The sequence below is a fragment of the Nipponia nippon genome, unplaced genomic scaffold (genome assembly GCF_047370975.1).
Source record: "Nipponia nippon isolate SJK-2023a ecotype South Korea unplaced genomic scaffold, ASM4737097v1 scaffold_10, whole genome shotgun sequence".
Classification (NCBI taxonomy): domain Eukaryota; kingdom Metazoa; phylum Chordata; class Aves; order Pelecaniformes; family Threskiornithidae; genus Nipponia; species Nipponia nippon.
The window spans coordinates 38465601-38753958 of NW_028262291.1; the positions used below are offsets into that span (position 1 = coordinate 38465601).

A 288358-nucleotide genomic window follows, 5' to 3' on the forward strand; every position below is an offset into this window, starting at 1 on the left:
TAAAAATTCAAATGTGGCCTTATGGTCAAATGATTTATTCATCACAAGTATATAATTTAGATCATTGAGAAATGTGTTACTTTAATTATTGAGAAATGGAAGGACTTTGTGAGGACAGTGAATGGGGAGCATTTTTTAAAAGTCCTTAATGTACAGGCTGATGGGGATTGCTTCCTAGGTAGAAATATTAGCTTTCATTCACGAAAGTAAATGCTGTCACTGCAGTATCTCAGGTGAAAATCTTTCTAGAATGCTTCAGTTCTGGGGAAAAGCCAGGAGTTTCTTGGCTTTTTGCTTTGAATGAAGAAAAGCTTTCACAGTTCTGTTACCCTGCAAGACACTTCACTTACTTAGACAAGATAACATAAAATGTTAACTTACAAAACAAACTGTCACAGCTGCAGTTGTTTTTTAAAAATATGTCAGCGATGAACAACTTGATCTAATTCAGAAAGAGTCAAAGACTGCAGAAACATTTGGCTGCTACTAGTTTAAAATAGAACCACCATAAAATGTCATGTACATATTAGTCTTCTAAGCAAGTATTTCTTCTTATTGACTTAATTGCACTGAAAATCAGCTTCAGTTCTTTCTATCGGTATCATAATAGATGACATATCTCTTTTAACTATACGCTTGTAAATCTTACATAGATATATTAGATACAGGTAATGGCTATTTCAACTGTTTTGCTGTCTTTAGTGTACTTCATAGACTATTCCTAACTACACAGAAGCTAGCTATATTGACTCCTGTGATACAGAATAGGCAAAAAGAAGCTAGGAGGTGCTTAAGGATCTATCCATGTATATCTAATTGCTTACTTATCTGGCTAGTTTTCCTTGAGTGTCTCTCTTAAACATGGTAAAATGTTGAAAACTGTTTATTTGCACCTATATGATACAGATTGCTACTTCTGCATGAAATTTCCATAAGAAACTCATAGTCCCCACACTTGGTGCTGCTGTTCTGAGCCTCATGAAAATAAGAACTGAGTTTAGAAAGAAGAATGTAGCTGAAGGTAGAAAGGATCAGAAATGTGGTGCTTGCAAATGATTTGATGGTAAACTGCACAGTCTTGCTTTGAGAACTAGGCTATTCTGAACACCCCAAGAAAAAATAATGGAATCATGAAAAGCTGGAAAATCAAATAAAGCAAAGTAAAGTGAAAAATTTTCATGTATATTCTACTTTACCCCCAACCCACGTAATAACCCCTGTCATGCTGAGAGAAACAGGAACAAAGACATCCATGCCAAATAAACAATCCCAGGTGTCAGCACCGATGATCTTCTCTAGTTACTTCAAGGCATTCCAGTTATTCACAGTAACAGAGGCAAGGGGAGAGTTCCAAAGCATCTCTGAGTACTGCCGTGTCACAACTCTCCTGAGAATTTCAGTTCCCTCATTAAGGCAATGTCATTACCATGACCTGCTCACAAGCTTGATTGAAATTTCTTTAACAATGCGTAGTGCTGCAGATAGGATCATGTTATCCAAGCCCACCTCAGCTTTTTCCAGGGCATTAGCTGAGAAAGGTAGATTTGAAGGCAAACAGAGATCTAAGAGAATGCCTAAAAAAAATGAAAGCTTACTAACTATACAGTAATTATTGTTATACAAAGTTAACTTTATGAGCTAATGTAAAAAAGAGCAACAACAGAGGCTGCTAAAGGTGCAGTGCACCTTGTACTTAAGTATCATCAGAACTAGCGCTGCAGTTTGTATGCTGGGCTTTCTCATGCATGTAGATAGCCTCTGGAACCAATATGAGGCCATCCATGTTTTTTCCCTTATTATTAAAGGGCATGAATTCTTCTGTAGGGCAAAGCTAGTACATTTACTCAGACTACTACGTAAATTGTCCCAGGATCCTAATTTGATGTACTCCAGTGGAAAGTGATTAGGGTCAGAGGACTTAAGCTGTATTTTAACACATATTAGATTTAAATAATCCTGTCTCATCTCTTCTGGCTCCTATCCAGTTTATTTTAACATGTTTTGCTGAGTGAGTTGGTTTGTAAGGTTTAACCAAGTTTTAACAGCATCTAGTGACGTTTTACTAGCAAGTAGACAAACCCCACCAATCCAGGCTCCGAAGTGCATCAGTGTTCAATTTTTTTTTAAGACTTCACAGGAGACTGAATTTGCTAGAGGAAACTAAGGAAACATGGTTTGCCAGAGTAGGTATCTCAGGCTTTCAAACTATACATATGCCTGGGCCATTATAGCTCCATGTGAAAGGCAGAGATATAGCTTGCATTTCCTGTGCACCAGCTACCAATGGCAACTAGTGCTAAGTGAGAAATTTGCAGAAAGCTTATAAAAAAAAACACCACATGAGTACTGCAGTCTGTGTTTTTCTTTGAATTTTTAACAGCGATCTGACAGCATGTGTCAGGGCTCCATGTCTAGTCCTTGCAACCTCTCCAGAAAATATAAGGGGAAAACTTTGCTTCTCTTTCCATCCCTCTCCTTTCTCTATCCATACATTGTCCAGCTATTTGAAAACAATGCATAAATCTAGTCTGAGGGAAACATCTCTATATGTTAATTAGATTAGAAGAAAATAAACTAGAAGAAGGTATGAACAGACAGACCACATGGACATAATCTGTTTTAAATTATCATCAGCTTAATGAAATAAACTTCAAACAAGCATGAAAATACCATTACAATACATTTAAATTGGAACTCTGGAAATACTTGATTCTATTTTTCCCCTTTATTTTTCACTACTCTTCATTCTTGTGACAGTAGTTAGTTATAATGCAAATTTTTTTTTCCTTGAAACTCATCCTAGGCCGTTTCACTGGAACGAGCCTGCAAATCACTGAATACCCTTGCTCAGAACTTAGGACAATGAAACAGAAGCTTGAGCAACATTTGATAGGATTGGTCCTTGATATAGAAGATGGCCTCTGGGTGGACACTGTATATTCTTATCACCTCCAGGTACTACAGGTAGTTTTACTGAACATTGTTCCAGAGTCCATGGGGAGCGCCTGCGCCCATTCATTTCTTCATAAGGTACTATATAGAAATAACTACCTTGGAAGAAGTTGAAATGTTCTTTATTCCAATGGAAAATGGAATGCAAATGTACACAATGCAACTGAATTTTGTATCAGCAGAGAAGCTCCAGACCAGATAACAGCTTGAAGAAGTGATTGGGCAAAGACTGGTGAAAGGCAAACCAGACCGGGGTAATGCATTTTCTAGGAGATGTGCTGGCTGCTAAGGTGTGTTGGCATAACTCAGCATCATAAAAAGAGACCAGAGGAAGGCATATTTTTTGTTGACTGAAATACTTAAATACCTCTTCTACTAGTCATGGCATTAGGCAGGAAACTAGCACAATGCAAGCTCTGTTACTGTAAGCATTGAAAACTTAAACAAAGGAGTTCTCGACTCAGACATTCTGAATAACTCTTTATTTGTTCCACAAAGCATGTGATAAATCAAGTTTAAAGATGTTCAGATCCATGTACATGTTAACCCAAATAACTAGAATTCAACACCCTTCTTAAACTAGTAATTTGTCAGAAACATCTAACTTTACCACTGTTTTCAATACATAAGCTGTTATCTTGACAGATCAGGATAAGAAATGCAAGGCTGTTTTCTTGTAATACTAACAAGGCCATTTATGTAGAGGAAAAAGGGAGATAACATATTAAGAAGGGAAAACACTGAGTACAGACTTCTCAAGCAATGAGTCGATCCTTTAGTCTTGGATATAATATCAAACTGCACTGGGACAACAGGGAATTCATGAGGTTATGCTTCTTTGCATCTGTAAATAAATAGGTATTTAAAAAATATGTTTAATGCTTTTAAAATATGATTCAGCAAAGAAAAAGAGCAGTGCAGTGAGATAAAAAGATGATTTATCCCATGGCCAGTGTGCTTCAAATTGACCAAAGAAAGTAATCTAATCAGACTTTATTAAACTGATTCTGCAGTACATCCCCGATGCCTGGAAGCATTGTCTGAGCTGGTCTGCAGTCTAATCCTGCTTTAGGAGGCTTGCCAACTATTTAGTCTTTTTGAAGTAGAAACACAACCACATGCAATTTAATTATTGCAAACTGTTTTAAATAGAAAAAAATGGGAACTTTTGATGATGCCTGACTTCTGAGAGAAGCTACATTCCTGACAGCAGTATTTAAATAACTCTGAACAAGCACATCCATTTTATTCAGAGCCAGCTATAGCAGATATTGTAGGCTCACAAACCAGCCCAAAGAGCTGCTGCCAGGTTATATAATCTTTGAGCACTCATCCAAGGCAGCCCTGAAGGCAAGCACAGAGGGGAGAACTGCTAAGGGGTTGGTTTTGCTTCAGCCATTTCCCCCATTGCATGACAGTCACTGCCCCATACGCTGGTAGTATTGACGGTGGCAGTTTCAGACCCATGTCGAAAAGGAAGCTCCATTTGTGCGACAGAGAGTTCCCCACAGATCGCCAAAAAAACACATTGAAAAAATAAGGGCAGACTGTTGTCAGTCCTTGCTTGCACATGCAGATGCTTAAGTTTACTCTCCTCATCCTTTGTTTGCCTGGTTAAATGTCAATAAGTTCCAATTTCTTATGGTAAAAAGATTACATGGAGAAACTCTTTTTTTTCTACAGAGCTGAGGCAGTGCAAAGAAAAGAGTTTATCATGTTAAATGAAGACATGAAGCCACTACATTTCATGCACATTACTACATTCCAGGAGGTACTGCATTTCCTTGGTGTATTGATTTTGGCTTGGATAGAGTTAATTTTCTTTGCAGCAGCTAGTATTTTACTGTGTTTTGGATTTGTGAACAAAACAGTGTTGATAATACACCAGTGTTTTAGCTGTTGCTGAACAGTGCTTGCACACCATCAACGCCTTCTCTGCTTCTCACACTGCCCTGCCAGTGAGTAGGCTGTGGGTGCACAAGAAGCTGGGAGGGGACACAGCTGGGACAGCTGAACCCAACTGACCAAAGGGATATCCCATACCATATGATGTGCTCAGCAATAAAAAGCTGGGGAAAGAAGTAGGAAGGGAGGGATATTTGGGGTTATGGCATTTGTCTTCCCAAGTAACTATTATGTGTGATGAAGTCCTGCTTTCTTGGAAATGGCTAAACACCTGCCTGCCAGTGGGAAGTAGTGAATTAATTCCTTACTCTGCTTTGCTTGTGTGCACAGCTTTTGCTTTCCCTATTAAACTGTCTTTATCTCAACCCACAAGTTTTCTCCCTTTTACCCTTCCAATTCTCTCCCCCATTCCTCTGTGGGGAGTGAGTGAGCTGCTGTGTGGGGCTGAGCTGCCTACCGGGGTTAACCCACAGTGCTGAGGCACAGTATCTTTCACTGTTTTACTGAGGGTGGTGCAACTGTGCTCCATGCTGTCTTCCCTGACACAAGAATAATATAACAGTTTTTATGTCAAAAGTCTGAGAAAATCCAAACTTGCTGATCACACCCTTCAAGAAATTGCTCTCTCTTTTGTATTTTGCCAGCAGTAATGCCATTGTGCAATATTACAAGTCCCACTTAATTAATCAGTTCTGTATTCTTCAATCTACCAACACACGTTATTCCTCCTATGGTCTCCCTCAGTTGTGTGTTCTCTCACCCTGCACTCTGCAAGACCATCCGCTCCCTCCTTTTGTGTGTCCAGCCTGATGAATGTTTCTGCAGAAAGTCTTGGATCTACCTATGTTTATTCCTTTCTCTCCTGGTGAAGCGATATTACTTGTGTAATTCCACTGATGTGTGTCCATGTCTTAAACTGCTGACTCTGTCTTCTATCCTTCTTCTACATCCATCTTCTGTTTGTTCATGACCTTCTGCCCTTCAAGAAAAAAGTCAGTCGTACTTTTAGAACTGCCAAAATCTATCAGGACTCTAATATTGGATTCTCATTGCCTTCCTTTCTTGCCTCAATCAGGCAGGTAAGATATGTTTATGTGGTAACATGCAAGTCCTGAGTTTTCAGAGTACATATGATGTAGAGTTCTATGGAAGGAAGAACAAGTCTCTATCATCAAATCAATAATACTTCACACATGAGATACTACCAGCTCTTCTGCATGTTGCTTATGAGTTTACTATGAGGTTTCTGACAAGACTATATAACAGCGCACAAAGACAGTGCATAAATACAAAAATTGACAATATTCAGTATAACTGGAGGGATTGGGACCAGCAGCAAAATGTGTGTTCATTGTTTCCCAGTGCCACATTGAAGTATTGAGTACCAGGAAGGCTCTACCTGATGAGAGATGAAAAGCAAAGAAAGATGCAAAGTAGGATTAACTCTATAGCATTACCATCTGCAACTCAAGTACCTTGAACAATAATAAAGGCTTTCTAGAAATATTTAGCTTTCCTGGCTTTTCCTTCCCAATTACACTTCTCATTTTTTCCTTGTGATTTCTCTTCATATCTGTCATAAAGGGTTTCCAGAATTTTCCAGTTCTTTTTGTGATCATGTCTTAAATGCTGGCATTCCCCTTACTCTGGCCTTCCTAAAACACACATAATTCTCTTCACTTCTTGTCATATATACGCAAATCATCCACTTTTCTAGTACAATTACCATTTCACTTCCCTTTCTAGCTTACTCCACTAGATTATTGTTGTCCGCTGCTCACCTATCTCTTCATGTTGGAGATTCCTTCTATATTCCCATTGTCTTTACAAAGATACTCTTTTATCTGACTGATTCTTTCTATTGCTCCAGGAAAAAAAAAAACACCTTAGTGTTGCCTTATATTAGTGAAAATCCTGTCTTTAGTCACAGCAGTATAGCGTAAAGATAAATGGGGTTGGGGTACTGTCCCTCACATGAACGTTTTGAGCCATGCAAAAAGAGCACGTGCCTGTGTTCAGAGATGTGATGTGAGTGGAAATCCTACACTGAATCAGCTGGCTTTAATAATTCCATTCTATCCTAGTTCTAGTGCTGGCAATACTTGTGGTGTTCACAGAACAGTGCAGCACTACGGTTCCTCTCAGTCCTCTCACTCAGGCAAGAAACAGGTTGGAAACATTTTTCACTGGCATTCCAGCAATTGCAGTGCTCTAGAAGAAGAGTCATGGGTAGAAGCTGAGGGCAAAAACACAAATGCATACTTCCCAGTAAATATATGCTTGAAGAAATGCTGGTTTTGGACTCTAAAATTCTTCCTTGGATCTAATTCTGTTAAAAATAATCTGGCCAATGCCAATGGGCTTCCACCATCATCAATGATATCTATCATTTAATTCATATCCATTTTGTTTTGGAGAACTTTGTCAAACTGTTTCACTCCATATGCCTGCAAAACATATGGATTAGAAGAGCTTGATCCTGAATGAAGCGTCACCAAAGAAAAAAAGAAAATAAGCAAAGAATTTCAAGTTCCCAAAATTTATAGTAATTATTGACTATTTTATATACCTTTAAAAAAATAAAGCATTAAAAGGCAGGTTTAGAACACTCTCAGTGATCACTGGAGATTATCTGTCAGGTTTTATCTGCTCTCTGACCTTTCAAACTGCAAGCCATGCAAACCCCATATTTCTAACCTGTTCCTTTAAAATTCCTGGGTTTTGTATATGCAATGCTAATCTAATTATTTTATTTATTTATTTTGCTTGTATGATGGCCTTGCATTTGGAAGGCTGCCTGAGGAAAGATGCCTAAAGGAAAAGAGGGAACCCAGAGAGCTAAAAAAATATCTTGCATTCTTTTCACAGCATAAAATGTATGGGCATGATGGCAACCCTCCCCCTTTTTAACGCTGGAGCTGTATATAGTAGAGGAGACCACATCACTGTTGCCCTGGTATGATCTTTTGTAAGATGCAGATAGTGCCATGCTGTGATATTTACAGCATTGTGCGCTGTGTTCAGTGGCAGATCTGCCAACAACAGCAAATCTATTCCGGGCCTTAGAGAGTGGAATTCTGCCTACTCACTCTTTCCTCTCTCTGCATTGCCTTCCTCTTGTCATGTACGTTACATTTAGACCTTTGATGTTAAGTAGAGCCCAGGCAAAAAAGAACTTTGAATCTGAGTGCTTTCAGATTTCTGAGTATGGGGTGGATTTGAATTCCCAGGTTAGAAGTAACCCTTCTGATTTTAGTATTGGGTCGTGTCCAGAACCATATGGGACCTAATTTCTATCTGTATTCACATGCAGCCAAGAACTCACAGCCAATCTGAAGAAACCTGGGACAAGCTGACAGAAATAATATTACAGATAGAATAATAATGAAAGATTTGCACCAAAGAGGATAGAAACCTCACAAACTTGGATAATTTTGATCTTACAAGTTTTTATACGATTGCAGAAAAACTGAACACTAATTCTACTTTTTTCTATAGTAACCAATTTCATCTGTTAAAATTTAAGTGTACTTTCTAAACTAGTCATTCATACTCCCTCTGATGAAGAGAAATGGGAGGACAATTAATTCTGCAAGTCTTAAACAACTAACTTTTTAAAGTGGAATGAATGGCTCACTGGAGGCTCCTTTCTCTTTCCATGAACTGCAGACAATTACTTTAGCCTTGACATATGACATTTGTATGTCTCAATGTTTTTATACAACCCAATGTTCTCAGACTTTGTGTAACTTTCATATGCAAAAGACATGGAGCAGGGTACAGTTATGAACCCCACTTTACAACAATCCCAAGTGCCACGGTTTTTGCATTATTTTTCTCTACCTGGAGATGTTAAGGCAAAGATCAAGCTTAGATTGTTTTTTTCACTGTTCCCTTAAAAAGTAGAGAAAAAAAGTCTGCAAAATCTGTGAATAAATGGGGATTGGCTTAACAGTACTAATTCATAATGAAAATAACTTGTTAAACTATTTTCATAACACTGTTTATACAAAGACCAAAATACCCTCTTTTAAAAAAAACAGTGCTTTAGCTCTTGGGACATATGTAAGTTAAAACTACCACTTTCTTTGTACAAATGGAAGAGAGAAATTTAAACTAACAGGAAGAGATAAAAATAGAATTCATTCTTCTCACTCCTATAGCTGGCCTTTTACCATATTATCATTCTTCTCCCTCCTCAAATCAGTAAATTAACTGACACTAATCATCCCCAAAGCAGCAATGTCTTTACTACACATGTAGCACTCACTAAAGGTGCATTTGGGCGTCCCCATCAAGATGAAAGATTGATCCAACACAGCAATGTTGGGAAGAGTTGGGCGCCTTCTTTCCCAGCAGCTTTCCCAAAACACCAGCATAAAAAGCGTCACTAAAATGCCTGTAGTAGTAATCAGTATCCTCATTAGGACTTCAGCAGATCTGAAGAAACTGAAGTACATAACAGTAGTTTGCATGGCAGTCAGCTTTTAGCTATGAAGAGCTTCAGTTACCACATTCCCCCTTCCACAAGGCATGAGGATACAACACATTTGTGGCAGAGTAACGTGAGCACTGTCTCCCTCTGCATCTCATGAATGGCTGAGCCCATCATCACTCACACAGGAGTGTATACAGCTGGGGAAAACTGAGCCTGAATATGTCAGTCCTTGGAGGCATCATGGAATGAGAAATTCTTAACATATACAGTTCTTTTGAGAACTGGGAAAATTTTTTACTTGAGACATGTAAAGCCTAGGATGTGCAGTCTATGAACTGTTGTCAGGAGGCTTGCTGTCAATGTTTGTGTCCTGTTTCTGATGTAGAAATGGGAAAGCAAACATATGTGTTTGTCAAAATCTTAAAAAAGTCTATAGCATCCATGTAATATTAAACATTTGTATAAGTGTTTATGCAGTTGGGCCCAGGATAAGATGCAGTTTGTCTTTGAGTATCTATTGAATACATCAAAACCCCAAATCCTCTGGACTAACACGACAGCTTAGAAATCATTGCTTTCTTCGTTGCTCTCACTGACCACAGACTGAACTTCTGGTGATCTCCCTGCCGCACCAATAGGCTTCATTGTCTAGCCTGCACTCGGCACGGTCAGCCTCACTATGCCAGTCTTCAGAGAGCTGTTATTCTTCATCTAACAAATATGCCCCAAAAACTAGAGATCCCTCCCCCTTGACACACCCTTCTTTCAGGATGATACAATTTTTGAATGTTCTGATGTCCAAAATGTTTATACCATACATCTTACAGCATCTGACCTCGAAGTTCAGCAGGCTTGGTGTGGTACCCTTCTAGAAACTACACAAGAACAGAGCATTTCATGAAACACTTTGAATAATCTGCAAGTTATATTGTCCAGGAGCTAATAATTGCACCCACATGGAGTTCTGATGGTTCTGAAGATGCTGGATGTAGAAGTCACACTGTATGCTTTCAAATGCAAGACTGAATCTTGGCTAACTGGAGAATCTTGACAAATCAGAGAAAGCACAGTGAAAACTGTGTGTTATGTACTCGCACCTCGAGTACTATGTTCAGTTTTGGGCCCCTCACTACAACAAGGACACTGAGGTGCTGGAGCGTGTCCAGAGGAGGGCAACGAAGTTGGTGAAGGGTCTAGAGAACAAGTCTTATGAGGAGCGGCTGAGGGAGCTGGGGTTGTTTAGTCTGGAGAAGAGGAGGCTGAGGGGAGACCTTATTGCTCTCTACAACTACTTGAAAGGAGGTTGTAGCGAGGTGGGGGTCAGTCTCTTCTCCCTAGTAACGAGTGATAGGACAAGAGGAAATGGCCTCAAGCTGCGCCAGGGGAGGTTTAGGTTAGATATTAGGAAAAACTTCTTCACCGAAAGGGTGTCAAGCATTGGAACAGGCTACCCAGGGAAATGGTTGAGTCTCCATCCCTAGAGGTATTTAAAGAACGGGTAGATGTGGTACTTGAGGACATGGTATAGATGGACTTGGCAGTGACAGGTTAACGGTTGGACTCGATGATCTTAAGGGTCTTTTCCAACCTTGACGATTCTATGATTCTATGATTCTATAAGTGTCCGTCAGCTTTTATGATTATTAAGGAGCATTTATCAGTCATGAACTGCAAACAGTGAAGTACATTATAGTCTACTCAGTCTGTTTGCCACTTCATACTTTTTTTCAAAACAGCTGAAATAGATTCCACCTAGACAGAACTTTCTGCCCTGCATATTTTGTATATGTGCATGTATTGGATATCATCCTGCTTCCTGGTATCAGCAGCTGCTATTATACTTTTTATGAGCTGTCAGAATAAATAATTTTTTAAAAGTAATGATAATTTAAATATCAGTAGCTGAAGGTGTTAATTCTTCTGTTCTCATACCTGCTACTTATGTGATTGTCAAATTTTTTATGAAGTTATTTCAAAATTTCTATTAAAAATTGTGCTGGGATAAATCTAGCAAGGTTAAACAAGCAAGGCACAAAACTTAAAAAATTGTAATATTTCTTATGTAAAAACTAACAGCCATTTGACTAAAGAAGTGCAGATGATAGGTGCATGTATACAACCTGGGTACAAAATTGCCTATCTTGTGAACACCATGATATGCCAGAAGGTGCTTATAATTCAAATCAATAACATACCCTCTTCTCTGAATAATCATGTCACATAAGATTACACACCATTATGTACACAGTGTAGACAACAATTCAGTGCACTGAGATTCCTGTGTCACTGTTTGGCTGTACTTACACGGCAGGGTGACTGGCTACTTCTGCAGCTCCAGCCCCCAGTCATCCAGACTGTGGAAAACATTGGACTACACTGCAGCTCTTTTCCTCCCTGAACATTCAAATTTCATTTTAAGGAAAGGAGGATGCATGAGGGCATGGTATGCATACAGGTACCATCCTGTTATAGAGCCGTTTGGCATATAGCTGAGATTCAGGCAGTGATTTGACTGTGAACACATTGAAGAAGACAACTTACCTTAAGAATGAACTCAGGTCAGACTTTTCTGAACACTCTTGAGCAACTGTCAGGCATCTCAATAGTGTATGATGGTCTTGTCTTCCTGTGCAGACTTGACTGAGTAATGAACGATCCCTTAGATAACAAGAATTTACCTACAGGCTCCATAGGATTCCTATATTTAGCCATCAACAACAGCAGTAAAGGAACATACTGTATTTTCCTTCTGCTCCAGTTAGTGTTAAGTGTTATAAAAATTACCAGATATAGACTGTTATATTCCTTGCACCAGAATCTTTGTGGAATGTGAGATCACCAGGTACCTTGTAACTGGTGAGACATTTTTTTTCCCCATGTACTTTGTTTCTAAATAAAGCAACAATTTTGCCTTCCTCCCTTTTGTCTCTGGTTTCTAATGCTGTGATATTAATAAGAAGTGACATGTTTGAAGCCTTTTTTTATACTGGTGGAGAATATTTTTGCAGGATATATAATGTAGTGCTCCAAGATGAGGACATTTTTATGGTGATTTTATGGTGTAAGGCAAGAGAAGATTTTTCTCACAAAAAATCATTACTCAAACCAGTAGATCATTATAGTAAATTAAGAGAGATAAATTCTTTTTGTGGACATTTCAAGCAATGTAATGCACACAACTGCCCTCTACTAAAAGTGCTGTGATGAAATCTGCCTGATCTGTGCACTATTTACTTTGGCCAGCCCATAGGATTAGGTTCAGCCTCAAAGTGGGAATAAGAGAACGGAAATGCTTTCGGTCTGATAGCAACAGCTGTTATAGCATAATGAAGAGTTGCAATGCTGCTGACCCACCTTCTTCATCTTGCCCTCCCTCAGGATTCTCTTCAATCTGAAGGTCAGTAAATTCCTTAAGTATTCAGTGAAGATTTCCTGAGGCCTCCCACACACATTAGGGGATGTTGCTTGTTACTGGGGGTGGCTCAAGACCATCATGAGTTTTAGACTCTTCTTTCATAGTGCTGTGACAGATTCTTCCCTTTTACTTTCCCCTGTAAGACAGGTTACTTTTGAGCACCTCCCTCACTAGCTTTGACACCAAGTGATTTCTAGCAGCAGATTCCCAGTGTTTCTTTCCTCCAGTCTCATGAAGTGAGAAGAGGCACAGCCAGTCCAGTGCAGAAAAAGGAACAGTCAAATCAAGTTACTGGACAGCAAATCCAGTAACTATCCACACAGCTGATGAGTCTGGTTAGATTTTGGGTCCTCTGTGCTAGAATAAGCAAAACAAAGACTTTTTGGAGTGAAAAGAGGAGATAAAGCTATATCTCTTTGTAAAATCTGCTTTAATCTAATCCTAAAACTTGGCCTGTGTACCTAGTAATAAACAAATATTGTTGCCCAAATGAATGGTGAAAGCAAAACAGGCCCTGCACATAGGAGATCTTCTACTTTGCACTTCCCACAGGCATTCCTCAAGGACACAACTGCACCCTGAGTAACCACCCTTTTGATTTAAAAATGAAGGTACACTAAAGGCCATAATCTCCATCTCATTAGTAATCATAAGCTTTTAGGTCATGTGGAAAAGAACATCATCATTCTCCACTGCAGAATGGAGACCAGCATTACAAATACTGACATAAGTGGTTCCCTTTCCATATTTAGTTTTCTTGTATTCCTCTCAGATTTCCAAAACTGTTTTTGTAAACTGAATTTATGCTCATTTTTCCAAATTAGCTGGTTAAGAAGATACGTCACTAATGGCACAATAGCTTCATGCATTTACTTCTAGGATCTATACTTATTAATAATCAGAAAGTTCTTTACTACATCTACTTTGGAAAATCTGCATAGAAATGTTTGATATTAGAGCACATGAATTATTGGGGCTTTTGTTGTTATTGTTGTTTTTCCCCAAAAGCACTTTTCCTGCCTACTAAATATCTGAACTATAATGTTTAAGAGTACACAGAGCATTTTTTTTTTCACATTACACAGAAGGATCCTTTAGCATGTCTGTTAGATTAGCTTGGAAGAAGCAAGTGACAAGTGATTCCATGTCTGCTTGTGCTGAAGTTGCCACATTTTCCAAAATACTCGGTGCAAATATTTTATGGAATGCGTAGCACAACACAACACTGTTCCTGAAAAAAATTTTCAGTTTTTCACAGAATCACAGAAAATTTGTTTTTCATTTTTTTTCAGAGTGGAAATTGGATGTACAGTTATGACTGAGCAGTCCTGAGCTGATTTTTTCATCTCTTCACTTACTTCAGCTGTTCAGTCTTTTCCTACAGTATCATACTGACACAGAAGGAAAGGAAATACTTTTTCAAACCTCTTTACTCAAAATAACTGAAACAATCATGCCTCTTTCCACAAGCTGAATTCATAAAGCTGGCTGTGTGGAGTCCTTTCCAAGATATGAAACCCCACAATGTATTTTCAATTAATTTTGTGGCACAAGTATAATATCTGATTGGGGAACGTGGCAAACATTCCTCACAGTTCTGTAGGGCAAAGGCAATATAAACAAAAGACAACACTCACCTGCTTTATCATTGTCTAACAGCTCACTCCTTGTCCTAAATGATGTCAAGATTTTCCAAAGATGTTAAGTGTGTTACTTCAGACACATTTAGATATTGTTTTTTAAGATATGCCTCTACCCACTGGCTGACACATGAAGAGGTTTCATTTCGGCAACAGAATCATTAGTCACTTCTGAAAATCCTGGCCATCCCCATGGTTAGACAGCTGCACAAGATGCCAGGATGCCATTTCCAGCAAAGGGAGTTGGCATCTTTTGATGCTGCAGCAAGAAGGTTTATCTGGGATTTTTAAGGCATCAGGACTGAATCCAGATCTAGGTTTACCATCATGTAGGATAAAACAAGAAACAATGGGGAAGAAAATAAGCATAAATGTTTACTGTGTTTCCTGTTCATAAAAAAAGTTTTCTGAAGACAAAAAAACAGGAGTCATGGGAGGTTGTTTTTGTATATCATCAAGGTATACAAAGAAACTTGGATATTTTTTTTTTTTCCCCAAAGGATTTTGTCGTTAGAAACTTTAGGAATGTAGAGTCTTTTACTCCCCTTTCCTACAGAGAGAGTTGAATGATATAACATTGTGTACAGGGAAAATTCTGAACATTAAGTGAAGCAGTCAGTTATTAACAAATATATAATAGGCATTTTAGAATAGCTCTCAGGAACAACAAAACCAACACTTGAAGCAGCCTTAATAAATATCACTTTTCTAAGCTTTGTCTCTCTCTTATTGTTTTGTTACTGCTTCTCCTATTACCCCTAAACTTTTCTGGCATTGGGAGGACCTGAATTTGTAACATACATTTCTGTATGTTATGCACTGAAAGCATGCATTATTTTCAAATTTGAAAATACAAGAGTGTAATGACAGTTTTCTCTCCTTATGGTAAATAATATTAAAAGTCTTTGTTTAGGCCCATTATTCTATATGAAAAGGTCTAGAGAATATTAGTGATAAGAAATAAAATTAAATTTCAGTGCAGCAAGAGGAACTCAAAAATATTTTTTTTTTCTCAAAATAGCACTTAACATCTTTGCGTATGTGGTCATCCAAAACTCAGGCAGATCAATCTTTGCTAGGAAACAATTAATTGGATGCATTTTTTTGTATCTAATTCCTATTTCATAGTGCAAACAACTCTTTAATTTACCTGATTGATTATCTTCTAATTTAATTTTTTTCATCCATCAGTTTATGTGATAAAAGAAAAAACACCCATTACAGATCTTAGCATTTAAATGAATTGATACCATTAAATGGACAGCTAAAACTTTGGCATAGGGTTTTTATGTGATTTTTACCATAGCTAATCCTACATCCTCTTAAACAATAGAGTCTGAAATTTCACCAAAGAAAAATATATCTGCCAGGTATTATTGCAATCCTTTTTTTTCTATTGATTTTCCAGTTAGTATCAAGCTTCTTTAAGCCCTTCTCTGGGTCTGTGCAGTTTTGAACTAGCTTGTGCAGTGATTGCTCTTCAGTTACTTTTCTGCATTTGAACAACGGCCACATGAGGTGCTAAGGAGACCACCATCAGAGAGGCTGTCTCTTGCCATGCTTTTATGCAGTTTTCTAAATAATTGGAAAACTCTTTTGTAATTCAGTTGTGTCTTATACACAGTTAAAGTCACTGAAGGCTCAGGGCAATGGGGACTCTGGCTGATGGTGTTCTTTCATCCAATGCACCAGGAGCAATTTGAATTATTGGAAATATTTTGGATGCTTATAGAACACATTGCTGGTCTGTTTGGCAAAAAAAAAATCTCAATGCTAATGATATTTTTAATGAAAATCAGAGAATCTACAAGAATACCCCAAAATCTCTAGCCCTCTAAATAATTACCATACGATATCTACTCTGTAGTTTTTTTTCTCCTGTGCTTGTTCATCAGAAAAGAATGACAGGAAAATGAAGTGGTATTCGGTATTCTTCAGGTTATTTCCCAAAATATCTGATAATACTTGTGGAACATCCACATTTTTTCCAGCTTCTCTATAATCAGCACCACCTGTCAATGTTCTAGACAGAAGTCTGTTTCTTCTAATGTTTTGTAAGCTCTCTTCTTTTAATTGAAACTATATTATTACAATTCTATTTTAGATATACCATATAAAATGTAGAGACAGTTTAAAGCCTTTTCAGCTATATGCAGAAATAATTTGATGAATAACCATAACAAATACATTTGTTTTTATAAATAAAATCCCAGCTGTTTGAAAATATCATTCCTATAATATACGCTTAAGAGGTCTACATGTTGTTTGCAATCAAATTTTTAATTAGTGCCTATGTGAAGAAATGTGATTGTTTCAAAGATATTGCTCTTTTTTCCCCCTTTCCTTTCCTTTTCATGACATTAAATGAATCAGTGGTAAATAGCAGACATATTTAGGTTAGAGGAACATGAACAGCAAGAAGTGACAGTGGAAGAAGACAGTATTTATGCTTTATCTGTAATGCTGCCAAATCATCTGCTAGTTGCCCTTTTAATAACCTCTTTTTATTTCACTTCTGCTAAAAATATCTCAAAAGCCCTTGGTGAAGCCATAATTTAACAAAATTCAATATCCTGTAAGGAACAACAGGTTTAGAAGTCCTCAGCCATGCCCTAGAAAAGCCAAAAGAACATGTACAATCTACAGTATTTCTGGGAAAAGTCTGTGTTGTAATCCTTTGCCAGCCAGAATCAGCAGAGATTTTAAATCTTCTCCTGCAAATGTTAACCCCACAACTGACAAATCTCAGGGGACAATCTTTCATGCTTTTCACTGACTTTAAGAACAGCTCAAACATTTTTCTCTACAAGCTACTGGTACGTTAAAAATAAAGTGGCACATTGGAGATTAATTTTATTTGAACTTACACAGTTTTATGTGTAATGTTCAGTTAACTGAAAGCTGATGGAAGAATCCTTTAATGGCAGACTGAAACAGAATAATGAGTAGAATGTGGCAAGTCGGGACTCTATCTTCATTCAAACCTCTTGGCCTTACTGCAGAGCTGGAAAACAGTCCAGAATACAGACCTTGAATTTCAATTACTGGTGCTATGTCAGGGCAGCAAAAGAATGCACTTATACTTTCTTGGGATTTAGATCAGAAAAATGCTGTTCAGCCCTTTATACATTTGATAGCATTTCTGTTTAATCAACTTCAGCATTTTCCCACAAGTTACCTACAGAGGGATTTTTGCAGCACAATGAGAAAGTAAAATATATTTTTTAAAGTTGCTATGGACTCCAATAGCTGATTTTTTTGATCAATTTTGACTTAAGATTACAGTGTTTCTATATGCAATTATCCTTTCCCATAAAGCAAAGACATCATTTGTCACATGAGATATAAAACTTACCGTAACTTTAGGTTTTGACAGCAATGTCTGAGTGATCTTCAAGGTAGCTTTTCCCAGGCAAATATTAAAAGAATGGAATCATCAGAAGTAAGATATCTGTTTCATTCATTTAATCTCTCAAAACAAATGCTCAACACCCAAGTATTTAATCTGTGCCTTGATTTATGTATTGACATTTTAACACAACAGGCAACTCTTCGATATACACAGATTTGTGTATTAACTTAGTCAACTAGACTGTTCAGTTAGCCTGCAATTCACATTGCAGGTGCACAGACTTCTAGATAGCTCAGCGCGGCCTGCTTTGGTCTGGCAAGCTTGTTGACAAGAAACATAGTGCAAATGCAGTGATTTTGTTTCAATATCTATAGAAGTAGCCACATTCTTATCACACAGATCTTGAGCTGCTAGGCATGACTGAACACAAGCTGACTTTACACAGAGGCAGCTGAGACATGCACCACGGCACTTTCAGGTTCTGGTTGAATATACTATGTGAGATGCAGCACAGTAAGGAGATGGCCATATCGCTACTAGACTCTTGCCTCCATGATCTCCTATCCTGCTGTGCCCAAAACAATAAACCTTCTTGGAATGGTGTTTAATGCAGCGTTGAACATAGACACTGAGATGATGCTGTGTACACCAGGCTGCGGTAGCTGGGATCCTTTCTTTTAACCCATGTGTTTCATTTTCCTCTTATTCTATCCTGCCAAATAGGGAACTGACTGCAAGGCTGTCCTGATGTGATGGGGATGCTGAAGATTTACTACATCAGTCTGGCTGGCAACATGTGGAAGATCCATTCCTTCTCCTTCCCTTCTTCTGTGGTACTGCTAGCAAGCGCTCTGCCCTTTCCTGGGGTACAGGCAAGCAGAGCAGGGACTGGTTCATTAACTCCAAGGGAGATAAATCAGCATTGTGGAGACATGCAACTGCCTTTTCAGAGCCACTCTCATCTTCTACTACACTTGCTTTGATGCTGGTCAACCATTTAGCAGCTTAGTCTGCCAAGTTCTTTCCTTGCTAAACCCAGTTTCACCCCATTTTCCATGCATGCAGTCTTTCCTTCAAAAATCTGCCTACAACAGAAGCCTTGCACATGATGGAGGCTGGGCCTGTAGCTGCCTAAATTGCTTTATGCTTGGCAGCATTTGCCAGTCATTCCCCTCATCTCCTCCCAACCTTTATATTTTTTATTATTTTGTGATAATATTCAGAATGTCAGTACAGACACTTTGTATTTTCAAGTTTCCACATCATACCTGGCCCTGTGGCTGGTATTCACTAATCTGCAAATGCTCTAGTTCCAAAACACATGCCAGATCTTAGGCTCTGGGCTACTGAAGCCTAAACCTGTCATGAACATGACGTATATAGCTACCAGAGGCAGCAGGTTCTGAATATTCAGTAACGCTAGAGCAGTATGTTGCATGGGCTATGTGCTGCGAACATTATTTATAGTTCACTTGTGAGTCAATTGTTTGCAGCATTTGCTGGAGGTAAGTAGGGTTTTCACCCTTTAAAAATAGATGTTAACAATAGGCATGAATGCTATCTTACATGCACATATATGTGAGTGCCTGCTACAGAGCTGCAGCTAGCCATCTGAACAGAAGCAAAGAGCTGCATCAGCACGGTACTGATGAGCTGATTAGGCCCGTTTCAAACATAGGGTTGTACACGAAGTTGTACTGCTTTTCAAAGTTGTGCCATTTCATCACATAGCACTGAATGCAGATCTGCCAGGCTACGGGGGACTGGCTCGTGGTTACTTACTGTTATGCACCACTTTCCAGCCATCCAGCCATATACTGACAACAGCTTTGAAGTCAGATATATCACAGTCATTAAAATGTGGTGGAAGGAGCAAGCTCATTTTTGTCTGTACAGCCTTCTTCACCTGTGTTTGAGAAGCCATGCTAGAGGGTGGAAGCAAGGAGATGTTCTGCCTCCTTGCCTCATCTGGGCTTCTGAAACATTGACAAAGTGACAGAGAAAGGGTTTCAAACTGGATTCATAAAGAATAATGCAAAAATATATATATAATTCTTGAAATTGTCATTGTTTTCAGTATTCTATTAAGCACCTTAAAGTGATTTTCTTGAAATACTTCTGTGCTTTGTAGAGATGTGTAACTTCAAGGCCTCAGAGTAGTTACCAGGATTTCATTTACAGCAAGGCCTGAAACAAGTGGGACACGTTGCCACTTTGTTGTTGTTTTTCAGCTCTGGCCAGGTAATGAACAATCTCCTTTCATATTTTGATTTCACATAAGGCTTAAAAATATATATTTTAATAATGTATGAGACTTACATTACAAAAAGGTTATCACAAAGGAATACTAAGGGGGTCTAAATTAGCCCTGACCTCTAGAAATACTTGCAAGCCACCTAACACATCCTAACATGCTTATCAGTTTCTGTGGGACATTTCACGTTACTAAGACATTTTTAAGGCTTATTTCTATATGAGGACACATTTTTGGATGAAGATAGAAATGTCTAAACTGGTTCTTTTTGTCACACTAAGTTATCATCACAAAAGCACTTTAGGGAGAATAGATTCTAAATAACACAGTCTAGGTCTGGGCTAAAATCAGCATGCTCCTAATTAAAATCTCCAAACTGAGACTAATTAGACATGAATGGGATCATCCTTGCTTTTTGCAGAGCCAAAATGTGACCCAGATTATGAAAAAACAATACCAGTTGTAGTTTTACTCAATTGGACATTAGATGGATTAAATGACTGAAAATATTCTCAGACGATTCACTGAGGAAGTGCTTGTACCTGGGAGGTATCTTAATCTTTGCCTTCTAATTGTTGCAACAGAAACTGAAATGATTTGTTTCAGCACCCATTCTCTCCCCAAGTCCTCTTACTTCAGGGGAACACTGGAATGCTGTAATTCTCAGTATGGATAACACCTTCACATATATGCTGCTCGCTGACCTCAAACTACATGAATAAAAGGCCAAGAGAAAACATGGTGGAATAAGATGCAGTGTTTTAGTAAGGAATACATGTTTTATATTTTTTGGCACTGTGCCACTCTGTTCAGAATTAAGGGATGGATTATTGTGGATTTGTTTTCTTTCAGGAATTAGGGCTGGCCCTGGCTTAGCTTCAGTACTGCAGAGGTATTAACTGCAATGCATTTCTGTCTTACAGCTTCATCCCATTTAGCCATTGTGACTTTGGAGTGACTTCCAAAGCAATCCAATCAGAATGAGTTGGCAGATTAATGTTAACTTTCATGTCAGGACTGAAGGCAATGCAAAATGAAAATGCTAAAAGAAGAGGCATTGTACCAGCCATACTGTAGCTAAAAATAAAACCAAACTGTCTCATGTGAGCTAATGAGCCTTTGTTTAATCTACAAATAGGTAAAGCATTAGTAAACTGCCTTTCTGTGTATTAATTACTCTCAAAATTTAAATAAAATTGATGCTATAGCCTCTGGCCAGTATACTAGATCATATCCAAGGGCTGCCCCTTATTAATCTAAAATTTTGGATTACCACAAGAGTTTCCATCTTCCTTAGCCTTGGCAGCCACTGAGTTTGTGATAAATTTTATGCTGCAGTTCCTCAGGAACAGTACTGGCAAGATTAGAAGAAGATTCACTGTTTCACCTTTTGTTCGGGCAATGATTCAAATTGTGCTTTCCTCCTTGCAACAAATCAGTATGGAGTAGGCTGATACATTTTAGGGATCAGAGGCCAAGGGAGTAGTTTGGAACAGTATAAATTAAACTCCCCATACAATTTGAATATTTATTCTAATCAAATCATCAAAGATCAATGATCAGAAGTGAAGCTCTTTTGCAGGACTGTATTACAACTAAGAAGAGCCTGTATTGTCATGTGTGACTCAAGCTTCTAGTCTAACACATTCACCTCAATCTGATGACTTAATTTCCCTCTCAGTCTAAAAATAATTGCTTCTTCTCACCTGCATGGTACAGTTATGGAGACAGCTACTTTTTGCTCTCACAACATTTGAATGCTGTATATGATTAAGCCTACTTTTGGATTTCCAGTTTAGTAATTTCTGTTCTCCAGGAATGCAAACAATGCAAAAACATGCAGTACTCTTGGATTTCTGGTTGAACACCTTCTACTGACTGTCATTTATCACTGGCTTAAGTGATATATGACAAAAACCAAGCCTGAAACATGCATTTTTCAGCCTTAATCTATGGCTTTGGAGAGCCATTCGTTCAGTAGATCTTGTAAATCTTAGACAAAAACAAATAGATAAATCTCAGTGATGTAGTTGTACCCACAAAATACTATCTATTCACATTAACTTAGGCAAGATGCTTTTAACATCAACACAATTTGCTAAAATTACAGTATTAATCAGCCCTATCCCAATTTTCAGCTTCTCAGATCTGTAATCAAAGCTGGTGAGTTCCTGGTCATAACCAAATAAAACTGAATTTGCTGCTCTTCTTTCAACATTAAAGACATTTTCTCTTCACTAGGTCATTTTTTCTGTTTTATTGTTACCCGTTTTCCTATATGTTAGAACACAATTAAAAAAAATCAGTCTTCCTGTCTTTGTCTGTACAGTATTAATAACCCCTTGCTTTAATATGTAAATACACTTCTCTCAGTACTGTATTTGTTCCAAGATTCAACTATCTTCTGTTGTTCACAATAGAATGGAAGTCTTGATATATAATTTTGTATGCCCACTCATTTTGCTTCTTATAAGTTGGGAAGCACATGACAGAAAAAAAACTAACAATAAAAATAGCAGGCAATGGGACTCTGGAAAAATTATTGTGCTGGTAATTTCTCGTACTCACATAAGATGACACAGATGCTTTCTTTAAAATATACTGATATATGAAACAGTAAATAAATTAATATTAACATTTCTCTAGGATCTAACAGCTGCATTAAATATAGAGCAACCCTATAATAGGGACACTAGAAAATAGAAAGTGAGACCTCTCCATACTTACCATATGAAATTATTCTAATGAAAACATTCTAGGCTAATAATATTGTCAACAAAATATCATCTGCAAAGTTACTGACATTTTCTAGAAGGTCAAAAACTGAGAAAAATTAAATACAGAAATGATGGAACTCAGGCCAGCTAAATTTTAAGGAAAAAAAGTCACTACATGCAGTTTCTCAAATATAAACTATCAGTCAAATGCATTTGCTCCACTTCCACTCTCGGTTGCTTTGATTCTTTCTTTTTTTGCAGAGTGGACCTGTTTACTCTGGAGGTGGCTGCTGTTAGCCATGGATTCACATGGGATGTCAAGGTGGAGGATAGCTCCTCCTGTAGCATTTCAGCTGATGCCAGGAGAACTCAGACAGGCACAGCGATACAGTTCTTATATAACACCCCAGGGTTAAAAGTTGTGTTCCCTCCCATTTCCAGCAGCATGCAGCTTGCATTTCTTGTTCTGCAGTGTCATAGAGTACTAGATATCAAACTTGATACTGAATAATAGCCACTTATGATTGAGGAACTTCAAACCTACTTAATCTTTAGGTATTATAGACTGGACAAAGCAATTCCATCTTTGGAACATTTCTCTGGAATTTTTTTAAATTGCTTTTTCTTAGGAGGAGTAGCAAATTCCCTACAGAAATTGCCTGCAAGGTTTTTATCAGAGCATCTCTGCTTATACTAGTCTCTTTCTCATCCTTTTGAATTTAATAATATCTTGTTATTAAACTGAACTAGAACAGGAATAAACCCCGGACGAAATAGTAAACACATTCATAACTCACAGTATATTCTTTCTGTGAACATCACGTTCTGTCCAGATCAAATAAAATCACCTTCTGCTTAAAATGATCCTATTGTTTGGCAGATCAGTTTATGTTGTAAAGAAAGGGCTTGTAGCATGTTGCTAAAATTATATAAGGAAAATAAAGAAAAGAAAAGCATCAGTTTATCAAATTATAGATTGATTAAAACATTAAAGGTATAATGAAACAAGTTTAGCTATTCTCTTTGTTACGTGGATGTTTTAGAATTTAAATAAAATAAGATTCTAACATTCTTTAAATATTGCAAACTGCTAAATCCAGGAGTTATTCTAAAATGTTTTCCTTTTTTTTGTTAAACCAAATTGGCTTGTAATAATTACACTTGAAAATACATTCATCATTTGCTGTTATGGGCCAATGCTACGCAAATATCTTATTTGGCTTAGTTCGTGCCTATTTCATGTTCACTCACTTTATGTGCACAACTTGAGAATCTGCAACAGGAATGATTATTTTTCTTAACTGTGTGTTTTCCCTTGCAGCTACAGAAATAAAGCATGTATGTTTTTCTCCAAAATTCATTTTAAAATAGAAAATCTGCAGATTCCTATAACACCTCTAAGGTTAATAAATAGAGTTGTCTTAATTTCTTTCTTTTCTGTTTTCAGAAGCTATTGAGTATAAAATTCTTCTGTGAAGAAACCTTTTTAGATCACTAGCAAATTGAAATCTCAGATAAGGCTAATCCTTGATTTGGTATTTTTACAGAGGTTATATAGTGGACTCCACTTTAAGTGGATGCCAATTGTCCAGACAATCCTGACGAAAGCTGATTTTCCAGGCTAAATCCATTTTCTCTATGGCATAGTAAGCCCAGCGGAATATTTTTTTAATTCACTATTTATGGTCACTCTTAACAAACCCCTTTCATCCTCTAATAGTTTTCTCCATCCTTTTATGACTATTATTTTCCAAGTGCTGCAGGTGTGCATGGCATGTTGAAAGCAAATGAAAGACAGTACTTGTCTGAAGGAGCTTACATCTGAGGCTACGGGCTTGCAAACAGTTCTGCACCTGCCCAGTTTCTCTTTGAGACAAGTCCTAATGAACTGGGATCTTGAACCACATCTGATTCTGTATCATTTAAATCAGCAAAAATTTTGTATTGAATTCAAATTGCAGAGGAATAAACCTCGTATCTGTTGCAGGGTCTGGATTATTGCAGTGAGACAGCAATATAAAACTGAGAGTAGGAACTACTGAACTGAGAGTTCAGACACATGGGACATGAAGCAGCAAGAACTTAAATTTCCAAGTGGGATTAGCTTTAGTAACACTGATTCGTAGGTAGTTGTTGTCTGGTGAACTTGTCAGTCCAGATTTAGGAATTTCTTGCATACGGAAAGCATCAGGGTCCTAAGAATAGGGCCCACAGCAGGCACTAGGAGAGTGAGAAGTCACCCAAGCCAGTCTGTAAGAAAGACCAATGAAGAAAAAGAAAAGGCTGCTGAACAGCAATGTTGCTAAGGTAGTCAAAAGGAAATTACTTTCTGCGGTATGGGGGAACTTGGATTATTAATCCTAACTTCTAATGGTCTTTCTCTGAGAAAACAGGTAGAAATGATGTTTCTCTTTTATACCACATCCCAGTGAAATATTCAGGTTCTTACCTCCCTTGTGTGCCTGATTTGGAAGAGGAATTTGAAAGCGGATCTCCCACCTCCCCCAAAAATTAACTAAAAGTGAATTATTCAGAGATAAACTAACATCCCTTCCTTTGGCAACAGGATGTCTGAAATCTGATTTGATTGTTGGCATATGACGATGTCTATGAGATTAGTCCCAACAGACAAGCCAAGCAGCAGAATGCCTAGTTTGAGAATCTGCCATGCTCACACTCGCAGCTGCTCGGCTTCTTCAGGATATGCACAGGATGTTGCTATCCAGCATCAGAAATTTAGGCACCTAGAAGAATTTATTGGTGGAGTATTTCGGAGCTGAGATAATTTCAGTGCCTTTCAGGTTAAGTAGCAGCTAAGCAGGGCTTTCTGAGGGTCTCACAGCTGGATTTAGAGAACTGAAGTGGCAGTCTAAATTTAGAGAGCTACAGTGTTATCTAAATTCCTTTGCGAAGCTCTGTGGGAGAGGTAGGGAGCTAATCTCCTATTGGGGGAGGATAGCTATTTCTAAAGGCTTGGACACAAGGAAAGCATGTGCCAATGCAACTACTGAGACGCTGAGATTTCGGTACTTGCTTGTGTTCCTTGCTTGGTTAGGACTATGCTGAGCTAATCATGTGAAACAATTATGTTTCTTGTAGAGAAATACAGGGAATTTCTTGTACAGAAATACAGGGAAGTATACATGGCCAGTCCAAGATCTCTGCTTAGCTGCTCTGAATCTCCTCCATACTTAATGGGGTGCTCAGAACTAAGGTATTTGAACTTAGATACCTTAAGTAGGTTCTGTCTATGTATCCTGAAATAGATCGCAAATGGGAGATCTGCTAACAGTCAGTTTAGTTTCTGAATTTCTGTACATCAGTTTCTGCTTCCCAGTCTCTCCTTCCTATCCTTTAAAGGGGTGTAGTAAACTAGTATGTAATCTGCTACCTATATAAAATATAGTACCTTTCTTTTTGTGCGTTCTCTTATGTATTGCCTGCAAAGAAGAATTGACTTTAACTCCATACTTATTTGCTAAAATCTGCTTCAGAATTATTCTGCAAAGAAAACAAGAATGACAATATTATCCAAAAGTATCCCATTTTTTTTTCTGTGACTAAAATGCTTTCCTTTTGAGAATCTGTGTACTCAATTTTAATCCTGAGAGAACAGCCATCAATAAATTACAGTTAGCTAATAATTATACAAATTAATTCTAATGGAAATATTCCCAGAAGTTTAGCTACAATGTAATCCATAAAAAAATCTAATATTACAAGATAGATAGTAATATATTACTAATAAATAGTAATATATTTTTGATGAAGAGATAAATAAGATACAATAGCTACTAATTTTGGCAATATATACTGATTTGTAGAAACTCATACAGCTTTCTAGGAATTTCATAATTAATGGTACTATTTTGCTGAATTTTCTACTAATCTTTCTCTTAATGTGGTGGTGCAGATTTTGTCAACTCTTTGAATACATTCTTTCGTAAGAGGGGGGACTTTTCTTCTTGTAAAAGGAAGGAAATGACAATCCTTTACACAGCAGACATGGATAACTAGTAGTTGACTGTTGGTATATGTATGGCACGTAAAACTCACCTCAAAGGCCTGTTCAGACAAGAGACATCTGTGGATTTTTTGCATACAGACAGAATCACTCAGAAGAGGTGGAGGCTGCCATACAGCTTGCTGGTTTCTATTTTTTGTTTCCAGATACAGTATAAATGTAATTGCCTTTTAACAACTTCTCATGTGTGCTTATGATATGTAACTGAAAAGGAGCTTTGCAGTAAAGGACCTGGGGGTCCTGGTGGACACCAAATTGAACATGAGCCAGCAGTGTGCCCTTGCAGCAAAGAAGGCAAATGGTATCTGGGGCTGCCTTAGGAGGGGTGTTGCCAGCAGGTAAAGAGAGCTGATCCCCTCTACTCAGCACTGGTGAGTACTGTGTCCCGTGCTGGGCTCCCCAGTACAAGAGAGAGATGGACATACTCGAGAGAGTCCAATGAAAGGCCACTAAGATGACTGAGGCACTGGAGCACCTCTCCTACGAGAAGAGGCTGAGTGAGCTGGGACTGTTCAGCCTGGAGAAGAGAAGGCACCGGGGGATCTTATCAATGTCCATAAATACCTGAAGGGAGGGCGTAAAGAAGATGGAGCCAGGCTCTTTTCAGTGGTGCCCAGTGACAAGACAAGAGGCAATGGGCACAAAGTGAAACACAGGAGGGTCTATCTGAACATCAGGAAACACCAAGCACTGGCAGAGGTTGCCCAGAGAAGTTGTGGAGTCTCCAACCTTGGAGACCTTCAAAACCTGTCTGGACATGGTCCTGGGCAACCAGCTCTACGTGGCCCTGCTTGAGCCATTCTGTAATTTTGTGATTCTGTGATTTTGTGAACTCACAGTAGACCTGGAAATTTAATTTTCATGAAGTATAATGTATGTTGCACTGGGCTTACTCTGCACAGATAGTTTTTGTATGTACTTGAGTTTAATACATGAACTTCTTTATTACAGGATTCTGTATGAATATCTGAAAAACAGTACACAGGGACATTTTTATTCAGACTAAAAAGAAATGTGGTTTTAATGCTTTATCAAGAATTTAAAAAATTCTTGAAAAATTAATTGAATGTTTAATTCCTATTTTTGTTGCAGTTACACTATAATTTAGCCTTCTAAAAACTGTTTTGACCTTTCTATACTTGATATAAGCATAACCTAACCCTTTTTCTTTTGAGATACATACCAGGGCTACTGCTAAATCTGACAAGAAAAGAAGAGTCATTAGTGAGAACTGTGATAATCTTTGTGATGGGAACATCCATCCTTTAGGTCTGGCCCAAATCTATTTACAAAATCATATGTAGATTAGAATGAGGTTTGTTTTTTTTTTTAATTCTGTGTAAATGGCATAAAAATACATTACACTGTACTTCATCATGTAAATATTAGAAAAGTATTGTTATTCTATGTACTACTGGATCAAATGATCAGTATTTTAAGATGAAAGGTTAAGAATGGATTTGGACTATTGTCTTGAAAGTTCCTGTCATTGCTAGCCACATGAAGAATCATTCTTAACAGTAGGATATTTTTTTTTTCTCTAAATGGTAATTGTTTTCTCCCTTTGTTTTTTTGGGTTTTTTTTGTTTTTTTGTTTTGGTTTTGGTTTTTGGTTTTTTGTTTTTTTTTGAGATAGCTCTCAGCTATATATGGGCTACAAGTCCCTTGTGGAAAAAAGTACAGAAATGTCAGAAACAGTATTTCTCCCCTTCACACATGCTTGCAGTATCTAATGGTACTGTAGTAGTAATTTCCTCAATAGTGGTTCATTACCAGCAGTTAACAACCCCTTCTGGCAATTAACTAATTACCTTGCTTTTGACTATGGTGAAAGGAAATGGCTATGAAGGGTATTGTTTGCTCAATTAACCAAAAGCAATAGACACATGCTTAGTAATAATTGTAGAAAGAAATCCCTTCAAAATGCACTCATCTTACTCAATTGTTCACAGGAGCTGTGAAGTCTGAAATGACAAATTAAAGAAATTCAGAAGAATTAACATGCATTTTTTTTTTCCAAACAAGTATCAGGACAAGAACATTCTTCTGTAAAATGCAAGTTCCTGGGCTCATCCAAGGTTCATGGTATTCTCGGAGCTCAAATTAATGCAGCCATTAGCAGCTCTGGCCAGAACAGTCTCTAGTATCCTGTGAGCTGGATGTAGCCCAGGGGATGATTCTGTTTGGCCAGCTGCCTTTTCCTCAGAAGAGCTGCCACAGCTTCCTCCACGTGGGCGGAGAGATGGATGGATGGGGTTGTATGCCTCCTACAGAGGGCCCAGCAACACCTCCATATGGCCCATCCAGAAAAGACAAGACAAAGCTGGTATCTCTCCTCAGTAAAAAGATTGGGCTCTGTCTCTGTCACAATCCCTTTAGGCTTCAGCTACTCTAATCTGTGTAAGACTTGTAACAAAAAAAGCATCAAACCACAAATTTATAAACAGTTGCTTGCTAAAAGTTCCTCAGTGAAAGATGGCATATTATGAAATAATTTTTGAAATAAAAGAGATTACTTTTATTCAAAAAACAGCTGACACAATTTATCATTTTCCATTTTCTTCAGAGGAAAAAATTATACTTCTTATGCCTCATAATACTAAATCAGTTATCTAATAGGAACCATGAGTGACACAAACTTAATGGCAGTCCTTACCTTTTTGCCCATGTTCTTGATGCTTCTCGGTTCTTTCTGTTGTACCACCAGGACCCAAGCTGACTCCACATTTTGTCGTATGACTAAAATGCCACTGCAAGGTGGGGTGCTCTTTTTTCCCATTTCATTTCCCTACAGATAATAATAATTGGTTCACTTGTAGATGACTGACAACTCTCCAAAAACATCTGAACATTATCACTGGCTTTTCTTTCTTCCCTGTTAGTGGGAATGGAAAAAAGCAACAGCTCCCTCTTGCCTGACCCCTCCCACCTCCAGCCATGAACTACCGCTATTTTCTGGCTGGGAACAAAAGCAGATTTTAGAAACCTGGAGATATGATGACTGCCAATATTGCTCTTCACTTTAGAAATACTAAAAACATAAATACGTTAGAAATTCAGAATTCAGGAACCTTGTATTGTAATGACAATTTCAAAGCATCTAAGAAAAAAAGCCAGATTTATTTTCTTCCTCAGAAAGTAACATTTGTGGCCTTTCCATGTAAAACACCTTCTCCTGAGTGATCTCTGTCCAAACTCAGTTACACCACTTATCTTCCTTACCATTCATGTAAATAAACCAACCCAACAGTCCCTTACCTGCAGTTTGTAAATTCTTTGTGTTTCCCATTATTTTCTCTGACATCTCTTAGCCCTGCACGAATAGGGTTTACTTTACATTTTGCAGTGGGTAAGGCTCTTTGGAGAGGAAATGCAAGGTGTAAAATACATGCAGGTGGCGATATCTTACATTTAATTTATTTCATTAAAACCTTTTGACTAAAGAGTAAGATCTTTGTCTATGTCTAATGATCCAATGTCACTCTGATTTCATAGAAAGCCTAATGAGTGATCAAGTCTTAAAGAAGGCTTGTAGAAAAATTATCTCCTACACATAACTGCATAATCTAATGTGCTTAAACCTGTAGTCAATGCTTATGCTGAGTGACTCAATTATTAATATTAAGCATGTGCAGCTGAGATTAATTTGTAAAAATGTATCATGTGAACCTGAATAACATTTCTACTACCTACATAAGGACAGGCAAATACAGCCCACTACTAAGATAACCATAAAGACTGTTCAATATCCCTGTTCTCTCATTCCTTTCTTTGGATATTCTGATTTAACATCGAACTGTAGTCAATACCCATAGTGTAGCAACTGATACATTAGAGGCTATTTGTCTACTAGCAGCAAAACTATAAATCTGTCACTGTAATAATGAATATTACATAGCTTCCAATCTAACAGGAAGTTTAGTATTTTTTATAACCAATCTTCATTAATTGCTAACCTATTAAACATGTTAATGTTGACCCAAAGAGCTACTATAAATAACACAGTAAAGAATCAACTGACAATAAAAATTAATCTGTACAATATTTCAGAATCAAATCCCATGCCTGAAAGATCACTCCTGCTCTTTAGTTTAATTCTAGATGATTAAAAGCAGATGGAAATGAATGTCCATATGTCTTAACATCCTGTGGGCTCACCATCCTGTGGCTTTTCTTTTTTCTTTTCTTTTCTTTTCTTTTCTTTTCTTTTCTTTTCTTTTCTTTTCTTTTCTTTTCTTTTCTTTTCTTTTCTTTTCTTTTCTTTTCTTTTCTTTTCTTTTCTTTTCTCTTCTCTTCTCTTCTCTTCTCTTCTCTTCTCTTCTCTTCTCTTCTCTTCTCTTCTCTTCTCTTCTCTTCTCTTCTTTATTCTTTGACAACATCTATCACTTCTTGAAACTTTGGAGTATTAGAACAAGTTTAAGTGACCAAAAAGTGTCTCGATCCCATGCTTTTGTCCATCAGAAACCATGAATCATGAATGACAGTTTGGAAAATACAGTCTTCTGTCCTGTTGCTAGAGTGCCTAAGACTTCTGCAGGCAAAGTAAAATGTTAATGTGTTATCCAAAGGAAAGGACAACTACCCAGATGATTAGCAATGCAACACTGAAGATCTGTTTTTAAGAATTAGATTACATTTGTGGATAAAACAGAAAACATTTATTTGTAGTAAAATTTACCATCTAGATGCTGTTTCCTGTGTTATCTTAAAGCCTTTTTTAAAAATTCCTTTCAAATGAACGGATGATGAAATCACGATAAAATAAAGAAGTGTACAGTGCTGTACAGTGTCTATGGTATAACATGAATGAAGACTTCACAAGACAAATTCATACATTCTCTTGCAAACCTCTCAAACTACATATGCAGTTATTAAACTTAGAAATTTCTACTGAAAAATTGTATGCATAGAAACACCAAAGTTCAAAATAATGAAATAACTGTCACAACAATGAAAATACTTTTAAAGAAATGATTTAGCTAAATGAATATAGTTATAGATTTAGCTGAGGGCAAAGATGTATACTATATGCGTAAAATAAGCCCTACTCAGAGAATCCAAACAGCTGCTTATTGACTGAATAATCAGCAACAACAAAGAAAAAAATTCTCTGTCTGTACCCTTCTCTGTAATGCTGTGTTGTCAGGAAAGACATTTTATCTGTGCTCTCCCCATACTCTGAATGGAGGATCATGTTCCAGCTTAGCATAAAGACAGATGCAGTAACACATCATGCCTAAAGTAATATGCCACTTACACAGCAGATGGAGCCCAGTAACTCTGACTAGTTTGGGAAAAAGACCACAAAAGAAGTATTTTAGCATGAAAGGAGAAAAACACAACACAACAGCAGGCATTTTTATTCTTCCCAGTATATTCTCAGCAAGCTTAGCCCTTATTGAAGAAAAAAGCCCATTGTGATAATTGTTTCTCTCTGGCCTGCTACAGTAGAGCAGACACATGCCACTTAAACATGTTCAGTAATATCACTGCAACAACCCTTAGAAATGGAACATTGGTGATTAGTGTTTTAGGAATACCTTTTTCCATTCCAAGGCAAGTAATTCACCTGCTCATTCATCTGCAGAGTGCTGTTCTTTTTACCTTCCTTGTAGATTTTCTTGAAACAATGTGATGGAGATTTTCAAAAGCATTTTGTTGGTGGACTACCTTCCTTTCTGCTGCAGTCAAGGGTAAAAGTCCCCTTGATTTTCAGTAGGAGCAAAGAACTGTAAATTCTAGTTATAGTTTCTTCTTACCATAGGCTTCTGTCTTTCTGGCAACATCATAAATTTTTTAATATTTCTAAAAGAACTACTTTTTTACCAGTCATTCAACAAATACTCAAACAAAATAGTCTGCATATCAATCTTATTGCTATTTCCAAGTACAGAAGCTATAACCTCAAACATAACAGAACAAATTATTAATTGTAATTAGTTTTAAAAAAATCAGCAGTATTAACTAGGATAACCCCTTCTTTTTGAATTTCTATGAAACTGGATTTGTAAACTTATTAAAATGAACAGAGAAAACGTCTATGCCATTTTGTAGGACACTTCAGAATGGTAACATCCAGGCTGCACAGAAAATGGCTGATTTCCACTATAAACAAAAAAGGCATTAGCATTGCATAATAGCTCCAGGGCTGGTTTCAACTGCATTATGTCACATAAGGATGAATGTGAGAATTGCAAGGTGATCTGGGGTGAAAAGCACAGTATGTTTCCTAAACTAGAAACAGACAAAACCTATTGATGCATCCTGATAACACTTACTTTCAAAAACATTTGGAAAATCAACATATCTCCTTAAAAGCCTTCATAAATCTTTAACACCTTGGCACAAGAATACCTATGTCCTGAGCACAGAAGATTTTGTCTGGATCGCAAATTACTACTCGAGATATATATTTTTCAGCTTAAATCTTCAGCATCCTTGGTGCTCGCCTCTGTGTGTAGACAAAAGGCGTCCTTTGACACTCAGCGCTCGCAATGTTTGTCAGTTCTGTGGCTCTGGCTTGAGGCTCTCAGATAGTCATGAGACAATCTGAGGGAGTAGCCAGAGGTTTGAAGTTAACAAAAAGTGACTGAGTTTATATCTAGGACTATGTTAAATAAGGTTAGGTCAGCTGGTTTAAGTAAGCATACTATTTATAGAGTATGCTGTTTTTAAAGTAAGTATTTTTCATAGAAAAACTTAGGTTAATGCCTCATTGTGTCACTCAGTTTGTCTCTTAAAGAGAAGTGTTTGTGAGAGGTCATTCAGAGTTACCATTTGACATCTTTTTTTTACCTATTTGTCTTGTCTTAGAAGGGTTATTTTGTAGATGGAGGAGGAAACTAAATGTGTACACTGGCACTGAAAACTATACAATGTTATTTAACCATCAAGAAAAACAATATATAAACACAAAATATTTGGCAAATGTTTTGAACAATTACTTTTGAGAAACTATAGTCCATGTACAGAGGCCTACAGACAGAGAGCTAAAATTAGTTAAATAATTTTTTTTGAGCAAATTGTACCCGTGAACATTAGATTAGGAAAAAGGCAGGGCCTCCACTGCAGGAATATTATATTACTTTTAAGTGGCCTAGCAATAGAGTTTTCAAGAAAATGTCATATTCTTTTATTGTCAAGCAACTAGCAAAGATCTGTCTTCTTAGAGGCAGATAATATCAACTGTGTGACAGACTGGGAGATCATCTGTGAAAGAGAACTTTGAATGATAGCTGCTTGATACTGAATGGAAGGATGGAAAAGGAAGAACAAGGGGTGTTGTCTCAAGATCAGTGTAGCTGGATTCCAGCTACAAGTACCAAAGTACCAATTCTGTGTGTTTGGTGCTTGAGCTTCTTTTGATGAATATCTGGAAAGTATTTAGTGTGAATGTTTTTGTATGCAGTATTTCAGTGTGAATGTTTTGCATGCAGCATCGCATACCATGCTCCTCCTCAGTAACTATCAGCTGTAAGTAAACTTTTCTGGAGCAGCTAATTCTGACAAGAATCACCAGATCCTCAGGCTCCTGCAACAGACAGTCACACAGACAGGACAAAACCTAGGTGCAAGCTCTCAGACAAGTGTAATAGGCTGCTATACCATGTAGTCAGTCATGCAATGAACGGGAGACTCAAGAACAACACTTCTCACTGTGCCATTTATAGTTTTATGAATGCATAGGATGGATGTTCATCTTATGCTAGTTTATCAGCAGGATCTCTTAATTTTACCACACAGTTAACATAGCGAATGTGCCTGCATAGGATCCTTTTGATATTTTTTATTTTGTCTCTTTTTTTTTTTTTTCCTTTATGCTTGAAATCTTTTCTACCTTGATCATTTGCACATTCATTGCATGAATAAGTCAGTGTAGGAATGTGGTGGTGTGCCCTAACCACTCATTTGTGACAAGGAAGAAAGAATTTTTCTACATTGTCTAATTTTTTCTTAGAATAATTTATTTTTAACTTTTCTATACTGAAATATTTCTGTAGTTTTTCTGTACTAAAGTACATTCTAGCACCTAAAGTTTCCTCTGCTTCATTTTCTTCCACTTCTTGGGGTTTTTTTCCTCAAATGGTGCAGTGTAAATCATGTGCAGATAATTTCTGACATAATCAGAATTCTAAATGAGCATCATCTACTAAACATTTTGCTATAGCACAATATATGAGTAAATATGTCACTGTCTGATACTGAAAAAACACAGCCCACATATAGCTGTAAGTTAATGGGAATTAAAAAATGAGGGAAGAAATAAAATTGAGCCTTCCAGTTTAATGCAAAAAAATATTTCTTGTTTTTTTAGGTAGACTGGTGTAATTCATTATGAGACATTTCTGAGCTAAGAGAATGCCTAATGCTTAATGTTAAAATATTAGAGAAATAAAACTGACATTGGATGAAACTGTCTTTGAGATTTCTTCCCATGAACTTCCCATTAAAGTACTAAATATCATATGCTACAATTTATTCTCTTGTATATGATTGCAGTTGTTAATCGACAATGTGTAGATTAACTAAAAAGCTAAGATGTTCTGGTCTCACCATTACGTTCACCTTCTAGTTCCCTGTAGTGGTACTGGGAACTAATTTTTTCCCAGCATGGCACCACTCTTTCATGCTGACTCCCTGATGTCCAACATGGGAGGCAGAGAACAAGATACACAGCCCAAGAGAAGGTAAGCTTACCCATGTGGTCTAACTCTGTGTTTTCTCTAACACAAGGACTGCAGCTACCGTTGTTGAAATTATTGTAAAGGAGGGTAAAGTACTGGATTAGCTGTAAAATATGTCATATTTTACACTACAGATTAGCAATAAAAGTCTAATTCTACAACAGTCTAAGTGTATCTTAGATGAAGTATTTTGTGGGCAGTATGTATAACTAAGATTTTTTTGTTCCTGAATAATCTGAGTTTGTTCTTCATTTTCAGTACTGTGATGAAGGCCATATGCAAATTTATTACTACTTACAGATTACTTGTAAACTACTGCTTTGAATGAGGGCTATTCATAGCTTACTCTTTATGCCACCAACTTACTACCTGTCTCACCTCCAGATGGGTCCCAAATTCATCAATGCTTCCCAGCATAATTTTATGAAGACTTACAGTGAAGATATTTTCAGGGAAACATGTTTGTGTAAGCATATGCAACTCTCTCTAATTCTGCCAACACCCTTCTGACCAGAAATGCATTTTTGTATATTTGTCTGCTCAACACAGACATGACTGGTAAAAAATGCTTGCCAAGCCTTGAACATGGTACGTATGATTCACTAATCTTATCTTTTATTTTTACACATTAGTTATTCAACAATAGCAGCTGGTGGCACTAAAAAGAATTGACATTCGGTAATACCAGGTACTGTGACTGTTAGCAGCTGTCCAGATATCTTATCTTCAAAATAGGTGATCGATTAGTGCAACACATTTAACACAATCTATGTTCAGGAGAATACTCTGAAGATGTATGTACATGGACAATTTCTAGCATGAAATGAGAGAAGCATGAATGAAAATCCTTGTGGAAATCCTAAATGCTTCTGCTGAAAAAAAGTACATGCACTGACAAGTGAAACAGCATACAGGTCTTTGAGTAGATACTACTTTACCTACCATTCTTCATCAATGAGCTGTAAATGATTGTCATCTTTGATGACATAACTGGTAAAGTAAAAAGGGTGGGAAATGACAAAAGACACAGCATCTCATTCATGAAGGAAAATCACATACAAGAAGTAGTAGTCTGGCACGGAGACTAATTGCTTGTTTATTGCTTTTGAAATGTTACTTGTTCTACACACATTGATTAAACAGTATAAAAAACAACCTCAACAAAATCCATGAACTCACTTATACTGAAGGTAAACTATTTTATGGTCATCAATTTTCAATTAAATATTCTGCATTGAGCCTGCAACAAGGAATGTGTAATGTAACTCTCATTTGTAATGAGAAATCAATATTTGATCAAGCGTTTCTAGAAAATATTATGTGAAATGCTACTATAAAATTCGTAATATTGCAACCAGACTGTGGAGCATGTTACAGAGAATCCAATGCAATGATCAAATGGAACAACAAAACAAACTGACAGGGATTGCCAAAATGAAAAAAAAAAAATCAAGCTTTTTTTGACTACTTTCCTAAAGAAACAGATGCAACAAGGCCAACCTGAGTCTAAAAGTGGGTTTATGGTATTTAAACCATACAGTTATGAGCAATTAAGCATCTGACAATTGGAGCCCTATTAAAAAATATATAGAATCTCAGAAATTGTATGGTACAGTTACCTAAGAGGAAAGGTTAAGAAGAAGTACAAAGTATGAGCTAGAACCATGGAATGGTGAAACATCACCTTTCTCAATGATACACACTATTATCAGAAAACAAGACCAGAAGGAATATTTTTCAGAAGAGCTGATATCCAGGTTAGACTGAGAGGGTAGAGAAAGGAACATATGTGTGGGAAAGCCAGGGTTGAGATACTGAACAACAGGCAGAAGAGAAAAGAATAAAACAGATATTAAGCAGTAACATTCCTTACCATGGACCTATTTCTGCATCATCTGTGAAATTGTTACCAGATGCCCTGTGGAAATAAGCAATTTGTCTTGGCCAAAGGCTTATGGTGCCTGTGAGACTGTCAGGACACCGGGGATTACAACATCAAGTATGGAATACATTAAACCTAGCCATAGCTTTTTGAAAGTAGTTAGTCTGAACTAATCAGTGGGAAACCCATTGTGTCATAAGTATCTAAGGTAGGTAAAAAGTAGTGGAAATCTTCCACTGACTATAAAGCAAGCTAGACAATGGTCTACTGTATCCTGTTGAAGGTGGATGCAGTTCATTTGTCCCCAGATAACTTATCCTCCACATGGGAATAACAGCATTTATGGGAATCAGTCATGAAAATTATTAAATCCTTATCCACGACTACTTTATGGCCAATCTGAACATACAAGAGGAGCTGAGACAGCAACAAGAACACTCAATGGCAAATCACAATTGGAAGGACTTGCTCTTCAGATGGATAAAAGGACTCCAGAAGAGAAAGCACTGCCAGCTGTGACTAGGTACAACAAATGAGGTCCATCAATACCTTCTGTGCACTTTTAGAGCAATATCTCAGTACAGAGAATCCTGCTAAAATATATGCTACGCCTATGGCTGGGACAAACCAGTAAGCCAACCTTTGTTAAAGAAAAATATCCAATTTGCCAATCAGAAGGGTGAATTACTTCTTTAATGAAACAATGGGAAGTAAAGCATTGAGAAATGTCCCAGAGAATGGGAATGACCCAGTGAAGCAGAGCAGTTTTAAAATTTAAATCACATTCTTATAAGTATCCTTCCTTGGTGAGAAGAGGAGGCTTTGCTTCCTGTAATTATTTCCTACTGATGCACAACAAATGGCGTAAAGACGGAGTTCTGCACAGGGTGGGTCCCCTCTAGAACCTCTTGAGTGTTCTCTGCAGGCTGAGGGAAATGCTTAGGGGATGATGCTGGGAAGCTAGAGATAAGTTTTCAACCCACATATGTTGTTAGTCTATCTAAATGTAGCAAAGGAATCAAGCCTGTCTCTCTTAATTTCAAGAGTTAGATGATATAGTAACACTTCATGGAAACATGGAAAAGAAGTGCTGGGAAGAACTCAGATCAGCCAGTCTCTGCCTCTACCATGGGCCAAGTTAACCATGATTAATTTACCTTTCTGACTGCCAGAGCCTTTTAAAAGGCAATCTTCTCAGTATACCAAGAGAAAAAGCTGTAAGTCTCCCAAGTCACCTGGAAATGCTAGTTTATATCTGCTGTAGTTGCCGGGCAACCATCACAATCTTCCAGTTACTAAAAATTGTCTGACTGGAGTTGACCTTACTTTTATGCTGTGGTTACCCCTGCAGCCTTTCCCAAAATAACAAAACTCTGTCAATCTGCCAGAAAAAAAATTCTGTCATTACACTGAAATTTTGCAGCCCATTAGTCCATAATATGAACTACTGCCTTTAGGTGTCCCAAAGGGATGAGCTGCTAAAGCAAGTGATTTATTTCTGTTAGAAGCGAGGCTTTTGTTTTTCAGCACATGTGCATTCTTTCTTTCATTTTTTTTTAAACAAATATTCATATTGATTCTAAGCATGAAGACCTGGGGACCTATTCTGCGCTGCAGTCTTGGCCAAAATCTCAATTAGACTGGATAGGAACGCAGCCTATTTTTAAGAATGCAGTATGTGGCCTTTGTGGCCTTACAGCAACAAAACACATGTCAGTAATTACCATGTGTCAGTGTCAATATACAGATCAATATCAGTGCAGAATTGATAGTTAAGAAATTCCATGTCAATTAAATCACATTAACTTTTAATTTATTTAACATTTATTGCTTATATTGCAAAAGAGGCATGAAAAAGAAACTGTTTTACAAAAGTAGATGGATAACATTCCTACTTCGCAACCAGGAGAGAGAAAAAAGAGAGTGTTAAAGGTTCTTAAAGACAAAGTACTCAGCCTAAATTCCAGTGTTACTTCATGCTCCTAATTCATTGACATCCAAAATTCTTAAAGGAACCATCCAGAAAGAAACTGAATATTAACCAGGGAGCTACTAGGGTAATCTTTAGCTCACCTAACTTTATCTAGCTTAAATGGATGTTTCTGGTTCAAGCTACATTCTACTGACAGCGGAGAGAGCTCCCAAGGAAGGTTCATCCCATTTGAATGGTGTATTTCTGTCTATATTGACAAGAGTTAGACACAATCTAGATGAGTAACTTAAAACAGATACCTAACTTTTAGACAGCTGATGTGCAGTGAGATGAATTACTCAGTTATACGTAATCAATGGAAAGTACTATGCAGATGGACTTTAAGGTCACATTGCAATTATGTGCAACAAACTCTGGTCTCAGATTAGCTCTGTGATTTATGCACTGAACACTACCCTTTCCGTAGATACTTTTAATGTATTGGAGAGATATTTTTTCTAGCACTTTAAAAAAGATATTTATTAGATTAAGTGACTCACTGTTTCTTTCCAGCTAGATTTCATTTATGTTCTGCAAGCTCAACATCTTAGCCTGGAAAGTGATACAATTGTGTTACAATAATATGACTCATACTTAACCTACTTAAAAAAAAATATAGCACAAGGATTGCCAAGTAAAATTATAATATAACAGTGTTAAGTATAAGAAAGTTATAAGGACCTCCAACAAAGAACACAGTGATTCAGGATCCCCCTTGGCAAAATTTCAATTTGCCTCCTATATCACTCAAAAAGAAACAAGCCTTAAAGGAGATGTAAGCATAATTTTCTTGCACTTTACAGCCTATTTGGGCTTTATACAAGTATATATTTTATATTGAATGTAATGTAACTTTGCATTTCTTTTTCTAAGATGTTGATGTTCACACTACTGCTGGTGAAGTCCATAATGAAATTAATTCAGTGATGTATAATCCTAACTTTATTTGCTCGCCCACTGTTAAAAAATTAATGTGAAATAGTATCTTGAAAGTGATTTGTATATGCTTCATAAAAACATTCTGCTGCGTATGTTCTTTTTCTATATCAAATGGAAGTACTTCCTGTTGAAGTTTCCAGGGAATCATTATAATAATCCAGGAATTATTGTAATAGTCTTACAGTCTGCATGTATAAAATGCTGATTGATGTGGTACCTTGGTAAGAAGATATCTAATAATTCACCTGTATTATTCCTAAACCTTAAGCTGAGGCCACACTGGGCAATGATGTCTAAGGTAGTGCAAAACAAGGAGCTTCACAAGTGCTTTGAGCATGAGCAGTTGCACAAAAGAGACGCTTACTGCTCTTCATATTTGTTTTCATCCCTATGCTGTTTTATTCCTTAATACCAGACTAATTGTGGAGCTACATAGTGAATGTAGGGAGCAACTACATACTGCAATAACCATTCAATTATCTGTGTCTTGTGCTGAATTAGTTTTAACCCAGGTCAGTTCCCCCACCCCAATTTTAGAGTCATAGTCTTGTAAATGTGGCATAGGGCATAAGGGTGGGGAAGGGAGATAAGATGGGATGGAAAGGCAAAGAAACAGGAATGAACAGCTGGGACCACTCACCTATTTGACTATGCTGATTTATGTGGGTTTAATGTTTGTGAGAAGATCACCTCAGGCACCTGAGCAGCAGAACTGTAAAATGGTTAATATAGGCATGTTTAGTGCCATTGGTTAATTTTCCTTCAAGCTAACTAATTTTTAAATAGTTTTACAATAATCTGGTAAAAGCAATATGAACAGTCAGTGAGTAAGTAATCTTATGCATATGTTTAAGATTAGCAGGTTTAGAACAGACCTGCAGGATTTTCACATATCAAATCACATGGATATTTTGCTTAAATGGCACCTGCTGTTTTTAATATCTGAGTGCTTTCAATGAAGATATCAGCAGAGCAAGCAACGATGCATCTAGTGAGATTGTGCGCTCAAAGATGAATGGTATCTGGAAGTAGGACAACAGCAGAATGTAAGCAGATATGCTAGAGGATATAATGTCAGTGGCTGGAAGCTATTTGAGTAGCAAATGCTGCAAGTTTTATGAATGGCTGTCAGGAGCCAATTGTATAAAAGAAACCTTACATAAGCCACATAGAAGCTTGGGAATAGACTTGTAAAATATTTTGTGCTCCATCCTTTAGGATCATATGGCAAATCTAGGTCTAGATCTGAATCTAGATGGGATTGATCTTGGTAGAGCAGTACAGAATCTCCCTGAATTAATTTCTAACCTTAGAAGACCATATCTTTCAGAGATAAATAAATACATTCATTAATATAATGATGGAGAAGCCTTCTTGACATGTCATTCCAGTAGCTAGTTATTCACAATTCTAAAAATGCAAACAAAACTACTGTGAAATTATCTGTCTTCAACTTCCAGCCTCTGGAGCCTTTCACACTTTTTTAGGCTAGTCTGAGAACTCATTCTGTACCATCTAGCTGTTCAGATACTATGATCAAATCATCCCTGAACTTTCTTGGAATTAGTGTGAACAGATGTTTCCTAGAACTCTTTCCTACTGGGAATATTTTTCTACTCTTTTTATCATTGTTATGGCAAAGGCCAGCTTTAGGCATCAGGAAAGTAGGTATGGCAGACATCTGATGCCAACAAAATGCCTCCAGGATGGACACTTGTGGCTTTGGCTGCTTACTTTGTCTGCGGGAAGAAACAGGAGACAAATTACTTGAATAGTGAAACATCCCAAAGAATCCAAATCTCTATTTTCCATCCAAAGCCTTTATCCTAAACACAACATATATTAGCCTAACAGCAAAAATTTCAATGACCGTAGATGCCAAAATATTTTCCTAAAAATATTAACACTAATAAAAGGCATTCCATCCAAGAATTATAAATCATTTTACTAGCAATCACACCCAATTTACAACCATACAGGAACTAAATAGTCACTTGCCTAAAGTCAAAGTACTATTCAGAAACAGATCTGGAAATAAAACCAAACCTTCTCTTTGAATGTTCATCAGAGAATGTATCAAGCGTGTTCTATGGTTTAGTATATCTATTTAAAGCACAAGTGAAGTTTTTAAAAGTTGATCTGTCATTTAGATATTAAAATCATTATTTGGTATGAGTTCACACAAATGATGGCATCTAAAACTTAAGATGCCCCAGAGAAAAATGCACAAAGATTTAAAATGAACTGTTTAACCATCATTTAAATGACAAGGTTTTTTTCCCCTCTGCCATGTTCTTTTTAATAAGTCTGAAACACACAAGAACTTTTAACTACTTGATTACTTGAATCTTATTTTATTTCTATTTGCTTTATATCTAAGGTTATTTGGTCAGGTGGGGTTGCATCACCGGGCCCTTAGCATCAATAGAACAAATAGGTCTGACACTAGTGAATGAATACATACATACTTGCGGACATCTGCTGTCCTAATTTCATGCAGCTGAAATTGTAGGTTTGCTCAACAGCTGTTCATATGCACCATTAGTGCCCTCTGCAGTATTATAACGTAGTTGTGGTATGCAGTATGATAATAAAGGTTCAGAAGAAAAGAGTGGCAGAGCTCTGAACATTAAGGAGCCAAAGTGTGAGAAGAATATGCAATATAGTAACCAGAAGTGTTCATTTGATTTCCATCAATAGTGTGGTACAATATGATTGCAGTTTGATTTTGAATGAGGATCTTCACTCATGCAAGCTGCTGCACTGACATCAGCTATCAAAATAACTCCAAATTAGAAGGCTGACACTGCGTTGTGATGGTTGTATGACATTGCTAGGAATGTGTGCATGTGTCTAAAGTGATTCAGCACCCAGTAATGGCCTTCCAAGGCCCATTGAAACTATAAATGTTCTTGACTTTGTGGCAGTGCTACTCTTACTCTCCGTTTTGTGCAGCCTGTCATCATCTCAGCTATTGATTTAATTTACTCTACTGGCTTTATCCTGCTTAACCATGGTAATCCCAAACCTGCTTACTCCCACATGTCTTTCTCCCATTCCTAATAAAGTTTTGCTGAGTGCATGTTCTGAATATTTGTGCCACTGCTTGTTTTTCATCAAAGTCCTAAAACTGCTACTCACACCTTTATAATATCAGCAGTAGAGAAGCATTCAGTGAAAGACCCCATAAATTCTAGACTTATCCCCAAGATACCAATGATAAGAGGCAGCATATCTGCTCTTGCACCAATTTACACTGCTCGGCTGTGATCTTCCTGTGTCATGTCCTCTCCAGCAACTTGTCCCAGCCAAGGCTGGGAACGGGGGGATGCATAGAACTATGATGTCTGTCCCATATAACTAGACTGGAGTTTGTATGCTTTTATGTTTTAAAGTTTTCTTCAAGAACCTATGGCAAATGTGTTGCATGTGCTTCTCATTGGTAATAACTGAGGAGAAATCTCTGATACAGAACTGTTTTGTTTGGATAATAAAGTTACAAAATAAATGAAATTTTCAGATTAGAGAAGGCTGTGCTGTATTTAAGAGATCATGCATGAGTGACGTTGGGAAGAAATAACTAAGGTGGTGTTCTTCATTGGAAAGGGTAAATAAGGGGAGTTCAAAATGAGGTAGCTTGCCTATCAAGACCATTTGCATACTGTTACATAATTAGTGTTATTATGAGGTCTTGAACATCAAAACAATCTGTTTACTTTTATTGCAATTTTAGCTAAACCATAATATCAAAATGCAGAAAGAACTTTGCACCATTCCCTCTGTTTAAGTACAGAGTTAATAGGTGGTAATCTGGGAAGTAGTAATTTTAAAGTGGTTTCAATTCCTGAGATCATTTAGAAATAAAAAAAGAGAAATTATTTTTGATCTAGCTGACTGTGTGATAAAGATCAGGAATAAAATGCACATACGGGCAGATATTTGACATATTGTCTGGAATAATCTAGGAGTTGAATAGCTTTATACGATAGTAAAAAACCTCTTGTTTTTGTTGTCAGCTGATGGAAAACTCCTAAGACTGGATATAGAACAGACAGCTCAGAGAGAGGGAGTAATAAGTGTGAAGATGGCAGCCTGAGACGTACTTTCCCGACTCTTTAAATTTTCTAATGCAGCTCAGTAAGATGCCATAACGCAAGGGCTTTGAAGGGGCCAAAGGCTGCTCAGGCATTTTTAACACTTGAGATAAACAAGACTACATTACGCCTCAGGAGAAAGCAACATTTCTAGAATGGTATCACGCTAATCAAAATAACGTATTTGTCCTAAAAAGAGCTGGCACATTATTGCCAGCAGGATGAAAATTTGTGAAACATGTTTGGATTCTCTGAAAAAAAAAAAGAGAAAAAGAATCACAGACATGACTGGCAGTAAATGTAGGAGGGTGAGTTGGATGTTTTGTTTGGGTAAGAGGTTTTGTTTGCGCAGACCTTTTTTAGTATGTCACACATGGCTGAGTCTTGATAGCCTTACCCAGGCTTAAAATTTTAACCGTCACTCAGAGGTCACCTCCCACAGGACAGTATCTTACAGCTACCAGCCAGTTCATAATGAGAATAGCTTGTAGCAAATCCAAGTATCTGGAACATTTCAGTGGACTGGGAGTTTAAAGTGGACCTTCAATTTCTGGATTCGTAGCTTTTGAATTTAATAGCTATTTTTATCTTTGTTATAACCTCTGGTCAAGTGAAAATCTGTTCAGCTTAATTTTCTGTCTCTCCTTAGGGTTGACTTCTTAAAAGGCAGTGATTTGCAAAAAAAACCCACTTTGTGATACCACAAATAGAAGGCCCTGAGAAAATGGGGAACTTTATGGTTTCTAGACAAGAGAGCTGCCTCAAGCCTTGGCCATAGGATGCTCCTCTTGGACTTTGGCCTACTACTAAGATATCAGTGTATATATTAACCCATAGTATATTCTAAGGCTAGTGAGAAAATAAACTTTCTGCCCCTACATGCAAGAAAACCAGGAAATCTCCAGACCACCCTAAAATCACTTTAAAAAAGTTTGACTCCTAAAAATATTTTTGGTTTGCCAAAAATAAAGCATGTTTGCCCCAGGGGCTCTCTCCCACACACTACTCATCAGGCTTGATTTACAGCTCCTGTTTTGTGCATAGAGTCTAAATAGTCACTGGCACACAAACAGGTAGCCAATACCCATTTTGATGCACAGCAGCATCAGAAGCTGCAGTAAGGGAAGATCTGGCCAAAATACAAAAATTTCTCTGGAAACTTTTCTGTTTATCTGAAGTTATACCTCTGATCAAACCGAGGGGATCTCAACGGATCATTTCTCTGATTTTTGTTGAACGCGAGTCAGCAGTGCGCTCTTGTGGTGATGGGGCTAACTGTGTACCAGGCACGGAGATGGACCACAGTTAACAGGCCCAGGGAAGTGGCTGCTCCCTGATGCTTGCTTGGTACCCAGGAGGCCACTTCTGGTGTACCCAGTCCAGGCTGAGACCTCAAAACGAAATGATACAGGCAAAGTAAAGAAAGTCTTCTGGAGGGCCACTGAGATGATGAGAGGCTGCAACACATGCTCTTTGACAAGGAGCTGAAGGAACTGGATTTCTTGAGCTTCAAGGAAAAGGCTGAAGGGAGCAGCTGCAGTCTTCCTAAGTCTGTCTGAAGAAGGGTTGTAGAGATTCTGCCACCAAAATCAAATCTGGGTTTTGTGTTATTAGTAAAAGTACTGGAACTTCCTTTCTGCGTTTCCCCAAATTTTGGAAGTATAAACAAATACAAACCTTTTGCATATATATAATAGAAGATTGTCTTCTTCATACTCTTAAGACTTACTAAGTAGCACTGCTAATGAATCAACAGCAGTCAGGCACGAAAGGGTGAAGGTCCTTTCTAACTGACTGACACTTGCCCATTTATCTCACTTTCCTGATCAGGTATGACATAATGGGACAGATGGTTAAACTGAAAGACTGTTTTGGTAAGGAGAATTTGCAAAATGTTTGGACAAACGTATTTGCACCAGCAGTCACCTCAAGATTTGGGGAGTATGACAAATGCTGCACAGCCATTAGTGACAGAGCAGGAGTTAAGGAAGAGGAATAACTCTGTCTGATGCCTTAAATATATATAAATTAATTTTATGTCTGCTCATATAGTTTTAATGCTCTGGTTCTCTAGTTTCTGTATGTAGGACCATTTCAGTTTTGCCTCTGTTACTAACAGTCTCTGAATTACTGTTGATACAATTCTTCACAGCTTTCAGCTGACAACTTTTTCTCTGCTTCAGCAAATACATCTTCTTTGTCTATACTTTTAAGCTCCACCTTACTGCCACCTGTATTTAATGAAAATGCCCAATCACATATTTATAAAGCAAAGAATGGAAACTCTGGGCTCCTGGTGTGACTTATATATCTACAAAATTATAATTCACTTGCAAAGCTGCAGCTTCCTTGTATTCCATCTAGATGAGGGATATGAGTACATTTATCTCCTGCAAAGATCCTCTTACTTCATTTTTTACTATCCTGTCTCATCCCTAAGGCTCAATAGCTAAATTTACACCTAGCTATATCTGCTAGGAAAATATCGTCTGGTGGTGTGGCCCATTTTCCATGGTAAAACTCTACTGTTCCTGATGGAAGGAAAGAGTTGACTGTCTTAAGTTAGATAGTAAGGCCTTCCAACCAAGGACTGCCTTGTGCTACCTATTTGTACATCACTAAGTGAAATAGAATTCTATTCCATGACTTCAATATGCCTAACTAAATTAATATATATATTATACGTAACTGCTTAAGGTGGGGATTGTTGAGATATTGGGAGGAAATGTATCTGCCTTTAATCCTCAGTCAAAATAATCCAAAAAAAGGAATTCTTATGGCAATATCATGCAAGCATGTATTGGGATGGGGCTAGAAATAATGGTACTAGATGAATCACTTCCTTCATTACTTTCTTATAGCACAGAGAAGGTCTTCCATTAAATGTCAGCCTTGATCGAGTCTGATGGAGAGCAGCAAGTGAACAGCCTGATTTCATTAAGTCTTTTAGAACACAGTAAATTTATAATACTTTATTATCTTCTGTACTGTATTTGTCATGAAAAAATAATCAAGTTCTGGTTGATTTTTGTCTCCAATAAATCTTGATCAAAAGCTGAACATGCACAACTTTTAATGCCTCACATACTCTATAAATTGCTGTACTTTATTACTTTGGCTTTTTCAATATTCAGCAATTTACCTGACTGATCACTTTTGCTTTCCTCTATTTATAGCTTCATGGACTTCCCTGGTCATTAACCAAAGTAAGCATATAAAAATAGAATTTGCATAGGAAAAAAATAAACAAAACTTCCAAAATGAAAAGAAGATCAGAAGTGAAAGCATACAACTTCTTCTGAAGTAGTCTCAAGCCAATGCTGGATGTCATGGGTCAGAAGGTCTCACAGACACTAACTATAAACAATGAAATGTCAATTCAAAAGTGAACTAAAGAGCTAGAAATTTATCTTCACTGCAGAATTAACTCTAAATATACCTTGAGTATTGCCACCATGTGCAAATCGCATCTCCATCTTAGATGATGACAATGAGGTGTGGGCCATCTTAAGTGCCATGCACAAGTGTAATCCCTTTTTTAAAATGTAATCATGATCTGAGTTCAAACTAATGGATCCTAAAGGAACATGTATGGCAATTTAATACAACGCACTACCTTGTAGTATGATGCTGCATAATATGAGCACATATTGTATCACATATTGTGTGACATTGTGTCACATATTGAATTACACATATTGAATGACACATATTGTGTCATTCAAATGCCATAGATCTTCTGTACTTTCCCACAATTGCCTATGAGGCCAGGGAAAATACCCACCAGGCTTATTTTGCTTCTTTGCTTAAAAGAACTGACTACACAACTCATAGAATAGTTCAGCTTACTCTGGTGCAAAACCCAAGAGGATGTGACCCCCAGGAGACTTGCTGCCTTACACAGTTGAGTGCTGTGCAGGAACCAATGCTGGCTGACTTGATCAGGAAAACTTTACTGTAGATAAGCCATACTAACTATGCAGTAACAATATACATTAAGCAAATTTACAAACTTGTTTCCTTCTCAAAATATCTGAAGGTATTAGAGAAATTAGCTCTGAGAAATTTACAATGAGAAATAGAAGGTTATTGATCTCATAAGCTAAACTGAACTGGCATTGTTGTGATGATCCCTCTGAAGTGTGTATTCTTACCCAATGCACAGAAGAAAGAACAGTACAATTTGAGGTAGTAGAGAGAAATGGCATGGATGGAGAACATGGAAAATAATATCTAAAAACATCCTTGCTATTTCATGAAGCAGTATTATGTCTTGTTTGTTTTGCTTGTTTGTTCATTCGTTTTTCCCCAGAACTTTGTTTTCTGAGGCATCTAACCATACATGTGGCACCATCTAGTGGCCTCATAAAAAATTACTACAATTTTGAGACCATCTTTAACTGCATGTAATTACTTTGGTTTGGGGATGTCTAATGAGTTACTTAGGTATAGAATTCCTGATTAGTGAAACCTTGATTTTTTTAGTCATAACTGGCACGAAGGTATCATCACTGATTAAAAGTCAGAGCAATGTGTTAGAAGCTTCTAAATAAGACTATAATATAAGAATCTATCACCGTTTCAAATTCTGATACTCTAGTCTCGGATATTTGAATAACGGTGTATGCAACCAAGACGCAGCATTCTTCTTTGAAGTGAAATCCTAAGTCGAAATAAATAGCAAAACCAAAGGACAAGTCTGTTCCTCAGATTCTCATTTGATGCTGAGTTCTTTGATTCAGTTCTGCAGTGTACATGCCTGTTAGTCTAACACAATGTATTAGAGATAATGTTTTATGTGCTATTGGTTTCCGGGTCATAGCTCTTCCCTTACGTCTCAGATCTCCCACCTTTGGAAACTAGACTAATGATTTAGAGTGGGAAGGTACTGGCTTTCTTTAAAAAATGAAGTGGTATTTTCAGATCTTCCCCAAACTCAGCTAATTTGCAGATCTGTAGATCTGTCCTTAGTCATTGAGTTGTTTGCATACTTCTAAAAACCATGCAGTGATATTGCTGCCTTTCCTATGTCAGCCTTTTTTCAGTCTCACCTCTCTTGTCAGGTAGGAAGTGCAGATCTATTAGATGATTCTGTGTTTTACTATCTTCATATATATATATACATATAACACAAGCTAGACTACCGTTTTTCTTACAAAACACTGCTCTTGTTTAGGTGACAAAGTAACCTTGTACAGTAGGTGAGGTGACAAGAAAATCTTCAAGCTATACAATGAAGATCTGCAATAGATCATTTTCACTGCAAAATCCCCCTTTTTAACTGTCTTCATGAATGAAAATTGCTTTCTACTGTAGGTTGCATTAAGTCTGTGAGCCTTCTCAAAATCTTTAGAAAGCAAATGTGTTATTCCTCACTATTTTATCACTTTTCTGGTCCATTTGTGGGATTTAAGAGAAGACGCTTAAAATAATGAGGTTATCTCTAATCCTAAGCAATTAGCAAGTCCCCAAAAGCCTTCAAATCAATGAAAAGTCTATAAGCAGAATTTTTTAAAAACTGTATAATGATTATATAACTGCTAGAAACTCTACTAGAATGGTAAAAAGCAACCTGTATAAAAAAAAGCTTATAAATTCCTGTCTTTGGAAGAGCAGTTCATGCTGACTGACACGGTGATAGATTAAGATTAAAATTCCCTTCAGTAACAAAAAGATAGATTACCTATACCTGTGAGGAGTTAAGCAAAGTTCCCTCAATGTTTCTGCTGCCTGTGTACATGGGCTTGTGTAGACAGCCCCAGTCTCACTCTGCCTATACTTTGGAGCAAGTTACCTTCAGGTTAGAAATGGTTAACTAGTCAAAAAAACCAATCAGTTTATGCGATGTGCCACATTCACACTGCTGTACTCCTTCTGTCTAGCTTGGAGGTTGCTGATTTGGAGCTATTTTTATTTTGTCCCATGCTATGGAGCTTATATATCCCAAATCTCCTTATCTGAGTGAAGTACAGTGCATGGATTCAGCAGTCACACTTGAAATAGCAGGTTTGTACAATCTTAGTTTTTTGACAAAAAAAAAAGTAATTTCTCTCTGCCTTTTCTCAGGTTTACAGTCTGTCCTAATTTGCAATTGCCTCCAAATGTAAATACTGTACAATTATTTTTCTCTAGAATTCCTATGTTATGAAGATATTACAAAACAGCACTTTGGCCAGATAGATCCTTTCTAACTGATCTATAAATCTTTCTAAATTTGATCTTCCATTAAGTTAATTTTCTCATCACTAAATAGCAATACATTGTTTCCACAGCACAATAATCAATAAAAAGAAAAATAATTGTATGCAAAATCTTTCTAAAAAATTAGCCACCTAGTAGTAAGTCAATCCCAGGTGTATGTATCCTCCCCTTATTTAAAGGTTCTTGAGCCTAAAACAGCTGCTGCTGGTTTTGCTGCTACATCAGATTCAACTTAGGAAAGGACATGGTCATGAGAACTGACAAACAGCAATTCTCTGATTCAGAAACATCTAGAAATACCCTGGATAGGAGAAGATAAATTCCAGTGATCTGCGAACATCACAGATGGCCATGTAGTTGGATTGGAAACTGAGACTTTTTTCTGCCAGCAACAAATATTCATGACTTTGCCAAAAGATCCAATTGCAAAGACGGCTGAAACAAATCTAGAGGTGGCAAAACGTATGAAGTACAGGTCTCAGAAGTCTTTATGAAAACTTAATTTTAGAAGGGTATGAATATAGAATCTCCCCATGTGAAACAATGGAGGTGAAAATCAGATGGCAGACTAATAAGAGTTAAGCATTTGAACTTTCAAAATTAAATACTGGTATGATTCTTGCACATATCCAGTCCTGTTAAAATTCTCTTTACTCTTCTGGAGAAAATTTCAAGGAATCCATTACTAGAAATTTTTTGCTAAGCGACTCGAGATGATACTTTCAAATCCTGATAACAATTCCTGATGGTTCCCTACATCAACTCTGCTGAAGCTTTTAGAAATCAGATGTGAAAGCCTCACGTAAAGTTGGTGGTCAAAGAATTTACAAAAACATATAGTTTCCTCAGTTGTTAGATTGTGAGTCTGGGGGGCTAGATGCACTAGGCTCATATAAGTATTGGGATGCCAGCCACTGCAGTACTTGGTTTCTGTCTGTCCTGGTGCCTAATGCAATTCACAATGCTCTCATAATGATTGAGAGAGAGAAAGAGAGAGAGAGGGAGACTAACAGAGACTGGCCAGTGTGAAATGCCAAAAAGAGAAAAGTAGGCCAAGTTCTCTAAAGAGTTAGTTATTTCCCCAATTCAATATTCACAACCATGAACCCCCTTTGTGGATGTCATTGCCAAAGCGACTTATCCTTTCATCCTCACCAAAAATGGATGAAAAGGAAAGAAAAGAAGGAAATTGTTCTTCTGCCTTTTTTTCCTGAAGAGTCAGTAGTTAAAATAGTTAGGCATATTCATCAGCATGAAAATATCGCTCGAAGCAGCCAGTGCAATCTGGGCATTCAGACCAGGTAGCTATTAACAACTCCTTTCAGCCATCAATTATACTGATTCTGCAGGCAGGGTGAGTAGGAGAAAGTCAAATTAGCAGCTGACTAGGTCCTTAGTGAATGCAAACTGCAACTCAATACTGAACTTTGACAACTAAGGGTCATGCAGACGTCTAATGCCACCACCTCTTAATGCTAAACAACAGAGACTTCTCTTACCAAGAAGAAAGAGTGGAATTTACCAGCATGAGTTGGATCAAATCCAAGGAGAATGACTTTTTGAGCCAAAACCTCAGTAAGACTAGAAAAAGTTATTTTGTCACCATAGCTGTCATCCTCTAGTTGCTCACCTTTACAAATACAATATTCATTGAATTCTCTGTGATATCAAGACTTTCTATGGCAGATAAATTTTTACTTTTCCTATCACTTTTCCTTTACAAAGCGACATTTTAGATTGTGCTTTCTGTGAAAAAAGTCCATTGTCACCAATAAAAAGATTTACATTTATTAACTCATAAAATATTACATTTTCCCATCTACTGAAAACAGGAAGTAACTCTACTGTTAACAGAAGAGTTAGCTGTCTTTATACAGGTATAAACTAGTGTATAAATGAAAGCTCCTACATTTACAATGCTATCTTGCATGTGCCAGTGTGATACTTCTTAGGCTAACACTAATATTCTAACTTCAGACATTTAGCCTGGTGGGAGCATTGATTCCAGTCCTAGCTCACCTTCCATTCATTCAGTTGAAGTCTTAATAGTCAGATACTTCCCCCTACCCAGAATTCAGGTTGCATCTGTATGTCCCTGGACTCAAAATAAAAGATGGTTACTCTATGGTAAGTAGGAGCTTTGGCATCTGGAAAGTGAGAACTTGTTGTAAGAGACAGCGTACTGTCAGCTTCCCTATACATGAGCAGTATCAGCTTTATGAACTACCAATAGACGCAGTAGTGAGCTCTAGAACAGACTATCAGAAAGTTAGACAGGTATAGGTCGCACATGGCTCATATAAACTGGGAAAGAGGAGAAACTGACTTCTCACAGCTGACACCATGTTCAGTGAGGAGGTAACACCAGACAGCCTGGCCTCCTTGGAGAGGCTGCACCCTGCCTTTGTATGTATTTATTCTTCACTCTGCTTTACCAAGGGGTAGAAGCTTACTTTCTACAAGAGAAGTCAAACAGAGAAAAGATGCCTGCAGAGGCAGATGCACATCCCAGCGGAGAGAGAGCAATTTTTCCTTTGTTCTGATGTATGCCAAGCAGATGGCTTAAGCTGACCTCTTTGACTTTGAAAGGGAAGGGAACATGAGAACTTCATGCTTGTGTAGTTAGCATCAGTCTCACTCAGGAAGCTGTAATTATCTAATGAGAGACAAGTCTGTCTCCCAGCTGTAAGCTGTGCTGCCTGTATCCAGACATGAATTCTTCCAGGCCAGATTCTGAAAGGAAGACCCAAATAATGTACAGTCGACAGTGTAGTTTTTTAGCAAAGAAGAAAAAGAACAATAAATGTCATTGATATTATGTTTTTAAGGTATGTCTAACAAAGCTTTGAGAATGCCCAAGGTATATTAATTATTCAGAGGCAGTTCTAACATCGTTTCTAGATTTAAAAAAAAAGGGAAAAGAAAAAATTAAAAATCTGTATTTAAGAGTTAGTTTCTGTTTTTATCAGCAAGGGACAGTATTTATAACCTAGTTATACAACACATGTTTTCAGAAATCATCTTCTGTTTAATTAATATTTAGAACTACGTTCAATCATTTTAATTTTCATATGTAGGCTACATAGGCAGCTGGATTAAGCTTACAAAAAGGTAACTTCCCTCCTGAAAACTTGAACATAAAAGTTCAAAATTGTTCACTACAAAACTAGGACTTTGAAAGTCATTCTTTCCTTTCTCACAAATACCAATTTTATAGGTATTATTATTATTATTATTATTAATAATTATTATTTACCTCTAAGTACATCATACTTTCTTCTTTTGTGATGTGGTATACTAAATTCTTCATTACTTCAATACTTACCAGAAATACCAGGAGAGCGGGTATAATGAAAATCCAACCAGTAAGAAGTAGCTAAACATGACAAGAGCAGGAAACAGAAATTAGTTCTCAGCTCACATTAAATGTTTTAATTAACAAAGGGCAAAATATAATATGAATAAGTTAACTGATGCCTTGAGATAACGCTTCTGAGAAAGAATAGTCTTACAAAACATTTCTCATCTTCTCCAAATGTATTTTAATCTAAAGCAGAAATATAAGAGCCTTTCACCAACTAATAGGAAAAAAGCCCAGTTTCTTTGCAGCAGACATATATTAATGGATCTTTACCTCCATTATCTGATAACTGGTCATTTAAATTGCAAGGATTGTGGCAGAAACTAAGATATAAATGCCACTACAAAACCTGTCACAAAACTGCAAAAGAAAATTTCTAATTGCACTAATGATGAGAAATAAGCATTTTCTCAATACAAGGTTTTATTTCACTAGATTTTTTCTTTTTCTTGCTGAAGTGAAATATAAGTCCCTACTTACATTTTTTAAAAAAGTTATTTTGTCATTAGCAAATTCTTTCTGAGTCTACCATTCCCATACATGTTTACAGCATAGGCTGAGTATCGATCTTTAAGTTTGCAACTGCCCATCTGTCCATCCTGAAAAGGAAGTGGAAGTTGCTACCAGTAAGTGCCAGTTCAGTCCAGTTTTAACTAGTATGGCCAATGCTTTCTTGCTTTCTGGGATTGTCCCTAAGTCAGCAAAGTTTAGTTGTTGTTATTCTTATCCAAAATAGCTCTCACTTTCTTCTCATCTGTTCATCTGCATTGTACAAGTCACATTTGAGTCAATATAAGGTTAACCAATTATTCTCTTAAATTCCTGTCTATTCAAACACTCCGTTTTCTCCTGTCTTAGTAATTAGATCTTAAATTCCTTCAAAGAGATTCAGTTTTAACCTAGCTTTCAAAAAACAGCCAGGTACTCTCTGTCGTTTCATTACGATTTTAATGCCTTGCCCAGTTTCAACCGAATTTGATGTATCATAGAATCACAGAATGGTTTGTGTTGGAAGAGACCTTTAAAGATCATCTAGTCCAACTCCCCTGCCATGGGAAGGGACATCTTTCACTAGATCAGGTTGCTCAAAGCAACCACAAGTGACACACAAGTAAGTGATTTAAAAATCTAGTGATTGTTGGGTTTTTTAGTAAGGATTTTAATGGATTGCCATCTCCTTCTGTCTGTACACTTTGCATCTTAAAAAGAGTCTTCACATCATCTGGAAAAAAACCCCAAAACAACCACCTCTTGCAGCAGAACGTGATAGAGTGTATCTACTATGTCCATTCAGCATTAAGCATAAAAGCCTCAACCAGGTAGCTAGCTCCCATCAAACACTAATGAAATGTAAACATTACGTAAACAGATTATGAATTGATGGATTGTATCAGGAAACCCTGTCAATGGTGTTGAGAATATCTATTAACAACTAGGAACTTGGTTCAGTTTTTTTGGCGTGGCACATGCGCTGCAATTTAGGCACAATTCTAGTTTCGGTGCTTAAGCAGTCAGCTGAACTTTCACACATATGTAATGCTATTTCTGGGATTGTCAACTTTACAATAAAATTGAAAAATGGCTCTCTCGGAGAGGGAATTATTGTGAGTAAAGATCCCTTTGCACATGCATGTAGCGCTGATACTTGAGACACTGGAATAAAACCTGCCAGGCTGATTTGAAGCCTTGTTTGTATCAGTAAAAATGGGAAGCTACGAGGATCACTAATGATAACCAAATGAATGACTAGAATGACCAAACCCACTGCTGTTCAGGAATTACGGTCCTAAATGCTGTGTGGTTACTGTGGGTTAATCACAGTAGGCAGCTCAGCCCCACACAGCTGCTCGCTCACTCTTTCCCAGTGGGATGGGGGAGAGAATCAGAAGGGTAAAAGTGAGAAAACTTGTGCACTGAGATAAAGACAGTTTAATAGGGAAAGCAAAAGCTGGGCATGCAAGCAAAGTAAAATAAGAATTTATTCACTGCTTCCCATTGGCAGGCAGGTGCTTAGCCATTTCCAGGAAAGCAGGACTTCATCACATATAACCACTACTTGGGAAGACAAATGCCATAACTCGAAATGTCCCTCCCTTCCTCCTTCTTTCCCCCAGGTTTTATTGTTGAGCACGATGTTGTATGACATGGAATATCTGTTTGGTCAGTTGCAGTGAGCTGTCCCAGCTGTGTCCCCTCCCGACTTCTTGTGCACCCCCAGCCTCCTTGCTGGTGGGGCAGCAGGAGAAACAGAGAAGATCTTGATGCTGTGCAAGCACTGCTCAGCAATAGCTAAAACATCCCTGTGTTATCAACACTGTTTTCCATCACAAACCAGAAACACAGTTCCATACTGTGAAGAAAAGTAACTCTATCCCAGCCAAAACCAATTCAGTGGTACAGAAATCAATATAATGATTTTGTCACGGGCAGACTCAAGGTTTCACAGCACTGAAACAAAATTAATGAGGATAAAATAACAAACACCTGCTTTGACTTTCTGACCCAATGTAGCATGACTGCCTGAGAGAAGGGAGATGAGGGGAAGAATGGTCCTTCTCCAGCTCCATGCTAGGATGTTTCCAGATCTCCTTTGTCTACCAGCAGGAGGATGAGGTAAAACCAAGGCCAGGGACTGGGATAAGTTTTCTTATTATTGAGACTGAGAAGATAGTATAATGTCAGCACACCAGGTGGTGCCTGGGGGAGCTGCTCTGCTACCACTGTGATTTTCGTATCTCTGCTGCTGCTTTAGGCAACTGCCTACTTGGTCTGGACCTACAACTGCCCCCTGCCTTAGCAGATATGCTCTATACAAGTCATATGCCAGGTTTAGAAATTTAATTTGGGAGCTGTCTCATTGTTAATAATATTTTTGAGTTATAATACAAGTTTGAAAAACTGAATTATTTTGAATGATTATCAAACTAAAAAATTTAGTCTGTTTATAGAATATAGAATATATCACTAACACAGTGGATACCGCAAAAAGAAACAACGAGTACTCGTAGGAGGTGACTCTCTGTTAAGGGGCACTGAGGCGCCCATCTGCCAGCCTGACAGGGAGTCACAAGAGGTATGCTGCCTTCCAGGACCTGTGGTCTGAGACGCAGCCAAGAGGGTGCCACAAATTGTCAAGAGCACAGACTACTATCCATTGCTACTCTTTCATGTAGGCACAAATGACACCGCAAGCCAGAACCTGGGCAGAATCAAGGAAGACTACAAAGCCCTGGGGGTGCAAGAGAAAAGTATTGGTGCCCAAGTTATCTTTTCTTCCATTTTACCTGTTAGAGGAAAGGGTGCATCGAGAAATAGATGTATAATGCAAAACAACTTCTGGCTTCATGGTTGGTGCTGTCGTGAGGGTTTTGGGTTTTATGACAATGGGACATTCTTTGATGACTATAGCCTGTTAGGGAGGGATTGGATCCACCTCTCCAGAAGAGGCAAGGGAATCTTTGGCAGCAGGCTGGCCAACTTGGTGAGGAGGGCTTTAAACTGAAGGACTTGGAGGGTGGGGTCCAAAGTGGCATTGCAACCAACTGGAGAATATGCCAAGCGAACCAGAGCAGCAACAAATTATATTAGCTGCCTCCCAAGATGAGAACCAGAAGACCAACCACCTCAAGTGTATGTATACCAATGCACACAGCCTGAGGAACAAACAGGAGGAACTGGAGCTCCACACCCAGTCAGAAAGTTATGATATTATAGGAATAACTGAAATGTGGTGGGACAACTCGCATGACTGGAGGATCACGATGCATGGCTATGGGCCATTTTGTAAAGATAGGCAGGGAAGAAGAAGAGGAGGAGTCAGGCTCTATGTTAATGAGAACCTTGAATGTACAGAAGTCAACTACAGCAATTGTGGAAGCCCTATCCAATGCCTCTGGGTCAAGATCAGAGGTGTCATCTCCAAGGAGGATCTTACAGTAGGCATCGGCTACTGACCTCCAAACCAAGATGATAAGGCCAACAAAGCAATATCTGGGTCAGTTAAGCAAGCTTCGGGTCGACAGAACCTGGTTCTTATGGGTGACTTCAACTACCCAGACCTTTCTTGGAAGAACAACGCAGCAGCTCACATGTCATCCATCAAGTTCCTGGAATGTGTAGAGGACTGCTTCCTCATACAAATGTTAGATGTGCCAACCAGGAATGAGGCACTGCTGGAACTGCTGCTCACAAACCAAGAAAACTTGCTTTGTAATATCTTGGTTAGTGATAGCCTTGGCTGCAGTGATCACAATATTGTGGAGTTTGGGATCCTGCTGAGCACCCTGAAAGTTAGTACTAAGACAAAGGTTTTAGATTTTAGAAAAGCAAACTTCAGCTCACTCAGAGCTCAGTTGGGAGGGATTCTGTGGGAAGCTTCTATGGAAGATAAAGGAGCTAGCAAGTGCTGGGAGTTTTTCAGTAATGCTCTCCTGGAAACAGAAAAACAGTTCATCCCCTTTAAAGATAAGGGAAGAAGGTGGAACAAGAGACCCCCTTGGCTTAACTGCGAGCTTCTCAGTCTGCTCAAAACCAAAAGAGAAGCACACCAGAGATGGAAAAGTGATGAATACCCATTGAGAACTACAAGGGCATTGCCAGGGCATGCAGGGATGCAGTTAGAAAAGCAAAAGCTTAGCTTGAATTGAAATTGGCCAGAGATGTCAAAAACTATAAAAAAGGGTTCTTCAGGTACTTAAACAACAAGCAGAAACAGAAAGAAAATATTGGCCCACTGTTAAACAGGAAAAATGAATTAGTCACGAACAATACTGAAAAGGCAGAGGTTCCTAACAGTTTCTTCACCTCTGTCTTTACCAGCATTGATGGGCCCCAGGCCTTGGGAACAAAAATCCAGGTTGATGCAAACACAGACCCACCATCAGTGAAGAAAGAGTTGGTATGAAAACTATTACAGGAGCTTGACTCCCACAAATCAATGGGCCCTGATAATATCCACCCAAGGGTGTTAAGAGAGCTGGCTGACATTGTTGTGAGGCCACTCTCCATAATCTTTGAGAAGTCATGGAGATTGGGATACATCCCAGAAGACTGGAAGAAGGCTAATGTCACCCCCATCTACAAAAAGGGCTTAAAGGAGGATCCAGGAAATTATAGGTCCATCAGTCTTACTTCAGTCTCTGGGAAAGTTACAGAATGAATCCTCCTGGGGGCTATCACAAGTCAAATGAAGCACGTGATTGCGAAAATCCAGCATGGATTCACCAAGAGCAAATCGTGCTTGACAAACCTGATCACTTTCTATGATAAAGTAACCTGCTCAGTTATGTGGGGAGAGCAGTGCACATTGTCTACCTGGCTTTCTCCAAGGCTTTCAATACAGTTTTTCACAGCCTCCTCCTAGAGAAACTGATGCATTACAGTCTAGACAAGTGGTCTGTGTGGTGGGTGGGGAGCTGACTGACAGGCCGCACCCACAGGGTGGTGGTAAATAGCTCCTTTTCAACTGGCAACCTGTCACAAATGGGGTCCCCCAGGGATCAATATTGGGCCCAACGCTGTTTAATATCTTTATAAGTGATCTGGAGGAAGGGATCAAGCATATCCTGATGAAGTTTGCTAATGATACCAAACTGAGTGGGGAAGTGGACGCTTTGGAAGGGAGAGTCATCCTGCAGGAAGACCTGGATAGGCTGGAAGAGTGGGCTAACAAGAGCCTTATGAAGTTCAACAAAGACAAATGTAGGGTCTCGCACCTGGGAAAATATAATCCAGGAGTGCAGCACAGGCTAGGATCTACCCAGCTGGGGAGCAGCTCTGTGGAAAGGGACCTGGGGGTCCTGGTGGACAAGAAGCTCAATATGAGTGAACAGTGTGCTGCTGTGGCAAAGAAGCTGACAGGATGCTGGGTTGCATCAAAAAGGGCATCACCAGCAGAGATAAAGAAGCTATTATCCCACTCTACTTGGCACTTGTCAGGCCACACCAGGAATACTGTGCTCAGTTTTGGTCCCTGCTACGCAAAAAAGATGAGGACAGGCTGGAGAGGGTCCAGGGAAGGGCCACAAAGATGATCAAAGCTGTATGAGGAAAGGCTGAGAGAAGTGGGTTTGTTCAGCCTTGAGAAAAGTAAGCTTAGAAGAGACCTCATCTCCATGTTCCAGTATTTAAAGAGTGGCTACAAAGAAGATGAAGACTACCTTTTTACAAGGAGTCACATGGAAAAGACGAGGGTTAACCGGTACAAGTTACTCCTGGGGAGATTCTGATTGGAGACAAGAGGAAAATTTTTCACAGTGAGAACAATCAGCCACTGGAATAATCTCTCCAGGGAAGTGTTGGATTCCCCAACCTTGGACACTTTTAAGATTCAGCTGGACAGGGTGCTGGGCCATCTTGTCTAGATTGTGCTTTTGCCAAGAAAGGGTGGACCAGGTGACCCTTGAGGTCCCTTCCAACTGGTATTCTGTGATTCTATGATTCCATGATTCATTTTAATTCAGCCATCAATGAAACAGTAATAAAAATATGATAAACTATAGATAAGTCCATAAAGTGTCTGTGTTAGAAGGTATTTGTTTGCTGATTCTCATGTTGAATTTAGACTGGGAAATCAGCTACACTGAAGTTCTCTTTGTGAGTTTTTAATGGAAAACCAGCATAAAATCTACACGGAAAAGAAGAAAAATAACAGCTATACTGAATAAAGTTCTAGTGCCTAAATGCCAAGTCTCGTATAGACCAAGTGTGAGGACATGCCAACCACCTACAAATATTGCAAGGGTTTTAAACCCTTGTGAGTATATGAGTGCACAAGTATGAGACAGAAGAAAGAAATATTATTTACTCACACACATCAAATAGAAATAACGTTAGAGAATGACACTTTAAAAAGAAAAATTATGCTGATGACCAATGAAAGAAATAAATTCCTGACAATGCTGGCTAACAGATTGTGAATATATGCTCCAAGGGAAGTGATGGCACCAGTCTTGACTGACAGTAGACTTGACTTGATAACCTATTTTTAGAGGACCAAAGGCTCAGACAAAATCCTCAGGGCATATAAATTAGGACCATGATAATTTACTAAGTCTTGCAATAACTGAGTTTCTGATCAGAGGGTTTAATGTGCTTGGAGAAATGGGAAGTACTCCACTTCTGCTTCCACTTCCCCTTCTGAAACTCGTTGAAATGAGCACTTGACAAAAAGCTTTTCATTCCTTTAACTGGCAGCTATCGCTGTTCCACAAGTTCAGTACATTGACATCACCTTTCTCTTGTTTGTGTCTCAGGACCATCAAATGTAGGAAAAATAGCAGCAAACAAACTACAGATAGCATCTTGTTCTAGCTCAGAAACTGACATAAGCAAACTGAAACTTCAGAGGAACAAAACCATGGAAGAAGCAGACCTATCTGAGCAGTCTGCAGCATTTTTCATGTTTATAATCAGTCATAATGTCAGTATGCATAATACTGCACTTAAATTTTTTTCATATTTAAGAAGTACATGTAATTCTTTGTCAAAATATTCTTTTTTTAAATCTGTCCAGAATCAACCAAACATATCCTTTGTCCAGGAGCTGGTTTGCCTCAATCCACAACAGTTTTAAAACTATTTTGAGAGTAAGTAGGACAATACTTTTGGAGTATATCCATTGTGATTAGAAAAGAGGCAACTTTTATTTTAAACTCATCTGATCCCTCAGTCTCTACTGCATTTTGTTATAAGGCTGTGAATTTGGCTGAGGTTATTTCAAGAAGAGATTGAGTGGTAAAGCAGCAATAGAAACCTACACATTTGGTCTCTATTTCATTACCAGAGCACCAAAGAAAGAAGATCGCAGCTAACAGTTAAGATGGAAAGTCCAGAAATGGGTAGGGAAACAAAGGTACTGGAAGTGACCAAAGGTCACTGATATCAGGTACTCAGTGGCATCAGAACTGACTTACACTCTTGATGTTGATGCTGTGAAAACCAGAAAAGACAGAGTTTACTATTTTCTCTTTTTACTTTTTTTCTTTGTTTTTATTCTTTTCTTTTTTCTTTTTTTTATTACTGTATTTTATTACTATGAGATCTCCTGACTACATGCTTTGATTTTCCTAGAAAAGATGTGCATAATTAACATGTGAATGTGTTCAAGTGATAAGATGTATATTATCCTTCCATTTAGCAGACAAAACCATGAATCAGCTTATGTTTTCATCAGCCCTAGAAGTGTGTTCACCTAAAGGTATCCTACCATACAAAAGTAATTGGGAATTATAAGCCATTCTATATCAAACCAGAGGATTTAAAGAGAATATGGACTCCTTATAAGTCACTGAATAAACAGGAATTCAGATGGCCTTGCTGTCCAAGTTAAAAAAGATGAAGAACCTTACTTTGTTGGTGCTTAGATGTTAAAAATCAGAAAAATATAGTGTAATTTCCTGTTTTGAGCTTCCCTGATGAGTCAGTTTGCCTTCATTCTTCACCTGTATTACTGATGGATTTAATTTGATTGCAATTGTAACTTTGATTTGATAAGGGCATTGTTCAATTTTGTTCAGCATAATTTAAGTAACAGAGGCTAAATTAGGATACTCATAGATTTTAAATCTGATTATTTATCAGCTTGCAATCAAAGTCATAGAAGCATATAGGTCTGATTTTTCTATGAAAAATTTCAGTGAGAGTATCCAGCCTCACAAGGTTCAAATGTTGTCCCAGATGATAAATCTGTAAGCTACTAAAATGGCGTCTAAACCTTTGTGTATTTTCTTCAAAGAACATATCATCATCATCATTCTTTGTCATAAGAAGGTAAATTGCACTTAAAAACTTTCTAGGGGAGATTTAGGTTGTATTCACATCAGCAAAGTTCTCTCTGCTATACATCTCTATCTTACAAATAAAGAAATATTCTGTTTCTCTAAACTGTGATTGCATTACATTTGCTCATGCTACATGAAATGAAACACAAAGGTCTCGCTCATGTTTCACCATGTTTCATGGTATAAGTTGAGATATTTTACTTCATAATACTAAATATAAATACTGTCATGGTGGGTTGTAGACCTCTTATCCCCAGGAGTTCTTCATGTATATTAGCTCTCCAAGCTTGACTGCTGCTTCTTAAATGTGATTTTAACAATTACTTCAGTCTTATTGAATAGATTTCACTCCACAGGCCAGATAATATCTTTGCAGAGCAAGTGCAGTAGTAGATCAGTGACAGTAGAAGATGCTGCCAAACTGTACCTAGAAAAGTTTCAGGACGGAGCCAAATTCTGCTGTGTGCAATGGCTCTGATTCTCAAGAATAGTCAGTATGATTATACACACAAGGTAAGGTTAAACATTGACGCAGTTTTTTGCAGAGCTGGGCCAAATATTATGCATAAAATAAAGACAATATTTGCATAATAATGTAATTTACTAAAAATAACTACAATAGTGTCAGCTTTGCTTTCACTATTTTATAGCAGTGTAACTGAGCTGCTGTTTAATTCAAGGAAATAGACAATTTTGGGGGTTGGGTGTTTTTTATTTAATGAAGATACTAGAGAGCATCTTTTATCATTTGGTTTTGTTCAATATTTCATCCCCAGTGATTTCCACCTCTACTACAGATATATCAACTTACATGTCAGAATTTGACACTAACTTCAGAGATTCATTTTATTACTCCTGGGCTTACAGTCTTTATTTTGTTTCACATTGGCTCTCCCCCAAGCACAGCTTGAAATGGATTAAGATTGAATAGCATTACTTGTGACAAATCCCCTGCTAAACATGCAAAAGAGCAATACACTGGAGATGTCTGAGTTTATTTCTAATAACAAAATTATGTTATGTAACACTGGTTTAAACTTTTGGGCAGAATTATAATAATGGACTTAACTTACCACCAATCCCTCTTGATGAATGCTAATGATATCATATTGGAATAAACCAGGGGCTGGGGGTTGTTGCATGAACTTTCAGAGTTCATTTTGCAAAGACACTGATAAAGTTCAACTCGTAAAATTTTAGGTACCTAACAAAGATCTTTAAATTAGAAAGCTGTTGTCTCTAGGATTCTTTTAAAGACAGTAAAAAGCAAGACTTCTGCTCTGAATTAGCTTCTAGAGGACTCAGAGTCTTCTCGCTACAGCTGCATGAGTCCGGTCCCTTCGCTATCAAAACCAGGGAGATAGATAGCTGGAATGCAAGACTTCTAGCTTTTATGTTCCCTCTCCACGGGTTCCAGACATGGCCCTATCACACACACTTTAACCTGAGCTAGACAGCCCTCCTGCTGGTTTCACATAACCTCTGTTTCCTGTTCAGGGACAGTAACCTCACAAGCACCTTGACTTAAACATTGGTTTTCCACCTTTTATTACATACTTTTTTGCACTTGGCAGATTCATGAAATGGATACAGGCCTTTGCAGCCAAAAAAGCTTCCCCATCAGTTGAAATTGCTCCAGAGTGTGACAGCATTGGATAGCAAATATTGTGAATGTTTGGAAGACCACTGTTGTTGTCCCACATCACCACAGTATGCATTGTTGCCCTAATGACCTTTTTTCCAAAAGAACGAAAGGAAGTAATGATTTTTATGTTAATTTTGCAGGACTTGTGCTGCTATAGATGTAAGATACTAAAGTAACAATTAATTCATCCAGAGCTATTAAATCACTTATAAGGCTGTAAAAACATAGTCCCTAGTAAATTGTCATTGCTAAGTTTCTTATCGCCATTTATAGTATATACTACACAATATGTAATGTGTAAGAGAAAGTTTTCCTCTCTGTATTTTGAACAATTATTGTTTACACAGAAAATCTTTTCTTTCCTCTCCAGATCATCATTTATTCAGTTGGCAAGGAAGGTTTTCTTTAGAGTAGAATTATTATTATATAAGAAATCTATACTGTTGTGTTTCTGAAAGCTCCAGTAAATTACCTAGCACTTTCACAGAGATGCAATACATGACTGATGGAAGAATAGCTGTATTATCTTTTTTTCCTTTCTTATAGAGGTAAAAGGGCCAAACATTGCCATAAGTAAGGGAAGTATGATTTATTTTTAAATTACCACATAGTTTTCTAATTTAAATCCAAAGAAAGTGTAACATTTTTCAAGAGCACTAAAGCCCCAGTGTCCTTCCCAGAAGTTACTATTACAGTGGGGGCTATATCAACAAAAAGATGTAGGTATCTAATGTGGCTGCTTAAATGCTTACTGCCAAACTTGACATACTAAATTGAGATGCAGGAATTTTCATGTCCTCTTATTTCTGCCACAGAGCTTGCCTCAGTTAAATTATTGCTTGCCAAACATAAGTAACTGCAGCTATAACTCTCATCTAACCTATTATGACATTCATTGGTGAGATGTATAGTTCATTTCATTTGTGGTACTTGAAGTAGTTAGCATTCCTGAGAATCATCTGTCCAATAAACGTGAAAGAGAAGGACACCCTTTCACCCAGAGCTTAATGGTCAACATGTTGCCCTGGTTTCAGCTGGAATAGAGTTAATTTATTTTCTTCCTAGTAGCTGGTATAGTGCTGTGGTTTGGATTTAGGATGAGAATAATGTTGATAACACACTGACGTTTTAGTTGTTGCTAAGTAGTGCTTACACTAAGTCAAGGACTTTTCAACTTTCAGAGCATGGGCTCTGCCAGGTGCACGAGAAGCTGGGAGGACAGCTGACCCAGACTGGCCAAAGGGCTATTCCATACCATACGATGTTATGCTCAGTATATAAGCTGAGGGGAGTTGGCCGGGGCGGGGACTGCTGCTTGGGGATGGGCTGGCATCAGTTGGCAGGTGGTGAGCAATTGCATTGTGCATCACTTGCTTTGTATATTATTATTAGTATTATTATTATTACTACTACTACTACTTCTATTTTACTTTATTTCAATTATTAAACTGTTCATATCTCAACCCACGAGGTTTTCTCACTTTTACTCTTCCGATTCTCTTCCCCATCCCACTGGGGAGAGGGTGTGAGCGAGCAGCTGTGTGGTGCTTAGTTGCTGACTGAGATTAAACCACAACACGTATGTACTGGGATGTGAAAATTCCAGCTTCATAATTTTTTTTCTCTTGGTTGGGGAGGCTTCATTCCATGTTAACCTACAAGCAGAAAAGTGACTTTTCTGCCAGGCTAGAAAAATCTAAAAGAACACAGTCTCTCTTTGTTGAAGACTTTCCATTTTGTACAAAACAAATATCACTGACACAGGAACCAAAACCCAGGTATGAAAGTGCTACCACTCTGCTGGAGCTCTAAGGTGACAAGAGCCTCCTTGTAGTGCTTTCTCCACAGATAACCAAAAGGGATTTTAAATGCAAAATTTTCATACTATCATAGAATATAAATTAGAGATTTTAACATTTTAAAGAGAGAAAAATGCAATATGACTAGGTCAAACAGGAATGCAATTTAAAAAAGATCCAAGTCTGATTCCAGACAACTCACTGACTTCCCAGGTTGCAGCAAACTCTGTATAGTCCTTGCTGGTCTCTAAGGGAGTTCCTTCTCACTCAACGCTGCCCAGTCTACTCTCTGCTCCTCGCAGTAGCAGTAGGATCTCCTCTTGGTCTTCACTTCTCTAGATTGGACAAGCCCAGTTCCTGTCACGTCTCCATCATGTGCTCCAGACCCCACCACCTTGGTACCATCTGCTGCACTCGCTCCAGCATATCAGTATGTGTACTTGTCCTGAGGAGCCCCGAACTGGACACAGCACTTCTGGTGCAATCTTGTTAAGTGTCAAACAGAAGTGGAGGAACATTTCCCCAGACCTGCTGGCTATACTCATATCTGATAGGCAGGGTTTTTTTGCTACATTAGTACATCTTTGACTAGTGTTCACCTTGTCATCGCTCAAGAACCCTAGGTTCTTTTCTGCAAAGCTGCATACTAGCTGGTTGGTCTTCACCCTGCACTGTTGCATGGGCTTATTCTTTCCCCGCAGGATTTTGCGCTTCTCTTTGCTGAACTTCATGAGGTTTCTGCCAGCTCATTTCTCCATTCTCTTGACAGCCCTCTGAATGACCCTACCTGTCATATTTCACAGCTGTCCATTGGTTTAGTATTATCTGCAAAGAAGACAGCATTTATTTATTTATTTATCTAAGAAGACATTGCATTCATTCTGGATAAAAATAGAAAATGTCAAAGGATATCAAGAGACAGTCTGAGAACTTCCGTTTATTACATATTCCTTCTGTCTGTCGTGCTCTGGAGAATGTTTTGCAAGTTGTTATATATTCGTATCAATATCAGACCTGCATTTTGGGAGACTGTAAATGGGCTTCTCACTCTTAAATTATCTCTAATAACAAAGCTACTGATGCACAAGAGGGCAGTATGCCACAGGAAAATCTAGCATTGGAGTTACAAAGTACACTGCTGCTGTTTCTGGCATAAAAATGATTTGGGGCTGATATATCAGCTCAGTTATTTTAAATCCAGTCATTGAGCCAATTTAATGAGCCCAGGGAACTGAGCAAATTAAACATGTTTTCCTACATTTTTCCAGCCTTTACATCTTTATTGACTATACAGGCTTTGTATATACTATTTCATACTAATGCATATAGGGTGTTCTGCCAAGAGTGACAATACTACAACATTCCTGCAAGCTGCAGCCAAAGCGTGATAACGGCAACAATTGACTCGGCAGCAAGTGCTGGCTCTGATACTTCAAGGTCACCTTTCAGTAGCAGCAGATGAACTTCCAAAAGCTGGTGTTTAGCCACCCTGAGGAACTTGGAATTGAGTTTTACCTCCTGTGTAATTTCAGGGGGTGTAAGAAAGATTTGTGATGAATATTCAGATAGAGTATTTTAACTTACCTGACCATGAAGTAAATTTGCTTTGTGCCTGGGATTCAATAAGACAAATTAATTTAGGCCTTTCTGCATTTTTAAGCCTCCGAAGACACCAAACCATGCAATTATCACCATGTAGTCTACGCAGTGTTCTGTTTTACATATTGTGAACACCTCTGTAGTATGGTAATGAGGTTCTTAATATGTCTACTTTTATGGTATAAAAGAGCTAGCACTCACAATGAATGTGTTTGTGCTGCAGGTCTGGAGAGCAGTATTTGAACACTGTCACAGTTCATTATTTTAAAGCCCCTTGTAAACTCTTCTGCCACAGCATAAACCAGCAAAGTACTCATGTCTGGAAGTGTCTTCTACTGAGGCCAGTGACTGGGCTATTACAGGTCAACATACAGGTGCATTAAAACAGCAGTGAGGAAAAGCCTATATAGTATCTTCCCAAAATGTCTGGCTCACACCAATATTGATATTCAATGTACACTAAGCTTACACCTGATAATATGAAGGAAATAAAGGAATAAAGGAATAAAGAAAATAAAGGAATATGTGTGCAAAGTGAACAAGCAGCCAGTGCTTTATATTAGAAAACCTTTAAAGGAACCAATATTACAGAAGTGTAGAGCATTGACACACTGGGGAAAAAAAAAAAGACAAAAAATATCCTATGAAATGTCACTAATTTACTTTTACAGTCCCCATGCTTCTCCCTTCTTTGTGTGTGCCATCCTGAGAAAAAATAATGCTCTTACTGTTGTGCAAGACATTCATTATTTTGTACTCTTCAGTTCAAATTTTCCCTTAGCAAGAGAATATTGCCCCCAGACTTTCAGCAGAGAGAAGGGCAAGGAGGAGGAGGGAGGAAAAGCGAAGTCCAAACACATTCTGCTGTGTCTCAGCCATTTAAGTCTATAATCCCTCTTTCAAAAACAGACTGAAGGCAGTACAGCCACAAGACATCCTCAGCAACCTCAGTAAGGGTATCTTGTGGAACACTAATTTGAAAATATGTTTGAAAACATATTTGAAAATACATTCTTCAGCAAGAACAGTCATTGGTATTACAATCTTCCTTTCCACACAATCATTCCCAGAGGATAAATCCTCCACACTGGTAAAGTAATTTTGCCAGATGTAGTCACTCAAATGAATATTGTTTGTTTGATATCATAGCATCTTGCAAAACAGAAAGAATAAACTATCCAGCAAATAGATATGCTTAAAATGATAATTAGCTTACATTCTTAGCTACCATGAAGCTGAAGAACTATTCTTTTAAATTTCCTACTTCATTCCGAGGGGCTGGGAAATTTCTAACCTGGGCTGAATAAACATTTAAGCTATATGAATGGAATCAGGCTCTGAATGCTTAGAAATATAACTCAACCATAAGTTGAAACACAAGCCAAGTAATGCTGAGGCATTTTAAATTAAACTTAATATTTTCATTCCTATGTGCTTCTAATTAATTAACTGCATGCTGTTGATTTACAAACATTTTCAAATTTGATTCTGTGAATTAATTTTTTTCTAGGATATTCCTTTGCCCAAGAGGTAATTAGAACTCTTACTCTAATCACATTATCTACCATACAATACATAGACTGTCAGCTTCCTCATATCATACTTCCAGTGTAGAATCCTCTGGACAGTCTCCGCTTGGGGTTCTCTGGGTAATTTGACTTGCAGTTTTTCTGTGCTTCATTTCTTTGTCTTCAGAGAAACTGCTTTGAATCCTGTCTTAGGTTCATTCCTGGTGTGTGAGACCATTAATGTTTCTGACAAATCTGAAAACAGGGTCGTGTCTAAGTTTTAAAGATCTATTCTCAAGCTGAGAGAAAACCCAATCAAAACCCACACCCAAGTTTTCCTTCCCTTTCATTAATTTGTGTTCAAATCTGGATGCAAATTTAGCAGCATTATCTTAGCTTCACCTACTACAATTCTTAATAGAGACAAAACTATGATATATCATGTGCTCATTGTGTAAAAATATTCAATACAAAATTTGATCTTTTACACATTAGTAGCAAATGCTTGATATAACTGTAATGTAAATGTCAGTCAGCTAGACAGCATGAAAATATTATCACGCTATGACTGAATAAAAGCTTGAGCACATATTTCTAAAATATTCTTATAATTGCCAGTGGAATTTTCTTCTTTTTACACACATACATTATAAAGCACCTATTGTTAGGTAACTAAACCATCTCACTTTTAGTGAACTTCTAAAATCTTTTCAAAAACACTTTGAAACATCTCTTATTTTAGTTGGGTAAGTAATATTGGAAAATACATTTTTTCAATGTCATTTTTTATTGCAGGACTAAAAATCTTCTGACATTAAATATTTCAGAAACACTGACATATTCCTACTGCCTAGCTCCTAGGTTCCACTTACAGTCGTCCTCCTCACAATTATCTGTATTGATAGCCCCAAAGCATTAGGCCAATGGCAGTCTAAAAATCTTGAAAACTGTGGGGGTGGCAGGATCTCTGAGGAGTCTCAGAGCCCAGAAATTTGCTGGGCTCATCCCAGCAGCCTACCTGTAAGAAATTTGACTCCGTGTCAGATGAAGTCAACACAGCTCTGTAGGCCAGTTCTGTTTTGTGGAGGTTCCTGATGGAGTTGCACGGAAACTTTCAGTTACCATTAGCTACCTGTGCGTTTTGGATAAGGAAACAGCTTCTGAGCCAGTTGTAGGTCAGACAGTGCACTCATACCATTTGTAACAGGTTGTCTCCCTGGGCAGCCAAAACAGCTCTTCAGTCTTGGGTCTGACTTTACAGTCATGATTCTTCATTTCTTGACCTGGTTCTTGGAAGAAAACGATGAGATACGCAGACTCAGCCCTCATTTCCTTGGAGTTTGTCAGTCATGTCACTATGGCTGCTATGATCTGAGTTTTCTGAGTCATCCTTTGAATTTGTGTTGGCCTCAGTACAAAGATTTGATAGACCATCTTGAAAGTATTTCAATGCATATTCATTGCATTAATATACACACAAAAATCTCATTATTTCCTTTTCCAAAATCTCAACTTTTTACATATAACTTGATCTTTTCCTCCTTAAGAGTATTAATTTGAGGCGCTTTAGTTTATGACTTTACTCAATTTATCCCATGTTCCAGACATTTTTAACTTAACCAGTTCCCCCCTGCTCCCATTAGTTTTTTTCAAAAGTAATCAATATCTATTCACTGCAAGAAGTTAACCAGTAAAACAGTAAAATTATTCTAAATTTGTATTTACAATCTGTCTTCTACAAAAAGCAGAATGGCACTGGTTTATATTGGTGTGTCTAAAATTGGTATTTCAGTGCATCTGCATGGATTGCCTTGCCCTGTGAACAATAGAAAAACAACAGCTGAAGAGATGCAGATATTCCCCATTTCATTCCCGAAACTGAGTGGTTCTTGGTGAACTTCACTAGAGTTAGGGTTGGGGCAGGACTAGCAGGAAAGTTCTGTAAAGTTCACTTACATTCAGTGTTCATCTATTTGCAAAGCGATACGATGTTTTTGGCTGTTTGCATTATTTTGTTGCTGGAGTCTGTGTATTCAGAACTGACAAACAGAAAGTGCTTCGATCACATAGCACAGGCAGTTCACTAACATAGAGTTTAACAACAAGCTTGCTTAGCCTGCACAACCACCTTAAACATTTCCTTGATAGGCAGCAGTCCATGAAAACTGTGAAGTCCATGAATTTTTCAGCAAGGTTTCCACAAGCAATGGAAATCTCTGTGCTCTGGGCATCATTCTTCAGAGCTGTTTGGATATGGGACACTATAAGAGACTGGTTTTTTTCTTCCTCAGAAAGAGAGGTTTAACATAGGCCAACACACAGTGAACTGTGGAAATTGACTGGGTGAAAGATTAACTTCTCCTACCAATACAAGTCAAGGCCACGGTCACTTCTGATTCTCCTTCTTATCTTAACGTTGGAAGGTTCTGCACTTTACTTTTTGATTCAGTCCATACCTCATCTACAGGACTGGGCCTTTACTGTAGTAATACCATATATATTGAAATAGAAAATGAAATACATTAATGGAAAAGCTGGCAAAAAAAGGAAGGCTTCAATCACTTTTTCCTGTAGAGAAGACTGAAAAGCATGAAAAAAAAATTGTTTGAAAATAAATTTACACCAGTTGTTTGGTTTTTACATCGATTTTTTTTCCAATAGAAAAAAAAAACATGTATTTTTCAAACTTTTCCAGCCTTATTTTTTGAAATATGGTAGTTGTTGTTATAAAATACCAAAAATTTCTCTAAGATTTATAAAACAACCCAATTCAATTAACATACAGATACAAGGTGCTTCAGATTTTGCAACTTCTTCTGATAGAGTATTGTTTGATTGATGCAAAATTTGCACTCTTAGAACAGCAAACCCTCCTTTGGAACTGGTGGAGTTGGTAGGGATATCTCTTTGGATGTTCTTTTTTTTAGGGATTTCTGTCTTTAAGGTGCCTGTGTAATTTTCTCATGTTTTGCTGTCAATGATATGTCAAAACCCTGCCCCATTGCTCATTTTCTTTTTCTTTGATATTTTGTGGCTATACTTATTTAATGCTGTGTTATAGAGCACTGGGCAATTCCTGTAGTTTCTCCCACAACTTTGTTATCTCTTGTATTTATTCAGTTCACATCTCACTTTAAGTGAAACTGAAAAATCTAGTGTGAGACTAAAGACAGTCAACTGTGACAATGAAAAAAATATCAGGACTTGTTGTACTGAAGCTCATCATGTTACTTTTTATCCCATCAACTCTTTAAACCATTCTGGTTTTTATTCTCTATGTACCTTGATACAAATGCCTATTATAGTCAATATATAAAAGATCAGTGCAGTTTATTAGCCTTAGTACTCATTTCCACAAACAGGTGTTGTCTTTTACGAAGATCATCAAGTTACCAAGAAGGATTTTGCAATGAGTCAAAAATGAAAAATTCGTATATCAATATACAATTAATTCCATCCAAACCGTAGAGTATATTCTGTTATCTACATTGCCCTGTGTAGATGAGAGGAATAATTGCTTTTCTGACTTTGTCTCCTAATGATGTGAGTAGCATAGGATATGTATAGGATAAAAAGCATTTCGGTGCTGTCCACAAAACGTCCAAGTAAAACTCAGCCTTATAGTTAGAAGGGTCTAACAAATTATCTTGGTGATTATTGCTGTCCATACATCCTTTTGCTGAGTCCAGGAAAACTCCCTAGTGTGTAAACTAGATGGGATTTATCAGAAGAGATGCTCAGACACTGGAATGGGACTGAACAAAAAGGTACACCTTTATGCATCATCATATATTCATAATCAGGTACAATTCCTGTGTCTAGTGTATAAACAGAGACAAATACTTTGTCACTGGAACATATTACGGAGCAGGATAATTTGATATAAAAAAAAAACCAACAAAAAATCAGGTAACTGAAAGCTGATTAAATGAATGGAAACTGCAGATGTCCCATGATTTCAGCTGGAAATGCGTTGAATGAAGAAAGAATTGTGGCTAAGGACGAAGACCATAATTCACATATGCTTGTTTTATCTTGTATTTATATACATATTTTATTTTTATTGTTGGCTTTATATTTTCAAAGATGCAGTAATGTGCTTTCAGAACAAGAAAAAGACAATTAAATCTTCTGAATATTCTATTGTAGAAAACACAATGAAAAACTGGGCAGAGGATGGCTCATGAATTTCAAAAAGAGCTCATGAATTTGCAAATGTGCCTGCTTAGTGCAGATAGTAGCAACACCTCCTCAGACATCATGCTCTATAATGCACTTCGACATGGTTACTTGAGAGGTAGTAAATGAACTGCAGTCCTTGTCTGGAATGTTTGATCAAAAGGGAACAGCTGCAATTGTGCCAGGCTTAATTCACAAAAAAAGGCATGGAGGAAATTAATGCAAGCATATCCAGTCTCTAAAAGGATTCCATGAACCCTTCTAGGACAGCAGCCTTTGCATAGCAAATAATCCAGAGGCTGGAAACCAATTTAAGAAAATAGGAAGCATCTATCGTTTGCATCAGCTGGGCTGCGGTGTGCTAGCACAAGAAAATTTTCAATTTGAATAGCTATTAGGAGGATGTCAAAGCAGACTTTATTTCAGAATCTTCAGGAATTATGACTGTATTTTATAAAAAAAGATACAGTTAGAAGTTGACTCTTTCTTCATACAGAAAAAGATGAATAGCTGTATTCAGCTGACCTTTTGCTTCACTTATTATATTTGGATTCAGTATTAAAATATAGAGCAGTATCTCAAGAGTTTCTGAACTATAGCTCCAAAGCAGAACAGAAATATCTCAGATGTGTCTCCCACCAGCTTCAGTGAGAGGAAAACTATGCCTTTCCTATTATATTGTTGGACTTTTAAGGTCACCGCTTTTTCTTTTTTATTTCTGAGCTCTGATTTCTTTTAAAAAACATCTTTCTTTGTTTTTAAAACAGGTTATCCAGACTGCAAACCAAGCAATTAAATGTTTTCAGAATGTTGAGACCAAAATAATGCACTTACATGCAAATGTAAATTAAAAAAAAATTTAGAATTATTCTGAATATTCTTTTATTTAACTTTGGCCACTGTGAGAACTTCTGGAATTACTTATAAAAGCAAAGTGAACATAATACATAACATTTTTAATACTTATTGTCGCAGACCTGTCTTAGTTGGTCTGCTAACTAATAACACAATAATGATATAGATGTTAGCTTGTATAGAGGAATGCTTTGTAGGTCCTGCAAGCTGATCCACATGAAAGTCACAAGAGTTGCACATGTACACAGGTGTTTTTCAGAATCCAGCTGTGCTGTCCAGGTCTGAAAACACCAATTTCCCTTACAACATGTAATATAAGTCTATTATTTTGGAAAAAAAAAAAAAAAAAAAGTGTTGTTAATTCTTGTAATAACATTACTGGTTTCAAGATACTTGATACAACTCTCAAAATTTCGGTTGCTGAAGACCTGTGATTATGAAAGGCTTTCAGCTTTCCTTGAGAAACATGCTTTTCTTAACACCCATGGTTGAAAAAATGCTTGTATATATGACCTGATTGTATGAAGACAGCTCAAAACCAGTCTGAAAAAAAAAAAAGTCAAATATATTACTTTTAGCATCTTGATAATTTTAAGCTAAACTCTCAAATTATTGTCCTTAATTTCATTTCAAACACTTGGCATCATTAAGCAGTGTGGCAACCAGAAAGCCCTAATCTTAACTTATTAATAGTGCAATAAAAAAAAAAGAATATTTAAACTTTTTTCACAATACTCTCTTACTCTGTTAAATGGACTGATAGTTAAGTTACCTGCCTTATGGGTTGGTACTGGGTTCATACTATCCATCTTCAGCATCTCAGTCATTTATTCTGTCCTGAAACATGGGATATTCAGTCTCTGCATTCTGGAAATCTAGACAACAAAATGAAAGAAAAAATAAGAATAAAGAAAAAAAAGAAAAAAAGAAGAAGAAAAGGAGAATACATCTCCTGAGAAGAACTAACTTCTTATCACTCATTGGGATGAAGTTCTAATTCATTCTAAATGAATTTAAAAAAAAAAATAATCATTTAATTTCATCAATGGAAACTGAAAGAAAAAAAAAAATCAGCCAAACTACTTTTTGCTATGAAACTTTGCCAGAAACCACATATTGTTGCAAGAAGCATTTCCTTGCAGATCTTTGGTATTCTATACTTTTAATAATGCACATTTACTCTTTGGCATTTTGTTGCATATAAGGAAGAAATAAAGCAGCAATTTTATTTTTGTTTTCAGCTCAGTGTTTAGGCTGTCAGTCCATACCTTGTGTGTGATCCATCATCCAAACACTATTCTGAACAGTGAGTGATGAGTTTGGCTACAAGTTCTCTGTGGTGTTTATCCCTGTATAAAGTCCAAGTCCTTCACAAATAGTTAGTATTGATTTTCACAATACTTACTATGGTGTGAAACATTATTTCCCACTTTAGAGGTAGACTACAAAAAAAAAAAAATATTAGCTTTAGCTTCATGAATTGGAACATTTACTGGAGCTGAATTTTTGAGCAGCCAAACATTTTCTAACACCTACTGTTGTTGAAGCACAGCTGTATCTGTATACACTTGGAAAAGTGCAACTCAGGGCATCAGAAAGGAACACATCAGATGAAACAGGGACAGAATCCCACTCACATCAAATGAAATAGGGACAGAATTCCACTCCCCAAGGAAACATTTACCTGCCTGAGCCCTACATATCTAAAAGGGCAACAAGATGAAAGCAAGTTCCACAGAGTTGTTACCTCTGCAATACTATCATGCCTGGAATTAAGCCAGAGATGTGTGGAGAAAAAAAAAAGTCCGTGGCATGACTGCAAAATACTGAATCATAAACCTAAGAGAGTCAGTTTCAAGCTGACAGTACATAAATAGACTGGCCCTTCCTAACTCTTAAATGCCTAACCTTGCAAATTTAGTGTACACATACACATATAGATACACACACATACATATTATCTACATATTTATATCAAACTTGCATGTGCATAAAAGCATCTCAAACTTAAAAATACAGACCCAAAGGTTTTAACATAATTACCATTTGTTTACTGGTGTAAGCATCTTGTATATAGTTTAAGATAGGTGATGAAGAATATCACATCCAACTAAAATTGCAAAGAGAATTTGATCATGTGGAATATGAATATGATTGTGGATTATGATCAAACCTGTTGAAGGTGACAGTCTTGCTTTTACAAAATGCAAACTGGGATTAAAAATGAACAAAAGTGGTCAGAATCTATCTTGGACCTCCTGCCTAAATGCTACATATCTCACGATTAATATCTAGGACTACAGTGAAGTTATTTAAGCAATTGAATGGGAAAATCCTAAAAGAAACTGTGAGAGCAAGCAAGATAAATTGTCGTATTGTTTATGCTTAACATTTGAACTATATCTTAAGGGGATGTATTCTTTCATTTCTGTCAGAATTTGCTTCTTAGTTTATAACATACAAATTGCAATTTTATATAGTATACAGCTGTAGAGTTTTCTTCTGCTTCTGCACACTCAGACAGCCAACTAGGAGGATGAAGTTCAGTTAATCAAGATATCTTAAGCCAAATTCTCCCTTCATGTACATTAGTGAAAATACTGTCAATCCATCACTGAAGATGATATGGAAGTAGTTTTAATGATGAACATAGTTAATTAAAAAGTGTGGGCTTAGTCCTATAAATACAGAGGTGATTTACGCATTTAGATGTGAATTACCACCTTCTCCTAGAAAGAAGGATCTGCTTTCTGAAAACAGCAGGTTACCACTGACAAGTAAAAACTCAGAATCCATTAACTCAATAAGTATTATTTGACAAAAATCACCCAGCACCAGCTACAGAGCTGTATCAGGTAGAAATGTAACCCCTTAAGCATATTTCCAAAAATAGCTTTAAAGTGTTATCCTGTTAAATTTGAACCCCATTGCTAGAAAGGACACTTCTTTTTTTTTTACTCCTGTTTCTCTTTCATACATTCTAACAGAAAGAGGAAGAATAGATTTCAGCAAATGTACCCACTGTTCCAATAACTTGCAAAACAGTAGGAGTTATTTTAATGGACATGATTTAAAGTAGACCTTCACCAAGCATAACCTCCTATTTAAAACTGCAAAATATAATGAAGTAATTCATATGTTAAAATACAGCTAAGTAAAATGCAGAAAATAAAAGCACAGAGTTCAAATATTTAAACTTAAGAATAATTGTTTAATGCAATCTTTTATCAGGCAGTTAATCATGTTTCACTCAGAAAGTGAAAAAAAATCACAATCACTCATTTCTGAACACTTTTGTTTTTGTAAAATAAAGCTAACAGTAATTGGATAAATGTTTTGAATGTAATCTTTTGACATTCTCTAACAACTCCGCTTACTTCCATTCATGGGAGTTAAAGATATGGTGTATTTGATCACTGGTTAGGACCACATATTTCACTGCAGTGTTAATCTGTTTTAAACAGAAATGTAACTGGAGGTATATATTGAATCATCAACTAGATCTAAAGCTTGATAGAAAAAACTGTAGGAAATAAGTGTACAAGATGTAGGTCGATGGCTGTAGGACTAAATTGAAATAACAATTACTCATTAAAAATTATAGACGTGATTTAAGATGTCTGAACCATATTTAAAAAAAAAAAAAAAGAAAGAATCCTAGTATTGATTAGAATGTAAACAAGTAATCTGAAATTACTATTTCATACACTTCACAGAAACAATGGTATAAAAGCCTCAAATGTCTGTAAAACTTTCAGCTTCTTTTGTATATTCACTTTAAAAAGTGACTAGGGCTCATGACAGGGTATCGGATTTTCAGAAAGAAGTTAGATTCTTTGGCTAAGGAGCAGATCCATGATAAGCAATATCAATGGAAGATTTTCTAATCTACCCTGTACCTCAGCTCCTGAAGGCCTGTCAATGTTATTAAGATCTTCACCTTACCTAAGTTAGTTGAGATACTGTGGTCTTATATTGACAGGATAAAATATGGCTGGGAGTGGAACAACCCCTGAATCAGATGCTGAGATATTCTTTACCATCACTGGCTTCTGAAAAAATTGGCATTAGAAAAACTCGTGGACCAAAATGGCTAGCTCGCTACTTTCAGCCCACTAGGCAACATCAGACACCGATTACACACAAATTGCATGTGAAACAACTAATTCAAACCAGAGTCCTAGAGACATGGAATGTATTCCACCGCACATAGTTAAAGGTATTTAATATAAATGCATAAGCTTCACTCTTACTTCTGTCTTTTGCTTTTACTTCTACAAGTAGTGTAGAAAAAAAGCAGCCTAACAACTCCTTTCTGGGAATTTTTACATTTGAAGTTTTTACATTCATACTTAATAGTAAGTGTCAACAAAATAAGAAAGGAAACCAGAGAAAAATAACATACTAATGCTGCTAGGCATGAATTCATATCCGTGGAATTTTTGATTTCTGTGCAGCTATGATGCTATTCGTCTTGTACTTTTGCAACATAGCTGTTCAGTTACACTCACAAAGATCTTAACAAGTCAGTTTTGATTAAAGGCAACTGTGAACTTCACACCCGGTTTACAATGTTGAGTGACATAGTCCAAGATTATTCAGAAGTGTGACAAGCCAGTCAATTTTACTTTTTTTTTCTTGTCTTTGATCTTTATACTTTTCATTCCTCCTAATTTTCAAGGAGCCTTAGAATTTCTCTGCAGAGAAAGAGACGTATTTCAGAGTAACCTCAATAGATTTTCTACTGTGCCATGTACTGAACTGACACTTTAAAGCAGTCCTCAAGGAAAGGTCACTTACAATCTAATTTAATTCATGATGTAATGAGTACATTTGGGGAGCCAGTACAAGGATAATGATGATGTGAAATCTAGTTTGATTGAGTCTATTTAAGTTAACAGCTAATAGAAAAGAGATCAGAAGTCACAGAACCATTAATGATACGGATGAAAAGGATATTGAGGTTACCTGCCCCAAGAAAATAAATCATAGCTCCACCATTTCTGGTTTTCAGAACTCTCAGTGATGCCCATTCAACCATATGTACACCATTAAGAAATATTTTCTATTGTCTAACTTACATCTGCTTTCCTGCAATTGTAATACCATTGCTTCTTAAGCTATCTATTAGGAAAGACTTTAATCCTCTTTAATCCTTTGCTCTTCATATTATCTTTTTATGTATTTGAAAGTCATCATCATGTGTTCTCTGTTTTTCTTTGGTACACTAAATGACTTGAATGTGCTCAGACTTTCCTCATTGCTTACACTTTGCAGATCATTTTTGTTGCCCTTCAGTTCCAGGCTACTCTCCATTCATGTCAGACCTCTCTCTGTGGAAGAGTCAACAAGAACGCAAGCAATATTGAAATCTGTTACTTGTCCATAACAGAAGTGGTAAAAAGGGTTTAGGACTTTGTGAACAATATTTTTTTTTGTCTGGAAAGGCAAAAAATAGAAAAAAAATAATCATAGGAACTTTACAATTTGTTTTTTAGTGAAAGAGAAATTATGAAGAGGAGAGTGATAGGGAAAGAAGGATGCCAAAACTGTACTAAGCAAAAGAAATGGGAACAAGGATAAGGTAGCAGCACACTCTGGCATTGATGGTTTGAATGTTGCATACATTTGGGTGTAAGAAACTGTCCCAGAAAAACTGAATTATTGCCAGAGAGAGGAAGTTGGTCAACTAAGGTGTCAGAAAAAGGAAGAAGAAAAGCAGATCAAAAATTAGCCAACAGAACTAATTTGAGAGAAAATGGTTTCTATCGGAAGGAATTTGTTGCTTTGTGCATAAAAAGTCTGGTTTTGTTCAAATGTAAGAAATACCCCAAATGGGTTTTATTTCAGATCTGTCATCGTGCTGAGGCTTTAGCTATGGTGCTTCCTAGCCATGTTTTCTTCTGCTGGTCAAATATCTGAGGCAGTTTTTTAATCAATTATGTTTTTTAATACTCAGACATTGGAACAGGCTTCCCAAGGAAGTGTTTGAGTTGCCATCCCTGGAGGTATTTAAAAGATATGTAGATGTGGCACTTAGGGAGATGGTTTAGTTTGGCAGTGCTAAGTTACCGGCTGGACTTGATGTTCTTAAAGGTCTTTTCCAACCTAAACAATTTTATGATTCTATGTTTCTATAAAACAACAGTTATCACAGCAATATTCCTGCCTCTTCTGTACATTCACCAAGCTGCTGCACTTTGTATTTGCTGACATAGAAGAATAACCCTTCCCAACAGTACGCCACCAGACAGTAATTGGCTTCTAATAATAGAACAAACCACAGAGGTTTCCTGCTGCATAGTCTTGCTTTAACAGGAGACAGCAGAAAGTTAGCCACTTGATAAATACTCGAAAAGGGGTAAGAGTTAAAAAAAAATAATGCAGGCCATAAGGGCATGATTGTCTACACTCTAACATTGTTTTGGAGTTTCTTCAATCACAGTGTGACGATGATGCCAAGGGATAAATATCCCTGCAACTAGCCCATGCAGCATTTTTCAGTTTGTAACTTGCTTACTTTACCCAAATGTGTTTTCTGCAGCATACAGCAACTTAGATTCATTTCTAAAAAGCCAGTGAAACAAAGTAAAGATTTCTATGTAACAAACTTCAGTTTCAGTACACACAATTCTTGGAATCAGAGCTGAAATTCAAAGATCTCTAAACATCAGGCATCTATCAGCTAGTGCAGCATATACTTCAAGATATCAAAGAAGTAAGGAAACAATTTTTTTTTTTTTTTTTATCAACAAGGAAGTGGTCTCCACTCTTCATTTCCCACATCATTACTTGTACTTTTTTCCAGTTGTCTCTTCCCATCTGTAACAGTATCTTCTGAGCCTGACTTTTGAGCCTGTTTGATATAAATACCCATCCGAGGATATCTATATCTCTCTTGTAAACACCACTGCCAAAGCTATCCAGTATTTACTTGTCACATGCAGTAAAAGGACCAATATGGCCACAAGTCATTCTTTCCTGGCACCACCAGGAGCTCTCCAATGAATTCTTCCAGCTTTAAGATGATGCTAGATGTCCTCAAAGAGGAGAAGAACCAGAATAGAGGAAAGATAACTTTCTCATCTGCAGGAGATCTTTCTTTCTCTTGTAACTAGTGTGGCGACCTAGTGTAGAAAAATTATCTGAATTTTCTTACAAGGAAAAAACCAGACAACCTCTTTCTTCCCTTAAAGCAAGTTGGGGAGCTACAGCTGAGACCTAAGCTGAAGTCAGTTTCAGTCCAGAGTCACAAGGTTCTGCAGAATGTTAGACACTGCTCCCTTGCAAAGGACAGGGGGGGAAATTATCATAGGTGGTACTGTTCTCATCGTAACACCATTTATTCTGTAGTCCACAACACTGAAAGCAACAATAATTAGCACTGACATAAAACCAGCAGCATCTAATATTGCCACTTAAATAGATTCAAGTGACCAGCGTGCTTAGGTTTATATATAACAAGAAGAGCCAACATAACCTCAGGACACAGCAAGCCAATATCCAGGTCTTTCTTGCCAATATCCTGTGTTTTGCTCACAATTAGGTGTCAGTAATCACAGAATTGGTGTCTGAATCTTTTTTTCTATTGTTTGCCGTGCTAGCACTTGCTGGAAGTTAAATTACCATGCTTCTGTCTTCACCAGAATGATAAAAGATCTCTGAACCTCTCTGAACTTCCAATGTCAAAAATAGAAATTCTGAGCACACCAGCCGTAACATTTTGAAATCTTTATAGGTCTAGGATACAATTACATCATATTGTCAGCAGGAAAATAGCTCAGGGACTTCTGGTTAAATTCTTTTCTTTGTCATCTATAAATTTTGCATTATTTCAATAATAGCAAATCTAGCAAAACATACAATAAATGGACAGAAATGGTGCTAAATTTATGTTGGTCTAGTTTTGACCAGGGCAGAGTTTTTTGTCTTTTTTTTCTTCTTCATTATTACTTTTCCTTTCTCATATCTCCACTCTTGGTGGGGTGCTACAATCACCGGTTATCCTCCAAGTTACAGACCCAGATGAGAACATATCACCATATCTGAGAGAGTCCTTTTTTTTTTTTTTTTTTTCCCCATACAGGAGCCTCAGGTGTCCAACCATTATCATTCTCTGCTATCTTATGACGCATATAACACAACATTGATACCATGATACTTTCTAAAGGACAGTACAGACAATTGTTTTCAAGGTTTTCTTCCTCAGTCTGACATACAGATTGAAGACCCTTCCAAGATATTTTCAGGACGCAGGTAACTAAACTACTTCCAATAACCTATTATTGCTCTTTCTCAGTGACTAGATTTTCATGGCACATAAGGGTTGGCTGACAACTCTCAAGTTAAATATCTCTATGTGCATTCTCATTTTCTTTTGTGAGATATTCAGATATCATTGAGCTCAATAAATACTACACTTGCCTTGAGTGTTTTTTTCTGTTACATTTTTCAAGTTCTGCCCTTTATTTATGTTACTGGAATGTGTCATTAATACCTTTTTTTGTTGACATTTTTTTAACCTGTTTCACTCCCAAATACAATCTTAATATCTGTGGTTTTGAACCCAAGGTTATTTTGAGATTTGTTATACTGAACATTCTTCCAAGAGACAATACCAACTCTATTCTCCTCTTTACCATTTTGTGTAAGTCAGTCAGGTGCCTTGTTTGCCAGAATTGCAATAAGTTCATTATAACTTTGCTGATTCTTTGCATTGTATTCCTATATTATTTCTAGCAACTGCTTTTTTCAGAAGTTGTTTAAATTCAAAGTTTTGAAATTCAGGTTGGTTTTTTTTTTTTTTTTTTTATGGCCAGGCATCATTAACACTCCTTTGTGTAACATCGCTTAGCATGTATCCATAGAAACCTACATAAATGTCATATATATATATATACATATATATATTTCTAAAGCTAGAGAAAATATCAATGCAATGGCTTGGGTAATTAAAGACACACTTCACACAGCAGCTTGGATTGGCTTCTCAGTTGAAGGTCAGAGCTATCATGTCCTTAAACTGCATTTTGCATGTCCTGATCAATCTGTCAGAACTTCTGTATGTACCCTTCAGTGCTGAACAGAAGCAGAATTTAACAGAGAGCAGGTAATCAATAGTAGTTATGTACTGTAGCAAGGTGAGAAGACACATTATTTGTGAAGGATGTTTAGGGAAAAATAGTTAATTATCTCCTATATAGCCTGACCAGCTACCTGAAATTGAATTCTGGTGGAGAAACTACTCTATTTTTTCTACCTTTTTTTTAATTAGTAATGCATTGACTATATTCTAGTATTTCATATATTGTACTTAAAGAGTAAGACAATTTATTCAAAAGCATTTAAGGATTTTAGAGCTTTTTTCAATTTAACTTTATATCATTATAATAGGCAAACAAAAATTATTTAATAGATGAGTACATTAATAGCACAGACCACTGTTTGAGGGTTAGAATTAACTAGCAAGAAAAGTCCCAGATTCCTCATGTTTCTTGACAAAAAAAGCCTCTCCATGTTTTACAAAAAAAAAACCCATTGTAACAAAGAAAAAAGAAAAAAAACAATCCTAGTATAATTTGCAGAATGTCATCAGAAGAACCATAGAAAACAATCCCTGTTATATGGAGAAGATGGCAGAGCATAAACTAAAACAGAAGTGATAATATAAAGAATTGTATCTGAAGCAGAATAACCATGAAATAAGAGGTGATAGCTAACAACAGTAAAGTTAACTGGTAGAGTTATTAAAATTGGAATCTGCTTAAATTTTCCTTTTTTGCTACTGGTGACTTTCCTAATAGTTTGCACATTAAATATGGGACTCGAGAGAAACTGCTTTTTTCAGAAATGTATAATGGATAGTACATCTGTTTAACATAGTTTTGGTGATTTTTAAAAGGCCAAGATAATTATCAGTGCTAACACAGTGTATCTGTTTATCTGTTTTAGTTGCTTCAACTGACAACTGTAATGCTCTAGGAACTATATATATAAATTCACACATGCACTGATTTAGGAAAAATAAAAAAGGATACTCCAGTAATATTACTTTTGCTTTGTCACTTGGATGATTGATGAGGACACTTTTCTTCGGAGTGAACAGTCATGCTTGAATTCACAACAGAAAAGCACTATGAAGAAAAATGCCATGAATTGTTTTTTCTTTTCTATAAATTCAGTATAATTATGACATTACTAACAACATATTTCAAAGACTATAGTAGCATGATCTTTACTCTGCAGCTCCAGATATAATTGGTACTGTGCAGGAACAAGAATTAGTTGACAAAGCACTCTTTGCTCTTCTTCAAGTCACCATTTCTCGGACTAATTGTCAGCTACTTAATTACTGATATTTACAATTAAAGTGACTTCTAGAAATCTCTTTCACCTGATAAATTAAAAAAAAAAAAACCAAACTAGACTTATAAAGCTGGAAAACTATCGAAGGGAAACAATGCACCCATTCTATCTGACCTCTTCACTCAGTTCTAAGTAGGGGAAAAACAAATTTTCTAACACCAATTGTGGTAGCATGTCTTTTACCTCTTGCTTCAGGAAATAGTGGAATCTGAACTAATGGTTCAGCTCATAATAGTTCAGGATTTATTATCAAGCAGACAAATACCCTACTGTTTCAGAAATAATTTTCTAAGAAAATCTTTTACTTTTTGACAGCTGTCTAGTTCAGATAACCTCATCTTTCATCTTACTGAGATACAAATAAAAAACTGGGATGGGGGGTACAAAACTCCTCAGAAAATGGAGGATTTTTACGTGAAAAATGAGTCACATTGTAGAGTCATATTACAAATTAGAAAAATGATGTATCAGGGGTATGTTTTGAGTGTTGCATGTGTATGTGTAATAGAATTTCTATATATTCATTTTGTGCATCTGTGAACTGTTTTCCTTTCCATACAAAGCCATGACCAAGTTGGGTCAAGCTGGGTGTGAATGAGACTTGTACAAGTTCACAGTCAATTCCAACCTCCAGGGTCAGTGCTTGAAAGATTAATGTTTACATAAAAAACAGTTGTTATTTTCATAGAAAACTGTGAATACTCAACTAGGGAGATGGCAATAAAAGCCTGTCTAAAACCCCAAAGCTAAACCCCAAAATCATCCCAGTGTCATTGCAGCATTGTTTTCTTTGCAAATCAATAAAGATGTAAATTGAAACTGACTGCAGCGATTGCAGGGATTAATGATCATGACAAATTGACCCAGTGCATGCATTGCCATGTCTAACTCCATCATGACCCAAAGCTACATTGACCAACAAATTGAATTTTTAATTCCCCTGATTTTAAGTTGACATTGGAATTCTAGCTTTAACAACCATTACAATTAAGAAAGTACATTTCTTCATATCTCTTCCTCAGATGTTCCAGAAAGCTTGGCAAGTCCCTTTTTTCTCTTACAAACAAATACACTGTGGTAATCCCTCATCTTTCAAATCTTAATCCTAGACCAGAAAGACCTATTCTTTTATTCTTTCTTGCATTCCTTGCCTGCTGTTGGTAAGCCATTCTATGGTGCTCACAGAAGTAATCTATTTCTCGGGTCCTACTTCCTGTAATTCACACTTTGAGGCATAAAGAATATTAACTTTTCAACCTTTTCAAAGGAGCTCTAAATGACTCCATTTATCATGTTGGGCAGGGGAGTCTTAATCTCTTTGGTCTGTCAAGACTGAAGGAAAATGTGCTGTGCCACACATCTCACCTTCACTTTTTCCCAGTTATCTCAAAAGGGCTTCAGTGTGTGGCTCACGTCCATCCTATGGTTTTGTTCTTCCAGACGGAATCAAAGGGAAAGCAAAAGAGGGGAAGGAAACCTTGTTATCTAGCACAAGGCATATATCCAAGCTAATGTTCCACTCCAGAAACTGAAATCTCAGATCCAGAGGTGGCCAAGGGTATCCTTGACCATAAGTCAATTTTAACTGTCAGGCTAAGAACACCTACAACAATAATAAATGTCACCAGGGAATCTGTACTGTATTTGTAATTCATAGCATTTAAGAGGCCAAATTAATAAATTGAAAGTTAGTTTCTATATCACTGAATGCAACTTGCAATATTATGTGAAGGACCATCACAAAATTCCAGGTACTTTAGCGAAATAGTCCTTCAAGGCAGACCTAGTGTGAAACTCACCACTTATGTCTTAATAATTAAGATATACACAGAAGATTGACAAAATGTGACTAATACACAGAGAACAGCAGCAGCAAAAAAACCAATTAAGCACATAATGTAATAAATGAAAATATTTCAGAGAATTTATCTTAAAACATGTGTGACTGCTAAACATAAGTGCCTACAGCAGAAGTAGCAACAAGATTAGGATACTGCTTTTCAAAGAGTTTGAAAATATTTGAAAATGTGTAAAAGCTTGTTGAAGAGGAAGACATCTTGTACTAATTCTGACACGCATATGCTTGATAGTATATATTTTTACATAATGACAAATACTGGGATGATAAATTAGCACCATGAAAAAGAGTGAGACTATTATCTTAACGCAAGTAAAAAAAACAGTAAAGAACATATACAATTTCTTAATACTGCGAAGTTTTTCCCTTTCCCTGATACTTCATAAAGGAAATAACCAGTTTCCTTAGTAATTCCTCTTACATGAAAGAATTGTATTCTAGCATGCAGCTGGCTCAAATAACTTTTAACCTCTGATAAATTATAAACTTCTAGAACATCCCTCCCCCACTCTCAGAAGTTAGAGCAGAGTAGCACATCCTTTCAATACCAGTAACTGAAATACTCAACGGTTCATGTAGGACATTAAAAGTCACTTTGGCAGTATGTTCTATGTTTTCAAGTCAAGAGATTTAAATTCTTAATCTCCTCTAGGATTCCATTGCCTACACAATAGAGAAGAAACAAGGCACATCATCATTATTGCTCATATTAATCAGCATGACAGAATTAACAAGAATTGTAAGAAATTGTATTTTCCTTTTAGCTTTTGTAAATAGGCTAATTAACTCAGTAAGTGCCTTTTGACAGTAGAAATGGTTTCTCCTCACATTATTCTTTTTTTTTTTTTTTCAGTTCAGCAAACTTCCTGCACAGAACGTTGTTCATGTCATTCTTCAAAACCTTTCTGAGGGGGTTTTGAAAAATCCATGTAAATACTGGGCTTACATGGACAAATGGAGTTTACTGCAGCAAAACCAGCTAACTGTTTGTTTTGATTACATTTGTGGTACTAATGTCTAGAAAGAATATACATAACTCAGAAAATCTGTTATCTGCACTTACAGAGAACAGAAACACTGTATTGAGGGGAAATTCAGAAAAGGGAGAAAAAGAATGATAATGCAAACTACTTTAACTGCAATAACTAAAATGGCAAGCATTAAGTTATGGTTATGTGACTTCTGCCATACTGTGTCAAGCACATTTAACTCATGGGTCAAGCTATAAAACCCGGCCACGTAGATTCTCTTAGACTTCCTGTTTGCGAAATAAACCACGCTTGCTTAAAACACAAAGGCTGGGTATCGACAGAAGTAGCTTGAGCAAGTTTGCTTTACTGGCTAAGCCCGAACCCAGTTAGCTGTCAGAACGTAACTGAGGAACTCATTAAACCCTGGTATCTGAATTGCTTCTGGTGATGTCCCTGTAACATTTTTCCAGGGATCAGCTGCAGCTGATAGGATGAAAGCTATTGGACTTGCATCTTCTTACTGGAAGATGTTCTTCCGTTTCATTCGAACATATGATTACATTTTTATAATGAGTAGTTATTCCCTGGGTATGTCTGGCAAATAAGTATTTTCATACACTAATGTGATTTTGCTAACTTGCTCCATTAAATATGTTTTTAATACTTGACTCTAAATATGTTCTAGTCTTCATGAAAACACACGGTGTACTTGCATGTTTTCTTTGTTTTAGACACATCATATGTCATCTTTGAAGGTTTTCCTGGACAGCATGGTGGTTTCTATACATCCCATTCAGAAGTGCCTTAATGCACTGTGCTGAAACTCAAAAATCTCAGAGCTGAAGCTGGGGCACAAAAATTGGCTAGGGAACCTACGATTACACAAACAAGCCTACATCTTGGCTTATACAAAACAACCCTTAACTACCATCACCTCCTAGAAAGCCTCTGCTGTGTACTCTCTAGGGATTCCAGCCAGCCCTTCTCTTCATTCCCTTCAAGTTAAAAAAATAAAATACCTTATTACTACCATTCCCAAAGCGTTTCCATCATTGTTTTACATTGACTTTCTTAGGAAGAAAAATCCTGAAGCTATTTTATTTGGAGAGATTTCTAGATTCCTCTGACACAAGTAGCTGCACTTGCAGTGTGACTTGGGGAATCACACTGCCTGTCTGGCAAAATGCTACTCTGTTGCTTTGCAATCCTTGGAATGTCAAAAGCATGACAGATTTTAATACAATTTCTAGTAAGACAGGAATTAATATTTACCAATATAAAGAATTTGATTGGAACTTGGTAACACTACACTGGTTTGACAAGTCACTGCAGTTCATAGCATGAGCTGTCAGCCGCTAATCCCACTATGATGCATTTCAAATAGGAACTATGCTGTAAAATAACAAAATTGCGATAAAGACTTTGCATCATTTTAGTAGCAACATTTTTACAAATCTCAGAACTGAAAAACTCCAGATTTGAAGACAGCAGATACTGGAAGTTTTCACTTAACCCCACTACAGGACAAGCAATCTTAGCAGAGCTGGTGAAATATTAAACTACCAATGCTGCAAAGATCTTTTTGTATGGAAGGAATGGCCAAAGAATAGTTTCTTGTATTTTTTGACCAGTTAGAATGAAAATTAGGACATCTGTTTACCTTTCACTTGAGTTAAACTAAGTAAGTCCTCTGACATTACATTAGCATTTGATTAGGAATGGAAAAGTTGCTTACAGCTTAGGGCATGAAACTTGAAAATGGTTGAGTTAAAGTCATTACAAGCATACCTTAAAATGAAACCCTATGCTGTTCATTAGAGACAGCTAAACTATTTGATGTTAAAAAACAAAGTCTGCTGACTTTTCTATTTGTAAATTCTCTGCATGACCTTATGAAATTTAACCCTACATGACTGACTTGCTTATTTCTTCTATGACAACCACGAATCACATCCTTTTCACAGACTATCACTTCTCCTCTGAAATGACGAGTTCTGCTGCCCTTTGAGGGTCAAGGTGATCCAGTCTATCCTCATTTCTGTACTGTGACTTTTTGGTCTTTCTGTGTCTCCTGTGTTCACTGCATGTCTACCCTGCTGGGAGTCATCCATGGGTAGTGGTAAGTCTCATTTCTAAAAGTACTTCTCGTCCTATTCCACGTTGTTCTTTTGTAGTACAGTCTCTTTCACTTCAACTGACAATCCCAATGTTTGATTTCTAAATTCCAAAAGCAGGGACAAGAAAGACTTTGAAGAGCTTTTTAATTTCATTCAGCTGAGTTAAGAAAACAGCTAAAGTTAGGCTACTTGAAATACTGCTTGCAGTATGAATTCCTATAGCAAATACCATTGCAGAATACAAGTACTTCTGATGCTTTATTAGGATTTATCTCTTTTTCCTTGAATTATTTCTTCCATGCTTTTAGGAGGGAGGGTTCGTGTGTTTCAAAGGGCAGTTTAATGAAAGCTGACTTTGACAAAGTGCTCTGTGTGGCTCCGACACAGAGATGCTTTTGTTCCTTACACTAAACCAGAGAACGCCAGAGAACTGTGTGAGCACAAGGCAACGGACATTTTCTCCTCACAGTTGCTGAAGCCTGTGACAAAAGGCATGCATACACAGCATTCCCCCACATACCTTAAACTGGGTTCTTTCATGGCATTGATACAAATGCATTCAGCCTGAAAGCTGACAGCTTCTTGCAGTGCTTGTAAAATCCAAGTAGAGAAGCAATGAGATTTTATTGCTGCCTTTGCCCAGCTTTCCTCTGATGTCTCTCCAGAAATGTTTTGCAACAACAGATTGGGCTTTGCAGGCACTGTATACTGCACACCATGAAAGATATTACATTGCTAGAGCAGGAAGGGCAAAAAAAGTCTTTGTCAAAAGCCTACTTTTGTTTCTGATGCTTTTAAAAAACAAGAAATTAAAAATGTTTCCATTATAATCCTGACGTTTTCTAGTAGGAATAAAGAGATCTGGGTTTTATATTCTCAGATCTCCATTCTATTCCTGCCCATTAATTTACTGTAAATTACTTACTTCCATGTCTTAATTTACACCTGTATGAAAGAAATTTGATATTTCTCTCTGAATTCTTGTTACAGAAGGGTGAAAAATACTACATTCAAGATAAATACTTTGTATTATTACAACTTCAGCACAGACTTTGGAGAAAAAACTTTAGCAAGATTAAGGAATAAACACCTAGGCTCATGATCTAGCACTATGAATTTCTGACTATTAAATCTTATCCTAAATCCTTTCAGACATGCTGAAACCCCTTCACTACAACTTTTCCCTTGTGATGTGAAGTATCCTCATTTTACGTGCAGTGCACGTCCGCATCTTCATCTACAAACAGTAACAAACTGCAGTCAATAAATAACACAACAGGAGCTGTTTAAAACCCAAAGGGTAAGGGTTACAGATCGTACTTCATGTTGCCCTTAAAAATCCTGAGAGTTTAGCTGTGCAGCCACCTCTTAGGATGAGGGACTTGAGAGTAATAAGAGAAAAACATGATACTGAATGTGGAAAGACTGTACAAAAGCAGGAACTAAGAAAGACAGTCGGGGTAGTAAGGGAAGCCATAAATAACCTTGCATTTACTGTGCCAGGCGGAGACAGAGGAATGGATTCTATGAAGCATACCCAGTCAATGAACATGAACACGTAACCTCTTCCTTCCCACCCACTTTTCCTCTTTCAGTGCCATTGCAGAGATCGCCATATAGAATAGAGACGTCAGAAAACAAGGATTTTAATCTAACACCTACTAACTTGAGGTAATTAGCAATAGCTAACTGTTAATGATGCTTTCCTCATGAACGGATGCTAAGAGTTATGAAACCTTGCCTGGCAGATAAATGGTACCATTCTCAGCCATCTGTCTTACAAATGATCCTATATGTACAGCTATAATTTCAGTCAGACACTGGCAGCTCTGCAATTGTTCATGGCCTCAGTGAAGAATAGTACCTGTCATGCAGTTTGAGTGCTCCAACTTTTAACGGACCTGTTTTCAGCTTGTCTGAAATGCTGAACAACTGCACATGGGGAAGCAACAGAAAAGAACAGGTAAGATAAAAAACAAAGGTACTCACATTTCTCTGTAAGTAGGTTTAAAACCCCTCAGTACTGTTGTGAAGATGTTTTCCTAGAACTCGCTGCTGAAATTGCAGATGGTTCTCTACCCACTTGTAAGAAAACACTAATGGCAAGCCCTCCACCACTGCTGTCCTCTTCCTTGGGAGCTGCATCATCACAGGGCTCCCTTGGCGGTTACTTCATCACCTCTCCTGACTTGCTGACATGGTGACCCAGAAGTCTCCAACCCTTCCCATCTTCCCCACCCTCACCTCAGAATTTAGCTGCTGTTGATTTGCAGCACGAACAGTGCTTACACTATCCCTAGAGAGCAATATTGGGATGCTTCTCACTGAGCTAAACTCTTACAAGCCTCAAGCAAATTAATGTTGCAATCTATTATTAAAGCTAAATGCCTTTTATCAGAGTGCCAACCATACCTACAACACTAAAGATCTCACAGGTGTCATAAATGTTTCTAGATGTGGTATTTAATAAAACTGGTAAAGGTTTTGGAAAGAAGGATTCTCATTAAAATCTTAATACTTCCCACAAGTAAATGCACTTTTTGTAGAAATCCTTATTTTCTGATCATGCTAATCCAAACAAAGCTTTACTGTGTCTCTTCTTTCTGAAATAGGAGAAAACCCCAACTCACTGATTTAGCTGCAAACGAGCATGTTCATTAATATTAGTCGCATATATCGAAGATTTCCTTTTAACATAGTATGAAAAACTCTCAAAATTTTCTGGTTTATTTTTCTCACATTTCCCTTCCGTTCTATCCAGAAGAGAACACTTAAGACAGAAGAAAACTCTTTGTCCTTCCATCTTTAGCAGCAACAAAATTTCAACACAATACAGGCTTGAACTTTAGTTCCTCTGCAACAGTTTTTAGCTACCAGACTATTTTAGCTACCAGAGACCTGTGAAATTATTTAAAATATCAATTCGAGCTTTGTCAGATGCCTATTCTCTACACTTCTAAAGCCATCCAGCTTCCCTAGCTAACAAGCTTCCTTTTATACCCTGAATACTTGGCCTTAACACTGAGAATCTGCCATCCTACTATGCCTCATTGTAACAGTATCTATCTTTACACTCACTTTAGAATTGCTCAGTCATTGTGAAAATAAACAGTATATTACTTTTTGTGCCCATAATCCCTAGCCAATGGGCATCTTAGTTTCATTTTCTCAGTCAAATATTATGCCTTCAGGAGTGTGGCAGCAACAATATTCTCCAACGCACTCAGCATACTAGCATATCTTTTACTTAGAAATCCTAATATATTGAATCAGTAAACATTCACGCTTGAGCCTCTTCCATGACTCAAAGATAACAAACAAAATCCCATCATCTCTATCATAAATTATACACAGCAGCAGATTAGGCTGATGATTTATGAAAATCATAAGATCAAGAAAAAAATGCCAACATGGTGAAATTGATCTAAAAAAATGCTCAGAAAATGAACCAAACATTTTTTTTTTTTTTTTTACAGGATAAATGTACAATAACAATGGAAAAGAACTGCCAAATTGTAATGTGTAAACTACAACAAAACGCAGTTCTGATCAAGTTTGCTTCTGATCCACCAGAGATCTATTTCTTTTACTATAAGTTTCATACAGTTTGGGCACTGGGCATGTATGGCATTAAACATCATGCATTCTAGCAAAATTTACTTAGCAACTAAAGTAATTTAACCAGTTCACAATATTTGTCAACAGAACATTTTTGAGATTAGGATCTTAGAGACCATGTTTAAGCCTGAAAAAGAGATGGCAGTGAAGTCAGTTCATATTTGATCCGATTCTTCTGCAAGTAGTCCTCTTTTGAATATATGGGATTGCTTCTCTGCGTGTAGAATTCTACCTTCGTAGTTTTATTCCCATAGGGCAATTAAAATTGCTTTTACTTTGATAAAAATTTATCAAAAATATTATTTGGCCAAAAGAAAACAGTAACAATTTCAGAATAAGCATTTCATAGCAAATTGAAAGCAAATTAACACAGAAGTTTTTTAACCTGTACAGCTTTTAGGTAGGATGCTAACTTAAACCTGTGTTACCTGTTGTCTGGAATCTGCTTGGACATGAAATCCTTCAACCTAGTTCCCATTACTTCTTTTTTAATTAGAATATTCTTTCTAGAGAATTTTTTCATCATTACAGTAGAAACTAATTTTTATTCAGTTTTGCTAGAGTGAAATATAATTCTGCTAGAGTGAAATATAAAAGTGTCATTTAGAAATAATTTATATTTTGAATAGACAACTCAAATAATCCAAGGACAGTTTTCTTTTCATCACAGTTAAAGTATTTAATGACAAAATCAGGGTTTTCAGTAATGACTCAAGAGAGCAGGTCCCACTTTTTTTCCCCAGAATGGCACAAAATTATTTCTACATCTCTGAGAACTTTCAAGGAATTGGTTACAATAGATACCAGCAAGTATTACAATTCTGGCATATCATAGCAAAACCTACCTACCTTTAAGATCACTTTTTAGAGAGCACATTTTTGTTAATATTTCACATAATGCACAACTTTTGCTAGACACAAAAGTAGCCTTTTAAGACAGTTTGCAGTACAGTAGTCAAGTCTAACAATACATTATTTTTATTCTTTGCAGAACTTTAAAAAGATAAAGAAACTATTGATGTTGTTACAATCTACAAATACATTCTTTCATATGAAACATTAACCTGAATTATAGTATATGTTATGTACATGACTATCTAATAACACTAGGTTGTATACACTACAAGCTAAGTTCCAGAAGGAAATTGCAATGCTATAAGATTTACCTTTGGATAGACATTTATACACCTCATTTTTTTTTTTTCTAAAAACTACCAAATCTTGTAGTTTAATGAACAGCAAGAACAAAGTAAACACACAGACAAACCACTTGTCCTTCATTCAATAACACTAGGTTACTTAGAGTTCCCATAGTAAATGGCTTTTGATGGTTGGATAGAAGTCCTGAGTTACAATACATAACACAATACACTTAACTAGAGGGTAAAAAAAAAAATGCTGAAAACTCTCAGTGGGACTAAAGTAATGTTTTAGAACAGTTCAACTCACAAAAGGTCTGGAACTTAGCAGTGCAACTGTGACCTTGTCCTGTCCAGCTGATATTCATGTAAACACCTGAAAACCTATGCCTTTTTATCTGAACTTAGACAACTAATTCTTTTCAGGTTTATCTGATCTGGGTTTTAGACATTTCTTCTAAATTATTGACAAGCTTAGAAGACCAGCTAGATGGCAGTAGTTCGAAACTTATTCCTTCTTTCTCTCACGAGAAAGACTTGTGAGGTTAGCAGCAGAATATAGTTTTAAAAAGTAAGAGTGGAAAAGATAATGACGGAAGATAGCTATGTGGTCAAAAATGTACTCCCTGACTGATTTCTAATGAAGCTATTTTTAAAAAATAGCCTAACATTTTGTCTTTAGCAAAAGTTTAATTTCTAATGAGGGACTGTTTTCCTGGTTAATTTGCAGAAATGCCCACAGTCATTACAACAGCGCTCGGAAAGCTACTGACATTTCCAGGGCAAGCATTAATCGCACGTAGCTCAATGGAGTGTTCAGAACTCATGTTGCTAATGAGCCTGTTCTGATTTATAACAGATGTGGCCAAATTCCTTTTCAGTTGATGGTGCTGGATGTAGTAACTGTTAGAGCTGATGCTAAATAGATCTAAAGGATCATATGGTACTACACAGATGACAAATTTATCCCTTCTCTCAATTCCCACTGTGAAATTAAATAAAAAGCTTCATACAAAACAGTTTAAATTACAGGAAAAAAAATCCAACAGATGTAAAGTTTGAATGTAATCAGTTAACTAGACAGTGTCCTTCGTTCAAATAAGGATGTTTTCCTAAAGCCAAGCATCTTTTTACAAAATGGGTATTTGCAAGAGATTTTCAGTTACTTCAGCTTGCAGTAACTAAAATATTCTCAATTACTACAGAAGCTTTTATCTCTCTTACAAGCACTGCTCTGAGGATTTTACTGTTTAAAGTGTCGTTAATAATGCAAAAATCTTATTCTACACTGAAAATGAAAACTACAGTACATTCATATAATGTCAGCTTTCTGGCTCTCTGGTAAGATGAGGACAAAAACGAAGAGCAGGCATCTTCAGAAGATGAAGGCTGAAACTTCTGCTAGGGTTTCTGTTTCTAGCTTACTGGTTAAAAAAAAAAGTGCAGCATCTTTTTTTTTTTTTTTCCTTCATTTGAGAAGCATATTAGAACATCTTAAAAAATGTTAAGAAAACAGCTTGTGAAGGAAAAGAGTAACCTACTTATTTTTGTAAGAGAATACAGTGCATATATTGCATATAGTGAACACAGAATGAAGTAGGGAGTCAACCTTCCAGTGATAATATATTGAAAACTGAGACCCAGACTAAAAGTTATGATCCTAACGTACCAAGACATGCTTTTTGAAAGCTTCTATTTTAAAAATCACGATTAGCTAACACAAAAGTCATTCTAATCAGACAAATTTCTGAAGTGTTCCCAAAAGCAATTACTGTAGAATTTATGAAAAATAGGTGACTTGGAAAATAGTGCATTCTTATTTTCCCAGGCTTTTGCATTCTCTTTTACATAGGCCTTTAGCCACAGAATCACATGTAAAAAGAAAATGAAATGTTATTTTATACCAGATTGCTAAATTCTAGATTGTGTTTGAGGCACAGCTATGAGTGTATAGATGTAAAAATTACTTTTTTCTTCAATTTTGAAACCTCAAGCATACATTCTGTAGGTTTCATTATACTATTCAAATAATCAATCCAGAAGGGAAAACAGGAATATTCAAAATGCAGCACTGGTAACAGATTCCCCTATGAAACTCAGATATGCACTTCTGAATGCTGGTGATGGCACATGCAAAATTTCCTACATTGGGCAGAAGAAACAAGGTTTTCTGTTTCCTCAGACAAAGCAGTCTGTTCTCCACTATAGTTATAAACCCAGGTGTTTAATTCCAACATTCACATTCTGCTGATGCTACATAAAATGAGGAAAAGTATACCCTTTCTTTGGATTTTATTTCCATACATACGTCCACAACCAGTTAAATAATTTTCTGTACAACTGGGGAAGAAATATTACTATTTTAATCCTGATCAGCTTGTCATTTGGTCCAGTTCCCCTGTTTGCTTTCACTCCTGTAACAACTGAAATACAGGTAGGAAGTACTGCAGGACTGTGTAGCAATATTACAAAGGGGGAACAAAAGTAAGTTGAAAAGGTAGAAATGCAACACTTTTTCCTGCACAGAAACTGAAAGAATGCATCTCCACTGAACTGGAAGGAAAAAGCACACAGAAGTCTGGATCTCCTGTAAAAGTTGCTGAATGTAGCCTTTTCAGTTTCTCTCGGGAAGATTTCAACTTTGGACAGTATCTCAGCATTTGTGCTTCATGGCGAGCTGAAAAAGAAAGAAAAAATTAATTAAAGAGAGATCACATGTAATGATAGCTCTATCAAGCTAATGTGGCTAGTCTGGATCAGAAGAGTTTGTAAACTGAATTATCCAAAAGATGCCTGAAATCCATAACTTCTTTGCACACAGATATGCAGTTGTTCCCTTTACTGTGACAGACAGGCAAAGTCTCCCTTTGTTATGCTGAGGAGGCAGGATTTATCTGCTTTCATAGCTGTGTTTCCTAATGTTCCATTATTTTGCTATCTGTGAGGAGGGCTAGAGCAAGAGGCAAGAAACAAAGACATGCTTAAAAGAACGGTCATTCAGACCTAATGATTTGGATTGTTAAATACAATCAGAAATTCTAGACAAGTAATTTAAAACACCTGTTCAGCAACTCTGCCACTACGTAATGATGAAAAATTAAGGACTGATTGCCTTTCTATCTCCGTGATTACTTATTATTTCCATTTCAAATTATTCAAAAATGGACAAAACTGGGAATGAGAGGGAGAAGGAAGAGCTAAAGTGAGTTAAATCCTGTATAAAAAGTGTAGACAAACTGACTTTGGCAAACCAAGCAGAGAACTTAGTTTCAGGCTCTGTATAATAAAAAAATTGATATCTGTAGATAATAACATGCTAACGAAGCTGAGATGAGTAAACCCTCTAGGAAGTTACCTAGAAACCAGAACTGATAGGGGTAGTTAAAATTTCCTGATTTGCTACCACTGAAATGCTGATCAATAAATGACTCAAATTTAATTAACATAAGCCTTTGATACTCAAGAACCTGGTCATAAATGTGCCATTTTAAAAAAATATTATTTGAAGAGATATACTAGAAAGGGATTTCGGCATGAAAGAACTCCAACCAACACTTTTATTTCTCCCCTCAAACAACAATTTTTTTTTTTTCAGAAAAACATGTCTTTAGCAGGCAACTCTGACAACAAGTTTTTATTATACAGAATCCATAACTCTGAGCTCCTGTGCAGTCACCAACAAGGGGAAGGAATTTTTTAAAGGCAAACGAAGGTGAAGAAGGTGTCATAAGGAGGATGCGATAGATAACCTGAGCTAAATTCCAGCCTTTACACAACTAAATATAGATATATGTTTTCATTAAACAAACTCTGATAGCCAAAACAGAAGCACTCTGTGAGTGCTGTTGTTTCTGGTGCAAATTAAGTGTGGGTTTTTTTCTTTTTTCGTATTTTTTTACAGGTGATTAAGGTGTTTTTAAAAGATGCTAGAAAGAGTATTCCTACGCCATGCATCTTCCACTGTCTCCACTATGTGTTTTGTATCTTAAAATGACCTGACATATAGCTGAAGTAGAATCATAGAATCATAGGATCATTTAGGTTGGAAAAGACCTTTAAGATCATTGAGTCCAACCATAAACCCGATACTGCCAAGTCCACCACTAAACCATCTCCCTAGGTGCCACATCTACACGTCGTTTAAATACCTCCAGGGATGGGGACTCAACCACTTCCCTGGGCAGCCTGTTCCAATGCCTGACTACCCTTTCGGTGAAGAAATTTTTCCTAATATCCAATCTAAACCTCCCCTGGTGCAACTTGAAGCCATTTCCTCTTGTCCTATCACTTGTTACTTGGGAAAAGAGACCGACCACCACCTCGCTACAACCTCCTTTCAGGTAGCTGTAAGAGAGCAATAAGGTCTCCCCTCAGCCTCCTCTTCCTCAGACTAAACAACCCCAGCTCCCTCAGCCGCTCCTCATAAGACTTGCTCTCTAGACCCTTCACCAGCTTGGTTGCCCTTCTTTGGATACGCTCCAGCACCTCGATGTCCTTCTTGTAGTGAGGGGCCCAACACTGAACGCAGTACTTGAGGTGCAGCCTCACCAGTGCCAAGTGCAGGAAAACAACCACTTCCCTGGTCCTGCTGGCCACACTATTTCTGATACAAGCCAGGATGCCATTGGCCTTCTTGGCCACCTGAGCACACTGCTGGCTCACGTTCAGCCAGCTGTCAACAAGCACCGCCCAGGGCTTTTTCCACCAGGCAGCTCTCCAGCCACTCCTCCCCAAGCCTGTAGCGTTGCATGGGGTTGTTGCGACCCAAATGCAGGACTTGGCACTTAGCCTTGTTGAACCTCATACAATTGGCCTTGGCCCATTGATCCAGCCTGTCCAGGTCCCTCTGCAGGGCCTTCCTATCCTCCAGCAGATCGACACTCCTGCCCAGCTTGGTGTCATCTGCAAACTTCCTGAGGGTGCCCTTGATCCCCTCATCCAGATCATTGATAAATATATTAAACAGGACTGGCCCCAATACTGAGCCCTGGGGAACACCAGTTCTGACCACCCACCAACTGGATTTAAGTCCTTTCACCACAACTCTTTGGGCCTGGCCACCCAGCCAGTTTTTTACCCAGCAAAGAGTACACCCATCCAAGCCATGAGCAGCCAGTTTCTTCAGGAGAATGCTGTGGGAAATGGTGTCAAAGGCTTTACTAAAGTCTAAGTAAAAAACATCCACAGCCTTTCCCTCACCCACTAAACGAGTCACCTTGTTTTAGAAGGGGATCAGGTTAGTCAAGCAGGACCTGTCTTTCATAAACCCATGCTGACTGGGCCTGACGGCCTGGTCGTCCTGTATGTGCCGTGTGATGGCACTCAAGATGATAACCTTCCTTGGCACTGAGGTCAGGCTGACAGGCCTGTAGTTCCCCGGATCCTCCTTCCGGCCCTTCTTGTAGATGGGCATCACATTTGCTAACCTCCAGTCAACTGGGACCTCCCCAGTTAGCCAGGACTGCTGATAAATGATTGAAAGTGGCTTGGTGAGCACTTCCACCAGCTCCCTCAGTACCCCTGGGTGTATCCCATCCAGACCCATAGACTTGTGTGTGTCTACATGGTATAGCAAGTCACTAACCATTTCCCTTGGATTATGGGGGCTTCATTCTGCTCCCTGTCCCTGTCTTTCAGCTCAGGGGGCTGGGTACCCCGAAAACAACTGGTCTGACTGTTAAAGACTGAGGCAAAGAAGGCATTAAGTACCTCAGCCTTTTTCTCATCCTTTGTCACTATGTTTTCCCCCTGCATCCAATAAAGGATGGAGATTCTCCTTAACCCTCCTTTTGTTGCTAATGTATTTAGAGAAACATTTTTTATTGTCTTTTATGGCAGTAGCCAGATTAAGTTCTAGTTGGGCTTTGGCCCTTTTAATTTTCTCCCTGCATAACCTCATGACATTCTTGTAGTCCTCCTGAGTTGCCTGCCTCTTCTTCCAAAAGTCATAAACTCTCCTTCTTTTCCCTGAGTTCCAGCCAAAGCTCTCTGTTCAGCCAGGCAGGTCATCTTCCCCCCGAGCTTGTCTTTCAGCACATAGAGACAGCCTGCCCCTGTGCCTTTAATATTTCCTTCTTGAAGAACATCCAGCCTTCCTGGACTCCTTTGCCGTTCAGGGCTGCCTCCCAAGGGACTCTGTCAACCAGGCTCCTAAACAGGCCACAGTCTGCCCCCCAGAAGTCCAAGGTAGCAGTTCTGCTGACCCCCCTTCATTCCTTCATTGAGAATCAAAAACTCTATCATGTTGTGACTGCTGTGCCCAAGACAGCCTCCAACCATCACGTCACTTACCAGCCCTTCTCTGTTCGTAAACAACAGGTCCAGCGGGGCGCCTTCCCTAGCTGGCTCAGTCACCAGCTATGTCAAGCAGTTGTCTTCCACACCCTCCAGGAACCTCCTAGACTGTTTCCTCTCTGCTGTACTGTATTTCCAGCAGACATCTGGTAAGATGAAGTCCCCCACGAGAACAAGGGCTAGCGATTGTGAGACTTCTCCCAGCTGTTTATAGAATATTTCATCTGCCTCTTCATCCTGGTTGCATGGTCTATAACAAACTCCCACCATATCTGCCTTGTTAGCCTTTGCCCTGATTCTTACCCATAAACTCTCAATCCTATCACCACCATCATCAAGCTCTACACAGTCAAAACACTCCCTAACATACAGGGCTACCTCAATGCCTCTCCTTCCTTGCCTATCCCTTCTGAAGAGTTTATAGCCATCCACTGCAGCACTCCAGTTGTTCGAGTCATCCCACCACGTTTCCATGATTGCAACTATATCATAGTTTTCCTGCTGCATAATGGCTTCCAGCTCCTCCTGTTTGTTGCCCAAGTAACGTCCAGACAGACAAATTAAGCTGTAAGAGAAATCTGTATCCAGTCATGATACTGTAGTGGTGAAATTAATTTTGGGCTGACAATAATTCAAAGTATTTTTACTGTTTTACTGAAGGCAACTATTAAGCAACTAAAATGGGAACTCTGCTTTGCTGCACAAAGTGTTAATAAATACTAGTAAGTTAAAATTAGTGCCTTTCTCTTCACTGTCACTGTTTTGCCAGAAAGTTACAAATTTGCCATTTAAACAACACTCAGCTGGACCTCTCTTCCCTGGTTTCACTGGAGTAATATGTTTTCTGTACAAACATCTAAGGTCTGAATAGCAGCTGCCCCTCAAAGACTTAACCAGAGAAACATTAAAATAAACAATACTGTACTTATTCCTAAATGCTCCACCAAAACCCCAACAACCCCTCTTGCAAACCAAAGCACATCACCATAAAACCACAGTCTCTCTAACCTGATACATCCTTGGGTGGCTGCCCTATGCATTTTTGTGAGATAACAGTAGAGAAATTGCAGGACTACTGCACCGCTAAGATACAATTCAAGACTCGGGGCACCAATACAGAAAAATTTGCAAGAAAAAGGTGTTGTAAACCCCATTTTACTAAATTATCCTTATGATCATTAAGATGACAAGTATTCATTTGAGGTCCTCTAAAAACTAAACTATATTTTGTTTTCTTCAAACACAAAGATGTTATTTTCTTGTTAAAAAGACAAAACCCAAGCATTTATTACAAATCCTTAACTATCATCCACTGAAAGACTGTCACACTCCTGTTTCAGGCAGCTGATAACTGGGATAGCTTCAACAGCACATGGCCTCACACTCATCTGAGGAAGACTGGTAATCTGTAGAACTGGACTGGCAGGAAGGTTTCATAAATCTCAGCCCAGCACACAGTCCAGATGGAGATTATCCTTTTCTATCCTGCAGAAACTGTTCTCACTTACTGCCAGAGACATGTAAGCTCAAATGACTATGTACAAAATCCTGATTGAGAATTTTCCCACATTTTTTATTTTATTAAAAACATAAAATACTTGTGGATGTTTTTAGCTTCTCCACCATTCCTGCTATGTTTCCCTCCAATTTTTGTTGTGAATTATTACATCAGGATTTTGTAAACTTTTATTTCTAAATATGGTACAGCACAGGCTACGAAAGATGGTATTTTTATTACAATACTGCATCCTTTAATCCTGAGATTTTTAAAATAAGATTTTCCTAATAGAATCTGTTGAAAAGATTTTTTTCTGTTCACAGCATGTCTTCATCTGTGGAGCTGCTATTCTGCACATGTGGAAGATGAAGGGGTAACACACACTAATGAAACCTATTCAAATCTTAATCAAGATTTATAGCGGCCCAACTATCAGAGAAATTCTTCATTTTTGAACTCCCTACCAAGCAGCACTCTATGCTTTACTCTAAAGCAGCAAACCTTTTGCCCCTTATGCTAAAGGCAGCAGTAGCTGCTGTTTAAGGTTGGTTTAGTTGGCATAGTTATCATCACTGGTGGTGGTAGGAAGAGGTGGTGGTGTTAGATGAAAGAGTCCAAAAGCAGGCTCATACCATACTCAGGCCACTAAGCTGAACCATGCTAATCTAAATGGACCACAAGTAGAGGATTATCCCAGTAAATATTAAAAAAAAGTGGTTTTGTGACATTTTAAAGGCTAAATAAGACAGAGGCTTGCATACAACTGCAAGGTATCAATCCAAGATTTCCAGTGTTAATGCAGTAGCCAGGCATTTTTCGGCATAAGCATGATAAAGCCTAATGCACGTGCTAAGCAGCAAAACTATGAAAACTTGCATGCTAAAATGGTTGCTCACATTCAGAAAACTTTTACTTTTTTTTTGAAAAGCATTCTGTCTGCTGTGGATGTGTTACGCAGCCACCAAATCAAATGCTGTGGATGCCTAGAATTTCTGTCACAGAGATGGAAGCTCAGCACCATTATGCACATGCAGAAGCAACAGGCACAGTACTATCAATACCTTCCACCAAGAACGGGGAATGTCCATACATTCCTGAGACAGAACAATTCCTCAAAATCCTCATAAATATAACATTTCCAGACATAAAAAGATATGTCTTCAGAAAGAGAAAGTCACAGACCCATGACTCCTTATCAAAGGGGATTAACAACAATTTCACTATATTGCTGCACGAAGTATGAGGACTAGTACCAAACAGTAGTGGGAAGATGGATTTAAAATTTGATTCAGGAAGGTGAAGATAGGTAGTTTCAATTCAAGTGGAAATACAGCAAACCTCATATCTATGCACAGAAGTAGTTATAAACCAGAAATCTGCCAAGGGAGGAACAGTATCAAGGAAAACAGCAAGCTGTTTGTAAACAGTGACTGACAGCAATTCTTTCTAGAACTTCCTCCTCTCAAAATAAAGGTATGTGTCTCTCTAACCTACCAAGAGCCTTATCCCGCCAAAATCTTACCTTGTGTGCAGTTTCTGCAAACTGCTGAGCACTGTTTTTCAGCTCCTCTGTCTTTTCTTCTGCTCGACCTAGCCTTTCACCACGCTCATTCAAGGCCTGACTTGCCTTCTGTACTGCACTTGTCACACTGTCTGCTGCTGAATGGAGTATGCTGTTTCCTGCAATATCAAAAGAAACTGTTAGAACACCCATATATATATATGCTTTGTATTAAATACACTTATTTTCATTTATAATGTTCTAGAGCTGATGTGTTATCTGCTAGTTTACCATGTAGTTGCATTTTGGATAATGGGATATGTTATTGTTTTTCTCACTCAAACCATATTATTAGCAATTTATAAACAAGTACCACATGGCAACATAATACTTGAGGAATATAAGGAAGCAGTGGACATAACCTAACTATGTATTTTTTTTTTAAGCCTTATGCCCATACGTCATTTCAGGAAGCTATTCTACTAAATCAATGAAACCGTTCACAAGTGTACACAGCTTCTTTACAACACTCTCATGTTAATACAGATTAACCTTTGGAGGTTACACTATTTCCTTAGAGAATAAATGATTGACACCGCAGGACACATCTGTATGAATTCACCATTTTTTTCCATGTTATAATTATTATAATATTTCATTTGCAAATGCACCCCAAACACTATTACTACAGTTATTTTATGCTGCTCTGATCTATCTACCTTTGACCCTTCTCCACATGGAGCACCAGCCATGTTTCATGTGACAACATACTTTATTTAAACCTTAGTATTTAAAGTCCCAGCAAGGCTCAATATCTTCTAAGCCTTTAGCTTTATCATCCAAATCAACTTATCAGTTTCTCTGTTTCTTCTTTGGCATGCAATGTAGTAGTTTCTTCAAGTTTTCAACAGAACTCCATTTCTCCTCTACGTTTACCCCTTCTAAATGCTCACTCTTTTCAGTACTCTTTTCTATACCGTTTCTCAACAGAAGGGATTATCCTCTTTCTGGAATGAACTGATGATGAACTTTTATAATATAAACCACAGTACAAACTGAAAACTCTTCAGAGAAAGTTACACATTATCAGTATGAACTGGTATGTATTAAAATACATCTAAGACAAAAAAAAAAATTGTCTCATCCTTTAACCTTTTCAGCAGAAGTGTGTTTTCTTCCACAAGCTTTAAAATAATCTACCCACAGGGAATTTGTTATCTAGGAATTTGTCTAGACACATATAAAGGCACTGCCAAATAGAGCATTAACCACTCTTACACAGTTCTCTGAACTGCCCCAAATATTGTAATTGCACAGAGCATTTTTTCACAGCATGAAAACCAAATGTGTAACACTTTTAAATGAATTATGCTGGTAAAGGTACAAAACTAGTTCAACACACAAAGCTGAACCGAGCACTACAGAGCAAACCTGCTGTTATAACAAAGTCTGCTGTTCTTACAGACATACAAAGACAAGTGAAAATAAACACAAACCTACCGCTTTTATCGTTAATCTGAAAAGTGTATCTACTTCAAAAATATTGCCAGGTTAAAAAATAAAACCCAAACATTAATTTGAAGGGTTATTTTGCTATTATTTTCATAAGGAAAAAGAAGAACAAAAGACCCATTCAGACTCATTTTACAGATAATACTCCTTTCCTTAGAAACAGCAAACAAACAATGAAGCATGAAACCATAGGTTGCCCCAAGTAGCCTCTAGAACAACAGTACAAGCTGCACATGCAGGAACTATTGAGATAAACTGCCTTAAAATTTTATTAAACTAAAACACAACTAGTATCAAACTATGGAGGTGGGGGAGGGACCCAAGAACCTACACACAATGACTCGCATATGATGAGTCAATATGAGAAATACCAAGGAAAGAGCACCCTGGCCTGCTGTATACCAATACTGTTACATTTTTCACATTAGTAATTAAAAATAATGGATGTATAGGATGTGGAACAGCTATAGGTTTGGGTTTTTCTATTGTTGCATGGAACAAAGAGGCTGCATTTAGAAAAGGGAAATAACGATTGGCATTAATGTTGAAGAGATGAATATCTGAGAATACTCTGAGTTGGAACTATTTTGTTCATAATTTGCTGGTTTAAAGCCAGTTCTTAGGAGATTATTTTGGCTTCTGTTCAGGTAGCTTTCCCAATAAACACAAGTACTGGGCAACACTGCACTGGAAACAGTTTCCTTTTTTTGGTGGTGTGATCTAAAGGCTTTAACGTCTTGTATAAATCAGTGCTAGTTTTCTCGGATAAGAGTTTTAAAAGCTCTCAACACTGGATTAACTGTTGTTGCTTTACAAGATCACAAAGCTTCTGCTGAATTCAAGGGAAGCAAGGTACACGGAGAGCTTTATAAGAATAAGCATCTTCTGAAGTCTTAAAATGTGCTGGGGAGTAGAAGTTAACACATTGCTGACCTTCTGTCAATGTCAATAGGAAATTGGCAGAATGAAAATATTCTGTATTTTCTACATTCCTGAAAATATCAGGATTTGTGGCCAAAGATTGATATCTATTTCTCCACATTGTTTTCAGCAGAGAATGAACTTGGAAGTTTGGCACAATGATAGTAACTGTTTTTCTCTCTAGCTAATACAATATTGTGTTCTCTCCAGGTATGATCTGCTATTTTTTTTATGGGCAGTCACTTGCAGAAGCTGCTATTCTGAGACTGTTTTGGAGAACTACTTTTGGATAATCTTTTCCAATGGAATGTCAGTAAAACAATAAAATAAAATCCACTCTAATCTATAAGCAACACAGAAACCCATGTGTCAGTAGTCTGTTGAATTTCATCAGTGTATTTCTAGAGCATGTGTAGGTGGTTGCCGGTATGACTGACTATGCCTTGTCCTTACATTAGTACCACTGCAAGAATAACACCACTTGTACTGGATGTATTGGAGAATCATTCCTACAAACAGATCACCTACAACCTGCAAAATTTTTAAGCTGTTCTTCAGGAAATAACTACTGTGATTCATGACCTCCAGACAAGTTTGTTCCATGACTGAACAACAAAACTACCTGAACTGTACCCACTTAGGTGTAAACTTATGCCAGCTGCACTGAGACACTGAAGAAAAAACTAAAGAAATGACAGTCAACATCTCTTTCCTAGAGTCTGGAAAGATTGTTTTCCATCTTTTCTCAGTTTTTACCAAAGATGTGACAACTGCTGTTAACCACCTTTTTTTTTTTTTTTTTTTTTTTTTCTTTTTCCCCTCTGTGAAGAGTCTGAGGGGTTTCAGGACTTCTCATCTACTAGATTAGAAACACAAGCTCCTCAATGGAAGGCTTTAAACAGCTTTTCACATACATCTTCTCAGCGAAGAGATTTTATAGCACTTGCAAGATGAGATAAACACCACCAAAATATGGGTATGGGTCAGCTGATGTTCTGAGTTGTTTTTAGTAGGAAGAACTTGCTTTGTTCTAAGATGTTCAATTCCAAGGCCCTGTGATCTCGAGTTTTGTGTGGCTGCAGTCTTCACTGTGAGCAGAAAGAGTCGCATGCTTGTATGGCTGCTTTTTCTAAGGTATAAAGAGATCCTTCCATTTCCAGAGCACATATATCTTTCTATAGCTCTGTAGAACAGATCCCAGTAGTTGATACTACAGACTCTTCTCTTTCAAATAAACATGAAAGCAAAATAGAAAAAGTTTACTTATTTTGCAATTTTATTAAACAGCTTTTTTTTTTTTTTTAAAGTCTCTATTAAGGGCAAGCACACAGCTTTTTGCTATTTAACAGTATTTGCAGACTCAGTGAGTAAGTGGAGCAAATATTGCCAGATAATATGGGGAAAATATGTATTTATACTGAGTTTAATATAAAGTATTAGGTTAATATTAAATTCTAGTATCAACAAAACATGTATGTTTAGGACAACTTCAGTTTGAAACTAAACAAATCAAGCTTAATTCAGTGGGTTTCTTCAGTTTAATTTTGCTATATATAAAAGCACAGAAACATACTGCTAATTTATTTTCAGTTACTCAAACAAGTGCTAATACAGCTTTTTCTTCTATAACACTTTTTGTCTTATTATCTCAAGTTGTCTACCCAGAGGAAAGGAACATGCAGATTTCCAAATCAATCAATAGCTACACAGCTTGGTAATCCAATTTGCTAAGCAAATTATACATTTTATTTTGAATTTGCTGCAGTAAAATATAAACTATTGGAATTAAAATCACCGCTCCCTTTAAAGAATTCAGTGACCTGTATAATTATACATAACATTATTGGGGCCCAAAGGCACAGAAATAGCAGAAAGGCAGCGGCCCTTGGGCGAGTGCTTTAGACCAGTGACCCTTGTTTATGGGCATAAAAACTGAAGAAATAACACTTTTCAGGAAGCACCACAGCTCCTCTCAGACTTATTTTTAATTTTTTGGTTCTTACGATCACAAGCTATATCAGAGGGGTTTGCAGCCCATGAAATCAGGTGACGTTGCTTTAGGCCTTTTATCATGCACAAAAGCAAAGTATGTCCTTAACCCACCATACCCAGTAACCTGAAAGATATAAAGATACTATCATCAATCAGCCTGGGAACCAGTCTATTTGTTGAAGAAACTAATTGGTCTCTAGAGATACTATTATTTAGTTTGCATGATTTGTTTTATCACACATTCATAAAAGGTTCATTGCATTCTCTATTAGCCATATCAAACGTATTTCAGTTCAGTGCGGAGATTTATCTGTACATTAGTGATAAGACTCTACAGTGACTGATTTGTAAATACAAGCATTTACCTTTTTAACTGTATATGCATTAATATAGCATTTAGCAACTACCTTCTTCTGAGAAGGAAATGAATGCAATTAGCTATGATAATTAAGAAGTTCCATCTATCACATGAAAACTTTTTTTTAATTTAAAGAAAACAGATATTTATGGTTCTCATTGAACTGCATAAAACTGGACCTGTGTCACTGAATAAAGGTTAAAAGCGTAATGACAATCAGTTCAAGCTCATTAACAAGACCACCTCTATCACAACATAATTATTCTATATGCCTACACATGCTATTTACACTCAGACATACTGGTGCCACTAAAAGTTCAACAGAAATTTGGAAACATTGATTGTAAATACAAAGAATAGCTTTTTTCTCCTTCACTATATTGTGTTTTGTTAACTGCCTGTGCACTCATCACTCAAGAACCAAAAGCATTGAACAATTAAAATACCAATACAAAACTAAATGAATCTAGAAGGGAAGAGAAAGGTGCTTAACAATTAAGAATGAACATATCCTTGTGAAAGCATCACAGAGATGCTGTTCCTAAGTGGGAAAGTGGTCTGAAGAAGGGAAGAGGATATATAGTATAGCATTATTTCTCTTCCCAAGTTACTTCAAAACACTGAAAAAACAGTTTAAATTGACAAAAGCCAAATATAAAACAAACAAACAAACAAAAACCAAAACACTAAGAGAGGAAGAGATGAATATAAATTCTGGGTTTCCTGACAAAGAATAATGAAAGATACCTTAAGACTGTATTTCTAATTATAGCTAGGAATTAAGATTACTTTCCAGTTTCTCGCATCACTCCTCAAAAATGGAGGTGACAATGACAGAATATAGCTTCAAAAGGGAATTTTGAAAATAAATCACCTTTTTAATTTCCATCTAAAATTAATGATGATCCTTGTGACTTATATAACCGACCAGCTTTAAATTCTTTGCTTGGCTATAGCAGTTTTCTAACTTTCAATACCAATGATTATTATTAGACTCTATACACATATACACAATTTGATTAAATTATAAATAAAATCACAAAGAAAAAAAAACCCAGTTTGCTAATATTTTCATCTTGTGTTCACAGGTTCCAAATCCCTTACCAGCAAGTTACCTAAGCATGGGAAAAATGCTCAAGATAAACAGTAATTTCAGGTCAAGTATTTCTGTGACTTTTCAAGATAATACATCTATTTTTAAATGAATTTCAGAAATATAATAAAGTTAAATTCTTCCCTTAAAGAACCACAGTTAATTTCTTAGGTTTCTCTTAGCATTTCATCCTGTCATCCAGGCTGTTAAATAGCACAGGCCTTGGTGCTGACCTAGAAAGAATGCCAGTAGTAACTGGCTACCATTTGGACTTTGAATTGCTGACCATTACCCTTGATGTCCACCCACCTTGTTGTCCACCCAGTCTGTATTTCCCCAGCTTTGCTATGACGATGCTAGAGGAGACAGTGTTGAATGCCTTGCTGAAGTCAAGGAAAATGCCATCTGCTGCTCTCCCTTCATCCACCAAGCCAGTTGCTTCACCACAGAAGACAAGCTGGTCGGGACCAATTTGCTTTTAACAAATCTGTGGTGTCAGCACTCCTTGCCCTTTGTGTGTCTAGAAAAGTTTTTACCAAGGATTTGCTCAATAGGTAAAAAAGGTAAAAAATGTATTTTGAGTTAAATAGGAATTGAAGTTTTCAGCACAGAATTATTACCTGGTTCAAATAATTGTTAAATACCAAGGCTTCTCTATGGATGCAAACAGAATTCAAACTCATGAAAACCTCATTTAACCTTCAGTCCTACACATAATATGGCTATTCATGTTGGATGTTGTCTTAGCTGTCAATGTCAAGCATTAATTTTCAAATACCAGGCTTGATAAAAATTATTACAGTCATTTACACGTCTCAAAGTAGAAGTGGTTTGGGTTTTGTTTTTTCTTTTGTGTTTTTTTTGTGTGTGTGTTTTTGTTTGGGTTTTTTTTTTTTCTTCTTTTTGAATTGTTAAACCTTTTTTATCTACCTCCATCTTGGTTCTCATAACAAGTTTTGAAAAACACCTACCCGTAATTACTGCACAGCAAAGATCCACAGTATTTCCTTTACACTAAACTCATTCACTACTTCTTTAAAAAGTTTTAATAGACTGGAGAAAAAAAAATATCAAACCTACAGTATGGCAGGTCATACCAGTCACAATGAGACTTTTTTTTTTTTTTTAACTTAATGTGCTTTTGTGTCTTTTTGTCCGTGAAAGGCTGCTATTTTAGCGTTCTGCTTCTGGTCGGTTATGTCTCTGGCAGAGATAACGCATGTTATGCTAAACCTGAAGGTACTGTGGCTCAAGCAGCAGGAAACTGAGAGGGAAGAAATCCTCTAGTGTGGGCTGCTGTGTGGGAATCTGTACTTGTTCCAGCTAAGTATCTCCACCACCAGTGCTGATCAACAGCTTGCAAGTAACCAGGCTCTGCATTCTGCATCCCATGAACACCCCTGACATAGGCTTCCCTAAACCTCCCCTACATGTACTAGAGAACAAGCAGCTCCACTGCAAAACTTCTCTCCATGTTCAGGGATGAGAGCTAGGGTCTGCCCCATAGGAAAACTAAAGTGTTTCTGAACATAGCAGAAATCGGATGATTCCTACAACATTACTTTGGACTGACAACAGCTAGAACAAGACACAGAAAGTCCGACTCCTGAGTTACAGTTAGCAGTGCTTGCCAATACTAACGCATCTTATGCCCATATTATTATTTAATTTTACTTTCCCTTTAATCAGTCTAGCTACAGGTAGGAAATGTATTGAAGCCAGCTGTTTGATGTCCTTCAGACAACTATGCTTTAACCTGTTTAAATGCTGTAAGCCTTCCCTTTAGGACATGTATTCCTCCCTCTCCCCAAAAGCATTGGAAATTGGTAATTTTGTTTGGCAAATAATGAATTAAGGTGATCACTGCTATCAAAGACAAAATACTAGGATAAACAGATTTTGGTCTGATCTGGTTGGAATAGTCATCATGTTCCAAGAAAACTCCTGAAGAAGTTGTTTAACAAAAACTGATGGACATTTAAGAAAATTACAAGAATCAGCAGATGCTTTCAAAAAAGTTTGAGCAAGGTAAATATACAGTGATATTTATCTAGTATATTTTCCAAGTCTCCAACTATTTGTGGCTTTGGGGATTTCATGAGACAAAGAGTATCTTTGTACCTATCATCTTGGTTGAATTCTTATCATAAACTTCCCTAAGAAAAGAACCAACCCCACTTTTAGCTGGCCAAATATTATTGTTTCCAAACATACCAAATCCATGCATCTGGATGATCTCTGCTATTTTCCCTAACCAGAACCACACAAATTAAAGAAAATCAAGTAGCATGGAACACAGACTACCATTAGCTGACCACAACCTGAAAGCAGCACGTGAACAGAATGACTTCTTGTCCTAGTTTTGGCTGTGATAGAGTTAATTTTCTTCTTAGTAGCGGGTATAGCACTATGTTTTGGATTTAGTATGAGAATAATGTTGATAACACACTGATGTCTTAGTTGTTACTAAGCAGCGCTTACACTAAGTCAAGGACTTTTCAGCTTCCCATGCTCTGCCAGGTGCACAAGAAGCTGGGAGGGGGCACAGCCAGGGGGGCTGACCCAGACTGGCCAAAGGGCTATTCCATACCGTATGACGTCATGCTCAGTGTATAAACTGGGGGGAGTTGGCTGGGAGGGAGGGACCGCTGCTTGGGGAAGGGCTGGGCATCAGTCAGTGGGTGGTGAGCAGTTGCATCGTTCATCACTTGCTTTGTGTATTATTACTACTACTACTACTACTACTACTATTATTTTACTTTATTTCAATTATTAAACTGTTCTTATCTCAACCCATGAGTTTCCTCACTTTTACTCTTCTGATTCTCTCCCCCATCCCACCGCAGAGGGGGGAGTGAGCGAGCAGCTGTGCGGTGCTTAGTTGCTGGCTGGGGTTAAACCATGACACTTCTGCAGACCATAGGGAATAAAATTTAATCAAGTGGAGATGATGAGATCTTTAAAAAAATAAATTTACCTTGATTACCTTAAAGGTTCAACAGTTCAATAGTTTTATTGCTAACAAGCAAGGTGTATCCAAATTTTTCAATATGGCTTGCAAAATCTTAGATTTAGAAAGAGCTGTATTACAAATAAACAATCCTTTTTATGGTTCTGCAAGGGACTATAAAAATCCTTTCCACAGACAGTTGAGTAGGATACACTTTCTTGCCACTGTTGGAAGAAAATGGAAGTATTATTTCTGATGCTAGTGCCCTTTTATTTTAAACAGTGACATTAAACAACATAGGGGCCACGGGAGTGAAAAAAATATTTTTCATTGATGAGATCTCTTGATAATGAGAATACCTCCTGATCTACTGAGATTCTCTTCTGTTTTATTCAGTACTCCATAGCAATGGTGTCAAGTAAAGTATTCATACTTTTGAACAGTTGAACTAATATAAATGCTTTTATATGCACAGATTATTTGTGTTGACCGAAAAGATGAATGTCCTTACAGATACTAAAAGAAAGATACGCTGCACAGATGATATGCAAAATAATGTATTATCTAAAGCTTTACAGGTATTACTTTGTTGGGTCACCTAAGTAAGACCAGATTCAAAAGTGGAGAAAAAGGATCAAAAAAAATTTTCTCCACAGAAAATCTGATGAAGACCAAGAAAAGGAAGAAAAACCCTGCATATGAAAAGTGTTTCTTATGAGTGCCTACACTAGTCATGAAGAGACTGATTGATCAAATTACTGATTCAAATTTCAAACAGTAACATTAGAAAAATTCATTTAACAGATCTTTGTTTTAATTTATTGTAGGAATTTGTCTCATCTTTACTTTGCACAAAAAGTTGTTAAAACTTGGGGAGGGCAGGGGCGGTTAATGCTGTTACTTTTACTGCATTTTAAGCAAATACCTTCTTACAGATAAATCCTGACAAATTAAAATCAGTATTAAATTACATTTAATGGTGATAGTTAATATTAGTGCTCATATTAGTGACAAATAGTCAAGATTATTAACTCAGTATATCAAATACAGGCCAAATATACAGGAATTCACACCTTTGGGAAAAACTTCTCTAAAGATCCAAGCTGGAAAAGACTTTGTATGTAATAACTTTGAAAACCTTGCAGGAAGAAAGCCTAATTTGTTCTCTAAAAAGGGTAATTTTCTTGGGGATTATAAAACCAATAAAGTCTAAAAATCCTACTGAGCAGTGACATTTGCCCATTACAACAATGATGAGTTAAAGGGGCTTACTCTGGAAAAATTCTACAGGATCTCAAGCAATGTCACTATTACAGCTGACCTGTCAAGGAGCAGAATGTGCAATTAAAACAAAGAATAGCAGCTACGCACCATGGCAAGCTTCTGTTTGAGAATGAGATGCCAAATTTAAATCTTTATCTTAAATGCAGTTCCATTGGGGCCACAACTGGAGAGCTGTGAATACTGAAAAAGCTTGCGAGCTTTGCTGCTTTTCATCAGCTGACTGTTAAATCACTGGGAATGGAATAACTTCCATGTGGTTTTTTTATTGACATTGATGTCAACCTAAAAGTATGGGTTTTTTGGTTGAAACCTTTCAGCCATTTCTGCCAGTAGGTGAAATCCTGTATTTCCTACATTTCTTCATGACCAGAAGCGGAAATATCCAATCAAATTCTATCCAAAAATCAGAATATTTTTCTGTAAGGGATATTTAGAAAGATGAAACAGATTTCATATAGGATAAGAATACAGTGACTCATATGAAGAGTTATATTTAATATGAAAAAAAAAAATCTATTTTGAATGAAAGCCTGTGGTGAGTTGACCCTGGTTGGCAGGTAAGCTCCCACCCAGCTGCTTGCTTAGTCCCACCCAGTGAGATGGAGAAAGAGAATCAGAAGGGCAAAAGCAAGAAAACTCAAAGTCTGAGGTAAAAACAGTTTGGGGGGGTTGGGGGATGGAGTGGAGAAAAAACAACAAAAAACAGATGATGCAAAAACAATCACTTACCACCAGCTGCCCAATGCCTAGCCAGTCCCTGAGCAATGGCTATCTTGGGAAAAGGTAGCCCTCGCAAGTTCTTATTGCTGAGCATGCTGTTACATGGCATGGAGTACCTCGTTGGTCAATTTGGGTCAGCTTGACTGGTTGCGTCCCCTCCCAGCCTACTTGCTAGGGGCAGGCAGAATGAGAAACAGAGAAGGCCTTGACAATGTGTAAGCACCGCTCACCTAAAACACTAGTGTGTTATCAACACAGTTTTGGTCACAAATCTAAAATGCAGCACTATACTGGCTGCTATGAAGAACATGAGCTCCATCCCAGCCAATTCCAATACAAAGCCTAATTCACCTTTTCCCTATCAAGGCAATCTAAAAGGATTACAAATCTCCACATGCAATTTTTTTGTTTTTTTTTGTTTTGTTTCAAATTCAATTCACCAAAGTACTGACATTTCTTTTAGAGTGGGTGGGAGAATCAGGTAGCAACATTCCCTGAAGATAAAACACAGGATTTTTCTAAACAAAGGTACTGCTTACAGTCACTGTAGCAATACTATTGATTGAGCTTCTTATTAAGTAGTGTTAATTGCTATTGAGAAAGACAATGCACTAACCTGCTACAATAGAGGCATGGCACACAGTGTATTTGTCAACAGATTCACACTTCTACATCAGGTAGGTAACTCTGAAAATTCCATGTTTGTTACAAACTCAATCTGTATATTTACAGAAAGACTCATTCAAAATCACCAACTTCTGTTACCATATAGACTGACATAAAGTTGTAGCTCATGATAAGAATGAAGACGACTCGGTGAGAACTGGTCAAGGTTAGGATGGAATCAGTCAAGAGCAATGGTTTGAACGCACCAAACAGAAAATGCAGTGTCTGGCCTGAGACTGACTGGCTGTGCAAGAGCAGCTGCCCTCAGGGAGAATGTGGTTTGCTAACCTAGGAGCTATACACTTAAGGGCAATCTTTTAGCAACATCCCAGTCACCCAGGACTGGTATGACTATGTTTACATCTAAATGTTTTCTCTGCTAATTGTGCACATTTCTGTTTCGATCAGCTACTGTCAATAATAAAAATCAACTTGAATGTAGCTTGTATCTTCATTAGTCACTCTTTTAGTAAAGCCACCTCCTCCTCCTCCACCCTCCAAACTGTACTTAACCACTGAAAACACCACTTCAGAAAGAAAGTGACCACAGGAAGCTCAAGTTCTTTACCTAGCATTTGTTCAGATGGGAATTCAACTGCCTAGAAAGGAATTTTTTTCCAAGGAAAAGGAGAAAGAGGAAGTTACAAGTTTCTCTAGTCTGAAAGCTTCCCCTAGGCTGTGAAGGCTCAGGTGACTCCCACCTATAGCCAGATTCAGGAATCAAACTGATATATTTTGTTTGGAGAAAGAATTATGTCATAAAAAAAATTAATAGAAGTTCATTACTGCAACACAGCACTGAAGACATGAAGGCCAATCTCCTCCTCCACTAAAATTGTCATGGAAACTGTTCACAACAAGGAACAGCTGTGTCCAGAATGACCCACCAGAAACACGACAACAGTAATAAAGGACTAAGTGAACTCTAGGTTTCTAACTCAGGAAAGCTTAGGTATTTCAAAATAAAAACATTTAGACTGATGAAGTTCCAACTGCCGGCACTTCACACTTCCATAAGACGCCTCTCCTTACTGAGCATATGTTTTGTTAAAATCATCATTACCAGAGAGTTACAGTTCCTAGCCTACGATCAGCCCAAGGCTTTCCACCACTGTTGCAAAATAACAGCTGATCATAAAGGTCAACAGGACGAACATGTTCTTCCCCTCCTTTTTCAACCCTCTCACCTCCCAGCGAAGTGACTGTTACACATCCTTTCACAGGTATTGGTGCTGACAGCCTCGTTTAGGAGCTCTTCTGAATAAAAGAAGAAACTGCTGCTAAAAACAACCAAACGTACAAAAGGTTTCTGAACTCTTAAATAGCCATACGAAAGGCTTATTAAACAGCTGGAGTTATTAAGGAGAAGATTACAGAAACAGTATTTTTTGATGTAACTGTATTAGATAATTCCCTCTCGCCACTTAATGAATTCCCATATAACACGAATGGACTGTTCTCTAGATAATTTCAATATTTAAATTACCAGCCAGAAAGGATGACTAAGTGATCTCAAAGACATAACATTCACAGAAAGTAGTATCTTTACTAGATTTATTAATTTAATTATAACTTTTAAATACTTGAAGCTGCAGATTTAAATCTGAACATCAATTTCTCAATTTATCTTTCAAGGATGTCCTTCCCAACTTAAATTTATTTGAGCCTTAAAATCTAGAAGTCTCCTAGCTCAGCCTGAACAGGAGGATTTCCATGGACTTCCACCTTCTTTGAAAGTAAACAAAACACTTCTGTAGGTCTTTACACCTGAATCTGGAAAGTTTATGACCTTCAAAAGAAACATTAGTTACTGAAGTCTGGTAGTTGTTATAAGTGGTACATATTCTGCACTTAGTTTAGCTTGTACTGATCATGAAACATTAAGAGTCACTGTACTCTCAAGTCATGGATCAATGTTCCACCTTTGTGAAAATCTGATTCTGCTCAGGAAAGTCATACAGGTTTTAGAGTAAGAAGTGATCTCAAATTAAGACTGATTACACTACTTTCCCTTGTTTTGACGTACAGTAGGCAATGTCTTCTGACACAAATGAACCTTTTAATACCCATTAATGCCATAGTGGCCAAGAACAGCTGTGAACAGCAAAATGCAGGCAAGTATTGCATATTATATCGAAGCAGAGACTTTTAGATTAAAAATCCATCTAATTTGGTATTTTGTCCAAAGCACATAAGACAAAGAAAAAAGAAAAAAACCAAACAGTAGATTATAAGCACTTTTTAAACCTCTAGAAAGCTCTTAAAGTATGATCTCATACTTTTCAGTCTTCCCAATTTGCAACATCTGAAACGAAGCCTATAACAATAATTCTAGTAATTTAGAGTATTTTATACTGTAACAACATGTTTTAATGTAACCCTAGTTTGTTACTTCATTGCTTTTCAATCCATTATTTACATCTGCGTACAATTTCTTTTTATATATCTGTAATCTTGTACTTTTAAGGCCAAAAAATGCCAAGTTTAACATACCTCAGTTCTCACATGAGGAAACAGCATATTTTATTCCTGCTACAAGTTAAGTAATATCTACATCCTGGGAGTTAAACAGATGCTTCCAAGTTATTTCTAACAATAATGAAAAATACCTTCCGAATTATAACATCATATTTTTTAAAAGGTCCTACTGATTATAAAGAATATAGGAGGCGAAATGATAATCCTAACTGTTCAGCTGTAAAATCTTCATCAGCAAACAACAAAACAAGATAAGTTTTATTGAGAACTGAGATCAATTTCTTCCTCTGCTCTCATTAGCCATGTCTGTTCTTTAGATTTGCAAGGTACATTTTAAGGTCCACAAAAAAAAAAAAAAAAGTCTAGTGAGTAACGTCCCATTTTTTGTTTTAGCCCTGGGTTTAACCTATTTACTGAAAAGAAAGCTAAAAAAGAAAGCTATGTACTCTTTCTGGATTGACTGACGGAAGAATGTGTCTATATTTCAGATTCCTGCAATGACTGCAGCCTACATAGCCATTCCAGATCTGGACTGCTAGCTATGCAGGGTCTTGCAAGTAGTATCATCACAGACGCACAAAGCTCAGAAGAGGCTGCAAGGTCCACCTGACGGCCTAAGTAAATACTCTGATTTCAAGACTGCTATAACTAGACTACTGACAGTACTCTACTTACTAGTACAGTTACGCTCAACTTGTCCACATGAGCTTTTTTATCATAGCTTTGTGGAAATGTTCTAAATGAGACACTGATGAATAAGGTTTCTTCACTTTTGCACCACTGTCAAGCATGAACCATGCAGAACAATCACAGTATCCAGATGCTCAACAGCAAAATAACTTCGAGCCGAAGTTCACGGTGAATGAAGAAGAGTCTGCTATGGTTCCTGAAGAGTGGTAAGGGAAGTCTGAAAGATATTACTGACCTTAATTCAGCAGGAGTGGAAAGGTATGCTACTAAAAATCTGTACAGGTCAGAACAGCAATGACTTTCCTAGCTGCAAGCTTAAGTCAACACTTGAGAGAACTTCACCTTCTGTACTTTCCTGTCCAAATCCATAACTGGCTTTAAAGCATCATTTCAGCACTAGTCCTTCAGAGGGGTGAAGGACAGGAGAAGGAAACAGAAGAAAGAATATTGTTTCTATAGGTGTCCAAACCAAGGGTATGTACTGGTAAGCAGAAACAGCAACCAGCCAAGGTACTCATTTATGTTTTTGTCAAATGTAAATAAAAGCAAAGAGGGAAAGAAACCATTTTATGTTATATCTCGTTTGTGGTGTGGCAGTGGAGAGAGAATGGAAAATATTACATAGATCCATCACTTGTGTATTATTTTAATGAAGAAAAATTTCTAAGAGAATGTAGAGATGAGACAAATGTCTTTACAGAATGTGTTCGTAGCCTGATAGCAACGCATGATCTATCATGATTAGCCAGTATAACTGGGGTTTCAGTAGCCTGGACCAGCTTCCAACCTTCAATAATGGGAAAGTTAAGTGATTTTAGGGATTGTTATTTCAGATTTGATTCCACCCCTGGGAATCAAAACAGTGGCATCCATACCAAGCCTCTTCTCCACTCAAGATGTTCTACAGCTGTACAGATGTAATGAAATGCATTAAAGTCTACAGTGAGTGAAGGTGATGCAGATCCAATCTGTTTTGCATTTTACGAATGAGCTTAAATACTGTGAAGAGAAAGAAAGACAGCAAATCAGTAAGTTATATCCTTAGAAAATTACTATCACACTTTGGTCTAAGACATCATCAAGACTACATACAGTGTTCTATTTCTTAATGTTTTATATTAAACAATAATGTTAATCCATGGAAAGGAATCAAAAATATCAAGTCATTGTAACTAAATTTTATGGGTTATTTTTCAAAAGGCTTGAGTAGCCTGGAAGACATTTTCCTATTTATCTGCTACCTACACTGATGGTCTACAATTTTGTATTTTAATTTACCTCTTCCAGGTTAAAAATCTAAACAGTTTAGAAACCTGGGTTAGGAGGAAGTTTTCATATATACATGTTCATTTGCAAACCAGATGAAAGACGCTAGACACCCAGAAACTAGCTTTTTCTTCTAAGCCAAAGAAGAACAGGGACTGACATTCTGTTCAAATGTGGACACTGGATCTATATAATTAAGCTAGGATGGAATGGCTGTTGAAATTAGGGGGTGGAAAACATAATTAGACAGAATTAGAATGGGCTATTTTATCCAATAGCATCGCCAGCAGACTTTTTTTTAAAACAGTTGTGTACAAAGAATTGAAATGGAGGAGAGAGATGAAAACACGGAGGGAACATTGTTCAGCAATAAAATACTTAATAGTATTTCTTTGTTGTAGATTGAGTTTTGCTGGACACAAAATTAACTATATATTAACATGTAAAGAAGGAATTTTTGTTGTTCTATTCCTTTATTCCTCTAAGCAGTCTCCTGAATCTGGAAGTTCTACTCCAGGTGATCTGGAAAGAATTATGTTTTCTTACCACATGGAACAAAGGGATCACCTCCCAACGTCCCAACTGCTGAATAACTTTTTTAATCCTCCTTCCCCTCAATTCCCAGAAAGTCTAGAGATAGGTAATGTAGTTTAACTGGTGTCATTTGCATCATCTTCACAGAGATTTAGCATGGATTTTTCCAACATTTAAATACTGTTTTCCAATTCATTTTTTTGGAAGCCCTGAACCTGGGAAGGTCAGCCATATTCAAAGGTAGTGTGAACTTCAAGAACATAAGTCAGAGGGAAAACAAACCTGATCTTTCTTCCACTGTAGTGGTGTATTCAGAGTTCTGTGTATTCAAATACCAGGTTTACAAGAAGGCAGAATGTAAGCCATAGTCACTCATAAATAAACAAAAAACCCCACAAAGCACAAACAAATCAAAACCAATAAAAAACCACAGCCCATATACTATAGATATTACAGATTAAAACGCAGCTATCAAATTAACACTGCATATGAACAATCAGAAAGAAAAATTAAACGTTAGAAAAATTATATGTTAGTAAAGAAGACTATCCAAATAAGGTCTTCTATGCATTCTTATGCCAATATGGGAACTGCGAAAGATGAAGGAGATGCTAAAACCCTTCAGAAGAGAAATGACCTATGCTATCAAAGTTAGCAAGAGAGCCGTTGCTGTGAAACGACATGGTGGGGTGGATAGGAACTCAACTGTTCCTATCTGTGTCAACAGGACAAGTACAGAAGACTGAAAATGTCAGCACTAATGAATTCCTAATAGTTATGAAGGACTACGCTGTACTAAATTTAGAATGATTTTTGGAATGGAAACAATGCTGGACAAGATAATTTACACTTCATATTGACTTCATTCAGATGTATAGCAATGTCATCGCCTTATGACTTTGAAAGGGACTGTTTATGAACAATATGGCATATAGGATTTTTACCCAAAAGATCAAGAAGTGATTCTGTAGGCAGATCAAGTCCTATCCTTCCTGACTGAAACTGGAAAGAATCAAAATTCAAAAAGATAACAAAAAGATACTCTGAAAAAATATGTATCAATTCATTAAGAACCAGATGGTTCTGAGCAACGCATTTCAAATGAGCTAGCGGCTGTGTGATTTTCAAACAAGATGAGGTCAAATGGTTGGAGCACTGTCATTTTAAGAAAAACTATTATTTAATGCTTCATTTGAGTTTTCTTGTCCCAAGCAACCTAAGAATTTACACAAAATTCCTTCTCAAGGACTTAAGGAGGTCACAAATACTAAGAAATGGATTTGGATTCACACAAAAGTGTGTCCCATAGAGGTATTTTCAGTAGTTTATTTTCAGTTATTACTATGGATGAACCACTTGCATTCACTTTCCAAATGAGGAAAAACGGCTGCATTAAATGAAGCAACAGTGACCTAAAGAAGAAACATAAGAAATACTGGGTTGCAGGGACAGAAATGGAGGATTTTAGTTTTTGAAACAGCTGGGCATTCAGGTGGTGCAGTTTTCCTTTTTAAAGATTTCATTTGGCCATCACCTAAGGCTGCTTTTTTTCTTTTTTAAAAAGAAAAAGAGAAGCAATTCTGTTTTCCATTTCTAATAGTTCTGAAGTTGTTATGGAGAATCACCTTTCCATGTCAGAGTACAGCTAGATCAAAAAGTTTCATTAAGGATGAAGAAACTCTGGCTGGTCTTGCATGGTTACACACAAAGGTGACCAGAAGACAGCTTTCACTGATCAATTAATGCACAGCAGCATCAAAACAGAACAAGAATCCAGTTCATTTTAAGCCAATACTGAGGAATTCCAAAATGCTATAAAATACATACACAAAGCCAAACATATGTTTTAAGCTATACACAAATATGTTTATATACATATAAATACACTGAGTGTGTGTAAACCAGACTTGTACCTTCAAAAATGGCACCCATGTTGCATTAAGCTGTTTCTTGTCACAGGTAGCACTGTGACACTGTGCTCTCTCCTGGAATCAGATTCATGGCATGACTGACATGTGCAGAAACTTGCTTCTCTATCAAGTTTATTTTTACAGGCTGTTCACTTTCTTCCACAAAAGCACTTTTTCAAGCAGAACTCTAATGCACCAAAACCAACAGTACAGGAACTTGCAAGCCACAATAAACAATACATTCAGTTTAAATGCAATGTTCTAGGAAAATATTTACCGAGGCACAGACACACAGTGAAACAAAATACACACAAGCGTATGGCTCAAAGGTGCTGGAATGCATGACAGATAGGACAGCAGTTCAGTAGAACTGAATTATAAACCAATTGTGTTTTATTTATAGAGGAGAGAAGTAAATTGAACTGCCACAGTGGATCAGACTAGTGGTCTGTCTAGCTGTATACATTACCACCTTCTCAAAGGGATGTAATACTGCACCAGGAAAACTGGAGTAACTACACAACAAAGTCATCCCCTAAGCCTCAATAATTACTAGTTTGCTTGATGATCAGAAGAACAAGAGAATAATAGATTACTTCCAATCTTTCTTATTAATAAAATTATGATTATATTAATATCTTTAGATAGCTAATCTTTTAAATGTTTTTACATAGGCATTACATTAAAGCAAGGATTTTCATAAGCTAAGTGGTTTTTTATTTTCTTTCTACCTTTGATCTTTTTGTCTTGATCTGGTTTTAGTGCTAATAAATGTTCCATTAAAATAAGGAGAAGATATTATCTATAATTTTTCAAGCCAATTACATTCACACACTTTGGTTTCTTCTAGGGTTCAACATCACCATATAGTTTTGACATTCCCACCTTCCTGCCTCCAAAATACAGTACTGAAGTTTAAAGTTTAGTCAAAATTACAGAAATCAGAAATTAATTATTAAAGTCTGCACAAATAAAAATAGCACAAATATTAAGAGCCAAACTGACAGGTCACAAATGTCTTTCAGAAAAACTTATCTTCTCTATTTCAAATGTACTTCTCCTGTTGATATTTTTAAATACTGGCATTGATGCCAGAACAGGACATTACTCTATACTGCAGATTGGCTACAAATTCAGGATGATATCTAATTGGGATTCATTTCATATTACCACAACCTTCACCCTCTTCTAAACTGTGAAATTTATTTGAACGTGAAAACATTAAACTCTAATCTAATATGTTTATAAAAAACAATACTAACCTAAGTTAGTAATATTTTCAATACTAACTAATATTTATACCTAATGAAAGTCTAACCAACCAGGAACTTTCAGAATCCATAATTACTACAAAAGCACAGCACTCCATTCTGGCTCTGTAAACACCAAAATCTGATACACTGAGACAAAAAAATTTCCCATTTCTATGACAAATATTAGTATTCTGCATCTTGAAGATAACACCTCACTTAGACCTTCATTCTTCAGAAAAGGCAAGAAAATACATTGCTTAATGCTTTCTATATTATCTCATCTTAGAGTTATACAGATCAAAAAGGAGCCAACCTTTATAATGATATATGTCCCTTCTCATTTTATGTACCCCTACAGATTTTACAAGAGCATAATGTACTTTTTTGCCCAAGATTCCCATTTTAAAAGTTAATTTAGAGCTCTGATTATATGCAATATTTCTATGGAACAAGCACTCAACTATTCTTATCCATTCTGATCTCAACACATGGCTTTTATGCTTAAGATAACTAAAATCCATCCAGTTAAATAAAAAAAGGTAAAGCAGAATTAATCTTGACAGGAATATGCAGGGCATAAAAGCAAGCACCTGAAATGGTCTTTGGTAGCAGAAAATTTACTCCTAATATTTCAGTCTCTAGACTGACAATGGCCTTTACTTTCTCTAAAGCAAACAACTGAGTATTTGGTATACATTAGCAAGAAATACCTTAATCAAATGTGAAAAATTTTGTTATTCCTGTACAGAAACATTGCTAAAACTCACCTGATCAGTAATTTCAAAACAGCAAAACACGACCAAAATAACACGGTCAATACTTCGTCCCTTTTTTTTTTTTTTTCTTTTTGTCAAATTCTTTTGCATCACAATTAACTTACAAGTGAAAGTCTGTAAGAATAATATGTTAAGTTACACACTTTTTTCAATGGCTATCAGGTAAGAATTGAAACCAACAAATACCAGGTATTTGACAGGAGGGAGGGGAGCAATCATCTTTCCTCCCATCCTAACGACAAGTTTTTGTTCATCTCCTTTAGTCAGTCATTAATTTTGCAGAGTATGGCTTACCAGGTCTCAAATGTGGTAAGCTAAAATGAGTCAATAGCATATGAAAAAAGTAGTACTCATTACCATTCTCACATTGGCAATATACTCTTGGAGGAGAAAAAGAATGATCCATTAATAACTCCTGCCAGTTGTCCTAGAGAAAAGGTTACAGAGGCAAAGACGTCATTACTTTGGACTTTTAAGAATATTTTAATTAATTCAGTAGCATGACTGTTAAAACCAAAGCATAGAGATAGGACAAAGCTTAAAACTACAGCAAAAAAATCGCAAGATCATCATCTTCCTTCAACCTGAGGTCTTGCTCCTTTCCAAGGATTATCCATTTCTAACATGCACCTAAAGGTGGCAGCAACTGTTTACTCTTATAGGCCCAGAATTAACCTTTGAACAGCTTCAAATGCTGTACCACAGGGTTCTATCCAGAAATGAGTCAAATCCATTCTCAGTGCCAGCCTAATGTTATGCCAAGAATTAAGTTTTTCTAACGAACACAACCTGTAGACGACAAAATTTCTGCATACCACTCATCGCCAACTTTGTTTTTTACATTACTGATGTAAAAGCAATACAATCTGATTAACCTGGCCCACCAAATAACAATTAACATAACACAAAGATACTCCAAATTAGACAAATTCCAGTATCAGAACCCGTATGCCAGAAAGATACAAAAGTGGAAAATATTTCCTACCTCAGCCAAAAATCCCTCTACCCCCAAATGCCTGCCTTGCCTTTCCTCTCCAAAATAACATCCAGAATGCACGTAAGCTATGAAGAGGGCTCTTCTAGATTCTAAACAAAAGACAAACTAGAAATATTTAGTACAAGATCCTAGTGGGAGGAATCTTGTTACAGTCTTCCTAAATTTGAATTTGTTCTTTGTTCTTAGAATTAGCACCCACACCTTTAATCAGTTCTCATTATCGCTGTAATTACTAATGTCATTAATCAAGTTACAGAACACAGTCTAGCCTATTTAACTCTACAGACTATATCCTTACATGATACTCAAATGAAAATAAAGCAAAAAGTGGTTCTGGAGAAGAAGAATAAGGGGCAGGGCTCTGGCCCATAGGGGGAAGAGTGTGTGTAGGGAGGTAAAAGGAGGGAGGCAATGAAGAGGGTCTGCAGTTCCACAGGGACCGCCCATCTTTACTTATGGGTAAGCTCCTAAGCACTTCCTGCAGAAACAGGAGCAGCATGAATTTCACTTTCTTCACTCCTATCCTTTAGGAAGGAACAAGGCTTAATAAGATAAGTAAGCTTGTAAATAAGCCCCTTCAAGTTCTTTCATCTTCAATTCTAGTTGGGAGGAAGTGTTCTTTGGTAGCATTTTTTTTGTTTTTGAAAATATGCATTAGCATATTTTGTAATTTCACATTACATATATGATGCACATATCTATATCATAACATACATAAGCATGTGGGTGTATGCATATATATTCTAACAATTTATTTAAAAATACTTGTAGGGTATTAGAAGTTAAACTGACTAACAATCCAAAAAGGATATTACTTTTCACATCCCCCAGAAAGTTCAAAAGAATATCACTTGCAACATAAATGCTACCTTGGTAGAGGGGATGAAATTATATGCTTCATCCGAAATCTGACTGTGCTAAGGTTTAAGAATGATTTGAATATGCTGCTCTGGCTTATTAGCAAAATACCCCAACAAAACTAAAAAACTCAAGTTGCAAATTCTTAACTGATTTTAATTAATTTCAAGCTATATCCTCAGGTATATGTTCTTTGGTTTGCTTGGCTACAGTTGGACCTTACTTTTTCCAGTCAGGATGAATTTGAGATTGACAACACATTTCACTGTATTTTCCATAAAAAAAACACTGATATTGCAGGTTTCAGACTAAATGGGTTTTGATATTCAGTTAGCCCATCCCTGGGCTTCAAACGAGGACTAGCAGAACTGCAGGTATCTCCCCAGTGTCTGAGCCTGCCAACTCCCGACTCGCAGAACAGCTTCTAAAGTCAATGAATGGTGCTGCTTCTGGTCACTTCATTACTCCATTTGCCTCACAGTAATAGACCAACTAACATAACCCAGTGACTGAAATAACTTCACAATATTACATATTACCAAGGAGACCTACCTTTAATTGGGAGATATTTCAAAGCTGCTATGACAGTTATTTATTTCTTTTTAATCAGTGGAGGAAGCATGGCTCCTCTAGATACATGCACTTAAATATAAAGTAATGCAAAAACTTTTGAAGATGATGGAAAGATTAGTGAAATATATTCCCATTTATGTTCCATACTAGAACATTAGGAAAAATGCTACACAACATAGCAGAAAAAATAATTTTTCCACAACTAAAAAAAATCTAGTTTGAAAAGCTAATTTCATCTACTTTTTTGTAATGAATTACCTATATATTCAAGAAATACCAGCATGGGTGTTAGAACAATGCTTTTGGAACTGAATAAGAATTTATCTGTATGCATGAACATACCAATAAAGCTTGTAATTATAGTACAGATATAATATTTCTGTAGAAAACTTAGTGTTGCATTAAGAATACCAATCTGAATATTCAAAGGAACAGCAGATGTTTAAACAAGAGTATTGCACCTTACATATTACAAGACAATTTCCAATAGTATGATCTCATTGCCTTTTATAATTATTGATACTGGTTATTTGCTAATGAGGACTTTTTTTTTTTTTTTAAATTTTTGGTAGACTTCCCATTACTCAGTGAGACTGACACACAGAAAGTTACTGGAATTTAGGGTCAACTATTACTTGGTTTACAGTTGTTATAATTTCTGTCAAATTTAAACTTATCCACAGGGAGTCTGTAACCCAGTGTGAGGAAAAAGCTGACAGTGTGAAGAACAGCAGAAGCACTGTATCCACAAGGAGGTTTATTAGTCCCTAGCCCTGTACCATGTCCACAGTCTGTACCGTGTGTGTACACACACAGACCGCATCTGTGCACGGTGAGAATGTCAGGGAAGGAATACAAAAACAGTCACCATCTGCTATCAGAGGATGGCCTTTTTAGCTAAGAAGTTGTAATAGAGAGAATGTGGGTATACTTCATGGGACATGGTAGGATCTACTGTGTGTTGAAAAACTAGAAGTCAAGCAGAAGTTTATGAACCACAGTGGCAATTTTTTTTTCCCCCACTGTGATGACACTTGTTTAGGATGAGAGTTAATATTTGGATCAGTTGAATGAGGAACTCAATTTTGGACAGGTCAAGCTTATGAGAACAAAGTAATTTCAGAGGCTGAATTGTGTGATGGTTTATTAATACTGACTTATTAGCAGGAAGGATGGAAGTGAACATCATTAGCAAACAGATGACAAACAAAGGCTTGATATGAGATTTCTTCCATATGAAATGGAAAGATATCTTCTCCCATCAAGTGCAGAAACTGCTCCTTCCTCCTCCCCAACACAGCAAAAAGAAAACAAAGGAAACCTTGTTAATGTGGAAGGGGAAAAAAAACGAGAGACGAAGTTTACAAGAAATTTTGTGCCTTTTTTCTTAGTTTGAGAAGACACTAAGAGAAAAGGATGATTGACAGACAGTTCTGACTTATGACCACAGTTAATGGTAACCTCAGTATCAGTAGCTAAAACGTAAGCACCAAACTGGAGATGATTTCCCCCTTCCTCAAGTTTACCTTTGGTGTTTTAGAAGAAAGGGATGCAAGACAAAATAACAGCCAGAAAAAAGAACGTATAAAGGTGGCTGCACAAAATATAGTTCTGAAAATAGTGTGCAGGAACATATTCTAGATTTATGAGAGAGGAGAATTACCAGAAAGAACTGAGTAAGGCTCTCCATATTTATAATTCATGTCTATTGGGGGCAAGAAACAGCAACTAAACAAAACCCCAAGTCAGCTTACACTTCTCTTCTACAGTTTGGAGACCCACTGAGAAGGAAAAACCGAATTTTTTATTCCAGCTATACAGAACACGGGAGGTATAAGAGTTTTTTAAAAAGTGTTCTGTTTTAGAGCAGACAAAAAGGAGACTATTTTCAGAAATTTCAGTCTAAGGGAACAACTAAAACAGTTTATTTTCCTGAAGAGTACTTTGTGAAATATGTGAATATCCTGCCCAAAAAATAGTTTTTGTTGCTTGGGAAGTGCATGGTAAATAACAGACTTTTTTTACCTAACCAGAGGTTTTTTAGTTTAACCCTGGAAATTCACCTGAAGATATGTGACTTAAGAAACCTAACAAAACTCTAAACTAATGGATTTCTGTCAAGATCAAAGTAAATTCCAAAAAACCCATGGGAAGTTTAGTAATAACCACTTTTTCAGACTTGTGAGGAAACAGCAATGCAGAACAGTCTTTTAGGAGGACGTATTTCAGGCCATCCAGATATGTTTCTGGATGAACAAAAATAGAGAGACAAATCAAAGTCAAGGTTGCTAAAAAGAGGGAGGAAAATGACTTCTTACAAGGTGGGTAGTGGATGTTGCCTCTAGAACTGAAGACTAGGGAAGCAAAGATAGCAGAGAAGTGTGAAGTGGTGCTTGATGGAGAAATGCTGAAGCCTAGAAGTTTACTACTGTGAAGTTAGCATATTCAGACCCATGATTTCAAGGTGTAATTAGGTTGCAAAGCTCTTTTGAACACAGAATAACTCAGGTGACAATCATTTCACGTCCAACTGCGCAAAGTACTCCAGCTTCGATTGACTTACCTCCCATAATTTTAGACTGGCAGTTGATAAATTCTGGCTTCTTGTCTGTAAGGTATCGCTGACAAGTGTGATGTAGAACCTGAAAGAACGTGCATTTTTCTGAAGCTGTGCTTGCTACCCATTGGTCAAAAGCATTTTCAAATAGTAAATCAAATTCTGGGGAATCCTAGAAGAAAAAAAAAAAAAAAACCACACTACTATTATTCCAGCTTTATAAATGATTTAGAGAAAGATATAGAGCTATTATTTTTTAAAAGGTACTATGTTGGAAAAAGCAGAAAGGTCACGCAACTCAAGACCATCTTGGGATTATTTTTCCTTTGCATATTTTTGGATGCAAAAAAAACAGGCAGAAAGTTTTTTTCTTGCAGGTATTTTTAATGAGGAATATGCAGCTATGACAAAAATACCTGAAAACAAAAATACTTTAGACCAAAAGATTAAAAGTTGGAATCTCATGAGAAATCCTCATTATCTACAGATATACAGTTACTTCTGTCTTCTATATTATGCAAGGACGTGTGCCTCTCAGCACAAAATCTACTTTCACACTGTATTATAGAAGATGTGGTTCTGCTCTCAATGCTCAACCAAGGAAGGAAAATAAATAACAAGTCCTAGTCATTGTATTTAATGTATTATCATAAAGTGTTGCATAGGTCTCAGGATAACATGAACAAAAGAGCACTCCCAGAACAAATCAAAGCCCAGCTCTGTACCATGCATCAACTGCCAAAATAAATGGATTTTATGCAAGAATTTGCTAAATATCATTTTGTAATCTAATCTAGTAAATGATTTTTTGAATTGATGACACTAGGAATCACAAGAAGACAAGTCTGAAAGGAACATGTCTACGCTTAAGAACTTGACAGGATTTTCAATCTAAGAGTATCCCAAGTATCTGCTATTTACATAGCGGCATAGCAGATGCTGGGAACGGGCCTAAAACTCACGTCCCTTATCTATTTGTCATTGCCCTTGTTTTTATTGTCCCTTTACCCACAGAAAATCTAATTGCACCCCCTGCATTTCATAGGGCAGTGGCCAAAGGCCTTCTTTTTTGTACAGAAGACTGTACTGGGTAGTAACAGAATTTGGTGCACCATTAAGATGCTTACATGGCTGATCAGAGCACAGCTTTGAACAAACCAAGGGGGTTAGTCACAAACATATTTTGCTGTACAGTGAACCCAGTAAGTCACTTTGTGATCACATAGTATCAGCCACATTCCTAACTTCTAATTCTGCTGATTTAGTACTGAAGATTTGTATTCATAAGCTTATTACATATTAGTATGACTTTGTCTTGAGACAGCTCAAGGCAGGCTGTATATTCCACATTAAAGTAATAATTCCAGAACTATTTAGTAGGGGGTTGTGGGTTTTTGGGGTTTTTTTTGTTTTGTTTAAATCAGTGTTCACGTGCCATTGGCAACTAAACCACACCATCACCCTTTGTAGAAGAAGGTAAGGAATGCAGAAGGATCTGAGGACTGTCCTAGAAAAAAATGCAAGGTTCACAATATTTCACAAACTTGAACCTCAGTAACCTCTCCTGTCCTTGCTTCTACTTACTGCTCTATCTTACAACACAGCCACATGCCAAAATGGACCCCAAGAGGCTTATAGCTGAAGACAAGGCAAACAAGGCTCTTATTTTTCTCTTTATAAAGAAGAGAGAGAGTAGGAAGAAAAGTAGGGAAAGACAGGAAGAAAAAGCCCCATATGACTATGAGCTTTGGCCTCCTCCCAACTTTCCCATTAAAGTCTACTTCGCATATTCCAGAGTTATTTCTTTTTTGAGAATTTGCACTTAAACCTGTGTCTTATCTTTCCAGATGCCTTTTGAATAGTGAAAGAATGCCTGATTCACAAATCAGTTATAAAAGAGCTCAATTTTAATTTTCTAGAACTGTTCAGACTCACCCGATTAGGGTCTATACCATTGACCTGGCGAAGTTGCTCGAGCATCCACTGCGTTCTCCTGACAAAAGACGTAGAGCCTTCAAATTGCTTCACCTTTGTAATAGATGCTTGAGCTGGTTTCTTGTTCGTCACTGAACATATAAAAGAAAAAAAATACAACTGAAATGGTCTTAATGTTTCAGGAACGTGCGGTTTAGTTCACTGTATCAGTAGCTGATTTGCTAGTGTATCTTCTATAATGTCCCACAACGTAAACACATGTCACTGAGTCTGACAGTAGAACACATTCCCTTTCCTGGATAACATACTGAAAAGCACATTCCTTACTGTCAGAATGATGGCAGGATGCCAAACAAGCATTATACTACTCAAAATTGGATATATTTTAGCCATTATCAGCTTAAGTTGCCAACACCCTGTAGAAAACAAAACTAAACTGAAGGTCTTTCCATCTGCATTCTTATAGTTACCTTACTGTTCTCTTTTCCCCACACTAATTAGCAGAGGTTTCTCATACCCAGCCTCTTATTAATTTTTCTCTTCTTGTCATTTTAGACAAGAGAACACACACACACAAAAAAAGACATCTCCATGTAAGTATAAGTCCATTTATGTACTTTTTTAAAAAAAAAAATCTGTTACTTTAGACTGACTTTCATGATGGTGACTGAAAAAAAAAAAAAAAAAAAAAGGTTTCTCCAGCCTTTTCACAACATGTCACACATAGGTCACATTTGTATACCACCACCACCATCTGTGACATTCAATTCCCAATTTCCAGTTTCCAGTCAACAGACATAAGTATATGCACCTACTGCATTGAGAAAGTAAACCCACCCAATCAGACAATAGTCTGTGAAAAATACAGTTGTAAGAATTAAGGAACTAAAGATCGCTCAACCCGCCCCCTCCCCCCCAAATATTAGGTACCACAAAGAACATAAATAAGAACAATCGTACTTGTTATAAACAAAATATATGTTAAAAACCACAAAGTCAGTCATGCAAGACAGCTCTGCTTTTGGGGAGGAAAAAAAAAAAAAAAAGCATAAAACACTCCAATTGCTGTATCCTTAACTCAGCATCAGGTTTTCAAAGAGTACTTAAACTTTAAAGCTAACTTTTCAACAGCAGGAAAATTGGCTTCCAGTATTAGACTTTTTCTCTAAACAAACAAATTTTCTTTTCATCAGGATAACTTTTAACCTCCATGGAAGTTTTATAAGCAGTTTTAGGCACTTTCTATAGTCATACCCTGTATTTTATTTACATATTATTTATCTGTAGCTGTATGTTAAGTCACTTCCAAACACATTTCTACCTTCTGTGAAGAAATAATTTCTAGAATCATTGTACTGCACTATCTACTAAAAATAATTTGTCATTTATTTTTCTTCTTAAACTCTTTATTTCCAAAAATCCTTTTATCCATATGGTGCTCCAAAAAGAATATTATTGGAAAAGTCACTTTTCTCTGCTTTTAGATGCTGGCAGTTAAAGAAAACTTTTAAAATGATCAAGACTTGAATAGCAAGACTGCTTATTTTTGTGCATCCCCTTTACCCAAATAAATCAGGAAAACTAACAGGCTTGCCACTCTGAAGACGCATGCTGCATACACTTCGGCACTCAGGGGCACAGTTATACAGTAAGTAAATAGTGATGTAATACCTCATCATTCCATGAAGTTAAAAAGTTAATATTGTTTCTTAGGATGAAAATTTACCAATGCACAGATCACTGTCTTGATGTTAAATGTACTTTGGAATAGATTAGCAAATTCAGATCAATATGAAAAGTTCTTTTCAATGTCTCAGATTTATACATTTTTAGTTCAGTGTGTGTCTGTGCATGTGAACGTCCAAGCACCTTTATGAGAACTTAATTTAATAAACAGAAAATTCATTTCCAAAGAAATTTTAATAGGTTAAAAAAAAAAAAATCACATATTAACATGCCACGTGGCAGATAATTGTTTTTAAGAAGTTACTTTGGAATAGAAAGCATAGTTGGACTCAATATATTGACCAGACTATTGATAAAAATGTAATAAACCGATCGCCAGAAGTCTCTTAATCAGCAGCTGAAGCACTGAGAACCAAATCGGTGCAGTATGATATTCAGAATCGCACATCAAATGGTACAGAACAGAGAAAATCAATGTAGTACCAGAAAGGTAGCAACAAAATTAGATCAACTACTGAAATGCAATGACTAGATATTACTAAGAAGTGAGATCAAAGATTCATTGGTTGCTCAATGGCTTATGCACCCAAGCCTAACAATATCAATAAAGCAGATGTGACAGGCATCCTATCTGTACTCATAGTATATACAGGTTCTGTTTTTATTGCAAGATTACACACCACTGAGTAGGAAACAAATTCAAAAGTTACACAGGCAGACCACAAACTCATGTCCCTACCTTCCCTGAACCCTTTCTAATACTTACTCATGTCTTTTTTGCCAACCCCAGTGATCGCTTCGACAGACTCTATAGCGCTCCACTGGACCGAGTTTCACATATTTTCTACAAAGCAGTAATAATAGAAGGCTATTTAACAGTGGCTCAAGATTTATGGTCTGTGGATTATTCCCTTTCCACACAAAACACACAATAATCTACTGCTGAGTGAGCCATGTATTAAAAGGAAAAATTTGTGTATACTATACATAAGCCACATATAGAATTAACACTAGTAGCATTGCAAAACAAAGCATTCAAAACCAGGAAGCACTAGACAGAAAAATTATGTGATCAAACGTTATTTTTCCCGCACAGAATCTCATGGATAATCAAGTATGAGATGTATTGCCTTATACTTTAATACAGTAAACCTTTCACTGCTCTGAAGGCTTCTATATGGCATACATTCTAGTGCTCTTAAAAACAGGGGTCATTTCAAGGTGAAAATATCAGATTTTACAGATATGATAGTCAAACACTAAATGTCTAATCTCAATATCTCCATAAATTGTTTGGCTGATTTGACATATCCAAAATCTAATTCTCCAAACCTCTCTATATAGCACTTTTAATAATCAATGAATAGCAGCTTTGTCTTCAACTGGAGCTGAAGACTCCGTACTTTCGCAAAAGATCACATTAAGTACCTAAACTTCGTAAACTCTTGAAAATACATATTAGTGATCAACTATAAAAACATCTTGATTAGATGACTGTTTCTATATCATCTACCACACAGTAAGTCTGGGAGAGGCTGAGAGGGCTCTTCTTCTACAGAAGAGCTTATAAGGGTCTTAGGTATCTCAGTCATCTTGGGAAGAAATTCAATTAGCTGATGTGATCCTCTTGGAAAAACAGCAGTTCTCCCTTTAGGTCTCACACTTGTAACTATGATGCACAGCCAAACAGATCTAGTTGCATTTCACCTTTTATGTCTTGGCATTTTAGGAAAAAGCCAGCATTTCCAGAACATTCAAAAAACCAGCTACCCGCAAACCCACCAAATGTGCTTCATTTAGTCCCTGACAGCTTGATAGTAGTATGGCAGTCATTTCACTCTGTGAAACCCTTTGGCAGCTGGGAAAACCATCCTCACTAGCTGCTCATTAAGTTGCTTTGCAAACTAGAGCACTTCCACACAAGCCACCAAGTGGGTATTACCTTGCGAACATGGAAGAAGTCTTTTCTTAAGTTTGAAAAAAAGTGGATGCAATTACATGCTCCTAGCCACATTCCCTCTCTGACAGGTCATTCAGATGTGTTTGCTAAAATCTTCCACAATCATTATCTACCTTAATGAAACAAAAGACAATATTTAAGTTATGCTTCAATTTTAGGTGGGGTTTTTTGTTTGCTTTGCTCTTTTTTTCTTTTGTAACAGAATTTAATGTTACACCTTCAAAAGATGAAGCTGTAGTAATGTGGACAAAGCACATTTATTTGGAAACCATCAATAGATGGTTGGTCCATACGGTATTTGCGTGTCATCAGATGCAAAAGGAACATACGGTTATTGGCAAAGTAAGAAAGAATGTCTGAGAAGTCAGCTACAGCAATTTATGATGGAAGACATTGAGGCTTTTTGGGTTTTTTTTAACACTAAATTAACATACAACTACAAGTCACCACGTCAGAAACAGTACTATTTCTTCTGGGACTGAAGACATTATTAACGGTTTTACATCGTAAATAAAATAAGTTACAGTACTAAGTTTCAAAGAGGTTGTTAAAGCTCGAGAGGCTCGCATTTAACTGAAATACTCTCATTTCAAAAGCAGATCAGAGAATACGAGGCAGAAATAGTCAGTCAGAATTAGCTTTAGAGAATGCTGTAACAGTCAGGAAAGTCACTGTTCTCATCATTTGGAACACATGGAAACAAACATATTTGAATTCCAGACCTCAGCTAGGATCCAGTGCCATGTGCGTGTCTAGCATCTATAGCAGCAAATCAATACAGCTTTTCACACAGAAAGCTAAGGGAGACTAAAGTCACAGTCCAACTTCATCTCATCTGCAGTCCAGAATATATTTTCTTTACTGTTTCAGTCTTCTAAAGTATCTTTACTCAAATGGAAAAGAGAAAATAATGAAAAATGGTTAATTCCCTCAATAGCCACCCCAAAATACTTGGCCTTGAGAAACAGTATGTAAGCTCTAAACCACCGCACTATGAACTTCTATTTATTTTATCAGATTTGAAATGCATATTTAAAAAGCTATGTCTGTCCTTGAAGTCTTGACTCTGAATATCTGTGTTTGTTTTGGATGTTCTTTAAGTTTGGATCTGTGTATTTAACAACTCAAACTCTAGGTAATTAGGAATCTTATGACAAATGGCTTGATTGTCTCACAAAATTTCTATTCATATTGCATTGTATTTCTAAAGTGCTGAATGACTGAAATAACTACTGAAGGAAGAAATTAAAAAGTACAAAGTCGTGAAGCAGGCAGTGACTGCTGTAACTGTTCACATTATAACAAGATTTTTTTTTTTTTAAATCTGGGCACTGGACAGATTAATAAATTAAGCAGCCTTAACTTTTATTGCTGCTGTGTCACTAGCTCTTGGTGGTGGTGGGGGGGTGGGAGTAGTGCAAATGAAGTAAGATCACTCAAAAAATTACTTTCATCTATGAAATTTTTTCATTTGTGAAAGTAACAGACTGAGACTCACTCCTGAGCAGGCCTGCAGAAGTCTACTGAAGGCACTAGCAATCTGTGTAGTTCAATCCAAAACTATTCATCAGTTTAACGTTAGATCAGCATAATCCTTCTGTATGTCAAATCCTGTACAGTGGACACTCATCCCTCAACTCACAAATAACCAATGATGCAAAGTTCTTCAAACTGGCTGTTAATGATGGAAAAAAATCTTTAGAATGCACGGAAGACAATCTAAAGCCTTTTTTAAAAAAAGACCTCTTTGATGAAGAAAAAGTTGAACTTAATACCATGGCAGTGTGATGTGATTTCATGGTCACTGTATCTAGAATTTAATCATTCCTACCTTCTTGCAGAAATGTTGCCCTAAAGCAAAACTCTTCTTTTCACAGTCAGACTAAGTCTAAAAACAGCCAGCAGTTTCCTGAACAGCTTTTGATTCAGTCAGAATAAAAAGCAAATTTAAAAGCAGCAGCACATTTTAATTAAAAATATTATTTAATATCCAATACAGATTTTATTATGAAATAGGTAAAATCATGTATTAGTATTTGAGGTAGAAATGCATTTTTTTTCAAGCCAGTTCTTTAGGAAAAAAAGTAGGCTGTGAACAGACTGTGACAGAGATAATTACTCCTTTATACTTTCCAGTTCTCCAGTTACATATGGAAAAGCCATCTTCTCCCTCCAGACTTCTGTTTGTGCAATTACATCTAATTCTCATTCTGCAAGTCCCTTCACTCCCAGCCACCAAGGAAACAACTATTTCATAAACTTGCAAAAAGCTAAAATTCTGGCAGTATATACACAATCCTAGTAAGCTATGGCTACCAGTTAGGCTGATGAACTGCAGTTTCTGACTGTCGAGAAAATAGTCACTTTTTTGTTTCTTTGTCCAATTGCTACTCAATTCTGCAACATGTTTGAGTTTTTGTATTCAGAGGACAAAGCATGAGTAACTTGTGAAAAGCTCAGAAGTTTGAGGATACCCAAGACGGATTTCCTTCTTGCAAATGTCAAAGTACAAATGCTCAAAGAAAAGACAACATCAACAAGATATCTAAAAGGACTGACCCTCATTTCCTATTCTCACCTATATTATTCCTTAGCAAAAGTCAAGAAAAGATGATTTATCTCTATTCCTCTAACATGAGGAGCTCCTCCTTCTGTCACAAGAACAACCTCACGATTGCTTTCCCCCACATTTCAAAATCTTACTCTCCTTGTTTTCTTCCCAGAGTGAGGAAATGGGGTCTAGGCAGGAGAAAGGACACTAAGTAACACATTCCTCAACCCTTATGATAGTGGAAGCTTGTATTATTGCTGTTCTGCAATGCTCCAAGGTAGTTTGAACTACTACTGTTTAGGCCACATGGTCCTATAAGCAAAGTGTGGTCCTGCCAAGCAACTCCCAGAATTTCCCAAAGCAACTTTTCACCAAACAAATGAAGCTGAGGATTAAGACGGAGCAAAACGGTACATTCTGACCTATTTAGGTATTAAAGAATAAGGACCAGATACATGAAACTGTCTTAGTATACCATGTGGATTTCAAGAAAACTATTTCCAGTCCGCTTCACTTGATGGTTGTGAGCTTCTCTGTCTATAAACTCCAGCTTTGACTTTGAACACCAAAACTTGTAGTATTTCATGTTTTCTCAGAGCAGTTTCAACTAAACACTGATTTAATGTGGAGTCTAAATTAATGCTAGAACTTTGAGCCTTCCCACTGTGGTTGTCCAACTGCTACCTCCTGCAACCTTCATACCTGCCATGGTTCTGAGACCTCAGCTATCTAGAATACAAAGAGATGCTCTGAGAAGACAGTGCTAATAAGAACCCAGACTTATGTTGCCACCTCCAGGATTAATTTTAGGTACAGAAAAAAAAGGATATGTTTGTGGTAGAAGACAGCTAGCCTCACTGAAAATAAACAAAAGCAGCTAAAACTGGGGCAGGTTTAAATTCCTACTTGCTGGTCAAGGCTTGCCAGGTGTCAAAATGGCTGATAAGTTGAGGCTTGACTTCTCAGAATTTTATTTCCTAGTTTTGCCCATATTTCCTCTTTTCTTCCTTTGACAATGCTGCTTTCTCACCACCTGGGATCCAAGGAGCTGAAAGCAGGGAGAAGCTGTGCAGTTCTCACCTTCTCCACTTGCCAAATAGGACAAGGGGATGTCAGTGGTCCTAAATACACAGCAGTTTAACGAAAAATTAATTCTTTCTGTTTCTTTAGGCACAGTATAATGTTTTGACATAAAATTGGAAAACACAATGAAAACAGAAGATTTCAGATACAGAGGCAAACTGCTCAGTCTAAACACATACTGTTTTTCCCAGAGCCCTTCCCAACAGTTCAAATAACAAACAATTTGCATCATCTGTCTGCTTAAATCAGCATCTACTGCATCACTGTCCATAACAAGTTGCCAGCCTCACTCTCATTGCTTTCCAGATTAAAAAAATGTACAAAGTATGTACCTTTTAATTAATTTTTTTTCATACATTGTTCAAAATACAGTTTTGTTTAAGTAATACTTTTTCTTTCTACATACAAGTTATCTTTATCTGCTGAGTAGTAAAACAAAAGTAAAATATGAAAAAAAGCAGTTACCCTGGAAATTCAGATTAAGGTATGTGGTATCTTCCCAAGATGAAAGACTAGACAAAACAGTTTTCTGGTGCCTTCAAATAAAATTAAAAAAAATTGCTTTGGGTTGCAATGAAAAATGGTTGGGTTTTTTTCATGTGTAAGACACCATAAAGTGCTATAAGCCTGAATGAGAGCCTGTATGTTTTCCAAACATACCACTGAGTGCATTAATAACAAACTGCTGCTTATAGGCAGTGCCTTGCCTTTCAGTTTTGCATCTAGTTTTCCATTACATTTACTTTTCACAGAACCATGTAAATACATGTCCTTAAAAATAGTTTTTATGCCTGTTCAAACACTTTAAGCCCCCATCATACCATATACATTAGTCTTTACAGTTTCTTGACAGACGCATTTTTCATTCCGATCAAATTTTTAAAGCTAGAAAGATAGAAGTATTGCAATTATAAATTAATAGCTTCCTCAAATTATTCTTCATATACTACAAAAATATAATTTAAGGTATTGATACCAAAGCAACTGCTTTTCATATTGGCACAGTTATATAGGCAGATGCAGTTAACAGTGGAAAGAATGGCAGACTTCATTTTATAGCCAGAGAGAAAGCTTCTGCTTAACTGTAAATATTTGGAAAGGAATATTAAACACATATTCACTTCCAGAACGATGACTGAACTTCCAGGTTTGGTTGGAATTGGCTTTTACTATTCCATATTGCAAAGCAGCCAACTTTCAAACTTTTCCCACCTCCTTTTTCCTGCACAGGGATAGTCAGCTGCATTTGAAGACTCTTGAGATATTTCTAGTCAAATATAGCAAATTTGAATTCCATGTATGTTTCTAGTTGAAATCTAGTTCAGAGGACAGGATGGTGCTCTGACAGATCTACCAAGGCACTGTTGCTGCAGAGGAAGATAATAGGTATTCCAGCCAGATCCCAGGGAAGAGGGATGACTTCCTCACAACCCATGGACCAAAGTCTTCATCAGGGACCTCTGAACCAGCACATAGCTCCTGCTGATCCTGGCCTAGAGCATTTCACATTAGTAGTTCACCTTGTCCTGGGATGGTAGAGCCTCACTTCTTAACTGTAAGATATTTTGTGGCTGAGAATTTCAGCCCACCACAGCATTTGCCCTTCTATATTAGTCTAGATCATCTCCAGCTTCAATCTTCTTATCTCTCTTTTTCTTAAAAGGAAGGCAGCATCCTACACAGACTGCTGAAGGGGATACTTTAAATAGCTGCGTAAGCATTTACACACACTTCAGAAAACCCCACCTCAATCTACTGTAGAAATCAAAGCTCAAGATACAGACCACAGTGAATATCTGTGTTGGTGGCCTGAGATATTCCTTTTATCACATTCTGTTAACTTCAGTACCTGCAACTTTGGAGAACCAGTTAAAATCAATACCACGAAAGTACTTCTATTCTTAATAAGTGGAATTTGGCATAATTCCCATACAAGTTAACAGATGTGCATCTGCATGCAGACAGTACGCTAGGAATTACCTCACCAGCCTGAAAAAAGTGTTAGAACTTCACAGCAAGTGTCCTGATGGGCAGGAAAAGGGTCTGGAAAATTAAGGTTCGAATTTGTTACTCAGTAACTCACACAAGAAGCATGGTATTACAAAATAGTTCTCCATTTAGAAGTTTGCTTAGATAACTTGACAGGCTTCAGGTTCTGGAACAAACTGGCCAATGACTTTTAAGATCCCTCAGTAAGTGAGTGCACCTTCAGTAAGTTTGCAGATGACACCAAGCTGGGGGGAAGTGTCGATCTGCTGGAGGATAGGAAGGCCCTGCAGAGGGACCTGGACAGGCTGGATCATTGGGCCAAAGCCAATTGTATGAGGTTCAACAAGGCTAAGTGCCGGGTCCTGCACTTCGGTCACAACAACCCCATGCAACGCTACAGGCTTGGGGAGGAGTGGCTGGAGAGCTGCCTGACTGAAAAGGACCTGGGGATGTTGGTTGACAGCCGCCTGAACATGAGCCAGCAATGTGCCCAGGTGGCCAAGAAGGCCAAGGGCATCCTGGCCTGTATCAGGAATGGTGTGGCCAGCAGGACCAGGGAGGTCATAGCGCCCCTGTACTCGGCACTGGTGAGGCCGCATCTCAAGTACTGTGTTCAGTTTTGGGCCCCTCACTACAAGAAGGACACTGAGGTGCTGGAGCATGTCCAGAGAAGGGCAACCAAATTGGGGAAGGGTCTAGAGAACAAGTCTCATGAGGAGCGGCTGAGGGAGCTGGGGTTGTTTAGTCTGGAGAAGAGGAGGCTGAGGGGAGACCTTATTGCTCTTTACAACCACCTGAAAGGAGGTTGTAACGAGGTGGGGGTTGGTCTCTTCTCCCTAGTAACGAGTGATAGGACAAGAGGAAATGACCTCAAGCTGCGCCAGGGGAGGTTTAGGTTGGATATTAGGAAAAACTTCTTCACTGAAAGGGTAGTCAGGCATTGGAACAGGCTGCCCAGGGAAGTGGTTGAGTCTCCATCCCTGCAGGTATTTAAAAGATGGGTAGATGTGGTGCTTGAGGACATGGTTTAGTGGTGGACTTGGCAGTGCTAGGTTAACGGTTGGACTTGATAATCTTAAGGGTCTTTTCCAACCTTAATATTCTATGATTCTATGTGGAAGAGGACCCTGTTGTGACAGGGTAGAGTATTTACTGGAGTTTTGAAAGAAATGACTTATAAGACTGTGCTCTTCTCTTGATTTTGTACTTAATCAATGACTGAAAATATAGTAGATTAGAGCACTACTAAAGAAAGTACTTTGCACACAGCAGATGCAAGAAAGGACTCTATTACATCTGTTCAATACAAAATCTCTACCTTTTGCTATACGACAGCCTAAGTCAGAACAAGAGTGGGCAAATTATTCCATATTCTTATGACTCAAACTTTTAGATGGACACAATTTTACAAAAACTTCACATTCACATGAGGCATGATAACATCCAGGTCTCAATATAAGCAACTGAAAAAGGCTGGTAGGCTTCAGATTATGAAGAAATTAAAACACACACACAAACCAAACCAAAACAACAAAAACCCCAGAAACGCATCTGTGGGGAAGTACAGGGGCGACTAAAGGAGAGGCCAAGCAGGAAGGAAAACAAGTTAGTGGGCCAACGGCTGCAATCCCAAGTTATGACCACACATTATTTTAACTGAAGCCAGTTATTTAAATCCTGTCCATTCAACAACAACAAAAACCAGTATCTCAAGCTATTAAGTACTCTACCCACAGTATATAACCCACAATCCATTTACTCAGCAGAAGCCAGGTATCCAGCCTTTCTTGCATCTTACGCTGGAAGTGCAATAATTACTGTGAAGGGATGTTCTTACATGCTGACTTTTTTTTGCTATCTGAATTATTTTCCGCAGACAACTAAAATGAAATACAGCAAGCAACATATACATTTTAGGTAGCAGTTAGTCTGAGATGTAAAAGTAGGATTAAAAAAATCATCTCTGAAGTATGTATATTCTGAATATTTTGAACTTGTTTTAAGTTTATAAAAATAAGACTACCAGTACTACTATTATTAGATCTGGAAGAATGCTCATGTTCTGTGTCTTACACAAATCCAAAGGATATTTTACATATCAGCAGGTTCCATCTCTATCCTACATATCCAGCAGCAGTCCAGAGAGTAATTTTTTAAATTTGATATATATATACACACACAAATAAAGAGACTTTTGAAATGCAATCTTACTCCCCCAATTTTTTAACTGCTAAAAGTGTGAATGCAACAAATTAACTTTAGACACCAATCTTTAGAAATTTACATATTAAACACTATGAAGGCAGTTTAGAGGTAAAACTAAAAACCTCCATGGGACAGAATCCTGTGCAGTGTTTTATGGACAGTTCAGCAGATGGCATCCTTGTCACACTTCCAATGCCCATCGTGCTTCTGGAAATCAGTTCTCTGCCCATCTGCAACCAAGGGTATTCAATGCTTGCTCTTGCACACTGAATTCAGTGGTTAAGTCCTCTTTTTCAATCGCATCAACCAACAAGTATTCTTGACATAACCCACAATGTTAACAGAGACTTTCTTACACCTTCACAAATATTCCCTACAGCTTCAGTTATCTGAAGAGACACAGTATGGTCTCTTGCCAAGATGTTCACTACTATTTCCATGTGTTCTTCAACAGCAGCATTTCAGGGTCAGAAGTCACCTCCACTTATTTTTATGCCAATTTGGTTTGCAAAGCACTTTGAGACCATGAGATGGAAGGTCATAAGTGAATAATACTTAAAATTTTGAAATCTTTAAGCATGTGAATAATGATTTGAAAACCAAGTGAAACTGAGACCCTAACAAGGCTAACTTAAAAAGTGCTAAAAAAAAAAATCCGTTTTACAGAAGTAAGTGTCTTGCGGAACTAGGACCCAGCACTTTGGTTGTGTATCTACTCTCCATCCTTTTCCACTACGTTTTATTCTCCAGCTTCATTTTAAATTTGTACAATGATGGCATTTCTCAAACTGCCTTTTTTTCTTTCAACTGTTGATTTATTGCAGCTACCCACTGAGCCTGTTTCACTTCATGAACAAGATGCAGGTAATTAAAGTGTCTAGAAACTAATGTATATATGTACTTTTGTACTTTTACTTACTTACAGTAAGCTGTAAGTAAGATGCTTACTTACAGACTGACCTTGAAAGGCCCTACCACAATAAACCGAGAGCAAACAAACAGCCGCAGGCAACACCAGAAGAATGAGAGTAACAAACACTAAACAATTGGTGACAACTCTAAAAATATGGAAAAAAATAAACATAACAAAAAAACATGGTAGACCATTTAAAGAAATAGTTATATTTTGGTTTTCTCATTAGACAGCAAAACCAGGAAAACAAAAGTCTAATTCAAGTCCCCTCTCCCTGTTTCCCTGGCTGCACACTCCAAAATAATCAACACAATCCTGATCTCACTGATGGCATGTGCATTAAGGCAGTGTGATTGTTGTAGGAAAGAAATCATTAGCTGCTCAGAACCTACAAGAGTAGGTCAGTGAATCAGATATACGTATCTTCCGTGTCACACTAAAAGGTTATAAAAAAAGAGTGAAATAAAAGCATTTATGGTACGAACTGGGGAAAGGCAGCCTTCTACTACTGGTATGGAAACAAACAAAAAAAGCCCCCACAACAAACTCTGGAACTCTTGTGTATTTGTTAGTCATGTATGTGAAATACCTTCCTTGATACGTTTGCGTGTGGGCGTGCAGCTAAGACTAAACATCTCAAGTGCATGCCACCGCCTTTCATTCTCACCAGCTTTTTCAGTTTACATTCTTTTCTATTTGAAGGAGGCCTATTAATTTGTGTATCTTAAAACGCATAGCTCCTTACGTTACAGGATTAATTACTGCTATTTCATAGGCATACTTCTAATAGGAATATACTCCAGGTAGCCCTTATAGGTCCCAAATTTTCTTCACAGTAATATGGAAGACTATGCTCTTCTCTTTATTCATAACTCAATTAAATGAGATTTGGCTTCAGATTTAATCTCTCAGCTGTGAAGCTATGAAAACCTAACCTGACTGTGCCCCTGGCTATTACTTAACACATGAAATTCCAAACCAAAGAAAAACTTGGAAACAGGTTTAAGACACCATTGATGACTCATGCTTAATGAGAAAAATAGATACCCTACAGACATAGAAACGTCTCAAGAAAAATAAATTTAGAAATAACTCTTCCACATTTTAAACAGAAAATAGTATCTTAAAAACCTTTTAATGATTTACTGTGCTAATGTAGCATTTATTTTTAATTTGCAGTAACATTTTACTGTTTATGGTAGCTTTTCCTTTGTGAAAATTTTTCCTCTGAAAATTACTCTGAAAAACAATCTAATCTGCCAGTGTTACAAAAGAGTTTTCTTCCTGAATTTATTTTAGAGAACAAAAAAATGAGCAATTCAACCTTATTTCTTTGCACATTATAGATCCTGATAGCAAGAGGTCTTTGCAGCTGACCTTATTTTTTTCTACTGTACACATTGTACTGCGCTATTATGAGGGATGACATCCTTTTCATTACATTTCATAAAACCAAACAAAAGCAACTGTTAATATTCCACATCAACCCCCCCCTAAAGAAACTCACTACCACCTTAGAGACATGTTATTAGTTATAATTGAAAAAAAAAAAAAAAAAAACCAAAAACACTTGTTTCCAGTAATTGCAATGATCACTAGCATTGTCTTTACTAAACATAAAAATGTAAAGGAAATTATGATCTTAATCAAACAGGACTGTTAAAACCCATGTAATCTATGTTTCACAGTAATATTTTCACATTTTACATCCAACAGGATTCATTGCTCCTCAGCAGATCAACAGCTTGCCAATAGTTCAGCTGGGATGTGTCTATGTTTGACCTGCCTGAGGAGACAATTGTTTCCAAAGAAAAGCAGAACACAGGAAATAGCCCACTGGCAAAATTACTAAAACCACCTAAACAGATAAAAAAAAGTCTCTTATACTTTTGTTATTTTACATACTACTGTCACTATGTTGGTCCCCTTTGTACTTTGTGCAAAAAAGAAAAAAAACCCAAACAAACCAAACATCCCCCTCCCCAAAAAACAAACAAACAAACAAACCCTAACCAAACAACCACCCACAATTATTTTCTCCTCTTTAGCTTGGCTTATAACGAAAGTACTTTTCAGGTTAAAAAACACTCATTGAAGACTTCTAAGCATTGTGATCCTACCAAAATGGATACAGAGCAGAGAAAGAAAACTAACAGACTCAAAGGCCATGAAATAATTTTTGACACATTAAGTGACACATTAAGAGGCCAGACCTAAAGTCATAGCTGAAATGTGAAGTGAAGCCAAAAGAGAAGAGAGTTTGGAAACATTTTAAAGTTTGGGTTTGTGTCCCAGGTCAATACTGAAGTGATATTTAACAAGTCTGTATAGATTGCACCGATTTTGTCCATCATCTGTAAATGCCAACAATAGAAGCTACTACAGATGTACATTCCAATTACCCTCTACCAAGTATCAATCATCATCAAGTCACAAAGCCCCCAACAAACAAATAAAAAACCAAAGGAAAAAAAAAAATCATTAGGATATATGGACCCCCAAAAGCAAAAATCTCATTGATACCATAAATAAGTTAAATAGAAACCCAACGAACTTATTAAAAAATGCAGTCAGAACTTTCAAAAAGTTATTTTTATACTATACATTAGCGGTCATCATTCAATTTAAGATAAATAGGAAGCATTCAGTGGTATAGCACCCAAATGCTATAGCATGCACTTCTTTCAACTGCCAAAGACGATTTTGATACTGTTTAGCAGATTTTACTAGCATGTCATTTTTTTCTGAAAGACTAAAAACAGTGACTCTCTCCCTCCTCCAATAAGATGCAACCACAAAAGTCCTTCTTATCCTTCACAGGGCAAGAAATTAGCCACTATTTTCAGCACTTCCAATATATAGACTAAAATGCAAGACCTTGGGGTTTTTTTTTTAGAGGTTGAATGATGGAATCTGGAGAGAATTAGTGAAGTGTACACCTCAAGAGCTGCAAAAGAAGACATCAACACCTATGTTTTATGAACTGAGTTGGCCTTTTGAAGGGCTATTAATCATCCCTACACAGGGCCAATTGAGCTAATGACTCAGGTCCTCTCAGTTAAGCTCTATGGACAGGGAATGCATACTAATGCCTGGTTTGAAACAGATCAGCAGATTGGCATTTGAGTATTGTCTCATCTAAGCTTGATCTGGCACACTTCATGGAAAAACAGAAAAAGACAAATCCTCTTTCTCGGAAAAGTATAAAACACACCAAAACTGTTACACATCTAGCCCATGCATCTGCTCTGCAAAACAAAACAATAAAAAAACCAAACCCAACCCAAACCAAAACACACAAAAAAAAAATCAAACCAGAAATAAAACCATGTCTGTAAAAAGCACTACTACTTGTTTGGTTTTTGGTTGGTGTTTTGTTTTTTGTTTGTTTGTTTGTTTTTAAGCCATCTGAACAACAGGATTTTATCTGTCCAAGTAGGTAACTATGAATTATTTGGCTGGAAATGTGTTTTGCATGACTGAATTGGATCAATTTCCTACCAGAAAACAGCCAGTGAAAGTATAAATGGATTGACAGTACACAAAGGATAAGGTAAAGGAAACTCGCACACAGAGGAAACAGTATTTTCTTTAAAGCAATATCCATAGTGTTCCCAGACACAGTACACCAATATCAGTCTTTGAGAGGAGAAACTCAATTATTTTCTTTTGGAAATTGTGTGTAACACATTTATATTTATAGCCAAATTAAAACCAAGTGGAAAGGAAAACAAAACAAAACAAAAAAACAAAAACTAACTTGCTCCTCAGATCCTGATTTCCTCTGCCTTCAAAGGTTAAAACTAAAGATATTTTGGAAGCAGATAAATGCAACAGTTTGAAAGATCTTGAAAGGAGAAAAAAAAAAAAAAACAAACACAAAGAAAGAAAAAGAACAGGTGTGAAACATGAAGAAAGTATAGATGACAGAAATCAAGAATCTTAAACATTTAAAATAGTTCCACTATCTGCAAAAGTTACACAAGTTGGACACTCAATAGTTCAAGCTTGTGTCAGCAGGTGTGCCCCCTTCGCTTACAGTCATGCTGTGATTTTTGGTACAAAGTGGAGCTACCTGCTGTCTTGCTGGGTGGTCGTACAGAGGACATTAGTACTACTGCAATCAAATTAGAAAAAGAGTTATTCCCACAAACAGTCATGTATCAGGAGAGGAAAAAAAACAATGCAACAATAGTGCAAAAAAGCCCTAATCCATGGTAGTATCTGGAGGACAAATAATTTCCCAAACCAGGAGAAATACAGTAGGATCACTTTAAACTGGGGGGGGGGGAGGGGAGGGGGGGGCACGGGGAAGGTAACAAAAATCTGGGTATGAAGAAATGCTGCAAAATAACCCAATCTGCATTTCACCGAATGTCTCCTTACACAAAAACAGTGTCTGAACATAAAGAGAACTGATACAAGCACCACCATAACACCTTGCAGATTTGTTCCTACTGTTGTCACTACATATTCATTGCACAATGCAATGAGCAGGATTTATTCTGAAATGGATGAACTGCTCATTATGTCTCCCTGCATTTAATTCTTCTGACTGATTTTTAGTTTCTCCACGGTAAGAAATGAGGTGCAGACTAGCATACAATCAGGCAAATTTGGTACCTGGCAAGACTCTAAGATGGCAAAAATCTCAGCAAATTCCAGCAGGTTTTCTAAAACCATGTATTTGAAGTTATGATCTCTAAACATCTAAACAGATGCACAACCTGCAAACTGAAATCTGACAGCGCAGCTTTCTCATCTCGTGACATTTTATTGTCTCACGACCAATTTTTTTCAGTCCTTCGCAGTGCGTTGGCGGTAACAGCGTGGATAACCTATACCACATATATATTTCACAAGAAACTCTCTGGAAACATGCTTGATATGGAAAATGCATTTGGTTTCTTCCAGCTGGACACCAGAAAAATCAAGTAAGACCAGATGAAAATAATTATTCTGACTTCTTTAAAACGGGAATCCCTAAATGAGAATACTTACTTCTTGTGTCTACAGTAATCTAGCAAGAAGGCTCAGCACATTTGCTGCAAAAGTCATGAGAAAACGGGTAACTTGTGTTCACTTTTATACATCCGTTGCAACACTTAACCTAAAGCAAAACACTTTAGGTACACCCATTCCACACTAAGAAACAGAAACACGCCAAATAAAACCACGTCCAGCCAATAGTTACAGAACGAATACATAACAGCCATCATCAAAAAGTAAAGTAAGATTCAAATACCAACTTTAATAAATAAGACTTTACTGTGGAATCTCCTCATGAGGGAGATTAATTTGGGAAAGTTGAAGTCAAATGCAATTACCTTCACAGCATGATATTGTTACAATCTTGCCACACTTCACTGCTAAACTTTGGAAAAGATTATCAACAAACTTACGCCTGAGCAGCGATACTTTTGGCAATACTTACCAGGAGCAAGGATAAAATCAGTTTAGTTTTATCTTGATAGAAGCTTCTCTCTCTCATTAAATGTCTTGCATTTACCAGCATCCTAGTTTTATGTAATGTACTTGTCATTAAAAGCAAAGTTAATTCAGGACTAACAGATATCTCCAAACTCAATCTCCAGGGCAAAAAAAAGTCCACCGATATCAGTGACAGCCTTAGGAAGCACCCAGCATGTTCATGAAGAGATTTAGCATAAATGTAGTGTTTTCCTCTTCCTCCAGAAAAGTTTTTTTGCTTGTTCCAATTCCATTATGAAGCTTTAAGGAAGCTCCTGTTGTACACAGCACTCAGATTCCCAAAACATTTGTGATTTCATGACAGACTGGAACTACTTTGTCTAAACACACTGGAGTTACTCCACCACCACCTGCTCATTTATACAATTCAGAATCACAGAATCGAAACAGACCTTTCAAGGCCATCTAGCCAAACCCCTGCTCAAAGCAGGGCAAACATTAACATTCAGTGAGGCTGCTTAATGGCAAAACATAGTAAAACTAAGGGCATCACTTCACTTTCCCATAGTGATTTTCATTTTTTTTTCTTTTCTTTTCCCTTTTAACTGATTGGGATTTCCCTGATTGTGACTCGTCACCTGTGCCTCCTAGCTCTGTACTGTATACATCTAAGAAGAATCTAGTTCAATCTTCTCTACAACCATGAAACATTTAGGGAAGGGGAGGCTGCAGTTAGATCTCCCTATGGCCTTGCCTTCTCTTTTGATCTTTTCTAAACAAAACCAGTTTCCTCGGTCTCCCCTCCTGTTACATGCTACAGCTTCCTAAATGCCTCTGTTGACTTGTGCTAGACTCTGAAGTTTAACAGTATGCACCTTACACTAGGAGGCTGAAAACTGGTTTCCAGATGCAGTCCCATATGCCCAGCAGAGGAGAATAATCACTCCTGCTGATCTGCAGGCTATGCTCCTGCTAATGGAGCTCAGCATGCAGTTAGTCTTCACTACTGCAAGGGTGGTCCACTGACCCCTGTCTTTCCCAGGAGGCTGCTCCTGAGTCAACCAGCCCAATGTCCTGGTTTCAGCTGGGATAGAGTTAATTTTCTTCCTAGTAGCTAGTAAAGTGCTGTGTTTTGGATTTAGGATGAGAATAATGTTGATAACACACTGATGTTTTGGTTCTTGCTGAGTAGACTTACACTAGTCAAGGACTTTACAGCTTCCCCTGCTCTGCCTGGTGCACAAGAAGCTGGGAGGGGGCACAGCCAGGGGGGCTGACCCAGACTGGCCAAAGGGCTATTCCATACCATATGATGTCACGCTCAGTATATAAACTGGGGGAAGAAGAAGCAAGGGGGGGATCTTCAGAGTGATGGCGTTTGTCTTCCCAAGTAACCGTTACGCGTGATGGAGCCCTGCTTTCCTGGAGATGGCTGAACAGCTGCCTGCCGATGGGAAGTAGTGAATGAATTCCTTGCTTTGCTTGTGCACACGGCTTTTGCTTTACCTATTAAACTGTCTTTATCTCAGCCCACAAGTTTTCTCACTTTTACTCTTCTGATTCTCTCCCCCATCCCATCGGGGGGGAGTGAGCGAGCAGCTGTGTGGTGCATAGTTGCTGGCTGGGGTTAAACCACGACACCAAGCAGTGGATTATTCCAGCCCAGGTGCAGGACTTTGCACTTGTCTTGGCTGAACATCATGAAGTTCCCGTCATCCCATTCCCCCACCTAGATTCAGCTTATTAAAAGTCCTATCTGCCTCTCTGCGTATCGACTACTCCCCTCCAATTTTGGTATCACCTGCAAATCTGAGGGAAGCACAGCACATCCCGTTTTCCTGGTCATAGACAAGGCCATGAACTAGGATCAGCTCCAGCATCAGCCTCTGCACCATGCCACCAGCAGCTGGCCAGTTAGACTCCGAACCACTGAGGAGAGACAGAATCACACCTTCGAGCCCTGTGGTCCTCCCAGCTCTTCCCCTCACCTCGCAGTCCATTTCTCCAATCCAAGTTACCCTATCTGCCTGCAAGGATGGAAAGACAGAGCACTGAAAGCTGTGCTACGCTTCTACATGACTACATTCCCATACGATAACTGAATGACATTAGATTTACTTGAGGATTTATAAATTCCATTACAAGCATCAATACATTGATTTACTGTTGTAATGCAAAACAGTGAGCTAGAGATTTTCTGTCGTTTGATGTCAGTTTTATATAATGAGTAATTTTTACCCTCACCAATATTCTACTGTAGCATCACTTAATTATTGCAGGCTCAGGGCCTAACACTTAAAATCAGACCAATTACCTAATGCCAAACATAGTGTCTAAGGGCCTAGCACTGAGCAGATTTGCAAATTTCAATTTAAGTAATATTTACATATGTTTATAGTGAAAACTTGAATGGACTCTAAAAATACATAAAAAGTACATACCTATTACTCAGAAATAATTCTATTACTCAACTTAACTACCCTCTTAGTTGGTGTCAGCATTTTCTTCCGATCAAATTCTATATTCTTAACATTTATGTCACAGTCATTTTTAGTGTGCTGACTACTCTGTAAAAATTGCAAGCACTTTAAAGTGCAGGGATTAAATACAAGAAAAAACTCACAATATTTCTACCGAATTACCCATTCCTCTGCTTCTCCCCATTCAAATTTAAATTCATATCAAGAAACACAAGAATCTCCAAACACCAGGACTAACAACTGGAATTTCAACATATAACAATTCCTATTTTTTTTGTATGACATTTATTAGTATGCAAGTTACATGCATTTTTGTATTTGCATTGCATTTTTAAACATTTATTTGGCTTGGTTATGGCTTTATGGAGTTCTTTCCTATTCTCTGCATTACATACCCCTGAACCAGACAATTCCCATCCTGAAATGAAAGCTCCTATGTCTAATATGATATTGTATGTATAGTAGAGCATTTGCTTGATTTTTCTGTTCTCTGATACACGGTATTACTATATCCTATTATTCCAAGACTCACTGCTTGTAAATTTGCTGTTAATAGCTTCTTCCCACTGCATAGTTTAGGGCCAAAAATCACTGTCAGTGTTGGCTTGTCTGCTGTCTAGTCTATGAAGGCTATCCTGTAATTACCGTTAGTCATCCAAAAATACTCATTGATAAAACCAGTTAAATGGTACAAAGAAGAAAATATATCTGCTGTCCTTACTCTAAATTGCTTAGTTTAAATGTATTAATGTGTTTCTGAAGAGCTTGAAACGATGTTGAAATTTGTTACTTAAGATGTGAACAGAATGGCCTTGAACTTGAACTACAGTAGTGGCAGTAATAACTCCATAGTTTTTTCAGTTTCCTTAAGCCTTTACCCTATGTGAAATAAAATTCTTTCAAAGCTTGCCTAAGTAGTAGTAGCTAGAGAGACAAATAATTAGCCATGTTCTCCTCAAAGGACAACAGTTTGTCTTTTTAAAACAAAAAAGTCCAATATAAAATTATTTTATAAAAATGCAGTTGCATTTGTTAAATTATTAATAGCTGTAGACAAACAAAAAAAAGTGGGACTGTGTCCTGAGTGATGCATTCACAAAGCAAATCAGTATCAGTGCAACACATGTGCTTGTATTCAGCTCTGGTAATTCAGAAAGTAAATTCTGAACATTGATCAAAAGTTACATCAAAGTACCTCACTAAGATATTCCCTGAAGTATTTCTGCTCATGCTACATAAATTAAGAATGTATTTTAGAAGATATGTACAGATTTTACCACATTCTATGCTTCTTTGTGGTGTATCTCTATACTTGAGACATACTTCCAAGTGTACAAATGTATAAAGTTAATTATTCTCTCTTTTCCAACAGTCTAAAAATAGCCTTTCCAACAGACAGCATCGTAAATTGTCACTACTTCCTTCACCTCTTAGTAATACTACATATTTTCATTGCAGATTAGGAAAGATTTCCTGGTAAATCCATTAACGATACACATCTTAAGTTTATGTAAGAAAAAAGTTACTGCACAATATCCTTTGAAATGACATTTGCCATGTGATATCAAGATGAACCAAGTACTTATATCATAAAATTCAGAACATCATTTACAGGTAATGACTTATTAGTTTAAAAGCATTAAGAAAGAAAATGGTACACTTACAGATTGATGACAGGTACAGCCACATTTTTAACATAGCATTCCGAAATTGTACGATGAGAGCAAGAGACCAAGTAAAGGAGGGCCAAACTTCCTAAAGAAAATAATCCTCCCAAAAAGTACCAGGTTTTTTCACTAAACTCTAGCTTCAACAGCTTTGTCCAGTGATTTAAAGCGATTTACATTACCAAAATGACCCCTCAAAAGTATTCGTTTTAGTGAATAAAGCTTTTATAATTCCACAAAAACAATATGGCAGTCTTAACTCAGATTTGCTTTAAGGAATTAAAATACTGTGAAATTATAAGCTTTGGTATATCACTCTCCATCTATTAAAAGCAAAAGTGACTTACCAAAAGACACTGTATTTTATTGAGAACTTTATCACTTATTGAAGACAAAAGAAAAAGTCCCTCTCCATGGACTGTGGTATATTATGCAGTCTGTCCAGTTGGTCAATAGGTTGTCAAGAGGGCATAAGTCCTCTTCAATAACTTCAATTTAAACACATGGCCTGCAAGTCAACTGATGCAAATCAATACAAATCCTTTGATGATGCTCCATAGTGAGGACTTAAGATCAGATGTTTTACAGATTTAATAAGCAAGAGGACAACAACAAAGTTCTGCCAAAGCAAGAGAAGCAACTTCAGTATCAACAGCAGTTCCAGCTGGTGATTTCTTATATTTATTAAGAATCCTCATATTTAAAAAAAAAGTCTTGGAGAACACTGTAACAGGACACTTTGTAAATAAATGTAAGCATTACAAGCAGAAAACATTTTCCATAAGAATCTATTTCTAGAGTTTTTTTACTGTCTAAATGCCAGAGTTGAACCAGGACTTATTTCAGAGAATAGCTACTTCATGTGAAAGTCACAGAATGGTTATTTCTAATAAACACATTTTAGACTGTTCTCCTCCTTACCCCAACCATCTCTATTTAGACAGGGGTGGGTTTTTTGCATTTTTAGGCAGGATACATGCTTTTGAAATTATGCCAAGAAATAGGCAAAATGCTTCTTATATCTTCTTGAAACACATCATTTTCCATATTCTCAGTATAACATCCTTTTAAGTTCTTTCTGAATATAGAGAATTTAAAATTTATTTATTTGCACATAACAAGAATGATCAAAGATTGTGCAGGGAAATTTTGCAATGAGAAAATAAAAATACCATTTTTCAACCTAGAAAAAGAGCGCTGAATGCAGGGAAGGGTGAAGACGGGAGGAGCATAATGTAAGTCCTAACTTCAAGAATGGCACGAAGATAATGAATAGGGAAAAACTACTCAGTTTTTCCTCACAATTTCTCACAGTAACTACAAGGCATTAAATTAAGTTAATCAAAAAAGGAAACATATGCAACTCAAAATTAAACCATGTAACTATTGTCATAAGACACCAGAAAACCTAGATGAGTTTAAACATTGATTAGAGAAGCTTGGAAAAAAGGATCCTCAAAAAAATTAAGTATGAAGATCCAGTATCAGGTTCAGTAAGCCTAAGATTTAGGAAGGAGCTAGAAAATATATACAGAATAAAACCCAAATCTGTTGAATCATATGTTTCTTTGCAAGTTACCAAATGCTTAGCTGACTTTGAGGGAAAACAAAAAAATTGCAAGAATTATTTCTCAGCTGCCTTCTGTAAAGTTCTTAAAGGACTCAAAATGGCTAAAGCAAGATGCTGAGCAGTGAAAAGAATCCTGTAAAAGTCTAAAGCATACTGGTATAGGCAAGTGAAAGTCTCTTTCATTTCTAATCAAAGAGTATTTACTTTACTGGGCTCAGCTATACACAGTTTCAGGAAGTGGGGCTGGGAAATTCAGGATTGCGGCCCATATATCACTGTTTCTCAATGCTTAACTGAACCGCACATTTGTATTACATGCCACTACTGCCTGCAGAGCTCAGACTTGTAATGCTTCCCCTTCCTATCAGAGCCCTGCGACAACAGCATGACAACCTTCTTAAGTCAAGATAAAACGAGAACATGACAAGAAGCTTTGGCACAATCTATTTTCTGTTCCTCTTCCGCGCCATTTTGCAGCCAGCCGTCCCCAGCCATCCAGAGATAAGTATATCACAGCCCCACGTCTCTGGATGATGTTTCAGGAGGAAAACAGTTCCAAGCTGCTGTCTTATACACACAATATTTTTGTTTGTTTGTATAAACCGAGGAAGATTTCAACCATGCAGTGTCAAACTGTGGCCTGCTTCAGTAATAAATAACTGCTTTGATTTACTCAGCCTGGAAGAACTCGCTACACTGTATCAAGACCTGTTCTATTATTGTAGTTTGCAATTTTCAGTTGGTTCTTTAACACTAGGAATCAATTTCTTCTGTACAACAAAGCTCTGATCAATGAATCACAAATGTTTTGTTTCCTTCAGATGAGCACACATTTTGAGGAGACAGAGGTAATTCAAAGCAAGTCAAACATGGTACATCTATAGCCGGCTTCTATCTCTGTCCTCTACCCACCAAGGAGGTACAGTGTTCTTCCATAACTTTTCCTTCTAGAAGTCAGACGTTGTATTTATTAAATTCCTTTGAAATGAAAAGTTAGACAGAACTGTTGCTAAAGAATTTCCATGGCAGGGGCGGGGGCGACTCACTATTTTTTCACAGAAGCCGTAAAAAAAAAAATCAAAATATTAATATTCACAGATCAGTCCCTGCAAACACAAATCCTATCCAACAAACCTTTATTTTACATAATTAAACCTTGTTGAGTAAATAAATGTAAATTTCAGAATAGTGTTATAAGCTGATGTCCTGGTTTCAGCTGGGATAGAGTTAGTGTTCTTCCTAGTAGCTGGTGTAGCGCTGTGTTTTGGATTTAGGATGAGAATAATGTTGATAACACACTGATGTTTTAGTTGTTGCTAAGTAGTGCTTATACTAGGCAAGAACTTTTTCCAGCTTCCCATGCTCTGCCAAGCTGGGAAGGAACACAGCCAGGACACCTAATCCAAACTGGCCAAAGGGCTATTCCATACCATATGAGGTCATGCTCAGTATATAAACTGGGGGGAGCTGGCCAGGGGGGCGGCAATCACTGCTCAGGGACATGCTGGGCATCGGTCAGCGGGTGGTAAGCGGTGGCATCACTTGTTTTTCCTGGGTTTTGGGGGGGTGGGTTTGTTGCTGTTGTTTTCATTTTCACTATTACTATTATTATTACTATTATTATTTTATTTAAATTATTAAACTGTTCTTATCCCAACCCACGAGTTTTCTCACTTTTACCCTTTTGATTCTCTCCCCCATCCCTCTGGGAGGCGGAGGGTGAGCAAGCGGCTGTGTGGTACTTAGTTGCCAGCTGCAATTAAACCACAACAGTTGGAAACAGAACTGAAATGTAAAAAGTGTTTGAAATGAAAACGCAAAAACCTGGGTTCTTGGAGAAGTTCTGAGCATTTAAGTTCAGTTTTCAGTTTCATATTCAAAAAATAACAAAAACAAAAAAAAACCAAAAAAACCCAACCAAACAAAAAAAAAAAAAACAAAAAAGAGAAAACATATAGGGCTTGCTTCACACCATAAAGATTTACTTTCCAACTTTGAAGAATTTACAATAACAGCATATTGTCAACAGCTACCATAATTCCTGCAGATCTGACCCTGCCTCCCACTGAAACTAAGCTGGAAAATCAGCTGGAAATTTCTGAGTCCCAAGCCTTTGTAAAAACTGAAAATGAAAAAGAAAGAAAGTAGTAATAAAGCCATTACATTATTTAAGCTGCTTCAGAGTGAAATTTAAGAGAAAATAATACCACAGAAATCTCCTGGAAACAAAAGTTTTAAAAATTTACCAGCACTCATTAGCTTAATTACATAAGTACACATTAATAGTAGCAGTTAGACACAGCACCTTCAAAAGGGGGGAAAAAAGGGGGGGGGGGGCAGAACACCCCACCCTACAGGCTAATTCTCTTAATGAGAAATGTTTCCTTTGTTTCACAGATGTCCATTTCCATTACCTTTCCACCTAGAGATTATTCCTAGTTAGTGACCTGTTGCAAACACTACCATTCCAGTTTATGTTCACTCAGAACAGCATTCTGCTGCTAGGTAAGAGGCTTTACTAAAACCAAAGTTACTCTGCTTTCCCCCTGAAATAAATAAATAAAAGATCAAGAAATAGGACCCCTTGCTTTAAGGGGTTTAATTCCCCCCCTTCCCCTTTTCACATGACCATTTAAGAAATCAAAATACTTAATATTACAATTATGCATTAAAAACCATTGCAGCATTCCTGCTCAAGTTCTCCCCTGTCTGGCACTTTTTCTGCCACCGGCTTTTAAAGAAGCAACGTTTCTTTCAGAACTCAGTCTCTGTTCATGAAACAATAAATGGGACATCAGAATATCTGGGAATCACTAGGATACAGTAATTAGTATCTGTCATCTGACCTGCCTAACTACTGCAACAGCTGTTTATAACATTTGCTGGCAAAATCTCCCACAGCACTGGTGAGAGACAACCGCTGAACCCTTCCCTCCTTCTACAAAGCCTGAGAATACTGAAACGGTTTGCTCTCACATGAACTAGAACCCTAAATCCACAAGATTACCTATGAACCTAAAAAAGTTTTTGCCAACTAAAGAGAGCTATGTACCAGCAGTAAGTTGCTGCATCAGTTGGTTTAACAGTTCTTAAGCAAATACATCTGCATCCCAGTTCCAGGTTTCCACAGACCTACTCTATGACAGCTGTGAAGAATATGCTATTTGAAACTAAGAAACAAGCACTATCCTAGAAAATTTATACTGCATAGGGACAGGTATTGAAGCACTTAATTCTTTAGTTCTGCTAGAAGTGCAGGGATGTGTCCCTATTAGCATGTCAGGACAGAAACTGATGGTAATGAGGCCTTCAAAACGCTCTTCAGAAGTCAATTTAGCCTTGTCAGAGATTTACTGAATGTGCTGTAATTGCTAAGATTGCCAACACAAGAAGTTGAATGTGATCCAGAACAGCTATAGAAACTACAACATCAGGGAAAGAAAGCAAAGGCATTGAGATTGAAAGGATACAAGGACTAAAATTACAGGGGAAGGGAGCAGAGCAGGCCTATCCCATTCGAAGGGTTTTATCTTAATGTCTCACTCTCCCTAGTCAAACTCAACAGCATGAAGCGTAACAGCGAGTACAGTTCTTATGAACAAACTGGTTAAAGAAGCTTCCCAATAGTTTACAAATGCTCAAAGATTACTGGACAATACCATGGGAATAGTAGGGCTTCTTGATTTTAATTATATTTCAAAGGGATGTCCAATTCAGTTGTATTTTATGTGCCGAGTTAGGCCGGACCATTCCCTGAATAACAGGTATTGAATATGACCAGCAAGGTTACAAGAAAATACCTAGGATCAGACTACTTTAAAGCAAATAATTGAACCACATCAATTTCTCTTAAAGAGAGCTGAAATGCATCATCACCCAAGTGATGTTTCACAGCGACATCACCCACACATATTAGGCATTTAAAGAATGATCTAAAAAAGGGGCAGAAACTTTTCCAACCTTCTGTGTTTGTCAAATTATCCAGACAGAAGAGCTATTAACTTGATTTTAAACGGACCTTGCAGAAAGGTCATCGGTACAGTAATAAAAGACCTTCAAGCTACACAGCTTTCTTTCCTACCCGTGGAGCACAGACACATTAGCATCATACTTGCATAAAAACGCAGGAAAAGTGATGCTATCTGATGCAATACTTTGCTTAAGAAGGAAGCATTTCTTTACTTATATCCCACCATGAGATACTCACAAGGATTAGAACGTGACAGGAAAACTAATAATGCCATATGCTCTTCCTGACTCACCTGATACTGCCAATCAGAAACATTTCTCCTGAGAAAGACGAGGATAGAGATATTATACAGCTACTTTTGCAATAAATATTATTAATTTAGCTAATTCATTGCAATAAATATAAAAATGAAGATTTGAGACCATCTACAGTGTTGATACTTAATGTCTTCAATCAGGGGCAAATAAAGAAAAATAGTCCAAGGAAATAAATCATATATTTCACATAAATCTGGTAGGGATAAATGCCTATAAGATAGATATCATCTTTACAATGGGACACAAACAGCCATCTTTGAGAGCGTGGGGTGACGGAGCTGGAACACTTATTTAGGTTGTGAGCTGCCAGTCTGTGGCTGAGAATGCTGAGAAGCTTGCCAACACCTCCTTTAGGTAATGGGCTGTTGTGCCCCTTAACTTCCTCTGAACGCATATCCTAGTGTACATGACTCAGGGGAGCTATGCAAACTACTGTTCTGGTCTTTGGATAAAAAGCATATCTGAAGTATTAAGGTAACAGTAATAGCTACTGCTTAGGAAAATCCTTGCATAATACCTCAGCCTTGTGAATTTCACTTTGTTCCTGTTTTGATTATTTACACATGGTATTTTTATTTTACTTTTAATAAATGCACAACTTGTTTACGAAGGCCTCGCTTGATCTCACTAAGCTCAAATACAGCTTTGCACAAATGCATTGAATCGGTTTGTTCAGGATTTGTACCAGCACCAAATGAGCTGCAGCGCAGAGACTGCGCAGACTGTGCTCAGAAGCTTGGTACCCCTACAGCTTAAATCAGGTACTGCCACCAGCTACCTCCTCCCATTGCCTTGGCTTTCACAATATCCCATGCTGTGGGTTTCACAGTCACAGAAAGAACCAGACTGCAAAGTGAGCAGGCTGAAAAAGAACACAGGAAAAGAAAAATATTTTCCAGTTGAATCAGTTCCTGACCTAGGTCAGTATACAACCGCACAAACTGCAGTGCCATCGGACAGGGAGAGAATGACAACTCCCTAAACTGCCACCAAAATGTTAGGAGCGAAGACTTACACTGAAGGACTTGCTTTGCAGACTCCTTTCAGACCTGTGGTTTGTGGTTTTGGGGTTTTGTTTGGGTTTTTTTGTGGTGGTTTTGTATTGGTTTTTTTGTTTGTTTGTTTGGTTGGTTGGTTGGTTTTTTCCCCCTTCTCTTTCTGTCACATCCCCCAGTACATATTTGAGCTAATTCTTTGTCTTCCACGACCTGGACTGTGTCAGTCCTCCATTACACTGGGTAAGAGCTGACTAAATACCAATTCAACCTCAGTTTGCTGGGCAGTATTCTGTGGCCTATGCTACAGGAGAGGCGAGACTAGATTGATTAAAGATTGGGTTTTATCTATGTTTTCTAAGTTCTGGTTCAAGCTATGGCCTTCCTGTTGATTTAATGTTTGGTTCAAACTATTTCAAGAAAGAAAAAAGTAAAACCAACCAAAACTCTGCAGCTTGAGAAAGAAGCCATGAAATTGTCAAAAATTAAGCCACAGTAATTCACTTACATGAAGGAAACAGACTCTACCGACTAGTTAAAACAGTTTCTTGACCTGTGTTTCCTATCATCCTTTCCAAGCTAGTATATATGACTTGAACTATATCTTGTAGCATTTAATTCATTTAAATATTTCACCCAATTACTTTCTCTGAAATTATGACAGCTTAATATATGAGATTAAAAGAGGGGACTACTTATTTCAGCAAATAATGAAGTTTGGAGCTATCATCAAGCACATTTCCTAAAAGAACTCAATTCCTTTATTTTTATAAATGCAATTGCTGAATAATCCCTACTGCCTTAGGACCCTATCTACTTTCCAGTTCACCCACCAATATAACAACATGCTATCATTAAAATAAATAGTATGTGATTTTTGTTCAGGTGTAACATTTAATTTATTTTTTACTGCTAGATTAGCCAGAAACTACTCTCCTTAACAAAAGCACTGACAATAGAGCATTAAAGTACACCTTCCCATGGCAGCACTGCCAGTTAGGACTTGGCCATAACTTTTAGAAACAATTACAAAATAAAATAGATAATTAAAGCCTTATAACCGTCAGAACAATAAGCACCACTGCATGTATTACTAAACTCACCCAAATCGTTACAGCTAAAAAGTATAAATAGTTCAGTATGTACCTATATCAATGCCGTGGCAAGTTCTCTGGGTCGTTGCTAGGGATATTCATGTTCAGATAGGAACGGGAAAACATGGCTTTATGAAGCTGCTTAAGATACAGTGTTTCACATACAGAGAAAGAGGATCCACTAGATGCATTTGATTACAAATTGGGGTACGACAAGATAAAGTGTTCTAATCTGGAAAATCAAATTGAAACACAATAATGCAGCCTGATTCACACTTGGTCCCCAAATCCTAAAACACAATATATGAGTACAACAAGCTTTTAAAAAATTCTACATAAGTATCTGCCATCTATCGCAGAACAATTATTTTAACATCATCAAACAAGGCTATTATTTCAACACTTTGTTTATAAAGCAAGTCAATTTCCAGAAAGCTGAAAATAAAACAAACCTAAGAAACAGACCTGCCCTATGTTCAGATTTCCTCAGACATATCCTCCTCTCTTTCCATCTGGAAGTCTTCCCTAAACATAAGCTGAAGACTTTGAATACTTGCATGAGGTTTCCCACACAATTTGTTGCTCAGGTGAGACTAAGAGACTGAACAACATACCAGGATCCTGAGAAACACCTGTCCAGTGTGTGCACTGACTGTGCACTTGGGGTTTGTCTAACACACTTCAGGACTTGCAATGCGTGTGCTTTCATACATATTTTTCTGGAAATCCCATGCAGAAACACAGGAATTCTGCTTAAGATTGCCTGGAGTCCTCCTCAATACCACAAAAATCTCACTCAAGTACTCCTTCACTGAGAAGGATAAAGAGCTATCAGAGTTGCATATACTTCTCTCAACGGAGCAAATAAACATGGATTCAAAAGCCCATGGCCTGGAATGACATCAGCTAGTGCAAGTACCTGGAGTAGAAGCAAACTGATACTTGGTTGAGTTACTTCCCCCCCTGCCCCTTTTGTAGCTGTTGGAGAAGAATCAACTATCTCAATAACTACTTGAAGTTCCTGTAATTCCTTAGCCTTCTACATACACAATGGAGACCAATTTTTGTGCTAAACAATTCTCAGAAAGGGTCATATCTTGAGAGATTAGAAAATGAATTAGAAATAGGCAGGGTTTTGCAGGGGGGGTGGCTCTTTTGTTTAGAATATTTTCCAGGAACAAATAATAAATCCTAATATGCAGTACGAAAGATATTTAGATTTTTCAATGGTCGATTTTTAAATCAGAATTTCCTACTGTACCTACCACCACTGTCCTCAGATGAATATCACTCTGATATATACTTTTTGCCAATATACTATATTAATCAGTTAGCTTTAATAGGAATCCCAGCCTTTTACTAATTCATTCTACTATCCTATGAAGGTCAGCCTTAAGTTTAACTTAAGAAATTATACAGCAAATTCATAGTGGATTCTTGATACATTAATGATGTTGAACTTTAAAACTGAACATCGCATACTGCACGATACTACACAAGTTGCAGTTGTATAGCCCCAGACAGCAGTAAATTCTCTTGCTATTGTTATTTAACTTATTTGTATTTATCCTTCTATAAAGAATATGTAATGAAAAGGATTTACTAACATAAGAAGCAGCTGCATCTTGAAAGCTTACACAAATATTACCAGAAGAGATCCTGTAGAATACATAATACAGATGAGAGTGATTATCAAGTGGGTGATGCTGTAGAGTTAAAAAAAATACAGCAATGCATGAGTAGGAAATTATTAAATTTTATTACTGCATTATGACACACAATGCTATTCTGTAGACGGAGGTTACACATTACAGAAGAGATCTTGCTACTGAATGATTTAACATTATGGGACCACAGATAGAGTATTTTTTGTTATCACAGATGGAGGTTCTGGATAACAGGATTTAGGGCTTGAGGTTTGCTTTTTTTTAGTGTTTATATATAATCTACAACTGAAAGTAAACCGTTCTGAAATTATAGTCAAATAGGAATCAGCATAGCAGAACCTTACAGGATAACCACCTTTCAGTCTTCAAAGGAAGATTTTTCCAGACAGTATGTCAGAATACACTGAATAACCAAGTATTTGGGTGCAGTAGTAGTCCAGTATTCTTAGGACTAGGAATTACTGCTGGAAAAATGTAAGCTTCTGTGCTCCTGGAGTGCATAAAAACTTTTATATGAGTAAGAGGTCAAATCTCCCTAGAACAATAAATACAAATGTCTTATCTAAAAAAACCCTGCCTAATAAGTGTGTGGTTATCCCTCTTAGCACTCCTGTGGAACACTAATAACCAAGTTCAAACACAATCCAACAGCAGGTCAGGCACAACAGACTAACCAACTGTGTAATAACTTTAATGATGTTCTGAGCAAATGCAGACACTGTATATCAGATATAAAATAAAATAAAACTTGGTTGAACTGGATATGATAGTATCCACCTAATTTTGTAGATCAGCTGTACTGTCAGCAGGATACAGTGGCTGCAGATAGAACATCTCCACCTCCCCTTGCCTGGGTTATGCTTCCTGACACCTCACCAACTTCCTTGGACAGTGCATCTCAAACAACACACTGAACCTGCAAGAAAACAACATTAAATTCTTTATAAGTTACAATACTGTTATCAGCTGTACATCAAGCACTTACTGGTACAACACAAAAGATAGGGGGAAGATGACAAAGGAATTTTAGAACATCCTCTGTATTTCCGAGCATCAAAACAATCCCAAAGGTGCACAGGTGGAAAGGGATAACACACATTACAACACTCAGCATTTGCTTTCAAAGTACACCCAATTTTTTTTAGAGATGTCCATAAGAATCACCTTTTACTGCTCAAATATTACGACACCTTACAGATTCTAGATCCTACCAACACAGGGTTTGCATGTATTGACATGCATCGGTTTAGTAAATCAATCTCCTTTTACCTGCCTCAGTCTGCTTGTTCAATTCATTATGGTCAACACCAAAGAGAATGCAAGCTTATTCATTACTTCTCTCGTTTGTTCTTTCAATATTGTATTATAGCAGTGAAGAAGATTCTTCAGACCCTCATAGTATTTGAAATATCCGGAAATAGTATCTTGACGCCTTGCTTAATTGCATTTTGAACATTCTGCAACCATCATAATTCCCAGTGAATGATTTTCTTTTTGGTGCATTTTAATTTACACCCACTACTCCTTTAATCCATGTTCAGTTTCAATAAAATAACTATGAATACCATTAGCTAAAATGCCAAATCTATGAAAACATGCCCCAGAGGTTCTGAGCCTCAATCTCCTGTTGCTGGTGATACTGTACTTAAAGATCTGGCCACACAGTGGATGTGAGCAGAGCAGCTGCACAGCTGCACCCTTCTCACGATGGAGGCTGCACACCATACTGTGCACAGCTTGCACAGTATGGCATCAGTTGTCCCCTAAGACTCCCTGTCATCTGTAACTCAAAAATCCTGCTTCTGTTTGCTTTAAAAAACAACACAAAGCACTAGGCAACGTTTTGGGTAATAAGGAAATAGCATTCCTTGCGGAAAGGTAATCCTGCAATCAGCTACATTATGATTCAAGGGTTCTTCTAACTTATCTTTTGCTACTCACTATCCGGTAAGACAAAACTAATTTCTATACAAGCTGCAGCCACAGTATCAAAGAATAAACCTGAAAAGTTAGACAAGAATTCTTATTTTTATACCAGAAACATTAGAAGTGGGCAGTCCACCCCTTTTCCTTAGAGTACTACCCCTTATGCAAGCTTATAGTCACTTAGCAACTTGGTGGTAACTGCCTTTGTTTCAAGAATATTGATAACTAGATTATGAAACTACTAGTTCAGTAAAAATAACATCTTAAAATAAGGGACATGTCAGTCAAGTTAATCCTATTCTAGGAAATTCTATGTGTACTCTGAGTCAGATTGCTTTGACAGATAAAAGCACATAGTCAAGACATAGCTTGACAAAGTTGAATGTGCATATATTACATCAAGTTTCCAGAATTTATTGAATATCAATTCCATCCAGTTCTTGACATCTTTGTATTATGCTCAAAATGAAACAAAATCCATCCTTTCAAAACCATTTCTATACTTAGGAAAAATAATTTTTAAATCAGCCCTCAAATTGATGCATTCCTGTTACGATTTAAGAGAAACTGTCTGCTTAGACAGCACTTCAAGGCCCAAAGAATTTGCATTTCTTTTATTCTATATTCTATATACATACAGATGCTTTACAAACTGTGTTATTAACATGTCACACTATCAGAGATAAAGCATTTTATGAAAAAGAAAAAAGTTAACTCACCATATTACTCATTTTTTATCTGCAATGTTTTGCAATAAATGCTGTGAGACAACTTACAACAAATAGAGGAACCAGGTCTAAAGCTAATTCTAAAACATGAGGATGGATGTGTTGAAAGAGAGATCAGTTTGTGTTCCTCTCTCCTGTGTTGTTCACTGAAGCCTCAACACATGGAAAACGTAATATATTACTTTTTTATATGTATACATTATAGTATTTATGGAGAACACTGTGTAAAAAGAGACAAAAAAGCTGTAAATACTCTTTCTGTTGAGATTAACATGCAAAAGAGAATGAAGCATGAACAACAGTGAAGCCAAAAAGTTCTCCTAGAGGGAAGGAGTAAAATTCTTAACAACTGAAAAGGAAGCCAGAGTACAGCTAGCTAAAGCAGAAGTTTACAGCTGAATCCCAAACACTTAAGAGAATGCAACACAGCTGTTTCCAATGATCCATCCCCACAAATGTGTCCTAATGACCACTCATTCATAGTCAAGAATATAGATCTACAAGGCTGCTCTAATACTTATTCTTTCTTTGCTATTCTGTGCAGTTCTTATTTTTCCAAATTGTTTTAAAATCAGGCTCTACGGCCCAAAAAAACCCAAACCATTTTTCAGGAACAATTTCTCTGCCCTTCTGCTATGTGACCCCCTGTACAGAGCTGACAAGCAAGTGCTAGGACTGCTTTAATCAAGTATTACACAAATCAGATGAATGATACCTTTTGGTCTCCCAACAGACACTCACTAACAGAGTTCACACAACCCAACCAAAACAGCTAATGTCCCGTTTGGCTGAAGGCAAAGTGCAAGGAGAGTAAGAAATAGGAATTCCTCACTCTAAATGATTCCTCCTGAGCAGGGAACGAAGCCAAGTGATAGGACATCAAATTTTCACGGAAATGCCATAGCGGAAGCCTGGGTTTACAGCTGTAGCAGGATTCTAGAAACAAAGGGAAAGAGAAAAACAAAGCAAAGCAAAATATGGTCCAACAGCGCAGATGAGGTATTGAAAAATAAAGAGCTTGACTGTAAGATGGAAAAGTCAGAAGAGCAGACTGCTTAAAAAGAGGAAGAAGATAAAAGGGGATGGGATAATCTCAGGAGGTTAAAAGACAATCAGCAATTACTAGTCTGTGTTAGAAATGAAAGAGGTTGGCACAAACAACGGTTGACAGAGGAAGAATAGTGTTACGTTTTATTTGTTTTAAAAAAAGGGTAGATTCTTGTGTAGAGCTGGACAGCTGGAAATTGAGTTAAGCAGAAATAGTGGCAAGATGACAATGGCTTGTTACTAGTGAATATTCACATTCAGGAAGGAAGTGCGCAAAATTAAAACAAGAATTAACTTGAAGTGAAGGAACTATGTTTAGTGACAGAAATTTCTCCAAGAAGGTGCCGCAGCCTAAGAGAATCACAGAGACGATCAGCTGACAGAAAACAGTTGAGATAGAAAAAGGCAATATAAATGGCTGCAGAAAGAATCCAATTAACAATAAAGAAATAAAGAAAAGGGACTATTTGAAAAGTAGAATAAATAGAAACCTTGCTAAAGTTTTCCACAAATAAGACTAAAAGAAGCTGTCCACAATAGGTTGGGTGGTTTGAAACTAGGAGCTACTTACAGAAAAAAGGCATTTCAAACATTTTTTCAGCCTTTCAAGGCATTTTAGATATGCAAAAAGGGGAAAGACATCATGAAACCAAGTTGATTCCCCTAAATCAAGTAGTTTTGTTTTTTTTTTTAAAAAAGAGAAAATAGCAAACCGAAAGAATGAATGTTTGAACGGGTCCACAGTAAGAAGAGAGGTGAGCACAGTCTGTATGGAATCCATTAAGAAAGTGACCAAGACTGAGCTGAAACAGTTTGAAACCATAGGTTATCGGTAAACGCTTACAATAGGAAAAGCACAGCTGTAGAAAGTCAAATACGAGTAACTCTTATCAGATTTTCTCTGCTTCATTAAATTTTGAGTCCAAAGTGATAGAAAGCAATGGTACATCTCTGATTACTCAAGTATTTGAGACTGCGCTATCCGTCTAAATGAATGGTTAATACAATTCTTGACAATAATTCTACTGTTTAGACTGCTCCTCTGAATTATTGTAGCAGACTGCCTGAATGACACCACTGTCTCACTACACACTATTTTTTGGAATACACTCTTTAATGAGTAAAGGTTGGACCAGACGATCTTTCAAGGTCCCTCCCTTTCAACCTGGGTTGTTCTGCCATTCTATGACTATTGTAACATAAGGACTGAAATATGACCAAACAAAAAGACATTTTTGGTCATATTTAAAAGGCAATTAGAGCCTTTAATGAAAACTATGTTATTTCTCATCACCTGGACCACAAAAACCCCACTACCATTGGAAGTTTATGATAAAATGCTTTAGTCCTCATAGTATCTCAGTATGGACTGAAGGACCCTTCTTGCAAAACGGCAACATCACGCTGCAATACCTCATTAGAGTCAAGAGAAGTCTGTAGTTCTACCAGCTTGTGTAGTCACACACATTGACTCTTTCCATTCTGCTCTTCCCCTCCTGACCCTTCCCCCTGGCCAAGAAAAAAAAGCTATTTGACATTAGTGCAAAACTGTTTTATTAGGCTACATCACTTTCTAGCTAGAAAACAAACAAACCTCACCTTTGGTTAAAACTGATACTTATTGCTTTATACAAGCTGCTATGAACACAGATCAATACTTCAAGAAGCTGACACATCCAAAGTCAAGCTTGCTTACTTTTGGGGGGTGTGGGACACAACAGGAAAACTTTTTTTAAAATTTAAATTTACCAAAAAAAAAAATTAGAATTGATTTGGGAGTCCAACAGAACAAAACATGAATACTTCATGCCTTTATCACTCACCAGAGTGGTCTATCAGTTTAAAATCTTTCAAATGCCATGGTACAAGCCACCCCTTTTTCCAATTCCTGACAAATTTCAAAGTATCACTTCAAGTCTTTTCCATTTTTATGTTTTCCATAGTTGAAGACAATTTTTGCTCTTTTGCTTCCCAACTACCTTCCATTAGAGAATGAACACTGGGTAAACAACCAGCATTCCCTCAGGCAGATGGTACAGCTGAAGGATGGTTTGTGTGTATCTATATGCTAAATTTATGTGGGCTAAACCTAAGCAAGCTATTCCATATTCTATATACATACAGAAACCACGATATCTGAATACAAAAATAAATCAGAACACAAATTATTCCAGAACTTTTGTAAAAGTTCTCTACCCAGCTCGTTGTTTTCCTTTAAGTAAATTTAACAAATTTTAGCTGCCAAAAATCTTATCGGATAGTGTTTTAGACAATTTTAGATATTCTCAGACACTTGAACAACTAAGATTTCTTTAGGAATCTTTCATTAATGCAGGTGAACAAACATAATGACTGGACGTTGAAAGCTTCTGTTTATTTAAGCTTTCAATTTTCACCTCACTCAGGAAAAGCATACTTTGTGCAAATGCTTTGAATGCTTTTGTAAATGCTTCTCTTGCTTCTAGCAAGAAAATATTCTTTTAACAGTTCTGTTCTCTTCCAAGTCATTGATCCAGTCACAGAAAACTGCTCTTGCCATTACCACTGTGTTCCACAAAGAGTGACAAGAGGCAGAGATTTAAGAAAACTAACACAGCAGGGGCTGATATCATATTATCCATGAAAAGCATTTACTAGTTATTTCATCCAGCAAGAAGTTTATGTTGCAGCTTCCCTTCCAGCTGAGCCTGTCCTCTGAAGACATGTCTGAGGAGACAATAAAAAAGGACAATTAGATGCTTAAAGCAATTTTTCAATAGCCATCTAGATTTAGGGGATAAAATTGCCTAAAACTTCACTGCCTGATGCACAAGTTCCACAATATTTTAAAGCTATCTCAGCTCCACCTCCCTAAAAATTTCGCCTAAATGAAGTTTTCTTCAAAACACTAACGTTAGAGAACGTGAGCTGCAGTAGGGTTTTAACTCCATCGTTCCCTGAGGCTACCGGAAGTTACTGTGTGTTGCTGAGCTCTAATGAACACAGCAGAAGAGCAGCTGTCAGGGTGTGCCAGACTTTCTCTATGAAGTTGTTCCAGCTAAACAGTTACCAAAGATTGTTTTAACTTGGACAAATGGGTAGGCTCCTCCCTGATACAAGGCCAACAAAACTTTGCATAGTTTATATTCTCTCAGCCTCCCCACCCTTCATATGTTGTTTTTTCCTTCTTGTTAGGATATGCATAATCAGACTACAAAAACCGACTTACATAAAAATCTTAATGTAAGAAGGTTGGATGAAAAACACTGCCTGCTGTAAATGCAGAACAATTGTTTGTGGTAGCATATACATATGCACACACAAGACTATAACCCTGTTTTTATTGCTACAGCTAGAAATATTCATATATTTCACCAGTGAGGGAGACTTGGACAGAATTAGTTCAAAATTCCCTCCCTATTGTATTTTATAGGTGGCATGCTACTTGATTAGTATCTGAGCTCCTGTGGCAGCAGTTTGGATAAACTGGGGGATACCAGCAAATCACAGCAGATCAGGGATCAGTCCTGATCTATTCTTTTTCTATTTAACTCACTTTAAAAACATTATTTATAGATTAAAATCATAAACAAAACATTTAGAGATCAGGACTGCATTATTCATCTTTTTGTTTGTTGAGGCAACAATAAAACCTACTTAATGATGAAGAAGCTTGATGTGATATTGTAATCAGCTTAGCAATTCCTTGGTTAAGTACTTGTTAAGTGCTGCTCTGCACTGGAAATTATTTGATAGTACAGTCTTCAAAGGTCAGAAGTATGATGAAAACTTACAGGATTTGACTCCTACAGCTTAGAGTACTATAAAAGGATAAGATTTTAATCTGATGTTTATCTACTAAAAGACTTTGTAATACATCAACCACTGGTCAGTCAGAAAGAGAACTTCTGGTTTTCTTTACAAGCTGATACAACTACTAAGAGCAGAGCTACACAGCAATTGACAGAAATGCTTTCTGAAGCGCAACTGCAAGGGAACAATCCAGATGTTTTCTGCCCAGTATGATTCAGGTCCAACAATCCGTAACACAGTGAGTCAGGGTATTATAAATACCATGCACCATGAAAACTAAGAAAACCGTTCAAAAATGAATCCTACCTCAAAGCAAAACACACCAGTTTTAACTGCAATGGTACAATGAAAACGGTTTTCAGCAAAGCTAGCAATTAGAGGATACTCACGCAGGTCTTGTGTGCATGGTTGCTATACTTAAACATGAAGGAATAGTTACCATGAAATACTGTTTAGTACATCCTTACTTATAGCTCTGCATTTTTATTGCATGTAAAATAGCACCATGCCCTGCCAAAAGCCTCACTTGGACAAAGAACAAACTGCTTCCAAAGACAGCATGACATTAAACACTTTAACCTGGCATTAAACTTGATGCAAGCATCTGCCATGTTCTGGGCAAAATACTGCAGTGAAATACACTGCACTGACTGAAGGAAGCTACTGCCAGCTCTTGAGGAATACAAACCTACCCAGCACAAGTAATTCCAATGAACAGATAAAGCAGTACAGAGACACCATCCCAAACCTACCCAGCACAAGTAATTCCAATGAGCGGATAAAGCAGTACAGAGACACCATCCTCTTCTGAACATGGAGGGGGAGAAGGAAGTCTGCAACCTAACTACTTTGTTGTAAGCCTTCACAGTAATTCTTGAATGCCTCCATGGAAAAGGCCACAAATTCCAACTAAGAATAACCTCATCAAGCTTCCTTTATGATGAACGGGGCAACATACAGCTTCCGGTGTACACCTTCCAACATACAGCTTTGAAACCAACTTGTTTTATGCATAAAAACTTATTGCATCAATACCAGCTTCATATTTATGAATATTAAACCTATCCCTTTTGATTACTGCAAAATTACATCTGACTAAATAAACGGATCTGATGCCTCACTTTTCCCATCAAGTTTTCTATGGTTTTGTTTTCCTCATGTTTTTGTCCTTCCTACTTTGCCAAGATAATCTCATTTGGTATTTTGGAAATCTTTCCAAGGAGTCCATGTATGCATGAGGTGGAGCAAAAAGCTGTTCCAAAAGCTCAGTTCTGAATAAAACTGAAGGTAACATTAGTAACACAAGCTCCCTGGATCAACACATCATTTTATAAAACTGAAAGTGATGCACAATAGTTAACTATTAAGTTTATCAATCTGCTACAATTCTATTCTGAAATAAAAAAAAAAAAAAAGAAAAAGAGCTACACAGCAGACACATAACTGCACACCTTCAGCTTGCAATTTAGAAAATATATCCTGCACGCAAATTAAATCAAATAGTGTGCTGGGGGGATGCATGGGAGCACACATACATTCTTTCTCCACTTTAAGAAAAAAAGATAAAAAAACCCACTAATCTTAGACTAGATGCTTCCAAATACACAATTCTGTAGTTTTGCTATAACAAGATTCCCTCCTACACAAAATTCTTGTGAAAAAGTACTGGTTACATTAAGTTGAACAACTTGGAGTCAGGAGGGGTCAGAGCATCAACATATATTAAGGGTATTACTCTGAATACAATCAATAAATGTAGCCTATTCGCCAAAGAAGTTCATCGTTTCCCCTCTTCTATTTTAAATAAATATAAAAAGATCAATAATGAAGAACAGAAGGTTAATCTGGCTCCCATGCAAAAGCCATCAGTTTTTCTCTTCTATGAAAAAATTTACCAGTGATCAAATCAAAGACCCTTACATGACTTCAAATTTTTAAATTCCTTTTATAAAATGGAATTTGGCATTTATTACCATCAAGAGCAAGTCATATTTTTACTTCCAAAACTCCTTTTGAAAACCATAGAGTTAAAATATCAGAAATACCTAACAAAGACAAAACCTGTTCTGATAAAGAAGGGAAAAATGGCTTGGTTAAGAACTGTATTCAGTATCATGATCACTTATTATAAGTAGATGAAGGCAGTTGTATTTTGACAGTTTAATATGAGCACTGCACCCAAAACATCAACATCATGGCAAATTCACTGAGCTGTGATACAACAGGGAAGCTGTTTTTGAGACAAGCATTACCCTTGTCTGTGCTGCCAGTCTTCCAAGCCACAACACGAGATATGTCTGAGCACAGCCAGTTACAGTCAATGAGCATTACTGGAAAAAAACTGCTTCCACAGTTTCTAACGAGCCCTGAGGCTAGCAGCTAAGAGTAGATGGAAGCTTCATACGTACGTATACATTTAATATATGTTTATTTAGACACACACAGTACACTACATGAATGTAACCACGTTAAGCAACAATTCAAAAAATATCAGTGCTCTCTTTTACCTAACTAAATGGTCAGTTCAGAGCAGTCAATATAGGTCATTGAGCACACAGCAAGAGGAGCTAGACATTCATTTGCTCTATAGGTACCTGAATGATTAAACCTTAATCTTAAAGAAGCCATTACCAAGATGAGACAGTGATGGTTACGAACTTTACCCTTGGAAGAAGTGGAAGGAAGAGAAGCTTGTTTGTTTTTTTTCCTGTTCTGGCTTATGAAAAGAAACAATTTGCATTTTCACCACAAAACAGAGTACAAAACTTTTGTTGTTATTGTTGTTTAAAACAAAACACACAAAAAAAAGCCCAGCTAACACCTGAACCCAGAGCAACACACGTGCATGGTTAGAGGCCCACAGTAGGGAAGACGAGGTCTGAAACATCTCTTGGACTTTATTTATTTTTTATTTCTCTTAGAAAACATCAAGGTCGTAACAGGCCTTAGTTCACTCCACAGAACAGCTAATGATAATATCATGCTTCTGCATACATAAACTTCTATTCCCTTATTTTTAAAATAATTTAATGAAATTTAAATAACTTTAAAAGTTTTAACCAAAAGCTTTTGATGATTTTTTTTAGGTAGCTATTTCAAAAGGAGAAGTAAAGGCAGAGTAAACAGAGAATTCCTCCAAACTCCTATGATGGTTAATCAAGGTTAAAAGAAACCCTAGTAAGGACAAGGTAGGGGTACTGAAGAGACTTATTTGCTTCAATCCTATCACTTTTAGAAAGGATTTTAACTCCACTCAGACTGACTTCTGAAGCAATGTTAGTAAGGGGAAAAAATGTGTCCATGAAAGATCATAATCTTTCTTGTGTATTTGATGAAGTAAACATGTTTTCCAATTGAGAACTTACATTCTGCAGAAATTGCCTTTATAGTAATCCTTACAGTCAGTAAAGCATGGAGGGTTTTTTTGCATAGCATTTAATGAAATTTTTGCATTTGATATCATCACTGGAAATAACTTTGCTAAGCAACGAATATAAGCATCAGCCTAAAACACACTCAGTGGTGAAGAAAATAGAGTAATCTGCCACATACACAACCCCAAGAAGGCATTATTTCATTCAGAACTAGAACAGAAGTATTAGAATGATCAAATAAGTTTTTTCTAAATTAATGGAGCAAAGCAAAGAAGAAAGTGGAACGAGCCTATTCCACTCTCCAAACGTTGAAAGTTTCAAGGCAAAAACATACATATTGAACAGGACACAGTTCTTGACCCTTTTTAGTGTTTGCCACAGCCTCCTGACTCACTTTAAGGAACTCTCACACATGACTTTAAATTTCACTGAAGAGCTTACGTATTTCAGCTTGTTTCCTGGACAGCTTCTTCAGTGAATGAAGTATCTCCCCAGATGAAGAAAGCTGATTTTTCAAGATTGAACCATGGCTAGAAGGAGTAAAACTAAAGTATCTGAATGTCTCCAACAAGTTCCAATTATCAACTACGTATTATAAAGAGGGTGTGCTGTATACACCCAGAAAATTGTTTCCCAGATTTTCTAATCTGAAAATACAAACAAAAAAATGGAAGTGTGGAAACGAGATACAGTATATATGAAATGGCATATAAAGGCTGACAACACCTGTGTATATTTACTTACTTTCTGGTGGTAAAACAATTACTGTATGAAGACTAAATGAAAGGATTTAGTATGATTACATTTTACACAGGTATATGCCAACACACTTATATCTTAAGCATATCAAAAGGTATCCAGCAACAGAATGGGGAAAAAAATAATCAGTAGCTTATTCATCAGAAAATAGTAATATTATTGATTTTTTTCCTCTGTGCTAAAGCTCCTCTGAAAAAAAAAATAACCTATGTAATAATGTATTAAAAAAAAAAAAATCTACAAGTAAACCCAAGTGATCTCTCAGAGCACCTTCTTACCCTAAAGGCAAAACCTTTAATACCATTCCTGACATGCTTCCATGGCTTCTTCCCAAAGGTCTCCCATGACATACTAAACTTTTCAAAGCTAGCTATACCAATGACTTGCTACTCTTACTGTTAAAAAACAAACAAACCAACCCCCAAAAAAACAGTTTCCTCATAGCATCTTCATCACTGTACTTTATTTTTTATAACCGTAATGTTAGTCTTAATGGTTTCGTATGAGCAAAAGTCAACTGAAATTTTTCATGTTTCTCATGGCCAGAGATTCTTGCTCACACATTTGCACCAGTTCAGTGCATGAGCACTGGTAAAAAGCTTCATGAACATCAGTGTAGGTACTAGGAAGGCAGTCAGAGGCATCAGTCCACGGAAGTCCAGGAACAAACACGAAGAAGTTGCCATTAAACTTGAACCTAACTACATGTGCGTGGAAACCACGGAACGTTACATCAATTTAACTCCACCCACACAAACAAATTGTATCACTTAGATTTTACGCGAAGTTTACATTCATGTTGACTAAATCAGTGTAGGGTAGATCTCTGAGTAACTGGAAGCAAAAGCAGCCACTGACTCTGCACAATGAGAAGGCTTCAGAGGGATCAGTAGCCAATCGAAGAAAGTCTTCAACATGTCTGTGCTTTGACATTAAAAAAGCCAATAAAGAAGGAACAGTACATTTATTTTCTACATTTTCTGCATTGCAAGGTACTGCCCATTGAATTCTGGAATAGTTTCTCCATTGGCCATCAGAAAGTTCTCAGGTATTTTCAGATAAAATGCAAAAGTTTTAGGCAGAGAACTGGTGACAGCAGCCACACTTTTTATACCGATGGTTAGCACTCAAGAATTCATTTGAGACATAGGAATACTTAACATCCCTCTTCTCTGAGGGACAGAATATGAGTCTTTACGTTAAAGCCACCATCTGCAACAGGTAGCCCTTGCATTAAGGACAGGTACCAGAAATATTTCCCCTGATCGAACATACCAATCTATGCCCAGATGTTCAGCCTGCTGTGCCAGTCTGGGCCCACAGGGCTAAGGAAAGCACCCCAACTGGTCTGCAGCTGTCATCAAATGGCTGTCCAGGTCAGAGCCTGCAGAAGACTGGACCACCATTTGGTATGCATGTTCTTTTGGGCTGACTGAATCTCTCACATCCATCGTGTTCTATTTTGCATAAATAATTAAACATTCAATGGAGAGTCTGACATCTAAGTGAGTCAGACTCAAAGTGAATGCCCTATGTCTGACCATGAGCACTGAAGTATCGTTCTCACTCCTGAACACAACATTCAAACAGAGGGGAAATGCCCTGCCCCCCCCCCCCCCCCCCCAATACACAGTAATACCTCAATACACCCTATGGGGAGGTGATTACAGCATTCTCCTGGAAAGTCACTGGAAAATGAAGTTTACTTTGGTTTCTCATGTCCTGAGAAGAAACCATGAGAATCCTCTGCACTATAAGCTCCTGAAAATAGGATGTTTTCTTCAACAAGAAAATATAGAAAATAAATTGGGAGATTGTCACTTCAGTGCAGTAGCAAAACTCAAATGGAAAATGAGAACACATTAGGAGAAAACTGAATTCTTTTGATATGAAGCTCCTTCTCACTACTTTCCAATTTTCAGTTCAGCTACCACGCTGAAAACTCAATTGCACTTAACCTGCCCTTGAACTCCCCATGAAATTATGGCCAATTTCTAGCAGTCATGTCAAGTGACCTTCAAAGGAGCAAAAGATACAGGTCATTCCTGGATAATATTCTATTCCATGAGTGGCCAGTATGGGAGGAATAACAAATTCATATTTGGAAAAACAACTTCATAGCACCATTGACTCTAGGGGCAAAAAACAGAATACAAAGCTTATGTTGGAAGTGTAATCGAGTGGTGCGGTTAGATATCTGCTGAAGTAAGTGTGCTGTAAGAGCACAAATGAGGGTATTCACAGAACTACTTAAGCTAATACGGCAAGCCTCTCTCTCTCTCTGTATGCTCAGAGCAAAAAAAAAGAAATCCCAAACCTTCTGGGGTAACTGCAAATAGCTTTCTAAGCTATTTAGTGCCTGTCTTTTTAGAAAGTCTGTGACATGATCCAGAAGGTTAGATCTTAAAGAAGGAAGAAAAACCCAACACACTCTCCCCTTGCATGTACATCTTATTTTTGTATATTATTTCTTATGATTTCTTTGCATTTCCTTTTGGCTTTTCTAGCACCATTCTTGATTGATTGTACTTTTGCATAAAAGCCATCCAAAAAAAAAAAAAAAAACAACCCTGAGCTGACAATATGTTAATAACACTGTTGAACTTGTAACCACAGAGGGAAAAAGTTCCACTCCCAGTTATAAACAACTTTAGCTTTACAGTCAAATCCCAAGCTTTCCAGCAGAAGGACTAGAGAGAGCGGTGCAGCTAAACCGTGAGTGTTATGACACACAGGAACTCCGGTTCAAAAGGAACCATCTGGTTCATTCAGTTCACTGCAACTGCAATAGATTTTTAGTCTGAAAGGTCAATGACAGATCCATATGTACAAACTGGAACGCTTCCAATGCACTATAACAAATTAAAAACCTTTTTAAATATTAGAAGTTACTTAAAAAACATAATGATAGGGTGTCAAAGGAAATAACACACACAGAACTGTGCACAAGCAAGTAGGAGAGATCGCCAGTGTCCTATATTTCTGAAGTGACCTTTTAAGTATTTTATACTTAAGAATTCTAAATAAGGCTGAGAACTATTTTTAAAAAAATATGTTTCAATTATATAAGACAATGATGACAAAATTAAAACTTAGATCTGATCCAATAACTGTCACTAGGTCTGCTAGTGTGGAGGAGGTGATAAATACCCACTTTCAGCTCTGAATTTCTTGTCTTTTCTCTGTGTTAAATACTCTTCTAACATTAAAAAAAAAAACAAACCCTCCCAGTTTTCATCTTCTCTGTTCTGCCTACAGCCACCCCACCTCTGTGTTTCCCATCTGTCTACTCCTTTCTTGCTGTTCTTCAACTAAATAACTCACAGAAGATCTCTCTTGGCTCTGCTTACCAGTCTAACTTGGCCAGCCCCATCCCTACAGCAGGCTAGAAAGTTGCAGGTAACCCAGCTGCTCTGTTTCCACCAGTCCAGCAAGCGGTCTTGCTACAGCCTTCTTACCTTAACCTGTCTCCAGTTTCAGATGACAGGCTTTAGGTACACCTTTTTGGAGCATTAACAGTATGTCGTTCTAGCCAATTCAGTATTTAATATTGTCAAATAAAAAAATCCAGTACATACTTCAAATTTTAAGGAAGAATCTCCCTTACTCTCCCATCTTGCTCGGTTCAATATTTGATTCTTTTAATGCTTCACTACACCATCTCTTTGGGGCCTAAGGGCATTCTCCCTGCCTAGCATCTCTATCCATGCTTACAAAAATGCAGATAGACAACAATTATGATGCAACGTATTTTCAATTCAACACTGAAAGGAAAACATTTAACTCCAATTATAACAATTGGTGCAATTTGTCAGTTAGAAACTGAGCAGTAAATAAAAGTAGCTATCACAGTGGCTGATGTTTAATTTTCTGCATCCTATCTTGAATGAAACCACAAGTAGGCAGGATATTTTATATCCCCAAATATTTAAGTCCTTTAACAAGTCAGTTTCTATGTGTATTCTTTCAACTGACAAATTCAGTTCTAAACAGTAAATTATCAAATTCCCTTCAGCAAAGGCCAAACTGAATTAGTACAAGGAAACTAAGAACACAAAGATATTCCAGTCACTACGTTTACCTAATACATAGCAAACCTGGGAAAAATGGGACAAGAGTCAAAGGCTGATAAAGGTGTTTCCAAGATAGATGTTGCAACACTCAGCATTAAAGCATGTGTTGCTTGAAACGGAAACTGAAATCCACAGGTAGCCAACATTGTGTCTCATTCATTGTACCAAATCACAGAGAAATGGAAGGTCACCACGTATATTGTGTTATCCCAAGATATAGTTCATCTTAGACCATTTGGGGACACAGCTAAACTGCCATCCGCACATGAACACACTTACTAAAGGAAAACCTTTTCTGTATTTGTAACACAACTTCTTGCTGCAACTGAAACCATTACTGCTTCACAGCCATCAGGATTAGCAAAACCCACAGTTTATCCTTGTCACAATTTCCTTTAACTATCGCGGCAGAAACAGTTGTTCTCTACTCCTTAGTTTTGTGCCATTGATTATTCCTGACTAAATAGCTAATTGCACTTGACCCTATTGAACTGCATCACCTTTCTGATCAGACTGTTTGGAAGTCTAATACTGCCCTCAAACACAAACACAGCCAGGCAGTCCTCTCCCTAGTTACTTCATTGTCTACTGGAATGAATAATCATACTGTACATTCCATAACACAAACTATAAATGTTTATAAAACAACTGGTCTCAGATGCCTGCAAAAGCTCACTGATCACGAGCCACGCATGAGGGTTCTCCCAATAAAATTATGCAGCTTTTCGGTGCCCACCACACAGTAACTTTATTTAGATCCTGAATGCTTCTCCTTGTCATCAGTGAGAAACTCTGCTGAAGTCAGGATATTTGCTGTTTCTTCTTTACTCATAATATGTTATCCTGTTGCAGAAAGACATTAGATGCATCTAAGACCATTCAATCTCTGAAAATCCATGTTGGCTGCTACACGTCAACATGGGGGTAGGGGAGCTGAAGGAGAGCTAGGTTCCCCAGAATAGCAATTAAAAAAAAAAAAAAAAATCACCTACTGAATAAAGTTAGCCTACAGAAAATTATAAGCACAGATCACACCTCTAAGCTTTCCTCATAAACATGGCTATCAAACACGTGAGTATTCCAAAACTGACTGCACAGCCCTAGAACAGGATTGTTCTTTAAAATAAAATGGCTTAGAAAAAAATTGGACTAACACTTGAAAAATTTGACTGCCAAAGGAAGAAGAGTTGAGCTTTGCTTCAAAAGATTAGTGACTTGAACATTTATTTTAAAGATGGGAGACCTAGATTCAGTTTCTTCTGCAATCCGAGAGGATTGAAACCTGCAGTCCTTACATCCAAAAGGAGTATCCAACCACAAGCCTGGGGAACAAGCTTGGGAAATCAACTTTTAAACCCTTCCTTGAAGCTCTGTATACGGGGAGAATAACAAGCAGAACACTCATCTAGAAATATGAAGTCTTCTGTTTTGTCTCACTGTCCTCAGTATGTGTGTGCATATACTCTGCAGCTTATATTTTAACCTAAGCATTTGTACACATGTATAAAAATAGTATTTCATTCAATAACATTCAATAAACGTACATTTTGTGTGCATGTGTGTGATGTCTTATACCAGTAGTAAAGTCACTGGGTTTTACCTCCTATGTTTTTAAAATTTTAACATAGTTTTCAGTGGAAAAAAATTTGAAAGAGTCCATGAAACACTATCTTCCATTTAATCCAGAAATAACTGCCATCTTCTGAGATTCACAGAGCACTTCTTCCTCTTCCATGTGGGTGGTGACGAAGCAGCACCACGTAGTCCAAGGGCAATCAAAAGAGACTTCAGGGCCTTGGGACAGTTGGTAAAGGAATCTAGACCACAGGTTATTTTTTTTTCCCTCTCTCCTTGCAGTTGCAAGCAGCAACATTGGAACAGACAGATAGACCCCGTCTATTAATACATGGCTCCATGGCTGGTGTCACCAGCACAATTTTGGGATTTTTGATAATGGGATGGTCTATATATAGACACCAAGCCTACTGGTGTTGGATGGGATTCACCTTCCTCAAAGGCAGAAGAGGGTCTTTCCTCATGAGCTAGCAGGGCTCATTGACAGAGCTTTAAACTAGACTTGAAGGGGGAGAGGGATAATATCAGGCTTGCCCATGGCAAGCTGTGGGATGACATGCCAGGGTTAGATGGGGTGCTAGCCAGGGCCCTCAGCCTGTTGCTCTGAGATGTGCTGGGTACACTGGAGCACACTTGAAGTCTTACAGAGATGAGCCAGGGGCTCCTGAGGTAAAAAGAGCCAACAAGGAAGCACCAGTGAAATACCTCAAAGGAACTAAGGGGTGTTCCTCTAAGAAGGTGACATGGCCAACAGCCCAGCTGAAATGTCTCCACACCAATGCACACAGTATGGGCAACAAACAGGAGGAGCTGGAAGCCACCATGCTGCTAGAAAGCTATGACCTAGTCACCATTACTGAAACTTGGTGGAATGCATCCCATGAATGGAGTGCAGCTGTCAATGGCTACAGGCTGTTCAGAAGGGACAGGCAAGGAAGGAGGCGCGTAAGGGTTGCCCTCTACTCAAGAAAAAGATAGATTGTGAAGAGCTGTCTCTGAAGAATAGCCATGAGCAGGTTGAAAGCTTATGGGTAAGAATTAGAAACCAAGGCAACAAAGGGAACCTTGCGGTTGGTGTTCACTACAGGTTGCGTGATCAAGGAGAGCCTATTGATGAAGCCACCTTACTCCAGTTATGGGAGGCATCGTGCTCACAGGCTCTCATATTGCTGGGGGACTTCAACCACCTGTTGGGAAAGTAGCATGGTGAGCTGTGGGCAATCCAGGAGACTCCTGGAGTGCATGGAGAATAGTTTCTTAAGCCAGGTAATAGACAGCCTTACAAGAGGGGATGCAATACTGGACCTGATGGTCACCAATGCAAGTGAGCTAATCGACATCAAGGTTCGAGGCAGCCTGGGCTGCAGTGATCATGCACTGGTGGAGTTCGCAGTCCTGAGGGCTATGGGTCAGGCGAAGAGTGGTCAGGACCCTGAATTTCAGGAGAGCAAACTTCCAGCTGTTCAAGGAGTTAGTCAATAGGACCCACTGGGAAACTGCCCTCAGGGACAAGGAAGCAGAACAGGGCTGGCAGATCTTTAAGGATGCCTTCCATATAGCGCAAGGGCTCTCAATACCCAGGTGTAAGAAGTCAGGAAAGGAAGGCAAGAGACCAGCATGGATGAGTTGAGACCTGCTGGTCAAAGTAAAGGGCAAGAAGGAAATGCACAGGCAGTGGAAGCAGGGACAGGTATCCTGGGATGAGTACAGGGATGCCATCCAGTTGCGTAGGGATGGGGTTAGGAAGGCACAGCTGGAGGTGAATTTGGCAAGGGATACAAGGCATAAGAAGGGCTTCTACAGGTATGTCAGCCAGAAAAGGTAGGTCAAAGAAAGTGTACCGCTCGATGAACACACCTGGCAAACTGTTAACAATGGACAAGGAGAAGGCTGAGGTACCCAACAACTTTTTTGCCTCAGTCTTCACAGGCAACCTCTCCCCACACCTCTTGAGTGGACGGACTGCAAGACAGGGACTGGAGGAGCAAAGTCCCTCCCACTGTAAGAGAAGAGCAGGTTCGTGACCACCTGAGCAACCCGAACATACATAAGTCTGTGAGACCTGACAAGATGCATCCCAGAGTTCTGAGGAAAATGGCTGATGTAGTTGCTAAGCCACTCACCATGACACTTGAAAAGTCATGGCAGTCAGGCGAAGTCCCCGGTGACTGGAAAAAAGGAAACATTGCACACGTTTTTAAAAAGGGTAGAATAGAAAGGAGGACCCTGGGAACTACCGACCTTTCAGCCTCACCTCTGTGCCTGGGAAGATCAGGTAGCTCCTAGAAGCTATGCTAAGGCACATGGAGGGCAGGGAGGTGATTCGGGACAGCCAGCATGGCTTCACCAAGGGCAAGTGCTGCCTGACCAACCTAGTGGCCTTCTATGATGGAGTGACTACACCAGTGGACAAGGGAAGAGCTATAGTTGTGATCTATCTGGACTTCTGTAAGGCCTTTGACATGGTCCTCCACAACATCCTTCTCTCTAAATTGGAGAGGTATGGATTTGATGGGTGGACTGTTTGGTGGATGAGCCAATTGGTTGGATGGTCATATCCAGAGGGTAGTGGTCAACGGCTCAATGTCCAGATGGAGATGACAAGCGGTGCCACAAGAGATGACAAGCGGTGTCCGTCAGGGGTCGATATTAGGACCAGTACTGTTTAATATCTTCATCAATGACATAGACAGCGGGATCAAGTGCACCCTCAGCAAGTCTGCAGATGACACCAAGCTGAGTGGTGCAGTCGACATGCCTGAGGGATGGGACGCCATCCAGAGGGACCTGGACAAGTTCACGAAGTGGGCCTGTGTGAACCTCATAAGATTCAACAAGGCCAACTGCACAGTCATGCACATGGGTTGGGGCAACCCCCGGTATCAGTACAGGCTGGGGGATAAAAGGATTGAGAGCAGCGCTGCAGAGAAGGACTTGGGGGTACTGGTGGATGAAAAGCTGGACATGAGCTGACAATGTGCTCTTGCAGCCCAGAAGGCCAACCATATCCTGGGCTGCATCAAAAGAAGCGTGACCAGCAGGTCGAGGGAGGTGATTCTGCTCCTCTACTCTGCTCTGGTGAGACCCCACCTGGCATACTGCGTCCAGCTCTGGAGCCCTCAGCACAGGAATGACCTCGTGGAGGGGATCCAGAGGAGGGTCAGGAAGATGATCAGAGGGCTGGAACACCTCTCCTATGAAGAAAGGCTGAGAGAGTTGGGGTTGTTCAGCCTGGAGAAGAGAAGGCTCTGGGAAGACCTTATTGCAGCCTTTCAATACTTTAAGAGGGCTTATAAGAAAAATGAAAACAAACTTTTTAGCAGGGCCTGTTGCAATAGGACAAGGGGGGATGGCTTTAAACTAAAAGAGAGGAGATTCAGACCAGATATAAGGAAGAAATTATTTACGAGGGTGGTGAAACACTGGAACAGGTTGCCCAGAGAGGTGGTAGATGCCCCATCCCTGGAAACATTCAAGGTCAGGTTGGATAGAGCTCTGAGCAACCTGATCTAGTTGAAGATGTCCCTGCTCATTGTAGGGGGGTTGATTTAAAGCTCCCTTCCAACCCAAACTATTCTGATTCTTCCTCTGACCACTAGTTTTACTTCCAGTACGATGCACACACTCAAAAGGAGCAACTGATATACCTAAAAACCTAAGTGACCAAATCACCCTAGGATATGAAAGTTATTGACACACTCAGTTGGCAGACATAGAAACTACAAGGGATTTCTGCCTTTCTAGGGTGCTACCTGGAAGAAGGGCAAGAAACCTAAAAGTGCACTGAATGCCTACTTCCAGGCAACTGAATTCCACTCTAAGTTTGAAAACAGGTATAAACTACAAGTAAATCAGGATCACAAACTGCTTTCCAACTACCTTGAGATGTAATCTTAATTAAGGTAAATTTCACTACAACAACCAGAAAGTATTTCAAAGTATTAAAAAAAAAAAGCCAGGCAAAAACCTACAATACCACAGTTTACCACGTTACCCAATCAATGGGTTTCATTTATATATGTTAAAAAAATAATTGGACCTTTACTTTTATTAGAAAGGGTAAAAATACAAAGCAAAACATCGTACAGCTACTACCAACCCTGTTCCTGAAATCCAGACTCTCACGAGTGCTGATTGGACCTTGGAAAAACTCAAATTAATTCCACCTGAACACATTAGTTACAAATAGATCATTTCTCCCTGTTCCCTGTGACCTCTCAAAAAACATGTCTTTACACATACTTTTCTTCAATCCAAATATTTCCATCTTCATCCTTCTTAAAGTCAGGTGATTGACACATGGCACCACTGTTCTGTTCAATGAACTGAAAATATTCTGGCTGAAAGTTGTATATTTAAGTACCCAATGAGCTGGTAACACACAGAGGCAAATATGAAAAGAAGAGGAAAGTGTATTTGCTTCAAACAAAAAATTTCAAGGCATTAAAAAGAAATACATTGTAAAGTTCACGTCTCCAAGAAAGATCTTAACCTCAATAAGCAAAGATTGTTTCCAAATATTCTATTTATTCATACTCTGCAGCTATGCTGTGAAAGAATACCTAATTTTCTTAAACAATGAAACCACCTGTTCAATTTATTATATGGAATAAATATTAATAGCCTTGAGCGTGTGGTGTCTCAAGATTAAAGTGCCATAATTCTCTGGTTACATTACTAAGATTCGAGTCACCCAGCTCCTTATGGCTACAGATAATATCTAATCAGTTAATCAAAGATAAACCAAAACAGATAACCAGATGTCAAAATCATTAATCTTACCTGACAGGCAGATGTATGTTAAATATTCACCCTGACCCCCAGTAGCTAGGAAAGGAATCTTTTTTTTTGTTCTTCTTTTCACTTGGACAGCTCCCAGCATCCTTTCATCATGTGGGGCAAAAATTTCTTTGCTGATTGCAGATTTGGCATTCATTGTAGATCACAGATACAGCAGACTGCTCCTCTCTAAAAATAAAATCATAAATAAAAAAAATATTAGGAGTTTCTAAGTTATGTGAAAGTCCAGCTAACTTACAGGGGCATTAGCAGCTCTGACCTTCAAATAAAGTTTTTAATGATTCAAAGAATTTAGAAGATAATTTCATGCACTTAGAGGCAGAATTTTCAAAGTATCTAAGAGTCTTCACTTAAGTTGTTCTCCACACTTCTTAAATTATCTTAAACTAGCTTAGCTTATTTTGGGCAGAAGCTGTCCACACACACTTCAGTATGATGCAAAATTTTCTCAGAGGGACACCCTGTAACTTCATGCTGCATAAAAGCTTTATTAATTCCCTCTCTGGTAACTGTAGGGAAGCTCATCTGTCCCACATAGACAGGGAAAGCACTGCAAGGGCATAGGGAAGGAACACTGTGGTAGAGTTCATCAGCGTCCTCTCTGAGCTTAGTTGTGCTGGCAGACAAGAAGTCACATTCACAGAAGATACAGAAAGCTTCAGACTCAGTAAGACTGCTCCTTCAGGAGCACTGCTCTTGGTGACAGTACTTGATTAAGCAGCTCCTGCACCTCTCGCGCCTTTAGCGCCTCGTCCCCTCAACAACTTTGTAATTACCAACTGGGCAACTGCACAGAAACAGTGTCAGAGAAACCACCAGGGTTCAGGCAGGAAAAGCCACACCTCCTCTTTTCTGCTAAGTAATTTTGACCCAGGTCAGTTCCTCAATGTGTTTCATAAGAAAACAGCACAGTCAACTTAGGACAGACATTTGGAGAGGGGGAAGGAAAAAAAAAAAGAAAAGAAAAATGTAGAGAACAGGGAGGGAGAAGGAGGGAAGCTGCTTATTCAGGCGTGTCCAGCAAAAGAAAGGTCGATCTGACCACAGCTTACAGAGAAGCCTAACTGAAGGAGAGAACTCTGCTACAGAGCGGATAATAACAGGTTCTTTATCTAGAGAGCATCACAGTTACAACTCCAATGAGTTCTGCACTGAAATCTGTTAATATGTATACAGGCCCCACCGACAGAGACTACTGAATGCCCCTTTTAATTGTTCAAATACAATGACATTCCAATACACACACGTTAAATTTCACATCTCCATGTTATTAAGATTTTCAAGCCCACAGATCTTTTTTGACATCCTTAGCTTTCTTAGTATGAGTAAAATCATCTTCAGGTCTCAACTAGTGAAGCCAGAAATTCCGCCTGTGGCATCATTTGATATTTGCCACAATTTACCGATTAGGAAACATAACCTAATTTGGCTGGAATTTATCTATGAGGCCAAGAGAGTCATGGATCCATTATTTTTAGTGTGCATACTATCAACAAAATAATTGTCTTAACACTTTCAATCTCAACATTTTCTTGGCACTTATTTATGATGTTCCCTTATCTTCAAAAAAAAAAAAAAAAAAAGCTGTATTCATGGAGATGTGAGAGAGCACAAATTAGTCCAAATCAAATTCACCACCTATTTGTTTTAGGATGCAAAGAGAAACCTTTGCCAAAATAACCTGTAATAGTATACCTCAGTTGACCAATACAGAGGTATGCAAATTCTGACAAGTTTTAGCATTATGTGTTTTTTACATGCACCTTTACAAAAATTAATTGCATTTTAAAAAATGGCCCCATCAAAGGAAAAATCTAGACTAATTTCAAAGGAAGAAAAAATGTGCAGCTGCTGAAAAGATGCAATTTCATAACTCCTGCCATGTAAGTTACCTATCCTTTAAGCACAAATATATCAACATGAAAAAAGAATCAAAAGAATAAATTTACCTGCTGGTTACTTAGAAAACGTTCTTTTCACAGTCATGTTCATTATACCACAATTTTCTCCTCTTCTGTGTTATGAAAATATTTGCAGTATATCTTATACCAGCATGCGAGCTGCTGGCAGTTTATGACTAGTTTTGGGGTTTGGTTGGTTGGTTGTTTTGTTTGTTTGTTTTTGTTTTGTTTTGAAATTCAAGGCCACTGTCAATGACTGTGGGTTTAAATCACACAGATCTCCTCCTTCTGACTGGGATAAAGACTGATAACCTAAGCAAAAATAACTTCAGTCTCAGACCTTCAATTGCTTAAAGAATTTTCAATAAATAGCTTATTGAGAAAACACACACAAATGCTGTCAGGTAAAAATATACTAGAGTCACAGCCAACTGAAAAAGTGTTCTCCAGCTTGCAACGATCTGATGCTGTTAATTCTGCAACTGAGTTGTTGAATAGATGTTCTCAGTCGTTTTCTTGAGGTTCACACACCAAAATAAAGTGTGATTTCAAAGATATACTCAGTGATGTAAAGGATTCCTGGATTAAGAGGGGTTATGTTTTCCCTACCTACACTTAGTTGTAGTAGAAAACGTTATTGGTTTATAACTTCAAAACTTTCATACAGTACTTCAAGATTTACTTCAAGGATATTACAAGCAATAGGTCTCACTGTATATAGCTTCATTTGATAAGGCTCTGCTGAACAGGAGGCAAGCCAAACAAGAGACACTATCCATATCCTATTTCATAGATTTCCCAAACCATTTCACTTCATATGTGCACTGCAACTTACAGCATGAAACTAGAATGACTGCCACATAGACAATAACCCAAAAGAAATGCAAAACCTAGGAGATTTAATTAATATACCTCTCTATGTATACACATACCTATCTCTTAATGCAAGTGCTTTTACACACAAACAACATACAAATCCAGCTTTAAATAAAGCCTAGCTCAACACAATATTCCAAGACAGATTACATCTATTTCAGTAGACACACGGAAGACATGACATAGAACAATTAGATATTGCAGTTTATTGCTGCATGCTGTTATTTGCTTTGTGATTAAGCTGGTTGTATAGACATCCACCAGAAGCTGTACACAGACAGATGCTGTAGACACCAAACGTTTTAACTGGAACCTCTAAAGCACACACTCGCTCCCTAGGACAGTTGTGATCCTTCTGTTGGTTTACAACAGCCTCAGATGCCAGAATTAACCAACTAATCTAATGCAGTGTTACTTGATATTGACTGCGGAATCTAATATGGAAACTGACATGGCACAAACCACAAAAGCCTGTTTATTTAAAAAAGAAAACAACTAACTGTGCCAGTGTGCAAACAGAGATTGAGCTGTCAGTATGGTTTGGATGAAGTTGTTTTACATAGGTCAAAAAAAAAAAATCAGTAGCTGGGTTTACACAAGCTACCTTCTCCATATTTACTGGTGGATCTATGGGAGTTGGACTCGATCCTTATAGGTCCCTTTCAAATTGAGATGTTCTATGATTCTATGAAAAGCAAAGGTTACATTAAAGTCTTAAGTAAGTAAAACATTCCAGCACTTTCCTTTTTCAAAAGCAGGCGTAATGGAATCTTTTTATTAGTCTCACTAAAAAATATGGCAGACTTCCTCAAGGAACATGAATAAGTCACAATTTTTCCCATTCTCCAACAAAAGTACTTCTTTTCATCTAAAAAAAATATGCTGGCGGTACAAGCAAAACTTCATGTAGTACATGCAGACTTCTTTACACGGTAATGTGTATTCTTGGCGCACATTCCAGGACGAATTCAAACCATCAGCAGTTTCCACTCATGGCCTATGTGGACTCACACACTTCGGAATGCAAACAGTTGCCCCCATGCTTGAATATTAAATGCTTTAAAAGTTGAAACTTTTACTGGAGGATCTCTGAGCACTCTGAGACAGTGCATTATTGTTCACAACGTCTACCCTGCTGTGGCAAGAGGGATTTAAATATTTCAGTAACTGTAAGAGTCTTTAAAGAGAGCCCGCATTTCCTGCCTCACGTGCTTTATTTGTTCCATGTACTTCATTCCACTCAAATTATTATAATGCTTTTGGCTGAACAAAGAAAATTCCATTTTCCTCCCGCAGATTTTCACTCCAGCCATCACAGTGCTATGGAAAAGGATGTCGACATTTACACTGTGCCCCCAGCACTCAACAGAAACACCGAAGAGGGAAGATTCCTGCGCAGATTTGAACTAGTGCCTGTAACGCTGCCCATCTGCATCTCCTCCGATCTTTCTCTGCTGCAATTCTTGTCCATGACATTTCTATCACTAAAACCTCCTCCTAGGAACAGCTGACCATTCCTCTATATGTGCGTATGAGGGGACAGGGATTAAAGGTAACTTCCAAAAAAGATATTAATAAAACCAAGATACTTAAGCCGATACCTTCACAGACCCCACACGTTCAGTAACAAAAAACTTGGACTGTTTTCTAATCAGCCAGAATCTCTGACTGTTTTCGGGCAGACAGCCAGCAAGCAGCTGACTTATCTTTGCATCCAGATGTTTTATAGTACCATGCAAGTAAGTGGAAAAAAGATTTTCAGCGTCTTTGTTGAAGTATTGGCACACAGAAGGAACTGGGGAAACTAATCCTCAGCATGCAGAATTTAAATAGTAGTAAATTAACAAGGAGAAATGAAATAAGAAGAGAAGGAAAAGCAAGTAATGTGTTCCAAAAAAGAAAACATGTTCAGTATGTTAGTCTCGCTGTTTTCAAGGATCTTTAGTTTAATCACAAACAGGGATGGGCTCACAGAACAGGCTAACCACTGAAATGCTGCCTGCAGTATGAAATCATCTGAGCAAACAACTATCACTGCACTGCATTGGTAGCTCTAGCAAGCACTCAGATCTGCTTTTAGTAAAGCCACCATCCTGACGGAGGACATCTACTTTAGGAAATCATTGCAAGACACCATTACTAAAAGCCCACCTTCTGCTATAGTGAAAATTGTCTGGTATTTACTTGCGGGAAGTGTTGAGACTACATATTTGATCATTACCATTCATCAAAATTTTGTATTTGTTGTAGTGTCAAATAGGTAGTATGACTTCGGAGAAGCACAAAATCATTGCTAAATGAAGGCAAATAACTTATAAATCCTTAAAAAGCAAATATTAGAACATACAATTTCTAAAGTTGGTTTGGAATAGATTTATTTAGCTTAACTCTATCTTAAAGGAAAAACATCAAGTTTAATTAGCTCTGCAAATAAGGATTAAACCAGTAGATCAACCTTACTCTAAAACAGTCAAGGTAAAAATCTTTAAAAGGCTTGAACGTAACAATAAGATCAGAATATCTTCTGTCATCCTTCTGTTTGCAAAAATCTAACTTTGCTTGATAGATTTGGATTTAAATTAGGACAACAGTGGCAGCCACTGTACAGGCCAGAAAAATTCTATTACATCCTGCTAACATGAGTTCACAACTTTTACAAGTATTTACTGGAAAAAAAAATAATCACCCTCCAGAGTTATTTGTAGGTAGTCACATTTCCAATTATTTTTTTCAAATAAGCTTTCAGTGATGACTGGCTCATCTGAGTAAAATATTAATTCTAAAATACAAAAATTATGAAATTGTAAACTGTATTTGTGGCAATTTAAAATAGAAACAAGAAATATGTTTTTACTTACATATATAACTACAGAGTAAACTGTCTGCTCAATCAAGCTGAACTGGACAGAAGCAGACTTCAGAGAGCAGTGGTTCCTAAACCTAAAACTTGAGTTTTTCTTACAGTGAAGTGACTTTTTTCTTTAAGTGGAGCCTACAGAGGCTTTATATTGTAGCTCACCTGATTCAAGGCCAACACTTGGCAGAATGTACTTTAAGTTAGAAATACAAGCCTTCTTTATTTTTAAGCAAGCTATGGTTTGGTTACAGGGATTTAATAGTGTTCCAGCATTGTTTACTGATCCCTTAAACCAGCCTGGTTTGAACGATCTGCGAATCTCTCAAAAGACTCCTAGAATAAGCAAAAGGAATGGGAACTATACTTTGTGGCCTGAGAACATGTCATGTTTTTAGTCAAGGAAAAAAAAAATAAACAAGAGGGGCAAAGTGCACAGTAGTAATATGTTAAGGCCAGACTGAAGCAGTAAAAGTGCCTAAATATTGATGTTTGACATGTTTCTTCACCTGAAGCAGAAAGTCTGAGGCCTTGAGCAATTCCTACAACCTTTCAATCCCAAAGGAAGGTGATTTGAGTTCTGTGCAAGTTGTACAGACCTATTGGTTTAATGAGATCAAATCCATCAAGGGGTCTGACTGGAATATGTATTTATAAAGAAGTGATAAAAACGGGATTCAGAGCAGAAAGGTACCTTTGGGTTTACATCACCCAGTGCCTCAATCTGGCAGACCATAACACAATCCTCTTAGAAAATGAACAAAGTTCACCTAGAAGTTTTGTTTACCTCCCTCCATCACTCCCAAAAAAAACCCAATGATAGATCATCAGGGACATCACAGAAATCCCACAAGTGGGTAAATGAGAACCAGTCCCACTTTCATGTAGAAGACAGAGCAGCTGTTTTCATTCCTGCACTCTGCTCTAGTAAAGGCATATTACTGCTGAGAGAGCGAGAGGCATACATATGGCATCACGGTAACCAATACCCTTACTTCCTCAAGCCGGATGGCAGCCAAAGCAGAAGACGCGATATCACTTGGTTCTTTTGAGACTCTGTGTCCCCAAACTCTCCCCAAGAGATACAGAAAATTAAGTATGAGGCCGTACAAGAAGGCACCAAAGAGGCATACTGATGGATAGGTTACTGTATATTCCAGGTCAAACAATTTTTTTTTCTTCTGACAAGAACACAGCAATTCCAGATGCAGCAGCTAATGTCCCAGCTGAACTTTGCTCACAAGAAAATGTTAATTCTGAATTGAACTTACAGTACTGCAAGCTGGAAAAATCCAACTCAAATATAAGACATATAACATTTCTGTACTGGAATTCTCTGTGTGAACAGCTGCAGACAGTTAGGAGCAGACTGCTTTAAACAGGCATGCAAGAAAACAACCATACATTCAAGAACTGCAGCAAATTAAAATAAATTGCTGCTTACGTTTTCATGGCATTTTGGATCAAGACTATATTAATAAGAAATTAATAAAATAATAATGCAAGAATCAGTGGACATTGTGGACATTCATTCTCTAAGCATTTTCTTAACAGCCAGGAGCAGCAATGTTCCCTAAACATGCTTTCCTTCAGACCCTGTATTGACAGCTGGGGGAGCTTCTGGGAGGAAGGCACATCAGTAGGTGGTGGTACCGCCCTATCAGGGCCTCTCCGAGTGTAGAGCAACAGCTGAGGACCCACTAAGAGAGGTTCTCATTAGAAGAGTCCCAAAATCTGAAAGTCGTTATTGTTTGTGAATGTATGAATTTCAAAATAAGGATGGACAACGCTACATTAAGCGGTGCCATCCAAATGACGAAACTGTTTACTGAAAGGCAACCAAGAACCACTTGGGAAGACTGCCGCTGGAGTCATCTTTTTGAAACGGGAACATTTTGAATCTCACAAAGAAATTCACAAAAAAACTTCAGAACTGCCAGATGTTACAACAAAGCCCCAGAGAGACCACATTTGCATTTGTGGAAAGTTGTATTTATTACTTCAGGACACTGGGACATTCATAGTAGCAACACTTCTGCATAGCAACATGGAAAATCATAGTCTTAAGAAGTCAGCTTAATTCTTACGACCTTTTAGATATTTTTAGATGTTAAGACCAGTTATTACATCCACTCTTAGACTTTTATTTTCAGCCTGAACTATCACAGTTTCTTCTGTCATTCCTCAACGATTCTTGTTCGAGACACCTCACCTCTCTAGATCCTTTCCCATTGGCCTACATCTTTTTTGAAACACAATCCTCAAATCTGGACTCACAGCTTCATCTATGGTACCAGAGTCAACTGGAAGAACTGCTTGGTCAGTCACTGGAACAGGCTCCCCAGGGAAGTGGTCATGGCACCAAGCCTGTCAGAGTTCAAGGAACATCTGGACAACGCTTTTAGTCATATGGTTTAGTTTTAGGTAGTCATGCGAGGAGCAGGGAGCTGGACTCGATGATCCTTATGGGTCCCTTTCAACTCAAGACATTTTATGATTCTACGATACTTTGTAGACCTTACAGCAAACACTCCTGATTATACAGCTACTGCCATACATGGATCTTCTCCAACTCATCAGTAAAAGACAAGAGCTTTAGTTCAACATCTACCATATTCTTCTTTTTCTGAAAAAAAGACATTTGACATCCGATAACTAATTATTCCCACTTAACAGGGGATTTTCGTACTTATTGCTTTCAGGCTATTTCTCCAATACTGTAAGATCATTTAAATTCCAATCCTGTCATTCAACACTTTCAGGTCTCTAGATGGACACTCACTGAAAGTCAGGATGTACACTCTGTGTGCCATCACTTTAGTCAGTTAAAACTGTTTGAGACCTTACACAGGCCCCCCTTCACTTCTCCAATCAGAACTAGAAAGATACCAACTCCTCTGAATACACTTCTACAATCATTTTTGTGTTCCTACATCTTACACTACTTCCATGTAAACTTAATTTCCTTAGTTCACTCGTGACTAATGTCACATGAGACAGTATCAAAGGCACCATTAAAGCTGAGATATCTGCCAGTTACAGCTTATTCACATGGCCTAATTCTTTATCACAGAAACAAACCAATTGGTTTGAAATTTTTTTTTTTTTTTTTTTTTTTTTTAAGTTCTCTCCCCAGTCACCCTCTAGTTCCTTAAAAATAGGTTTTGTCCACATTCCCCAGGGAAAGGGGAACTGGTTTGAAGGACTGCAGTTTGGACCACGCACAGTTTCTTTCAGCAGTTTGTGTTGTGTCACAATTTATGCCAACCTTGTGCATTTGCACTGGCACAAATGACTGATTTCCCTGTGCACTTTTCTTTCTTACGACAGCACAAGTGCTTATGTGCTAGTGCAGTGAACTAGACAAGAGAATTAATCCAGGTTTAATCTCGTTAGAAGAAAACTAGTGATTAGTTTTGTTTTTACTCAGATCAGCTCCCTGACTCAGTTCACTAGACAGCTGTGTGTCAGCACATGGGAAGGAAGAGCAGGGGTAAGATTAGGGCTGCCTTATGCACCAGTGCTATTAGTTTACAAGGATCATGAAACTGAGGTTTAAAGACAGACCCTGAAATGTCAGGAGCTTTCATCAAATAGCGAAGTTGGCTGACTGAAGACATGGCATGGAGCCAGTCAAGACAAAATTTTTCAAAATCAAAACTTGCAACGAAGAAACAAGCTGAATAAAAAGTGGTAAAACACAGGAGTTAATATGGGGCTTCTCCTTGATAAGAACAAACATGTCCCAAGATAGGAGCGAATTTCTTGGTATACTGACTCTGTTATTTGTTGGGTTAAACAGAGACATAGCAAAAAGGCAGGTTGGAAGTTAGGCTCTGTTAGCATGCAGTGTGATTTCCGCACTAAATCAGAACATGCGGCATATAGGAATATACAAAAATATTATGCAATGCTATTACTGCAGTATATTCTACATTACTAGAACACTAAGTCACAGCAGCTACTCTGGCAAAACATCTCACAGGAAGCTGATTTTGACTTATTAGCATGAACAATCACAGCTGCTCAATAAGGACAAACTCTGCAAGTACTAAGTACTGATCACTGAAAAATCCAATGTTAAATGGATTCATAATTCAGTGTACAGGTTGCCAGAGAGATAGGATATTATTACGGTAGTAGTTGAATGTGTTTTAAGGAAAAAAAGCAAAACACCAAAAAACAACAGTTTCAGCTAACAGCTACCACATAGTACTCTTGACACTGACTCACTCCCACTAGTATACCTCAGTAAGCTCTTAAATCATGTTTTCCAAATCCTCACGGTTCCATTTCCATCCCTCCTCACATAACTGGTACTGGTACTGTATTGGGTTTGCAGGGCAAGGTCTTGGTAGCCAGGGAGCTACAGGGGTGGCTTCTGTGAGAAGCTGCTAGAAGCATCCCCTATGTCCAATAGAGCCAATGCCAGCCGGCTCCAAGACGGACCCGCTGCTAAGCCAATGCTGAGCCCATCAGCGACGGTGGTAGTGCCTCTGGGATAACATAGAACATAGAACCTTCTTAAGAAGGGGGGGACAGGGATGGACACACCCAAAACTGTGCAACTGCAGCTGGAGAGAGGAGTGAGAATATGTGAGAGAAACAACTCTGCAGACACCAAGGTCAATGACAAAGGAGGGGGAGGAGGAGCTCCAGGTGCCAGAGAAGAGATTCCTCTGCAGCCTGTCGTGAAGGCCATGGTGACACAGGCTGTCCCCGTGCAGGCCATGGAGGTCCACAGTGGAGCAGATATCCACCTGCAGCCTGTGGAGGACCCTGTGCCGGAGCAGGTGGACGTGCCCAAAGGAGACTGTGACCCTGTGGGAAGCCCGCGCTGGAGAGGGCTCCTGGCAGGACCTGTGGACCCATGGAGGGAGGAACCCAGGCTGAAGCAGGTTTTCTGGCAGGACTTGTGATCCCATGGGGGACCCACGCTGGAGCAGTCTGTTCCTGAAGGACTGCACCCTGTGGAAAGGACCCACGCTGGAGCAGTTCGTGAAGAACTGCAGCCCGTGGGAAGGGCCCACATTGAAGAAGTTTGTGGAGGACTGTCTCCCATGGGAGGGACCCCACACTGGAGCAGGGAAAGAGTGTGAGGGGCCCTCCCCCTGAGGAGGAAGGAGCAGAGACAACGTGTGACGAACTGACCGCAACCCACATTCCCCGTCCCCGTGTGCCGCTCGGGGGGAAGAGGTAGAGAACTCTGAAGTGAAGTTAAGCCCAGGAAGAAGGGAGGGGTGGGGGAAAGGTGTTTTAAGACTTAGTTTTTATTTTCTCATTATCCTACTCTGATTTAATTGGTAATAAATTAAACTAATTTCCCCAAGCTGAGTCTGTTTTGCCTGTGACAGTAATTGGTGAGTGATCTCTCCCTGCCCTTATCTTGACCCAGGAGCCTTTCGTTATATTTTCTCTCCCCTGTCTAGTGGAAGAGGGTGAGTGATAAAGCAGCTTTGGTGGGCATCTGGTGTCCAGACAGGGTCAAAACACCACAGTACAAACTGCAAATTTCTGCACATTCCAGTCATCTGTTAAATAAAATATTCCAAAAGAAAAGCAGGGAACAAAGTCGGGTCTCTCAGGCTGAAGAGTCTCAATTTTCTGAACTGCAACCTGCAACACCCACATCTGAAAAAAAGGGGAAGTAAACTCATTATGTTCCTTTATATTACTTTAATGCTGGGGAAGAGTACAACAGCAGAGTAATACAATGGGATAAGACATAACATCAAGGAATTAAAGCGTTCCATTTCTTCCATCCAAGGTGAATCAACTTTCTCTGGTAAGTATAAATAATTTTTCCAACCACTCCAAATGCATGAACAAAATCACCTACTAGCAAAATGCATAATTCTTTTAAGAATGGAACATATCAAGTTCTGGGGATATCAGAATCTCTGTAAGGGCAGAAAGACCTCTGTAAAGTATTACACCAACATTTTACTTAAGGGGAAAACAAGAACTGTGTAAAAGTAGTAAGCCATCTGTTGGCAGTGTCGTGATATTTTCTAGCAGTTAACTAAATACAGTTTTCTTTTTGGCAAATAACACAAGCTGAACACATTTCTGACAGGCTGCATACTTCTTTCCAGGAATCCTCCAACAGTAAGCATCACCCATTTCAAAATGGGCGAGCCCAATACAGCTTGCAAAACTGCAGAGTCCTGCAAACTGAAGAAATTATGAAAAACTGGTCTGCTCCAGTGTTTTGTTCACGGGATGTTATCATCTCACAAATTAAAAATGCCATCCATGGCTTTTATCCCCCCACTATGTTTGATTGCTTAGCTCTGCGCTCCTGACAGAATTCAAAAAAAAAAAAAAAAAAAAAAAACAAAAAAAAAAACAAACCAAACAAACCCCCACAACACTGCAAACAGACCTGGTGTGTTTGAACTTTTTTTTTTTTTTTTTTTTTTTTTTTTTAAATGAATCGCTTGTTGTTTAGTCTCACAGAAATCCGAGAAAAGCTAGAAGGGAAACTACTGGCTTTTTCCTCTCGATGCTTTCATAGTAATTTGCAATCAGTAATCAGTTGTAGAAGTATTCTATTTTAACCACCAGAAAATTTCCATTAAACATGGAGGTGGTGGGGAAAAATCGTCTTGTCAAGTGATAGCCTGTTGGGAATGAGATATTCTTCTTTTACAGTAAAAAACAAAAGTAGATACCGCTTCCCCCTCTGCGGTCCTTTCAGGGACCAAGTAGTGACTTCTTGAGGATGTGAAAGCTTTCATCAGGTTTATGAATCTGGAAAAACCACTAAGTTTTAGATTAAAATCTCTTACAGATCAGTGTGGTATTAACCAGTGCATGGGATACCTGTAAAACACGTAGTAACATTTTACAGTTCTACACTAAATTCTGAGATCAACAGCATAACAGCACTGTGAGGGATGAAAGAGGGGAACCTATACAGCCAAAACAAACAAAAACCATCCTTCTCTAGTTCTTCCTATTATGTGCTTTTACATTTTCCCAAGAGAGAGATAGCGGAATACCGTTCTCAAAGTTTTCACTTCAAATAATTACGTATGTTTTGTATGCCTGAACTGAGACAATACAACATGAAGGCATGAGAAGGTGGACCAAACAGTGGCACCTAATCTTGTATAAGAAATATCCTATCCAAGGAGGGGTGATGGGGCAGGACAATACAACACAAAAACCCTGCAACATTCATTTAATAAATTTAGGAGTGATCCTGTGCTTCTTGCACACAGAACTTACATTTATAACCCTTAGGCATCTACCCATTTCATGTGTCAAAGTAGGAGGGCTGTTTAAAAAAAAAACCAAACAAAAAAACTAAAATACAACGTACATCTTCCATTAGACTGATCCCAGAAGATACCACCAGCTCAATCAATGTTTCAGATATCCTTCCAATCTTAATCTCACTCGCACTTTTACTGTGAAAAACTCACATTGTCTCTAAACAGTGGGCACAGCTACGGACCCTGAAATAACACTGTCTCTCAATCTTCCTTCACCGGCTTACACAAAGATAATTACAGCACCAAAAGTACACTGAATTTAGAAATACACATTTTCAAATGGACTAAGAATTTCACTCTCCCCCCATCAAATTCAGAAGTATAATAATTCACAACATCCACAGCAACAAATCATCTGCAACAATTCTGTGCCAAAAATCAAATTAATACATCCCACATCTAGTGCTGAGCTGTAAACATTGATATTACAAACAAAATGACATCTCCAACTTTCAAACTGTTTACTGCCAGAAACCATCTAAAAAATACACAAAAAGGTATTTTACATGGCAACACCCCTAGATAAAATGGCATTCAACTGAAAGAACAACCACATATCCCATACAGCCTTATTATTTTTATCCCGCAAATACTTTCTGCAAGAGCAACAGGAAGAAATGGATTGCATCTTTAACTAAGACATCTGAATACGATGTCAGAGAAAACAACTGCCAGCCACACATTCCCCATTGTGTGCAGCCTAGAAAAGGAATCCATGCTTAACAGACTTGTAATTTAGAGCGTAACCGGCAATTGTCCTCTGCACTGTTACAGGGAAGAAAAGATATAGGCAAAACAAATGTATGTTTGTCAAAACAGTATGGCTACAGTGAAGAAGCTTAATGAAGAGATCAATCCCATCTTCCAGTGAAGAAGGGAAGAAGGGAGACAGAGAACATTCATTGAAACACCAGTAAACAACTGAGTATAATAACCCCAAGTGCAAGAGGCCCTTGATTTAGAAGCTCTTGGCAGGTGACAGTTATGAAATATTCTACCATGAGAGAGTAAAAAAAATAAGTTCTCCACATTCCAGATGCAAAGGTAAAACTTGTTTCTTCAACCCATATAGCATCACCATCTCCTATCAGGAGAGCAGAGACACCCCACAATCTGCCAGAAGAAGAAACAAACTGAGTATGAGCTATGAAAGGGGGGGGGAAGGGGGCAAAGCCCCACTTCTCAAAGCACTATGACGACATCAGAACAGGAATAAATAAATTGCACTGGTAGTGTATACATCCTCATTCTGTTCAGCCTCCACCGCTCTCCCCTCATGTATGAGGAAGTTGTTCCATCACAGCAGACAGTCAGATTGGTCAAGCATGATTTACCATCTTGGCTCTTACTACTCAGCTTCTTGTCCTTCACATGCCTGGAAATAGCTTCCACTGACAAAATGCAAGAGCCTGCTATGACTGCTTACAACAAAAATGGGGGGGATATATAGGGAAGGTATTCTGTCTTTCACATCACTTACTCTGTTGCCTTCACACCATTTCTCAGCTGTGATCCTCTGCATGCCCTACCAGCACCTCACTGGTGCTGATTTAGGTTCTTCAGACACTAATGTTTGCCTGTTGTACCAATAGCATGCGGTTTGCAGAGAGACTCAGCCCCAGCAATGAAAAAAGGATGGTATAAATACCAGTTAAGAAAGCTGGATCTTTAAAACTTACCCAATGGAGATGAGGAAGATCAGATTTGCTTGCTGCAGCCCTGCAGATATGGTCAAGGATATGCATGGGGTAAGCATAATATTCTTTGGCCTGTGCTTCTTAATTGCATTTTAAAATGAGAAGACTTTCTATAAAACACTTGGGGAACTCTACTTCTGTCAGACACAGATACAATATATTGCAATTCTTGGAATCGGCATTTACCCTCAGAGTTTATTCTGTGAGCAAGACGTGAAACAGCTAATGCTGGTGACAGTTCAGGGAGTATGTCTGTGTACAGTTACTGACACAGTTTTGTTTCATAAACATGTAATTTGCCATTCCCAGGCAACAGTGGCTGCAAAGTAAAGAAATTCACTGAGGGTTACCTCCACTCAATGACTTCTCAATGAAAAAGTAAACCCGTTGTTTCAAGGCTACTGACTTCAAATGAATTCTACCCAAAAATGTTTCTTCTGGACAGGGAAAAGGAGAAGGGTCCCCACTTCCTTGCTTTCCATTCAAGTACAAGAATATGAAAGTCTTTTCTTCTTCTTCTAACTGACCCATGGACTGAGACAACGTGAAGAGGCATAGTTCTCCCATCTGAGTGCAGCCATACATGCTCAGAGCCAGGAAAAGAAGGCTCCTCCTAAGGACTTGAGCAAAACACAGCAGTTGCAAAAGATCCCAGCCCAACCAGGAAGGAGAGACACTTCATTCTTCTCTGGCAATGGATATGAAATGGGGTTGTGGAAGAAAGTGGCACCATCCCTGACTAGGTTTGATATCTGAAAGGATATCTGGGAAAAAGCTGTTCCCTCTCCAACACTAAACTGAACTTATAAAATGTCAAACCTTGATTTTCAGAGCCTAAGAATTATTTTATTTTTTAAACCTGCAGTATCTAAATAAAACCAAGCCATTGCTTCAGGAAATGAATGCTTCTTTCTTTTACTGTGGAAACCTGGGTGCTAGTGGAGGCCAAGTCTCCACTCAGAAGCACTGAAGGTGCTCCACAAAGGTATTATTATGGAGTACGGTTAGGGTGAGGTGAAATCCAGGCTTCGGCTTTACCAGCCTGGACTACACCTATGCCAGGGGCTGGCTAGACAAGTGAATGACTCTGAAAGAGATGGGAAACAGTTCAGTGATAGACTTTTATGCCCTAAGGGTCTTGCCAAGTACAAAAGTAATTTGTTCATGCTTTAAGAGTCTTATGATAAGCCTTCTTTCTCCATTACCTATTAATGTAAATAAAAGAAAATTTGAAAATTAAAACTCCCACAGAAAATCAGACCCTAAAGAGGAAATAAGACCATGGGTGGGCCTGTGACTAATAGCTGGAGTACAGGATCCCCCTGCTTAACGGGATTGCCAGAGAGAGAATTTGAATGTCGGAAAATATGCAAGAGAACCAGAGACAGGGCCACTGACCACCATGGTAACAAAAGATCTCAGGAAACAAGCGAGATCCAGCAGCTGAGGCACAAAATAAACTAGATTTTTTTAAGGGACTGGGACTGGATCAGTTTCCATATAAATCAAATTCAGACATTTAATAAAGTATCTAAAAGGAAATCTCAAGTGCAAGGTGATTATGCTAACCCAACTGTGTACATTTCTGCCAATGAAACTGTTGCTGTTCTCACCTTATGAACTGTAGCACCAAATCTGGAGAATACAGTTATAAAATATCCTTGCTAGCCAGTATTTCAAAACCTACTACATCTCCTACAAAAGTTAGAAAGAATGGATTGAAAGTCACCTCAATTTCTTCTTGTAAATAAATCATAACTCAGCTAGATAAATAAACTAATATTTCACAAATAAAACATCAGAAAAAGCAAGTGCAGAAGAAAACAGCTTAATTTTCAACAACTATTTTCCATCTACTAGTGCCATAATACTGTTTTTTCAAGTAGTTTGTTTAAAATCTGATTTTCTTTGAAACATTTCTGTACTACTTTTTTTGCCAGTTTTTCCCTCAATGATAGTATTTACCCATGTATAAATTTATGTCAAAACTGAACTGGCAACAACATGCATTTCCTCACCACTGTTGCCACAGTCTTCATTCCCTCTCATTGCAATCACATTATTACTTTCACTAGAATAGAAAATTTTGTCCAAGTCCCTTCAATCCTTTTAATGGGGAAGAAAAGGAAACTGCTTTCCTAGTATCGTAAAGGCTCAAAAGTAGAAGGCCATGTGCAAGTGTGAAAACAAGATAAGTTTTACTGACTTCACAATATAATTTTTCTTTTTGGAAAGCACACTGAAAACCCTTAAGTCTTCTGATGATCTCATTGCGCTGAGACCAGCACAGTTCTCAAACCCATGACTCATTCCAATCCCAGCAAAAAAAAAGTTGCTGGGGAGACAGATGTTTTGTTTATGATGAATTCCTTCAGTATGTCTAGCTCAAAAATATCAGGCTTCACTTTGTATGCAGAGGATAAAGCACGACAGTCATGCTCCTGCCTTACTCCTTTCTAAATACTATTGTGTTAAAACTGAAGTGGCAGTGGATGCTGCCGATGCTTGAATAACTTATTTAGGAAAAAGAAAACATTGTCTTGCCAATAAAGATTTCATTTCCCAGTTATGAACTGGAAAAATGTGTAACTTCTAAGTATTCAGGTTTCTGGCTTTAAAGTTTACTTCCATAGGTCTTGTGCAGCAAAAACTATTATTATTTGTTTCTTGTGACATAAAACTAAACTAAGGCCCAAATCAGTTTATTAACAGATAATGAAATTGAAAGAAATAACTTTCAGCATTGTTCAGTTTGACATCAAACCTCAAAACAGTAGAGTGTTTTCATTTAGAAAGTTTTGTTAATTAACTAATTCAAGTCTTTCTCACTACACACTTGAGTAACATCAGTGGAGTTACACTAACTTAAGAGGAGTAACCACTACATGATGTTTGCCTCTTCCCCCTGTAAATATTTATTTTTCTCTAGCCCTAAAAATGCACAGAATCCCAGTACCAACCAGTTCAACAAAGATAAATTTATTTATGATGCACACTTGTGTTCTCCTCCCCCACCCGTCATCACCATATCCTCCTCTGCACGTGGCTCATTGTTTTCCAACATAATACTTCCTCCTTCCGATCCAGTTTCTCTTGTAACACTACTCTAAGGTGTATCTAATTTGCATCCCAGTGAAGAAAACCTGGCACTTCAAAACATTAATGGAATTTAAGTACTTATACCTTAGTGAAATCCACGGGACTGGAAACCAGCTCCGAACACATCATCAGAAACTCATTTCAAATTATTTTAGTTATGCTCAAATGTATTACATTTCACTAGCATTTAAGGGGATCTCTGGTCTTTACTGAATGCCCTAGATACTGTTTAATACTGCAGAAGAAATATCCTTCTCACAGTTTTCATACCAAATGCAAGAAGAGACATGCATCCATGCAGCTGAACTGTTAACAATCTGAAAAACCCTTATGGCAATTAACCAACAAATGCATGCCTTTACTCATCTGAGCTACAGATGTAGCCCAAACGAAGACTAATCACTCTGAGAAAGAGATGGAACTTGAGCTGGTGATGTAAGAATTTAGTACCACCGTATGATGCATGTAACCACTTCCTTAGTAAATTGTATGCTTACTTTGATATGAAAAATACAAAACCAAAAAAAACCACTATAATCATCACCTCGCTACTATCCTTGATTTTCTACTTTTGAAGCAAAGCAAGCAACGTGCAACTGTTCAATTCAGGTCTATTAACAGCATTGTCAGCTATCTGACAAAGCTACAAAAGTACAGAACATAACAACTAGAGGTCACTTGTATCATACGAAGTTCAATACACCAGCACATCAATCAGCTAGTCACTGCCTGATAGCCAGAGAACTGCTGGGTTTAGAGAAGGGATTCTGGCACATTTCCACTGCACTTTTCCCAATAAATGTGAAATGAATCTAGTCTCAGAGCTATGAAAAGCAATATTAGAATTATTCCACTTTTTGCCTACCTTCTACCTTAAAGAAATTAAATCAGCAAGCAAATTTCTTCCAGATGGAATAAGCAGTTGTAGTACATCAGAGAAAATACTCTCACAAAACCATCTGCTTTGCATAGCACCCATAATAAGATAAATATATAGCACTACTAACCTCATTTATTTATGTACAGCCAACAGCAAAAAACAAGTTGTCTTATGCCATATAAAGTAAAACTAGTGTGGAAAAACTCTGACTTTTTGTTGTTGCTGTAAGCCATATGATCTCTGGTACATCAATTAGATGAACAAAGTTTTTCACATACTAATTCTTATCTAGAATAAAGGGGGAAGAAAAGACATAGATGGAGAAGGGCATATTGGAAGTAATCCTCTTTTCTCACACAAGGTTTAAACATAGACTACAATTCTGCAAGAAGACATCTGCAAACAAGCGATGACAAGCTGTTATTTCCGTAACACTCAATCTGACCAAAAAAGAAAATTGTACGTTGAAAGTATCAGCAGGGGTACATGAGTATGTCCTGGTTTCAGCTGGGATAGAGTTAATTTTCTTCCTAGTAGCAGGTAGAGTGCTGTGTTTTGGATTTAGCATGAGAATAATGTTGATAACACACTGATGTTTTAGTTGTTGCTAAGTAGCACTTACACTAGTCAAGGACTTTTCAGCTTCTCATGCTCTGCTGACTGAGAAGGCTGGAGGTGCACAAGAAGCTGGGAGGGGGCACAGCCAGGGGGGCTGACCCAAACTGGCCAAAGTGCTATTCCATACCATATGATGTCATGCTCAGTATATAAACTAGGGGAAAGCTGGCCGAGGAGCTGCTGCTCAAGGAGTGGCTGGGCATCAGTTGGTGGGTGGTAAGCAACTGCATCATACAACACTTGCTTTGTATATTCCTTTTGTTATTACCATTTTATTCTATTTCAATTATTAAACTGTTCTTACTTCAACCCACATTTTTTTTTTCCCACTTTTACTCTTCTGATTCTCTCCCCCATCCCACCAAGACGGGAGTGAGTGAGCGGCTGTGTGGTGCTCAGTTCTTGGCTGGGGTTAAACCATGACAGCGTAGAAATATTAAAATTGTACAGCACCTCTTATTGTTAGAAAAAAAAAAGAAATTTAGAAGAAGCATGTCAAAGACAAAGCTAGTCAAATTTTTAACAAGCTATGGTTTACGTTGTCAAAGATGATGGCCAATATGTTCATGATCTGTCTGTGCTAGAAAATATCCTCAGCCCAGCCTTCTGCACATCTGACAGCCACTAGTGCTTCTCCAGTCTTTTTTCATGTAAAACCCCTCATATTTAAATACACATTTTAAACAGTTCTATCAGTTATTTTAATTTTACAGCTAGAATTTTGTATAGGTTTTGTCAGGACCCTGCTAGGCCATACTGGCCCTGCCCAGTCCCCCAGCGCTTCCCCCTCCCTGCCCATGGCCCAGGACCCCTGGGGCCATGAGCCCCTGCCCCAGCAACGCCCCAGTGCCACCACAGCAGGGCCAGTCTCCAGCTCCCCACAGCCCTGCCCGGCCATGGGCCCTGCTAAGCTGGGCCCACATCACAGCCCAGCCTCAGCCCATCCCTACGGCCCTGTCTGACCATGGTTCGCCCCAACGGGCCTGATCCTGCCCCCCACCTGCCAGTGGGCTGGCGTCCTGGCCTGGCCTCGGCTTGTCCTCATCCCCAGGGAGGTGCCCAATGCCTCAGGCTGGGGCTGCCCCCTGGCTCTGGCAGCAAGCCCCAGGGGAGCCCCACCGCTCCTGGTGCCCCAGCCACAGGGAGCCACCAGCCCACGGGCACCCAGCCAGGTTTAACCAAGATGAGAAATAAGAGTACGACTCAAAGTCGTCAGCAACTATTTGCACACGGATGATGTACATCAACGACAGCTTGAGTAAATGCACTAAGCAGCAAGCAGGATCGAAAGCCTGACTCAAGCCTTTTGTTATCACACAGTTATTCCAAGTCTTACTGTGACAGGGAAATAGAAAAACAAAAATCAATTTTCTTTGTTCGATTCCTTTACTTGCTTTCAGAAGGTTTTAACTAATGGATTGCAGAGCACAAGAGAGACTACCATGGAAGCTACCAGTGAAGGAGAGACAACCCATGAGAGCAAAGCAGCACGAGGAAGGAAACAGTTAGAAACACCTAACCATTGCATGCACACAGTAATATCCCCTATCCAGCAGCTAGCCAGCCTGAGCTATTTTTCTTTTTCACAGAAAAGGTAATTACACAAGAGACTGCCCAGAACAGCAGCTATACCACTGAATCAAAAACTTTGTGCTGATTTGTGGTTAGCAAGGGCAACAAGGACTTCAGAACTGCAGATGGAGATATTCAGAGGGAGGGCTGTGAAACTTCTGCAGAACGACAGCAGCAGCCTGCTTGACTTTGACCTAGAAAGGCTACATGGCCTCCTGTAGGCAAGCCTCAAAGCACAGAGTTAAAGTGACTAATGACGTTCTTCACAACACTCACCAGCATCAGAAGAATATACTTAGTCCTTCTGACAAACTCCGAGTTGAGATTTAGTGGGAAAGAAAAATGACACAAGCAATTCTAGTGTAATAAGAGCACACTAAAAAATTGGTTCAGTGACATTGGCAAAAAATCCAAATTAGATAGGAGGCAAAGGACCCACCAAGCCTTGCTAGTTCTTCCACTCTAAGTCAAGATGACGAGATGGACAACTGCTTTAACAACGGTACGATAATTACAGAGCCCAACACATCATACCAGTCTCAATAAAAATTCCTTCTTATTCAAACACAATAGTTCATGCACAGTAGAAGTAACTGCTTAGACTGCAACTGATCCTTATCAACATTTATCAACATCCTGGGGGCATAATCCCATTTTCGTGAGAAGATAAACAGAGCAGGCCAGAAAGCAGAATTATGCATGAAATGGTCTTGCTCCACGGTTCAATATGGTTCCCTTTCAATATGGTTCAGCAGGCTAAGTGTCAGGGAGACTCTAGCCCATAAACTTGAAGTTAAAAAAGAAATAAATCCTTGAACCTATAAGCATGTCTAAACAGAAAGGAAAAAAAAATTGCTGTAAGTGAAACAGCGAAATTAACATTTTAAATCAGATTTCTGAACAATTTGTGGAGTTGGTCAGAAAGAGTTAAAACCGCTTCACAGATTACTAGGAAGTGTAACTATTGATAAGACACTGCCTACAAACCTTAATAGTTTAATTAATTCTACCTCTCAAAATGTTGGCTATATATAAAATAAGGGACTGCAACTTCTTCCTGAACAGTTATGAGAAATTTTGAGGTCATATTTCACAATAACCCTTGGTGAATTTCAAAGGTTTCATGATTTCCCACAGGTTTTCTCCACTTTGGACAGTGGATGTATGAAATGAAGAGCATAACCGCCCATTGTAAACAAGAACTGTTATAGCCACTTGTTGATAAAACAAACTGATTTTTCTCAGCCTTCTGTTGCATAAAGAGGCACTATTTTGAGATTTGAAAGAGAAAACAGCAACAAAACATAAATAAACTAGCACTATTGCCAGGCAAACTATCAGTCAAGAATTACCGATAGTAGGAAAACACCAAAAACAACGGACCAACTTATTTCTGGGGACAGGACTACAGAGGGGGGAAGTTTTCATTCTGAAATAAGTTCAATTCATATTGAAATTCAGAAAATAGGTCTGGAAGGCATTTCAAAAGATCCAGTCCCTCCTGGGGACAGCTCCAGCACATGTTTACAACTGGTATTTCTCTAAGCTGTTTTTAATGCCACCCTGAGGTAAACTCCTTCCGGAGGTATTTTTCCCCCCAGGAGATGAAACCAGGAAATGTCATTCCTAAATCTGTCTAAACGAAAGAGAATCCATCACATGCCAATTAGACAAAAAAAGGGAACAAGCTATTCCTTGGTTTGTTTTAATATACTTTTATCGTACTTACTACTGTCATTTATACCACTCAAGCCTCAGTTGCTTCTACGTAATAGTTCAAACTCACAAACACCACCAAGTTGTCTGCCTATGTGAAGTACGTAGGTGTCTTAAAAAGTAGTAATAAAACTAGGAATCTGGCATTTTAAAACCAGATACTATTGTCCACGTGTTAATGTAAAATTAGTTTTAATAGCATTAGAAGAAATACAGATCTCAGTCTTCTAAACCTACATTTAAAACATAAAAATTTAAGAACTTTCTATTTAGCACTTGATAACGTCATCTAGCATTTGATGGATCAAAACGCTAGACATCTGCCCTTCCAAGAGACGACCATTTATTTGTACTCATTACAGAACACACAGCTCATGTCTGACAGATACACGTCCTGTTTGCATCACAATTACATCACTCCGCCAAGCATTACCCTATTGCATCAGCATTCTGTATTACACACCGGGTTCACACCCATATTTGTGACTCATAAGGTAACTGCAGTGCTTATGCATAGGATGAAGGTATGCAACAGACTCATAGGTCACATGCATACATGCTAGAATAGCTCAGCATTTTTGCAGCAAGCACTACATGGTACGCTGTATGAACTACAAATGGTGATCCTTACAAGGGTTACAAGACAGGCTCCAGCTGCTAAAGAGATCCCACAAACCCATTAAAAACAATGCAAGAGGATTAGTGCCATCTACAAGAAATCAAACAAAATTCTTAAGTGTCTATTTGAAAGGGGATTTGAAAACTGCCATTTACACTGAAGCTGTCATTTTCACTTAACTAAAAATCCACAGTGAGAGACATCAAGCATCCGAAAGGAGAAGGAGACCAGAGACATAGGTAGAGCACATTGATAAAGAGAGTTTAGATGAAGCATTAAATTAATCCTGTCACTCTCCAGTGACAGTTGAAATCAAATGAAAAACATAAGATTCCAACTCATTAAATTTTTCCTTATGGTTATTAATTTCTTCAAACACAAATTATGTGCATTCCTTCAGTTACAAAGTTTCTGCCCTGTAGCAAGCAAGTTCCAGACAGAAACAGCCACCAGTTTTCCTTCTTTTCTGAAATTAGTCTCAGACTTTCTGGGATGGTGAAACATGTTTACCAAGCATTGCCAAAAGAGAAAGCCATGTACTATTCCACGTAACTTCCTTTCAGTTTCATGTGAATTACTGAATATGTGAATTAGTTACCTTGAAGAATAGCAAAGGAAATTCATTAAAAAGCATCCTTAAATTGTATGAAAAAGCAAGGTGCCAGTTACCACCTTGTAGTACAATCACACAAAACAAAAAGGTCATCTATGAGCAGAGAGCATACCTCTTCCTTTAAGCCAAAGAAGGAAAAGACAGCATGAACTTCACTGACAAACAGTAACATTTTAGGCTAACAAGTGCTTTAATACTACAAAGTGCTCCAAAATACAAAAAAAAGAATTTAAAAAAAAGGTTAATCAAAGTAATTAGTGGTAATTCTGTTCCAAGTAAATAACCAGATGCAAACTGAAAATATAGTGAAATAAAACACTAGATTTGGAAGTTCATAATTAGTATCTTTCTGCTGTCCCACATAAGTTTCCCTCTTCCTGTTTTTCTTCTGAGACAGCATTTGCACGTATGATCACAGAGGAGTTTATGGTTTGTCTCCAGCATACCCATGCTATTAAACCAAGAAAAAAAATAGGGGGGAAAAAAAAAACCCACATATGCAAAGGCCAGACTTCCAAGCTGTTCTCACTTGGGCATAGCAATAGTATCCATAGGGGGAGACTCCCTTTCTCCTCCTGCTCTATTTCAAAATGGCCTTTCTTTGATTACCTTCATAAACTTATTTTGCCAAACTGGAAATATCTAGGAACATTTCTGTGGCCACTGGTAGAAAATGGTAGGTAAATGGACCTTCTTCAGTTACTCTGAAACTAGGGTATGGAAAATAATGCAGAAAAGAGGATCCTTTCTGTTTCCAGAAGACGATGTAAAGTATCTGCACTACCAATGAAGTCTAGAATTTAGAGTAGCTCATAGAAATAATCTGCATTAAGCAACCAGCACTGGCGGTATGCAAGCTTCAGTATGACATCAATGCTCTTCTTTTAAAACTCAATCAATCATGAGCTCAAATCACTAAACAGCATTGATACCTACTGACTTGTAGATTAAAAAAAACCTGCTCATAATGAAGCATTCGGTTGCCTTAAGAGACTGCATTTTTAGCTAACCATTTCCTGGCAGTCTTACTGTTGCACACATTAACAGCAGATCTCAGAAATCTTCTATGAGAGCAACCACCACCTCCACTTCAGAAAGGGGGGGGGGAATCATGCAACTAACTGTATCAATATAGTCATAACTCTTTCTAGTGTCTGCCAGGAACTGACTCTCAAAAAGAAATGTTGCAGGAACTTCTATTATGCAGTTTAAGAAGAAAGTTCATCTTCATGCTAAAGCACCACCAACATCCTTTATCTTTTAACATTATTATGATAATCCAGACACAAAGCAAATACTTTTTTTTCACCGCAGTACTACAGTCTGTTCAACAACTCTCTACTCCAATTCAGTCGAGCTGTAACTCCTGTCCTGTGCTTACTGTTTGGATATACTTTTGAGGAATGCCCTGAACAATTCAAATCCTCAAATTTAATTTCACAACCTGAAGAGACAGAGGAGATAATGATCTTAGCTGATATAGGAGATTAAAACATTTACCAAACTCCCCAATTTATGGATCTTCAGTACATAACTTTTTAGGTGAGAGGGAGGCAGCACTATGCAGGTGGTATAGAAGAAAAGGAATCACGAGCAAAGCGTTGGATCTGCATGCCATAACCTTGGAACGTTACCTACTCCAATCCCTACAAGTCTGCATTTATTGACTTTTTGGGTGTGTTCCCTGAAGGAGGAGAGGTAACAGAGACGTGTTCTTACACTCCTTACATAGCTTTAGTTCCAAAAAAATGCTTAAACTAAGCAGATCTTTGAGCCTATTTCTTCCAATTCAAATATATGAGTAGACTGTATTTTTTAATACTTCATAGAGCAAGAACCATAAATCCATTTTGTTTGAAGAACAGTGTTTTGATGAGAGAGCAATCTAGGACAGTTTTACAGTTTTAATAAAATGCCCTAATTGCTATTCCTCAACAACACACTTTCAACAAGAATGGCAATTACCTTATTTTCCTTACCTTTATTTAAGGAAAGGGGGCAGGGAGAAACCTACAACACTGCAATCACATATGATTGAAGCTGGAGATATAACTTCAAAATATGAGGGGGGGGGGGGTAGGTGAAAGGGAGAACAAAAGGCTCACACGTGAAACAACACCCACAACCTCTTCAAGTTACCTGAGTTTCATAAACAAACTTATGTGGTTCTACCTCTGTAGGGGCTTTTAAATCAACACCGCACAGCTTACTTTAAATCAACATGCTATTCTGGCTACTACTGCTGTCCTCAGTGATGAGGAAATCAGATTAATTTCATCTTCTCTTCAAGCCCACGTAATTTGTTTTTCATTCTCATATTTGTCAACACCTGAACCAGATTAAGAGTAGACTTCAGCCCTACTCCCTGGCTATACCATTACTCTGCCAGCAGATTACAGGATTTTTTCATACAATGCTCTCAAACCCAGTCAGCATGGACTCTGAAGCTCTCACAGGAAGGTTGCCCAATTCTTTCCTCCCTTGTACTGCAAAGATGATGCTAGCTATGTTTCACATACAGAGAGAAAGAACTAGGTCCTTCAAACACCACCAGATTTTCTCTGCCTTCTGTTACGAGGACTCACCCTTCTCAGGATCTTATTTCCCAGTAGTCAAGAAGCCAGCTCGTACAGCTGTGTTCACACTGAGAAGACATGCTTTCAGTGTACCAGCACATTTGGTGCCTTGTAAGTTTACTCTGACACCTGTGAGTTTGCCTAAAGTAAAGGACAAACATTTACTGAGCATTCAAATGTATGCAGTACTCCTTCTAGCTTTTGCAAATATGTTAACTGCTTCAAGGTATTTGACACTCAGCAAGCCCAAGGTACTAACCCCTGAGGAAGGCATACATGAAAACTCAAATTGCTACTCGCCTTATAAATAGCCACAAGTTCCTGCTCTTCTACTCTAAGAGCAGGTAGCCTTGTTAAATAAACTATGTAAATCAGATTCAAGATCAAACCCAAATGTTTACTGTCCTTTAGTTGTCTTCGCTGCTACACAATAGAATTATTTACTGCTCTGATGCCTTTTCACAACTGCAATAAGAACAATTCAGATCTAGTATTTCCTCGTACCCAGCTCTAGAGCTGTCTTTACCAGAAACACAATTGTCTCCTCTGTTCATTTCTGAAAGGAAAGAAAAACGGCTTAACTCATGGATTTTGAGCACTGTTACAGTACAGTGCGAAGGGCAAAGAGCTGTGAGAATGTACGTTTAAGTCAAAAGGAAAGTATTTTTAAACAACTTTTCATCAACTAGAAACTTGTCCTAGAATTGTTAAAATCTTGTTCAGATTACTGTTATTAATATGCTTTTCTGATCAGTACTCTTCACTGCAATGCACATGGCATTCTACATGTTGTTAAACATCAAGGTTTTGTATATTTTTGCTGGTAGCTTAACACTTTTTTCTTTCTTTAAAGTCTTCTCCTTTTAATATTAAACTTTCACAGTAATTTTACTGTGAACTATTAAAGTCAAAAAACTTTAACCACCTGCACCTAAGTGAAATTTGGTGGAGGGAGGGAAGAGGAGATAAAAGAAAAGCAATCCAAGTACGTGACACCCGGATAAGGAAAAGGAAAACTGAGAGGAAAAGGAAGGGAAGTCCTATTAATTTTCATATGAAGACAAACCTGCAACAAGGACAGGACAGACTTATTAGAAAGGAGAAATTTCTTCCTCCGAGAGGAAGAAAACCTATAAACGTCATACATTCAACAGAGAGCCAGGATCCTGTTCTATACAGAAGTATCTTTACAGTTAATGATGTTCTGTGCTCATTATGTTCAACAACTAGAGAAATCCCTGAGAGAGATCTTCAGGACAGGTACTTAAAGCCTCACAGGTAATTCTTGATATTTAACAGCTCTTCCAGTAGCTCTCCCATTATGCAAGGATTCAGCCACGCATTTTATCATTGATGTTATTATTAACATAATACATTAAACATGGTATAAACGTAAGACAAAAGCAAAGAAATCCAACCAAACAAAAAATTAGCCATACCCCACAAAGATAATAAGGTAGACCCATTTGATTTTGCACACATTTGCTTTGCAAATAACATTTTCATCCCTACTCTGATAAGGATCAGTTATTATGTTACAATCACAGCTCCAACTTTGAGATTTGAATATTGTAAGTTTTAGTCTTTAAAACAGACTACCCGGCTTACAGAATTCTTCCATCTTCATCAACACCTCAGGTCAAAGCAGGACCCACATTCCTCACTGCAGTTTCACAACTGATTCCTAAGCCATAGCAAAAAATACCCCAGAAACTCAAAGGTCTGAATTCAAGCCTTGGCAGATATGAGAAAGATAAGAATATAAAAAAAAAAATAAAAACCAGAGTGTTTATGTGCAATACAGATGTACAGTATGTATTCAAGGAGTGATGCTGAGCCAAAATATAAACTAATAGACTATATCCAGCTTAACAGGTACAGCGAGGCCACCAATGAATTACAACACATATAGATCAGCAGAGACACTTCAAAAAAGAGAACTACTAAACATCACCCTTAAAAGGGTCTGATGACACAATGGGTACATGCACATACCTATGTACGCTTTCCTCCAGTCATTCTGCGCTATGGCAGCTGAACCTAGCTTTCCACAAGTTCAGATTTTTTCATCAAGATTCCAATAGCACCGAATGCTTTTAAAGAAGTGGGATACTACCAGGGTTGCCGTAATTAAAAAAATCTTTATTATTCCTGTTTATATGTTAAAAAGGTTTCAAAGAAGAAAACCAGGAGTAGACTGAATTCTCAAAGTTAATCTCCCAAAATGCTCTGGAGGGTGGGGGGGGAAGCTTAGGATTTTTTTTTTTCCCTTCAAAAAAACCAAAACCCCCCCACATTACTCCATTTGCCTGAAGAAAGAAACAAGCATTTCATTTGCAAAGTATACATGTCTTAAGGGCTCCAGGATCTATTACTATTTGAGAACCTTCTGTCTCTCCAAGAAAATTTCATACAGGAAGTATTGCAAGGACAGGCAGGCAACTCTGGAAAATCAGCATCTATAATGCAAGAGCCATGAGTGCAGGCACACAGCATGATACAAATATTGTTCTCACAACTTCTTAGAAGGCTTTCATTTCATTTTTACAAGGATACCAATCTGTAAAAAGATACATCATTATGACAGCTCTTCTAAATCTACATGACAGAGAGATTTTGAGATTGAGAAGGACAGAGTTAAGTGCATTCTGTGCTTTTAGCTACTATGCCTAGTGATGTTTCATTCTTTCTTCAAAGAGCAATCTTTTGTATGGCCATCTGCACAGCAAGTGAAGAAAGCGAGAGATGTTTTTCAAATAAGGATGATATCAGAAAAGTGTGGGTATAGCCCTAATAGCCAGATGCATACTTTGAATTCTTTGCAACTCATTATTTTTAGTTGCTCACTCAGCTTGACAATTCTAGCATCATTTATATATTTGAGAGAGACTATTTGCTTACTGCAGGAAAGAACAATTTCATAGGAACCCCAAAGATAATTGAATTGATTTCCACATAGAATCAAGCAAGGATCTAGTGTTAATAAAACTTCCAAAAATCTTCCAAGAAATGCTTTTTACCTCAGCTGTCCATTCAGTCCAAAGGAAAAAAAAAAAAGAAGTATTTATTCAATCAACACAGCAGAACAACCAATAAATCATCTACCAGGATTTATATTATCAATCCAAAACATAATAGTTCTCAGGCCACTTCCATTCTAAGGTCTTCTGTGTACTGGTAATAAAAATGAAGCTCTGCAAACAGACCAGTGGTTTTATTCAGCTTCATACTCTATATAAGAGCAGATTTTTACAGATAGCTGAAGTTTATATAATTCATATTTGATATAAGTCTTACTTTTCAAACTAATATCAAACATCAAACAAAAAAACTGCACATTATGGATATGCAAAGATACAAGTTCATCTCTTAAAAAGCAGAGGTCTTAGGTACAGATAAATGTCTAATTAATTTACAAATTCTGTATACTAAAATTATTTGTTAAGGGTTAACTTTAAAGAAGCGCAATAGAAAATTCAGAAGTATGGTAGAGATATTACCAGTATTTAAAGTGCTCAGACTTTTCAGAACAAAGAAAAATGCCAACCAGAAGAGGAGGCAGCCCTTCAACGTCCTTTATCTTGTTATACAGGTAATCCTACACTGAAATCAATTGCTCCTTTCAATGAAAGATTAAAAGATAACTAACAGATCTCTCTCTCCTGCCTTTGAATGTACACTGCTCCAATTTCAAGCTTTATTACATACAGAATACTCTGCACAGCATTAAAATCCATATATTAGACTTGCCAGCACCCTACTCTGAGGCAAATAACTATCCACCACCCCAAATTTGTCTTTTTCTTATTTTCAGTGACGATTCATTCCTATTTTCTCCTTTCAGCACTGGCACTGCACTGGCTTATTCTGCTCCACTGTGGCATAAGGAGCAACCATTTAGTTACCTATCTATCTCCAGGGCCCTCCCTCCATCTTGCATTCCCAGTTCAACCCCTTATTCTATCCACACTTTCTCCAGCTTTTCGTTTAGCATGTTCTGGAACAAGTTACCCAGCTCCACTAGTTTAAAAGCATTTATTCCTAACAGCTATTATTTACTCAATGTGTGTGAAGTATTTCACATCCTCCTGTCACAGAGTGTAACAACATATCTGGAAAGACCCAGAACATACCACACTGGCATTTAGAGCACTTACCTTTTATCCCTTATCATCAATAACTTCATTGTTTCATTTAAAGTATGCAACTCTCACAAGAACGACAGAAGAAACTTTGTGAAAGGGAAGAAAAATGGCAAGTAGAGAGAAATGGAAGCTAGGAAAGAAATGTCACATATTACTCTCCCAAAAAGATACCTTGTTTTCAAGATAAGCTGGAAAAGTCTTATTATTTAGATAAGGAAACAAGAAAATGAGGGAAGAGGAGAACTAACCTATTAACAGAAGAAATCAATCTCTAGTCAAAATTTTTTGTCCAAGGATACAGAAGTTAATGTTTAAGGTGAGGCACAACAGGGAAATCCACACCTACTAAGTCCCTTAAGAAATCCCAGGGAACCGCTAAATGAGGTTGAAAGAGAACAGCCTGATGATTAAAGACACATACAAAGGATGATGAGATGAGAAATTATGAGAAATGCTGAAAGAACAGACAAAGTTATAAAGGCAGAAAATATAAAGAGTGAGATTAGACAGAGTAACACACAGCTGAGACCAGATCATGGGAATAATCCTTGCCTGAGGAAGACAGCCGAACCAGTGCTACAGGTTCATTAATCAGACAACCACCTCCAACAGCTTCCACACCTCAGCGTTAAGAAGGCTACTCACTGCACCTCTCCATGTTTCAGTGGTAGTGAAGTCCCCTTTCTGTCTCAGACATGTTTATAAAGGTGGACTGCGGCACTTTCCAAAAGTCCGACAATATCTCTTTTCTATTTTCAGAAGAGTTTCTTCAGAATAGCTTATTACAATATATTAGATCATAGTTTGGGTTCCACTTTTCTGATCCCTACTCCCTCCCCTGCCTCAGGTAGCTCACTCAAAAAAAAAAAAGGATATTTCTCTTACGGCCAGCAAAATTATGTATTTACCCCCCTTTCAGAAGAACAAGGCTCCCTTTCAAAGCCATAATAGACATAAATTGTCACCACTACCTCATATAACCCTTTTAGAAGAGGGGGGAGGATGTTGAAATGATACGACAAAAATCAATACAAGCACTCGCATAAAAGCTGGGCACATCTTGAAGTTCAGACAAGCCTATGTTGTAAGAACACGAAATAAATCCACATAGTGGAGGGAACATATAGAAAACTAACCCTGGATTTACCATTTTGTCATGAGCAGGAAGTGAGCAAATGCCCTCGTGTAACTCTGGCTATGAAACCAGGTCCCCACGAAACACCCAGACGCTACACCTTCACATGGGTGGCTTTTATTGCTCCACCTGTGGAATTTCGTTTCCTTCTGGTGCAGAGACAGGGTACATGCACAAACTATGTTAGACTACAAAGCAAGACACAACAGATGCACAAAGAAAGAGGAAGAAAATGTAATAGTCCATATACATCATTGCCTATTTTACTCTAGAAATGCAAGTAACTGGTTTGTTATAAACTGGAAAGGGGAAGAAGTTTGTCTTACCAACTGGGCAAGATTCTCCAAGGCATAAATCCACAAATTCAAATACCAAGGGACTTCAAATGCACACCAAGTAGATTCCAAGTCTTTTACTGAATTGCTTAAAAGATAAAGTCTGATACACTAGAAATCCATAAAAATGGAAATAGAAAGATGCATTATTATCACGGTTTTACCACTGAAGTATAACATGACCTTAAACAACTCACTTAAGGTCATTTACTTCAGGAGCAAATGAAGGTTCACCACACCCAGCTCATGGATGCATGGGAGAGCTCAGCATCTGGTAAGCACTTGTGGGACCTCAAGCACCAGGTTGGTGCTACATGTGTTGCACAGCTGCATTCCTCAGCCTGATCAGTTCTCTGGGAGGGGGCTGTAAGGAAGCCTCACTTAGCATTCGAAGTGGTACCTGCACGACTGGCAAAGATGACCCATTCCTGCACTTTTCCCAGTAACTAAATGGAATACGAAGAACAAATCCCAAACCGTATACAGTTCCATTTTGAATAACAAAACTACATTCACACACAAAAAAACAGTCAATATTTAAAGTTACTCCAAGGTTTCAGATAAATAATTTGAAGACATCAGCTATTACTGTTTGAAACAAGCACCTAATCACAAGCTATTTCAGCATCTTGACTACACACTGCTTCACGAGCCTCCATAGGCGACAAACGTGAAATAAACAAGTGTCCTATACCACTGGAGAATTCCCAGTTGGATTTACCCAAACATCCACAAAACCAACTCAGCTCCCTAACAAGCTCGTGGTGGGGAAGAGGAAGCAGAGTTGCAACCATGTTCTTATCACCCCCCTAATAGCGATGCAGAAGCACTGTTATTGCACTCCAAGGACAGCAGGATCAAGCCTTACCTCAGCCCTGACCTGCACACTCTCATGCATAAGCAGTCATTTCTATAAGAAAAAAGAATTAGAAGATTTATACACAAGTAACCAGAAGTCGGATTGGACCCACAGACATCTGGAACCATGACAAAGGAGTTTACAAGGCCCATCATAAGCGCTTATTCTCCCAGTCCAAAACATTACTGTCTCTTTCACAAGAATAACCACCACAAAAAAAAAAAAAGCTCTTTTATTTTACATGACATGACTAAGTCCAATATGTGTGTGTACACATATTATATATAAAATATATACACACATACATACACTTTTTTCTTTTATGGAAAAAAATAAGTAGAATCAAGACATTTCTTAGCTGACAGAGGTTATCTCTGAAGTTTTCTTTTTAGGAGGTTAAGATGCATGATTTTTAAAGAAAAAAATGTAAAAGCTACCAGAGTCTAAAATATTTTAACTGCATACTTCTTGTCCCCTAAATTGAAACGTTGTCTAGCAACTGAACAGAACCTGAAACTAGTCTTCTTTTATGTAATTCTTCTGAGGATCTGAAGGTGCCCTATACATAGCTCTCATCGACTAGATTCCTTAATCAAGGTATAAGCATTTTCGTTTCTTACTCCTTTAAGGGCTGGCATATTAATCTTCTGCCAGATAACGGCTTTGAGTTAAAATAAATCAGACACACAGATTTTACTTCTATTTTAAGATGTTAAATGTCATATTTGAGATCCCATCAAGGCATTAAAAAATAAGTTACAGGTCCCAACTTCATTCTGAGAAACCTCACAGATCAATGAACTCTCTTACCTTCACAAAGCTTTCTCAAGTGACACCCCCATGCAACTGATCCTCTGGGCTGGGGACAAGAACCATCCACAGCTCAGTATTACCTTGGTAAATCAGGGCATGCAGGGACAGTGGTGTGCTAAGATGCGTGAACAGGACCTAACCCAACAGACATAGCTAGCATCACATAATGTGGTACAGTCACAAAATTGTATTGCCTTATTCCCTACTCACATAAAAGCTATTTCTGTTGATGCTTTCTCATACTGCTTACTGAAGTAACACCATTACTATTTTGTGAAACACTACAATGCTCCGATTCATGCCCTCAGGGCTTCCAACTCCTTCCACCGACCAGACAGGAAATGTGGACACCTCAGGTCAGGGGACAACGAGGTGCCTGAAGCAGACAGCGTCCACTCGCAAGAGTCAACGCAAGGCCTGACATAAAAGACTCTTGTTTTAAACACAAGACTGAAGCACAAATGCAATTTGTGTCTAACTGCAGGTTAATTAACAGCTTTGTAAGATATAACCGGTCACCATAAGAAAAATCCTTAATCTTAGATGTGGCTATTTCAAGAATAGATTCTATCTTGTAACTACAGTCTTAGCATCTGAGAAACATATGTCACCTAGTCCCATAGTTACATATTAAAGGAATGTCTGAAACCTGCCTAAATACATAGGAAATAGAAAAGTAAAGCAGCTCCATGGGACAAAGCATGACTAACTGCTCTGTTCCAAGTCCCAGTGAAGTCAACTACAGCCTTTTCTTTAATTTCCATAGGAGTTAAATTAAGTCAGTCTTCAAAAACCACACTTCAATCATGAATTTCTGTATGCAAATTTCAGGCCCTGGTAAAGGCCCCGAAAGTGATCTAAATACCCTACCTTAAAGCAACCTCAGTCTGCTAACACAACACAGTCAAACCAGTTCGTCATGCAGAAAAATCATTAAAAGCATGTAAATATTCAGTCTTCGTTGCATTCTTCAAATACACATCTTACTACATTACTAGTGATGTGGGAAGTATCCAGCACTTCATACGCTGGTGAATCATTCTTTGCTCCTCTGACAGTTACTTCTGAAAAGCTGCAAATGCATACAGGCCACAGTAAAACTGATCTTTTCAAAATTTAAATGAAAAACTGACACCTGTCTTCAATTCTCTTAAGCTGGAGTTTTATTAAAACCAGTCAAGAATAATCTTTCCCCAAACAATGTACTGAAAGTGCATTTATACTCAAACTGCACTTCTGTATCTATAAAGATAAAAATAGTTTGGGCACAATTTTAAATTTGTCAGATCTAGTAACTAAGATCTCCATTCCTTCTGCCTAGAAACAGAGTCATCCTTCCACCATTTCTAACACAGTATGGCTTGCTAATGCAACATGCTAACAACAGGAAAGCAAAGCACTAAGGTCAGAAACCACAGGGAAACAGGACAGAAGTCACATCAACATTTCTGAAAGATGCTCATGGAATACTGAAAGGTCCCAATTTAAGATGGCTCAGAAAAAAACATAAGTTAGGAACACTTCAGATCTAGAAAAGGAGAAATCCATTCCACCTGTGAATGCCTCCCTGACCTCACTCAGACATCTGCTTACAAAACAACGGGAAAAAACCAAAGCCTCCTAAGTTATATATTCTGTCTTAACTAGTGAACATCTGAATTTATAAGCAGCAATTTCCTTTCCACATCTTCCAAAACAAACTAACAAAAAGCTAACGTTCACATACTTTTTCTTCTAAAGAGTACGACAGGTATGGTAGATCTGCAAAAAAGGGACCTCCAGAGGTCCTGTACAACCTCAGTTGTTCTGTGATCTTCTGTGTTTTTATTTTTATTTTTAAGTCAGATTGCTTTCTTCATGCAATCACTTTTGTGTAGATACAGATTTTTAAATGACAAAATTAAGTTGTGCATTCTGAGTTTCAACACCTACCTCTAAACCTATCTTTAAGAGACTAAGGGCAGCTGAACGCAAGTTCTTTTGTTGACCTTTCCCAGTGGACAGATGTATAGTGACACCAGACACTTTTTGTCTCTCTACATCTTGTAACTTGCATTTAGTGAAGGAAAGTACCAAAGGCCACAGGTACAGAGCCCAGCTGCAGTAGCTGCATATCAGCAAGGCACTGACGGTCATCAGGAAGCCAGTAAGAAGTCCCTTTGCATCTCCTCTGAGCATCCATCCTTTCTCCAGTGCACCCTGCCTGAAAGGCTAATGACCCAACACAGTCTCCTACACAATAGTGAAGTGTATGCTACTGGAGAGCAGAGCTGTTTATTAACCTACAGTGAACAAATTCCCATGCCACAGAACTAACTGAAGTGTTTACATTAAAGTCACAAAGGTGCTAACAGACTAGTCACTAACCTCTGGGCATATCAGAACACTTGGACACTTTATTACAGCGTCAGGAACCTGCCACAAAAGCTCAAGAAAATAAATGAACTAACAGGAACTCACTCTAACAGAGTAATACCAATCTGTCAATAATTGATCATATTCTTTCTTTCTATATATGACTAACAGTGATGACCTGAACACTGTGTCTCTTTAAATAAAGAGAGAAAGCTGATATGCTCAGATAATGGCCCACAAAGGCAAACAATTCAAGAGGAAGCCTGTGAACATCCTAGAACTTCTGTTAATTACCAAGAGGGAGTTTCCAAGTGTGGATTGCATATGGCCAAGTGTTTGCTCTTCCCCTCCTCCAAAATACACCAGCAAGCCAAAGGGTAGAAATGGAATTGAAACACTTTCCAATTTTGCACTTCAACAACCCTGAAAAAAAAAAAAATGTAAGCAAACTGAGGGAATTACAGTTTTGGTTCTGTGAGCAAGTAATTGCAAGAAACCAGAGAGTGTTTTCTAACACAACCTGCATGCATAGCACAGAATTGCCTGTGAAAAGGAGACCCAAAACCAAAATGCATAAATAACAAACTTGTTGGCCAGCACAGTTACCAAGAAGAAATAAGTATTTGTAAGATCTCTTTTGCAGATGAATTGCAGGCAAGCACCAAATTCTATAAAAGTTATATTTCTGATTTTACCTTATGGTGGTGCTTCAAGCAAAATGAATTGTTTCCACAGCAGCACAATTTTATTCATTATTTAACCAGGTTTATTTTGGTTCAGTTTAACTGGAGTCGGTTAACTTCTTGTACTGAAATCTAATTCAAAATAAGTTTATTATTTATTACTGACACATGTTTATCTGAACTGGTTCATGCAGAGACAAGACTAACTGAACCTATCCTATCCTATTTGAGGTTTCCCCCTATTATTAACACATCTGGCTGTAATTATACCACATGCGTTTTATGCTACTTGGAAACTTCACAGATATAAAAATCACATGCAATCTCTAAGAAAAGATAATGAAGGGAAAGTATCTCAAGTTTACCACACCAGGCAGTCAAGGCTTGGGGAAGACTCTTGGAGCTGGCACTGCTTTCATGTCTACAGCAAGACTAGAACCACGTTTAAAGGGCAATAAAGTTTCACTTTCAGTGCTGGACTTTAATCAGCTCATGACAGTAAAAGTTTTAATAACTTGTGTTCATAACCATTGGTAAGAATTCTTCACTGCTGAGCAATCTTAAACACTCATAACGCTTCTGTTTTATTAAAGAAATCAAAATGTTGCAGATCAGAAATGTCTAGATTTTTTTTCCCTTGGGGCTGCTATCATTGCATTACCACTAACTGTAACCTACACATAAAAGTCAGAAGCTCACAACATTAAACACACACATATATAAACCCAGGTCTTGCAAGCATCAGAAATACAATATAAGTGCTATCTTGTCTTAAAGAACACAACCCGCTCCTCCAGGAACATTATGGTCCAAACTGCTCCCAGACCTGCAGCACTCCAGCACAGCCAGGAATCCTTTCCCAACACTACCTGCCAAAGAAAAATTATGAAAGGGAAAGTGGGAACATATAATATTATTGAACTAACCTACAGTCATGCAATCCCATTTGCAAAGGGATTAGTATCTTTTATACTTATGACAAAGAAGCCCCACAGCATCATCTGTGTCAACGACCTCAGGTGAAAAGGAAGTCTGCCTAAGCTTAAGATGGAAAAAAAACGCACCTTAATGTTCAACTATGCGCTCTAGAGTGTCACAGTGAACAACACATGCCAAAAGTCAACTGGGCCTCCAGCAAATGCATACTGGAGAAAGAAAATGAACTAACATAAAAAGATTTTTTTGGGATGGAGGGAGGGTACTGGCAGTTTTGAAAGAGTTTGAATACAATGATTTTGTAAAATGGTCTGGTCTCTCTTCTCCCCTCAATTACCCAGTAAGTACATTTCATTAGTTTATTTCTGCTATATATAGCCTCAGAAATGCATTTGCTTCCTGAAAAAACATCACTCAGTTGTGTGATAGCAGCTTACTCAGATGAGGGGAGGGAAGGGGGAAAAAAAGAAAAACAAACAAACAAAAAAACAGTAAGAGGCAACCCACCCCCATAAAACCAGAGTTCCCCCCCTTCACATCACAGTCTAAATGCTCAAGGCCTTTTTGGGCAGAAAAAAACAAGAGCCCCTTCTCTTGTCAACACATTTCTTGTTTTGTATTATTGTTACTGTTTTGCTCTCCTTTTCTCCAAGTTTAAGAAATCTGTCTGGGATACAGGGAAAAAAAAAAAAAAGGTATAGCTGTACCCTATGAAAGATTTGTATAACCAAGGAACACTACACAAGAAGCAACCAGAAACAATCCGGTGATGTTTATTAGCACTGATGAGATACTAGATTTGCCCTAGTTAGTGTGTCCTGACTCAGAACAAGAAATAGTCAAACCAAAAGCTGAAATTTAAACACACTTCTATACAGTTAACATAGCACTGCCTGCTGCAGTCATATGCAAAAGCGTATTAATGAATTCACTGGCATATCTGGCTACAATACAAATTAACGCCAAGGCTTTTTAGTTCATCCATTTTTCAAATCCCTAACACCACTAGAGACTGCCAATCAAGGACCAAGCAAATTAAGCGTTCTCTTGAAGGGCTTGATTTGCCTCTGTACACACATTTGCTATAGCATTCCTGTTTGGTTAAAAACAGGAGGAATCAATTTGTCTTACCATCACGTTATGCAAACATAGGCTTCCAAAACTGTGATTAAAACACTTTCGTACAACCTTGGCAATGTTAACTTACCAGCTGTACACTGGAAAGGAACATTAAGTTACAAAGGAAGAAAAGAGAAAGAAAGAACAAATGCACTATTATTTAGACAGTGTACTTCCCCCCAAAACAGACCAACAGCTACTATTTTCCAAAGTCAGCATTTGTTTTATTATGAATAAAATTCTGAAAAGTCATCTTATCCCATATAGTCTTAAAAACGGCACCTTTTTTTAAAAAAAGTATTTTTAAGTTCTCTAAAACATACGCTTTATTCCACTAACAACAGTACAAACAGAAGAAGTATCTATTGATGAATTAATCTTGTTGAAGAAGTAAAATTGCAGTATAAGCAGCCTGGAGTAATGAAAAAATATTCAACTAGGAGGGGCGGAAAACCCTTCATACTGAGGATTTTATAAATACCTTACTTTTATATTATCCTCACTGTCTAAAAATCACACATGCACACAGAAGTGAGGTGATCTCGATATACACCTGGAAGAAAAAACATAAAATATTTCTCTTTGGGCCTTCTAGAGTACACATGGTTGTGTTATTGTCACAGTGCCCTTACTCTAGCTGTTCAGATCCAGACTATGTCTAGAGGGACACTCAGAAACGTAAAGATAAATGAAACGGAGATGCAAAATCAACATGCGCGAGCTACAGCAACCTCAGTCCCCATAGCAAACATCCTTACTCAGGGGTAAAACACCCTTACTTTCCATAGCACAATTCTTCACAGACCTTCTTCCACCTGGAAATTCCTTCACCTGGGGAAGCTATCACAAAACTGTGATTGGGCTAACTCCCAAAATGGTGCTTTCACTCCACTCTAAAAATTTCATGGTATTTTTTATTTTCATTGATTTATCTTAGTGCACCTTTAAACGTGCCATCCAACTTTTACAGCATATTCTTAAAGAAAATCAAGAGTATGCACAAGGGAAATTAGTGTGGCATGACTACACTGTAACTGCATTCCCCCAAGCAGAAAGGCCCGAGACCATTTCACTGAAAGAGGCCTTTTTCAAGTAACTTATCAAGTAGGCTACCATCAACCCCACGGGAGGTCATTCCTCCTAGGGGCAAGAAAACATAAAATTATATTTCATAGAGGGTGGGGGAAAAAAAAAAAATCCCAGCTCACCAGCACGAATATTCACACTCAAACTACCCCAAGTATTTGTGTTTGTTACTTCAAAAACCACCATATTTGGAGTTTGTAAGGTCTCATTAAAATAGCTAACTACACTTACAGAAAAATTAAAGAGTCATAGGGTGCTTGGAAACTACAGATGTGGAAAAGAAACCTATGACTTGCTAACTCAATGCATCACCAGCAAGGTATAACTTCCCTGCCTTCTTCTTATTCCTCTCTTATAAAAGAGATGGCAGGTCAGAGACCTCCTCTACAGTTAGATGCTGCAGCTTTGATTAGATGTCGTAATCAAAAGAGAATCAAGATATCATATTGCCACCTTCCACTATTTCAGGACGGAAAAGGATAAAGTCCTGCCCGCCTCAGTAACATTAAGCATAAAGAGGCCAGATGACCCCCATCACATGAGCAAGAACTCTTAAAACTCTTAAGAAAGGTGTCATTGGTTTGTGGAGCCTGTTCAAGCAATGAAAAGCAGTAACACTAGTTCTGACTCAAAAGGAAATCAGCCAAGCTGAAGACAACCCAAGAGACAGCTTATGTTTAGAAAAAGACAGAGGGATTTGCAAAGCGATGTCATTCCTAAAACGTAAACTCCTCTGTTTGACAGAAGGCAAAATAAGACGAAAAAGGACTAATACAGTTCTCTAAATAATGGTAAATATTTCCTTGAACTTCAAACTTCAGCAGCATCACTGCAACACTAGAGGATAAAGACGACAGACGTTGTGAGTTTTACTTTTCCATTAGCAAAGCTAGTTCAAACAGAAGGCAGGGAAGGCAGTGGCGGCCGTTCCACTGGACTGTCAAGGTTACCCCTCACAGCTTGGGCTGGGAGGAGACCACTAGATCCGCTTAACGTTTGCCGGCCGGTTTTGTGCTCTCCTCACCACCCGGAGAATCTCCCCAGGAGGAACAACGGGGGTAGGACCGCTGCCGGGCTGCAGACCGCCGCTCTGGCCGGGGTCAGCGCAAAGCCTGCTGCTGAGGGGGGGGGTGACTGCAGGGCCGGACCCACCCCGACGCCCCGCTCCGACAGCCTCCGACGGCGAGGGCAGGAGGGCTGCGCTGCCAGGTGCGCCTCCCGCCTTGCCTCAGCCGCCCGGCGGACGGCGCTCCGCGGCCGCGCAGCTCCGCGGGCTTCGGCAGCGGCCGCCCCCCGCCCCGCCGCGCGGGAACAGCCGCCTCCCCTCGAGGGCGCAGACCCGGCTGCCCCGGCCCGGCCCCCCCGGGGCGCCCACGGCGCTCCCGGCACCGGGGTCGAGGCGGGGGACGCCACGCTGGAGTTAATCGTTAACTCGCTGTCCCACTTCCTCAGAGAGCTCCTCCCGCGGGCGCCGTGGCAGCCACCAGCCCCAGCGGGGCGGGCGCGGCGCCACCACCGAGGGAGCCCCCACCGCACCCCGCGGCGGCCGCGACCCGCAGCACGGGGGCTGCCGCCCCCCACCTACCTTCCCGCCGGCTCAGCTGGGCTCGGCTCCCCTCCTCGCCGCAGCGGCGCGGGCGATGCGCGGAGCGGAGCGGAGTGCCCTGCCTTGCCGCGCTGTGCCGCGCCCCGCGGCGGCGGCCGCCGCGCTGCCAGCGCCGAGGCGTGAGGGCGGCCCCACGTGCGCCGGCTGCGCCAATCGGGGCCGCCCGCGGGCCGCCCCCCGCTCCCGCCGCCACCGTCCCGGGCCGCCCGCGAGCCGGCGGCGGGGCGGGCGGAGGGGGGCGGCGGCCGGGTTGCACCGGGCAGCGGGGGCAGGAAGCGGGTTTGGGAGGCGGGAGGAAATAAGCGCGTTGGGACGGGAGTTTGGGATCGCTGGAGGGGAGGGAACAAAGAAACCCCCAACGCTGCTGATGGCGGGCTCGGCGCCGCTTCCGCGCCCGCGGGGCCGCCGCGTAGCCGGGCTGGCGGCGGCGACAGCGCCGCACCGCGAGTGCGCGCCGTGGGAGCGGACCGAGGGCGCGCAGCGCGGCGGCGGCCGGGGGGGGCCCCGCGGGGGCCGGATTCCCTGCGGCCGGAGCCTCGCGGTGCCGGAGCGGGCGCTGGGCGGGCGGAGGCGCCCGGCGCCGGGGTTAAGAGAGTTCAGGCGGACAGACCTCCGAAATGCGTCGGTAAGGCAGCCCTTCAGCTCTCTTCCGAGTTTTGCAGCGCTAAATGCGCCCAGGAAAACAGAAAGACGTTCACACCTTGTCCCGGAACGCCCGCGGTGTAGGAGTCGGGTCTGGCTTTTCCAAAGGGCCCGAAGGTAAAGCAGCGCGAAAGAAGGGCTGGGGAGCCCGGGGTCCGTCAGGTGTGGGAACGGCTGCGTAAGCCCGTAGGGAGCTTCCCGAAAGGCCTTACGTTCTGCTAAAGCGTCAGGCTTCAGATAAGTAATGACAGGGGGCTGTTAATCCCCACTCTGAGGGCAAGGCTGAAACATATTCTGCCACGGTACTTTCTACTTTGGGTATTAGCGAGATGTCCAGGTCCTGCGCCTCATGGCTAGAAGCGCTGTGTGTTCACTCTGGCCATACTGGGAATGTAATGCTTGAAAACAATAAGCTGCTTAGTAAGAAAATAAACATTCCTAACATAGCAAAATATTTCTGTACTTTATTTTACAATGTTTAATTTATAACTGCATTTTTGTACGATTGTCAACATGAACCGTAGTTCGTACAATTTCCGTTAGTTAATGAGAATGTAAGTTGATTGTTTGCTCGGTGCGTGTGTATTTTGATGCCATCATTTGATCTAATGGTTGTTGATGTTACACAGTGGCAGTTGTTCACTACCACCTCAGTTTTTCAGTCCATTACACTCCGTTGTATTGCTGCGTCTTTAGATCTCTCTTAAAAATGCTCTGAAATCCATTCAATGACTCATATTAATTTCAATAAATTTTGCATGGGTGTCGTGGAAAAAGGCCAGTCTACTTTTTTTGTAGGCAAGGGCCTCCCACAAATGCCTTACTGCCTTCACATCTTGTATATAAAGAAGTTCAGCCCCCAGTGGCCTTCAGTTTTCCCTGTATATTAAAAATAAATTTCCAAAAGATAGATCCCTTTTTTGTGTGAGCCTGATTGCCCATAGAGCTCAATGTCTCTAGCATCCATGGACTTCTGGCCAGATGCACAGCCATGAAAAGAAAACAGGGAAGACAGTCCACGGTTCTGAAAGACAAAGTTGGAAACAAGGTTACTTTTTCATGTATTAGTAGGGGCAATCAGAATCTGAGCATTGAGACCTTCAAAGAGTTCATCAGTACCTTTTTTTAGAAAGGTAAACTTGAGAAAGTACAGATATGTGATCCATTTTTATCTACTATCTAAATACCATGCCTTTTAAAATGTCATTTTCTAACTTCTCTGCAACCATACAGACTAGGAACACTGAAGCTGAGGTGGTCATTTAATTGCCTGATCCCAGAAACCAAGACGAAAAATGCTGAATATGCATTCAGGAACACTAAAAATGACACTTTTCAGCCCTTCAACCTTTTATCCCTTTTTTCTTCTTTTAGTTCTAATGTATTTTGGTGAGATTTTCTTGTTTGTTTTTTTCTTTTTTTTTCCCCCCTGTAGGTTCTCTGCAGGCAATGTATTTCAGATAAGAGAAGAACTTGAAGTCCAGCTTTTATTTTTGCAGCTACTCAGACCTTTCAAATGTGTTGCATTTTTGCTTCCATCATCTTTTGAACTGATAGTATTTAATTTTGGTAAGTTGATGGTTGCTACTAAAACTGCTAAATTATGTTGATGGACTTTGGTTTGTATTTAAGCATATAGCCTGTCATTTACAATGACTTGTACTGTTCTTGTAAAATGTCATCTTCGCTGTCCTTGGGCATGTCAGGCTGAGCGGCATGCTTGTGCTCAGTCATTGTTCCCCTCCTACGACTGGATAAATTTATGAGTTAGGCAGATTTAGCACACCAAAACTGTCCAGCAGACTTCAGCCTTCATGCCAAACAGGTCTAGGCAAGCAAGTGGGTTTACACACCTAAGTAGCCCTAAACAACACAAAAAAGATCTGTCAGTCAACCATGTAAAATTATTTTCCTAAGGGTTCTGACAAGTAATATCTGGTGGATTTAAATGAATAAATTTGCGAGATTAACGCCCACAGCAGTAAGCCAGACTCCTTCACAGAGCTTACCATCTTCATAGTAGAGCAGGACATGTGTTTGTGTTTTTCCTACCCCAATTCATAGTCTGTTATCTCAGCACAAACTGACCTCACCTCTAACCTAAATATTCCTTGCAGCAGTCTCTGGCCAGGAGGCAGAGCTTAAACCTGGGAAGTGATGCTGTCTTAAACCATTTTAACTAATTCTACCAAAGCACATCTCTGAGAGCCATAGTGTTTGCAGGGTTGAGATCCAAGAAACAAACTCTGAGCTTGCCTGTGGGATCAGGAGGGGGGTCTAGATTCGGAAGGGTTCACTTTCCATCAGTTCCACCAGAATAGAGGTGAAATAGAGATATATTGGTGGTTATCTGGTCTGGGTCTAAGACTCGTCTTGAGCCGCATGTCTGTAGTCCATCACAGCACTAACTATGCAGGACACCTGAAGTATTAAATGGGAAATAATGTTCAAACATAATATTTAAAGATATGTAGCATAAAGTGAATGCATGAGGCTGCTAATGACAAGTGCTGTTGTTCATGCTTAGTGCATCGCTAAAGTCATTAAGGAATTTAAATGCTTGACAGATGCAAGACAGAGATAATGACCAGTAAGAAAGTGCATGATACAATGTATTGATGAACTATATGGAGAGAGCAGCTGTGTCCTGGACTTTTGGATTTCTCAGGCTGCAGTGCTATGGGAGCCAGAATTGTGTTCTGCTGTCACCTGCATATGGCGCTTCTCTTGCTAATTTTCCTAGCCCTCAGATCAGAAAATCCCACGTGGCAAATCCAAGTCTATGATTAACAGTAATAGGGTGAGTCAGGTGACTTGCTGGATGGCAGGGGCAGGCTCTAGAGCAGCCAGTGTTCCTGTCACCTAGTGAGAAGGCAGCCAGCCTCAAAGAGTCAAGAGGTGGGGTCTGAGGAGAGCTGACAGCAGAAGGGGTAGAACCTTGTGCAACGTACGTAAAAGTAGAAACTAGTCATCTGTGATGAACAGCATGTCTACTGCAAAACTACAGCATACCCCCAATGTGCCCTCTGAAGGACCATAACTCTGTTTTTCTTTTTGCTTCAGAATGAAATAAGCAGTATTGCTTTTTCTAATGATGAAAAAATGCATCCATATGTAAGAAAGTAATTTGCATCTGTATTTTTGGAAAGCTACAAATAAATTTTTAACATAAAAGTATACTTCCTGTATATATACCCTTGCTGAGTCATATTTTCTTCTGGAAGTACTCAGTATTAGCAGGTGTTGCTTTACAAAAAGAAATTTGGTACAATCTGGTCCACAGAAGTAATATGATTTACTAATGTTTGCAAGAAAAGCAGTATGCAGCTACGCACTGCAAAACTGGTAAGTCTATATTAATAGATACAGACGTCTTGGTGATAGTAAGGTCATTTAACAAATTGCTTGTGCCCCTTTGTTACCCATGGAGGGAGCATTCAGGAATTCTGCACTTCTTCCAGCAGCAGAAAGTATTGGCAGGTAGCAAAGGAGGCATTCCTTCTTTCTGCTCTTTTGGGCTGTTCCTTTCCTGCATAATAAAGAGCCCCCCAAATACCTTCTTGAAAGTACTCCTTCTGTGAGGCTGAAAGAACAACCAAAAGGATAGAGGCTGGGAAGCAAGTCAGACTGAACAAACAACACTTTATAGAGAACAGCCTGGATACGAGATATTCCACAGCAGGACCTATAGGACATGTAAAGCAAAGCAAGTATTTCATCGAGGGACTCTCATCTGACAGAACCATAAAACATAAGCAGGAAGTTTCAATACTTCAAAATATCAATAAAAAGTCAAGTATGTGGAGGATGCTATTCTACAAGATTGTTTTATCTTTAAGAAAGACAAAATGAAGCACCACAAGAAGTCTAATAATACGTCATCGCAGTTTTTCTGTTTGATCTGTTTCTTCACTGATATCTTCTGATATTTATTCATTCCTTGTTTACATTAAAAGTAATATCCCTAACTGCAAACTCAGGTCTCCTCTAGGCCTCATCTCCAATTAAAAATTAAAATGTTTAATTAAGTATGAGCACTGTCCAAGAGAAATAGCCCTTAATTCAAATATAATTAAGATATCATCAAGATATATAAATATGTGTCTATATGTGTGGAAAATCCAGATCCCAAATTACTGGGATACCTTAGAACTGTCCAGCTTCCTAAAATGAGGGTACTGGAGCTTGTTGTCACAGAACGTGCATGGACCAGTTTAAAAATAGCCATGTAAGAATGAGATGAAGAATTGTCTTCCATGACCAGTGATATCTCAGAAAGCTTTCAGACACACAGCAAGGCAGTGGGGAGAGCAAGAGTGCCTCAGTGGTCTTGGAAATGTTTGTGACATTTTCCTAAATTTTCTGAAAAGATGCACTTTTCTGAAAAGACATGCAATGGGTTAGGCAGCAGCGGGAGCTTTAAAGGGGTTTGATTAGCGTGTGCTTATAGGACTTGGAAGACCCTAGCATTTTATTAGGTCTGGTTGGCTTAGTCACTAATTACAGGTTTCTCTTGAACAGCAGATAAAATCTATGCATAATGTTTATGATTACCAGGGGAATGACGTCACATGCTGCCTGGCCTAACAAAGTATATGACTTGACCACAGAAATTCTAGCGTGATTCGTAATATGGTATGGGGAACGCAACGTAAAATTATATATCATTTGCACGGCATGCCTTTCTGTTTATCATCCCTAAATGGTTAGTATCATAGCCATGTGGAGACTGGTATTAATGATCATGGGGCTGAATATGAAATTTAGAAAGGTTAGAAATACGCTTTCATAATATTTAATTTAAAAACTTTTACAACTGAGGATTTTTTTGCTTTGGAGTCAAGAGTACTTAGAAAGTTTACAGCAATTATTTGAAAAACGCCCTTCATGATAAAGTGGAGAAAAAGCAGACAGCACTAGATAATTTACTGTGATGCCTGTACAAAGCACTTGTGTAATGTTTTATCGGCTCTGCAGTATTCTTTCCTAAATTACGTCCAAGATTAGCTAATGCAAATATGTTTCTTCCTTAGAAACAAGTTTCTTTTTCAATTCAACTTGCAGCTGTGAATAAAAAAAAAAAAAAAAAAAAAGAAAAATCTGATTGTTTTGAGAAAGTTTTGTTCTTCCAGAAAACCATTAGGTTTATTTTTTCTTAATACAGTGATTATATACCCTAATTTTGTTTAAGATGTAAACCATTATATGGTTTTATATTTGAAATATAAAATGTACATTAAATGTATTTGCCTCAAATTAAATATTGTATTTGAAACAGCTTGATAATAATGAGGAGGTGGTTTAAAGACCATATAGATAGATAACTGAAGATATGCTATGTGCTGGAGGAAACATTGAAAATAGATTTTTGAAAACTGTAGTATTTTGATCAACATTATGATGTTGGCTTCACAATTGTTTATGAAGATGCAAAGTTTTCAGAAGCTCCTCAGTCTGACTTATATTTTTGCATATGCAAATGACAAAATTAAGATCAAACTATCTTGCCTTTCAGTTGACTCTGAAAGATAGCTGAATGCTGTCACTTGTGTGTGCAATTGTCTGGATCCATAACTAATTACAGACGCGCGCACACGCATACACATGTGCATACCCTAAATTCCAATTTTCTGAAAAAAATCGTTAGCCAGAGTCTTACACTCAGTTTGAAGAAAAGTGTAATCCCATGAGAGACTCAACGCTACAAACAGAAATCCTTACAGGAAATTGGCAATGCAATGGAATCCATATTTTATAACTCATTGTAACTGAAAAGAAAGCATCACATACTTCATGTCTGATTATGACTCAGAAATAGGACAGGACCTTGTGCTTCCTAAAGTTGCAAGAATAACAGTCTTGCTGATATAAGTGGAGCTCTGGATGAAAGCTGTGGGTAACATATGTTCCAGAGTAGTGATAGGCACTTTTGAAGATGAAAAGAGTGCTTTTAGTGGAAATCCACAGGTAATGACAGTTTAGATTCAACATTCTAAACTAATAAACAGAACTATACAGATTTTGGCAGTTAACATGCATAATACTCTATGAAGGGTATTCTAACTTTTCAGGTGAAGAAGTGAGGCCCAGAGATAACAAAAGCTGCATCTTCAAAAGTGATCTCAAACTTCTTGGTGCCTCAGACTTGAAGAACCATTTAAAATGCCCAAAATAATATACATGAGAAATGTAACATTAGAAGTAATTTTTAAAAATGTGACCATGATTGCACAGCAGCTGGTAGGTTTAGAACAGAAGAGGATTTGGTCTGTAACTTTGGGCTTTTTTTAAGAGGGGCTGCTTTTCTTAACAGGTCTTACTGATGTAACTATAATCATTTTGCCACAACTACAGTATTGTATATAAATACAACTGGAAATAAATTTTTGGTGATGAGAGTGATAATACACAGGGAGAGGTTGCTCAGCGGGGCAGTGGAATAGCCATCATTGGGAAGGCCAAATCTGTCTTTGAAGTTAGCCCTGATTTGAGGCTGGACAAAATGACCTCTAAAGGTCCCAACCTAATTAAATTTTCCTGTGATTCCATGACTGAGTTAGATGAAGAATTGGGAGGAGGCTCTGTCTGAGGCCAGTACAGAAATCCGAAACCTACCTGAGAAGGTTTTATCCTGACATCACACTGGGGGGTTCATGACGAGGTGGACCAGGACTGTGGCAAGCTCTGCGAAGCTCTCCTCTGTCTTCATGGTGGTCAGATCTCTGTTAGGACAGAGAATGTTTCTTGTAACCTGCCATATAAAATTTTTCAAGGAACCACTATTGTACTACCTTTTCTAACTAATTTGTGTATTGCTGAATCTTCGAAGTGGGACTAAGGAGTAAGAAAAATTGCAAGGAGGTATTTTATTGTAAAAAAAAAAGTTAAACTTCTGCTTATAAAAACTCATCATAGGCAGGACACAATGATAAGGCATGCTTTTGAAATACACACTGAACTATAAAAAATTTTCACTCACCAACATTGCTGCTTATATATATATATATATTTTTAATAAGAATCATCAAATAAAACCATAAAAATCAGAAAATCCATATCTGCAGGGCAGGTGATTCTGCATCGGTCAAAAATTGGAACATAAATCTTAGAGCAGCTTCAAGATCTTGCCAAGCTTTATTCTCTAGAACTCAGACATGTTGTTCTAATGATTATGTTTACCTTTGTTTCTGCAACCAGTCTTGCCAAAGGCAGATACAAAAACCTGTCCCAGAAATAATTGTGCACCACTTCTCCTTAAATTGTTTTGATAATTTTTTTTCTGACATGAATCTATAACATTAAAATAGATTTCCTCTGAGATTTTTTCTTTATTTTTCTACCACTGACCATCTGTCTGCCTTTTGTGAGGACACATCAAATTGAAAATAGTTTCAAAGTTCTCTGTATCATAGACTTGGTATGTGAAACAGTGTTACATCCAGGGCTAGATTTGAGTCGGCTTGTGGTAAAATCAGCTACAGGCTCTGTTAAGGAGTTAACACTGAAAGAGGTTCAGTAATTGCCAATGCCTGAGGTTGTACTGAAATTATATTAGACACAATTTGTATGGACAGGTTACTTGGATAGGAACGTATGCATGTGGGAGAATGTGGTTTTTTTAGAATAGTAAGGATTATTAGGTAGGACTCCAGTTACAATCTGAAAGCTGTAAGATACATTGCCCATGTCAATGACAATAAATCAAATCTTGTCTTCAGAGGCAGAAAGAATCAAATCAATGGTCTTAAGAAAGAAATTAACAGGTTATTTAATGAACATATATTTTTAATGTTTTTATGTATATCTGTATCTATATCGTACATATGCATATAGATAGGTATGTGTGTTTCTGCGGAGATACATTACCACCTTACTGAAATAATCACAGTCCTCAAAGACTCAGTACAAGTGCCCTGAGAATTTCTGCAGTAGAGGTGAAACAGCCTTGTGCAGGGAGGCCTAAATAATGCAAAGCTCTGTACTTACTCATGGCATGGGCTTTCTCTTGCCCACCAAGACTGTCAGGAGCAATAGGGCTCACAATCCTTACTTCAGAGAGAAAAGCCTTGGAGTTCAGTCAGCTCCAGCACTGTAAACATCTCAAACTTGCAAAAGGTCTCACTGCATACAGCAAAGGACAGGGGCAAGCATGCATACTTAATAACTTTTGAGTTTCATTTTGTATTTAAGAAAATCAATTTTCAACCCATACATAGCGTAGTACCCAGTCCCTCCAATCATTTAAAAAAATCGGCTAGGTGAAATGGCTTTGTGTGTTCTGACAATGAGTTAAATGCCCAATGGACAATTTTGCACTTATGATTAGCTGATTAATGGCACCATTCCCTGAGGCAGCTAGTCAATATGTTTGTCAAAATAAGCAGTTATACATACACACACACACACACACACACATATACATATATATGTGTGCACAGAAAGATAAAGCAATACATGTTCCATTTGTTTATTTCTTTCAAAACTGGAGTCTAATCAATACTGTGTTTTTTGACCTGAAATCACTTACCAAATAATACAATTGATAGCACCATCAGGTTTCTTTAAATACTAAAAATGCTTATTCAATAGCTGTAGTCAATATACAGAGACATAATACATTTGGGAGGGGAGGGAAGTTAATGTATTTACAATACAGCATTTGAAGGATTTGAGCATATGTAATGGGCTTTAAAAATTAACAGTCTTGAGGATTTAAAAAAGAATGAGTGACTTTTCCTTCGTATTAGAAAATGAATTTCACTACACACCTATATATATTGCCAGTGATGTTAACTTTCCAAGACGGGTTATAAACTTCCCAAGTACTTGAAGTTTGCTCCTCTGAATACTCAGAGATTAATTTTAAAGTGCAATTCATTCTGAAAAGCTTTCATTCTCTGTATAGTAGTAACAATAGTCACACTAACTTCCTTTCGTGTCATTATTAATGTTCCTTATAAACATTTCTTAGGATAAATTAGGCAGACCCTCTTTGCAACTTAAGGTTTGTCTTCATTAGGCTTTATTGTTAACACTTCTGATAATGATCTAAAATTTAAAAAGTGGATTCTAGATTGGTTTCTCTTAGCTACATTTTACTTCCTGCAAACTAAGGCAAGAAAAAACATAGTAAAACATTCTCTGTCTATGAAAGAGAAGAGACAACTAAACATGAAAACCAACCAGTCTCTTGAATAAATTAAGTTCTCAAAGTACATGCAGTACTGTTAGTAGAAGTTTCCTGTGTCGTATTTAAACTAATGATACATGAAATATTAGAGTTACCTTTTGTTGTTAATCTATTGAAAAGAAATAATGATGAACACAATTAAAGAATAAAATCCAGAATTTGTTTCCAACAAAACAATCACTCGCACCCTCCCAAACACCAACCCCAAATCTAGTAGCATATCTCCAACTTGACGTTAACACTGCATTCTGTTACCTATTCTGCTTTCGAGTCTTATGCTACAGGATAGGATAACTGAGAAAAGAAAATTTGCCTAGAAAATGAGAGCATGTGAGAAGAAGGTATTGTACATAGAATTTATTTCTGTTCCATTTCTAGTCCATTTAGTTGTCATCTGGCACATTGTCATCATGTGTATTTTTTCACTACCACGCTATTTTTAACCTGCATACCTCTGGCAAACAGGATAAATTCTCTCCTTTATAAGCACTTTAGTGTCTAGATAAGCAGTACTAAAATCAGCTTTCATTGGCACCATCTTGTCTAAGTGAAAAAAGTTTTGGATATTTGTATTTTCTTGCTTTTGTGTCTAAAGGTAAACTCTTTTTTTAAAAGTTAGGAAAAAAGAAAGAAAATATCCCTGTTATGCAACTTCTGTCTCTTTAAGACTTGATTCCCTGTGTGGGAAAGTAGAAGAAAGTAGTCAGGCCAAAAATTCCTAAAATAAAATGACAGTTGAAGAAGAGAAAATCATGAAACGATACACTCTTGTTAATATCCAAATGCTAGTTTTAAAAGTTAGTGTTCCCTGAGTGAGAATATTACTGCAGCTAACTTGTATTTTTCCATTGCATGATCAATGCTAATGATAAATATTCTGCAGGGTGTGCCGGCCCTGCTCTGAAATGTGCGCTTTGACTTCGTTGGGTTCTTGTAGCTGGCTAATTTCAGTGACGTTACTTGACTTTGCATGTTGTGATCTTCACATTTTCTATTCATTTTCCTTTCAATAAAGTAAATGTTTTCCTTGTGTACCAGTGAAAAATACTTCTAACACTGGAAAAACATTTTTTGTTCAGCTGAAGTTTTTCATACATATACAGGATTTAAAAAAATCAACCTCCCCTACTGCTTACAGCCTGTAGTCCAAATCCAAAAGACATTTTTTCTTTTCAACTGGCATCTTTTATCTGGACGTCTTTAATATTCTTCTATGCAACAGTGCAGATACAAGTACTTATGATGGTAAAGCCTTCTCCCCAAGATAATAAAGACTACACTGCAGTAATACATAGTATAATATACAGAAAACCACACTGTGTCCTTTAAGAGGTTAAGGCAGTTTAAATAAAGTAAATTGAAAACTTCATGGATTTCTATGTATTTTTCAGAACACATTTGATTTCAAAATACTCGTTGATCTGTGATTTTGTTCCCAGGTGTTAATAATGAGAACTCTGAGTCAGGGAATTATAGCTAGAATGAATGTTTCACATCACAAAAAGCTAAATTAAACTAGGAAAAAGCTTTTAGGAGAGAAAGAGTTCTGTTCATACCTAAGGCCATGCATCCATGTTCATTTAAAGGGGATCCCTACGCCCTCAGATCACTAAGTAGTACAGATTTGAATAGGACCAGGTATGAATAAAGAGAGCACATACCATGGCATTTACATCTGCATGTGCTGTGGGCATGTGGGCTGCTATTCCAGATTGCCTGGTGTTTTTCCTCTGCTTATCTGCATGGTACATTGAGGAAGCTTTTGGCAGCTGGTTCCTAGTCTCTCCTGCTTCTGAGCTCAGTCCTGAAAAAAAAAAAAAAACCAAAAAAAACCCAAACAGATAAAGAACCACATCACTATCAGGACACCATTACCTTTCAGCCCAGTCACTTCCAGAGTGCTTTTTAGAAGCCTTTTTGGTCTGCAACCTGACAGCAGCCTGACATCAGGAATGGAGCTGTGCAGTCACTGCGTGGTGAGGACTCTTTCCTGCTCTCCAAAAACCGCAGAGTGGTAGGCAGGGAGCAGAGCTGGCAGTGCAACCGGTGCATCTGACTGCCAGATGTCTGTCTCATAAACATCCAGACACCTACACCAGATAGTGTCTGGACCCTGAGGAAGATACTGACTGCGTGCTGTAGAGTGGCCATCAGTGAAGGGACAGCTTCCAGATGAAGGAGTCGATGCCCATGCACTAAATCTGTGCTGAGTTCACCCTTTAGCTGCTGAAGCAGACAACTGACCTTTCTGGAAGCCAGTAAGCCTACTGTTGACTATCATCTGACAAAACAATTCAGGAAGTGGCATTCACCAGTTCAAAAGCTCTTGCCCGTCATCTCTGTGACTGGCAGATACAAAAGGGATCATCCCTTGTGTTTTCTCCCCCCAGTAGTATCTGGGTTATGTACATGATGCTGCCCGTAGTATCTGTTCTTAATTCTCAATTCTTCACCGATTAGCACCCAGAAGAGGGGGAATCTCTTTCTCAAAAACTAACAACTTAAGACAATGACTGGCCTAACCCAAATGTTCTGGTTTTTGTTATAGTTCTCTCAAGTCTCTTGAAGAGCTACTCATCCTGACAGCCTGAAGCAAAGCAACATTAAAATCACTCAATATTTATTGGGCTTTCCATGTTCAAGATGTTAGTTAAGAGAAGTCACTAAATTTTCCTATGGCCCTATAATCAAACAAAAGCTTTTACTTAATGTTTATTCACATTTCAGTAATGAGTAAGGAGATTTTCAGTACATAAGAATTGGTTAAAAAAAAAAGAAAGATATCCCAACAGCTCTGGGACTCTACTTAGATTTTGCAAAACCCACAACTGGTCGACTAAAATAATTGTTGGAAATTGAAACCAAGCTGAACAAAGAGTGTATATTGAATTGACATATTAGGTATTAAATATTAGAACAAGTATGTTCTCTTAAGTTAAAATTATTGAAGTCTTTTACAGAAATGGTACTGATACTGATGCCAGTGCTTTTAGGCAATCACTAGAAGAAATAAGAAAAAGAAAATCGTATTGATTTTTAGGTAATTTTTATTTACAGGACTTTGAAGACAGGATATAGTGACAAAGGACAATAGGTATATTTCCTTAAAAATATACTGTTACTTTGTAGTGTGTACAAAATATTTACAAAATCAATACAGTGAAAAGTGTGAACATTTCAAGGTAGGTACTTATTTTTAGGTGAAAACTCCACACAAGAAACACATTACATTGAATAGCACTGAAAATTACTCCCAAAATTATGTTTTTAGTAATATCACTGCAGAGGGAAAAATACTTAAAATACAAACAAAGCAGTCATGTTTTTAACAGTTGGGAATTGATGTTTTGTGTTATGACAAGTCAGCTAAGAAGAAAAATTGTGTAGAGAGAATAAATATTATTATATAATGTGATTTTTATTTGTACAAGCATATCAAAATCATGTTTAAAATGATGCTTCTGCTAACTGAGATGGCACATTGCCAGCATTTGATTCTGTGAGGAATAATTAATTCCACAGAAGTCAATTGTGCTGACTGGGCTGAGAAAATACTTGTTGACATTACATTGTATATGAAAACCCCTTCTCAGATGCTAAAAAGATGTGGTTAATGTGCATGGTTAATGGTTAAGAGTACTAAAACCTGTGTTTTGCTTTGCTTCAGAAATGTAGAAACCTGAAAAAAAATACAATTGCTTTAAAAATACCCTGTTTTTACAATAAAGAACATACGCTTTTATGAGCAAACAAAGGATGGGGCAGGAACACAGACTCCCAATTTTCAGTGGTAGACAAGTCTAACAATAGAATATTTAACATGATTTTTAAATCACAGAACAAAAAGCTAAACTTCCATAGTCAGATAAATGAAGAGCACTTTAAATCAGAACTGTTTTTTTGAAATGTCTTCATAGGCTATTGCATCTGACACAAAAGTAATGTCAATACATGGTCATACTTTGAAAACATTTCTTGCATTGCCTTAGATAATGATAGGGGACTATGGGGGTGTATTTTTATTTCCAGTGAGAAAGCTTAGATGCTTGTCTTTTAGGTAGCTGAACTCCACACTGCAGATTCAGGCTTGTGAAGGAGACAGCATGGTTATGCTTGCTATTCCTCTAGAGAAGAAGGAAAGGCTAAGAAATGTAAGCAAAGAGGAAAGTAAAGGTCTGCTTTTTCTTTTCTTGGTCTAAGACAACCTGCTAATCTGTTGTGTCTGTCCTAGCAAGAGAGAATGGTGAGCTCTGCACAAGCTCCTTGCTGACTCTCTTGCCATCTTGGAAACTAGTGTGGACGCCTGAAATCAGTGGCCGTACCTGCAACAGAGGTGCTTTGCGTGCTTCTGTTCCTTAGGCAGACTGAATCATGACATGTATGACTTGCCAATTGGGAATTTTTCAATCGTTATACATTTTTCCAGGCTTTCGTGCTACCCAGAGTTCCTTCTGCATGTTAAATCCCGCTCCATATGGCAGGAGTTCCACTGCCGGTCAACAGTGAAAGACTGCTGAAGTAGTGGTCTCAACCTGTCCCCAGCACATTGTGCTACTCTTGGAGAAAAATACAGGTAAATTCCTCCTTGGGGAATTTGCTGCCAGGTTTGGAGATGTGCCTTGGCCATTCTGGAAGTGGGAAAGGGAGAAGAGAGATTTGGAGAAAAACGTGAATAGGCATGTGGCATTGACAAGGGAACAGAGAAACAAAACCAACTTCTCTAGAACATGTTCTGGCACCAGCATATACAACATCTTCATCACATGTTAGAGTCCTTGGATTGCATTTTGCATCTGCAGTCCCTGCATAGAGCAGATTGCTACTGTGTACAGTTCAGGTTTTGGTGAAAGCTGGAGAGAAAGTATAGTGGTGATCAAGGCATCTGTGGGGACTGCCTAAGAATTTTTTATACGCCAAATATTCCCATACAGGCGTATGATGCAGACATTCATAGCCCGAGTAAAAAAGGCCTGTGCATGTCAATCAGTTGCTAGATGCCTGAAACATGGGTTTTGCCTGAGAAAGGAGAGGGTTGGTTTTTGTCTTGCTCCTGTGTGGCTTTTTTGGTGCATGTAAGGGGCAGCTGGGACTGAAATGGAAAGAGAGGGGAGGGTCACAAGAAGGTCATGAGGCTTTGGGGATACTTCTGCAGAAAGCAAGTATTGTTGTCAGATGGATACTACTAACACCGGGGAAACGGACTAATAAGCACCTTTGAGCCTCTGATAGTATGGTAGAGTAAGACATAGCTATTGAAGAAGACAGCAAAATTACCACTCATTTTACTAAAACAAATTTTCTCTTAATGCTCCAGACTAACGACGCATAGACACTTTTTTGCAGAAATAAGCTAAGCAGTCCCTTCACTACTCTGCCAAACCAAGTGTTTATAGAATGGCAAGGGTGGAGAGCCTGTTCACAGCAATTGTCTGTGCTTCAGCAACAAGAACCACAATTCCTCACACTCACTCTGCTATGGTGCTATAATTATCCCTCAGTACTTGATGACTAATTTGAAGCCAAGCACTTTTAGAGGCTGCCCAAGTAATATTTTAAGTATATTTTTAGAATACGTTTTTTTTTTTTTGGTTGGAAACAAAATTAATGAAACTCTGGTAGTTCTTACTACCTACCACTCTGGATACAAATGCAGCGAAATTTGATTCCAGCTTAAGTTTATGAAAAATGCTTTATCCTGGCTATATAGGCTGCAATTTCTGTAATCGGTAAGAGCACTTTGCATTTCAGTCATATATTAATCTGAAGAATTCGGAAGCATGTTGCTAATAAATCTCTGCTTAGAGCCTCTGTGGGAATAAATAGTATGGCTGTTTCCCAAAGAGCTTAGATTAAGGCATAAAGATAGAAAATGGAAAGACAAATTAGATTTCTTTGAGTCAACCAGTAAACAATCCTTTTCCTTTTGCACAGTTTGAAGACAGTGAGGTGTGAAATACTAGCTTAAAAGGTATTTTGCTTTCTAAATCCAACTAAAGTAAAAATAACAGCTTGTAACAAAAAACTGAAGAATTTATGGTGTACAACACAGCATAGCAGGTCACAAATATCCTTCCACAGTTTCTAAAAGTATCAGTGTCATACTTTCCTGTGGCAGAGGCAGGACCTTTATTTTCCCAGCATATACATTTTTTCCGCAGAGGATATCTAGGAGTTTGATATTCCTCTGTGAATACAAAGGAGCCAGAGTTCTTTCTGAATGCAGGCTGCAGGCTTCCAGCCTTTAGCAGTTCACACTCCACTGAGAGTAAAATCGTGAATCTTGTATTCCTTGAAAGCACTTGCTTTTCTGTGACCCAGAAGCCGAGGTCTTCTCTGGTCAGAAGGAATTTATATCTGGATTTTGAAGCCCTGCCAAGAGCCCATTTCAGACTACAGAAATAGCTTTTTATGTATCAGTTTTTCTAGATGCTTTGACATTGTTTGATGGATTCACAGCTTCTGCGGCCGTTCTTCTAGGGAAAAGTACAGTCATCTTGATTCAGTCTCTAATATAAAGGCTTAAGGGTAAAGCACTATAAGTAAAAAATAAACACAAATCTTTTTCATATATTAAAAGACAATAGGAGAAGATAATTTTTGGAAGATGGTACCACTAATAGCTATTAGAGATAAAATTTACTTTTAAACCTCCAGCTTAACTGATCTGCCAAAATCCAAAAGGGGAAGGATCATATAAATGTCCTGGTTCTTGTACTCTTCCCTTATGCTTGTGCTATCCGTCACTGCAAGGATTACACAGACCTTTGCACTGACTCTATGTAACATTCCTTATATTTCAATTTGCAGCTCCTGCATGAAAAGTCAAGTGAAACACTCAAGAAGAAAACTCACAGTAAGAAAATGTAAAGCTGATAAATTATTTCAATACTAATGGCATATAAAACTGGAAAAATGGTGAACAATTTGAAAAGGAAATTAGATTTTTTTTTTAATTCCATTTTAATGGTGTAATACAAAAGTGGCAGGCTAACAGAAAGTAAGTTTTCTTTCTTAATATCCTGAAATAATTCTGTAAAGGCATATATTATCATTCAGGATTAACTTGCTTAGTTTCAGGATAATCATATTCCATTTCCTTTCAATCAAATTCCTTTCAATATTTTTCAATCAAAATTCCTTTCAATATTTTTTGTATGCCAGTTCTTATGAAGGTCAGGGTCTGGATCATAACTGATACGAAAGAATTTCTGTGAGTTTCTTGTGCTGTGAATCTTCAAATGCCATAAAGTACTGCAGAGCTCAACAGAGTGACATACAGCTATTTATTCTACCTAGCATTTATTTTACCATCCTATGCTCTGGAGGAGCTTACAAGCCAGCTAAAGGCTGTATCATGACACACTGTAATCTGGAAGTATATGTATTTGTGCATGTAGTATATATATCTATATATGCTATATATTATATTTATATATAGTGTGTATATATATGTCTATATAAATATATAGGCAAATTCAGAGATGGGAACACAACAGACTGCCTAGAAAATTAAAGTATATTAAAATTAAATCCAGGCATATTCATATGAATGGAAATACTTCAGCATGGTCACTTCAGTTGTTCCCAAATAGGACTGGAAGGAACCACATGTATCATCTAGTTCATCTTCCTACAATGATAGCCAGCCAGGCAGCAAAATTCTAGTGCAGAGCTCCACAACTGCTCCACAAACCTGCTCCACAAACCCCCATATGCTTCCATATACCTCATCTCTACCTGCTGCTGTCAGTAGCATTGCATAGCTGCTTAGCTTGGATTTGTAGAGGGCAATCAGATATATCCATGTACTTATTTACAAACTGTTAAAGGAATTTGGTTTTCAGTCATATATTTTTCATTATCACACATTCAATTTTTTTTCCCATCCTCTTTCCTTACCTTTTGATTTTCAAATACATTTGGGAAATATAGAAATTGTGTGCCTTGCAGCATAAAGCTTAGCTTTTAAGCTTTCAACCTGGCTTCCTTTCCATTGCCTCCAATATCTGCAAATGTGCAAAATGGAAAGTATGATTTATACAAACTAACTGCTGTATTTATTTAAGTCCAGTTCATTTCAGGATAAGCGTCACAGTCGGATGTGAAGCAAGCAAGGAGGTAAGTCTTGACCTGAAGCTATAGGGCTACCTAGTTAGACACCTGTGCAGTGTCATCTAATACCCATATCTGGGAAATCACAGCCTCATGCTTGCAAGCTCAAAAAGGAACGCAGCATATTAAAAGTTATGTGAAATCTTAAAAATTTAAGAGAAACAAAGTAAACGGTGCATTCCATATGGCCCTTGTACAGTTATTTGATGCCTGAAAACACATTAGATGATTGAATTTTAAAAACAAGCAAGTAAGCTGTAAGATTCGTATTTCTATGGCAGAGAAACATTTCATACATGGAGGATACAGGAAAATGAGGTTCAAATGAAACACCTAATAGTGCAAGTCTTTATGCAAAGTAATTTATTCATGGACAAGGATCTCGGCTGGTATTCATCTGATATATTTCCAACTGCAGACTATCTGGGTGTTAGTTACAAGTATTTTTGAAGGATTAACCCCTCAAACGCTGTTATACTCAGGAAAGGTATAACATACAACCCTGGTTTGTCTAATATTCATTTTCTCAAGACTTTCTAGACAGATTTTTGTCGTTTCACAAGTATGAAAATTTTTCTTTCCCACTCATTTCTCTTCCCCACCTGTCAGATTTACAAACTCCATCTGGAATCTGAAAAAAGCAAGCTGTTCATTCCTTCCACTCCCCTTTCTAATGAGGACTCTGCAGACAGAGCTAAGCTGACAATTTGGATGATGTAGAAGGAAGGCTGCAGTCCAGCTCATTCTTCCATAACTGTATTGATACTATAACACAGAAGTGAAAAAAAAAAAAAAAATCTTTGATATTAAAGCAAGTGTATGTGACTCCACAGCATTCAAGAATATAGATTCTGAGTAATAGGATGTCACTCTTTACAATGTTATTTTTCCTGACCATAATCTCTGCAGGTTGGTTTATTAGGGGACCTAATTTTATCACATTCTCAAGATGCCTACAGGTAATGAACCAGCATGTATTTCTTTAACTGCCTCAAGAAGAAAATATCTCTGTACAGCTTCAACCACAATACAAGACTGCTTTAGGAGACTAGAATGTCTTTCTTCCAGGAAAAATATACCCTTCTTCATTTGTCCATAGAGCATTGTTGGAACATTTATCTGACTATTGAGCTCTACTGTGAGTAGAAATACTGCATTCAGTATTTTTCTGTGAAAAAAAGATCTGATTTATGAAATCACAAAATAAATAGGAAAGAAAAGATGGCTGTCATCCTAAATGACAAGCTCATAGCAGCTAGGCTCTTTTGGGAAACTGCCAAACATCAGTTACCTCCCACATACGTGACTGCAGTTCTAACATTAAAAGACAGACATTAAAAGCATGTAAATATAACAAACTTTCTGAGATACAACAAGTATTAACAGTTTCACATTCATTCATTTAAAAGCATATTGGAAAAATAAATCCAATCTGCACTGACATCTGTTATTTTACAGTTTTTCAGTTAATGCATTACAGCTAGAAAGTAGATTATTTTCCTTTCTGAAAACTACTGAAAACTGTAAACATGTTTTTATTTATTAGAGAACACAATAGCAAAACAGTTTACAGAGGTGAGATAAGAGGTAATTAGGAGATACTCTCGTTACTGAGTTTGGTGTATACTTGTGGGCAGATGAACATAATGGACCATATCGCAAATGTCTGACCCTGACAAAACAACAAAAAAAAGATATTAATAATGAAATTCTATAGTCTGTATTTCCATAATGTGAACAGAGGTGATTTTACATACTATAAGCACAGAGAGGCAGGTAAAAGACATAATTGGAATTGTAATAGCGTATTACTTGACTCATATCAGTAAGTAATGAGCAAAGCATTAACATACATTTTATTTTTCCATTTCCTTGGCATATGCATTAGTGGATGGGGAAGGAATTCATGCAACTTCATTAAATGACAGCTATGCCCTGTCCCTGTACACAACACTAGCATTTAAACTCACCAGGGGGAACAGTGCCACCTTCTGCAGCACCATGTTCACTTTCAACACCTGTCTCTCTGTCATATTGGGTGTTTTCTTTTTAAAAAAAAGTTAGTATCATTCTTTTTCATGGTCTTCCATGATTCCTAGATTTGACTGTAAAATGGAGACTTTTTCCACTTCAAGTTGCTAATAATAAAAATTCCTATTAAAATATTCATATAGGAAATAAGGTTTTTCCACCTTAGGAAAAAAACCAACCAACCAAACAAACAAAAAAACTCCAGACAAAATAGAAAAAAAAATGTTCAACATTTTTTTTTATCCAGCACTGGAATATTTTTTCATTATCTATTTTTGTCTATTGTTCTCTTTCTTCTGGGGAAAACTTATATATATGCATATGTAGACAAGCTTGTATGCTATTTACTTTTTATTTATTTATTTAAAAGACCCCCACAAAAAATTGGCTGTAGAGTTTCATTTTTAAGTCTATTTTCTCAGTGTATTTTGTATGCAGAAGAGGAGAATCCTGAAACAGAAATTTTGGAAGCTTCGGCTACTGTCTTAAACTGCTCCTTTGTATTCTTAATTTCATCAATAATATATAATGCACGCATCACAGGTATGTTAACTAGCAAGACTCCTAAACAAATTGCATTTTATCCTCTAATATCATATCAGCTCTCTGTATCAGTGGTATAAACACTTGCAGTTATACATACTTCAATATCATCTTCCATGAACAAGGATTAATACATTATTAGCTAACTTCTAATAATCATTAAGTAGTAATTCAGTAATTAATCGGTTGTAAATTGCTGATACTTTCTATTAGTTCTCTGAAGATTTCTTCCATAGCATATAGCCTATTACACAGACAAAAATAGTTCATAAAAAGGCCATTTTAAGAAATTATTTGCCATTAGTTTCAGTACACGTGCTGTTCCCTTAGGTCCCACGGCAATTAACACTTGTGGAAGGCAACAATAGACCAATAGACTAAATCAGGTTCTGAAGATATTTCCTTTGGTTTCATTGAATGTCTAAAAAGCCAGCCCCCTTGGGGGATTAAACTTGATTTGTTCAGGAAAAAAATTATTCTAATATTCCATATAACTTAAGGGTTTGGTTCATCAGTTGAACAGCTTTGTGATACTACAAATTACCTTTTTCAGCTCAGATGTTATTAGAATAGGTGACAGTAAAAGATAAAAAGCAGAAGAAACAACTATTTACAAAACAACTATTTACAAACTATTATGTTAGATTATTATAAATGAATATTATTTATTTAATCATTTGGATTCTGTTATCTGAGGAAATAGTTTTACTTCAGAAATATTTAAATAAAAATCTGATTTTCTACAGAAATTAATAACATTAATTCATAAATATTTATACTTTCATTCCAAGAGACATTATATATTTAAATGTAGTCTGTGCAACTTTAAAAATAGTTTTATAATTAATCTTCCTTCCTTGTATACACAGAAATGCCCTTTTTCAAGTGTAAAATAAAGTTCATTCAAAAATCTTTATTTTAAAATAGTTTTCCTAAACACTCAGATTTTTTTCTAATTAAAAAAGTCCAGCCTTTTTTTCTCTAGTTGCAACTCATCTACCACTGTAAGAATCCAAATTTATCTGTGTTTAGCAAAATACTTGGACAAATGTGTAGAATTCAGCAAAGCTTAAAAATATGCACAATTTTTCCATTCTGGCCCTACCTCTTTTTTTAAATCAGAAAAATTTTAGTTGGTTCAGGGAATGCTGTAATTTCACTTACTTTTGTTTAACTGCCAGTTAGTTACAATTTGGAACAATTTTTTATTATTCTCACTCAAAAATAAATGCCAGGTTTGACGTAAAATTTGAAAGCAATTAGGTTTTTTGTGAGAGTGGGATGAAGTAGCAAAAGACCATACATCCAATTTATACTCCTTCCTATGCATTCAACCATCTTCTCAGCTGATGAAGTTCCAGGCAGGACAGACTGCAGTGTGAGAAGCTGGCAAAAGCTTCAGCAATGGGATGAGAGGCAACAGGCACAGACTGGAACATGGAAACTCCAATTAGATATAAAGAAACTTTTTTACCAAGAGGAACAGGTTGTCCCCAGAGGTTGTGGACACCCCAGCCTTCAAGTTGTTCAGGACCTGACCGGACTTGGCCTGGGGAAACTTGGTGAAATTAGACCTGCTCTGAGCAGGGGGTTGGGATAGATGCCAATGGAGGTGCCTTTCAACCTAAATTATTCTGAGATTTGATGTGAGAAATGGCCAAATGACAGCAGTCAGGAGGACAGGTTGGAGGGGTGCTTCTCTGGCTGGCAAGGAAACATCTAGATGAAGAGGTCAGTCATCCTGATATCAGAGTGTCAGTGCCCATTCCAGCAGCTGCCCATTGCTCATAACAAAGATAAGCATTTATAAACCCTGGAAGAACTAAAATATGCATGAATCAGACACAGTTTCATGAAGTTATCATTATTTCTTTCTATTAAATTGTGATTAATGAGAAATTATCAGAGTTTTAATTTTCCACAAGATGAAAGACAATTTCTGTGACAGATTGAAAATTTTGTTTGCAAGCCCTTGATACTTGTTTCTGGTTTTTTTAATTGCAAGCATCAAATTCATAGAATAGAATCATAGAATCATTAAGGTTGAAAAGGACCTCTGAGATCATTGAGTCCAACCTGTTAACCTAACTTCCTGGTCCACCTCTAAACCATGTCCCTATTGCCTGTATCCCACCTTGAAAATTACTCCTGCTCTGCTTTAGCATGTCTGTGCCCCAGCACTTTTATTTTCGATTTATTTAAGCTTCAAACCAGTAAAATCTATGTTGCAGCTGATATGGCTGTCTCTAAGACTAGTGGTAGGTTAATCTCCAGGACTCCTAAGGGGCCAAGCTGTAGCTGTCCTTGTATAGATGTTAACAGAGAACAGCAAAGGACACAAAAAACACGCCTCACTTGCAGACCTACATACTATGCAGACACAATCTTAGGTATTATAGATTTGAAATATGAGTGTGTTAAAACACGATGCTCTACTATTCTCTCTCTCAGCTTTATACATTATTAGAGAGCAAGCTGTAGAGGAAGAAGCACACCACTCTTCTTAAAGGACTATGTTGCATCTTTGAGCGTGTTTTCCTCTTAGTTTGTGCATGGCCATTGTTTTACATGAGGAGGCCTTGTGCTTAGTTCAGTTAGAAGATATTTTGATTTTTAGCCTAAGCCTGAAAGATGTTGAAAGGAGGCTCCAACAATACGTATTTTGAAAATAGTTTCATTTCTGTTAAAATGCACTCTTAAAACACAGCTTCTATAAAAAGTAGAATAGTATGTCCTGTGTGACTTAAGAACAGGAAACTAAAACCAAGCTTTTATCTGAAATCCTCTTTTAAAATCTTCTGACGAGCCTCAGCCATACTACCAGTAGTAAAACCAGACTTAAAGAAGCACTTCAGCTCCAGGAAGCCCCACAGCAAATTATAGCGTTCTTCAAATAACAGAATGAACTAAAATGTGCTTAGCCTAGGCTGACCCACATCTCAGTATAGGAGGCCTAAGATAACACCTCACTTACTCCTTTTCTCTGTATGACCAGATGTACATCCTAGCCTGGGACTACAGAGGTCCCACAAAATCAAACTGTCCTATAATTGTGTGTGGTAGAGGGCAGAAGACTACAGAGGAGACCTAATATGTTCCTTTGCATATTTTGCCCACGTTTCCAAAAATAAATTTGATGATATTTGGGGAACTCTGATGTGTACCAATTGTTCATATGCCATTTTCTGGCCTGCGAAGTTCCACATTGTACCTTGTTTTCCAGCACACACCAGTAGCAAGGATCCCAAATCAGTTTTAGTGTGGAACTAGATAGCCAGTTACCAGTTCTGTTCTCATGTACAAAAGACGAGATCCAGCTATGGTGAAGTTCAACAGTATATTTCTGCCTCTTCAATGCTGCAGGAAATCTGAGCAGATATGTGTAATAGGTTATATTTTATTGTGATAAATTACTGGCACATAAGAATCAAAATATGCTTAGTTTCATTTCTTCGTACAAGGTTTTAGTCAATAAAGGAGATGATCAACAGTATGAAATTGCTGTCTGAAGAGAAAATATTTCCCTTCTTAAAGGAAGTTTTATGCCAGAATAAAGTAGCAGAAGAAAAAAATGAAGGTTTCGGTTAAATAATTTTATACATTGTGCACTGGGCTGTAGGAATTGTATTTTGCTGTTGAAGCTGGCACTGCTAGAAAGAAGAATCTCCTACAGAAAATATTGTCATGAAAGAAGAGAGGAAAAGACAAGCTATTTCTCCCTAGATAGAAACAGTGACCCATATTTGGCAGCTGCACACAGAGTGCAAATTGGCCTCATGATACATTCCTCTAGCTTCTGCAACTGCCAGAAATAAGTCAGGTCAAAAAATTAACATAAGATTGTTGCCTGCTCAACAATCCAGTACGAGCTACTGGAAAGCAAACATTAGTTTTCATTTGATACATATCTGTTGAAGAAGTTTCACTATAGCTCATTACTCACAACATTGGATTCTGAACTGATGTATAAAAGATAAATAAATATCATGACCAACAGGACGCCTGGGTTCATTAGCTGATCAGCCTGGGTAACCTGCATATAGCTGAGAAGCTTAAAAGAAGATCTTAAATCCTAAAGTATCATTGAATAGATGAAAATGGTGCAATTCAGGCTCAAGTGCAAGAGAGAAACATGTAACACATCAGAAAAAAAATCTAAAAGTAAGATAGAAATAAGTTTATTGTAGCGTACCCTTTCTGATCCTTACTGGATGTCTTTCTGTTTTACTTGCTTAGATAATCCTGCTACAGATAAACACTGCTAATAAAAAGTCACTCTGTCAATTATTTTAGTGGTGACCAGGAATGCTTTTTCCAATATCTATGCCAGGTTATGCTTACTGAAAGTGCTTGTGGAAGAACCTAGGTGACTCTTTAATCATTTGATCTAAAATTTAATTAGTGCTTTGGCTTTGTTCTTCTATACATTTTCAGGGATATTTTGGTCAAAAGACTTACAAATTATAAAGGTCACCAAATTATTTAAACACATTATTGATATACTGTAACTAAAGATATAGCATATGTTTTGATATACAATTGACTTCAGAGAAAATATATCACCTATAATTTGCCCTATTTTGCAATAGCAACGAATTTCTTCCTACTTCTAGGGCTTTTATTCTCTTCCTTGAAAAAAACCTTCCTTTTCTGTCTGACATGGCCTGCTGAACCTCCTCAGAGAATAACTGTTCCAGAGATACATCTCTTATCTTTTCAAGCATTCACCCTTCTCAATTTCTGCTCTGTCAGCACCATTATTTCACTTAAAGTCTTGAATGGCTATTCAAGTTTCAGAACTGCTCTTTTCTATGTAACATATGTGTTAATTCAGGCAAAGTCACAACTCCTTCCTCAAACAAACAAGGAAAAAAAAAAGCAAAGCAACAGCTGTACTATGGAAGCTTGAATCTAGCATTGCCAATCCCAAAGCTTTCTAAAGCTACTAAACTGGCTTACAAATAAGTTTGGATTCCAGATGGGGTTCTATCTTTGTTCCTTTTTTTATTTAGCTTTTATGGGGCCGCTCTCTGAAGTTTTTCACTGAAGTAATGAGAATAAGAATCCCACTTTTTATGCCATAAAACTTGAGGTTCCCAGTTAACACATATGATAATTCCTGGAGAGCTAAAAAAAACCCAAAGCCTGCTAGATAGTGTAGATGTCAAGGTAAATCACAAAATTGTGATTTTTACTAACATATTGCTATTATTACATCTGGAAAAACACTATAAAATTGCTGGTAACCAACACAATGAATACAGAATTTCAGATACCATCTGGCCTGGAGCTTAATAGTTCTGCTTTCTCAGTAACTCTATTTACAGTGCTGCAAACAGTGTCCATTTACTGCAGCTACAGTTATGCACCTGAATTTCAAAATTCAGTTTAATTTATGAACCTCCTTAAAGTTTGATCAAGTCTGGAAAAATAACATCCTGGAATGGGGGAAAAATAAAAGTATTACCAGAAGATATGTGATAAACATGAGTTATTAGCATTACAGAAGAAGGATTCTTTCTTTGAACTGAATTGCTTTAAATTTTCCACAGCTCATACTCAGAGTGATGGAGTAAAGTTGAGCGTGGGAAAGGGGGGAGGAAAGGTGTTGGTTTAATATTTATCTTTTTTTCTCCCTAGCTGATTTTATTTTAATGGGCAATAAATTAAATTAATTTTCCCCAGGTCAGTATTTGGTAAGTGATGTCCTGGTCTTTATCTCAAATCACAATCTTCCTTATCCTATTTTCTCCCCCTGTCCTGCTGAGTAGGGGGAGCGAGCAGCTAAGTGGGAGTTTGGCCCTTCACGAAGGTTAACCCACCACAGCAAGACCAATTAAACATACAGTTTTCAACTTATCTAACACTTCTGTTCGGGGACACCATCGGACTCAAAGTTCCTTACAAAACTTTTGAACAAATGTATCAGAGCATTAGAAATAAAACTCCAGGTTGTTGCACAGCTTCATTACAATTTTCCCTGGAGTATTTATTAGCATACTAAACATGTCGATTAATAAACCGCAATTAGAGCTAGAAATAAAGATTCAAAGATTGATATAATGATTTTTTCATCACTGTACCCTTCCTTAGACAATTTCTTTTGTAGAGACAATGGAAAGCTAGTTTTATATATTGAGCTACTGCTGGTTGTATATTATGGTGAGAATTCACATGTGGTATTATTGCACATGCTTTTAATGCATTTCTCCTGCATACACAAATAAATGTTTTATTTTAGAGAAATACATTCAGTTCTGTGCAGAAACAGCCTGAAGAAGCAGCTGAGTGAAAGAAGGTTTATATTCTGCTTTGGTATCTGAGCATAAACAATTCTTGAGAAAGAATTTTTCTGTAGGCATTGAATATTGAAGCCGATTTGAGATAGCAGAGGAAAATGATTATTTGCTGCTTGATCACATAGGCTGGAAGTGTGGTTTGTGTATGTAAACAAAATAAGATTATACTTGGAATCAATTATTGAAATCTGGGTACTGCCTTTTTAAAAAGCAGTTTGTTATATGCAGATATCTATGACCAATAAGGGAAGAACTGACTTTTGGTTTAGAATAAGTGAAGAAGATAAATGAATTTTCTCTAGAAATGTAAATACCATTTATCTGGAAATAAAAGTAGCTGGATTTCTCATTCTTTTATACTTGGCATAGGAAAGCATGTTGCATATGATAGCACCGAGCATATCTGTTGTATGACACTGACCAACTCACCTTGCCTCTCTGTGCTCCACTACATAGTGGGGGAAAAAAGTGCTTTGACATTTATTTCTAAAAAGATCTATATGAATTGGCTGCTAGTCGTGGTTTAACCCCAGCCAGCAACTAAGCACCACGCAGCCGCTCGCTCACTGTCCCCCCAGTGTCATGGGGGAGAGAACTGGAAGGGTGAAAGTGAGAAAACTTGTGGGTTGAGATAAGAACAGTTTAATAATTGAAGTAAAATAAAATAGAATAGTAGTAATAGTAGTAGCAGTAATAATAGTAATGATAATAATAATACAATAATAATATACAAAGCAAGTGATACACGATACAATTGCTCACCACCCGCTGACCGATGCCCAGCCTGTCCCTGAGCAGCAATCACTGCCCCCCAGCCAACTCTCCCCAGTTTATATACTGAGCATGACATCATATGGTATGGAATAGCCCTTTGGCCAGTCTGGGTCAGCTGTCCTGGCTGTGCCCCCTCCCAGCTTCTTGCTGACAGGGCAGGGGAAGCTAAAAAGTCCTTGACTAGTGTAAGCACTACTTAGCAACAACTAAACCATCAGTGTGTTATCAACATTATTCTCATACTAAATCCAAAACACAGCACTATACCAGCTACTAGGAAGAAAATTAACTCTATCCTGGCTGAAACCAGGACACTGCTGTTATTAAAAACTTACTCTTAGGTTTTATGTGAAAATCGAACCGTGTATTAATGACAGACTACAGATCTGCATGTGAGTGATAATGAAATTAAAGATCTATCTTGTTCTTGAACAGAATTCCTGTTTATTTTCATTATTTAAACAAGGCAAGGGACATACCTACAAAAAGCAATACATCAAGGAAAACTTTTCTTCAGCATATTGGAAAATATACAGCATGATCAATTCTCCTTATCTAAGCCTCATACTTAGGGATGAGATATATGAATAGTTAATTGCCTAGAGCAATTGTCTAGCGATGAACCAATAAACTAGCTGGTGAGTAAAAGATCAAAGGAAAACCAGACGTAGTGCTTAGAAATGCGCAACAGCAACTCCAGGCAGTGGGTTACCTTTTGCACACGTTACAGTGGAGTCCTCCAGCTACTGATTATGGGCTCTGGGGACAGCTCCATTCAGCCCATCACCTTTACAGCTGCTGCTTCACGCTGAAACTGAATATGGGGGGAATTAGTAGTTACTGACAGGACACAAGGCCTAGAAGCTGTTGGTCACATTTTAGACACATAATTACACCTAAAGTGTAATCACGAGCTATCACACATGTGAAGAAACCGCTATATAAGAATCTGGTAAGTGACACAGCTGGCCAGTAGCAGCTCCAAGTAATAGAAAGCATTAGGATGATAAAGGTTTCATTGAAGTTCCAAAGACTTCTTTGAGTCCTACTAAAATACTTATCCCACTGCTTAGATCATCCTGATTTAATTAATACTACTGGTTCTTAGACCTTATGAAAATAAGAGACTGAATACAGAATTCTGTAAGAACTGTGTAAGTATAAAAGCATCCTTCTCTGTGGCCCAGCTGCAGCACTTTAATTTTAATTCCTAAAATATTGCTGCATTCTTGTCTGTTAAAAGTAGATGTAGAGGCTAATGCCAAATTGGGTGGTTTCCTGATATGAGTTGTAACTGTAGTTTCGGTAACTCATTAGGAAACAGCTCAAGGAAGTTAGAGTAATTTAAAATGTAATTTAAATTATTTTTTTCCGCAGGGTAGGTCTCTAAAAGAAACAATTTAATCTGTACCAGTTAGTCCTGCTTATTTACTTAGAAAAGACTTATGCTTTATTTCCTGCAGGTTTGGTTCAGTAATGGACTGGAAATAGTCTAGTATGAGAAACACCACTCCTTTGGTGACGACTTTTGAAGAAAGTCTTACTGTGGAAAATCTATTCTGTCAAATAAAAACATTTCCACTCGGGGTCACTTTTCTTGGTAGCAGAGACATGTTATTATCCAATAAAAATATTTTTAATATTTAGCAATATACTGAAAGCAATGCACAGAAAAGCCATTACGTTCCACACTTTTAAATGCTCATTGAAGTAAGAGATTAATGTTCTGAACCTCTAATATTAACAGCTTCTGCAATCAAGTCAAGCAAATCCATTTGTGGTCATTAGTTTCGCTAATCACTGTTAAAATTTGGGGAATGCTGAACGTGTTTAAAATATGAGATGCATATTGAAGTTATTGATACTGTTTTTCAGATGGCAATTAGAAAGCCTACATAATGGTGCTCCTGGGCAATGTCCAAAAATGGCTCTTAGATAAATCTCTACTTAAAGAAATGTTCAAGGAATGGAAAGAAAATCTATTGTCCAAATCGCAACTTAGAATTACTGCTGCTGAGCATGGGAATTTTGCTAATGCTGCAGCTTCTCAATGCAAGATCCTCAGAAAGAGATCAAGTCTATATTTTTATGACAAAGAATAGCATAGAGTTATGTCCTGTGTCTCCAATTGTTTGACTCTCTCCTTTTTCCAAAATGTAATATTCCAAGATGCCTTTCAAATCCTTGAGAAACTCCATTGCAAGGAAATCTGCAACTGTAACCACATTTGCAATTCCTTAAATAAGACTCTTTCTGCATGTCCTTCTCTAGTTCCCTTTACCCACAGAAGTCCTTTCTTCTGATATAAATGAAAATAACATATTTATTTCCCAAGCATTAAGTTGATTTGATCAGGTAAGTATCTGGTCCTTAAACATGTATGACTGAAGACTTGACAAGCACAGGTCCTGTTGAGGACAGTAGATTTCTAACGTGGGGACTGTAATTGTGGCAGGCTTACATACATGGTCAGCAAAACAGGACTGTCTTCTCTGTGGGGTTTCTAAGGAATAACAATAAAAAGCCAGTGCTCAGAAGGTATCTAACGTGACATTTAAAGGTTTAACTGTTTAAACACCCAGGCTCTCATCATGCTTGTGACTGTCCACAGATGCTAAGGATAAGTTTTTCAGTTTTTTAGTTTTTCACTACAAAACACTTCAGAGTGAAAGAGAAAATTACCTCTACTTACCTCAGAGCTGAGAAAGACTCATAGCAAAGTAAAAACCTTATGGCTACTATATGCAGCTGTCTCCCAGAACATTTTTTCCACTTACTTACACCAAAATATAACTCCAGACACCTGCAAAATCACCAGTCTCTCACATTTTCCTCACTATCCCTCCCACCCTCTAGGTTTACTTGTCCTTACTTTTTACTTAACAGAATGTTGTGGGTTTTTTTTTTTCTCCAACTCTTGTGTAAAACTTAAAATAACAAAGAGATTCTGTTAATTATTTGAAATTAAGTCTAGCGATTACCAAGGAGTCTAAGGAGGTCAAAGCTTTTACTAGTGAATTTTACTGAGGAATAATGGTACATCTAGGAAACTTAATTGGCTATTTAAGCACTTGCAGTATGCAAGGTTGATTTTAAGGAGAAATGTTTCACAGAGCTTTTAAATAGCAAAAACGTATGAAGCTACAAACCTTTCTACTGTAAATTTATTTGAAACAGGCACAAATAGTTCTCTTAGCCTTAGAACTGAAAATAATTTGCAGAATATACTTTCCAGAGTATAGAAATACAGAATATAGAATTTGCAGGATATGGACATTCTGGAAGCAAAGATTCACCAGATTTTGAGTTAACCTCTTGAAGCACGTTCAAGTTAAGGTAGTACAAATATTGCGTAAGTGTTTGAACAAACATGATATGCCTCCTAGCTTGAAAAAAACATTCAGACACCTGATAAATATTACCCACTTCTGTTCTTTTTATCTTCCCTTAGCATTTTACTCACATGAATACGAGGTGCCTTCTCAGAAACTTTAAGATTCCTGTGTGGTACAAACATTAACTGTGGAGAAGAAACAGGCAGTGAGTCCACATGTGTGAAGGTTTAAATTGAAAGAAATGTTTAACAACATTTGCAGCATTAGCACTTTCATAATGTCTGATTCTCTGCATGTTCCTGTTATGCTTGACAATGTGCTGCCATTTAAAAAAAAAAAAAAAAAAATCACAAGTGTTTTAATATCAGGTGTAGTAAATTTGCAGATTACAGGCATGCTGCAGTGCCCACCCAAGGCCTGCTAAAATTCAGCGGGAGTTGTTTCTGAATTATTTGAGGACATATATTCTCTTAGTCACATTTAAAAATAGTAATGAAATTGAATTAATGATCTACAGAACCATGAATTTACACCTCAGATCTTAAAAGTGTTTTCTCATACTTCTATATACAGGAGGAGGGAGCCGTATTTTACCCTATAACGCTTGTGCAAGAATATTTAAGTGGTATGGAGGATCATGTGTGCCTTTGAATTGTAATAAATTTCACTTTAGTGATTGCAGGATGGTAAGGTATTTTCTGTTAATTGGAATAGAAAAAAATATGGCATATTGCTGACATTTTCTGAGACGCTCCTTTGCATGGAATGTGACATAAATGATATTCTGGATTATTATCTGGGATTCTGAGAAGTTTTCACATTGCTTTATTTCAGTAATAAAAGTATTATAAAATAATTCAAACTCCAAACACTCATACAAGTTCACAACCAAGAAAGTTTTGTCAAAGCCCAAAAGTTCACTAAAATGGACTCGTGTTGTGTTGTCTTAAAAAACCCTAGGAATGTAAGGATTAAAATCCCCACTAACCTGCTGAGATATTCTTTCATACTTAATGGGAATAGATAATCCTTTGGTTAAAGGAATATAGGTGGGAACCTTGACTATGGGCAAGTCTTTTGGGTGAGATTTAGATGTGTAAACTAAAGGGCTGCTGGGTTGCTGGTAAAATCGCCTGCAGATGAGAGGCTGCAGAACACAAGTCCAACTTTCTAGATAGCTCTTTTATCCAATAAGCAAGCACATAAAAGGAAAGCGATGCCCCCTCTTCCCCTTCTCTGGAAATTGTTTACAAGGAAAAAGCCAGATACTCCTATGCAAAAGACAGCCCATGTCAAAAAGGCAGTTTCATGATGCAGACTGCAATCTCACACGTATACTGAACTCAGAGCTCCAGGTGCCTAAGGCAACGAAAACATTTCAGAGAAGCCCTTCTCTTAAGTGTTCTTGTGAAGATTACACAGCTGCTCCCAAGCATGTGTTTCCTGGGAATCCCAAACCTAGTCATTTAATTATCCCTGTTCACTCTGTGACAAATTCAGATTTTTACCTTAAGCGTTGCTGAAACCAGGTATCTGAAACTAGGCAGATGTTTGTGGAATTTGACTGCAAGATTTAGCTGTAGGAAGTTTAGGATAGTGTTAATCCTACCCAGCTACAGAAGTTTACAGTATGAGTATGTACATCTCACCTACTCATGCTGTCTCATTGCTCATGCCAGGTTCTTCTACAGAGGGTGTCTAATAGTCACTTGATTGGTTAACATGTAAGACTTTTTGCCCCAAACTACATGAAATCAGTCCCTCAGGTTATGATTCCTATTAGCTAACTTTAGCCATCTAGAAAATACCATCTAGGCTAAGCTAGCTGTCAAAACTGTCTATAATCAATGAGGAGAGTCAAGTAACTCCAAATAATAGTTTATTTCACCTGTCCTAGGCACTCTTTCGGTCTGAGATAACCAACTGTTAGAAATGTTCCCCCTCCACTGATACAGATGACCCATATAAAATAAAAACTTTTATGGAAAATGAACCATATTATTGACTTCTGATACTAGAGGAGATATTGAGTAAACAAGTAAATGCGTTTGAGACTGCTTTCATAGAATCACAGAATTGTTCAGGTTGGAAGGGACCTCTGGAGGTCATCTGCCCCAGCCCCCATCCTGCTCAAGCAGGGTCACCTATAGAAGATTGCCCAGGACTATATCCAAACAGCTTTTGAATATTTCCAAGGATGGAAAGGATGGATCCATCCAAGGATGGATTTCAAGAGGTATATTACATGCACTAGTTTCATTTTAAAATGGTAGTTGTAAAAGATACTAGATTTATTTGCTCTTTGGAGAATGAACTTTGACATCATTCTGTATTTCTATCAACAATATTAACACATATTTCTTCTGAGATGGACACATATCATTTGAATTGCTCTTAGGAACAAACACATTGCCCTTGCTAAAAAAACTCTGTCAAATAATGATGGTGACTTGTCGCATTGATTGGACTACATTAAAAAAAAAGGGGAGATTTGAAATTTTTTTCTTGTTTTTCTTGTCTGAAGAAATCACTGTGGAATCGTCTTTTATACTTTCTTCTTCCTGTATACTTCTGGTAAATTTTTCACTTAAAATTATGTGACTTATACCATTAGGACTATTTGCCAAGAAAAAAATGTTCTTTAAAAAACCCAGTGGTTTAGTCTAATAGAAATAAAACATAAGAAGCAATTATGCTGAAAGACGTTAATGCTGTGATGCTGAGAAAGCTATCTAACAGCCTCTTTAAACAGATGCTCCGTCAGAGATTAAAAGCATTGCACTTATTAACTAGTTAGGATTGAAGATCTCTGTGAATATCATAGGTTGTTTAGATTTCTGTGCTACTTCTTCCCATGTGAATTCACTCAAAATTTTGATATAATCAAATAAATGAATATAATTTACATAACAAAATATAATATTATGATAATGTTTAAGATTAAATTTTTGACAAATTCATCTTTTCTTGAGCTTGAACTTTCCCCCTTTTAAGTAGGTTGCAAAACATATTCTTTGACTTCAGTGAAAATAAATAATTGTAATTACTATTTAATACTTAGATAGCAGTTTGAATCCATTAGGCTTTAATAGCTGGACAATCACTTTCCTGATTCAAATTCTTCTTGATAAACAGAGGATTTGGCAAGTAAATTACCTACCATTCTGAAGTGGAAAAGTCTTATTCATGGTTCAGAACAGTAGCTTGAACACTGGTCTATATTTTGCATATGAAAAGATATACATTAGATGTGGGATAAAGAGCTTGTCCAAGACTGCTGCTCCTTCATTATTAGATTGCAAGTTGAGAAACTACTTCATTATGTATTAGTTTGTCGATCAGTTAGAGGAATTAATTCTTTCAGAAGCAAATAAATACTTGCAAATGTAGGGAGACAGTGTCAGTTCAGAGTCAATACGTGATTAAGTCTCATCATTACATGAAAGCCCAGCATTACTTTCCCAACAGCTACCTAGTTAAGATACAGCTTGATGTTGTTTGAAGTCTCCCAAAGCATAAGGAAACAAAGTAGTAGAAAATAATAAAATAGCATTAGAAGTACATACTCTTGCAGTAGCCCACAGCACAGATTACGATTAGTTTTCACTGAACTGCTTCACAGAAATAATTATTAGCACATCAGCAGCAAAACTATTACTCTGTCTGAGAATATCTTCTTAATGCCAATGGCAATTTTGTGTTGCTGGAAAAAATAGACAGTGTAAGAGGAAAATGTGCAGCTGTAGAGTAACACAAGTATATGTAAGAAAGGCTTTCCCAAATGTTCTGCCTTCGACCTTGGCTTTTTCATGATCTACCCTTCTGTCAGCACATCAATTTTCAGTCCCATCACTGTCACCTATTTCATGTGAAGTTTCCTACAGAGCTGAGCAAATAGAATAATTTCAAACTCATTAATACAATACCATTTTACCTAGGACAAGGATTAGTCTGCTATGGGATTCTGATTTTTGTTCAGTCTGTTGCCACTACTGTTAGTTCAAGTGTTGCTTCAGTCCTAACTTAGGTTCACACAGAAGGGCTCTCTGTGCGTTCAGCCCAGACTAGCTGTCAAGCCTGGAAGCGTATGCATTTGACCTCAGTGTTCGTGTTCACTCACATCAACAGATCATCCTCTTTACAGTGAAGACACAGGTTTTGTCACTTAATTGTTGATAATCATCCAGTGTCCTCCCACAGGTTCCTCCCAGACTCTGACTAGAACAGGAGACCTCTCTTATCCATCTTACTTTAATGCATTGGGAATCCACATCAAAGTTTCCACTAGACAGCTTTCAGATCACATTTACAGAAAGGCAAGTAAGATACTTGAGCAAATTAACAGCTTGTATGAACAGACAGATTCCAGCATCTTCAGACAAGTTTGAAGGGATTGTTTTAATCAGACTGGCTGCATTCTGAACAGTACAGCAGTCCTTCAAAGTTCTTACAGTGAGGCAAACTTGAGCAGCTTGTTATTACTTGAGGTTCAGGAAAGCCTAAGGCTGAGAGGGAAAGATTATGGCCATCAGCAGCAGTTCTCCTTGCTCTCTTATAGAACACATTAAAATGTGTTCTGTAATTGTAGTGTAGTTGTGTTTTGTTTTGTTTTACCAACAACATCTGGTATGAAGCTATGAGAATTTAAAGATGGATGGGTGTGGTTGTGAACTCTTTCCCATTTTGATCTTACAAAGCAATGACGTTTTTACTATAGATGTTCTAAAAGCCCCACGTAGGTCAATATCACATCTCACATGGAGACAAACATATGAAAAGTTAAATGTTAAAAGGCTTTAAAAAGAGAAGTATATTCAATACTGTGTGGATAGTACATAGCATTACATTTTTTTCCTCCACAAAACTCAACTAAAACAGGAAATTAAAGAGTCACTATGTCCCATTAGTTATTGGTTTGTGAAGAATTAATTAGGTAGTTGGGGTGGACTTTTTTGAATATTTTGAATTCATATTCAATATTTGAATATTTTGAACTCATTCTTCTATCCTGTTGGACTCTAAAAAGTAAATTATAGGGATCTTTGGATACTTGATGCTACCCAAGGTTACAAGCTTACAGTGGGTTCTACGCAATTTAAGAAGCCTACTGTTTCAAACCTAGGATCAACATTTGTGGTGTTGATTACAGAGAACACATACTTTAAATGCATGATCTTGATTTCTTCCTATCTGACAGGAATAGTTATTGAAAATACCACTGCCAAGAAAGTATGTTTTGTAGATACTCCGGTCCAGCTCTCAGAATGAGTGACATATACTTATAAAAGAACGTTCTTGGCTACATTTGCATTTTTTTTCTACTCAAATATCTGAAAATCAGTTTAAAAGCATCTGTAAGCTTTTGCTTTGATCAATTATCTTTACTCCAAGGTTCAGAAGATTAAAATGTGGAGTATCACTCAGAACAGATATCAGTATTATCAGCTGGAAAAAGAACAGAGCATGAAACTGGTTAATACAAGACAGCTAAGCTAATGAAAACAGAATTGTTGTCAATACTTTTTCTCCTGAGAAACTAACAGCACAGGCTACTAGAGCAGAATATAGCCTGACATTACAGAGTTTAGTCATGTGGACTGTAACTCTGCTGAGATATTATATAGGACACAGAGGCATAAGGAAAACTGACATTTTTTGCCCTTGAAGACAAAAGACTTTTTTTTCCCTTAAAGGAAAAGACCCCAGCTGCTTAGCATCAGAGGGGTCAAGCTGTCCACAGAACAAAAGATTTTAGCATGTGGGACCCAGACTTGCTCAGGGGCTCAACAACAAAAAAAAAAAACAACTTTGGTGACAGAACACCCTCTTCTAGAAAATGCATCAAAATTCTCCAAAGAAGAGAAAAGACAATATGCCAAATATTCATTCAATTCTGCTGTAAAGACCAGAATATTATTTCTGGTAGTTCTGGAGTGGGAATCAAGTCTGGAATGTCAATAATTATGTACACCTCAAGAAAGCCTATCATATTGCTGAAATTCCCAGCCCTCCATAAATGCTTTCCACAGTTTTGTTGACTAGGAAAATGCAGTTTGGCTCTTTACAATCAATATGAACTATCTATTTTAGATTCATAAAGGAAGAGAGATGAATGTGTTTTGATTTAAAAAACAGATTAAAAGAAAACCTGATTTTCAAATATAGATTTGCAAGTTCCAGGGGATAAGTGACCAAACTAAAATTTAGAAACCTCCTTTGTAGAGTTGCTCCTGTTGCTGTGGGTTTAGGTTGAGCTCATGCCTCTCTGTAGCCAGGGCACAGGTCTGGCAGGCTTTCTGGCCAGCTGGCAGCTTGCTTGGTGTGATCCCACTGTACATGGGGCTGGAGGCACCATCTTTGCCCTTTGGGACCAGGGCTTCCCTGTAACTCAGGGCCTGGCTGGCATGGCAGGGATGAAGCTCCTTTGGTCGTGGCTTTCCATGCCCACCTAAATGTGCCCGGAGTGCTAGCACTGGTGCTGTCTGGCCTACTGCGTCCCCAGCTTCAGTCAAGCGTCCTGGCCCCATTGAACCTCAGAGGCAGGAGAACCAGCAGTTGCTGATGTGTTTAGCAAGGGGGTTCCCTGGGCTGAGATGTTATCTTCGTGGGTAGTCATAAGGAGGAGTTGTTTTTTGCATGGCGTCTTTGGATTTGGGGATAATGTACTATCTAGACCAGTCTGCTGGCCTGTGTCTCTTTTCTCAGGAGGCTGCTCTTTCTACCATGGGTTATTCTCCCAGTAGGTATCCCCTGTATGCCAGACTGAGGTCTGTGGTAGCCTTACATGTCCAGCTTCCAAAGTCTGGAAAACTGCAGGGGGAATTTGAGTTTCCTTCTCCACTTACAGAAGAAGGCAAGAAATGCTGAGATGATGGAAAAGAATGGACTGATGAAGGGAAAAGTTCTGTGGCCACTGCTTTTGTGCCATGTTAAGTTTTTCTGGTTTACTGCCACCATAGCCCATGTCATTCTCTTCCCAGAGAGGAATTAGTTCTGTTTATTTGATTTTAAAATCAAGAAGAAAGAAATTTTAGTAAATTACATCAATTTCTAAGTTGGGAGGAAGGTAGATAATGACATTGTTACTTAAATGGTGGAGGAAAATCCTTGCTGCATAAGAGGTGTCTGCTAACATGTAGACTTAATCATGCATTTAATTCAGAAAAAGAGCTCCAATAGATGAACACATTTCATTAGAGACTCAATTCCTCTCTTCTCTGTTTTGTACTGGTTTTAACTTCTTTAATTTGGATTATTTTGAATTAGGAACTTCATTTTCTTTTGTATTTTCAGAAGTCATAGAGTGTCAATGCACTGAGCTCTTCCATGTGAAAGTATCCTGACAGATCTGTTGTAGAATCAGGTCTTAATATTAGAAATTGCTAGTGGAAAAACCAGTTGAGTATTTTACTTAACCTGTAAAATAGTTAACATTATACAAATAGCAAGTAATGACCAGGAGAGGAAGTAATTTAGCAGTGAAAACTGGGAAGAAACTATTCAAGATGATAGAATAATTAAAAGAAAAAATTGGTTTTGATTACTTGGATTTTTTTGTCTACACTATGTAGACAAGGTTTGGATTTTTTTTGCTACAGTATTTATCATAAGCAAAGACAGCATCTCCTGTAGAGAAAGACGGCAGACCCATCTGTATGTTATAAGTACTGTATATTTTCTATGGAGGGGAGCAACTAAAAAATCCAATGTCTCTTGCATGTCCACTCAATGTGTATTGTAGGCCTGACTTTCATGGCAGCCTGTGAAGGAGCAACCCGTTATGTGAAAAAGTGAGTGAACCAAGCTGTTGCCAATAAGAGATAAATTATGTATTACTTAAATCAAGTAAGGTAAAAAATTATGCCATAAATACATCAAAGTTCAATGAAAAAAGGTCAGTTTGGGATCAGGCCAAGAAGAGTTACAGGATCAGCTATAATGAAGAACTTTTAAGCATAGTATCTACAAATTAATATAGCTAACTACAGTTCCTGAACTATGAGCATAGGCCTGGCACACGTTTCTTCTCTTATCACTGCAACATTCATCTTTGTGTTTGGAAATTTTTTGCAGATTACTGTTTGAGAGCCATTTCTGAATGAGGTAAAGCTGCCAATTTCAATACATGACAACCTGCTGCTAAAGTAATGGTAAATGTTCTAGAATTTGACCTTGTCATAAGAGTGCAATGTTGTTGTAGCTGTGATCATGCAAGCTAAGACTGTAAGTCAGACAAGGGATGTGGAGAAGGTAATATATTTTATTAAGGTGGAGGATATAATTTTGGAAAACAGACATACTTTGGGGAAAACAAGCCCTCTTCAGGCAGAAGTTTTGCAGGGACCTGCAGAAGGTTTATGTCTCCAGAAGTGTCTGTTGTTTCCCATTTTTGTTAGTTGGTTTAATAGAATATATTCTTCTCTTTACAGATTCAGACTCTTTAAAAGGTACAGACTGCTGTACTCCTTGTGACAGCAGTATTATTACCACAGCTCATCACTGGTGGCTCTATGGCTTTTTTGCTTGTGATGAGCCTAACAGAAAATTTTGTAGCAGATGCATGTATTCATATTTGCGTGTATTATGCAACAAAGGTTTAAGAGAAGAATATACAAAACAAGAACAGTATGGGTTATTCATCATCAAGGCAATAGCAACAAGATAAGAATATTTAGCTGCTATCAATTAGAAAACAAAAAACCACCCCAGCCATTATTTTGTAAAGGACCTTGTAACAGTCTCCTGCAGACCTTGTACCACATGTCCTCTTCCACATGTTTAGGAAGACCCAGCAAAATCCCCACTGACGGCTACTGCACAGGTGCATGGATGAACAACAACCCTATGAGGAATTTAAGAGCTGGTTTAAAATAAAGGAATCACACTTGTTACATAATATTTCTTTATTACGTGCTACTTTCATTGCATTATATCCACTGCAGGTCACTGAACTCAGAATCGCAAAGAAAGATTAAGGGAGTTCCAGTGTGGATGGACTCCACTCTCCAGAGCAGGAGTTGCCCCTGCCATGATCACCCGTGACTGCGTTCACATACTAAAACATGGAGGGGAACATTCTTTACTATGAGGTTGGTGAGACACTGGAACAGGTTGCCCAGAGAAGCTGTGGATGCCCTGTTCCTGGAAGTGTTCAAGGTCAGGTTAGACGGGGCTTTGAGCAACCTGATCCAGTGGAAGGTGTCCCTGCCCATGGCAGCGGGGGTAGGAAATAAATGATTTTTAAAGGTCCTTTCTAACCCAAACCACACTATTATTCTATTCTATGACACTGTGACTGAGAGGAGCTTATGCTAGTGATAAGCTTATCTTTTCATTTCATAAGCTGTTGTATGTAGTTGGTTATCTGATCATTTGAGCCTATCCATTTTCTAATTTAATATCATGTTTGCCCAGGATATGACTGTTGCTATGTTTCATTTTTAGTTACAGTAATATATCTTTCTCAATAATATCTGCTATATCTCTCAATAATATCTGCTAAAAAAAAAAAAGTAAAGACTATCCAGGGCTGTTTCATCAGATCATAACATAGATCACAAGCTATTAGACAACAATAAGTTCAAACCCATTTATCTCCACTTAAATATATTCATATAACTACACCTGACAGGTTTTTAGAGGAGTTTAAAGGATTAACAGATATTAATGGAGACAAAAAATGTTGCAAAGTCAGACTTGCAGCCTTCCTACATGTCTTCCAATGAGCAGTGAAGAAATTAGTGAACATCTTCCCTTATGTATATCTACACAGGATCCTTTCAGGGGAAATATCTACAAACCTGACATCATACTTTCTTCCTGAAGATGTAACAGATTCAAGAATTGGTTATATATAAACATATATATAAACAATGAAGAAAATGTCACCAATAGTTCACTTTATCAGACACTTACTCTGCTAAACAACATTTGTGTGAGGATTCTGCTCTAAAGCAGTTTTAATTTTTCATACAGTTTTGAATGTGGGTCTTGAAACACCACGTAAACAGTGATGACTGGTTCCTTGTTCAGAAAAAGTCTGAAAGCAGGACAGCTGTAAACAGACCAAATGGTGTAGACAGGAAAACTATGTTGACACATCTTCAAGTGTTCAGCGCTACACAAAATCTTTATTTGATCAAGGGAAGAGTAGAAAACAAGTATGACCAGTGGAATTCACTGCTGCTTTTAACAAAACTAAACTCACCATTAAAAACTAGAAGGTGATTATTTTTTTTTTTTTTTGTGGTAATACTCCAAAAGCTTTAAGCTCAACAAACTTCAGTTTTTTTGGTCTGTCTAGCATAGAGATATAACTAGCATAGAGATACAACAGCTGTTGTGGTGTAGGCCTGGCATGCTTTCTCTCTGTCACAGCATTTCTTATCTCCCTTCCAGCATACCCAGAATTATATGCCAGATCATGCTTTAGTATAAAAGAAAATAAAATATTAATAAGCTACATAGCTTATATAAAGTTTAGATAAGGTAAATTAAAACAGTTCAAAAGTTTTACTGCCTAAAAGAAGTATCTGAAATATGAGGAAGCCTTCTAGAAATTTTGATTGGGCATTGAATGTACACAGAAGTTACAACAGCTATTTGTAGTTATCAGCTCTTTTTAAAGAAAAAGTTCAAGCGATCATGTGACCAACCTCATTCAGCTTGATTAAAATCACAATAAATCAACAGATCAAGGATTGTGAAATGGAACCAGTTTAACAATTCCAGCACTGCCTGTTTTTATATCACTTTCGTTCACAACTGATAGAACATTTTTTTGTGTTGCTTTAAACCTTGTTCTGTCTGCTTCTCCCGGAGTTGAACCAAAATTTGGAAAAATTGAAGGGCTTTATCAAAATTTCCCATCATCCCACTCTGTAGAGACATTTTCAGTAAGACTATATACTGTTTGTAGTGTCCCAACCAATGGTGCAACAGTTCAATCATTAAGGATTTCACAGCAGAACTTAGCGTGAACATCCACAGCCTGGAAGGTATACTCTAGTTTATATTTCTACAATTCAGTGTAAATATGGTGAAGGCTTTTATGCTTACAAATCAATGACTAATATTCCTAGTCTCACCTAATTTCCATACATTTTTCCCATTTTGTCCCAATATTCTCCTAGCATCTTTTCTCACACTTTATATTCTTTTCCAGGGAATTAATTAGAGTGATGGGGACAAGGAACCTGCTTTAGCAGATATGAAAATTGGGCTCTGAGTATTTTTCTTTGGATGAAAATGAATTAGTATTTCTTCAGTGAGGACCAGCAAAATTTGTTGTAAAGGGATTTCTGTTATAAGCTGCTTTTGGTTTGGTTTGTTTTGTTTTAGGACATGGTTAGGAAACACCTTAACCCTTTCTACTTCACCATGTCCCATTGTGTCTATGTCATTCCAATGATTCGTCTCCAAGCTTACTACTCTTACGTGGATTCTGTTAAAAAAAGTTCATTAAAGAAGTAAAAGACAAACTGGAGGGGGATGACATTCCTCTCTTCTAGCATGTTTGGTTGAGCAATATGTGAACTTGCATGATGAATGGAGCTACACTGTGTTAGGAAATTCCATGTGCAGTGGCAGAGGAACTGGGGCACTCCTGGACTCCTGTGTACCTGATTCCACTGAGATAAGATTGGCTGGGAGGCAGGGATCGCTCACACTCCTTGTCCAAAAGATTGAAGGATACTGATATCTCTGTCATGATGATTTTATGGTACTTATTGGAAAAAAAGATTTCTATGGAGCAGTTGAAAGTTTAAACAGAAGTATGGGAAATAAAAACAGATTAATTTTCACCGGTAATGGCAAGAGCTGTACTGCTATCATGTATTTTATAAATTGAGAAGATCTAATTGTCTTCATATGAAATGTTACTTTTAGAGTGACTACTGTCCCTTTCAAAGAATTAAAATGAAGACTCTATAAAGAACCTCAAAGAAATCTCTGGAAATAACAGATATGACCCAATTAACCTTTATTGCAGTTCAAATGCTTTCTGCTTCAAAGGCTTATGGATAGATGTATGTAGAAGTGTTGGAGACGTTAGAAGTATACAAGGAACAGTAGGCAGGGTATTTATTTGATTCAGTATCACATAAATAGCCTGTGAATGAGAAATGGCAGTCTTTTGCACTTCCATATTCAGGAATGGGAGACTGATTGGTCATTGCAGTCTCAGGATAGTGAAATGTAATATTTCCTCCCTCGTTTTTGTACTGGCAGTGGGACTTCATTAGGAGTGATTGTGGTCCAAAAATCAGATGGGTAATTTCAAGAGGAGCAGGAAGAAACTCAAGGCTGCAATTCCAAAACCTGCATGTTAAATTACAAAGTCAGTGTGGGTATGGAGAACTGACTAAATAAGTTTTTTTTTAAAAAGGAAACCTAGTGGTATATTTTTAGATTGCTGGTTCAGTTCTATTGACTTTATTTTCTTTGTAAATCAAATAGGGAATAACACCACTGTGTAACAAATCAGTTCCAGAAAAGAAGGTCAGAAAACAACACACAAGAAAGCTTCTCTCACAGCAGGGACTGCATTTGGTGCTGCTGTACTTTAGCTCCTTTGAATAAAGGGTTAGCTGGTGCTTGTTAATTTTCTGCTGCTGTTGCTGTTTCTCAAATTAGGCTGACAGCTCAGTTTCCACAGCCTACATCTTTTCATGCTGAGAAGCTCAGTAAAATGGTCCAAAAATTGTACTGCCCATACAACAGGTCAAAAGTTATCTATAAGTATTTGATCTTAAAAACATGAATAAAATGGAATGTCAGCTGTATTTCCACACCCCAGAAAAGTCACTGAAGACAAGTAAATAGAAAGACAACCACAGAAGAGTCTAAAAAGACCTGTGAAAAATAATTTCTTCAATTTAATGGGCATTAATAACAAAGCAAGACTCCTGGCAGGAACAAAAAAAATGAGCTTAAAGCATTTTAATGAACCGTTCTCTGCTTTCCCCTTGAAACGCTGCTCTGTGGCTTGGAGATCCCTAACAGAAGGGAAAGGTACATTATTCTGTGCAGTTTCTACTATCCAGTGTCTAAAAGAATCAACCTAAGAACTGTGTTACCATCAGCCTTGATCTACAATTCTCATTTTTAAAGAGGGACCCTTTCATTGATATTTCAATAGTAGGTGTACTGTACTCAGAGTGCCACATAAATTGGTAGTCTGTAAATAGCTCATAGACACTTTTCAAAACTTGACAACTGTTAGGCAGCTTAATGTAATGCCCATCATGCTGACATGGTGATTGTCATTCTTACATTTGCTGTTCCCATTTGCTTCTTATCTTATACTCAAGATCGAAAACATGATCAGGAAGGAACCAGCGTTGATTATGTAGTTATATAGTGTCTGGCACACTCTGTATTGTACGATTGTGACAGATAATGACATCATGTGATTTGTCCTCCACATTGATGATTGTCCTCCACATTGGTGATGAATTGTCAAATGTTGGTCTTTCATAAAACCCCTAGAGGGGCTGTCTTAAGACCTCCATCATATTCTAGATAGTATGTATCCTAGGTGCTGCATTAACACTTGCTGAATACCTTACGGCTGCTTGATGGCAACCGCAACATTGCTTTAAACAAGCAATCATTCTTACTTGACTGTTCTCTCAGATATCTGATTGACAAGCAGGGAATACTGCTACGGTCTTTTAAAGCATTTGTTCTATTCTCTTCTGTCATCCAGTTAATTAAAATTCACTTCAGTCTTGCTTGGGCAACCTTTGCTGCATAGAAACCAATATTAATTTCCAGATATTTTGAATCATTAGTGTAATCTGAAAATAACCCTGAGGAAGCCCAATAGTTGAAGCTGTGCTGACATTGGCCCTTTACTTCCCTCTTCTGTTTGAATATGGGAATCTCAGTTTGTTGAGTTTCATGTGGATTTGTTTTTCCATTTTTCCAAGGAACAAGTCGTTTGCAGAATGCTGTGTAAATGTCTTATTTGCCCTCAGAGGTGACACTTAGTAAAACATGGTCCATAACATATTTCAGGCCGATATGCTGTATTGCAGTGTTACTTTTCAGTGGGACAAGAATTTCAAGATGAGACAATTAAATATGAGCTAAAAGGAAGTATTCCTCTTAGCAGATAACTTATGAAGCTATGATTTTGTTCTGCTCTGCACTGCTGAAAAGTAAGCATAAAAATATGGGCTTAAATTTCCATCTTGGATATTCAAATACTGCATAAGGTTCTCCTTAGTTCTCTGCTATATTAGTTTAGGCTTGCATTTGAACTGAAGCTTATATCTTCTTATGTCCATGGTAATTATGGAAGGATAGACACTTGGGCTTGACTCCAGAATAAGCCAGCTGGCTTCTGGGCTTCCAGAGCTGCAGCTGATTCCCTAATTTAGGGAATCAATGCAATCTCTGATCCCTCTGTCTTCTTCTGCTTTTTTTCTCCCAGAATTGTTCCTCTCCACATAGCCACACTGTAGACTGAACAGGCGTGCAGATCAGTGTACCCCCCTGCCCCACCCAAAAAAGAAGCAGAAGCCTCCTGTGGAAAAAAAAAATCCACATATCTAGTTATAGTAAAATAAAACCCAAAGATGCGACCAAAATGAGTTTATAACTTGATAGTGTGCTACAACTGATAGTTTCATATGAGTTGACTACCAGTGATGATCAGATGATGATACAATGCCACAGAGTGAAGGTGATGAGTTATTAATATTGTTTATATGGTAGCTTCTTTGCTTCACATTAATTCTACTTCTTACAATTAAGTCCAAACATTTTTATTTACTGTAGTAAGAATTACATAATAAAAGTCGAACAATATAGTTGAAATAGATTTCAAACTTGCTAAACTGAATAATTTTGATAAATGTACTAGAAATGTTCACAAAATCAGTTATTTCCACTTGAAAGATGTAGATAGTTAAAACAACAGTTTACAATTGAAAAATTGAAAAATCTTTATATGAAGTATTTTAATCATCAGCTGCATTACAGAACTTGTGCCAAAGCCTATAAACTGATTCCCTGTAAAATCTGGTACATCTTCTTAGTGATCCAAACATGTTACAGTTCTCTTCTGGTTTTGCTGTTGATTACCAGCTGAACTCCAGTACTACTAAGAATGTTCAGCTATTTCTGTCATCTTTAGGATTAGTTGTCAGGAATGATGACAGTGGTTTCATTGCTTACTTGCTTAGCACATAGCCTGGAGAGCATGGGAAAAGGGTAAGAATACAGCAACTGAGAGTAACAGCTCCCCAGAAAATTTTCCTGCATTTCCCCAGCATTTTACAGCTCAGAAACTCCAAAGCCAGAAGTGGATCCTTTATATTTAGTAGTCCTTAAAATGATTTTTCTCTTCCATGGATGCGATCTTTGGCTTTTTTGACTCTTGTAAACTTTTAGCAATTACAGTTGCTTGTGACAACTTAATTACATATTGTGTGAGGAACCACTTCCTTTCATTTGTTTGCAGTGTCACCCTGTCGTTTCCCTCAAAGCCCCCTAGTGCACCCTTTTTGTAAATGTCATATACCTTATTAAGTTGGCAGTGAGCAATACACTGATAAAGTAATGGGAATTGGGAATTTTCCCTCGTCATATATGAAATAAAAACTAACCCAGGTTTTCAAAGTAAGTGACTCCCCGGCTATCAGTTGTGATCTGTAAAAACAAGTTAGTCCTTATGTCTTGAACAAAAAATTCTGCTTCAGACCAACTTAAATGGACTTGAAATTCACTTTGATAATCAATGAACTGATACCTCTGAAAAACCTTATCAGTGAAGACAGAGGCTAAGTAGGCAGAGAGACTAACAAGAAGGGTCCAAACAAGACCATGGTGTCAACATCTTTTGATGTTGCATACCAGCACTAGCAGAATGTGCTAGTCCCTGCTCAACAAGTGTGAAAACCTCTTCCTGCTTCAGAAAATTTAATGGAAATGAAAAATTCATATGGAGCACCAGAAATTTATCAAGCAGGGAAAAGATCAAGGAACCCATTTCTTTAGAGGAACCAAGTGAGCTGTGAGAAAACAATATAAGAAGACAAATTCCTCACAAACCATTTTGGCCATTTTTGTCTATAATATATAGATAGCTTAGAAACTAGCAGCAGTATTAGCTTTAAGGGGCTGAGACAATATCTTTTCTAGACTTCTTATGTCAGTCATGCCTGATAAGTAAATGCAATAAACTGACTAATTTAGAAATTCCATCTTTTTAATCGCTTACCTTGTTTTACACTCTTGTGCATTTCTTTCCCATTGTTTCTGTACTACATATGGTTCATTACAATTTTTTTCATTCTTTCATTTTCATTTTCCCCTCTTCATACATAGAAAGATGTATTTGTTTCCCTTTTCCTTTTCAGCATTCATCTTTGACTCATACTTAAATTTCTTCAGTACCTTTTGTTCTCTTTACCTCCTTTCTTCCCCAGCTAGTTACTGTTACCAGTTTCCTCTCTCTCTCTAATAATTAACATATATAGTGCTTTATAATAGTGAAAATATACATTTCCTTGCCTGGAGGAGTAGAAAAATTCAATACTATCCACAGAAATAACAGGGGTCTGAACTGCAGGCACTGGAGATTCATGCTGCCAATCCAGTGATTACTGATTTTTTTTCCACATCTGCAGAGATGTCCCTCTTTATAGCAGGAGATATTACCAGCTTTTGAGAACAGGAGCTGGCTGATACGCAGACAGCTGTCTAAGAGCTGAGAGAAGGCTCGTCCTGAGTCCTGTCAATGGCAACTGAGTCACCCAGTGCAATCAATTGTCCTGGATTTTCCTCATATTTTGAAGAAACCAGCCACAGAGCAACCTGATGTGGGTGACTACAGAAAGTCAAGACCTGTGAAAAGTCTCTGAATTTGGAAAAAATTTCATGGTGATTGGTCTGTTAGACCTACAGTCAGTTTTCATTAACAAGGGCATGTCATAGGTAAAGAACACTCACTGGGCACTTAAAAAAAAAAGAAAAGAGTATTATGTTGAGAATCTGTCGTCCTCTGTTTCCCAAAGAAGCACTTTCCTGATCTATAGCAATTCCTGAATCAAAGTGAGCTTCTTTAATACTTTAATAGGTGGTGAAAGGGGTTTGGTGTTTTTCCTAACAATACTTAGTACTGCAGTGGGGAAACTATTCAGGCAAATACAATCCATTTTATTGAAATTAAAGATGAAAATGTTCAGTAAAAGGCATGTTTTAGGCAGTATGAGTTTAAAGTGTTTATAGTGTAATGTGTTTGTACTGCAGTGTAGCTATATACATCAGTAACCTCCAGTATCTCTGGCCCAGAGGGATGCTAGAAAATTTTAATACAGTTCGGTGTTTTCTGAAGAAGTCTTGGGGTTCAGACTTTTATCCTAATCTCTCTTTTTTCTCACAGAGAAAAATGTGAGTTTTCAGGGACTGCTTTAGGATAACATGGGTAACACCTGTGATGGGGAATAGAAAACTAAGTTAGAAGTGAAAGTCCATGCTGTAAGTGCCTACATTTGATCAAACGAGTCTCACACAAAATGTCTGTACCACTAGGAAGCAGTGGTCCTTCCTTTGCATTTGTCATCATATCATCTTATCTGTCATTTTATTATCAGTCATTAAGTGTTATCAGTGCAACATTTCACTGTCAACTTAAAATTGATTAGCCTGAATAATTTCATATCAGCAGAAAAAATTATCACTTCGCTATTCCCAAATATTTTGTGAATATGTTGAACTACACAGAAGACCTTGTTCCTTTGAACTCCCAAGGCAATTCCTCAGAGTACAAGAACTTAAACGTAACTTCCACAGCTGACATAACTTAAATTGTTAGGGCAGCTTACTGTCTGAGAGCTTTGGTCACAAGGACAGTCTTTCAGATTTTGAAGGATCTATACTACCCATTACACAAGGGAAATTATATTTAAAAAGAATAAGTCTTTCCCTACAGTCAATGTTTAAATGAATAATAAATGTCACGTTCATCTTCACAAACTAGTTCCTCAGATGTAACATTAAGAAACAGTCCTTGAAGTATACCTTCAGGGAAGTCTAGCTGAGTTTCTATTCATACATAGGTAGCTATTAATAATGCACATGCTGCCGTGTATTATTCAACACTTCATAAATGGCATTACAGCTTTTTGACTCTTTTGCAATTGTAAAGGATAGTAATAAACCATTGGCTTTTACTTGGGAACTTCTCATATAGAATATTTCCTTCTTAATTTAGGTCAGGTCAGCTAACTTTTAAATTTGAACAAACATGGCTATAGTTAGCAATTGTGATTAAAGTATTATTGAACAGGATACCAGACAATTCATCACCTCCTATCAGTTCTGATTCATTCAGGCATGTAAGCATGAGGAAATAAAGATGGTTTAGCTGCATTTGAAGTAGTGTCTGAATTTAATGGTGAAACAGCAAAGCTGTCTTTATGTGCTCCACAACACACAAGACCCAAAACCCAGACATACAGGAATTCTGTAACACCTTTATGAACCATGTGTATGGCCTCAACATAATCATATGCTGACTGGTCTTAGAATTACAGTGGGGTAAGCTGGCACTGAATTTGCATTTCGGTGGATAAAGTGCTAATAAGATGAGTTAAAGGTGAAAGAACTGCAGCAGCGGCTTCAAGGAAAATGCCACCTACACCGCAGCACATCATCTCATTCTACATCACTATATAAACTCCAAGACTTTCATTTACCCTTTCATGGTTGCACATGAAGACTACACACATGGGCTTTATATGTCTGCAGTGGGGTTCCCATCTCATGAAGATATTATAAAAGAGACAAAAAGTGAAAATCAGCTTTTGCTTGAAACAATAGCTAAACGTTTAGAACTATATCACAAATAAGTGTCACAAATCACTGTGTACCAGCCCTACTCTATCTAATCTAGTTTCTGCCAATTCTATCCAATACATACAGGCTCTTTGTACATAACAGGTTCAAGCACAGATCAGACACTTGAATAACTGATCAAATGAAGAATCATCTTGGTGTGCTATGCCACAACGTTCTAATCTTTAAAGGAAAAATCTTTGAGAATACCGTTTTCTCCAAAATTCTTCTGCAAACAGTCCACATAACCTAAGCAAAGGTATGGGTTTCCTCTGTGGTTCATAGAGCTGGGCCCTTCCATACCATCAATGGGTTAAGGCAAATATTTCCCCTTCATGATATTTCTGCTGTATGACTCTATGGGAACATTGCTATCACAGTGTAGTCTGCCTAAATCTTTGCAAATAAGAGTTTAGGTGAGAGTTAGTTAAGCACAATAATGTTAGCGTTCCCTGCTACAGTGAATTTTACTGTTAGCGAAGAAGAAAAGCTACATGCATTATCGCTAGAAGTCTTTAAAGACTGTTTTTAAAATTTAAATTGCATATTTTTTAGCTCAAGTTCTATATTCCTAACTTCTAAAGGTGTGCAGAACTGTAAACCATTATCAGACATTCTACATTTTCAAGATTTTCATGTCAGTATTTTCAGGATTCTCAGTGCTATTCAAGTTTGCATTCAAGGTATATGAAACAGTATAATTAATTATTGTTCCTTTATATCTACTTCAAGAAGCAACAAAAAATGATGGGAGGTCCTGGACTTCATTGTAGATTTAGAAATGAGCCTACTATTTTACTCCTGCCTACAGAAATCCTGGGTTTAATTAATACATGAACACATCAAGTGTAAGATCTCAAGGAATGAATAAGCTAACATCATCATGTGGTTAAAACAAGGCCCATAATATACTACAGAGTCTGTCAAATTAGTATCATGAAAAGCTGTTCATAAGTGTATGCCATATCACATATCAAGTAATTTTTTCATCATTGTTTTAGACACAATACAAAAACTAGACTAGCCTAGTTGTAAAAACCTTTGATGATTTCATATATATTCAACTCTAACACAGACATATCGCAGTGTAGCTATCATTCCCCATAGTACTGATAATGATCTCCAAGTAATCATTACATAAGATACTTCCACCTTTTCTATATTGACACAAGCTGTCAAGAATCTGAATTATTAAAGAGCTATGAAAATCTTCAAAAGCTCTTCTTAGGTTCAAATGCAGAAAAGCATTTGAGCATACACTAATTTTTAAGAGAGGTTGCTACACACTCTTATGTTTTGCCAATTAGTGGTGGAATTACCAACACAGTTAAAAATATCATATATTCTAAGTGCCTTATTGAATTAGAGGTTTTATTTCAAATAGCTTTTTAAAATTTTCTTTTTTTAATTAAGTTACTTCTAAAACTGCAGTCCTTTAATTTACTTTCTGGAATTTATCACTATTACTAGAGTAAACAGATCAGAAATAAATTCTTAAAAGTGATAATACGTTAATATCAGCCCTAATTAAAAGCAATCCAATGATAATAACTGGTCAGCCTATGGAGGTGTATACTTTGTACCCTAATATTAAGATGACTGCTGATTGTCCTGTTATTAAAATTTTAAATAATAGATTAATTGTATGCTCATGTAATGAAAGGAAATCTGAGTTTTTATCAGGTTTGTTGCAGAGGATGATTAGTCTTTTGCAATTTCTGGAGTAAATGTTTTTTAGTCTTGCATTCCAAATTGTCTAGCATCATCAATGCTACCACAAAACTGCATGATTTGAATTTGCTCAAAAGGTGTAATGTCTTACTTTATTTGAATGAATTGCTCTACCATGGTGTGCAAAGAGCCCTATAATATTTGCTATACCCATTTAGTCTCAAATAAACGTATTTGCATGTGATTTACTAGGTGAACAGGACTTCTATTTTTCAAAGCAAACTTTTTAGCTTTCTTTAGCTCTTTTTGTCTTTTCTGTTTTGGAAATTAGGGTTAGACTGTCATATTGTTCTTCTTGCATTTCTTGTAAAAAATTTAGATGAGTGAAAGAAAATAAATTAAGCATCAGTGATTAAGCATCACTTAAAAGGGTCAGGCTGTGGAAGCAGATGGAGGAGTGAGGAGTGCTAGTAGAAGGAAGTGGCTGGGGAGGAAGAAAATTAGGTGAGGTCACAGGATACAGCCAGGAAACATAATGTAGAAGTAGCATGCTGTAATCACTTCCATCCAGTGGCTTCATGACCATTTTCTGCCTTAAGATAAATGTCATGAGGGGATATACTTTCCAGTTTGTGAAGCAGTGGCTAAGAGATATTGTAAGATTTCCTAGAATACTTAAAAGCTGATAAGAACTAGCTTTGGCTGATACTGGTGTTGGTAAGAAAATTAAACTGGAATAGAATAACCCAAAATCCCAACACTGATATAAAAGATGAGATGTCTTACACTTCCTAGCAAGTCTAAGAACAATCTCTTCTTTGATAATATAGCTTAGGTATTGAAGCAATAAATTATTGGTGGGTATTTCCATGAACAGCAGCTCAATTTGTGTCACTTGGTTTTCAATGTCTACTATTATTGCACTAAAGGTACCCCAGCAAGGTGGGATATTTGAGCAGGAGATTACTTCAGGCAAAAGATTATCTCAGACATAATATCTCAAGGCTGACACTCAGAATCCAAAGAAAGTGATATGTGCCATATAACATACAGTTTAGAAAGGCATTTTAACCACAGTTTTGTTCTGTTTGTCTATTGTTCTCCCAGCAATTCTTTGCTCTGTTTTATATGCACCATTACACTCAAATAATGTCTCTCTACCATATCTGCCAATGAAGTCTATGCTTTTCATCTCTTCTTGCAGCTTATATGTTAAACATAAACCTGCCCAGATGACAGCACCCCTTGGATTAAAAAAGACAAATGCATTCAATTCATATGAAAGACCATGTTGCGATTTAACCCCAGCCAGCAACTAAGCACCACACAGCCACTTGCTCGCTCCCCCCCGATGGGGTGGATGGAAGAGAATTAGAAGGGCAAAAGTGAGAAAACTCATGGGTTGAGATAAGAACAGTTTAATAATTGAAATATTATAATAATAATAATAATAATAATAATAATAATAATAATAATAATAAATTGTAATGAAAAGGAAATAACCGAGAGAGAGAAATAAAATCCAAGAAAGACAAGTGATGCAAATGGCTCACCACCAACTGATCAATGCCCAGCCAGTCCCTGAGCAGCGGTCCTCCAGCCCACCTTCCCCCAGCTTTATATGCTGAGCATGACATCATATGGTATGGAATAGCCCTTTGGTCAGTTGGGGTCAGCTGTCCCAGCTGTGTCTCCTCCCAACTTCTTGTGCACCCCCAGCTTCCTTGCTGGTGGGGTGGGGTGAGAAGCAGAAAACGCCTTGACTCTGTGTAAGCACTGCTCAGCAATAATGAAAACATCCCTGTATTATCAACACTGTTTCCAGCAAAAATCCAAAACATAGCCCCATACTAGCTACCATGAAGAAAATTAACTCTACCCGAGCCAAAACCAACACAGACCAACAGCTATGGAAAAAAGTACTTTGACTCACAGTTTGATCAGCACCCTGAGGGTTTTGCCAACTTTACATGTTGCAAAGTAAGTTGCTCAAATTAGGTTAAAGGTGCCTTTCAAAATTAATAGAACTCACAGATATCCACAGCTGTTTTTAATTATTCCCTCACCATTGTTAATCTCTGTAATTTAAAACATCTTCAGAAGTCTGCTTGCTTTGTAGTACGCTGCGTAGTAGACTTTGTAGTACATTCTGTACTGAGGTGCAAGTACGCTAAAGCAAAAATAATACTTAGTTTTGGCACATGCATTACAAACTACTGCCATACTCTCAGGGTCTGCTTTGCTCCACATCAGCACCAGATGTAGTTGTATCACCCTGACAGGGAAGTGCTGCTTATTGTGCTGGTTTGTCTACTTACCATTCTAAGCCATTAGCAACATGCTTCTCAGAGAAAGACAACCTCCAGCAGGCCTGGTTCAGAGGTCATTGGAATTTGATTATTTTGACCTCTGCTATTCCAGTATTTATAAGTTATTCTATCTTGAGAAATATCCCACAAACCTTGCAAGAAAATTTTATTACTAGGAATACCTGTCTGGAACATGGCAATCTTAAATGCCAGAGGAAAAAAATGTAGCCATAGAAATATTTGGTTGCTTGACATCATTTGGAATGAAGTCCTATTTCTAAGTGAAAATCTGTGCCATAACACCATGATCTCAGTGGCACTTGGAATTAATCTTTAAAGTCTTAAGTACTTAAGTTATATTTGAAACAGGAACTTGGACATCAAAGTAATGCAGGTGCTGTTAAAATGGTCAGTCTTCAAGGAACAGAAAAAATACAGTTTAAAGCACTCTAATCTATGAAGGTCTTCCTTAAAAAATAATAATTAAAAAAAAAAATCGAAGACTGCAAGCTATGTGTGAAAATGGACAACTGCCTGCTGCTAGCAAAGAATAGCAAATGACTGTACTAGTATTTTTTTGTACCACCCATTACTTAAAAATCTGAACATCCTTTTGAGAAAATATTAACAACAAATTCTCACTAGCATTTGTTTCTAAGGCAATTGTTGGAGATGCAGTCACAAACATTGCTGGTTAAACAATATTGAGTGCTTTTCCTTTCATTTGTGTCTGTGTCACTAAACAATCATTACAATTTAGAAAACTTTTTTTTTCTCATTTTAAAACACTGGAGTGTATTTTCCAACAGCTATATTCTGTAGCTGCTGTATCTGGAATACCTCTACTGCTAATGAAGCACATAAAAATAATACAATTTCAATGTAAAAAGTATGCTTGGAAAAAAAAATAAAGTTATGGTTTCAGCGCTCCAGAGGAACCACCTGTACTTTGAATATAATCACTGCTATCCACTGTGCTGCCAAGCACTGCTGATGTGATCATACAGTGACAGTAATGGAAACTTAAAGAAAAAATTCTGTTGTCTCTTAACATCATGGTTTCTTTGCTTGTAGATCAGGAAGGCTGTCACTACAAGGTCAGAGTATGAAAACTTACCAAAACCTTATTTAATGAACAATTTACCACATGAACTCATGTATCTTTTTTTTTAATACTCTATTGATGACAATAAAGTAGTAATATTTTTTCTAGAAATGTTTCTTAAATGAAACACATCATGTACAAACATTCCATGTTTTCTATATTAAATGGTTTTTATAGGTAAGTAGTTTTTAAGAAATAATTTTCTATGTTCTATGTGGCTTGAAGCATAAAACACTTTTAGTACATCTTTCTTAGCCACTGAAAGGCTCAAAGTCATAAAAAACCTTATTATAGGGTAATATTAATACTATGAACAAAAATAAATTCCAGACTATTTATCCACAAGGTGAATATTTGTTTTAAAATACAGGAATAAGTGGCATAAAGATTATACAAACTGCTGAGCCTTCAGACACAAGAGTCAACTTTATTTGCTGGAATATTTATTGGGAACCTGCCGTAGGCAAGTCTGCCCCTGCAGGTTTTTTTCTCAGGGCAAAATTTTACCTTTTTTGTTCATGTTGAGAATAGTTTATATGGGAAGGACTTCTTTCTTTGTAATTTTAATGGGACTTTTTACCATGTGTGAAAGTGGAGGCAGTGGGTTATGAAGATAGATGCATTCTACAGCTTTGGTGGAAAGCTGAGGCAGTTGTCTCTGTTTTTTGAGCTACGAGCCACAAGGGGTTGTAATGTACCAGGGAATGCCCAACATATTTGTCCCCAACTTTACACTCCAATGGCTGGACATGGTATAAAATGCATTCTTTACTGAGACTTTAAATACATTTAAAATAATTTTCTTCAGGGTTATGACTTCACAGGCAAAACAGACGGTTTTGTAACACAATGAAATTGAAGTAGAAATCCAATATGGAGATTTTTCTCCATGGTGAAGACAGGTAACTCAGGACAGATTACGTTTTTAACTTTTTACGTGGAGGAAAAATGTCTTTAGGCTTTTTTCCACTAAGATTTTACGTGGAAAGAAGCTAGTTGGATATAAAAATCTATTGTGATTGGCAGAAAGAACATAATACTAGACAGCCACTACAAAGAAAACATCATTGGTCACTGGATGGGAAAAAAGACGTGAAAACTAGCTTCCCAAGATTTTTTTTTTTCCTGTGGTGAAGAAGGGAAGAATTTACCAAGGATAGAGAGAGCATTTCAAAAATCTGCAAATATTTTGGATTTCAACAGCGTTCTAATACAAGGTGCCTTCTTTCCCCAGCCAGTGCCGATGTCAGGAGTGCTTCTGCATTTGTATACCTGTGGATTGGTGTGGCTAGCAGGGGTGCCAGATTTTCTTCATTTTTTCTGAGAATTACTTGTATATAAGCTGTCACCTAAATAGTCATGTTGTTAGATTCTCTTATCTAAGCACCTAGGAGAAGTCTTCAGTTTCGTCTTGGAGAATTGACAAAGGTTAATGACTGACATCTGAAGGGCATGCTTCTCTCTTCTCCTCCGATTCCTACATTAAAAGAAGAATAGTTGCTACTCTCTGTTGGCGCCTTGTTCTCATGTTGCTGAAAGCAGGAGGCAGTGCGAGCTGCAGGAGACTGTCTTGGAGGTTATGCTGCATCATCTGAGAGTCGAGGTAGTGCTGAAGGGGAAGGAGAGAAGGGAAGACCTTGGAAGATCAATCAGGATGCTCGGCAGGACCAGCAGCAATTTTTATCCCATGTGGACTAAAAGAGGACTGACAGAGGCTTGGGAGTACGACACTCCAGAGAGCTGGCAGGACGCTTTCTGTCTCCCTCCAGAGTTATTGCTGTTCTGATGGGTTAGCTGCAGATGAGCTGGAAAAGAAGAAAAAAGAAGGTTGGATCCAACCACTACACAGTTGTTGCTAACTGGAAGTATTACAGCTTCTAGCTGTTCATATAGGTTGGCACTTCTGAAATCTTAACTTCTCAAAAAAATGCACTTAGTCGTAATCGTTAATTACTTAAAAAGCTTCCAAAGATTAAAAAGGCACTTTTGTAGAGCCAGCTACCCTCTAATGCCTCAAAGAGTGTTTCTCAGGCTACATAGACAGACTTATTCTGATTATTTTCTGTTCCTAAATGAAGAGCTCTAGAATCTTTGCAACTTTCTGGATAAGCTGTAAAAAGTCAGAATGTCTGTAAAGACCAAATTAGCAATCATAGTAGAGATAGTTGCAGATGGGATTCAGGGACCATGCACCATAACATATAAAATTGATAAGATATGAATGGGAAGAGAATGTCTTAAAAAGAAATATTGAAATTGCATTAACATGACTGAAAACTTCACCCAAGACACTAGTGTCATTGGCAAGACTCCTTGTCTGAGAGTGCCCAGTGGAGTGAGCACTGACAAGAAATGCAAGCAACATGTGTCTCTGGTTACATATGCTATGCAAGGGGTTTCCCCAGTGATTCCCCCACTCTACAAGGTTTCTGATCCATGCACAGGTAGGAGACTGATGCAGGCTCTCTCATGCAACTGAGCCAAGCCGTTGTTGGGGTTCCTGAGCAGAAGGCATGTCAGGGTTCTGCTCCAAGGTGTTCTGGTGGGAATCGTGTTCTTCCTAGAACATGGCACCTCTAAAATCATATGGCTAGATGCACCTATCGCGTGACCCACTGTCTGTATAACTCTCATGCAACTAGTTTCGTATACAGGGTCCAGTCATTCCCCTCCTGCGAGGTGTGCCTTTATCTTCTTTTGTTGTGCTTTACTCGTCTAGTCTTTGATTTGTCTTACTTTTCAGTGTTTCCTGATGTTTTCAACTTTCAAAGGTTAATGCATTAAGTAATAATGCCTTTCAGACTGTTGTCTTACTTTATAGAAATATATAGAGCAATTTCAAGTGGAAATCCATAGCTCCCTGAGTGTCATTAGCAATTACTAAGCTTTTTCATAGAGAGCAAGGTCAGAGCAGATAAATTAGCGATCCTATATGTGGCTCAGGCTGAGCAAACCAAATATTTTCATATTATTCCAACATTTGAAGTCCAGCTTGAAGTCCAGCTTTGTGAAAAATTATACTGCCTCTCATAACTGAAACAGCCCTGAAAACTCTGTGTTGCTTAAATCCTTTTTTAACCATTCAAGGAACAATAATATAGACAAATCAACTGTGGACATAGAAAACTTTGTCATGGCAAAATTGTTTTGCTGGTAGCTTGACTTTTCATAGCAAATAAATACAGAATAAGTAAGGCAAGCAATTTATTAACTACTATTTGACTTGCTGATCAGATTTAAGATGTATATACACACAAAACCCCCATATACGTTCACACATACCCAAATCATTATTTACCTTTTCAGCTAGCAGATATTTCTTTCTCAAGCAGATGTTTTCCATTTTCAAATAGTCACTGAAAAAAATCACCACATTTGAATTCTCTGTAATAGCTTAGAAGAGCAATACTGATACAAAAAGCTGAAGCTTAACTTTTATGCAGTGTCTCATCTCAGTATTGCTTCCTGCCTTTGGGATGCTTAATGTTTAGTTTAAAAACATTCCAGTGCAATAAATTTTGCTTCGTAATATAATTAAGATTATGTTTGCATTTACTGTACCATTGGAGGGATGAAGAGAAAATTAAGATATTGGAGAAAACAAACACACCCTGTGCTTACCCTTGACTTCCAACATGTTTAAAATGTCCCAATGCAACTCTTGAGACTGTGTACAGAGACCCCAGACCAGGTGCTAGTGAAGTGGATCCCACAGATTTTCCCAGAATTGGATCTACAGAGGTGACTCAAAGCATCTTGGTTCCAAGGAAGCAAGCATGGTGCTGGATATTGGGTTTCTGCAGAAAATATCTACTTAACCCATTGAAAGTTCATTGTCTGGGGGAAAAAAAAGTGATTCCTATAGTTACTGTTATGTATATAGGTTTTGTAAAATGCATTGTAGATAGCATGCTTGAAATGAACATTGAGATAGGCTCAGTATTCAATTCCTGCTTTTTAAATTCACACTTAAATCAAGATTGTGAGAGTAGAAGCACACAAACACAGAACTTTTAGGAACCTGGTAGCAGTGCTAATGATTGGCAGGAAGATCAGATTATAACCATACAAAGGTAATGATTTCACTTTTTATTTGTCAACTCCATATGCATTGGATTGTATGTCTGAGAAATGAGAAGAATGAGAAGACATTTAACATTGATAGATATTACTGGCATTTTGTTCAGTCTCTTTAGTGTGTCTCATATAACTGTTTCTTAAGGATCAGTGATTTAATGATCAGTTTGCTTTTTTGGTTTGCAGTCAGGATTCAGTTCCAAGTATCTGATGCACAGTATTGAGCAACACAAAGGACTGTGTATTCAACTGCTATGTTAGGGAAAAAAAAAAGTTTTATGTTATTTATATACAGTAAGAGACTTTTCTCTTCACATTGCAGAACCAGAAGTTTGATCTGTGGTCTAGCTCTCAATTTTTAATTACACAGTAAAAAAAAATCAGTTTATTTAGCTCAAAGGCAAGAAGGTTAAGGTGACTTAATTAGTTTATAACTACTTTGAGAGTAGAAGGCATCTAGTACTATAAAGCTTTTTTGTAGTAGTCGAAAGCATTTACAGATTTAATGCCTGAAATTTAAATTCCTTAAAGTTGAACTAGAAAGAAAATTAAAATTATTAACAGAAGACAGTTGACAAGGATACCATAAAAGGTGTATCATTTGAACTCAATCAACAGTCTATCTCTTCCTAAAATAGAAGCTTAAGCAAAGACCAAAATCATGACAGACAACGAGACAAAGTTATGGGAAGAAATCCAAAATAATACACTATAAAGAGGTTGGCAATTTATATCTTGATAGTTATTATTCTTTAATCTAAGATAATGCAGAGGTGTGAATACGAAAATAATAATGGAGAATGCATTCAAACTATTTAGAAGAAAGAAGACTATTAAAGAAAGTGGAAGGAAACATATAACCCTAGGTAGGAAGATACTCTGTTGAGTCTGGCAGAAATGAGTGGCTTAGATTTGGAATGAACTAGTAGGGCAGTAACAGGATGATCTGTAGAAAGCCATATGTTAGAAAGGGTGGTACAGTCAGGGCTCGTCTTATCTGCCAAGTCAATGTCTATATAATGTAAGACATATGGCTATGTTCATAAGAATATAGGCAAGGTCAACTGCAAGCAGAAATTCTGTTGCTGAGCTCACTTAATCACTGACATCTATGCTTCCAACAGCTTGTCTTGCTCTAGCAATTTAGCAGCAGGATAATTTGCCTTATGAAGCTTACCAACCTTGACTTTCTAAGAAATGAAAGAAAGGTTTTCCTGGCTACAGTTTTAGCAGAAGTCTAAAACACAGACTTAGTAATAGTACTTACTTCAGAGACCCAACCTGGGGCCTAATTAGTTTTTGTAAAACATTCATTTAAAGTCATATCTTTTAATTGACAAGTAGCTTGTAACTACGGATTTTGTTCTCACAATGTGACAGCACACAAAATAGTGTAACAAGGTGCAATTTTTCCTAGTACTCCTAGTTTAAACCAAAAAAGTGCCAAAGGACAGCAAGGGAGATTTCATTCTGTTTTTCAAAAGATGGAATCAAAATAAACAAGCTTGAATTGTCTTCTAACATGGTGCTTATTTGCAAGTAGTGAATGTATGTCACACGTCAAATCAACTTATCGACTTAAAAAAACTGTCAGCACTATAAGACTGTTTACATATGAACTTAACTCTTATGTCCAGCTATAGGTTGTTTTTTCTTTATTCCCTCCAAATATAAGAACATTCTAATGAATATTTTTAAAAATTTTATATCTACCATGACAGAATGCCATGAAAACCTTTTGTGCTTTCCTGTGCTATTTTGATTTAGATGAGGAAGAATTTTATATAATAATCTGTTATATGTATATGAAAGTGTAATTCGCAATTTTCTTTTTTCATTAAAACCTGTAGCACAGGTTAGGATATATACTTCAAATCTATGCATGGATTTTTATGAAAGAGACAGATAAACATGCAACAGACATCTAACAAATATCTTCCAGATTTTTTCTCCTTTTGAAAGTGCCCACTCTTACGGTGTCTTTTGATTTATCTTCCATTGTCTATGGAAATTTTGTTGTGCTTATTAATCTTCCTTAAGTTACAGTACAACATCATTTATATATTCTGCTAGATAACTTTAGAAAGGCTTCGATCTTTAACAATGTCACAAGAACTTGACTGACTTCGTAAAAACAAACTACTTAACCCACAAAATATGAAGGCACTACTAGTCAGAAATATTCTCTTCAAGCTATTATATTATTCTAAAACTGCACATAAACATCTAGTTTCTGTTAATGCGAGTTACAGAAGAGAAAGCTGTGAATTGACCTGGTCTGGTCTTTCTGGTCAGGTCACAAACAGTGAATGAATGTCCACAGTTACTTACATCAGCTACTTACAACACCTGTCTTCCATGTGGGACATGTCACGGAAAGGAAGGAAGCTCACCAGAGCTTGATAGCCCATGCTGATTCCTTCCTTGGTATGGCCCCTCAGGAATCCAGAAATTGAGAATGTCCCCCTAAACTTGCACTAACCAAGCTTCAAACCCAGTTCTTCTCACCAGACTACAGTACCAGTCAAAATGGGTCTGGTAAGAGCGGGACAAATCATTGTATATGCACAGGGAAATTATGGCAGGAGGCTTAAGGGAGAGAAACCACTAATTGCCTTCAGTATTCCTTCTTGAGTCTTTCACAAGCCAAGGAAGACGACTTTGTTCACTTCTCTCCTCTGGGACTGCTGCTAGAGATTGCTTCCAGAGCTGTTGTAGTCACATAGAGAAAGTGCCCCAACGCTCTTGTGGACCTGGCTCTGGGCACTGCCCTATACTCCTATAGGGCACTGCCCTATACTCCTATACATAGTGGCTTCCATGGACCTTCATGGGCAGTGCAGGAGAATCTCATCTCTGCATCCAACCACATGCAAATTGTTTTTTGCATGATGATAAACTTATTCATGTAAATAAAGATGCTCACAGACATATGTCTTATTAAAATCCAATATAACCTGCAGATCACAATCATACCTGCTTTTTGATTGGGAAAATAGTGGATGTAATTGACTTCAGTAGCTTCACTTTGTTCCTTTTTGCTCTCATTAACAGCACATTCTTTCTTTGTTAATGTTTGCTTATTCCATAGTTACACAGGTTACTGCACTACACATCCTGCCTGATTTCAGTTTGGATCAAAAATACTCAATGTAAATGTGTACACTCTTTGGATAGTCTATTTTATTCCAGACATTGAATTTTAATGAAGGCTACAAAATGCAATGAATGCATATCTCAGGTAACAGGAGAAAGGTGCAACTGGTATTTGCGCTACCAAATTTATTCAAAACAGAGCTTGCTTTTTAAAACGGATGAATGTTTCAAGTCATTTGGGAACGCTTACAAAGGAAAGTGTTATAAAACACAAGATACAATGACACTGAGAGGACAGCAGCATTATTTGTTTCTAGAATGCAGAATTTTTTTGACTGATTTCACAAATCACTGAGATTTTTATTATGTAGCTAACAATTGTTGCTAAAGTATCATTTGAGTTGAAATTTGAGAAAATATGC

General features: G+C 37.7%; 1 protein-coding gene and 1 long non-coding RNA gene across 5 annotated transcripts; both read right to left on the minus strand.

Moving 5' to 3' along the window:
• Nucleotides 1-94079: 94079 nt before the first annotated feature.
• STXBP6 (syntaxin binding protein 6) lies at nucleotides 94080-226035 on the minus strand. Of its 2 annotated transcripts, none has more exons than XM_087746644.1 (6): nucleotides 225883-226035; nucleotides 184513-184698; nucleotides 130880-131010; nucleotides 128951-129116; nucleotides 103578-103735; nucleotides 94080-96940 (listed from the first exon to the last, which is right to left on the minus strand). In XM_087746644.1, exons 2-6 carry the CDS (start codon nucleotides 184664-184666, stop codon nucleotides 96917-96919), a joined length of 633 nt encoding a protein of 210 aa, XP_087602770.1. In that variant the 5' UTR covers nucleotides 184667-184698; nucleotides 225883-226035; the 3' UTR covers nucleotides 94080-96916. The 2 variants fall into 2 exon arrangements, with proteins under 2 accessions (XP_087602770.1, XP_087602771.1); XM_087746645.1 differs by lacking the exon at nucleotides 225883-226035 and adding an exon at nucleotides 220768-220873.
• A 969-nt stretch (nucleotides 226036-227004) lies between these two features.
• On the minus strand, nucleotides 227005-237743 carry LOC148057160 (uncharacterized). Of its 3 annotated transcripts, XR_015702078.1 has the most exons (5): nucleotides 237665-237727; nucleotides 237397-237539; nucleotides 234532-234666; nucleotides 233161-233267; nucleotides 227005-227569 (listed from the first exon to the last, which is right to left on the minus strand). It is a non-coding gene; the product is annotated as an uncharacterized LOC148057160 (long non-coding RNA). The 3 variants fall into 3 exon arrangements; XR_015702077.1 differs by lacking the exon at nucleotides 234532-234666; XR_015702079.1 differs by lacking the exons at nucleotides 234532-234666; nucleotides 237397-237539 and having other exon boundaries at nucleotides 237611-237743.
• Between the last annotated feature and the right edge of the window lie 50615 nt (nucleotides 237744-288358).

What these genes read in the sequence shown, in the direction of transcription:
- STXBP6 (XM_087746644.1), bottom strand. Translation starts at nt 184,666, where the DNA reads ATGAATGCCAAATCTGCAATCAGCAAAGAAATTTTTGCCCCACATGAT. An exon ending in AACATACATCTGCCTGTCAG is followed by an intron (nt 131,011 to 184,512) that starts GTAAGATTAATG and finishes TTATATGTTCAG; the next exon opens with TGACGAACAAGAAACCAGCT. An exon ending in TTGCAGAAACTGCACACAAG is followed by an intron (nt 96,941 to 103,577) that starts GTAAGATTTTGG and finishes TTTCTTTTTCAG; the next exon opens with CTCGCCATGAAGCACAAATG.